This window comes from Rhinopithecus roxellana, chromosome 20 (assembly GCF_007565055.1).
Source record: "Rhinopithecus roxellana isolate Shanxi Qingling chromosome 20, ASM756505v1, whole genome shotgun sequence".
NCBI classification, from domain to species: Eukaryota; Metazoa; Chordata; class Mammalia; order Primates; family Cercopithecidae; genus Rhinopithecus; species Rhinopithecus roxellana.
This window is the reverse complement of record NC_044568.1, coordinates 33,742,573-34,030,930: the sequence shown is the minus strand read 5'-3', so window position 1 is coordinate 34,030,930 and position 288,358 is coordinate 33,742,573. Positions and strand designations below refer to the sequence as shown.

The following is a 288,358-nucleotide window of genomic DNA, read 5'->3' as shown; positions in this document are numbered from 1 at the left end:
CAAGCTGATAAAACTCAGTCTAGGCTCATCAATTGGGGTCATGAATAAACATAACTTTTCTAAACCAAACTGTTTAGAAACTGTTTTCTAAACTGTGGCTGAGTTTAAATATATTATGATGTGTTTGTTCTGTATAAATGATAATCCCATTCCTCCATGAAATATTTTTCAGGCAAATCAAATTACTATTCACAATAATTGTTAGTGACATGAGAAGAACTGCTAAATTTGAAAGGCAATGTATAAAATACAGTGTCAATTATGTAAAATATTACTGTATTAATTATATTCATGCATATATACATACATACAAACATTAAGAAAAAGCCCCTAATTTGTGGAAGAGTTAGACATATAAATAAAAGGAACACAAGGTCATACCTACAGGGATATTCATAGGGAGTTATCATTTAGTGAGAACACACCATATGCCAGGCACGGTGTCTGACACTCTACATACATATCTTCTTCTAATCCTAAAAACTCTGCAAGATGTTTAGTTATTCCCATTTTGCTGTTCAGGAAGCTGAGACTAAGAGAGATTAATAAGCAATCTGCCCAACCAAGAAGCCAGTAAAGAAGCAGGTCCAAACCTGTCTGTCTCAGTCAAGGTTATCCTCCATCCACTGTCCCACACGCCTCCCTGTATGTGGAGAAGGAGCTGTCACCTTTTCCCCACCGTAATTCAGCTACTGAGTGCTTAATATGCCATGTGACAAACTCCCACAGATCAACCATTTTCTGATGAAATCCCAAGTAGCCTGGCAGTAAAATAAAGTAAAACCATAACTCATGTGTACTATGGTAATTTCATAACATCCACAACTGTTAAGGATAACATTAATGGTAGCTCGCTAAGGCCAAAGGCACCTAGAAAGCAAGCTAAGTTAGTGTGCAAATAAAAAAATCTATCCCATCTCTTTTCCACTAAAAAGACTGCAACAAAACTATAAGGATAACATTTAAACTGTACCATTTTTAAAAGTAAATCAGGCCAGGCGTGGTGGCTCACGCCTGTAATCCCAACACTTTGAGAGGCCAAGGTGGGTGGACCACCTGAGGTTGAGAGTTCAAGACCAGCCTGACCAACGTGGAGAAATCTTGTCTCTACTAAAAATACAAAATCAGCCGGGTGTGGTAGTGCATGCCCGTAATCCCAGCTACTAGGGACGCTGAGGCAGGAAAATCGCTTGAACCCCGGAGGCGGAGATTGCAGTGAGCCAAGATCATGCCATTGCACTCCAGCCTGGACAACAAGAGCAAAACTCCGTCTCGAAAAGGAAAAAAAAAAAAAAAAGTAAATCAGTCGCAGGCTTTGATGCGTTAGTACTGAACTATTATTATTTCTACTAGCAGCCAGGAACAGTGGCTCATGCCTGTAATCCCAGCACTTTTGAGAGGCCAAGGCAGGAGGAGACTGCTTGAGCCCAGGAATTTGAGACCAGCCTGGGCAACACAGGGAGACCCAGTCTCTAGAAAAATTAGCCTGGCATGGTAGTACATGCCTGTGATCCAAGGTGCTCGTGAGCCTGAGGTGGGAAGACTGCTTGAGCCTGGGAGGTTGAGGCTGCAGTGAGCCATGATCGGGCCCACTACACTCCAGCCTGGGTGACAGAGCACAACCCTGTCTCAAGATGAAAAAAGTTCTACTTGCAACACTCCACACAACTAGTGCAATTCTTGGTATGTTCAAATACCAAGAATGAGAACTGCTGATACAAAATACAGTGGAACACCAAGAAAATATCCCTTTGTAACTGGGAAAGAAGGCAGGGGTCAGGAAAAGCTTTAAAGAGAAAGTGATGCTTCAGCGGTCTTTAAGCAGTAACACAGTTGAGTCTTTTCTGGAAGTTCTACTTCTTACAGAAGGAAAAGTATGTTTTCAGAAAACTGAAAGACGTTCAGTATGGCTGGCATGTATAGTGAGCAAGCTAACAGATAATAAATCTGGGGAACAAAGAAGCACCAAGTAGACCACGGAGGGCCTTGTAAACCAGGTCTGTAACTAGAGAGATCTGGAAGTGTGGGAAACGGACTCAATGAAGGAGCAACCATGTGCTTAGAGAACCAGGGAAAGCTCCATTAAAGACACTTCAACTCAGTTTAAACGGTGAGCAGGAGCTTTTTAAACTACAGTAATAACAACAGTAAACACTAATATAGCACTTACTGTATGCCAAGCACTGCTCTAAGACTTTAACATACAGTAACTCATGTCATCCTTACTCCATGAAGTAGGTACTACTACCGATTCCCATTTTACAGATGAGGACACTGAACAGAAGCACCGTAACTTGTCCCTGGTCACACAGCTGGCAAGAAGGGAGGCAATGTAACTATAGCCGGTGCTCAAATAGGTAGCAAATAAAGTACATACAGGGACCTCCTCCAGCCAGGAAAAAAAGGCACAGGCAAAGGCACAAAGATGCAAAGTGGCAAATTCCAGGAATAAAGTATCTAGCAAGAGGAAAGATAAAAAAGGTTGCAGGCCACACTGATCTTCATTTTCCATAGGCATGAAGTTTTTTAGTAGGGGAATGACATGCCTAGACACGTGCTTTCCAGAGATAATTTAGGCTACACTGTTGAGGATAAATGGTGGTTGTGGGGGCCACACAGGTATGAGATATAGGAGGACTGAGAACATAGAGACCCGCTAAAGAGGTTACCGGAATCCATACAAGAGAGAACCAACAAAACAGGAAGGCTTGAAAGATTTTTTTTCCCCCTAAGGGCTTGATCAGTGAACGGATTTGAGGGGTACTAAAGACCCCAAGGTTGCTAGCTCAATAATGAGGGAAGTAATGAACAGTTAAGCACATCAAGAAGTGTGCAGAAGTGGTAGGTGTGAGAGAAAGGTTAAGAGTTTATTTATTTATTTATTTATTTATTTGAGACGGAGTCTTGCTCTGTCGCCCAGGCTGGAGTGCAGTGATGCGATCTCAGCCCACTGCAAGCTCTGCCTCCCGGGTTCATGCCATTCTCCTGCCTCAGTCTCCCGAGTAGCTGGGACTACAGGCGCCCGCCACCATGCCCGGCTGATTTTTTTTGTATTTTTAGTAGAGACAGCATTTCACCGTGTTAGCCAGGATGGTCTTGATCTCCTGACCTCATGATCCTCCCGCCTCGGCCTCCCAAAGTGCTGGAATTATAGGCGTGAGCCACCGCACCCGGTCAAGAGTTTATTTTAAGATGTGATAAGTTTGAAGCACCTATGATGATTCTGGGTAAATGCATATAACAGACAGTTAAGAAACAAGTCTAGGCCGGGTGCAGTGGCTCATGCCTATAATCCCAGCACTGTGGGAGGCTGAGGTGGGTGGATCACTTGAGGTCAGGAGTTCGAGACCAGCCTGGCGAGCATGGTGAAATCCCAAATCTACTGAAAAAACAAAAAAATTAGCTGGGCGTGGCAGCATAGCTACTGAGGAGGCTGAGGAGGGAGGATGGCTTGAACCCAGGAGGCAGAAGCTGCAGTGAGCCAAGATCATCCCACTACACTACAGCCTAGGTTATAGAGCAAGGCTCTGGTCTGCCCCTGCCCCCAAAAACGAAAATGAAACAAGTCTGGAACCCACAAGAGCAATCTTCGCTACAGACACAAATATATTAGGACACACGTAGATTCCAAAGCCATGAAGGGAGATGAAGAGATCACACAGAAGAATCTACAGAGTGAGGAAACAGTCGAGTTTTGAAGCCCAATGAACAACAAATTTAAGATCAAGAACCTATCGAGAGAGATTAGAGATTAAGGGATCACAAGACAGAAGGATCAGAAACACTGTTTTATTTATTTATTTATTTATTTTGAGGCAGAGCCTCACTCTGTCACCCAGGCTGGAGTGCAGTGGCGCGATCTCGGCTCACTGCAAGCTCTGCCTCCCAGGTTCACGTCATTCTGCTGTCAGCCTCCCAAGCAGCTGGGACTACAGGCGCCCATCACCACACTCGGCTAATTTTTTCCTGTTTAGTAGAGACGGGGTTTCACTGTTAGCCAGGATGGTCTTGATCTGCTGACCTCATGATCCACCCGCCTCAGCCTCCCAAAGTGCTGGGATTACTGGCGTGAGCCACCGCACCCGGCCCAGAAACACTGTTTTAAGAAGTGGGTGGCCAACAGTGTCGGCTGATTCAAGGCTTAAAAAAATAAGTACACTGAGGCTGGGCTCAGTGGCTCACACTTGTAATCTCAGCACTTTGGGAGGCCAAGGCGGGCAGGTCACCTGAGGTCAGGAGTTTGAGACTAGCCTGGCCAACATGGTGAAACCCTGTCTCTACTAATAATAAAAAAATCAACCAGGCATGGTGGCCGGTGCCTGTAATCCCAGCTATTTGGGAGGCTGAGGCAGGAGAACTGCCTGAACCCGGGAGGCAAAAGTTGCAGTGAGCCCAGATCGCACCACTGCACTCCAGCCTGGGCCACAAGAATTGAGACTTTGTCTCAAAAAGAGTCCACTGAAATCAACATCTAAAAACAATGGGTAACCTGTCAGGGTAATTACTGTGTCTGGAATTGGTGGGTTCTTGGTCTCAGTGACTTCAAGAATGAAGCTGCAGACCAACGCGGAAAGTGTTACAGCTCTTAAAGGCGGCGATCTGGAGTTGTTCCTTCTGATGTTCGGAGTTTCTTCCTTCTGGTGGGTTCGTGGTCTCCCTGGCCTCAGAAGTGAAGCTGCAGACCTTTGCGGTGAAGGCGGCGGGGACCCAAAGAGTGGGCAGCAGCAAGATTTATTGTAAAGAGTGAAAGAACAAACCACCCACAGTGTGGAAGCTGACCCCAGCGGGTTGCCACTGGCGCTCCGGCAGCCTGCCTTTATTCCCTTATCTGACCCCACCCACATCCTGCTGATTGGTCCATTTTACAGACAGCTGATTCATCCGTTTTGACAGTGCTGACTGCTGCATTTACAATACTTTTAGCTAGACACACAGTGCTAGGCAGAAAAGTTCTCCAAGTCTTCACTAGATCAGGTAGACACAGAGTACTGATTGGTGTATTTACAAACCTTGAGCTAGATACAGGGTACTGATTGGTGTATTTACAATCCCTTAGCTAGACATAAAGGTTCTCCAAGTCCCCACTAGACTCAGGAGCCCAGTTGGCTTCACCTACTGAATCCTGTGCTAGGGCCGCGGGCAGAGCAGCCCTCCAGTCCACGCCACACCTGCACTCCTCAGCCCTTGGGCAGTCGATGGGACCGGGCGCCACGGAGCAGGGGGCGGTGCCGTCGGAGGCTTGGGCTGCGCAGGAGTCCACCCTGGGGGGAGGGGGGCTCCGGCATGGTGGGCTGTAGGTCTCCAGCCCTGCCACGCGGGGAGGCAGCTGAGGCCCTGTGAGAATTCGAGTGCAGCACCAGCGGGCCGGCACTGCTGGGGACCCGGCGCACCCTCTGCAGCTGCTAGCCCGGATGCTAAGCCTCTCACTCCAGCCGGCCGCTCCAAGTGCGGGGGCCAGCCAAGACGAGCCCACGCCCACCAGGAACTCGCGCTGGCCAGCGAGCTCTGCTTGCAGCCCCGGTTCCCTCCTGCGCCTCTCCCTCCACACCTCCCCAGAAGGAGCCGGCTCCGGCCTTGGTCAGCCCAGAGAAGGGCTCCCACAGTGCAGCGGCGGGCTGAAGCGGCCAGAGTGGGCGCCGAGGCCAAGGAGTGAGCGAGAGTGAGCGAGGGCTGCGAGGGCTGCCAGCACGCTGTCATCTCTCATCACTACAGTGATAAGAACAGTGGACTTAAATGTGAGTGAGAAATGATACAGCGAAGTCAGCTGGAACAAAACCGACAGATGACAATTACTGCCCTTATTTTGAATCAGAGACTGTTCTAAGTGCTTCCTGCATATTAGCTCATTGAATCCTTGTTAAATATTTCCATGTTTAAAGCCAGGCACAGTGGCATGCACCTATAGTCCCAGCTTCTTAGGAGGCTGAAGAGAAAGGATCATTTGAGGCCAGAAATTCAAGGCTGTGGTGCGCTATGATGACACCTGTGAATAGCCGGGGCAACACAGCAAGACCTCATCTCTTAAAAAACAAAACACTCCATATTTTTGAACTCTATTGTTTTCTTGGTTTTACACAGTGAAAAATAGAGGCAGAGAGGTTAAAACAATTTGCTCAAGATCACGCACTGGATAATAAAATTGGAATTTTATTCCAGGCAATCTAACTACTGTTGCCATGGTAATAAACCATTCTCTTCAAAATTGGGCAATAAAGGAAGAATGGTGAAACAAAATGTATCAAGGTTTTACTACATGATAGGTGTATCTCGAACCTGGAAATGCTGAATCAGTGGTTGTTTTTTGGTTTGTTTTAGCTTTAAAGAGACAAGAGAGTTGCATGCAGCCGGGAGGAAAGACGTAGTAATCTAATAGAAAGGAGGCATTAGAACAGGGTTTCCCAGCCTCAACACTGTTGTCATTTGGGGCTGGATCACTCTTGGTTATGGGAGGTTGCCCTGTGCACTGTGAGATGTTTAGCAGTATCTCTGTCATTCACCCACTAGATGCCAGTAGCACCCCTTCCTCCCAATTGTGACAAACAAAAATATCTGCAGCCATTACCAAATGTCTCCTAGGGAGTAAAACTGTCCCTGGTTGAGAACCACCAGATTAAAGTAAGGGAGGACCATGGAGACAGCAAGTTCTGGAGGACAGACCGGGAGACAAAGAACAAACTATGTCTGTATAAAGTGGCAATAATTTTGCTAATGATCAAACACAAAATTACCTTTACGTCTGGATCTAACAGCTGGTTCTTCAACAACTCAAAGTCACTTGTTTCACCCTTAACAAGAAGGGGAAAGAATTAAGTTATGCTTTTGTTTCCTGTTTAGTAGCAACAGCAAGACTTTTAACCATACCTTCACATCAGATGAAATTATAAAAGGAACACTAACTTTCACATGTCAATTGCGGATTATAAAATCATGACTACAAAAATTTAAACACTCATGTTAATGCAGCCAGAGGGCTTGCAAAAAGGAAAATGATACACTACATTTGGCTATACTTCTGTATTGACATTTGAATACAACAATTGATACTCCTGCGAATTCTCAAAAAGCATGAGGGAAAAAAACAGCCAGCTATAATGATCTATTCAGGAGGATCTAAAAAAGTATTCACGCAAATATGGATACAAACGGGTATTACATATAAACATACCGTTACTTAACATTTTCCCTCTACTCCTGAGATATAGTAGAAACGCTTCTGAACTACCACAAAAACAAAAATCTCTAGTCAGATGATGGTTTACTGTCCCAAAGTAATGCTTAGGTAAGTTCCTCAACAAATAAAATGCTGTAGGCCAGGCACAGTGGCTCACGCCTGTAATCCCAGCACTTTTGGAGGCCGAGGTGGGTGGATCACAAGGTCAGGAGTTCGAGACCAGCCTGGCCAACATGGTGAAACCCCATCTCTACTAAAAAAATTTTAAAAAATTAGCCAGGTGTGGTGGTGCGTGTCTGTAATCCCAGCTATTCAGGAGACTGAGGCAGGAGAATTGCTTCAACCTGGGAGGTGAAGGATGCCATGAGCTGAGATCACGCCACTGCACTCCAGCCTGGGCAACAGAGTAAGATTCCAGCTCACAAAATTAAAAAAATAAAAATAAATATAAATAAAACTCTGTAATTGTTTTTAATTCTAGCACTTGCTAAAGCTAAAAGATGCTTTGTAAATAAAGCATGTGAACAGGTGAAACCTCAGTAAAGACATTATTACTCTCTCATTATTACCTGTGAAACGGGCCAAGGTGGGGGAAAAAAAGGACACTATTACTCTAATTTTGCACTGACGGCATCATGCTTTTATTAAATATTTGATTTCAACTGGTATCTTAATTAAGCTTGCTATTTCTATCGGTCTTTAGTATAACAGCAATAGTTGTATTCTGACCTGACCAAAAGCAAACCTCATACGTTATCTCCTCTTACCTTTTTATACTTCAGCAAGACTTCTGTCACAGTTCCACCAAACCCAACAGTTTTTCTTGGGGGAGAATTGAAAAAATCATTCTCTAATGCACGCATATTTCAAACCCCGTGGAACCAAAATTAACAAGCTATTAAGTTCATGAAAATATTAAAAATTAGAATAGCCAACATTTATTGAACCAACATCATTCAGTGGGACTATTGTTAAGGCCTCTTTACTGGTCTCCCTGCTTCCACTCCTAATCAACAATCCCTCCTTTGCTCAGCAACCGAAAACTGTCTTCCCACTGCACTTACAGTAAAAATTCAAATCTCTCAGTGTGGTACTTAAGATCCTACATTAATCTGGCCCCTGCCTACCTCTCTCACCTCATCTCCAACACCTTGTTTTACCACAGCCATAATGTGTTTTCTGCTCTTCAACATGCCAAGCTGGTTCTCATTTCTCTTACTGTTCACTCTATTGGAAATACTCTTTTCCCAAATCTCTAGGTGGCTGGTTTTTTTTTTTTTTTTTTTTGAGATGGAGTCTTGCTCTGCTGCCCAGGCTGGAGTGCAGTGGTGTGATCTCGACTTAACTGCAACCTCCATCTCCCGGGTTCAAACAATTCTCCTGCCTCAGCCTCCTGAGTAGCTGGGATTACACCCACCCGCCACCACGCTCAGCTAATTTTTGTATTTTTAGTAGAGATGGGGTTTCGGCATGTTGGCCCGGCTGGTCTCGATCTCCTGACTTCGGGTGATCCGCCCACCTCGGCATCCCAAAGTGCTGTGATTACAGGTGTGAGCAATTACTCCCGGCCTAGATTTTTGTCTTCATTCAAGTGGAAGCTCAAATGTCAGATGTCTTCCCCACGAAATATCTCAAGAACTCCTTCTCTTCCTTCTCCCTCCCCCATTACCCTGTTGTATAACTGAAATCATCGTAATTTATTGGCCTATGTACTGCCTTTCCCCCCTAGGCTGTAAGCTCTGTAGAAAGCAGGGACATTAGTGTCTTTGGATACACTACTGTCCCCAGTGTTTAACACAGTAAGCAGGAGCTCGATAAATATTATGAATCATATTATGCTAATTGTTTTACAAGGTCTGCTTCACTTACACAGAGTAAATTAATAAAAAAACATAGCATCCTAATGACTCTGAAGGTTAAACGCCAAGTGTGCTATGGGGGTTAGGCATTTAAAAGTGGAGCAAAATAAAGACTGTTAAACAAATAAGTGTGTCGAAACAAATTTCAAACAAAAAAAATGTAATATTCAATTTGCCATGAGTGACAACATTCGGCTGATAAACCAAATAGCCCAGGGAATCCCTTCCAAATTTGGAGGAAAAAGCGGGAAGGAAGAAGAGTCAAGGTGCAGAAGGCAGTACCAAGGCCTGGGAAATCACGAAGAAACACAGTCGGGAAAGGGGGCCTCCAGAACAGAGAATATACTCACTTTTCCGGGCCCCACCCATGTCTATTGATTTGCTTTAATGCGACCCCCAGAGCAAATGCCAGAGAAAAGGCAAGTAGGCAAGGCAAAAAAAAAAAACTTTATTTACAAGCCAGTGTGAAGGAGGGAGCGAGGTTCACCGGTCTCTGGCGGTGGAGGCCGACGAAGTCGCTCCGGCGTTCTCGGACGAGGTTCCTGGGTCCCGCGTACGAGGAGGGGCCGAGGAAGCTCGCTCCGGCGATCTCGGACGAGGTTCCTAGGACCCCCGTAGAAGGAGGGGCAAAAGAAGTTTGCTCCGCGCGCCCGCCGGGGGCGGCTTTTATGTCCTGGGCCCGGGAGTGGGCGGGCAGTGGGCGTGACATAGGCGGGTCAGGGGCGGGGAGGTAGGCGTGGCTAGGCGGGTTCCGGTTTCTCGCCGTCGGAAGTCGGGTTGCGCCTGCGCAGTCGACCCGTGTCTTTCCCGGGTGCGGGGAAAGTTGACGGTGAAGAACACGGAACTGTGTCATCTTGCCTCCGTTCGTCCAAACATCTATTACCCAGTTACGAGGAATGAGCTCATTCCCGCCAACATGAGATGACCCTCGACCCCGTGCTCCTACCACACGCCATTAGCTTTGTCCCAGACCCTTTCAATCCGCTCCCCTAAGCGCAGTCCTGAGCTGTGGTCTCGGACGCGCAGAAGGAAGCAGCCTGAATCTTACCCAGTCCTCGACGCGCCGAGCGTCTTGACTGCAGAGGCCGAAGCAGCCGCCATCTCCCGGCAACCGCGTGTGACGCAGCGGTGCCGCCATTGGGCCGAACTAACACGACCGCTGCGCCTCAGGCCGGATGCCCTGCTCCTTCCAGCCTCAGCCCTCTGTCCCGGAAGTTGCGCTTGCCGGCGCAACCTTCAGCCAATCAGGGACCCCGCCTGGGGACAGCGTGTGCTCTCGGCGAGCGAGAGCGCCGCCAAACCCCGCCCCTCATTCTACTTGGACCACTTGTTCCACCCAGCGCGAATGCGCGAGTAAGGAGAGTTAGGAAGGTCCTGCTCCATCCAGGCCCAAGGATCCCAAAGAAAGGGTGGAAATACCCTGGATGTGCTAAGCTGTGGCCGGGTACACTCGAGTGTTAATTTTTTGGAGTCAAAGCCTCCCTCAGTTAAATCAAAGAAACTGAAGCACTGTGATTGACCCAGATCCTCACGGAGGAAAGGGGATTTGAATCCGGCTGACCCAGGAGCCTGGGCTCTGTACTCAATGCAACATTCTTACAGACCACCAAGATAACGTTATCCTCACGTAAACGAGCTCGACGAAGTGATCTACCCCAGAGCCTCAAGGCTGTGATGATGCTGGAATGAGAAACAGCAGGAGAGTTTCCAAGAGGTGTTATCCCCTTGACTTTTTTTTTTTTTTTTTTTCTTTTGAGACCTAGTCTTGCCCTGTTGCCCAGGCTGGAGTGCAGTGGTGTGATCTCAGCTCACTGCAACCTCCGCCTCCTGGGTTAAAACAATTCTCGTGCCTCAGCCTCCCAAGTAGCTGGGATTACAGGCGCATGCCACCACACCCAGCTAACTTTTGTATTTTTAGTAGAGACGGGGTTGCACTATGTTGGCCAAACTGGTCTCGAACTCCTGACCTCAGGTCATCCACCCGCCTCGGCCTCCCAAAGTGCTGGGATTACAAGCGTGAGCCACCGTGCCTGGCCAAACTTAAATTTTTAAAAGAGGAACAGGAGTCAGTCAGACCAACAAAAGAGCGACTGGTGTTCCAAGCATAGGAAACAGGAAACAGCAGAGGCCAAAACCTCGGGACTGTGGGGGATGTAGAGGGAGAGCAAAGGCTGCGCCTACCCTCAGAGAGGGGAAAAGGTTGCAACTTTGGAAACTGTACAGGGCTATCAAAAATACAAAAATATCCAGGCTGGGTGACACGGTGAAACCCCATCTCTACAAAAAAATAAAAAAAATAAAAACAATAAAAATTATCTGGGTGTGGTGGCACACACCTGTAGTCCCAGCTACTCGTGAGACTGAGGATTGCTTGAGCCGGGGAGATGGCATCACTGCACTCCCACTTGGGCAACAGCGAGACCCTGTCTCGAAATAAATAAATAAATTTTTAAAAATGCATATGTATGGGCCGAGCACAGTGGCTCACGCCTGTTATCCCAACACTTTGGAAGGCTGAGGCAGGTGGATCACCTGAGGCCAGGAGTTTGAGACCAGCCTGGCCATGACGAAACCCTGTCTCTACTAAAAATACAAAATTAGCTGGGCGTGGTGATGGTGCCTGTAATCCCAGCTACTTGGGAGGCTGAGGCAAGAGGAGAATCGCTTGAACCTGGGAGGCAGAGGTTGCAGTGAGCCCAGATCGTGCCATTGCACTCCAGCCTGGGCAACAAGAGCGAAACTGTGTCTCAAAAAAAAAAAAAAAAAAAAAGTGTGTGTGTGTGTGTGTGTGTGTGTTTATATGTATCTCTCTCCAGGAGTTCAAGATAAGATGGTGCATACCTGTAGTCCCAGATACTTGGAAACTGAGGCAAGAGGATCGCTTGAACCCTGCAGGTCATGGCTGCAGTGAGCTGTGATTGTACCACTGCACTCCAGCCTGGGCGACAGAGCTTAGACCCTATTTCACAAAATAAACTACAGCAATTTGGGTTTTTTTGGTTTGGTTTTTTGAGACACAGTCTCACTCTATCACCCAGGCTGGAGTACAGTGTTGTGATCTCGGCTCACTGCAACCTCCACTTCCCAGGTTCAAGTGATTCTTGTGCCTCAGCCTTCCCAGTAGCTAGGATTACAGGCACGCGCCACCATGCCCAGCTATTTTTGTATGTATTTTTAGTAGAGACAGGGTTTCACCATGTTGGCCAGGCTGGTCTTGAATTCTTGACCTCAAGTGATCCGCCTGTCTTGGCATCCCAAAGTGCTGAGATTACAGGCATGAGCCACCACACCCCGCCAGCAATTTGTTAAACATAAACCATAGCTCTGTTTTGCAACAGTGTAAAATCAATAACTGTCTTTCCTGAGTCTCTGTTTGGTCCTTACTGAGTTCCTTGGGAATGTTGGACAGGAATCATCTGTGTCTCAAGGACAGAGGAAATAATTGCACACTAGCTCACAAGGATACTTCAAGATAGCTGTTTCAATGAGAATCTCTTCTTCACTTCCAAGGCAAAGCAAAGCAAAAACAAAAAACAACAACAGCAAAACAGCAATTTGACAGTTATCTGGTTTGGTTTGAGACAGGATCTCATTGTCTCGCCCAAGTTAGAGTGCAATGACGCGATCACAGCTCACTGCAGCCTCAGGCTCCTACAGCTTAAGCAATCCTCTCATCTCAGCCTCCCAAACCCACACCACCAAGCCCAGCTAATTTTTTGTATTTTTGATAGATACGAGGTTTCACTTTGTTGCCCAGGCTGATCTCGAACTCCTGGCCTAAGTAATCCTCCCGCCTTGGCCCCCCAAAGGCCAAGAATGGGGTTTCACTGTGTGGACCTGATCTCAAACTCCTGAGTTCAGACAATCTGCTCACCTCAGCCTCCCAAAGTGCTACGATTACAGGTGTGAGCCACTACGCCTGTCCGTGGTTTTCAGCAAAGGTAGCAAGATGATTCAATGGGGAGGAGTTTCTTCAACCAAGAGGGCTGAGATAACTAGATAACAACATGCAAAAGACTAAAGTTCAACCCCCTACCTCACTCCGTAGACAAAAATTAACTCAAAATGGATCAATGACCTAAATATTAGAGTTAAAAATGATAAACCTATTAGAAGAAAACTTAAGGGTAAATGTTTATAACTTTGGATTTGGCAGTGGATTCTAAGGACACCAAAAACACGAGCAACAAAAGACAACAGATTAACTGAACTTTATCAAACACACACTTTTGTGCAAAGACAGTATCAAGGAAGTGAAAAAGACAACCTGCATAATGGGAGAAAATATTTGCAAATCACATATCTGGTAAGAGTCAGTATCCACAATATACAAAGAACTCTTAACTGGGTATGGTGATTCACGCCTGTAATCCCAGCACTTTCAGAGGCCGAGAGGCAGAGGGATTGCTTGAAGCCAAGATTTCAAGACCAGCCTGGACAACAATGGGAGACCTTATCTTTACAAAAAATTTTAAAATGGCTGGGTGTGGTGGTTCACGCCTGTAATCCCAGCACTTTGGGAGGCCAAGGCAGACAGACCACGAGGTCAGGAGTTTGAGACCAGCCTGGCCAACATGGTGAAACCCCATCTGTACTAAAAATATATATAAAAATTAGCTGGTTGAGGTGGTGCATGCCTGTAATCCCAGCTACTCAAGAGGCTGAGATGGGAGAATCGCTTGAGTTCAGGAGGCGGAGGCTGAAGTGACCTGAGATCACGCCATTGCACTCCAGCCTAGACAACAAGAGTGAGACTCCATCTCAAACAAACAAACAAAAAAAACGTTAAAAATTAGCTGGGCACTTGGCCAGGTACAGTGGCTTATACCTGTAATCCCAGCATTTTGGGAGGCCAAGGTGGGTGAATTGCTTGAGGTCAGGAATTCGAGACCAGCCTGACCAACAGGGTGAAACCTCATCTCTACTAAAAATACAAAAATTAGCTGGGCATGGTGGCAGGCACCTATAATCTCAGCTACTCAGGAGGCTAAGGCAGGAGAATCGCTTAAACCAGGGAGGCAGAAGTTGTAGTGAGCCGTGATCGTGCTGGGTGACAAAGTAAGACTTTGTCCCAAAAAAATTAGCCCAGCATCGTGCCACACACCTATAGTCCCAGCTACTCAGGAGGCTGAGCCAGGAGGATAGTTTGAACCCAGGAGTTTGAGGCTGCAGTGAGCCATGATCATGCCACTGTACTCCATCCAGCCTGGGTGACAGAGCGAGACCCTGTCTCAAAAAAAGAAGTAAAACAGGATTACCTTGTGACCCAGCAATTCCACTCCCAGGTATATACTCCAAACAATTGAAACCAGGTACTCAGATAAGTACTTGCTCATGAATGTTCACAGCAGCACTATTCACATAAGCCAAAAGGTGAAAACAACCCAAATGCCCGTCACTGAATGAATGGATAAACAAAATGTGATCTATCCATGCAGCAGATATTACTCATTCATAAAAGGAATGACGTACTGACACATGTATTAATACAACATGAACAGGATGGGTGCGGTGGCTCACGCCTGTAATCGCAGCACTGTGGGAGGCTGAGGCAGGTGGATCACTTGAGGTCAGGGGTTCAAGACCAGCCTGGCCAACATGGTAAAACATCTCTGCTAAAAATACAAAAATTACCCAGGCATGGTGGTGCACGTCTGTAATCCCAGCTACTCAGGAGGCTGAGGCAGGAGAATCGTGTGAACCCAGGAGGCGGAGGCTGCAGTGAGCCAAGATGGCACCACTGCACTCCAGCCTATACAACAGAGTGAGATTTCGAGTCAAAAAAAAAAAAACAGCAAACCTCAAAAACATTATGCTAAGTGAAGAAGTCAGAAACATAGTATACAATTCCATTTACATGAAATATCTAGACAGGGTAAATCCAGAGCTAGAAAGCTGGTAGTCCGGTAAGTTTACCAGGTGTTGGTGGTAGGGAGGAACGGGAATGGACTGCTTAAGGGGAAAGGGATTTTTCCAGGCGGAGTGATGAAGATGTTTAGGTGGTGGTTGGATGACATTGTGAATATTCTAAATATCACTGAATTATACACTTTAACATGGCTAATTTTACGTTATATCTATTTCCTTTTTTTTTTTTTTTTTGAGACAGAGTTCCGCTCTGTCACCCAGGCTGGAGTGCAATGTTGCAGTCTCGGCTCACTGCAACCGCCGCCTCCTGGGTTCAAGCAGTTCTCCTGCCTCAGCCTTCTAAGTAGCTGGGATTACAGGCGCTCGCCTGTATTTTAGTAGAGACGTGGTTTCGCCATGTTGGCCAGGCTGGTCTGGAACTCCTGACCTCATGATTCGCCCACCTCAGCCTCCCAAAGTGCTGGGATTACCGGCGTGAGCCACCACACCAAGCCTCTTTTTTTCTTTACTTTTTTTTTTGAGACAGGATCTCACTCTGTTGCCCAGGCTGGAGTGCAGTGGTACAATCTTGGCTCACTATAGCCTTGTCTTCCCTGGGCTTAGGTGATCCTCCTACCTCAGCCTTCCAAGTAGCTGAGACTGCAGGTGCACACCACCACACCCTGCTGGTTTTCATATTATTTATAGAGAGAGGGTTTCACCATGTTGCCCAGGTTGGTCTTGAGTTCCTAAGTTCAAGCCATCTGCCTGTCTTGGGATGGCAGGAGTGAGCCACAGCGCCGAGCCTGTTATGTCTATTTTCAAGTAACAGAAAATAGGGGAAAAAAGGGATGGAACTATTGGTCTAGATCATGTCCAGCTCTTCAGATAACTTTGTGTCTTGCTGCCGAAACTCAAGCCTTATCTACATTCTCCCTGTACCATTACTCACTTCCTAGTTGTTTTCATTGATTTAGCTTTCTTATTTATTTGAAGGGAAACTATAAATGGAAAACGCTACACATCAGAATGGAATCTTTTTTCTTTTTGTTTTTGTTTGAGATAGTCTCCCTCTGTTGCCCAGGCTGGAGTACAGTGGTGCAATCTCGGCTCCCTGCAACCTCCGCCTCCTGGATTCAAGTGATTCTCCTGCATTAGACTCTCAAGTAGCTGGGATCACAAGCACACACCAACATATCAGGGTAAGTTTGTATTTTTAGTAGAGACAGGGTTTTGCCATTGAGGCTACTCTCAAACTCCTAGCTTCAAGTGATCCACCTGCCTTGGCCTCCCAAAGTGCTGGAATTGTAGGCGTGAGCCACCGCACCTGGCCCAAAATGGAATCTTAAAAATAAACACCATGGCCAGATGCAGTGGCTCACGCCTGTAATTCCAACACTTTGAGAGGCCAAGGCGGGTGGATTGCTTGAGGTCAGGAATACCAGACCAGCTTGGCGGACATGGTGAAACCCCATCTCTATCAAAAATACAAAAAAAAATAGCCAGGTGTGATGGCAGGCACCTGTAATCTCAGCTACTGAGGAAGCTGAGGCAGGAGGATCACTTGCTTGAACCCAAGAGGTGGAGGTCGCAGTGAGCCGAGAACACACCATTGCACTCCAGCCCAGGCAACAAGAGCAAAACTCTGTCTCAAAACAACAAACAAAAAAATCAAAAAACAAACAAACAAAAAAACCCCACACTCCAAAAACAAACAAACAATAAAGCAATAATATAAAAATAAAATAAATCCTACAGTCCTTATGTTATTGCTTTGTTTCAAAATCTGATAAGATTGCCTGGAGGGACCTGATGTTTTTAATTGCAGGGTTTTTTTTTTTTAAATCGTTAGAAGTGGTTGGTTATGTAAAATATTATTATTATTATTATTTTTTGAGACTGGGTTTTGCCCTGTCACCCAGGCTGAAGTGCAGTGGCTCGATCACAGCTCACTGCAGCCTCAACCTCCTGTGCTTCAGGCGATCCTCCTACTTCAGCCTCCCAAGTAGCTGGGATCACAGATCTGTGCCGCCACACCTGGACAATGTTAAAAAATCCTTTAAGTTGTTTGTAGAGATGCGCTCCTGGCCTCAAGCGATCCTCCTACTGGTCCTGACCCCTAGTCCCTTTCTGATAAACATTTACATGGTTGATGCCATTTCTATCTTCTTCCTTGTTGTCCGGACATCAAAGAATTAGGTCTCTTCAGGGTTTTCTTTTTCAAGTGCTCAGTGTTAAAGATCACTCACATTACGACCAGACACCATGGCTCACGCCTGTAATCCCAGCACTTTGGGAGGTCGAGGCGGGCGGATCACTTGAGGTGGGGAGTTTGAGACCAGCCTGGCCAATGTGGTGAAACCCCTCTACTGACAAAAATACAAAAGTTAGCTGGGCATGGTGGTGCATGCCTGTAGTCCCAGCCACTTGGGAGGCTGAGGCAAGAGAATCGCTTGAACCCAGGAGGCAGAGTTTGTAGTGAGCCAAGATCACACCACCACACTCTAGCCTGGGAGACAGAGTGAGACTCTGACTCAAAAAATCAATAAAATAAATATCACTAACATTAGATACACCCAAGGGGTGGTCTATAGAGAGTTGGAAGCAGTGGTTATTGAAACAGGCACGGAAGTCATCTAGCCATGCCAGGATGCCCAGGGGATACTCGGGGTGGGTGGCATGGTGATGCTGGGGACTCACCGCACAAGACGCTCTGATTGACGCACTGCCAGGAGTAGCGCTCTGTCTTGGGGCTGCAGCCAGCCTCTTCAGCTCGAGTGTAACAACAGTCGTGGCGATGGCAGCACCTGTGGATGTCACATGGGCAGGACAGCAGGTGGGTGAAGCTCTCTCCCGGCCCTTCGCTCTTGCCAGGACCATGGGTGACTGAAGACTCCCAGCGGGGCACAGCAGCCTCTTATCTAAGCTTTTTTTTTTTTTTTTTTTTTTTTTTAAGAGACAGGGTCTTTCTCTGTCACCCAGGCTGGAGTGCAGCAGCACCGTCATAGCTCACTGCAGCCTTGAACTCCTGGGCTCAAGCGATCCTCCCACCTCAACAATCCCAAGTAGCTGAGACTATAGGCACATGCCACTATGCCTGGCTAGTTTTATAATTTGTATTTCCTTTGAGACAGGGTCTCTCTCTGTCACTCAGGCTGGAATGCAGTGGCTCAATCAGCTCACTTTAGCCTTGAACTCCCAGGCTCAAGTGATAACTGCCACCTCAACCTCCCAAGTATGCTACTACAGGAACACAAATTCCTTTTTTAAATTGTTTGTAGAGATGGGGTCTCATGGCCAGGCATGGTGGTTCATGCCTGTAATCCCAGCACTTTGGGAGGTCGAGGCAGGCGGATCACGATGTCAGGAGATCAAGACCATCCTGGCTAACATGATGAAACCCCATCTCTACTAAAAATACAAAAAATTAGCTGGGCGTGGTGGCGGGAGCCTGTAGTCCCAGTTACTGGGGAGGCTGAGGCAGGAGAATGGCATGAACCTGGGAGGCGAAGCTTGCAGTGAGCTGAGATGGCGCCACTGTACTCCAGTCTGGGAGACACAGCAAGACTCCGTCTCAAAAAAAAAAAAAAAAAAGAAAGAAAAGAAAAAAGAGATGGGGTCTCACCATGTTGCCTAGGTTGGTCTCAAACTTCCAGGCTCAAGCAGTCCTCCTACCTCAGCCTCCCCAAATGCTGGGAGCTACTGTATGCCTGGTCTTGTCTAAGCTGTTTCCCTGAAAATCCCTGTCTTGGGTAATGATTCCATTGGCCCCACCATGCCCTGTCCTGCCTCTCTGGCTGTGCCCAAGCTTGGTCCCTGCCTGCCTGCCTCACTGTCTGGGTCTCAAGTTCCCAGGACATATGACTCCTCTTTCTTCTTGGAGTGACCCAAGCCCTGCCACTTCCTGACTTTGCCCACACTGTACCCTCTGCCTGGGGCAACTTCATGTCTGCCCTTTTGTCTCTTAGGTCTCATCCTAGGCACAAGCCCTGGCCTCTGGAGGTCATCCAGGCCTCCCCAGGCTACACCTGCTCATAAAATCGGATTCCTTCCCTTCAGGGCAGGTTTATAATGAAACCCTCCTTAAAGGCGGGGTGCAGTGGCACCCATCTATAATCCCAGAACTTTGGGAGGCTGAGATGGGAGGATCACTTGAGGCCAGGGGGTCGAGACCAGCCTGGGCAACGTAAGGAGACTCTTGGCTCTCTTGTCTCTATAACAAATTTAAAAATTAGCTCACCAGGCCAGGAGCAGTGGCTCATGCCTGTAATCCCAACACTTTGGGAGGCTGAGGCACGTGGATCACGAGGTCAGGAGTTCAAGACCAGCCTAGCCAACATGGCGAAACCCTGTCTCTACTAAAAAATACAAAATTAGCCAGGCGTGGTGGTGCACGTCTGTAATCCCAGCTACTCGGGAGGCTGTGGCAGGAGAATCACTTGAACCCAGGAAGTGGAGGTTGCAGTGAGCCAAGATTGCGCCATTGCACTCCAGCCTGAGCAACAGAGCAAGACTCTGTCTTGAGAAAATAAAAATACAAAAAAATCAGCTCACCATGATGGCACATGCCTATAGTCCGAGCTACCTGGGAGGCTGAGGTGGGAGGATTCCCTTCAGCCCAGGAGTTTGAGGCTGCAGTGAGCTACTATGATTGTGCCACTGCACTCTAACCTGCGCAAAAGCGAGACCCCAGGCTAGAGTGCAATGGCACGATTTCGGGTCACTGCAACCTCAGCCTCCCAGGTTCAAGCGATTATGCTGCCTCAGCCTCCTGAGTAGCTGGGACTACAGGCATAGGCCACCACGCCTGGGTAATTTTTGTATTTTTAGTAGAGACAGGATTTAGTAGAGACCATGGCAAAACCCCATCTCTATTAAACAAATCTCTACTAACCCCACCTCTACAAAAAACAGCTGGGCATGGTAGTGCACACCTGTAATTCCAGCTACTTGGGAGGCTGAGGCACGAGAATCATTTGCATCTTGGAGGCAGAGTCTGCAGTGAGCTGAGATCGCACCACTGCACTCCAGCCGGGATGACAGAGCGAGACCCTGTCTCAAAAAAAAGAAACAAACAGCATCAACAACAACAAAAAAACCCGCTGCATCAATCACAGCCTTCCAGCTAGGGGAGAGGCGGCCGAATTCTGCCCTCTGCTAACTAGCTATAGCTTTGTGGAAATGGGTGAGTGGCGTGCCCTTCTGAGCCTCAGGGCCCCTTCTGTAAAATGGGCATAACTGTCATGCCCGTCTTTAACAACAGCCTCGGGGGCCGGGCACGGTGGCTCACGCCTGTAATCCCAGCACTTAGGGAGGCCGAGGCGGGCGGATCACAAGGTCAGGAGATCGAGACCATCCTGGCTAACACGGTGAAACCCCATCTCTACCAAAAATACAAAAAATTATCCGGGCGTGGTGGCGGGCGCCTGTAGTCACAGCTACTCAGGAGACTGAGGCAGGAGAATGGTGTGAACCCGGGAGGCAGAGCTTGCAGTGAGTCGAGATCTCGCCACTGCACTCCAGCCTGGGCGACAGAGAGACTCCGTCTCAAAAAAAAAAAAAAAAAAAAAAGAACAGCCTTGGGGGTAAATGAGTGGAAGCCATGGAAAGATCTCAGTCTACAATCTTCCACAGAGCAGGCGTTTCTCACACAGTAAGTAGCAAGAGTGTAGAGGCTTAGGCATGAATCCAGCCAGACTGCCTGCATTCAAATCCCAGTTCCCACATCTTGGTAACTATGTGGCTCCAGACAAGCTACTTAATGTTTCTTTTTTTTTTTTTCCAGACGGAGTCTTGCTCTGTCACCCAGGCTGGAGTGCAGTGTGTGATCTTGGCTCACTGCGATCTCCGCTTCCCGGGTTCAAGGAATTCCCCTGCCTCAGCTTCCTGAATAGCTGGGATTACAGGCACCTGCCACCACACCCAGCTAATTTTTGTATTTTTAGTAGAGACGGGGTTTCACCATGTTGGCCAGGATGGTCTCGAACTCCTGACCTCGTGATCTGCCTGCCTCGGCCTCCCAAAGTGCTGGGATTACAGGCGTAGCCACCGCATCTGGCCACATTACTTAATATTTCTGTGCTTTGGTTTCTTCATCTGTGAAATGGGATTGTTGTGAGAACTCAAAGGGATTTCCAGGGCAGTTCCTAGTGTATAGTCTGGCTGCCTTTGTGCGTGTGTGTGTGTGTGGGTGTGTTTAATATAGAGACAGGGTCTCACTATGTTGCCGAGGCCGGTTTCAAACTCCTGGGCTCAAGCGATCCTCCTGCCTCGACCCAAAGTGGTGGGATTACAGGTGGGAGTCACCACACCTGATCACTTTATACTATTATTATTTTTTTCTTTTGAGATAGGGTCTCGCACTGTCGCCCACGCTAGAATACAGTCATGCACCCAACTTACCGCAAACTCTGCCTCCCGGGTTCAAGCAATTCTCCTGCCTCAGTCTCCCGAGTAGCTGGGATTACAGATGCCCACCACCACACACAGCTAATTTTTGCATTTTTAGTAGAGATGGGGTTTCACCATATTGGCCAGGTTGGTCTTGAACTCCTGACCCCAAGTGATCTGCCCACCTCGGCCTCCCAAAGTGCTGGGATTACAGGAGTGAGCCACCGCTCCTGGCCAATTTTTTAAGGCAATGTAATCATGGCCAGGGTAAGGGGCAGCTGGTACCAAGATCTGGCCCCACTGGCCATGTTATCCAAGAGGCCTCTGCCTGCCTGCAAAGTAGTACCACATGCTTGCATCTCCCTGGACCAAACCCCAGCTTCAGTTTTAGGTACTTTCTCATAAGCCTTGACTACCCCAGAGTGTGAGGGAGTTGGTAGCCTGGGCCCAGGCATGCACTCACCAGTCAATGGCATCGCGAGGCTGGCCATGGCCTCCCAAGCCACAAAAGCAACCATATTTCATATAGGCGATGGGGGTTCGGGAACCAACACAACCCACAGTTCCTGCCAGTTCCAGGATCCCACGCCGCTGCACATGTAATGTCCTGGAGGCTGGGGGTAAACAAAGGCAACAGGCTGCAGGTCAGGGCTTCCTAGACCCCTGGGAAGGGCATTAGCCTGAGAAGAGCCTAGGTGTTACAGCCTGGCTGTCTGGGTTTGAATCCTACTTCCTAGCTGTAAGACCTTGGACAAATTCCTAACCTGTCTGGGCCTTGGTTTCCTCATCTCTGAAATGGGGGATAAGCTGACTTCAACTCATATGAATGAAATGAGATAATGAGTATAAAGCCCCTGGTGCATGAAAAGGCTAACTATTATAAGTTAGGGCGAGGTGGCTCACACCTGTAATCCCAACACTTTGGGAGGCCCAGGCGGGCAGATCACCTGAGTCAGGAGTTCAGGATCAGCCTGGCCAACATGGTGAAACCCCATCTCTAGTAAAAATACAATTAGCCAAGCATACTGGTGCATGCCTGTAATCCCAGTTACTAGGGAGGCTGAGGCAGGAGAGTCACTTGAACCTGAGAGGCGAAGGCTGCAGTGAGCCAAGATTTTGCCACTGCACTCCAACCTGGACGACACAGCAACACTCTCAAAAAAAGAAAAAAAAAGAAAGGCTAACTATTATAATCAAGGTCCTCAAGGTAGCCAAGAAGGGAAAAAAGAATCATGCATGAAACGTTTGTCCAGTTCATGTTGGGCACTGGGCATCACGGATGAGCCTATAGATGTCTGTCACCAAGGTGGGCTCCTCTGTGGCAGCTCCTGGGCCCTGGGACTGCCCTGTGCTCATGGCTTCCCCTCCAGACTCAGGCTCAGGGCCCTTGGCATCTCCTCTTATTTTCACTGCCCAGACAGGAAGGCCCCTTGGCCTGAGCCCAGCCATTTATCTAGATCCTGGCAGAGCTCGGACACGTAATGGTGCCCAATGCATGTGACTGGAACCCCTGCATTAGACATGTAGGAAAGGAGGCCAGCCGGCAAAGGTAACCCCACATTCCCACAGCCAGCAGGAACCCGAGCAGAGGCTTCGACCCAGGCTTCTGACTTGCAAACCAGTGCTCCTTCCTCCTTACACAGTAGCAACAGGGGAAGGTGGCCTTCCGGGTTGCCAGAGCCGAGTGGTACCAGCAATAGAGTGGAAGCTCACACACAGGCCTGCCTGCTTCCTGGGTTACGGTTAGGGTTTTTACGGCTCCAGGAGGATGATGCATTGTGTTTGGTCATCATTTTTTTTTCTTTGTTTTTGAGACAGAGTCTCATTCTTGTTGCCCAGGCTGGAGCACAATGGTGTAATCTTGCTCACAGCAACCTCTACTTCCCCGGTTCAAGCAATTCTCCTGCCTCAGCCTCCCAAGTAGCTGGGATCACAGGTGTGCGCTACCACACCCAGCTAATTTTTGTATTTTTAGTAGAAACGGGGTTTCACCATGTTGGCCAGGCTGGTCTTGAACTCCTGGCCTCAGATGATCCACCTGCCTCGGCCTCTCAAAGTGCTGGGATTATAGGCATGAGCCACCATGCTCGTCCTGATCATCTTCTCTCTTTTTTCTTTAGAGACAGGGTGTCACTCTGTTACCCACACTGGAGGGCAGTAGCACAATCATAGCTCACTGCAGCCTCCAAATCCTCTGCTTGAGCGATCCTCCTGCCTCATCCTCCAGACATACAGGCATGCACCACCATGCCCAGCTAATTTTTAAATTTTTAGTAGATATGGGGTCTCACTATGTTGCCCAGGCTGGTCACAAACTCCTGGCCTCAAGTGATTCTCCTGCCTTGGCCTCCTAAGGTGCTGGGATTCCAGGCATGAACCACCATGCCCAGTCTCATTTCTGTTTTATCTATTTTTTTTATTTTTTTTATTTTTTTAATTTATTTTTATTTTTTTATTTTTTTTATTTTTATTTTTTTGAGACGGAGTCTCGCTCTGTCGCCCAGGCTGGAGTGCAGTGGCCGGATCTCAGCTCACTGCAAGCTCCGCCTCCCGGGTTTACGCCATTCTCCTGCCTCAGCCTCCCGAGTAGCTGGGACTACAGGCACCCGCCACCTCGCCCGGCTAGTTTTTGTATTTTTAGTAGAGACGGGGTTTCACCGTGTTAGGCAGGATGGTCTCGATCTCCTGACCTCGTGATCCGCCCGTCTCGTCCTCCCAAAGTGCTGGGATTACAGGCTTGAGCCACCGCGTCCGGCCTGTTTTATCTAGAACATGTTTTCATCATGCTGAATTTTTGAGAAGTCCAGGCCAAATTTAATTTCCATTTTGTCTTTTTATCAGTGGAAAAAGTAGCATATTTATGTTGGGGGACAAAGATGAATCAAATAGGAAGAAAATGTAAAACGCATTTGGGGCCAGGTGCAGTGGCTCATGCCTCTAATCCCAGCACTTTGGGAGGTCGAAGCGGGCAGATCACCTGAGGTCAGGAGTTCCAGACCAGCCTGACCAACATGGAGAAACCTTGTTTCTACTAAAAATACAAAATTAGCCGGGCATGGTGGCGCATGCCTGTAATCCCAGCTACTTGGGAGGCTGAGGCAGGAGAATCGCTTGAACCCAGGAGGAAGATGGTTGCAGTGAGCCAAGATTGTACCATTGCACTCCAGCCTGGGCAACAAGAGTGAAACTCCATCTCAAAAAAAAAAAAAAGAAAGGAAAATCAAACCGCATTTAGTGTTCAAAGCTTTGCCTTCCTCTTTGTATGATGAGTCCTCACTCTCCCAGCAGCCCACGCCTCTGCCTGAAACCTCCATGGCTCCCACGAGTCTGGTTAAAGCTAAGGGGTCTCAATGCACCCCAAGTCCTGGGGGTAGTCAGCCCCTCTCACCTTTCCCTCATCCTCTCACACAAGAGTCATTTACTGTCCCTCCAGTTATGCCCGGTCACGCAGACACTCTGCTGCTCAAATGCCCTCACCCCATCCTCATCCTGCTGCCAGGCCACCTCCCTCCAGAATCCACCTTGCCTGCCAGGTGGCCACAGGGACCCTCACCATACTGTCTGCTTGGGGCAGTGCCCTCCAGCCTGGGGGGTCTTCCAGAGCAGATCTCTGGCCAAGCGCACTGGCTCATGCCTGTAATCCCAGCACTTTCGGAGGCTGAAGCAGGTGGATCATCTGAGGTCAGGAGTTCGAGACCAACCTGGCCAACATGGTGAAATCCTGTCTCTACTAAAAATACAAAAATTAGCCAGGTGTGGTGGCGCACGCCTGTAGTCCCAGCTTACTCAGGAGGCTGAAGCGGGAGAATCTCTTGAACTCGGGAGGTGGAGGTTGCAGTAAGCCGAAATTGCGCCACTGCACTCCAGCCTGGGCAACAGCGAGACTCTGTCTCAAAAAAAAAAAAAAGCTGCTGAGCTCTGAATTAAGCTGCCCTGGCACACATTGAGCTTCCAGAATTGGTCCCTTGACCTCTAAATCCACCAAGACCCAGGGAACACGCCCACCCTGAGCACCCCTAACAATGTCCCAGTCCCAACACTGTACCCTGAAGCTGTCCCCAAAGGTTCCCCTGCCACCCTCCCTGACCACTCTCTGGTATCTCAGAGCCCTAGCAACACCCCTATAGAGGGAGGGTTCCAGGCATGGGGCGGGCATCGAGCACTGTGCTTATAACCAAGCAAAACACTCCCTCTGTGCCAACATAGGTGGGGCAGGTCACGTTGGGGTCTGTTTGCCCTGTCTGCCCAGTGCAACCTCCCTGGCGAGTGCCAGGATTGTCTATGCATCCTGTGAGCCCCAGGGTCTATGTACACATATGTGTGTCTGTGCCTCTCTGTGTGTGTGTGTGTGTGTGTGTGTGTGTACACTGCGCATCTGAATTGTCCTGAGTGCTGTCTTGAGTATCCTCGAGCTGTGTGTGCGTGTGTCCCCCTAGCGGTATCTCAGTATTTTTGCCTGTGGGAGCCGCACACGGTGAGCTGCACACCTGAGTGCCAGGTGAGTCGGGGGCCGGTCCTGTGCCTGCGCATCTGTGTGCTGGCAGTGTCTGCATAGTCCTCTGTGGGTACATGTATCTGTGCACCCCAGAAATGGGCAGTCACCCAGGGGACCTCTCTATGGTGACCCCAAGGGATGGAGACTGAGAAAGGGACAGTATGTTCTGTGTGTGTGTGTGTGTGTGTGTGTGTGTGTGTGTGTGTGTCACAGGGGTTTGTTGTACAGGGGCACAATCTGTTCTTCTCCCACCCCCAAGCCGGGCCCTTTCTGCCCCTGCTCCTCCCACCCCCTGGTGTCTCACATCTCAGGGACAGGTGGAATGAAGGCTAAGTTCGCGGACCCCAGATCAGGCCATCCGGGAGGCTTCCGGGCTGCTGGAGAGGGTCACAGCCGGTTGGCGGAGGGAGCCAGGAGAGGACTCTGCGCCCCTGGGGAAGGGTTGGGCTAGTTCTGGGTCCCTGGGAGGAGTGAGTGGGAGGTCCTGCAGAGGGCTGGGGCGCAGAGTGGGGGTGAGCATTAGAAGAGCGAGCTGGGGGCTCTAGGGCTCCTAGGAACTTGGGGAGGGATGGGAGGCAGGGCAGCTGGGTCCCTAGGAAGGGCTGGAGGAATCCCGGAACTCCTGAGTTCGGGAAAAGCCCCTTCCTCACTCACCCTCGCCGGACCGGGGCCAGGTCCAGGCAGCAGCAGCAGCAGCGACGGCAGCAGCAGGAGCAGCATGATTGGCAGGCACACAGGTAGCGGCCCTATCGGAGGGTGGCAGGGGTGGGACGGTGCTGCCGGGCCACCGGAGGCACCAAGCCCGGCGGACACACACCCCGCCTGCCACGCCCCGGCCCGGCCCCCGACCTCACCTTCCCTCGGGCCCCAGGCGGAGCCAGCTAGGGGCGGGCACCTGGGGCGGCGCAAAGGCGTCCTGATCTCTGCATTTTGGTCTCTGAAGGGGCTCGAGAGGCCGCCGGGGCGCTGGGCACGGGACTGGGAGTCAGACCCAGGGAAGTCTCCTCGGAATAAGGGAGCAAAAGGCGCTCTTTTGATGTTATTATTCCCCCAGCCCCTCCCCCGCTCACCTGGGCGCCCAAAGGGAGCAGAAGACTTGGAGGAGTAGTCCTAATTTAACGTTTTATTTTATTTGGCCGGGCGCAGTGGCTCACGCCTGTAATCCCAGCACTTTGGAAGGCCGAGGCCAGCGGATCACCTGAGGTCAGGAGTTCAAAACCAACCTGGCCAACATGGCGAAACCGTCTCTACTAAAAATGCAAAAATTAGCCGGGCTGATCCCAGCTATTTGGGAGGCTGAGGCACAGGAATCGCTTGAACACGGAAGGCAGAGGTTGCAGTGAGCCAAGATCGCACCACTGCACTCTAGCCTGGCAACAGAGGGAGACTGTCTCAAAAAAGAAAAGAAAAGAAAAGAGATGTCAATTGCAGTCCAAAATATCTGTTCCCTTTTGGTCCCCAGTGCCAATGCTACCCCATTCATCGCCAATTTTTGTTCATGTCTCTTCCTGACTACTTTTTTTTTTTAGAGATGGAGTCTCACTCTGTTGCCCAGGCTGGAGTGCAGTGGCGTGATCTCAGCTCACTGCAACCTCTGCCTCCAGGTTCAAGTGATTCTCCTGCCTCAGCCTCCCGAGTAGCTAGGACTACAGGTGTGTGCCACCACGCCCAGCTAATTTTTGTATTTTTAGTAGAGATAGGAGATTACCATGTTGGCCGGGCTGGTCTTGAACTCCTGACCTCAGGTGATCCACCCACCTTGGCCTCCCAAAGTGCTGGGATTACAGGCATGAGCCACCGTGCCCAACATTATTTTATTTATTTATTTATTTATTTATTTATTTATTTATTTATTTATTTATCTTGAGATGGGGCTTCCCTATGTTATCCAGGCTAAGCTCGAATTTATTTTTATTTTTATTTTATTTATTTATTTACTTATTTTTTGAGTTGGAGTTTTGCTCTTGTTGCCCAGGCTGCAGTGCAGTGGCGCAATCTCGGCTCACTGCAACCTCTGCCTCCCAGGTTGGCAGTAGCTGGGACTACAGGTGCCCGCCACTATGCCGAGCTACTTTTTGTATGTTTGGTAGAGATGGGGTTTCACCACGTTGGCCACACTGGTCTCAAACTCCTGACCTTAGGTGATCCGCCCACCTCGGCTTCCCAAAGTGCTAGGATTACAGGTGTGTGCCACTGCGCCCAGCCTGGGCTTGAATTTCTGACCTCAAGCGATCCTCCCTCCTCAGGCTCCTGAGTTGCTGAAATTACAGGTGCCCATCACCTTGTCCGGTACTAGAAACATGATTTTGTCACAACCCCAGACCCCTCTCATTCCCTTTCATAGGAAGACACTGAGCACCAGAGAAGCAAATGCCAAGAACTAGGGAAACCAAGATTTAAACTCATTTCTGTTGGGTGCCAAACCTCTCTCTGCCTCCTTCTATTGGAGGTGGCTGGGCGTGGTGGCTCCCGCCTGTGATCCCAGCACTTTAGGAGTCCTAGGTGGGTGGATCACCTGAGATCAGGAATTCGAGACCAGCCTGGCCAACATGGTGAAACTCTGTCTCTACTAAAAATACAATTCGCTGGGTGTGGTGGCGGGTGCCTGTAATCCCACCTACACGGGAGGCTGAGGCAGGAGAACCGCTTGAACCCGGGAAGCAGAAGTTTCAGTGAGCGGAGAGCGTGCCATTGCACTTTAGCCTGGGAAACGAGTGAAAGTCCATCTCAAAATAATTGAAAAAAAAAAAAAAGAAAAGAAAAGAAAAAAGAAAATCAGAGGCTTTGATCCCTTTGTCTGCAACACTCTGGAGTAATTCTGTCCCCGCCTGAACGTGATCTCCTCAAGGCAAAGTCTGGGTCTCCTTCCTCTTGTGTGCTCAGCCCTGGCCTATCTGCCCCACACTAGGTGCTCAATGAAGGCTTGCCCATGGAAAGTACGGGTTTCAGGCATACCAAGACTTGGAGTTGCAGAGGCTGTGAGTGACAAGCCTTGGAGTGCTATGCCCACCGGGAAATGGGTCTATCTCAGAGTTGGGCCAATAAGCTGGGCTCCCTCCGACGCCAGTGGTCATAACTCCCCTACCCAGGGTGGACCCCTGCAGATGGTCAAGTATGTTGGCTCCATACTTGCCTTGAGTAGCTGGGCGCAGTGGCAGGGCGTGGTGGTGAGAGGTGACAACGTGCTAGCAGCTCTCGCTAGCTCTCGGCGCCTCCTCGGCCTCGACGTCTGCTCTGGTCGACGACTGCTCCTCGTCTGCTCCTCATCTGCTTGACCTCGGCCCTTCAGCCCGCCGCTGCGCTGTGGGGGCCCCTCTCTGGGGCTTGCCGAGACCGAAACCGGATCCTGATAATGCTGTTTTGAAACCTGGAGGGTGGAAAGGTGCAAAACACTATCACCAGCAACAGTAGGTGCAGCCTGTGTTGGTGGTGGTAATTCTGTCCATCAAATGAATATATGTGAAAACATTTCCTCCTTCTGCCCTACAGGTCAGTATGGTTGCAGGGAAGCATGATCATTCCTCAGGATTGGCCTACTACGCGCCCTACCTCATGGCTGAACCTGTAAGACAATGGATGGCGCACCAGCTGCCTCCTCCATCTCAGTATCATCTGGGAGCTCAACCACTTCCATCAGCTAAAGGTTTTCTGGGACCTCCGACTATTTCTCAAGTCAAGTGTCCCCTAGGACCTCAAGAGGCTTCTACAACTGATGATTTTCTGAGACCACAGAGCCCTCCAGTTGACTGTCCCCTGGGACCTCAAGCATTTTCTCCAGCTGATGACTCTCTGAGGCTGCAGACACCTCCCGAGTGTCTTCCGGTACCTCCTCCACCTTCTCCAGCTGATGTCTATCTGACACTGCAGACGCCTCCCGAGTGTCTTCGGGTACCTCTTTCACCTTCTCCACCTGATGATTTTCAGACACTGCAGACGCCACCCGAGTGTCTTTGGGCACCTCTTCCACCTACTCCACCTGATGATTTTCAGACACTGCATGCGCTACCTGAGTGTCTTCGGGTACCTCTTCCACCTACTCCACCTGATGATTTTCAGACACTGCAGAGGCCACCCAAGCGTCTTCGGGTACCTCTTCCACCTTCTCCACCTGATGATTTTCAGACACTGCAGAGGCCACCCAAGCGTCTTCGGGTACCTCTTCCACCTTCTCCACCTGATGATTTTCAGACACTGCAGACGCCACCCGAGTGTCTTCGGGCACCTCTTCCACCTTCTCCACCTGATGATTTTCAGACACTGCAGACGCCACCCGAGTGTCTTCGGGTACCTCTTCCACCTTCTCCACCTGATGATTTTCAGACACTGCAGACGCCACCCGAGTGTCTTCGGGTACCTCTTCCACCTTCTCCACCTGATGATTTGCAGACACTGCAGACGCCACCCGAGTGTCTTCGGGTACCTCTTCCACCTTCTCCACCTGATGATTTGCAGACACTGCAGACGCCACCCGAGTGTCTTCGGGTACCTCTTCCACCTTCTCCACCTGATGATTTGCAGACACTGCAGACGCCACCCGAGTGTCTTCGGGTACCTCTTCCACCTTCTCCACCTGATGATTTGCAGACACTGCAGACGCCACCCGAGTGTCTTCGGGTACCTCTTCCACCTTCTCCACCTGATGATTTTCTGACACTGGAGACGCCACCCGAGTGTCTTCGGGTACCTCTTCCACCTTCTCCACCTGATGATTTGCAGACACTGCAGACGCCACCCGAGTGTCTTCGGGTACCTCTTCCACCTTCTCCACCTGATGATTTGCAGACACTGCAGACGCCACCCGAGTGTCTTCGGGTACCTCTTCCACCTTCTCCACCTGATGATTTGCAGACACTGCAGACGCCACCCGAGTGTCTTCGGGTACCTCTTCCACCTTCTCCACCTGATGATTTTCTGACACTGGAGACGCCACCCGAGTGTCTTCGGGTACCTCTTCCACCTTCTCCACCTGATGATTTGCAGACACTGCAGACGCCACCCGAGTGTCTTCGGGTACCTTTTCCACCTTCTCCACCTGATGATTTTCAGACACTGCAGAGGCCACCCAAGCGTCTTCGGGTACATCTTCCACCTTCTCCACCTGATGATTTTCTGAACCTGCAGACGCCTCCCGAGTGTTTTCTGGTACCTCTTCCACCTTCTCCACCTGATGATTTTCTGAACCTGCAGCCGCCTCCCCAGTGTCTTCTGGTACCTCTTCCACCTTCTCCAGTTGATGATTTTCTAAGACCACAGACCCCTCCAATTGACTGTCCCCTGGGACCTCAACCATTTTCTCCAGCTAATGATTTTCTGAGACCACAGACACCTCCCCTCGAGTGTGTTCTGGCACCTCAACCACTGTCTCCAGGGGATGATTTTCTGAGACCACTGACGCCTGCAGTTGAGTGTCCCTTGGGACACCTACCAGTTTCTCAAGCTGATGATTTTCTGGGACCGCAGATACGTCCCCTGAAGTGTCTTCCGCTATTCTTTCGCCTTCTCCGGTTCATGATTTTCTTCAACGACAGACACTTCCAATCTCGTGTCCCCTGGGACCTGTACTATTTTCTCTAGGTCAAATTTTGTAAATTTTTTCTTCCTTTTTTGTTTCATTTTGTTTTGTTTTACAGCATGCCAAATCCTTTGGCATACATGATGGCCTTCAAGAATCTCTCTTTGGCTTGGCGCGGAGGCTCAAGCTGGTAATCCCAGCACTTTGGGAGGACGAGATGGGCGGATCACGAGGTCAGGAGATCGAGACCATCCTGACGTTTCACCTAACACGGTGAAACCCCATCTCTACTAAAAAGTACTAAAAAAAACTAGCCGGGCGAGGTGGCAGGCACCTGCAGTCCCAGCTACTCGGGAGGCTGAGGCAGGAGAATGGCATAAACCCGGGAGGTGGAGCTTGCAGTGAGCTGAGATCCGGCCACTGCACTCCAGCCTGGGTGACAGAGCGAGACTCCGTCTCAAAAAAAAAAAAAAAAAAAAGAGTGTGTGGTTTCACTGCCTGCTGAGATGCCACACTCCTGCTGCCAGGCTGGAATCCCTCAGCTCTGGACCCCAGTTCTTTGCTAGTAACTCTTTTGTTCTATGAACATTTAGGTACAGACAGTATGTGTGCATTCACTTCTCTGGGGCAATAAACCTGAACGACCCTACTGGCAGACGCCATCTTGCTGCCCATCATGACCCCGAGAAGGGGCGTAAGTCACATCTTTAAAATCAATTCTAGCACCTTTCTTGTTCATTTTTATCTCAGAGCAGGAGTTGTTGGGGGCACCTTTCGAGTTCTCAGGACCACAGAGTTTTGCATTAATCTTATAAAGCTCGAGGGCTTTAATAACTGCTACATTATTATCCATACGAAGAAAAGTTGGACAGGAAGCACAAAACTCATTCGTGCAGGCCTCATTTCCACAGGTGGTAATGAGGCATTGCATTAGATGCTTTGCAGCTGCTCGCTTCATTCAGTGAGCTTCAATGTCCTCAGACTGAGGTTCTCCTGGTGATCTGTTACAGGCTGTGGCCACTCGGTGACATCAGGGTGATCACAGCTTAGAGTCACTGATTAAAAACAGGTTGCCACACCAGTCTTGCTGCTACCTTGATCTGAGCGTAGGCTTAACAACTCATATTTCGCCAAACTTCTGAGGAGCTGGTGAGTTCTAAAATCAGGCTCTTAGAGATTTTTAACATTACAGCCATCTGTATACATTTGTCAGTGCCTCTGGTTGTAAGCTGGTTGATGGTAGGGATCATCTCTTCCATATTTTAATTTTACATAATAATGGTGACCATGTTTTCTTGACACCGTACCTCCCCTCTGTCGTCGCCCCCGCGCCTGGGCTGTGGCGGCCGCCTCATGGGTCATCGTCGCCCTCGCCCTCCGCCTCCGCCCGCCACCGCCTCGTTTCCTTTCGCTGCCGCCCTCCGCCGGGTTCACGTGGGACCCGCGCTTCCTTATCCAGAAACCGAGGCGGGGAAAGGGGGCGCCTGAGCCGCCGGGAAATCCCGGCTTTCATTCCCGGCGGTCGCTGCCTATCCACATCGCGGCGCTGCGGGGCCCTCCTGGCAGGGGCTACAGGCCGCGAGTTACTCCGCGGAGGACCTGAAGGAGGCGCCGCCGCCCGCAGCCCAGCGCGCCTGTCCGCAGAGGTGAAGTGGAACTCGGCGGCGGACAGCGGGCGCCCAGGCTGGCAGATAGCTTGACGGCAGAGGGGTGCGCGAGCGAAGGGTGGTGTGTCGGGTCCTGGCGAAGGGAAAAGGCCCTGTCCTCTCCTCTAGTCACCCCGAGCCCAGCGCCACCATCTTGGTGGAAACACGGATCTCCCAGTTGATTTTCTAAGATCAAAGACACCTTCCCTCCAGTGTCTTCTGGTACCTCTACCATCTTCTCCTGCTCCACCACTTGCGTGTCCCCTGGCATCTCAACCTCCTATTTTACTCGAGCGTACTCTGGTACCTTTACCATCTCCTCTAGCTGATGATTTTCTGAGACCACAGACACCTCTACCACTGGAGTGTCCTCTGGGATTTCACCTACTTCACTCGGGTGTCCTATGCGACCTCAACCCTTGAACTCTGGAGAGGGAGGTTGCAGGGAGCTGAGACTGTGCCACTGCACTCCAGGCTGGGTGACAGAGCGAGATTCAGTTTCAAAACTAATAATAATTAATTAAAAAATAAAATAAGTTATGACAGCACGTTCCTATAATCCGTCTCAATAAATAAATAAATAAATAAATAAGTCCAGCCTGCCTGTGCCTCAACTGCTCTTCCCCACAACCCACCTTGAGCATGCTTGAGAACATCCTTCTCCAGCCAATTTGCCTTGGCATGGGTGGGCCTGACCGGCAACAGGCAAGTGAGCTTGTTGTCCAGGAGAGGCACACGAGGGAGGGCCTGGTTCAACACATCCACTGCCTTGCCCAGCACAAAGCAGGACGTGGAGATGTCTGCACTGTCTTTAGCTCAAGGCCCTTGTTGCCTGTGCTCTGGCTTCCTCTGCATCAGACTAGCCAGTCAGGTAGAGGTTTCTCTCCCACTGGCAAGATGGGGCCAGACATTCCTGCTGGTCCACCTGGGATTAAGAGCAAAGGTCAGGGCCGGGTGCGGTAGCTCAAGCCTGTAATCCCACCACTTTGGGAGGCCGAGACGGGCAGATCACGAGGTCAGGAGATGGAGACCATCCTGGCTAACACGGTGAAACCCCGTCTCTACTAAAAAATACAAAAAAAACTAGCCGGGCGAGGTGGTGGGCACCTGTAGTCCCAGCTACTCGGGAGGCTGAGGCAGGAGAAAGGCGTGAACCCGGGAGGTGGAGCTTGCAGTGAGCTGAGATCGGGCCACTGCACTCCAGCCTGGGCGACAGAGCGAGACTCCGTCTCAAAAAAAAAAAGAGCAAAGATCTCGTGCTTGGCTCAGACTCCAGGGCTTTCCCAGGTCCTCAACCCTGTCAATGGCCTCACCTTGACCTTGAGCACAGCAGGACTGCGGGGGGAGCGCTGGTTGAGCCGGCTGCCTCCTCCAGTCCAATTTCCATTGGCCGATAGGAAGGGCTGCTCAAAATCAGCAAATCTAGTTGTGCTCGCTTGCGCAGCGCATACACTAAAACTCGAACGATACAGAGATTAGCAGTCCTCTGTGCAAGGATGGCACGCCAATTTTTGAAGTGTTCCATATAAAACTAATAATAGGCCAGGTGCGCGGTGGCTCACACCTGTAATCCCAGTACTTTGGGCAACCAAGGTGGGCGGATCATTTGAGATCAGGAGTTTGAGGCCAGCCTGGGCAACGTGGCAAAACCTTGTCTCTACTAAAAATACAAAATTAGCAAGCTGTAGTGGCAGGTGCCTATAATCCTAGCTACTCAGGAGGCTGGGGCAGGAGGATCACTTACACCTGGGAGGTGGAGGTTGCAATGAGCAGAGATTGCTGCCACTGCACTCCAGCCTGGGAGAGAGAGAGACTTTTGTCTCAGAAAAAAAAAAAAAAAAAAAAAAAAAAAATCACCATCGTCGTCCTCATATAAAATCAGCAAAGCTAGTGATAGCCTTCTGCACAAGACCAGGAATCAGGGTGCTTTCCCGACAGTCTGCTGGGATCACCAGGTCTCCCTATGCAGGGTCCAGGAGGTCGAACCCTGTGTAAGCAGTGAGGGGGAAGGGCAGTTTTCCATACAGAGGCTGCTTGCTTTCTGGGTATCAGTTTCCTTTCTCTGCTCTGTTCTCAGAGTTGTACCATTGGCCACCCCAGCCTCTGTCTTTCCAGGTCTCCCCTGACCTCCCTCCTGCCAGAGGAGAGCTCTGTTCTAGAACCAGGTCTTACTTTGAACCTTCGTTGCTCCTCTTCCAACCAGCTCAAGGCCTCATTCTTTCCTGGTGGAGATCTAAGTAGGACATAGTGACAGGGAGGGCCCAAGGCCGGCCCTGAGTGCCCTCCTCCCTTGTGAGCTGTAGGAGGTCTAGGAGAGCCTGGAGAGTCTCCCCAGGTTGCTCTGGGCTCCCGGCACTGTGTGTGTCTTCCCTGGGGAGGGAGGGAAAAAGCTGTGAGGTTTTCCTCTCATTTCCCCAGCCCTTTCTGACGCATAGCTGATCCGGCTCTGGCTTCCGTACCTGCCCCTGAGGGCCTGTGTGCAAGCACCTTGGCATTCTGCCTTCCAGCACGTGCCTTAGGATGAGCCCCACGGAACCTGCAGAGACGTCCTGCTGAGAGCACCTCTCCCCATAGAAGGCATCAAATCCAGAGGCAGGAAGAAAGGACGACGTTTAGCGTGTGTGTGTGTGTGTGTGTGTGTGTGTGTGTGTGTGTGTGTGTGTTGAGGTGGGGGAGGTGTATGGGTGGTGTTTCCATTCTCACCCAGACCTTGAAAAAAAATTTTTTTTTGAGACAGGGTCTCACCCTGTCACCCAAGCTGGAGGGCAGTGGCTCAATCATAGCTCACTCAGCCTTGAACTGCTGGGCTCAAGTGATCCTCTGATCTCAGCCTCCTCAGTAGCTTGTACTATAGGTGGCCACCACCATGCGTGACTAATTTTTTATTTTATTTTTCCTAGAGACGGGTTCTTGCTTTGTTGCCCAGGCTAGTCTTGAAATTCGTGGCCTCCCGCAATGCTTCTGCGTTGGCCTTTCAAAGTGCTGGGATTACAGGCATGTACCATTACCTGTAGAGAGATTTCTATACAAAGGGAATATTTATAATTGAGAAAGCTTAAGGAACATTTTTTTTTTTGAGATAGAGTCTCACTCTGTCGCCCAGGCTGGCATGCAGTGGTGCAATCTCCACTCACTGCAACCTCTGCCTCCCGGGTTCAAGCGATGCTCCTGCCTCAGCCTGCCAAGTAGCTGAGATTACAGGCATGTGCCACCACACCCAGTTAATGTTTTTATATTTTTAGTAGAGACGGGATTTTGCCATGTTGGCCAGGCTGGTCTCAAACTCCCGACCTCAGGTAATCCGGCCACCTTGGCCTCCCGAAGGGCTGGGGTTACAGGAGTGAGAATTTTTTTTCTTAGAATAAGTGATTAATAGACTGTGACATGAGGCTGGCTGCAGTGTCTCATGCCTGTAATCCCAGCACTTTGGGAGGCCAAGGCAGGTGGATCACGAGGTTAGGAGTTCAAGACCAGCCTGACCAATATGGTGAAACTCCATCTCTACTAAAAACACAAAAATTAGCTGGGCATGGTGGTGCACGCCTATAGTCCCAGCTACTCAGGAGGCTGAGGCAGGAGAATCGCTTGAACCCGGGAGGTGGAAGTTGCAGTGAGCCGAGATTGTCCCACTGCACTCCAGCCTGGGCAACAGAGCAAGACTCCACCTCAAAAAAAAAAAAAAAAAAAGAATGGGTTCTAACAACCAGACTGGGTTTGAATTCAAACTCTACCACCCACAGTGTGCATAATTGTGAACAATTTAATTTTCTTCCCTGTATACCTCAGTTTCCTCATCTATAAAAGGGGATACTAATGGTACTCATTCATAGGGTTGTTGATGATTAAAGGAATTGATAATTTAAAGCACTTAAGACAATGCTCGACACATAGTAAGTGTTCAATAAATGTTATTGTTATGCAATGAGATAGGAGAAATTCATCCTCTTTAAAAAAGAAAAGTCCAAGTGCAGGAGCAATTCTCTTAACTGAGCCTGATGTAAGCAACACTTATTTACCTTCCATTTCCCTATAAAATATATGAGTGATGCTAACAGTCCACTGACTCCTATGTCTAGTAGGTTACTAGTGGGAAGCCATTTGAATTAACCAACCAACTTCCAATTCTATTAATACAAGAATTTTTTTTTTTTTTTGAGATGGAGCTTCATTCTTATTGCCCAGGCTGGAGTGCAATGGTGCAATCTTGGCTCACCGCAACCTCCACCTCCCAGGTTCAAGCGATTCTCCTGCCTCAGCCTCCCGAGTAGCTGGCATTACAGGCATGTGCCACCATGCCCAGCTAATGTTGTATTTTTAGTAGAGACGGGATTTCTCCATGTTGGTCAGGTTGATCTCGAACTCCTCATCTCAGGTGATCCGCCCGCCTCGGCCTCCCAAAGTGCTGGGATTACAGGTGTGAGCCACTGCGCCCAGCCTAATAGAAAACTTTTAAAAAGGTACTTTGCCATAGCAAGTAAAGATCCTATTTCTTTTTCATTATAAATGTCTATATATGCAATTTAAAAATTCTAGGCCAGGCCCGGTGGCTTACGCCTGTAATCCCAGCACTTTGGGAGGCCAAGGCGGGTGGATCACCTGAGGTCAGGAGTTCAAGACCAGCCTGGCCAACATGGTGAAACCCTGTCTCTACAAAAGTAGAAAAATTAGCCAGGCATGATTGCAGGTGCCTGTAATCCCAGCACTCTGGGAGGCTGAGGTGGCTGGATCACCTGATGTCAGGAGCTCGAGACCAGCCTTGCCAACATGGTGAAACCCAGTCTTTACTAAAATACAAAAATGAGCTGGGCAGGTAGCGTGTACCTGTAATCCCAGTTATTGGGAAGCAGACACAGGAGAAAGGCTTGAACCCAGGAAACGGAAGTTGCAGTGAGCCGAGATCATATCACTGTAAAGCACTCCAGCCTGAGCAACAGAGTGACAGTGAGACTCTATCTCAAAAAAAAAAAAAAAAAAAAAAAAAAAAAAAAGAGGCCGGGCGCGGTGGCTTGGCTGGTCATGGTGGCTTGGCCTGGTGTGGTGGCTCACGCCTGTAATCCCAGCACTTTGGGAGGCAGATGTGGGTAGATTGCTTGAGCTCAGGCATTCGAGACCAGCCGGGTAAAACCCTGCCTCTGCAAAAAAGACAAAAATTAGCTGAGCTTGGTGGCACATGACTGTAGTCCCAGCTACTTGGGAAGCTGAGGTGAGACGATCACTTGAGCCCGGGAGGCAGAGATTGCAGTGAGCTGAGATTGCCCCATGGCACTCCAGTCTGGGTGACAGCTTGTCTCAAAAAAAAAAAAAAAAAAAAAATACAGAAGAGAGAGTCCAGAAACAAACCCAAGTATATAAAGGGGAATGTTTTGGGGTGTGGGATATTCTGTATCTTGACTGTTGTGGTAGTGTCACAAATACATACATTTGACAAAACTCATCCTACACTTAAAATAGGTATATACAATTCTATGAAAATTACACTGTAGTAAATTGGTTTTAACTTTTTAAAAAGACTTCTTAAGAAATCAAAATAGTAGTAGGAACTAATTTACTTTCCTAAACCCATGACATATCACATAGATAAAATTAGGTTCACAAAGTAAAAATTATCTCAGCCTGAGAAAGTGAAAGAAATCTGCCCTGCCATTCTTCTGGGTGGAGTTTATAAGTCAATATTATTCATGATAGCATTCTGCCATGCAAAGCATTGTGAACATTTTGGTGTATTTTATCACACTGCGGTTTTTTGTTTTTTGTTTTTTGTTTTTTTTTGAGACCTGGTCTGGGTCTGTCGTCCAGGCTGGAGTGCAGTGGTGCCATCTCGGCTCACTGCAACCTCTGCCTCCTGGGTTCAAGGGAGTCTCCTGCCTGAGCCTCCCAAGTAGGTGGGACTACAGGTGCCTGCCACTATGCCCAGCTAAATTTTGTACTTTTAGTAGAAACAGGGTTTCACCATGTTGGTCAGCCTGGTCTCAAATTCCTGATCTCAAGCAATCTACCTGCCCAGCCTCCCAAAATGCTGAGATTACAGACATGAGCCACTGCACCCGGCCCATACTGCTTTTTCAGTGAATAGAATTTCCCTTAAAAAAAAAAAATCAGTCATCTTTTTCAGATTTTCTTTATGGAATTACTTGTATAAAGAAAAATACAGGCCAGACACAGTGGCTCACACCCATAATCCTAATACTTTGGGAGGCCGAGAGGGATGGATCATTAGAGGTCAGGAGTTCAAGACTAGCCCAGTGAACATGGTGGAACCCTATCTCTACTAAAAATACAAAAATATTAGCCAGGGGTGGTGGTACATGCCTATAATCCAAGCTACTCCAGAGGCTGAAGCAGGAGAATCGCTTGAATTTAGGAGGTGGAGGTTGCAGTGACCTGAGATTGTGCCAATGCACACTCCAGCCTGGGTGACAGAGAGAGACTCCATCTCAACAAAAAAGAAGGCCAGGCGCAGTGGCTCTCGCCTGTAATCCCAGCACTTTGGGAGGCCGAGGTGGGCGGATCACGAGGTCTGGAGTTCAAGATTATCCTGACCAACATGATGAAACCCCGTCTCTACTAAAAATACAAAAAATGAGCTGGACATGGTGGCACTCACCTGTAGTCCCAGCTACTCGGGAGGCTGAGGCAGGAGAATCACTTGAACCTGGGAGGCAGAGCTTGCAGTGAGCTGAGATCGTGCCACTGCACTCCAGCCTGGTCACAGAGCAAGACTCCGTCTCAAAAAAAAAAAAAAAAAAAAAGAAAAAAAAGCAGTTAACCTAAAAAAGGATGGATTCATCCTATGTTCTTATAAGTCTAAAATTAAAAGCTACATGAGAAAGATTTAAATAGCACTACCATATTTAGCAAATAAAAATACAGTGTGCCCCCTTAAATTTAAATTTCAGATAAACACTGAATTTTTAAAGTATAAGCATATCTCAAACAGTATTTGGGTTCCAATTATACTAAAAAAACTTTCAGTGTTTTATCTGGGTATTCTGTATTTAGCCTGACATCCCTAGATTTAAAGTACTGCAATAGCGCAGCGGTTCTCAAACTCTAGCATGTATTAAAGTGCTTATTAAAACAGGGCTGGCCCGGCACGGTGGCTCACACCTGTAATTCCAGCACTTTGGGAGGCCGAGGCAGACGGATTGTTTGAGGTCGGGAGTTCAAGACCAGCCTGACCACCACCCGTCTCCACTAAAAGTACAAAAATTAGACAGGCGTGGTGGCAGATACCTGTAATCCCAGCTATTGGGGTGGCTGAGGCAGAAGAATCGCTTGAACCTGAGAGGCAGAGGTTGCAGTGAGCCGAGATCGCACCACTGCACTCCAGCCTGGCTGACAGACGGAAACTCATCTCAAACAAAACAAAACCAAACAACAACAACAAAAACCCAGGGCTGACCCCTAATCTTGAGTTTGGGATTCAGGCCTTCTGGGTGGGACTTTGTAATTTACATTTCTAACGTGTTCCCAGGTCGTGGTGGTGCTGCTGTTGCTGCTGCTTTGGGACTGCACTTTGAAATGCAATGCAATAGCTAAGAAATAGCCTTCATTTATAAGTGGCTCTTGTATCAAACTAGTATCAGATAAAACCTAATGAGGAGAATAATTATAGTTTCTTTTTTTTTTTTTTTGAGAGGGAGTCTGGCTCTGTCACCCAGGCTGGAGTGCAGTGTCACAGTCTCCCCTCACTGCAATCTTTGCCTCCTGGGTTTAAGCGATTCTCCTGCCTCAGGCTCGAGTAGCTGGGAATACAGGCATGCACCACCATGCCTGGCTAAATTTTTTTTTTTTTAAGACAGAGTCGTGCTCTCCCAGGCTGGAGTGCAATGGCGCGATCTCGGCTCACTGCAACTTCCGCCTCCAGGGTTCAAGTGATTCTTCCGCCTCAGCCTCCCGAGCAACTGGGATTATAGGTGTTTGGACGAACGGAGGCAAGATGGCGCAGTTCCGGGTTCTTCACCGTCAACTTTCCAGAGCCCCGGAAAGACATGGGTCGACTGCGCAGGCGCAACCCGACCTCCGACTGAGAGAAGAACCGGAACCCGCCTAGCCACGCCTACCACCCCGCCCCCGACCCGCCTATGTCCCGCCCACTGCCCGCCCACTCCCGAGCCCAGGACATAAAAGCTGCTCCCGGCAGGCCCGCGGTGCGAACTCCTTGGCCCCTCCTGGTACGAGGGACCTAGGAACCTCGTCGGAGAACGCCGGTGCGAACTTCCTTGGCCCCTGCTCTTGTGCGGTCCTAGGAATCTCGCCGGAGAACGCTGGAGCGACTTCGTCGGCCTCCACTGCTGGAGACCGGTGAACCTCGCTCCCTCCTTCACATTGGCTTGTAAATAAAGTTTTTTTTGCCTTGCCTACTTGCCTTCTCTCTGGCATTTGCTCTGGGGGTCGCATTAAAGCAAATCACCTCCCACCTCAGCCTCCCATGTCTCTGGGACTACAGGCACACACCACCATGTCTGGCTAACTTAAAAAAAAAGTTTTTTAAAATTATTTTTGTAGAGATGGGGTCTGGCCACGTTGCCCAGGCTGATCGTAAACTCCTGGGCTCCAACATTCCACCCACCTCAGCCTCCCAAAGTGCCAGGAGTACAGATGTCAGCCACTGTGTCCAGCCTTCTTGAGTCCAATTTTGAAGGGAGAGATGACTTCTAGCAGGTGTTTGAAATGGGTCTTGGAAATTGGGTAGGATTTGGACAAGAACCCATGTCAGTTAGGGTTCTTTGATTGTAGTGTTCAAGCTAATTTTAGAAAAGAAGGAATTTGTTGGAAAGATATAAGGAAGTTGCTTGAGAAAAACACTCAAGCTGACTTTTTTCCTCTCCTTTCGCATCGCAAACATCAACACAGAAGACCTCTGTGACCAAATGTGTGGGGTTTTCCCCACCACCAGGCACTGGACACGTGCTGAGTGTCCTCTAATTCAATTCTGACACACCTACTTGGACATAGCATCAGATCCCACAACTTGAGGGCTCAGTTCCCAAAACTGTCCCCCTCCTCTAGACACCAGTTGCAAGTCCAGGCCTCCAGAACTTCCGACTGAACAGCTTTATGTTGGGGTTCCCATGATGCCTTCTCTAGGTTGGATTAATTTTTGAAGTGGCTCACAGAACTCAGGGAAACACATTTACTGGTTTATTATAAAGGATAGAGATAAAGAGATGTGTAGGGCGAGGTATAGAGGAAGGAGCACGGAGCTTCCATGCCTTCCCTAAGTGAGCCACTTTTCAGGAACCTCTGTGTGTTCTGTCATCCAGAAGCTCTCCAAACCCAGTCCTCAGGTTTTTATGGAGGCGTGATTACATAGGCATGATCAACAACCATGTAGAAATGTGATTAGACAAAAGTGCGTGATCTACACCCAGCAAGGCCTGTCTGCTCTGACTTCTTGGCTCCTCTGTGTAATATTCCTTCCTCTAGGGTATGGGACAGGACCCACTCTGGAATGAAGGTCTTTTAACCACAATCAAATTAGAGTCCTGCCTTATCAGGTAAAAGAAGTACAGGAGGCCAGGTGCAGTGGCTCACATCTGTAACCCTCGCACTTTGGGAAGCTGAGGCAGGTGGATCACGAGGTCAGAAGATTGAGACTATCCTGGCTCACATGGTGAAACACCATCTCTACTAAAAAATACAAAAAATTAGCCGGGCATGGCGGTGGGCACCTGTAGTCCCAGCTACTCGGGAGGCTGAGGCAGGAGAATTGCTTGAATCTGGGAGACAGAGGTTGCAGTGAGCTGAGATTGTGCCACTGCACTTCAGCCTGGGGGACAAAGCAAGACAAACAAACAAACAAACAAACAAAAAAGGACAGGAGAAGGTCAGAGAAAGATTCTGCCTCCTGAAACCTAAAGCACTCCAACATTATAACAAGGACTATGGGAGTTATGAGCCAGGAACCGTGGATGAAAATCAACACATATAAAACTGTAATATCATAGAACACCAAGGAAGACTAAGGAATTTTTTTTTTTTTTTTAAAGGTGAGGACTGAGAGGAGGAGAGATCAATGTATAGCCTTAGGTAGAACTCATCAAGAGTCTTGTCAGTTCCAACCTTTTTGTTGTTGGTAGTGGTGTGTCCTCTACTCAAGATTCCAAGTCCCAAAAGTGAGCAACCAACTGGCCTTACTTGGGCCATGTGACTAGGAAAAGACACTACTAAATCCATCTCTAGTCAGGTAAAGAGATTCCCCAGGCCAGGCATGGTGGCTCACACTGGTAATCCCAGGCCAAGATGGGAGGATTACTTGAGCCCAGGAGTTTGAGACCAGCCTGGACAAATGAGGAAGACGCTGTCTCTACCAAAAAAAATTAAAAAATTAGCCAGGCACAGTGGCACATGCCTGTAGCCCCAGCTACTTGGGAGGCTAAGGCGGGAGGATCACTTAAGCCTAGGAGGTCAAAGCTGCAGTGAACCTTGATCACATTACTGCACTTCAGCCTGAGAAACAGAGTGAGACACTGTCTGCAAAAGAAAAAAAGAGAAATTTCCCTAGAGGAAGTCAGGACACTGTACCAGATGAAGGGAGAATTAGAGATTGTAGGGCCAGCACTACCCAATGTCCACTAGGAGTAACGGGAAGAGAGCTATTCTAGACAAGGAAAGGCACGAAGGAAAAAACACAAGTTGGAGAGCGAAGGAACTTCCAGTTGACCAAACAAGAGAGGGAGATGAAGCTTGAAAGGTGGGTTGAAGCCAGATTCAAGAGATGTTTGACTACCAGCCTGAGAAAATCTGCGTTTTTATCAGGTGGGCCATGGGAAGCTATTGATGATTTTTGCCTATTAGGGTAAAGTGATCAGGTCTGACCCAGATATAAAGATTGGTCCAGGCTAGGCATGGTATCTCATCCTTATAATCCCAGCACTTTGAGAGGCCAAAGCAGGAGGATTCTGTGAGGCCAGGAGTTCAAGACCAGCCTGGGCAACATAGCAAGACTCTGTCTCTACAAAAAATATGCCAGGCATGCCAATGTGTGCCTGTGATTCCAGCTACTCAAGAGGCTGAGATGGGAGGATCATCTGAGCCCGGGAGGTCAAGGCACAGTAAGCTATGATTATGCCTCTGCACTCCAGCCTGGGTGACAGAAACTCTGTGAAAAAAAAAAAAAAAAAAAAAAAAGATTGCTCCAAATTGTGACATAAGTGTCGGGAAGGCAAGTATCACTCTGGGTCTCAGGGAATCGACTCAGATGTCACCAGGCGATTCACTCTTTCTGTCTTCTCAGCCCCTCTCCCTCCTTTCCTCTTCTCTCCTATTGGCTTTTTTCCAGATCCTCATCTTCCTCATGGTAGCTGAGCTCCTCAATGCAGCTCCTGTCACCTCCTCTAGAGCCACCTCTTTCAGCTTCATCCCCTGCCAAACACTGAGCCTTGTTCCCTTGGATCCTAAATTGAAAAATTCAGGGAAGTCCCCTGATTGGCTTAGCTTAGGTCAGGTGACACCCCCAGGCTAATCAATGGGCGTCAAGGGAAGAGCTCTGAAAGAAGGGAACAGGTCCCTTTTAAGCCATGTGGTTAGTGCAACGCCAAGGATCATTTCCTGGAGGGAGCCTGCTTGCTGGTTTGTGGAGATAAAGCAGTAGAGGTCTAGATGTCTACTATTTGCAGGGGCTCCTTGAACACCTACTATGTGCCAATCACTGGGCTAAATGGCTTATCCCATTTTGCCCCCTCAACAACATTTTGAAGTCTTATTACTATCCCCATTTTGCACATGGGCAAACTGAGTCTCAAAGAACTTAGAATCACTTGTCTAGGTCAGGTAGCCAGTTTAAATGGCAGAGCAGGGATGTAACCCCAGTCTTTCTGGCACCAAAGCATGAGCTCTTAACCATATTATGCTGCCAAAGACCCATCTTGGGGCCTCAATTTCCCACCCAGGAAGGTATTTGGCAGGGTCACCACTAGCCTTTTTGGTGCCTTTATTTAAATTAGTAAAAAGCTCCCCTTCTTCTTACTGCCATCTGCTGAAAATTGCCAAAGTGAGTACAGTACACAAATCTATAATGCTGTGATGTGAACAATGCCCCTTTAGACTGCGACTCTGGGTCAGTCTAAAGGGCGGTTTTTCACGGTTGGGCAGGTTGTGCACTGTACCAGGGCTAACATGGTGCAGTGCACAACCTGCTCAACTGTGAGCCTTAGCTTTGATACAGGAAGTAGAAACTGCAGCCAGGAGTTTATTGAACAGCAAGGACTAACATGAATTATCTGGAATCATGAATTCTCTGGCCTCTGGAATAGGGTGATGTTTTGGGATGTCTGGAGCTGATAGGTCTGGGCTGAAAAGGACCAGGTCGATGGAGATGCCAAGCATTTATTTGTTTTGTTTCTTCTCGCTCCTATGCCCGGTATTTGCTTTTTGGTGCTTGGCCACTGGAGTGGGTGGCTCCATAAGATGACCTTTGGATGGTTTCAGGCTCTTCCTGGACACCCAGGACTCGTCCATGAGCTTGGGCTTGCTGGGAAATCCTCAGGGAGATAGACATCTGTGGCCTCTGAGATTGGTAAGGATAACTGGGGCTCTGGGGCCTGTAACTACTCTGGTGGGAGGGGGCAGAGGTCGAGGCAGTAGAAAGATCTAGGCTCAAAAGTGCTGGGCCTAGCCTTCTCGGGGGGTTTCTTGGCAGATTCCTGAAGGTCTTTGGTCTTGTTTAAAGATACCTTAAGTTTTTTGGCCTTGGAAGTCTTGAAATGCCTGATGGAGACTTTTGAAGTTTCTGGGAAAGGCTGGAACACTTTGTCTGAAGTATTCATGCCATAGGTCATTGAAATTCTCCAGCAGGATGGACAGTAATAGGAAACTGTCTTGGATGTCATGTCTTGGGTGCCTTGGGGGAGCCTGTGACAAGCCTGAAGGCCTGGGTCCAGGTAAGGGCAGCAGTGCTCAGAGGCAGGGGGCTCACTGGTGGCTGGAGCAGTAACAGAGGTCCTGTGGGAAGGAGGTCACTGCAGTGACCTCATGGGCTGTCCTGTTTCTACATAGCAAGGGCAATTCATGAGACTGGAGTGGGAATTCTAGAGAAAATATCTTGGAGAAGAGGTCTTCTATGATATAATCATATTTTTCTTTTTTTTTTTTGAGACGGAGTTTCGCTCTGCCACCCAGGCTGGAGTGCAGTGGCCGGATCTCAGCTCACTGCAAGCTGCGCCTCCCGGGTTCACACCATTCTACTGCCTCAGCCTCCCGAGTAGCTGGGACTACAGGCGCCTGCCACCTCGCCCGGCTAGTTTTTTGTATTTTTAGTAGAGACGGGGTTTCACCATGTTAGCCAGGATGGTCTCGATCTCCTGACCTCGTGATCCGCCTGTCTCGGCCTCCCAAAGTGCTGGGATTACAGGCTTGAGCCACCGCACCCGGCCGATATAATCATATTTTTCATTTAATCATTCATCTGCTCATTGATGCACTTAGTTGTTCCTTTCATTCATTCACCCACCCATCTACCCACTCATCCATTCACTTATTACTTGCATGGTAACCCACATATTCATTCATTCATTCTACTTCACTCACTCACTCCTACCTTCATTCATTAATTTAGCAAATACTTGCACTGTTGGATTTAGAGATACCAACACCAAAAATAACAGCAAACACCTACATAGTGTTAAGTGTGTGCCAGCTACTGTTCTAGGTTCTTTAGATTCAACTTAAGGTTCCTAAAAACCTCCTGAAGATGCTTGTTATGGAATGAATGTTTCTAGCCCCTTCTCAAATTCATATGTTGAAGCCCTAACCCCTAAGGTGATGATATTTGGAGGTGGATACTTTTGGAGGTAATTAAGCTTAGATGAGGTCATGAGAGTAGGTCTCCTATAAGGGGATTAATGTCCTCATAAGAAGAGAATGAGAGACCAGAGCGTGTGATCATTCTCTCTCTCTCTCTCTCTCTCTCTCTCTCTCGCTCTCGCTCTCGCTCTCGCTCTCGCTCTCGCTCTCGCTCTCGCTCTCGCTCTCTCTCTCTCTCCTCTCTGCCATGTGAGGTCACAGCAACATCACAGCCATCTTCAGATCAGAAAGAAGGGCTTCATCAGGAACCCAATCTGCTGGCACCTTGATCTTGGACTTCCCAGCCTCCAGAACTATGAGAAATAAATGTCTGTTGTTATGGTATTTTGTTATAGCCTAGCCTATGGTATTTTGTTATAGCAATCCGAACTAAGACAGAATTATTATTACTTAGAATTAAGTTCTCAGTCTGTTGCCCAGGCTTGAGTGCAATGGCAAAATCATGGCTCACTATAACCTCAAACTCCTGGACTCAAGTGATCCTCCTGCCTCAGCCTCCTGAGTAGCTGGGACTACAGGTGCATGCCACTACACCCAGCTGAAGACAAAAGATTATTATTGTTATTTTTCTATTTTTATAGATAAGCTGTTTTCCAAGGATGTGGAGATGGAGTGGCTTGCTTAAGGCCACTGAGCTAGTCAATAGCACAGCCAGGCTTTGAACCCCGGGCAGTTAGTTATCAGAGTCTGGCCTCTCAGCTGCTATGCTGGGCTGCTTTTTGTTAATAAGACAGCTCCTCTGTTTTTACTCTAGTGGGTAGGCCAGTGTGCATGGAAACCAAGACAACAAAGTGTGATGAATTATGGGATCCATGCAGAGTGTTGGAGGAGTCCCTGGCAAGGTCACCTCACCCACCCAAGCAGAGGGATGGGGTATATGGAAGATTCTTTTCCTAACTGGTCTAGCTTACCTTCCTTATTTGTGATGTCAGGGTCATCCCTGGGTGATCCTTTCATCCACGTATGATGCAGTTATTCACCGACAACACTTAGTGAGTGCTAACCCTGGGCACTGGGGATCAAGAAATGAACAAGGACTATCCCTGCCCACTTGGAGCTCACAGGCTGGTAGAAGAGTCTAGGAGGGAAGGGCAAGGGTGGGCTAACCTACTAAGACCATGGAGCATATCTCCGTCCACCCCTTCTGGTTCCTGTCTTGGTCTTTGAGACCTATGCTTTCCAAAGTTGTGGGCTGCAAGGGATAGAGAGTCAGGAAACCCAGTTCTAATCCAGTGCTTCCTCTATGAAGCTGTGTACTGTTGAACAAGTGTCTTTACCTCTCTGGGCTTCATTTTTCTCGTATGTAACATAGAGAGGTAATACAGGATGATTTCTAACAACACTAAACCATTTATCGTCCCCCAATACCTGTTTTCCACTGTCTCCATAATAATGGTGTCTCACTGGACACAGATTTGCCAGCTTCAGGCTGTATTTCCCAGTCTCTCCTGCAGTGACGTGTGACCATGGGAATAAGTTCTCACTGGTGGAATATGAGCAGAAATGATGTCGGCAAGCATCTGCATCACTTGCTTAAAAGGAACTTTTTGCCTTGCTACTTTTCTTTTTCTCTCTCCCATAGGTAAGTGACGGATAGGGTGGGGCCACATCTATTACATAAAACAAAATGGAAGAAAATTTCACCCCAAAGGACTGTGTGGCTCAGAGTTGCCTCGTCAGCCTGGACTGCTCACTTCTGAAGTCTAACAAAAGCAAGAAACAGCCTAGGTGGGAGGATCTCTTGAGGCCAGGGTTTCAAGACCAGCCTGGGCAACACAGCAAGAACCCCATCCCAAATAAATTAATGAATAAAATTAGCTGGGTGTGGTGGCATGTTCCTCTAGTCTCAGCTACTTGGGAGGCTAAGGGGGAGGAATTGCTTGAGCCCAGGAGTTCGAGACTGCAGTGAAACATGATTGTACCACTGCACTCCAGCCTGGGTGACAGAGCAAGTCTCTGCCTCTTAAAAAAACAAAACAAAACAAAAATAAAAGCAAGAAATAAACTTTAAAAACCCCATGGCCACTCTATTTTGAGATCTGTTTGTTACAGCAGCTTAGCTTATACACTAAATATAGAGTATGTTTCTTTTTTCTCTACTCCAAATCTTGTCTTCCTACCTGCTGCCTGTACCCTTTCTCAACTTAGTCCAAGGCAAAAGGAACACTCGTTTTGGGGTTCTGCCCAGCTAGTTTAAGCAAAAGTTACTTACCCAGCCCAGAAAGCTCCTCTAATGAAGGCTACCAATGAGGCATCAGAAAAGAGTGCTGGTCCCACCTCATTGGCCAAGAGACCATCACATCAGTCCCAGCTGGTGTGAGTGGCTGCCTTCTTCACAATCACCCCTTTGCGGTCAGTGGTGTGATGGTCTCATAGTAGTTGCTATGGGCAGCAGCACGTTTTTTTCTTTTTCCACTGATGCTGTCTGCTTCATAATTTCTAGAATCCTCCTGGAATTCAGACCTTTGTCAATCATAATAATAATAGCAAACATTAATCAAATTCTATCTCTATGACAAGAACATTACATGCATTTTGTTCCATCCTTTTCAGTTATTATTATTTGAGACAGAGTCTAGCTCTGTTGTCCAGGCTGGAGTGCAGTGGTGTGGTCATGGCTCACTGCAGGCTTGACCTCCTGGGCTTGAGTGATCCTCCCACCTCAGCCTCCTGAGTAGCTGGGACTACAGGCTTACACCACCACACCCAACTAATTATTTTTATTTTTATTTTTTGTAGAGATAGGGTCTTGTTTTGTTGCCCAGACTGGCCTCAAACTCTTGGCCTCAAGGGATCCTCCCACCTTGGCCTACCAAAACACTGGGGTTAGAGATGTGAGCCACCACACTGGGCCTCATTCCATCTTTACAACATTGTTATGTGGTAGGCACTGTTTTTATTACCATTTTACAGATGCAGAAGCTGAGGCCCAGACAACACAACTTATCAAATATCACAGAGCTAGAAAGCAGCAGAACGGAGTGGTCTGTCTTTCTGTATTTGAAAGAGTTTTGCTATTGTGAAAATGAGTCATTGCCTTATTTACTAAATCCCTACAATGCTCCCAGCCCAGTAGGAAACCAAAAATAATGATCAGAACCCAAAGAACTACCAGGTACAATCACTCTTTCTAGGGTGGGAGGAACCCAGATCCTCCCATGGTATAGGGTAGCGGCCAAGTTGTGGGCTTTGGTGTAAGGCAGATCTGAATTCAAATCCCTGCTCAGACACTGAATGGTTGGGTGATGCTGGAAAAGTTCTTAACCTCTTAAACTGTTTCCTCAGCTGTGGAAAGGGGAGTTAACAGTGTCTGCCAGTTTGTTAGGAAGAGTCCATGGAAGAAAGGGCTTTGCCATAGTGGACATTAAGGAAGGACACTTAAAGTGGCAAGAAGAGACACGTGTTCACATTGCCTGCCATATTTGTATTTGTTTCCATCTAGATTTTTTCTATTGCAAGCAACAGAAATCCAAAACAGGTCAGCAGTAAGTGAAGTTTATTGGTTCATGTAATTAGGAATCTCAGCGGAGGGCCCAGGGACTAAAGCAACAGTGTCAAGAATCTCTGTCTTTTGGCTGAGCTTCTCTCTGTGCTTTGGCCTCAATGAAGAAGGAGTCCTTAGGCCATACTAGGCTTCCATCAATCAGCTCAGCTTGGTAGTCTATAGGGAAGACAGCTTGGTATCAGAGGGAAGAGATATTCCTCTCTCCTGGTAAAATCTCAGAGAACCATTTGATTGGACCAGGGGAGTCATGTGCCTACCCTTGAAACAACCACAGTGGCCAGAAAAATGGCCCCTGAAGTGCTCCATAGCTCAGTCTTCGTATCTGTAAAATGGGGATAACATGTACCCCCAAATGAACTGTTGGGAGGGACTTAGCTGAGATAACACAAATGAGGTGCCCAGCACACAGTGGGCCCTTGGTAAGGATTGGTTCCTGGTACTGTCCCTCCCTCACAGCACCCAACCTCAAGTCTGTTATTTTAAGTAAACATGTTTCTTCCCTACTGGATTGTGAGCTCCTCAAGGAAGAAGGCTGAATATAATCTAGTGTTTTTAGAGCTATAACAGCCTGGCAGCCACAAGAGTAGGATCAGAGGCCGGGCACGGTGGCTCAGGCCTATAATCCCAGCACTTTGGGATGCTGAAGAGGGTAGATTGCTTAAGGCCAGGAGTTCAAGACTGGCCTGGACAACACAGTGACGCCCCATCTCAGTAAGAAAAAAAAAAAAAAAAAAAAGAGAGAGAGAGCAAAAAGGATCATCAAACAGGTAGAAAGTACATCTTTTCTTTCTTTCTTTCTTTCTTTCTTTCTTTCTTTCTTTCTTTCTTTCTTTCTTTCTTTCTCTCTCTCTCTCTCTCTTTCTTTCTCTTTCTTTCTTTTTCTTTCTTTCTTTCTTTCTTTCTTTCTTTCTTTCTTTCTTTCTTTCTTTCTTTCTTTCTTTCTTTCTTTCTTTCTTTCTTTCTTCTTTTTCTTTTGTTTCTTTGTTTCTTTTTGTTTTTAAAGTGAAAGCAAGTTTAATAAGAAAGTAAAGGAATAAGAGAATGCTGGTCCATAGGCAGAGCAGTCCCGAGGGCTGGTTACCCATTTTTATGATTATTTCTTCATTATATGCTAAATAAGGGGTAGGTTATTCATGAATTTTCTGGGAGAGGGGTGGGCAATTCCCAGAACTGAGGGTTCCTCCCCTTTTTAACCCATGTAGGGTAACCTCCTGATGTTGCCATGACATTTGTAAACTGTCATGGCGCTGGTGGCAGTGTAGCAGTGAGGACGACCAGAGGTCACTCTCATCACTGTCTTGGTTTTGGCTGACTTCTTTACTGCAATCTGTTTTATCAGGAAGGTCTTTATGACCTATATCTTTAAGCACATTTCTTTAGATCTGTCCAATACCCTATGGAGAACTATGCACAAGCTACTGATTCCTTCACAACTTGCTGTAAGAGTTCCAAGGCACGTGTGCCCAGAACACAGAGCTCTCAATTCTTACATCAAGTCCTCTGTTTGTCTCTTTAGTGATAGGCTCTTGGAAGTAAAATTGTTGGGTCAAAAGCCATTGAACATGTCCAGACTCCCAACAAAAACTCCCAAATTGTTTCCAAAGTTCTCAAATCAGCCTTCCCAATAACAGTATGTGAAGGTGTCTATTTCACTACAACACCTCCAATACCAAATGTCTTCTATCTTTTACGTTTCTGAAGGAAGAATCATGGCATTCTGCTGACGTTTTGGTTCCCTGTATCTTATTATGGAGTTGGCCATGGTTACTGGCCATTTGGATTTTCTCTGAGCCACTTCTGAGCAGAGAGGGATACACAGCCCATGTAATGACATTGGGGCCTCTGTTTCACATTTTCAAATCTCCCCATGCTCCTAATGCCTATTGCAGGAAATGGAACAAGATTGGTGCTCATTTGTATGTGTTGAAGGGCACTGAGTCTCTTTGCTGTCACCAGTGGTCTTGCCAAGCTGTTCCTTGTGGTTGGAAGCACTCCAGCTTTAGAAATCACACAAAGCAAATTGCAAACAGTGAGTGGAATAAATATTTGAGCATTTCAGGGCCATGGTGGCTTTGATTGTCAAGCCAAGTGTCTTGCTGAGGGGCAAGAATCTGAGACTGACAGATCACAGGCTATGGAGGCTTTTGGTGGGTTGGACCCACTATGCTATTTGGCAAATCTTCCCCCAAAGACTCATTTGGAAGCTACAGAGCGAATAGTTCAAGGCTACTGTGGAAAGTGCTGCCTCATGGGGCATGTCTTGGAAGTGACTTGCTGTGTGACTCATAGGCTTTTTGGCTGCAAGGAACTCAGAGGGGTGGCATCAGCTTACCCTGATCACCAGTCAGACTGCATCAAATCATGCCCTCCATGACAGCTAAAGTGCCCACCAGTCCCCCAGCCTGGCCCTGGAGACTGGTCCTGACCTGGCCTCTATCCTCCCTCCCAGTGCCAATCACTATTGTTTCCATTCCTGTGTATTCCTGTGTATTGAGAACAATTGTTCCCACCTCTTTGGATATGAGCATGAAGTTTGAAATCAGAGAGCTCTGCATTCAAGTCGTGGCTTCATTATTACATTCTGAGTGCTGAACATGGTGCCTGGTATATAGGAATGAGTCAATAAATAGTTTTATTTTCATTTTCTTATTAAAAATATTTTTTAAAGAGATGGGGGTCTCTCTGTGTTGCCCAGGCTTGACTCAAACTTCTAGGCTCAAGATCTTCCTGCTTCAGCCTACTGAGTAGCTGGCACTACAGGTGAGTGTCACTGCACCTGGATTACAAAAACAAGTCTTAAAACATATGACTCCTAGTCACTAAAAATGTGTTCCCTAGATCAGCAACATAGGTATCACCTGGGAACTTCTTAGAAATGCAGGCTCTCGGCCGGGCGCGGTGACTCAAGCCTGTAATCCCAGCACTTTGGGAGGCCGAGACGGGCGGATCACGAGGTCAGGAGATGGAGACCATCCTGGCTAATACGGTGAAACCCCGTCTCTACTAAAAAATACAAAAAAAACTAGCCGGGCGAGGTGGCGGGCGCCTGTAGTCCCAGCTACTCGGGAGGCTGAGGCGGGAGAATAGCCTAAACCCGGGAGGCAGAGCTTGCAGTGAGCTGAGATCCGGCCACTGCACTCCAGCCTGGGCGACAGAGCAAGACTCCATCTCAAAAAAAAAAAAAAAAAAAAAAGAAATGCAGGCTCTCAGGCCCTGCTCCAGACCTGCTGAACAAGAATCTGCATTTTCACAAGATCCCCCCTGGGTGACTCTTATGCACATAAGAGTTTGAGGAACACTGACCTAATTCATAGAATTGTTCTGAAAATCAATGACATCAGGTGTGTAAATGCCTGGCAAAGAGTTTGGTATATAATAGATACTCAAATGATGAGTCATCTCTTTCTCTGTCCCTTCCACACTCCTGTCCTAGAATGCAAAATCTCTGAAGCCAGGCGTCCTGTCTCATTTCTCTTGAGACCCTCAGTCAGATATCACAGCTGGCTCATAGTAGGTGCTTAAAAAATTTTTAAGTACTGACAATTTGGCATAGTTTAGTACAGTAATTTTTCAGGCTGCAGGTTGCAAACCATTAGTGGGTTGGGAAATAAATTTAGTGGATTTAGTGGATTTAAAAATAATTAGAGGAGGATTCTGGGAAGATGGCAGAGCAGGAAGCACCAGGAATTCATCTCCCTGCCTCAATAACAATTGCACTGGCAGAATCTATTTGATGTAACTATTTTTGGCTGGGCGCAATGGCTCACACTTGCAATGCCAGCACTTTTGGAGGCCAAGGCAGGTGAATCACTTGAGCTCACGAGTTTGAGACCGGCCTGCTTTCTCTCTCTCTCTCTCTCTCTCTCTCTCTCTCTCTCTCTCTCTATATATATATATATATATATATATATTTGATGTAACTCTTTTATAACACTGGTATCTATCTATTTGAAGGACTGCAACTTCCAAGAGAAGGCTTGGATGGTAAACTGTGGTTAATTTCAATCAATTTCAGCTGGTAGCAAGATAAGAGTTACCTATCCTCAGCATGGTGGCAGGCGACTGTGTACATGTTCCTATAGCAGCTTGCAGGGTACAAGGGAGCCAGGGTGAACAAAAGGAGCCTTGTCTTTAAAAAATTGGGGGTCTTTGTTCTGATTGTGATTGCTGCTCCTGATTATGAAAGTGGAAACACATGGTGGGTAGCCCTTGTTGCCCACCTCCCTATGCTATTGCAAGCTCTTCCCCCTCTGGCTGAAGCAACTTCCAGGGGATTTAAAGGGCCCTTTTCTTTTCATATGCTCTCCTCAACCCTGGGGGGTCCCACAAGAAAAGAGAGAGAAAGGGGCAGGGAGGTTTTTTGTTTTTTGTTTTTGTTTTTTTTTAGAAATAATGGCTGAGAATTTCCCCAAATGATAAAAGACATAAATATAAACATCCAAGAAGTTCAGTAAACTCCAATAGGATAAACTCAAAGAGACTCATACCAAAACACATTATAATAAAACTGTTGAAAGCTAAAGATAATGAAAAAAATCTTGAAAATAACAAGAGAGAAGAAACTTGTCACATATAAGGGATCCTCGATAAGATTATCAGCAGATTTCTTACTAGAAACTTTGAGGGCAAGAAGGCAGTGGACTGATATAGTCAAAGTACTGAAAAAACAAACAAACAAACAAATAAAAAACTGTGAACCAAGAATTCTGTATCTGGCAAAACTGTCCTCCCAAAGTAAAAGAGAAATTAAGACATCCCCAAATGAACAAAAATGAACTGAGGAAGTTCATTACCACTAGACCTGCCCTGCAAGAAATGCTAAAAGAAGTCCTGCAGTTTGAAATGGAAGAACACTAGACAGTAATATAAAGCTGTATGAGGAAATAAAGATCTAAGTAAAAATAAATACATGGGTAATTATAAAAGCTTGTATTATCATAACTTTGGTTTGTATTAGTGTACATTTTGTTTTCTACACTATTTAAAAGATTAATGCATAAGAAATTATTAGTTTTTGGTTTTGGATACACAATGTATAAAGATGCAACTTTGCAACGTTAATAACTAAACAGGGATGGAGACATTGCTGATAGAAGCAGAGTTTTTGTACGTTGTTGAAGTCATGCTGGTTTAAATTCAGATCGGAGTGTTAAAACATTAGGATGTTAAATGTAATCCCCATGGTAATCACAAGGAAAATAGCTGTGCAGTATACATTTATACATAAAAGGAAATGAGAAGGGAATTAAAACATGTCACTGCAAAAATATCAACTAAACACAAAAGAAGACAGGAGCACAGGAAATGAGGGACAAAAAAGCTTAAGGTGTATAGAAAGCAAATAGCAAAATGACAAAAACTGAGTCCCTCAGTAATTACTTTAAATTTAAATGAATTAAATTCTCCAATCTAAAGACAGAGATTGGCAGAATGAATTGATTGAAAAAACAACATCCAACTATATGCTGTCTACAAGATACTTTAGATCTAGGGATACAAATAGGTTGAAAGTGAAAGGATGAAAAAGTGAAAGAATGAAAAAGATATTCAATGCAAATAGTAACCAAAAGAGAGCAAAGTGGCTGTAAACGAGCCAGTCACAAAAAGGCAAATACTGTGATTCCACTTATATGAGGTACCCAGAATAGTCAAATTCATAGAGATAAAGTAGAATGCTGGTTGGATGGGGAGAAGGTTGTGGGGGGAGGGAATAGAGAGTTATTGTTTAATGAACACAGAGCTTTAGTTTTGCAAGATGAAAAAATATCTGGAGGTGTAGTGTGGTGGCTCATGCTTGTAATTTGAGGTAGGGGAATTGCCTGAGACCAGGAGTTCAAGACCAGCCTGGACAACAAAGAAAGACCTCATCTCTTTCTCTCTCTCTCTCTCTCCATATAGACATGTTTTTGTGGTGACAGCATTTGAAATTTACTCTCTTGGCAGTTTTGAAATGTACAATACTTCATTATTAATTATATTCACTTCACTGTGCAATAGAACTCAAAACAATATATACTACTCCTGTCTGAGATTTTGTACCCTTTGACAATCTTCTCAGCATTCCTCCAAGCTTAGCCATTTTTTTCTTATTATTACATTTTTTAGAGGCCATGCTAATCTTCTCTATATCATTCCAGTGTTAGTATGTGTGCTGCTGAAGTGAGCACCTTAGCCATTTTTTAAGTGTACCATTCGGGGCATGAATCACACTCACAATGTTGTGCAACCATCACCACTATCCATTTCCAGAAGTGTTTCTCTCTTTCTGCTTCTTGGTGGCTTTTTTTTTTTTTTTTTTTTTTTTCACAGAGTCTCACTTTGTCACCCAGGCTGGAGTGCAGTGGTTCGATCTCGGCTCACTACAACGTCCATCTCCCGGTTCAAGTGATTCTCCTGCCTCAGCCTCCCGAGTAGCTGGGATCACAGGCATATGCCACCATGCCCGGCTAATTTTTGTACTTTTAGTAGATACAGGGTTTCACCGTGTTGGCCAGGCTGGTCTTGAGCTCCTGACCTCAGGTGATCCTCCCGCCTTGGCCTCCCAAACTGCTGGGATTACAGGTGTGAGCCACCACTCCCGGACCATTTCCAGAGCTCTTGCATCCATCTTAACAGAAACTCTTCACTGGTTAAACACTAGCTCCCCATTCCCACCTCCCCCTAGCCCTTCTAGTCTGCTTTTGGTCTCTATGAATTTGCCTATTTTGGGTACCTCTTCTCGGTAGAATTGTGCTATATTTATCCTTTTGTGTTTGGCTTACTTCACTTCACATAATGTTTTCAAGCTTCATCTGTGTTGTAGCATGCATCAGAACTCCATTCCCTTTTATAGCTGAATAATATTCCTTATGATATTATTATTATTATCATTATTATTTGAGACAGGGTCTCACTCTGTTGTCCAGGCTGAAGTGCAGTGGTGCACTCTCAGCTCACTGCAACCTCTGCCACTTGTGTTCAAATGATTCTCCTGCCTCAGCCTCCTGAGTAGCTGGGATTACAGGTGCACACCACCACACCCAGCTAATTCTTGTATTTTTGGTAGAGACAGGGTTTTGCCAGGTTGGCCAGGCTGGTCTCAAACTCCTGACCTCGAGCGATCCACCTGCTTTGGCCTTCCAAAGTGCTGGGATTACAGGCATGAGCCACCGGCCCCAGCCTCTTAATTATTTTTAATAGAAGAAATGAAGAAAGTGTAGGCCTTGGGTTTTCCAAAGTGCTTCAACAACTGCATGGGGAAAAACAAAAGTCACTTGTGTGGAATTTTATTAGGGTAATATTATTACCTCCACTCTACAGAGAGTTGTCCGTAACCAAGTGAATGACAGACCCATCTGACAGCGAAAACTCAAGCATACACTGAGAATGATCCTATGGTTTAAGAAGAATGTGTGTTTGGATTTCTGAGCTAAGGAATCTGGGAGTCGCTAATTTGAAGATTCAGTCCTTATCCATGAAGGGCATCTGAATTTCTGGCTTATCCCTTGGAATGCAGACTGTCTGGGGGATCGAGGCCCTTTGTTTTGGGTTAAATGGAGATTGCTAGGTGGAGGTTGCTAGGTGGAGGATGCTCAGTGAAAACTGGTATATAAACTGCATGCTTTTTACAAATGGTAGTGGCCCTCCTGTCCAGCCTGCCACTCCTGGACTGCTCGGTATTTAAGTCCCCAATGAACCCTGTGTCTTATTCACTGACTCTGAGTATCTCCTTTGGCCTGGTGGACATGGTGCCAAACCTATTAGAGTCAATAGGGGTCTGGCTTGACACCAAGCTATTTCATGGCCCCAATATGCTTCCAGTTAAATGAGCTCTGCTGGAAAGAAGCTTTTTGGATTTTTTTTCTCCCCTTTTATTGTCCTAGTAATTTGGATGTGACAAATTGTGATGGATTTGTATTGTGCCAGCTTAGCGAAAATTGAACTGCATTTCTCAGAACTCACTTCCGTGCAGAGTTCCAGGTTGACATGAGCCACAGGGACATTTTGAGTAAGATTCAGAAGGTGGATGTGGGGCAGCAACCATGTTGCTTTCTGTGCTGGGGAGGCCGGAGCCTGCAGGGGGCCATGCAACTCACACACATTGTCCCTTATCTTCTGGTTCACCTGGTTGACTGGGGAAGCAGCTAGGCCCACAGTTCCTGTCCATTCTCTCCACTCCTGGCTCAGATGCATGTTAAACTGCACAAAGAAGAGCACCAGCTACTGCTGCAGGATTCTCCCATCATTGATGCTGGAGACTTGGAGGCAGTGAAAGACCTATGTGAGTTCTGGCCTGTCCTCTTAGTTCCAGCTCAGTCTCTCAGGTTCCCGTTTGTCCTTGTGATCCTCCACTTCATTTCCATCATCCTTTCCTGCCTGTCTGTCCCATGGATGTCAGGTTCTAGCACAAGACACAGAAGCAACGTCCTCGTGTGGGCTGTGCCCCCAGTTCCCACCATTGTGTAGGGCCAAATGACTATATAAACCTTTTAGGACATATATCTCCTGCTGGTGTTGCCTCTCTTGACTGAAATGCAGCCCTGACTGATGTGCAGATTCTCAGACCTGTTAGCTCAATTAATGTGTACACTCTGGTCCAGGTATAGGCAGAGGAGATGCTGTTATCCCCATTTTATTGAAGAATAGACAGAAGGTTGAGTAATGGGCTCAACTTACAGAAATGGTAAGTGTTGGAACTCCTGCAAGTACTAGGGCTTTCTGATTCCCAGCCCTGCCCTCCTTCTGCTGTGCTCTGAGGTTCTCTCTTTCCTTGATCAGTCAACAGCCCCAAAGACAAGGTTAAGGAATCCCAGCACATCCACTTCCTCCTGCAATTCTGTGTCCTACTTTGCAATGGCTGTACAGCTGTCACATTGGGAGGACAACATTGAGACAGACCTCTGGGTCCATGATGCCCTTGACGTTGCTGGGTGGGTGGAAGAATCTGAAGGGCAGTCTGAAGGGTCTCATCACCCGCGTTGGACCCTCTAAAGCCTTCTCCTTTAAGGGGGGTGGGCTTTCTGCCTGACTCTTTGCTCACCCCTTTCTATTTATTCTTCTAGCAGATGAGCTGCTACTTTGGCCAGATAACAAGTCACTGATGAGGCCATGATGACTAATGGCCAGAGTCACTCCTCATTGAAAGGCTTGTTAGTCAGGATCCTCTGGAGCAACAGAACCAACAGGATGTGCACTAAATAAATGAATAAATAAATATTTAAACATTTTTATTTTAAGGAATTGGCACACACTCAGGTAGAGGGGCTGGCAAGTCCAAAATCTGCAGGGTAGGCAGGCAGGAGACCCAGGGAAGAATTGATGCTGCAGTTCAAAGTCTGTTGGTGGAGTTCCCTTTTGCTTGGGGGAGATCAGTCTTTTTCTTAAGGTTTTGAATAGATTAGATAAGGCCCACCCACAAACCAATAGGATGTGGGATGCACACACACACAGAGAGAGAGAGAAAGAGAGAGAGAGAGAGAGAGAGAGAGAGAGAAGAGACACACTTACTATAAGGAATTGGCTCACATGATTATGGAGATTGGCAAGTCCTAAGATCTGCAGGGTGGGTGGGCAAGCTGGAGACCCAGGAAAGCCGATGGTATATTTCCTGCCTGAATATGAAGACTTGAGATCCAGGAGAGCTGCTGGTATAGTTCCAGTCTGAAGGTTGGCAGGCTTGCGTCCCAGAAAGAACTGATGTTTCAGTTTGAGTCCAAAGGCAGAAGAAAAGCTGATGTTCCAGTTCAAAGGCTGTCAAGCAAGAAGAATTCTCTCTTATTCAGGGGAGGGTCAACCTTTTTGTTCTAGTTGGGCATTCGGTTGACTGGATGAGGCCACCCTCATTAGAAAGGGCAATCTGCTTTACTGTCTACTGATTCAAATGTGAGTTTCATCTCAGAGACACACACCCTGAATGATATTTGGCCAAATATCCGGGCACCCTATGGTCCAGTCAAATTGACACATAAAATTAACCATCCTAGGAAGGTAATTGCTTTACTCAAAATCTACTGATATAAAGGTTAATCTCATGTAAAAACTACACAACAACATCCAAATGTATTTGATAAAATATCCGAATACTGTGGCCTAGCCAAACTGACAAAAAATTAACCATCACTAGAGGTCTCACCCATACATTTTCTGCTGTTTTCTCTCTAGTTTACATGGGACTGATAAGCTGAATTAGGAACTCTCTTTATTTATTTATTTAGAGATGGGGCTCTCGCTCTGTCACACAAGCTGAAGTACAAGTGGTACAGTCATAGCTCAGTGCAGCCTCAAATTCCTGGGCTCAAGTGATCTTTCTGTCTTGACCTCCTGAGTAGCTAGCCTACAGATGCATGCCACCATGCCCGGATAATTTTTTATTTTCATTTTTTGTAGAGATGGGGTCTTGCTATGTTGCCCAGGCTGGTCTTGAACTCCTAGACACAAGAGATCCGCCCACCTTGACCTCCCAAAATGCTGAGATTACGAACATGAGCCACTGCACCCAGCCAGGACCTCTGTTAGAACCCACTCATTTCTCCCTGTCCGTGTTTATGCCATGTGACTGTTTTCAAACATGGCTCCCAAATTGTTTGGCACACCTCCCATTGAGAGAGAGAGAGGGGACTATGTTCCCTTCTTTAGAATCTGGGTTCTATGACCACCTGACTAGAAGAATAAGGCAGAAGTGACTCCATGCTAGTTTCCAGGCCCAGACCTCAGGAAACTCACAGCTGTGGAATGCAGCAGCCCATGCTTATAGTCCCAGCACTTAGAGAAGCAGAGATGGGAGGATTGCTTGAGGCCAGGAGTTCAAGGCCTGCCTGGGCAACATAGTGAGACCCTGTACAAAAGAAAGAAAGAAAGAAAGAAAGAAAGAAAGAAAGAAAGAAAGAAAGAAAGAAAGAAAGAAAGAAAGAAAGAAAGAAAGAAAGAAAGAAAGAAAGAAAGAAAGAAAGAAGGAGAAAAAGAAAGAGAGAGAAAGAGAAAGAAAGAAAGAGAAAGAAAGAGAGGAAAGAAGGAAGGAAGGAAGGAAGGGAGAGAAAGAAGAGAAAGAGAGAAAGAGGAAAGAAAGAGAAAAAGAGAGACAGAAGAAAGAGAAAGAGAGAAAGAAAGAAAGAAGGAAAGAAAGAAAAAAGAAAGAGAGAGAAAGAGAGGAGAAACAAAGAAGGAAAGACAGAAAGAAAGAAAGAAAGAAAGAAAAAGAAAGAAAGAAAGAAACTGATTCCCAGCATTTACTTCCTATCTCTTGGAATCTAGCAACCATGCTGTGAGGAGGTCCAAGCAGCCTGTGGAGATGCTCCCACATAGAGAGCCCTGTACTCCTTAGCCATCACCTCCAGCCCCCACCTCACCAGCCCTGAGGTAGGTGGGTTTTTATGTTTAACTGTGGGTTACTCTGGATCTTAGGTTTATCAATACATCACAGAGTCATTGCCCACCCAGGGAGTTTCACAATTTGTTCCCAGCAGGCTGGACCCCAAAGTCCAAGTGCTAATGTTGGGATTTCATCCCATTGGAATATTTATGCCAGTTCATATTTCTCCTGTGTCTAGCCCCTGCCTTCTATCTCTTAGCCACATATTTCTAAGATGGGTTCATGAGGGTGAAGTCACCATAGGGTGCCATAGCACACCCCACCTTTGCTTCCCGTCTTTCCTATATCTTATCAATACAGAAACGTCTAAGGGGCTTGGGGATATTTTGAATTTATGAGATAGACATGTTAGAATTTGACATTTGGGAAACATAAACACATGTTCATAGAGGGATGGAGAGTCGTTATCATCTACTCAGAACCCCCAGACCAGCACTTAACAGGTACGGTTCCCAGATGCTCAGGAATTCCTGCTCTCTGAGCTCACATTTCCTAAAAGCAGAGTCTAAGACAAAGATGTATGTGACCTATTGAGGGAGGGCTCACCGGAGAAATTTGTATGGAAAGAAGAGAAGCAAGAAAGCCTGGGAATAAGTTAAGTAAGAAAGGGAAATCTACCCTCAACCTGATGCCATGGTGAGCTCTAGAGTCTAAATTATACCCCAGAGTTTATTGTGATTTGAGGCAAGAGAACAGAGCTCTTGTACCTCCACACCAGTCAGCCATTGGCCCTAGCCACCTGTTGAGGGTGGCACCATGCATCTAGGCTCACACATTTCAACCTTCAAGCCACCTTCTTTCTGCGGTCCCTCCGGTTTTCAACAGACCTGATTGTCCTCTGCTCAGTGAGAACATTCTAATTTCTTAAAAGGGCTTTCAGATCTTTAATTCAGAGAAGTCCTGGGGAGGAAGTGGCCTTCTAGATCACAAATTGTAGACCATGGAGTCTGTATTACTGATCTTTTGGTTTCAAGTGTGAAGACCAATTATCTGAAAGTTTGGAATAAAGTAAAAAGATAGCTGTGTAACTTCCAAATCAAATTAGAAAACTGTCTGCCTAAGGGTTTTCTGATTCTCTAGAGGATGTCATGTTGATTTTATTATTGATTAGCGCCCGGATTCTATAACATTAGATGTTAAGCTGTAGAAAATTGAGGTTGCAAAAGAGTTTTGTCCTGTAGGGGTGCAACTAATTTCTGTCCAGTAGAGAAGACAATAACCTCAAAGATGATTGACATGTCATTATCCTAGAACAGAGACCAGCAAACTTTTTGAGTAAGGAGACAGATAATATATATTTTAGGCTTTGTGGGCCATATCACCTCTGTTGCCATCAACTCTGCCATTACAATGTGAAAGCAACCACAGAAAACACATAAATGAATGAGTGTGGCTGTATTCCAGTAAGACTTTATTTATGAACACAGGAACTGGTATTTCATATTATTTTCTTTCCTTTTTTATCTTTTTCTTTTTTTTGACAACAAGGTCTCACTTTGTCACCCAGGCGGAGTGCGGTGGTACAATCACAACTCACTGAAGCCCCTACCTTTTTGTAGAGGGCTCAAACTATCCTTCCAGCTCAGCTTCCAAATAGCTGGAACTCCAGGGCCATGCCACCATGCTCGGCTAATTTTTTTTTTTTTTCTGTAGAGACATGTTTTTGCTATGTTGCCCAGGCTGATCTTGAACTCCTGGGCTCAAAGTGCCGGGATTACAGGCATAGCCACTACACCTGGCACCGTATCATTTTCATGTGCTGCAAAATACTGGTCTTTTGTCAACCGTTTAAAAAAATTCTTAGTTCATGGGCCATACAAAAGCAGATGGTGGATTAGCCTAAAGGTTTTATTGTTCTGTAGACGACTAACCAGTTTTGTATTTAATTCAGACATTCATTCCACCTTTCTTGGTCCCACTAAATGTATGTGCATGGGTGTGTGTGTAAATGTGTGCAGCGTGTGCATTGGTTTTCCTTTCTCTGAACCAGTTTACCCTCCTGCTGGTTCCTTCATTAATGGGTTAAATAAGTCTTTGATACATGTTCACCATGTATTTGTATGACAGTTATTTTTTAACCTTCTGACAATTATACTTGGATGCACATCACAGAAATCCTTGTGAGCTAGCTTCTCCGTTCACTTCTCTCCCAAATTCCAGTTCTTTTTGAATATGCAGTTTGGCCGCCTCTTTTGTTCCCTTGGCTCTTCTCCTCGCATTAAGTGCAGTATCAAGATGTTTTCCTAAATAAACGCAGTTCTGTCCTCAGGAGAAATTCTGGTGCCTACCATTTTTCTCCTACCATTCTATTATTACTAGAATAAATTTCATAGATTCCTGGACCAGGCCTGGTGGCTCACGCCTATAATCCCAACACTTTGGGAGGCCAAGGCGAGCGAATAATTTGAGGTCAGGAGTTTGCGACCAACCTGGCCAACATGGTGAAACCGTCTCTACTGAAAAAAAAAGATACAAAAATTAGCCAGGCGTAGTGGTGGTCACCTGTAATCCCAGCTACTTGGGAGACTGAGGCAGGAGAATCATTGGAACCTGGGAGGTGGAGGTCGCAGTGAGCTGAGATCGTGCCACTGCACTCCAGCCTGGGCGAAAGGGCGAGACTCTGTCTCAAAACAACAACAACAAAAAGATTCTTAGACTCCTAAAAACCATTTTTTTTAGGGCTGGATATGGTGGCTTATGCCTGTAATCCTGGCATACAGGATTTTGAGAGGCCAAAGCAGGAGAATCACTTGAGACTGAGAGTTCGAGACTAGACTGGGCAACACAAGAGACCTTGTCTCAAGAAAAAGAAAGAAAGAAAGAGAGAAAGAGAGAAAAGGAGAAAGGAAGGGAGGAAGGGAGGAAAGACAGAAAGAAGGAAAGTAAAGAAAGAAAGGAGGGAGGGAGGAAGGAAGGAAAGAGAGAGTGAGAGAGAGAGAGAGCAAGAAAGAAAGAAAAAATTGGATGTGGTGGTGCATGCCTATAGTCCCAGTTACTTGGGAGACTGAGGTTGGAGGACTGCTTGAGCCCAGGAAGTCGAGGCTGCAATGAGTTATGATAATGCCACTGCACTCCAGCCTGGGTGCCAGAGTGAGATCCTGTCTCAACTAAAAACAAACTAACAAAACCCAAAAACTATTTTAGGAGTCCAAGAATCAGGAGAATGCTGGTACATCTACTCCAAAGTAAAAGACAAATTATCATGTCTTGTAATCTTATTGGAATACAGCTAAAGTGTAGTTGTAACCCAATAAGGCTTTATTTACAGACATTTGAACTGGTATTTCAGATTTTTTTTCTTTTTTCTTTCTTCCTTTTTTTTTTTTTTTTTTTTTTTTTTTTTGAGACAACAAGATCTCACTTTGTCACCCAGGCTGGAGTGCAATGGGCACAATCACAACCCATTGTACCCTCCACCCCCTTGTCCAGGGCTCAAGATATCCTTGCACCTCAGTCTCCAAGTAGCTGGGACTACAGAGCCACACCACCATGCTTGGTTAATTTTTGTTATTATTAGTTTTTTTGTAGAAACAGGGTTTTGGCAAAGAAAGAAGCACAATGACTGGCAGGCCTCTCTGGGTGCTGGAGGCAGCAAATTCTACACCTAGGGATGCTGCTCCAGCACATCTTCCAGGAAGCATGAAGGGTTGTCAGCTTATAGCGGAGCCCAGAGCAGGAAAGGACTCTCCCAGCAGGACCGGGTTGTAGTGCAACCTTTTTTGCAACACCTTCCTCGTGAGACAGCCCATAGAGGGTGAGGGTGCGGGCCAATGGCCGGGGCTGGCAGTGGTCTGGCCCGCATGGATGAAAGGTAATGAGTTAATAACACTGGTGGTAGATGAGGCACAGCAAGGCTTGTCAAGGAGGTACCAGCTCACATCAAGCTGCCAAGGCCTACGTGGAAGAGTGTGGGGTATATGGAGTCTCTGAGGGCTCCTGCAGGGCTTCTCCCTATCTCTTCCTGGCATCCATGCTTATAGCGCAGCTGGAGACTCGCCCTTGCGGATCTATGGTGTTATTAATGCAGACCAATGCACCCCAGAAGGGTTGGCTTTGACAGGCCCATGTGACTGGTGGATTCCTTCTGTTGTAAAGCAAATAGTGATGACTCCGGTGGGTGCGGGGTAAAGTATAGGTTTCTGTGGAGGCGGAGTTCACTGAACGTCTGGTTATTGTTCGGTTCTAGAGGGGGTGGGGCAGGCATTAATTAAATGGTCCCTAGGCTGTGGGAGGTGGGCATTTCCCAGCTCAGGAGCACGTGGAAAAATTGGCATCCTCTCCCTACCACGTCCAGAAGATGGCCAAAATGCCATGGGAAAAATTGCTCATCTTCAGTAACAACCAAAGTATCATCAATTAAAACCAGAACTGGCAATGAATGTTATTATTTTTGTCATCTTTGCCTAGATTAGGGTGTACATTGGCATCGCTTCTTGAAAGCGTTTTGGCAATAATTATGCTAGACATGTCCATGTTTTGTCCCAATCCACTGCAGCTGGTCCTGGGTTTGTGGCCAAGTCAAACCTAGCCCTAAAGGTTATAAGAGAGAATTGGATTGAAATATGTTTCATTTTAAAAATAGCTCGGTATTTTTAGCTGCACAAGTAATACAAGAATATATGATCATCGTTAAAAAAAAATCAAGCATTACAGACAAATCTAAAATTCTACTTTGGGGCCATTTCCCCCAATCCCTGAAGTCCTCTCTGCTATCAGTTTCATGTGTATCTTTCCAGGCCTTTAAATCTCTATTTACAGACACATGCATTTACAGAAATATAGAGTGTAATTCTGTGGGAGTTTATGAACATAAACGACATAATGTTCCCTATTATAGTCAGACTATGATGCAAGTGTGATGCCCTGTGAGGGAGAGGGTGGAGACATCCTGGATCATCCTGCAGTCTAAGGCAAGTCCAGCAGGCCTACTGGGGCCTCCTTCAGCCAAGTTCACCACCAAAGGAATCTTGTGTCTCCCAGGAATATTTCTGCCTTACTACTCCATGTCGCTCAGTCATTATCTGGGAATGCAAATGAAGTGATGAATTTCAAACACAAAACCTGGGGCCCTCAGTCAATCATGCCCCTGGTAGTAGGAGGTCTGCATGGTGCATTCTCATGGCCACCACAGTATACGTGGCCGGAAAACGGTTCACTACTGTGGTCAGTAGTGGTTATCTCTGGCTGGTGGGATTGTAGAAGACACACACACACACACACACACACACACACACACACAGCCCTCCCTTTTTTTGTAGTCCACATGCATTTTTAAAAATCAGGTTTATTGAGGTATAATTGTATATTTTAAAAACCAAGTGTTGAGGGCATATACAATTTGATGAGTTTGGACACATCCATATACCCATGATGCCATTACCACAATCAAGGTGATAAACATATTCATTACCTCCAAATGCCACCTGCATTATTTTTATAATAAAAAATAATTCTAGTTTTAAAATGTGCATACATTTTGAACTACCAATGCCACTTCTAGGAATATATCCCGGAGAATATAACTGAATTTGTGTACAGAGATGCCTATCACTGTGTTATTTGTAACAGTGAAACATTAGATGCGATCTAAATAGCTAACAATACAAGAATAGTTAAATACTTCGATGCATCCACACAATGTGGTCCTATGCTTTGTTTACAATGGTTGTATAGGTGACGTATATTTATAGTCATGATCACCTGCCTATCCATCTATTTTCCCTAAGGGAGAGACTATTATCTATCCATATATGACTATCCAAGGACTATCATATAGATATGATATATAGACAGATACATTGCTACCATATCCTATAGACTATTATCTACCTATCACCTATCTCTAACAATATCTATCATCTTCATTTATCCATCCATCATTTATCTATCATTTACTATTAATCTGTCACCTATCATCTATTTTCTCTCTCCTCCCCTCCCTTCTCCCCCTCCCTTCTCCTCCCTTCTCTCCTTTCCCTCCTCCCCTCCTCCCCTCTCCGCTTCCCCTCCTCCTTTTCCCCCTTCCCCCCAACCCTTCCTCCTTCCTTCCCCTTCTCCTCCCCGCTCCCCTCACCTTCTCCTCCTTCCTCTCCCTTCTTCTCCTTCTCTTCTTCCTCTCCTCTCCTCCTCCCCCTCCACCCATCCCCTCCTCCTTCTTCTCCCTTCTTCCCCTCCTCCTCCTTCTTCCCCTCTCCTCGTCCCTCTCTCTCTCTCTGTCTGGGATTGTTCTCAGGCTTGGTTGCCTAGCTTGCCTGCCCCCAGCGGCCCAGAAGCCACAATCTAGGAAAGGCTGTGAGTCCTGTGGGCTGTCAGAGACTGGCACAGTGGCACCCAGATATGACAGAAGACAAAAATGCCTGACGCGGATGCAGCGCATATTACCCTGAATCAAGAAAAGGTGAATCTCCTTGAAGACCTTCTGTTTAAGGAGGCAGGGAGATGCGTAACATGATTTAGAAATATTTCCATCCAAAACGTAAAAATAGAGATATTTGTAATGCTCAAGGAATAAATTTTAGTTTTCTGAAAAAGTCACCTATGCAGAGCTCCTCATGTCCCAAAGCTGCCAGATAAATCACAGTCAGGGCTGGAAGGGACTGTGTCTCCATTTTACAGAGGAAACCAAAACTCAGAGAGGTTAAGCCACTTCCATGAGCTCACACAATAAGTGTCAGTGGTGGCATCTGAATCCATGTCTTTCTTATTCCGGATGTGGTAACATGGAGATGCACCACCCAGATCCCCCTTCAAGGATGGTGGTAGTGTTTTTCCTGTTCAGCTTGACACTTCTAGACCACCCTGTACGTAAGTCACAATAAAGGCTATGCTTCCTTCACTGGCTCTGGGTCTCTTCTTTGGCCTTTCGGACATGGTGCCACCCCTGTTGGAGTCATTAGGGGTCTAGCACAACACAAGCTCAGAACTCAGATTGCTGAACTTCAAAGGCAGTTAACCTTCTAATTAAGGCAATTCGTAATGCCAGCCCAAGACCGAGATTGGCACCCCTGACACATGGTGAAGCAGAGGCACCCTGGCTCTCCTTGAGATTTGCAATGAGTCGCAGAGCTGCCCAGAAGAGCCCAGCATAGGTCATCCAAATCCCAGCTGACCCACAGAGATGCATGTGTTATAATAAACAATGGTTGTTTTCAGCCACTGAGTTTTGGGGTGGCTTGTTCTATGGCACTTTTGTAGCGCTTGCCAACCAATACAGTAAGAATAATACCTAACTTACATAGCTCTATGTGCAGGCATTGTTCAAAGCCTCCACATATATTATTTCATTGAATTCTGACCTTGATGAGTTATGTACTTACTGTCTTCATTTTACAGATAGGGCAGCTGAGGCACAGAGCAGCAACTCTAACTTCTCTGCTTCTTCTCGTGGAGCCAGGGAGAGCCACTAACGTCCTTTTCTGAACCATCCAGGCTCATGTGTCCATCCTTTTCTTTCCAGGCCCACTTGCCACTGCCTCTTTCCCCTCTCTGCTTTGGGAAATTACAAGAAGCTTCCTAACTTGAGGTCTCAGTAGGCATCAGAATCTGTTCATGAATGCCCCTAAGAGGGATCAGAATATGATATCCCAAAATATGCCACTTTGGCCTCAGGACTGTTTTGAGTTAAAGACAATCAAGAAATGCCAGGCTAGGTGCAGTGGCTCGCACCTGTAATCCCAGCACTCTGTGAGGCCAAGGCGAGAGAATCCCTTGAGGCTGGAAGTTTGATAACAGCCTGGGCAACATAGTGAGACTTCATCTCTACAAAAAATAAAAATAAATGGCAAACAAAAGAAGAGCTCTCTGTCCTCTCCCTATTGCTGTCACAGGTGATTGGCAACTATCTGGGGCCAGTGGTGCAGGGGTAAGAAGAATTTACCAAGACAATTGTAGGTAAAGAAAGGCAGATTTATTAGAGAAACTATGAAAGTATTAGGCTGGGCGCGGTGGCTCAAGCCTGTAATCCCAGCACTTTGGGAGGCCGAGACGGGCGGATCACGAGGTCAGGAGATCAAGACCATCCTGGCTAACATGGTGAAAACCCTGTCTCTGCTAAAAATACAAAAAACTAGCTGGGCGACCTGGCGGGCGCCTGTAGTCCCAGCTACTCGGGAGGCTGAGGCAGGAGAATGGCGTGAACCCGGGAGGCGGAGCTTGCAGTGAGCTGAGATCCGGCCACTGCACTCCAGCCTGGGCGACAGAGCGAGACTCCGTCTCAAAAAAAAAAAAAAAAAAAAAAAAAAGAAAGTATGTTGCAAGGTTGCAACGGGCAGCACAGCAGAGAAGGGGCTGTCTGCAAGGAAACGAAGGCTTGCTGGGGATGCTATAGAATGGTGCTTATGCTGAAGAGTGCTACGTGCAGCACTGATAATGCCAGGGTTGCAGTGAGCTAACTTGCCGGTGTCTGGTGAGTGCTGGGTGCAGGAAGATTGTGAGCTTTTTTGTGCAGGAAAGCTGTGTCCTGGACCATGAGGAAAGGCAGACTTATAGTTCATCAGCTTTCTCTTTTTGCTTTCCCTTGGTCCTACCAGCCTGACTTCTTTTCCCTAATTAGGACTCCACATTTGCCTAAAAGCAGAGCATAAATTTCCCTTTGTAAATGTAACATAAATTTCCATTTGTAAAGGTGGTCCCCTCTCCTGTACCAGGAAGAGGTGAATGACCCTGGAGATCACTTGAGTCTACATAACAAACCTTATTAAACAATCTTAATCTACCATCCATTTCCTAGTCACCTTCCCACAATTTGCTGCCTCTAGAAAGCCAACCCTCTTTCCCTTTGTCTGGTCACTTCTCCACGACTTACCCCCTTTGTTAAAATGGTAGATAAGCCCCCAAGTCTAACCACCTCTTTAGGTTTTCACTTCTTTTCTATGAAGTCCCTCTCCATGTAAAAACATCTATACAACTCTTATGCCTTTTCTTCTGTTAATCTGTCTTTTGACAGTTTGATTCACAGGCCTCCAGAAAGGAACATAAGAGGATAGAGGAAGTTTTCCTCCTTACACTGCTAAATTCTGAGGGACAAATGCATAAAGCATCCTTTTTTTTTTTTTTTTTTTTTTTTTTTGAGACGGAGTTTCGCTCTGTCGCCCAGGCTGGAGTACAGTGGCCAGATCTCAGCTCACTGCAAGGTCCGCTCCCTGGGTTTACGCCATTCTCCTGCCTCAGCCTCCCGAGTAGCTGGGACTACAGGCGCCCGCCACCTCGCCCGGCTAGTTTTTTGCATTTTTTAGTAGAGACGGGGTTTCACTGGGTTAGCCAGGATGGTCTCGATCTCCTGACCTTGTGATCCGCCCTTCTTGGCCTCCCAAAGTGCTGGGATTACAGGCTTGAGCCACCGCGCCCGGCCAAAGCATCCTTTTTTAAAAAAAAAAAAAATGAGATAGGATCTCACTCTGTCACCCGGGATAGAATGCAGTGGCATGATCACAGCTCACTACAGCCTAGACCTCCTGGGGTAAAGCAATCCTCCCACCTCAGCCTCTAGAGTAGCTGGGACTACAGGTGTATGCCATCACACCTGGCTAATTTTTATTTTCTGTTTAGAGGTGGGGTCTCACTATGTCGCTTAGAATGACCTCGTACTCTTGGGTTCAAGTGATCCTCCTGTGTTGGCCTCCCAAAGTATTGGGATTACAGGCATGAGCCACCATGTCTGGGTGCATTAGGCATTCTTGAGAAGTCTCTGACCCAGTTCCTCTCCAGTGTAGTACTGGGGAGGGCAGAATTTTTAACAGCATAGCCTGCGTTTTGCTGGGGAGTGAGAAGCCAGTGCATCTTTCTTACAGGCACCCCAATCTGTATGAGCAATTTCTTAAAGCTCTGCTCACTTGACACCATAGATGGAGAGAAAGCAACCCCTCCTACTTTCATAGGAAGAAAAGGTAAAAACCCTTTTCACTGTGGGCGCTGTGTTCCCCACAAGGCCAAGGATCCCACTGTTTGTCTTTCTCTACTCATGTGGTTGATTATGGTAAGGCCAGGTCTGCAAACCATTACATAAGCTCTAAGGGTAGTCGAATGGTCTCATGTGTTCATTGTTCTCTTCAGAATGAGAGGTAATTAGTACCTGTTGCTTTCAGCTGTAGGTCCCAGGACCAATTCTGAAGCAATAGGAAAGTCCCATTTTAACATCCTTTTCAGAAGAATATTCCTGCAAAAATCTGAGAAGCCGCACAATTTACCAAATGCCAACTGATTTGTTTTGTGTGTGTATTTTAATCTCTCTGTGCTTCCTTTTCGGTCCTGGAGGGCCCAGATTTTTAGGTTCTCCGCAACCTCAGTCCATACCAAAGCAGAAACAAGGCTCACAGAATTGGAAGTGGAACTGAGGCCTCCTGCCTCTCTGTTCAGTGTTCTTTCTGCTAATAAATATCTGTTGTTTTTCCTGACTGGCATGCATTCTTTCTTCTGGTAACATTTTTAAAAATTGAGATAAAATTCATGTAATGGGCCAGGCATAGTGGCTCACACCTGTAGTCCTAGCACTTTGGGAGGCTGAGGCAGGCAGATCACTTGAGCTCAGGAGTTTGACACCAGCTTGGGCAACATGGGGAAGCCCTGTCTCTACAAAAAAAATACAAAAACCTAGTTGGGAGAGGTGGTGTGCTCTTGTAGTCCCAGCTACTTGGGAGGCCGAGGCAGGAGGATCACTTGAGTTGAGAGGTCGAGGCTGCAGTGACAGGTGATTGCATCACTGCACTCTAGACAGGGCAACAGAGTGAGACCCTGTCTCCAAAAAATAAAATAAAATAATTCATATAATGTAAAATTTATCATTTTAACTATTATTTAAAAATGTACAGTTCAGTGGCTTCTTGTACATTTACAATATTGTGCAATCATTACCACTGTCTAATTGCAGAGAATTTTTGTCACCCCACAAAGAAATCCCATACCTATTAGCACTCACTTTCTATGCCCCCTCCGCACATCCCCTGGCAACCACTAATCCACTTTCTGTCTCTACAGAGTTGCCTATTCTGGATATTTCATATATATGGAATCATACAACATGTGGTCTTTTGTGATTGGCAGCATAATGTTTTTCAGGTTCATTCAGGTTGTACTATCTATGGTTACTTCCCTCCTTTTCATGCTTGAATAATATTCCACCCTATGAATAGACCACATTTGTTTAGTCATTCATCTGTTGGTAAACACTTGGGTTGTCTTCATTTTTTTTTTGTTTTTATCAACAATGCTGCTGTGATCATATTTTTTGGTTTTTGTTTTTTGAGACAGGGTCTTGCTCTGTCACCCAGGCTGGAGTGCAGTTGCACAATCATGGTTCATTGCAGCCTGGATATGCCAGGTTCAAGTGATTTCCCATCTTAGCCTCCCAAACAGCTGGGACTACAGATGTGCCTTACCATGCTTGGCTAATTAAAAAAAAAAAATTCTTATGGAGATGGGGTCTTACTATGCTGCCCAGGCTGGTCTTCAACTCCTGGGCTTAAGTGATGCTCCCTCCTCAGCCTCCCAAAGTGCTGGGATTACAGGCATGAGCCACTACGCCCGGCTGACCACTTATATTTAAATACCTGTTTCCAATTCTGTCAGGTCTAGATCTAGGAGTGGAATTGCTGGATCAGATGGAATTCTATGTTTAACTTTTTGAGGAACTGACAAACTTTTCTGCAGTGGCTTCACTATTTTACATTCCCACCAGCAATTTATGAGTTTGGTAATATTTTTGTTTTCCTTTGAAGAACCAGCCTCATCTTTGAGCCCATGTGGTGGTGGGAATATTTAAGATATATTCTTGGCTGGGCACAGTGGCTCATGCCTGTAATCCCAACACTTTGGGAGGCAGAGGTGGGTGGATCCTTTGTGCCCAGGAGTTTGAAACCAGCTTTGACGACATGATGAAACCTCGTCTCTATTTAAAAAAAAATACAAAAGTTAGCCAGATGTGATGGCACGCGCCTATAGCGCCCTGTAGTCCCAGCTACTCCAGGGACTGGAGGTGGGAAGATCACCTGAGCCCGGGAGGTTGAGGCTGCAGTGAGCTGTGATTGCATCACTGCACTTCAGCCTGGGCAACTGAGTGAGACCCTGTCTCAAAAAAAAAAAAAAAAAAAAAAGTCTCTTAGCAGATTTCAGGAATACAATACATTATTATTAACTATAGTCACCACGCTGTACAGTAAGTCTCCCAAACTTATTAATCTTGTTTCCAAAAGTTTGTATCCTTTGACCAACACCCCCTCCTACTTTCCCCCACTCCCAGCCCCTCTGATGATGTGACTCCCACCCCATTTTTTCCAAAGATGTGCAGCTAAGCAGGAGCTAGTCACTTAGCATATGCCAAAGTGCTTGCTTCAGGGTGGGCATGTGACCTGAGCCAGGCCAGTGAGATTCAGCTCGGAATCAGAACAACCCCTGGATTTTTGTTACTTGGGTCAATTAAAAAAAAAAAAAAAACTTAAAAAAATTAATTAAGCCAATTTGAGCTGGCTTTCCCGTCACTTGGCCAAGTGACCACCCTGTATAATGAAGATCTGCTTGTTTAAAATCTCTGTCCAAGAGATTAACCTCCCATGTTTGTTTTACATGTATTCAATGTCAGTTCTACACTGGGTACAGCTACAAGGTGATACTGGAGTTGAACTCACACCAGTAGGACGAGACAGGATCAATGAATGGTCAGAGATGGGATTTTGCAGACAAAGGGGAACTTCCGGCTGCAGGTATTATCATTCCATGATCTCAGAGCTGTGAGGGAAAGAAGCAGAGAATCTGGATGAAAATCCATCCGCCAAGATAAAAGTAATCCCACCACTCCTCTGAAGTAAAAGCCCTCTCCAGTAGGCCTCGTGTCTACACTGGCAGCCCTTTCTTGCTGATACTTGACAAGCCTGGTGTCCAGCCTTACTCTTGCATAAAGCTGATCCTGGCTTGTCACCTTGGATGGGAGGACGAACTTCAGCCAGAGGCTTGGCCCAGCTCTGGCTACCAGGCTCCAGGAGGGCTCCCAGGAAAATAAGCTGTTCTCTACCTCCCTCCCCTAATTAGGAAAAGAAAAAAGAGCAAAGAGGGAATAACAATTAAGCGTCTGGGTCTGGAGTTCTGTAGATCTAGGTTTGAAACCCAGCTCTACTACTTAGCTTGCTGTGTGACCTTGAACAAGTTGCTGAACTTCTCTGAGCCTCATTTTCCTCATCAGCAAAATGGGAATATTGTTTCTATTAAGATTGGTGTGAAAGTGATGATTCATGATGATGCTGGTGATTGCTAATACTGAATACTGAGCATGGCAGCTATTCTATGAACACTATCTTCTTTTTTTATTCACATTAACCTGTGAGTTAAGTATCATTAGCCACATTTTGAAGACGAAGAATCTGAGGAACCAAGAGGTTAAGGCATTCTCTTTGGGCTACACATTAAGGGTGGAGCGGGGGTTCACACAAGGGCAGCCAACCCCCAAGTCTATGCTCTTGCCACAGTGCTATATCAACTGTGCCTCCTTTAATCTACACAGCAGTCCTGTAGGTAGGACAAATTATTATTATTTTTTTTTCGAGACGGAATCTCGCTGTGTCGCCCGGGCTGGAGTGCAGTGGCCGGATCTCAACTCACTGCAAGCTCCGCCTCCCGGGTTTACACCATTCTCCTGCCTCAGCCTCCCGAGTAGCTGGGACTACAGGCGCCGCCACCTCGCCCGGCTAGTTTTTTTGTATTTTTTTAGTGGAGACGGGGTTTCACCGTGTTAGCCAGGATGGTCTCGATCTCCTGACCTCGTGATCCGCCCGTCTCAGCCTCCCAAAGTGCTGGGATTACAGGCTTGAGCCACCGCGCCTGGCCCCGGTAGGACAAATTATTAAGCCTATTTTATAGAAGAAGAAAAAATCTCAGAGAGGATAAGTAATTCTCTGCAAGGACACAGAGCTAGGAAGCAACGAGGCCAGAATTTGAATCCAGGTCTATACTCTTGTCACTACGTACACCTTCATGCCACCCCAGGTGTGGCTTGCTTCTAATATTCAGTAGCATAAGCCTGGGGAAGAGGCTTGCACTTTGGTGTGTTGGTGAGCTGACATGGAAGCACCACCCCTTGACTACTCTCTATGCAAGTCTTTTTTCCCCCCATGCTTCTATTTATAATGTCTTTTCATCCAACTTGGGTCTAGGTGTCAACCAAACCCCATTTAATGTTGTTTAAAGCATATCCACTGTGGAGAATGGCCATGCCCCCAACACCCTGGTGACCTCAACTGGTCTCCAAGGTGCTGAACAATTTGCCAGTCTCAGGCCATCAGGTGCTCCTCCTCCCTCAAGGCGCTTCTCTGCCCTCCCCACCTGTGATGCCTCCCAGGCACCCCTGCAAGAGCCTTGGTCTCAGGGGTACCCACCACTGGTAGGCCTGTACCATATCTGCACGCAGTCCTCTTCTTCTGGGTCCGCGTGGACACCATCATCTGGCTGGCTGCCATCCCAGTAGCTGTAGTCATACGATGAACCATCAGTCCATTCGAACTGCCCTTCCTGGGAGGGTTAGACACAGAGAGTCAAAGAAGCAAGCCAAGGAGAAGAAGATCAGGCATTTGAGCCAGCCAGCTCCAGCTCAGACATCTCAGCAACTCAACTTTTAACACCTCTGCACAGATGTCCTCACTGAGGCTACTGCTATCTGATACTACTGCTACCAATCTGATACTACTGCTACCAATCTGATACTACTGCTACCGATCTGATACTACTGCTACCGATCTGATACTACTGCTACCAATCTGATACTACTGCTATTACTACTACTATTACTAGCTGCCATTTGTTGAGGGCTTATTATGTGCCATGCCAGGCACTTTACTCATTTTATCCTCACCATTCTGAAAAGCAGGCATCATCAGCCCCATTTTACAGATAGGAAAACTGAGACTCAGATCGGTCTATCCAAATTCATACAGCAAATAAAGTATTAGTGCTGGGAATCAAACCCAGGTCTATCTGAGTCAAGTACCCAAGACCCCTAACTACTACACTTTGCCAGTGGGTGGGAGTCACTCTCCATCTGTCTTCTTTTTGTCGAAATAGCCTGTGTTTTTCTTGCCTGAGGTGGAACTGCTCTGTCCAATTGCAAGAAAAGTCCTGTTGGAAATTTGATTGGTGTTGCAATAAACGTGCAAATTAACTGTGGAAAGAACTACGTCTTTGCAACTTGTCCAGGAACAAGAGCCCTTTCTCCATTTATTTAAGTTTTAAGGAAAGTATCCCCAAAGCACTGATGATTACAGAGCTCACGTCATGTAATGGGAACAGCATGCTACTTCTGAGAGAGAGACGAGAGCTTGTGGTCCTATGTCCACCCGCTGTCTAGCTCTGCAACCTGGGCAAGTTACTTAACCTCTCTGAGCCCCAGTTTCCACATGTGGGCATGTATGGTGGAATTAATATGTCCTTTAGAGAGTTGTTGTGAGGGTTGAACAAATTAAAGCATGTGAAGTACAATGCCTGACACATGGTGCCTAGCTCTGAAAAGAAGAAAAAAAGCAATTTTCCTGTATTTTTTGTTATTATTGTTATTAGGTCTTTTAATAAAAGTTTCTTTAACTCTCATTTAATGTAGTTATAATCCAATTTTAGAATTGCTATTATAAATGGACATTTTAGTGTTTTTTAAAATTATAACTTCTCTATGTGTTCCGGCCAGTTGAAGTCTATTGATTTAAAACATCACCAGACATGGTGGCTTATGCCTGTAATCTCAGGACTTGGTGAGGCTGAGGTGGGAGGATTACTTGGAGCCAGAAGTTGGAGACAATCCTGGGCAACATAGCGGGACCCTGTCTCTACCAAAAATTAAAACAAAAAATCCAGGTGTGGTGGTTCCTGCCTGTAGTACTAGCTACTCTGGAGCCTAGGTTGGGCGGATTGCTTTAGCCCAGGAGTTCAAGGTTGTGGTGAGCTGTGATCGCACCACTGCTCTCCAGCCTCAGCAATAGAGCAAGACCCTTTCTCAAGAAAAAAGACAGGAGTGCGGTGACTCACTCCTGTAATCTCAGCACTTTGGGAGGCCGAGGCAGGCAGATCACAAGGTCAGAAGATCGAGACCATCCTGGCTAACATAGTGAAACCCCGTCTCTACTAAAAATACAAAAAATTAGCCAGGCTTGGTGGCAGGCGCCTGTAGTTCCAGCTACTCGGGAGGCTGAGGCAGGAGAATGGCGTGAACACAGGAGGTGGAGCTTGCAGTGAGCCGAGATTGTGCCACTGCACTCCAGCTGGGCAACAGAGCGAGACTCCATCTCAAGAAAACAAAAAATGTTAGGCCTGACCACACTGTTACTTCTGCTACTTTAACAGCAATTTTCATCATCCTTAATGAGTTCTTTTAGTATGCTAAGCACCACGGTAAGCTCTTTACATACATTAGCTCACTTGTTTTTCTTTTCACAAGGCACTGTTATTTTCATCCCCATTTTACAGACACAAAAACTGAGGCTCAGAGAGGTTTTTTTTTTTTTTTTTTAATTTGCATAAAGTCACCTACCAGCCAGTAAGTGGCAGAACATGAACTGGCACTGGAACCTTATTCTCTATAGTGCCCTGAGCAAGGCAAGAAGCATGCATGCAAAATACAGACTCAGTATGCAGTTTGCCCAGGAAAAGTTTGAGGACAAAAATCTCCAGGTGGAGTTTGCTATGACATTGCACAGATCTGGTTCAAGCTACTCTCTTCAGCCTTATTATACACCCACCCCTACCCCACTCTGTGCCCTAACCACAATGGTCTTCCTTAGTTAACTTGCTTGAATGTGCCACGACCTCCCCTTCCTTAGGATGTTGACCCATGCTGTTCCCTTTACCTGGAATATACTATCTCTGGCTAACTCCTATTTACCCATTAGACACTAACTTAAATATCTCTTACCCAGGAAGGCTGTGGCAGCCACAGAAGTACATTGCCCAGATCACCTTCAGGAGGACCAGCAGAAAGCAGAGTTGATGGACAGCTGCAGCTCTCCTTCCACCTTGGATTCACTGCCTTGTTTGTGATAAGGACATGCCTCTGCCTCTTTGGAGCTACCATTGCATTCACAGTGAGACAATGCTTCCTCCAGGCTGTTCCCAGTGAGTGACTCAGCATGTCATGGGTAATGGTGCTGGCGCATTCCTGCCCAGCGCAGGATGTCTTGGGCATCTTTGCTTGGGGACTCCCCACTGGCCTAGCCAAGACTTTCTCAGCACTGTGCTGTGATCTGAGGCTCTCCCTACCCATTCCTTTCTCTCTGATCTCCTTTCACATGTCTTAGACCCACGGCATTGTCCGATGTCCTTCCCTGCCTACTTATGCCTCCTTCTTCCTTTTCGTTCACAAATATTTCCCCTCCAACATCTCTTGCACATCTAATCACGTTTTAGTGTCTTTTTTTTTCCCCCAAGATGGAATCTTGCTCTGTCACCCAGGCTGGAGTGTAGTGGTACGATCTTGGCTCACTGCAACCTCTGCCTCCTGGGTTCAAGCAATTCTCCTGCCTCAGCCTCCTGAGTAGCTGGGATTACAGGAGCCCACCACTGCGTGTCCAGCTAATTTTTGTATTTTTAGTAGATGAAGGGTTTCACCATGTTGGCCAGGCTGGTCTTGAACTCTTGACCTCTTGATCTGCCCACCTCGGCCTCCCAAAGTGCTGGGATTACAGGTGTGAGCCACTACGTTCCGCCTAACGTCTTTTTTTTTTTAAAAGAGAATCCTAGCCAAACAGGTTTCTTTGACCATGCTATCTGTTCCCATCATTTAGTAGGACATCATTAAATGTCTTTCACAAATTTGTCATGCTCTAACTGTGGCATCTTGGTGTCTGATTTCTCTCTGTGTGCTGTGTGCATAGCTGTGACCTGGCACCGATGTGAAAGGCTTATTAAATCAAAATAGAATCCTGGTTGGAGCTTCCAAGGGGACCCAATGGCCATTGCTTTCTCACCTGTCTATGATCATGAAGGCCTGTCCAGACGTCAGCTGGGATGCCGGGAACACAGCTGTTCACGAGGTCATACACAAAGACATTCTCCTCCCAGCTGTGAATTTAAGAAACATAGTAGCTAGTTCCTCATTGCCTTTTTTCATAGAATAGAGTCAAAAATTGAAAGCAATCCTTGTTTACCTTCCTGGACCAAAGTAAATAGATGATATAATCCAATTTGGCCTTCATTTTTCATTAAGTCACCCATATGTGGCTGGTCCTACATGGGCATCTCTGCATTTGACCTATGCCAGTTCAAAGAAGGACTCAGTACTGCTACCCATCCCTTAAAATTTAAATCCGTCTCAAAAACACTAGCAAATGAGGTGGATTATACTGAAGATACCATGAAGAGACAATGAAAGGAGTTTACATTGCATTGCACACATTACATAAATAAATAAAAGTTTCCACTAGTCATTACTGTTCTCTCTCAAAGACCCTCCTTACACTGCCCTTTTATAATATATCCCCTTCTCTCCTAGTCTTTTTTCACATACCATCTCCAAAATCTCTGTTTTCCTGGGAAACTCAGTTCTAGGCTTCAACTTGCATTGCCCACTTAGCAAAACCAAGCCCCTACCATCCTTAGAAGTTATGGGTGTCTTCTGGGAGGATTCTTATCCTCTATTTCAAAGAGCTTATCAAATAATTCTCCCATCCAAAGGAATCAGTGGAGGACCCTGGTGACAGTCCACTGCCAAAAACAACAAAGAAGTAGAGATGGATGGATAGATTGATGAATGAATGGATGGATGAATGGATAGATAGACAGACAAACGGATGAATGGGTAGGTGGATAGGTGGATGGGTGGTTAGATGAATGAATACATGGATGGATAGATGAATAGACAGATTGATAAACAGAGAGGCAGAGAAATGAACACACAATTATTTTCACCCTATCATTAAAAGGTTTCTTGAGCATTGACTTCATGCCAGGTACTGTGCTGAGTGTTTTATGTGCATGAACTAATTTTAATTTCATTCTCACAGCAAACAGGCACTGGGGCAGATACTACTGGTTATCTATCCCATAACCATTCCTAATCCCTTACCCCATTGCCTTCATTATGACCCAGAAAAGCCAAATTTTATTTTCCCAGCTCCCTTTGCAGCTAACACTGGCCATATGACCAAGAATGGCCAGTTAGATTTAAGGCAATGTTTGTGGGGACATCCTGGAAATATTTTTCTCCATGATGAAAGGAGGGAGGTATGCAGAGAAGAAGACCCAAGTTTCTAGCACTGCCCTTTCTCCTTAGGTTGTAGCCATGTCTGGACACAAAACCTGGAGCTGCTGCACTGAAGATGCTGAAGGAAAGCCAAGACAACTTCTCATCCAGGGCCCATATCAATGAGCCTGAAAAAGGTAGTTTGTAGAGGTTAGAAGAACAGGCAAGGGATGTGACAGCAAATGGACAACTGGTAGGCACACTTCACTCAAATCGTTCACAGATCCAGATGACAGATCCCACAGAACAAATGATTCCCACTATTGGCTTCCACATGCCACTAAAAGGTGAACTTTAGTATGTCAAAGAAGTCAATACAGAATGATAATAACCAGCCATAGAGCTAATACTTTACTTCAAAACAGGGCCATGTTGATGTACCTTTTGTGTTCCAACAACATGTATCTCATCAACTTCAATAATTCACTTCAAAACAGGACTATGTTGAGGTACCCTTTATGTTGCCATAAGGTGTATCTGCTCCCGTCAGCTTCTTCCAAATGACTGCTCTCTGAAGACTGCCACTTTATCTAAAATACCCACCATTAGAAGGTTTCTTTTTTCTTGATGCATTGGTAATAAATCAAAGCACCCATATTTACTCTCTTTAGTTTTGTGTTAGTGAAGTGGAATTGATTACCAATTCATTCCAGATTAGAAACGCTTAGAATTCTGGCACTCAGAATTTGTCTTAACACAGTGCTCCAGCCAGTCACATGCAGGGAGTTACTTGACATATACTCTTGGGGGGAATGAAATGCAAAAGAGAGGAAGGAAAGAGGAAGAGTGAGACAAGCCTTGCTCACTCTCAGAAAGATGAACTGATATGGAACGTTAAAAAAAAACTGGCCTCCTCGAGGCAGAATTATAATGTATTGTAATTAATAAAAATAATAATGACTCCTACTGCTGGGCATGGAGTTATCCAAAAGCTGTATAAAGACTTTAGATGCATGATCACCTTTAATGCCTCACAACTTTAAAAGATCAGTGTGATTATTGATATTTCCAAGTTGAGAATTCTTTTGTTTTGTTTTATGTGCATGAACTAATTTTAATTTCATTCTCACAGCAAACAGGCACTGGGGCAGATACTACTGGTTATCTATCCCATAACCATTCCTAATCCCTTACCCCATTGCCTTCATTATGAGTTTAAGTGATTTGGTCAAGATCGTGCAGGTAGGAAGTGATGGAGCTGGGACTAGAATCTGGAACTGCCTGACTCTAATGCCCCTAATCAATGCTCATATGGTCCCCCACAGCTTTCTTCATTTGGAACATCTGCTGCCCTCATTCCCTAAGCTTCTCAATCTTTCAAGATCCTGATCCAGGACCAGTACTTCCAGGAAAGCTTCCATGAATATCTTCTGTCCAATGGTTGACCACCTGTAGCCCAAAGTTCCTCTTCCCCCAGGGGCTGGCTAGTTAACTTGATTCTCCATGTTCAAGGTCCTTCTGATGCAATTGAGGTTGCAATTTCAGTGAGGGCTGTCTAGAGAAAAGCCTTGACTTGAAATCACTTTTGCATTCACTTTCTATTGCGTATATCTCATTTTCCTCTACAGGCTAGGAATTCTTTGAGAATTGATGTCTTCTGTCCTTACAGGTGCCAACTCTGTACTGTGCTGTGCTCTCACAGCAGATTTGATCCCTGAAGAATGCCTTTTGTAGGGCTCCATGTTAGCTGGCTTTCAGTTAATGGAAGGCACTTATGAGTCATTGGCAGATGGGTAGGAGGGAGAAACTAGAGTATTTCTTTCCCCCTCTGCTTGGGAGTCTCTGGCAGAGGCTGCCTCTCCTCCGTGGCTCCAGCACCCATAGGACTGGCCTGCCCTCCAACTGAGGCATGGAATTGGCTTTCTGCTCCTATGTGTCTCTAGTTTGCCTCACTACTCCCTTTTAAGTTCTGAGCTTCCAGCACTTGCCTGTATTATCTGTTTTAGACACCTGTAGTGGTTCTGGTTTTCCTGGTTGGAACCTGACTGTCTCAGTATATTTCTCAGCCCCACTGAAAATGCACTGGTTGTTCAACACATCTTTTGGAGGAAGAGATGTGTGGATTCAAGATGCATTTGGAAACTAAGATAAAGAACCCCTTCTCTATTTTTTTTTTTTTTTTTTTTTGAGATAGGATCTCACTCTGTCACCTAGACTGAAGTGCAGTGGCGTGAACATGGCTCACTGCAACCTCAACCTCCTGGGCTCAAATGATCCTCCCGCCTTAGACTACCGAGTAGCTGGGACTACAGGTGTGCATCACCACCTCAGGCTAATTTTTTTTTGTAGCAACAGGTCTTGCTGTGTTGCCTGTACAGGTCTTGAACTTCTGGACTCAAAGAATTCTCCCATCTTAGCCTCCCAAAGGGTTGGGATTACAGGCATGAGACACTGCACCTGACTCCTTCCTTCCTTCCTTCCTTCTTTCCTTCCTTCTTTCCTTCCTTCCTTCCTTCCTTCCTTCCTTCCTTCCTTCCTTCCTTCCTTCCTTCCTTCCTTCCTTCCTTCCTTCCTTCCTCTCTCTCTCTCTCTCTTTCCTTCTTTCTTTCTTTCTTTCTTTCTTTCTTTCTTTCTTTCTTTCTTTCTTTCTTTCTTTCTTTCTTTCTTTCTTTCTTTCTTTCTTTCTTTCTTTCTTTCTTTCTTTCTTTCTTTTCTTTCTTTCTTTCTTTTTTGAGACAGAGTCTCGCTCTGTCACCCAGGCTGGAGTATCTTGGAGTGGCGCAGTCTTGGCTCACTGCAACCTCCGCCTCCTGGGTTCAAGCAATTCTCCTGCCCCAGCCTCCCGAGTAGCTGGGACTACAGGTGCCCTCCACTGCGCCTGGCTAATTTTTGTACTTTTAGTAGAGATGGAGTTTCGCCGTGTTGGCCAGGTTGGCCTCGAACTCCTGACCTCAGGTCATCTGCCCACCTCGGCCTCCCAAAGGGTTGGGATTACAGGCATAAGCCAACACACCTGGCCCCCTTTCCTTACTCTTAACAAGTCAATGGCTCTACACATAAAAAAAAAAAAACTCCCTTTTAGTAGTTTCTGAGATTCTTGAAGAACAGAGGTAAAATTTGATTTGTAGCTTGGGTGCCAATGGAACACATCATACCTGGCCTGAGAAAACTCACAAATCAGCAGGGAAGTCAGATGCAAAAAAGGTAGCTAAGCTGTGATAAAGGGAGTGTCCCAGGAGAGCTGGGCAATGAGTGTAATTAAGTGACTTCAATGAAGAGACATTGTCAGAGCTGTCTTGAAGGTTGAGGAGGTATTTACCTGGAGGAAAAGATAGGGATGGAATTCCCAGCAGGGGGAATAGAATGTCCAAGAGTATGCAGAAGTAAAACAGCGAGACCAAATTGGAGAACTCTGAGATGGTCAGTGTGGCTGGGGCTTCGGAGACAGAGGAATGTGGAAGGAGGCCTTGGAGGGTGGGCTATGGAATCTGACTCCACACATTCAAAACTGGTTTCTCCCACTTAAGAGCTGTGTCATGTTGAGCAAGTTACTTACCTTTTTGGAGCCTCACCTTTCTAATCTGTAAAATGAAGATATCTATGTGATATGGTTTGAGGGAGCTTTAATGTGATGATGTACATAAAACATGTAGCAAATAAGTGTCAGTTATGATTTCTTATATTCCTGACATCATATTCTTTATATATGTAGTATATCAGTTGTATCACAGGATACAGAGCAGAGGACAGCACAAGACTGGCACTTAAAAAGGTGGAAAAAAGTGGATCTTCCAGCATGCTATTTGCTACCCCTGCTGAATGCTTTGCCTTCTATAGCCAAGGATGGTTTCAGCGAGAAATTGGGTTGGATAAAAAGTAGCTTCAATTGGCCAGGCACTGCAGTTTATGCCTATAATCCCAGTACGCTGGGAGGGTGAGCGGGGAGAATCACTTGAGCTCAGGAGTTCGAGAGTGGCCTGGGCAACAGAGCAAGACTCCATCTCCACTTCTTTCAAATAGTTTCAATTACCAAAGAGAAATGCCAGTTGGAAATACCATTCTCCACCCCATTTCCCAAAGAGGTGCTTAGTTGAACTATGGGGGACTGGGGATCCCACTTACCTGTGGATGGAGGCCAGCTTGGCGGACTTCCTGCCCACAGAGAACTCAGAACAGTAGAGGTCGGCCTCAGCCCAGGTCTTATTGAGAGGGAAGAATCGATAGCAGTGGCCTTTGAACTCCATCCAGAACAGGGGGCACAGAGAAGGCTGGGGCAGCTCTGGCAGGGCTGGGGGCAGAGAGGAAACAGACTGGGAGGAAGGATGGCAGTGCTGACATTGTTTCCATAACTTAGTACCTATTTTCTTTCCTTTATAAACTTTTAATTTAATTTTTTTTTTTTAAAGACAAGGTCTCGTTCTGTTGCCCAGGCTGAAGTGCAGTGGTTTGATCATAGCTCATTACAGCCTCCAACTCGCAGCTCAAGTGATACTCCCACCTCAGCCTCCTGAGTAGCTGGGACCACAGGTGTGCACCACCACGCTTGCCTAATTTTTTGATTTTTGTTTTGTTTTGTTTTTGTAGAGATGAGGTCTTACTATGTTGACCAGGCTGGTCTTGAACTCCAGGGCTCAAGAGATCCTCCCACTTCAGCCTCCCAAAGTGCTGGAATTGCAGGCGTGAGCCACCAAGCCCTGCCTGTACATAATTTTTTTTTTTTTTTTTTTTGAGACGGAGTTTTGCTCATGTCGCCCAGGCTGGAGTGCAATGATGCGATCGATCTTGGCTCACTGCAACCTCAGCCTCCCGGGTTCAAGTGATTCTCCTGCCTCAGCCTCCCGAGTAGCTGGGATTACAGGCCTGTGCCCAGCTAATTTTGTATTTTTAGTAAAGATGGTGTTTCTCCATGTTGGTCAGGCTGGTCTCGAACTCTTGACCTCAGATGATCCACCCTCCTCGGCCTGTCAAAGTGCTAGGGTTACAGGCGTGAGCCATTGCGCCCGGCCGCCTGTACATACTTTTAAGAATGAAAGTCAAACATGTCCCATTATGATCTATGCAATTCTATGCCTGAGGTCCAAAAAACATATACATACCTACATTTTACTAAATTATAAAAATAATACGTGCACATCATAGAACACCTGGAAAATGTTAATGCTTTGATACAGTTTTTTCTCATGTCACATTTGTATGTAGTGATGTTTTAATGTAATGTGATTATATGGTACTCTGCATACCAGTCGGTATTCTGATTTCTAAAAATTAAAGAGTATAAGCATTTCTTCGATGTTATTATACATTTTTGTAAACATTGTTTTAAATAGCTCTCGAATCCTCTACTGAGTGGCTCTCCTAGAGTTTATTTAATCATTCTCTTATTTTTAGATAATTAGATATCTTCTCTATTTTTTTAACTATTACAAATAATTCTGAGATGAGCAGCTTTGTGCATAAAGCTTTTTTGGCATTTCTGCTGATTTTCTGAGGGGAGATTTTTAAGGCTTTAATACAATTTGCTAAATTGTCTCCTGAAAGCAATTTTTCCTCCCACGGTAATGTCTGAGAGTGCCCATCTCACTCTGCCCTTGCCAGAGCTCAGTGTTATCACTTTCACGGCAATCTGCAAATTTTATAAGCAAAAAAAGGTTATCTTGTTTCAATTTGCAATGCCGGGCTATCTGGCAAGACTGCACATTTTTCCACATGTTTATTGCCAAGCTATAGCCAAGACTATTTATATCTTTGCCCATTGAACTCCTGGAGTTCAGCATTTGTTCTTAATTCTAAAAAGAAACAAATTTTTAAAAACCCCATGTTTGAGACAGTGAGGTTCTCTCAAGTCTCAGCCCCCCTGAAAGCTTCTTAAGAGATACTTTTTTTGGAAACCACGACTCAGGATGACTGGCGAGAGGAGACAGGCAGGCTGAGAACCTTTCTCATAGTAGGTTGGATGGCTTATCCATGACGACAGGCAGTGGGCAGGGGTGGAATCTGTTAGACTGGGGTTGAGAAGCCTGGGTCCTACCTCCAGCTCTGTATGTGACCCGCTGTGAGATGCTGGTCCATTCTTTCCCATCTTGACTTTCAAACTAGATGATTTCTGGGGTCCCTTTTGTAGCCATCCACTCAAGGGTGGGTGAAGGTCACCCTTTAGTGGAATCTTTGCCTTCAAGCCACTATAGTGGTTGACTGAGCTCATGAAGTAATAAAGTAGTGAACAACATTCATTGAGCATTTGTTATAATTTACCTGTATGCCAAGCACATATAGGGAAACTAAGGCTAAGGCAGGCTGAGTAACTTGCCCAAGATCATCCTGCAGGTAAGTGACATAGTAAGGATTTGAACCCAGGCTTCCTGACTCCAAAGTTCTTGCTCATAAAGTTGGCATGATGCTTCATGATGGGAAATTAGCAGGTCTAAGAATAGTTCATGGTCTTTATAGCACCTACTTCATGGAGTTACTGGGTCAACTGATTGGGCCAAATAAATTCACGAAATACTTGGGATATATGGATTATGTAATGTTTGGTAATTAATGATTAGCTTAGGGTTTTATAACCAAGACTGATGGGCTGCAGAGATTCAGTGAATTTCCCAAAATCAAGTACAAAATTAAAAGTGTGTGTGCACCTCTGTGCATTTCTCTGGGGAAAGAAAGGGACAGTCGCTTTTATCAAGAGAGTTATGCTAGGCAGGTAGATTCCAGGCCATGCTTCTCAGGGCTGGACAGTGCCACTGGGCTTTCCCCTTTGACCAGAACAGCCTCTCCCCAACCCCAGCAGCTGTGCTGACCAGGGGTACCTCCCCATCCCTCCTGGTCAATCCTGGCCAACTCTCTTTCAATGCATGCCAGTATCCAAACTGGAACCTGTTGGTTCAGAATTCACTTTCTTAATCCTCTTCTATATGGCAAAAAGAAGGAGCTCTGCTTGGGGAGGTAAGTGGGCACAGCACCTTGGCCTGTCCCCACCCTTTTCTGGGACTCAGGTCCCTCCTTTCTTGACAGAGAGCATTGGTCTAGGAGGACATCACCTTGATGCATTAAAGCGCCAATGGCCAAGAGAGTTGATGGACGCTTTGTAACACTGGGTGTTGCTAAGCTCTTTGTGGGGACTTTTGAGCACTGCCTACAACACAAAAAGGCTACACTGAATTGCTGCCTGGGTTCACTTTTTTAGCAGTTTCTCCCTTAGCATGGATGAGAAGCAGCAAATCATTTCTACCTTCTTTCCACTCAGTAACCAAGGACACTCATCTGTGAGAACTTAGATAAGTTTGTCCAGCAGTGACTTGGATGACTCAGTATTTGCTGGTGATAAACCACTTTTCTCACTCCCACCTGTCCTAAAATTACTTGGCACCCTAAATACTCATATTAGAGATGTAAGTAGGGTGACCAAGCCATCCTAGTGTGCCCAGGACCATCCTAGTTTTAAAATCAAGAGTCTTGGCTGAGTGTGGTGGCTCACGCCTGTAATACCAACACTTTGGGAGGCCGAGGTGGGTGGATTGCTTGAGTCCAGGAGTTCGAGACTAGACTGGGCAACACAGTAAAACCCCGTCTCTTATAAAAAATACAAAAATTAGCCAAGAGTGGTGGAGTGTGCCTGTAGTCCTAGCTACTCTGAGGTGGGAGGATCGATTGAGTACGGAAGGTCAAAATTGCAGTGAGCCATGATCACGCCACTGCACTCCATCCAGCCTGGATGATAGAGCAAGACCCTGACTCAAAACAGCAACAACAACAATAACCCTGAGAGTCTCACATCCTGGGTACCCCCACAGTTCCCAGCAAACGGAAATTGGTTGGTCACTCTCTCTTTTTTTTTTTTTTTTTTTTTTTTTTTTTTTGAGACAGAGTCTCGCTCTTTCGCCCAGGCTGGAGTGCAGTGGCGCGATCTCGGCTCACTGCAAGCTCCGCCTCCCGGGTTCATGCCATTCTCCTGCCTCAGCTTCCGGAGTAGCTGGGACCACAGGCGCCTGCCACCACACCCGGCTAATTTTTCTGTATTTTTAGTAGAGACGGGGTTTCACCGTGTTAGCCAGGATGGTCTCGATTTCCTGACCTCGTGATCCGCCCGCCTCGGCCTCCCAAAGTGCTGGGATTACAGGCTTGAGCCACCGCGCCCGGCCTGGTTGGTCACTCTCGCATCGTGAGGGGGAATTTTATCCCCGCCCCTTGCCAGGAGACATTGGACAATGTCTGGAGACATGTGGTTATCACCACTGGAAGTGGTGGTGCTAATGGCATCTAATGGGTAGAGGCCAAGAATGCTGCTAAACATCCTATATTGAAGAACTCCCCACAACGAAGAATGATCCAACCCAAAATGTCAGTAGTGCCAGGATTGAGAAACCCTTCCCCAGATGGAAGGCAGGACTCCAAAAATGTAAAATAACCCCACAGCACAGCAACACGAAACATCACAGCAAACATTCACATTTCTTAGCCTGTTCCTATTTTCTTTAACAAAAATTAAAACACAGCCCCCGCAACTAATGAGAAGTATACTGTGGGCTATTTGTCTAATTTTAGAGTTAAAATGTATTACTAATCCTAGACCATGGCTTAAAAGTACTGAAGACATTGCTTTAACATTGTGTTTAAATTTAACGACATGGACCTCACTAAAGAAGTCTGCAGAAGGAAAGTCTAGCACTTTCTCCCCTGAGTTTAGAATGAAGTAAACTTCTTTGTCATCTCTCTCTGACTGTAGGAGGATTTTTTTCCCCTGGTTTCTCTTCCACTGAAGATGAAACTCTACATGAGTTTCTGCACTAAGAAAGGGTTCAAGTTTCAATTTCCTGCTTCAGATAGCTCTGACTTCACCTCCTATCCCGTGCAGGTGTTAAAACCCCAGTCCAGGCATTATGGAGCCTGATGCCCTACTCAGGGCTCTGCAGCAATATGCTTGCTTTACTCTATCTCTATCTTGGTTTCTGGCCCCTGGGCACCCCCCTCACTTCCTTGGAAGTCCAGTCTAACTTTAGCAGGATGTTTGCAGATGTTCATGTGACCTTTCTGCACGGCGGTAGTGGGAAGAGTTCGTAGACTCAAATTCACCATATTGTGTAGTCTCCACTCTCTTTGTCTTCTACCTCTTTTTTTTTAAATGAACTTTTTATTTTGGAATAAATTTAGATTTCCAGAAAAGTTGTCAGAGAGTACAATGATGGTTACCAGAAGCTAGGAAGGGTAGTTAGTGGGGAAGGCAGGGGAAAAGTGGGAATGGTTAATGGGTACAAAATTACGGTTAGATAGAATGAATAAGATCTAGTATTTGATAGCACAACAGGGTGACTACAGTCAACAGTAATTTATTATACATTTAACAAAAACTCAAAGAATATAGTTGGAGTGTTTGTAACACAAAGAAATGATAAATGCTTGAGGTGATGGACACCTCATCTACCTTGATGGGATTATTACACACTGTATGCCTGTACCAAAATATCTCATGTACCCCATAAATATATACACCTACTATGGCCCATAAAAATTAAAAATTAGGCTGCGTGCAGTGGCTCACACCCATAATCTCAACACTTTGGGAGGCCAAGGTGGGAAGATCGCTTAAGCCCAGGAGTTTGAGACCAGCCTGGGCAACACAGTGAGACCCTGTCTCTTACCAAAAATCGGCCAGGAGTGGTGGCATGTGCCTGTAGTCCCAGCTACTTGGGAGGCTGAGGTGGGAGGATCACTTGAAACCAAGAGGTCAAGACTTCAGTCATCTGGGATTGCGCCACTGCACTCTAGCCTGGGTGACAGAGCAAGACCCTGTCTCAAAACAAAAAATTAGAAGTTTCAAAGATAGTGTGTGGAGAGTTCCTGTATACCTTTCACCCAGTTTCCCCTGATGTTAACATTTTAAAAAACTAAGAAACGAACACAGGTACAACATGATTACCTAAACTCCAGACGTTACTCCGTGTTTTCCTTTTTTTGTGCTCAGATCCAACTTAGGATGTCTGTTACATTGACTCTACCTGCATGTTTTTTTTTTGACATAAACTACTCTATCTAGGATTGGCTGGGATCAGACAAAATCGACAAGAATTGGCTGGCATTGCTCAGAATTTCTTAGCATTGCTGGATAATTTGCCAAAAATAATCTCTTTTTTCCTCTCCTTACAACCAATCAATTTTCATGTCATGTCTATTCCATCTCCTAAATTCAGTTCATTCTTTCTTCTCCTTCTGCATTCTTTTTGACCTTTTCCCATGAAGACCTTCTCAACACCTTTCTTCCTGCTTTGTCTCACCTCCCAGGTCCAGAGGCATCCTTCCTCCTTGGAACAGCCTGACCTCATTTCCCCGAAACCCTGCAGGTGTTCCCTTTGCCCATGGGAATTGCTTGCCCCTCACTTATTCTCCATCATCCGCCCCCTCCTTACTCTGTGCTCCAGGTTTGCCCACACTTTCGCCATTTCTCAAAGACATGTTCAGACCTTTGCAGATCATTCCGTTGACCTGACTTCAGCCAATTCTGTTGCTCCTTTGAGTCTCTGCTGCACAGTGACTTATTCAGGGAAGATGAGGTAGGAGCCTCTGATAAATGCTTTTAGAGCCCATTCCACCTCAACATCCACACATTCCTCCTCTATCCCCATCAGCGTCTGTTGTGATCATTCCTCTCCCCCTGGTGCCTTGGCACATAGTAAGTACACAATGACTAGGCTTGAATGCATAAATACACGTAGGGAATCAAACACCACTTCTTGAGGGCAACCTGTTGGGAAAACAGTGAGAAGGCTGTGTGCATAACTCATGCCTTTGAAACCAGGAGTCCTGACACTGCGATGGCATTCCTGGAGTTTTTTTTAACCAAGTCCTGAAATCAGAGGTTGCCAGATCCTGGTTTTGCATATTGTTTAGGACAACGATTGCTGTGAAGGTCAACCTCAGCATCCCCTGGGACCTTCAGACTCCCAGGCCCCACTTCAGGCCTTCCAAATCAGAGTCTGTATTTTTACAAGAGCCCCAGGTGATTCTTGTATACGTGAAAATCTGGGAAGCCCTGGTCTACAGTGTGCCAGACTGAAAGATAGAGCCTGTGGAATTACTCATTCATTCTCTCACTTGAATAGAGCCTGGCAAAGAGGAATTAATAATTAATTAAATGAAAGGGGCTGAGTGGAGTGAGAAAGGGAAAAGGGTCCTTGGTCTTAAAGACTGTGGATATTTCAAAAAGAATCCCTGTCTCCCCAATCCTGTCTGCTCCTCCCAGAGCGGAAAACAAGCTCCTTGAACCATTTACAGCCCGCCTCCCCATTCTGGTCCTTTAGGTTTTCTCCATTGAGTAAATGGTGGTTATGGATGCCAGGGGTGAAACATACCAGAAAATGAGGCTATGACAGGTCACTGCTCAATTACTCCCCTTTCCAACAGGGCAGCCAAAGGCCTTTAATTGGGAGGACCTGGGAGGCAGAAAAGAGCGCTGGCTTGCGCTGAAATGATCATTAACTCCAACCTGCATGGCACTTCCCCCTCCTCCTTTACCTCTTGGGTTTAAGGAATTGGGAATAGAAGGCCTTTCATCAGCCTGACCCCAAACCAGCCTCTGCTAATCTGTCTCTTGTGAAGGGATTTCTTTAGCTGTAGAGCTTGACAGTCAGGTAACCATGGCAACACAACAACCAGCACCAGCTCTGACTCAGCATTCACTGTGTGCCAGGCATTGTGTTAAATGCTTGATGCAGAAAGATGCACTCAGTCTTCACACATCCTACCAGGTAGGTGCCACTATCACCCCCACTTCACAGATGAAGAAACCAAAGCACCGAAAGGTTGGCTAACTTGCCCAAGATCTCACAGCTCCCAGCTGGGATTTGAAGTCAGCCTGTCTACTCCCAAACCTAGAGAATCCTACTGCATGTAAGCCCATTTCCTTTTGCTCCAATCTTGATGGTCTGGTCCTTCATTAATTCCTTTATCCATTCAACAAGGATAATGAGCAACTACTTGGTCTCATGTAGTAGGTTACAAGCTGAAGATACTGTGTGGTATACTACACAGATGTGCCTTCTGACCTCATGAGCCTCATGGTCTGTGAAGACCAAAATTAAGAAAAATAAGCACAGGCCAGGTGCAGTGGCTCATGCCTGTAATCCCAGCACTTTGGGAGGCAAAGGCAGGAGGACTGTTTGAGGCCAGGAGTTTGAGACCAACCTGGGCAGTGTAGTAAGACTCCACCTTTACAAAAAAAACCTTTTTTAAAATTAGCCATATGTGGTGGCACATGCCTGTAGTCCCAGCTACTCAAGAGACTGAAGAGGGAGCATTACTTGAGCCCAGGAGTTCCAGGCTGCAGCAAGCTATGACCATACCACTGTACTCCAGCCTGGGCAACAGAGCAAGACCTTGTCTCTAAAAAAAAAAAAAGAAAGAAAGAAAAAGCAGTGCAAAAATAAAGGTGTCATTACCATGTAATTTGTGGATGTGTGTCATGCCAGCAAAAACTTCAGGGAGCAGCCCCCTCGATTATTTTAGAAACTGGTTGTTTGCCTCTTTCTCTCCCTAGTTGAATTGGTGACTGCCCTGTCCCCATCTTCAAGGATCCCACAGGTGATTATGACAAGGCATCATGAGTTCCCTTCCTGGATGGGGGAAGAGAGAATGTTGCTACAAGAACCCCTAAAAGTGGAACACAACCCAGACCTGGAGATCTGGGAGGCTTCTTAGAGGAGGTGCTGTCTCAACTGAGCCCCGGAGGATGAACAAGAGTTGGAGAAAGAGTGTTCCAGGGGAAGGGCACAGTGTGTGCAGAGGTCTGGAGGTGTGAGAGCGAATGCAGCACTGGAGAATTAGAAATGGTTTAGCATGGCTGGGAACTCGAGAAGGAGAGAAGGGAAGAGATGAGACTAGCGGTGGGGGAGGGAAAGTAGGGAGAGAGGCAGAGGGGAGGAGATGCACAAAGGGGCTGTTGCTTTGGAAACCAGGAGGCCAAACCACCTGGTCTTTTCCTTCAATTAGCAGCACGAGAGGGCCCCAAGGTCCCCCAGCTGGGGTGGGGGTCAAAACCTTTGGGAGCTTTGAGCTTGTTAGGGAAAGAAAACACATCAGTGGAATTCAGGGCTCCCCCCTACCCCCACTCTTTTTAAAGGAATAAATTGTCACCTTCCTACTCAATCTGGCTGCTGGCTCCCCTGGCCCCAGCCCAGCCACCCACGAATGCACTACCCTGCTGCCGCCTTTTCAGATGAGTCTTGGGACCCAGCCAGGAAGGGAGGTGGGGAGGCTCAGGGGCCACATTTGTCCACCAGGTCCGCATATTGGGCCCCAGACACTCCCGGGGGCCGAAAGAGTGTCACAGACTCCGGGAAGGTGACTGCTGCGTTCTGAGGACTGGGTCACCCTCGCTGCCCTCCTGCTGTCCTATGGGTTCCACTGCCTCCTTCACAGTGAGTCCTGGCTCTGGGAAGTGAAACTGGTGGCCCCAGGTCTCTCCTGTCTAAGCTTTGCTGCCCCTTCTGTGAGCCACTCTTGAGGCCACATGAAACAGGGGGGAAAGCATTAGACAATTTCTTATATTGCTAATAAGAGCAGCCATTCGTTGGGTGTTTAGTATGTGACTCCTCGAGATCAGCCTAGGAGGGAGTATCGATATCATCCCCATTTTACAGATGAGGAGACTAAGGCTCAGAGAGGGTAAGTCACTTACTCTCTTGGGTCAAAAGTGGCAGAGCCATGATTGAGACTGTATTGAGACTTGAGTCTGACAGATTCAGAAAGTCCTGAACAGACTAGCGCCTCTAAAAGATATCTTCTTTCCAATCTTCGTTTTCTTATTTGTGAAATAAATCTGTTAAACACCAAATGTAGCAATTAAGCAAATAAGTCGATGTTTCCTGGGTGCCTATTTGGCTTGAGGTCTGTGTCCTTGGGTTGCTCTCAGTCTGGAAGAAGGAACTTGCACATGGCAGAGTCATTGCATACTAAGTATTCTAGAAGTATGTACAAAGTGCTTGCTCTGTGACCATAGAGGAGTGGCAACTGGACAGAATGTCCAAGGAACACTTTAGGATCCGGGCTGCTCTAGGAGGTAGGAACACTGTTGCCTAGGTCTCTATGCTCCGGGTTCAGACCTTGGACTCTGGAGTCAGATGGTCCTAGTGGGAAACTCAGCTCTTTGTGCCTCAGTTTTCTCATCTGTTCAATGGGCATGATCATAGTGCCTACTTCACAGAAAAGCCAGTTCCAGCTCAGAGGCAGGGATTCTAGTAAGTATTAGATATTATTACAGTTGAAACAGTCTGGGTACCAGAACCTTTCCCAGAGCTGAGAGTACAATGCCAGGCTCTTGGACGGGTGATGGAGAGGCTACATAACTTGACTCCTTCCCCATCTACGCTTCTGAAGCCCTGCAGAAGCAGGTCCTGAGCTTCAAAAGACTTTGCTATAAATTTCCTTTGCTACAGAGAGTTCTTGGGCTCAGGAGTCAGGGAAAGGAAACTTTTTGATGGTAGAAGAATAATAAATGTTTACGTAGCTCTTACTGGGTGCCAGACACTGTTCTGAGGACTTTACATTCATTAATCCACTTAAACAATGAGATCAAAGGCAGGTTCAGAGAAAAGGTTTCAGGAAAAGGATTTAGTCTGTCTAAATCCTCCCAAGTCTCTAAGAGATGTCTAAAGAGTTGTTTTTTTTTTTTCCTCCAAAACATAGGGGGTGGCCAAGTTGTGCTATTTGCATATATTTGCATATACAGGGAGTGGGTGATGAAAGGTCTGGAGTAGTGAGATGAATGACCCATGACGTGTGCCCTGTTATGCATTGTACCTAAAGGCTAGGGGTACACAGAAGAAGATGAAAAACCAAGCCCATTCTCAGTAAGGAGGGCCTTGGAGGTGCATGTATTCTCATGGTCTGCCGGGGCCCACAGAGACCCCTAAATCCTCCCTACAACATACCAACATGCATGCTCCTGCTCACATGCACCCATAAACTCACACACATTCCCTCTGTGTTGAAATCACTTTCCTCTAGAGAATCTACCTGCATAGGCTGAAACTGGGCTATCTGTAGGGCTGGGAGCCTGGGAAGCAGTAGAACTGCCTCTTGGACAGTGATGACCATGGTTGGCTCAATTGGCCTCTGTAGCCTCAGTTTCCATAGCCATAATATGGAAAGGTTGGGCTGAGTGGATTTCTAAGACCCATCCTTCCAATTCCAAACTCTGAGCTCTCCCAGGTAGCTGAGATTGACACAATCTCAGTATTCTTAGCTATAGAGTAGGGATGAGGCTTGGGGACTGATGTTCAGAAGTTCCTTTCAATGTTGAAGACTTTTGTCAGAGCAGAAAACTGTCTCCTGGCCAATTCTGGCATAACATCAACAACCACAGTGACAAACATAGTAATGTTAATAACTCATTTTTCAAGTGCTTTACTGTGTGCTAGGCACTTCATTTGCATGAGCTCATTGAAGATCTCCAAAACCCTTGATAGGGACCCTTGCTATCCCCACTTGGGGCTCAGAGAGGTGAGGAAACTTGAGTCTCAGAGAGGTCCCATGGGCACAAGCTAGTGAAGGACAGAAACCACCCCTAGTTACTCCCATTTTCAAACTCAGTCTTGGCCCCTTCCCACTTTTGCTGGTCAGAAAGGCAAGATCTTGGGATATACAAGGCAGCCTGCAAGAATATTTTGTTCATCTTCTCTGCTACTTGCTTATTACACTGGTGAGGAAACTGAGGTCCAAGAGTAAGGATGCAAGTCATTGTTATGAATGGAATGTTTGTGTCTCTCCTCTTCCCTGCACCCAATCCATATGTTAAAGCTCTAACTCCCAATGTGATGGTGTTGGGAGGTGGAACCTTTGGGAGGTGATTAGATTTAGATGGGATCCCATCCTCATGATGGGATTAGTGCCCTTATAAGAGGAAGAGACCAGAGCTTTGTCTTTCTCTGCCATGTGAAGGTACAGTGAGAAGGCGGCCATCTGCAAGCCAGGAAGAGAGTCCTCACCAGGAACAAAATCTGCCGGCATCCTGATCTTGAACTTCCCAGCCTCCAGAACTGTGAGAAACAAATGTTTGTTGCTTAAGCTCCCCAGTCTGTGATATTTTGCTCTGGCAACCTGAGCTGACGAATACACTCAGAGAGTTTAGGACAGAACTGAAACCTCTTGCCCAAATGAACTAAGACTATCCCTTATTGTTACCACTAAGGAAGCTAGATTTAAAACAAAAAGAAAGAAAAAAAAAGGATACCTAGTCAAATTTGATTTCAGGTAAACAACAGATAATTTTTAATATAAATACACCCCATGTAATATTGGGGGCATGCTTACACTAAAAAAGAAGTTATTAATATTTATTTCCTGGTATTTTATCTGGCAACCCTATCGACCCACTGTTTAAATTCACCCTAACACTATCACAACCTAATAATTTGGCCTTATGAGAATCTCCATCTTGGTATTTCATTATTAGTTTTACTTGAATGGGGATTTAAAAATGATATCTCTGCCATTGCTATGATAAATAAATCCATATATGAAGGTTATTATGAGGATTAAATAAATTCATATCTGAAAAGGGCTTAGAACTGTGCCTGGCACATAACTAGTGTCATGTAAGTCTTAGTTGTTGTTATTGATATTGCTAATATTATGATTTTTAAACAAGCCTGGATAGAACCTGGTAGAGGTGACAGTCAAGACTCTTGGCCACCAAATTATAGGATTTAGAACTCTTCTCATCCAGATGAGGGTCCCCCAGAATGAGTACCCCAGCCTTCCTATTGCAAAGTGGAAGAAATTGAGCTCATTTGAAGACCCTCATCCTCCATATGGGACACTGGGAGGCCACATTCCCAAGGCCAACAGGTTCTCATCCCTGGGGATGCCCCACAAGGCTGGGTGTTGCTGGGCCAGGCCTCCAGGGAGGCCATTAGAGGGACAAGTGTCCCTCCCTGCACACTTAACCTCTGGTGGCAACAGCAGCAGCTCTGAAAGCTCCCTGGGAAGGCTGTCACGGCCAAGGTAGGGCTGGGGCCCAGATCCCTCACAAAACTACCATGTTCAGACCTTTCTGTAGTGCCAGACATCGTGCAAAACACCTTCTCCATGTTATCTCATCTGCCTTGCACAGTAGCACCAAGAGAATGCCATTGTGATCTGACTTTCTAGAAGAAGCTGAGGCTCAGAGACATTAAGAAACTTCTTCTATGTCACACAGCTTGTAAACTGCAAAACTGGGATTTCAACCCAGGACTTTTTGTGTCTGGGCCTAGAATAGTGCCCATGATAAAGGTGGTAGGGGGAAAGCTATGAGGAGACTCGGGTCAGGGCACCCCAACCCCCCAACAGAAGCAGCCAGGCCTCACTGATATAATAAGTTCCTGAGAGTGTACTCCTCTCCACCTGCTCCCAGCCCTGGCCCCTGCACTTACCTGGGCTGATATTGATGTCTGTTTGTGGAAAGGCCTGTGCAGAGTGGAGGGTCAGGAAGGCTGCAGCCCACAGTGTCCACCTTTGCATCCTGAGCTCCTAGAAAGCAACCTCCCAGCCTGAGTGGAGGAGAGAGGCTCTTTGGCTAGAGCTTGGGTCCAGGATTGCTCTCCTACGGTCAGATGGAGCCTGGCAGGAGCTGGGACAGACTGGATGGACTCCAGTCCCCTCCTCTTTTCGTCCTTTTCTCCTCCCTCCTCTTCACACTGCTGGAGACAGCTCAGAATGACAGCTGAAAGCAAAGCAGCCCTAGGCCAGCCCCCCTCAAAGAACCAAGAGACATTTTAGCTCCCAGTCTTGCCCCTGAACCAAGAGAAGTTTTAGCTCTCAGTCTTGTCTCTGAGCCACCCTGTGGCCTTGGTGTGCACTTCTCTGAGACTCAGTTTCCTCCTCTGTAAAATGGGATAGTAACGAAACTCACATTCCAGCCTGTCACAGGAGACAAAGTATCTCACCTCCCTCAGAGTAAATATGTACCAAAAGGTAAAAATGCTGCAAGTCAGCATTGAGTGCAGAGGTCTCCTGGGCCATGGATGTCATTTGTTTGGTCTGCAGTGTTTTAAATTCTAAAAAATTTGTTAAGGTATAAAACCAAGAGGTGTTAGGTATAAGTCGGGATTTCTGCCTTCTACTGGAAAATCAGAAGATCTAACAAAACATAGCCCTCATTTCTACAGGGCAACAATTGCATGGAGCTGAGAAAGAGCATGTCCTTCAGCCAGGCTCTTTGAGCTTCAGTTCACCAAGGTCCCCACCTCATGGGTCTGATCCTGACAGCATCCACTGCTGAGGAAGCACCAGGAAGCCTGTTGAATCAGCCTCCTTTCCTCTCCCTTTACCTCTCAGGGTCTCTCAGGGTTCCTCCAGGGGTTAAAGGAGGCATCTGTAGAAGGTTCAACTGAGTGTTGCACAGAATAAGTGCTCCACAAAGAGATGAAAGTGTCATCACTAGCGCATAGCTCTATTGTGTGGCTGGCTCGGAATGCGATGTTTAAAAACCCCTAGTGTTTTCATTGGGATCTCTTCGCACTTTTGGAGAATCAATATTTCTAAAAACCAGAGTCTTTCTCCCCCACTTTCTCTGTCCTTAGGCAAGTCACTTTGCCTCTCTGAACCTCAGTTTCCTCCTCTGTAAAATGGGGGATAAGTAGAGTACCTACCTCACGAGGATTAAATGAAGTAATTTGTTTCTAAAACTTGGCATAGATGCTGGCAAATAGTAGGTGCTCAATAAATGACAGCAACAGTTGCTATTGTTGTCATCGATCTAGTGCAAGGCTTTCCTTGGCATCACCCACATCCTCTGCCCCTGCACTCCCTCATTCCTCTCCAGAAATGCTCAGCCAGGTGCCCTGACACCTCGTGTGGCTGGCACTCACAGGGAAGACTGGAATGTGTCCGTTTGGCTTCCAAGTCTTCTTTTTGGAACACCTGCTGCTGTGCTTGTGAGGAATAACTTAACTTGTGCCCACACAGCTTGCTTTGCCTGCTGGCACCAGAGCTGAAAGTCTGCCAAGGTCTGACTCAGAATACGAGCACAGCGCAGGCTCAGCTTCAACCTACAGGATGCCTCCTCGGGTAGATCGGTTGCCTCAAAACTGGTGTACTGGTGCATATCCCAGAGCATGCACATTCACTTATTTATAAATGGGATATATTCATTACATGTTTGTAAGTGATGTGCCGGTACAACTCACTGTACTACTGTATTATTTCTGTTATAAAACACACACCCCCACATTGGACATTATTAAAGGTCGATAAAAGATATAAATATGGAAGAAAGTTTGGATATTTTCTCCCTACTCCCTATCATCTTGCAAGCTGAAATTTGGGGGCTCCTGCTGTCAGGTTCCTGGGTGCTGCTTGGAATTTAAAAGTGTCTATCTTAGTCTGTTTTGTGCTGCTATACTAGAACATCCGAGACTGGTAATTTATAATGAGCAGAATTTATTGGTTCACAGTTCTAGAGACTGGGAAGGCCAAGATCAAGGTGTTGGCATCTGGTGAGGGCTTTCTTGCTGAGTCATCATATGGTGGAAGGTGAGAGGGTAAAAGAGAGACAAGAAACAGAGAGAGAGAGCTTTTTAAAGAGGGGATGAACCCACTCCTGCCATACCTGAGCTATCCTTGTGATAACATCTTTGATCCATGTATGAGGGAAGAGCTCTCATAACCCAGACCTCTTAAAAGTCCTGTAACCTCATCAGACCAGTCTAGTTCAACTTTTACGTAATAAAATTGTGAGTTGTTTTTCATTTGCCATGGACCCTCAGATTGAAGGTCACGTAACCTGAGCACGCCCAGATGAACAAGTGTGCAACCACAGGGGGAACCTAAGTGCTCAGACTGAGGAGCAGGGACTGAAATCAGAAGCAGACACTACATGGCAGGATCCAGAACCCAATCGATTGAGCTCTGACGTTACCCTATGGCAGGATCCAATCAGGTCATGCCTCCCCACATCATCTCTTTGCAAGGTCCAATCAGATCATGCCTCATTACCCTATGCTTATAAAACCTGACCCAAACACCAGCTTGGGGAGATAGAGTTGAGCATTTCCTTCTGTCTCCTTGCCAGTCGACCAGCAATAAAGCTTTTCTCTTCTTAAAAGCCGGTGGCATGATATTGGCCTCTGTGCACATTGGGTAGCAAGCCCATTGATTGCTCAGTACCAGTCCCGCCTCCCAGTATCATCACAATGACAATTAAATTTCAACGTGAGTTTGGAGGGGACAGACATTCAAACCATAGCATTGTCTCTCTGAGTGTGGACACATTAAGTGGGGAGGAGAAGAGTGGTCCAAAGCAGGCCACTGGAAATCCTTCTAAGAAGTGGAGAATCCTTTGATTTGGCAAATAAACCTCCTAAATTATCTGTGTTGTATTGTGACATCTGAAGGTTTTTTATAAATCAGTTCATGTACCCTTTCTGAATGGAGACACACAAGATATTTGTTACTTCCTCAAACACAAGTATGGTCCATGGACTAGCAGCACAGGGATCTCCTGGGAGCACATCAGAAATGCAGAAGCTCAGGCCCCCCGCCGCCCTGCAGACCTGCTGAATCAATTCTGCTCCCCAGGTGGGTTGTGGGTATATTAAAGTTTATGAAACACTCCTCTCGACAGGGTAGGGAACGTTTTCTATAAAGAAGCAGACAGGCCAGGCACAGTGGCTTATTCTTATATTCCAGCACTTTGGGACACTGAGGTGGGAGGATCGCTTGAGGCCAGGAGTTTGAGGCCATCCTGGGCAGCATGGTGAGACCCCATCTCTACTTGAAAAATAAAATCTTAGCCAGATGTGGTGGTGCACACCTGTAGTCACAGCTACTTGGGAGGCTGAGGTAGGGGGTTTGCTTGGGCCCAGGAGTTTTAGGCTGCAGTGAGCCAAGATCATGAGTGCAATTTAGCCTGGGTGACAGAGTAAGACTGTCTCAAAAAAAAAAAAAAAAAAAAAAAGCTAGACAGTAAATATTTTAGGACTTGTGGGTTATACAACCTCTGTCACAACCAGTCAACTCTGCCAGAAATACAGGAATGGACCAGGCCGTGGGCCAATAAAACTTTATTTGCCAAAATAGGCAAGGAGCCAGATTTGGCCCACGGGCTGTCACTTGCCAATCCCTGTTCTAGATCTCAAGCTTTCTGGCCAAAAGGAGACAATTTCTCCACTTGACGAATATGATCTTTGCTGTCATTTGGAGGTTGTAGGTATCTCTTTGTTATGCTGTATGTATTTCTGGCTTCTTACAGTTGTATTTATTGAGTGGTGGCCTATCTCTCCTCTCCCCCAGTATATACACTGTGTTCATGGCATCTTGAAGTTCCATGAAGATTCTCCCTCTCTCTCTCATTTATCTCTCTCCTTCTGTCTATCTAATCTCTATCATCTATTTATCTGTCAATCATCTATCTCCCTTAATTTCCTAGCTTTTAAAAAATGTTGTTTATCTATTAAACAAAGTCCCCTACCCCTTCACCACAATTATAAAAGAAGCAATAGATGCCAGTTCATTTCATGGCTTTCAATTCAGATGCATTCTTGTTCAGACTCCAGACCTCTTGTTGTGTGATTATTTAACCCCTCTAATCCTCAATTTTCTCAACTGCAAAATGGGAAGAAATCAATACTTCCCTCATACAAGTGCTTAGAAAAATGTTTGTTGCATGATAAGCATCCTATATATGTGAGCTACCATTAGATCACTTTATAACCTTCAAAAATACTGTATAGGAACGTATCAAGTTGACGTGACGGTTAATTTTAGGTGTCAACTTGACTGGATTGAGGGATGCCTCAATCCCAGAGATAGCATTGTTTCTGAATGTGTCTGGGAGGGCGTCGCCAGAGGAGATTGACATGGGAGTCGGGACTGAGAGAGGAAGACTTGCTCTCAGTGTGGGATGACACCATACAACTGGCAGGGAGCCAGCTGGAAAAAATGGTCAAAAGGAAGGGGATTGGTCCTCTCTGCTCTCCCTCTTCCTTCCAGAATGGGACACTTTTTCTCTTTTTGCCTTGGAACATCAGATTCCAGATTCAGTAACGGGATTCTAGGGATTGCACCAGTAGCCTTTGGGGGCTCTTGAGTCTGACCGGAGGCTGCTCTGCTGGCTTCCCTGGTTATGAGGCTTTGGACTTGGACTGAGCCACACTCCAGCTTCTGTGGTTCTCCAGCTTGTAGTTAGCCTTTCCTGAGACTTCACCTCTGTGACTGTGTTTGTCAACTCCTCCTCAATAATTCCCCTTCCATCTATCCTACTGGCTGTCTCTCTGGAGAACGCTAATACAGATTTTGGTACCAGGAGGTAGTTCTAGAGGAATAATTTTTTCTTTTTTTGAGATGGAGTCTTGTTCTGTCGCCCAGGCTGGAGTGCAATGGCGCGATCTTGGCTCACTGCAACCTCCACCTCCCAGGTTCAAGCAATTCTCCTGCCACAGCCTCCCAAGTAGCTGAGATTACAGGCATGTGCCACCCTGCCCAGCTAATTTTTTTTTTTTTTTTTTGTATTTTTAGTAGAGATGGGGTCTCACCATGCTGGGCAGGCTGGTCTCAAACTCCTGACCTCGTGATCTACCCACCTCAGCCTCCCAAAGTGCTGAGATTACAGGCATGAGCCACTGTGCCCGTCCATTTACAGAAACAATTTTAAGAATAAATTTCCTTACTTGGTTTTGGGGTTTCTGGAATTGGCTCCGTAATCTGATTAAATCCCAAAATGCTAAAGACTCTACTTCTCATAGTACGGAGAGCATTGATAGTCCATGGCGTGAACTGTTAATAGAGATACACAAAATAAATGCACTTGATGCTCCTAGTTCACTATTAATAAGAAGCAAGGAACTTAGTGACCCTGTGCATGATACTTTTGAGCATTTGTAGAAAGCCGAGGCGTAGAATGATGTGGGTTAGTTGCTCCTAACATCCGTAGACAAAGTGATGAAAGAAAAGAATGAGAACAGGGACTCAGTTTCTCAGCTCTAGATATACACAATGAGCCTGGAAGCTTCTAAGTGTGCCCTGAAGCAGAATCTTCTCTCCTGTAGAGTCATAGGATTGAAAGTGCTGAAAATCAAACACAAGCCCTCATCCTGCAATTGGCCGACTTACATTGAAAGGTAAACTCAGTCCCTCAGAGTGTCTACTGTTAAGGTGAGGGTATTGATTGGGAAATAATAGGCCCTGTGAGTTGGGAGGGATGTGTGGGAGGATTCTGATGAGGCTAGGATACTGAACTCCAATTTTTTTTTTTTTTAAGAGACAGGGTCTTGGACGGGCATGGTGGTTTACGCCTATAATCCCAGCACTTTGGGAAGCTGAGGCGGGCGGATCACTGAAGGTCAGGAGTTTGAGACCAGCCTGGCCAACATGGTGAAACCCCATCTCTACTAAAAAATGCAAAAATTGGCCTTGCGCGGTGGCTCACGCCTATAATCCCAGCACTTTGGGAGGCCAAGGCGTGTGGATCATGAGGTCAGGAGATTGAGACCATCCTGGCTAACACAGTGAAACCCCGGCTCTACTAAAAATACAAAAAATTAGCTGGGGGTGGTGGCGAGCACCTGTAATCCCAGCTACTTGGGAGGCTGAGTCAGGAGAATGACATGAACTCGGGAGGTGGTGCTTGCAGTGAGCCGAGATCACGCCACTGCACTCCAGCCTGGGCGGCAGAGCCAGACTCCGTCTCAAAAAATATAAAATAAAATAAAATACAAAAATTAACCAGGCATGGTGGCTGGCACCTGTAATCTCAACTACTCTGGAGGCTGAGGCAGGAGAATTGCTTGAGCCTGGGAGGTGGAGGTTACGGTCAGCCAAGATGGCACCACTGCACTGAGTGATCCAGCAAGACTCCATCTCAAAAAGAGAGACAGGGTCTTGCTCTGTTGCTCAGGCTGGAATGCAGCAGCACAATCATAGCTTACTGCACTGAGCTCTTAAATTCTGATGAATCTTGTTTCCCAAGTGAAGTGGCCTCACTGTCTGCAGTGGTATAGGTCTTATACCACTTACAGGTCTTATAAATTAATCCCCCTCGTCTAGGGGGATTAAACCCTGCATTGCTTGAGGAAACAGAAGTGGCCTCCTCCAAGGCAGTTGCCAGGCAAGACAATGCTGATTCTCCTCTGGATCTAGCTCCACCACCCCTTTTAACTTCTAGACCTATAACCTGTCTCTAATCCCAGCAGGCCCATAAAAGTGAGGCACAAAGTGTGACCCATGAGAAGGTACGCTACACACCAAAAGAACTACGTGAGTTTTCTAATTTATACATGCAGAAATCTGGAGAACATGTGTGGGAAAGGATATTCAGGATGTGGGATAATGGTGGAAGGAACAGAAAGTTGGATCAGGCCTAATTTACTAACATAGGCTCACTAAGCAGAGAGTCTGCATTAGTGTTGCAGCTTGGGGAGTTAGAAAAGATGTTAACAGTTTGATTTCTTGACTGGTTGACTGAAACATGGATCAAAAGATGGCCCACCATGATGGAGCTGGTGATGCCTGATCTCCCCTGGTTTAATGCAGGAAGAGATTTAAAGGTGTAGGGAGACTGGGATGATAGAGTAGGTGTGTCACATAAAACCTACTCACTTACACTGGGAGGGACCAGAAAATATGCCTTTGACTAATGCTTGAGAAATGGATTTGTGAGGGGAGCACTAGCATCCTTGAAGAGTTCTGTGATTGTTCTTCTCTGTAGGCCAGACCTTACAGTGGGAACTGCAGTCACTTAACTGGAAAACTTAAATGCAATGGGAATAATTGATTCTGGGGTGGCAGAAGCCAAGTAGCAGCACTAACCATCAAAGGCAAGATGGGCGAGGTTACCATAATGGATCACAAAGACAAAGCAACAACCAGAATAGTTGGCCTCCTGTTGACCTATGGCACTGGCTAATTAATCATCGTGTTCCTGTTGGCATTGGTTAATTAATCACGGTGATCCTAGAAGTGAAATAGATGGGAAGCCTACCGCATTCTTTTTTATTTTTAAAATTTTAATTTTTTAGCTATTAAAAAAAACTTTTTTAAGAGACAGGATCTTGTTTTATCATCCAGGCTGGAGTGCAGTGGTACAATCACAGTTCACTGCAGCCTTGATCTCCTGGGCTGAAGTGAGCCTCCCTCCTCAGCCTCCCAAGTAGCTAGTACTACAGATGTGTGTCACCTTGTCTGGCCCTGGAAGTCTACTACATTCTTATTTGATCTATATAAGCAGAAAACTTTCAGGTCAAGTGAACAAAAGTAATTTAAATCATAAAAACAGGGAATCATGGTCCCTCAATCAATTTCCAGACTTGAGTCAGCCTACAGACTCAGAACCCTCTGAAAGAAGGGGAGGCTGAGTTTCCCTGAGGAAGGACCCTGGTACACTACTGAAGATTTATGCTGTTAATCTTTTCCCCATCCTTCCCCAGAGGGACCTATGGCCTTTTACCATAGGTAACTGTGCACTGGGGAAAGGGAAATCATCAGAACTTTGGGGACTACAACACTGGCTCTAAATGACACTGATTCCAAGAAACCCAAAAAGGGCACTGTGGCCCTCCAGTCAAAGTAGGGGCTTTTGGAGGTGTGAAAGAAAATTAAAATCTAAGGACCCCAAACTCACTATGCCAAGGAGAAAAGCTAAGCTTGGGAACTGAGTAATGCAAAAACTGCCTTTCTTTTGTTCCTAACCAGATAGCTGTAACTTCACATGCTTATTTTATCTTATGTAAAATGTAGATCTACTGAGTGTAAGATGAATACATAATTGACTTTTCCTCTCATTAATTCCTTTTCACATGTAAAATGTGGATTCACTGAGCACTGGTCAGAGCCTCACAAGAATGTGACCACTCCCTTCACTGTGTATCTTCCCCCTCTTTTTTTCTTTCCTCCTTTCCCTCCTGCCCCTCTTTTCCCTTTAAATATTGAAGTCCTCAAAATTGTCTTGGGAAAAAGCACAGGCTGTAGATTCTACTCTAACTTGCGTCTCTTTTACCCAGGCACATCCTCAACCTTAAAATAAACCTCTAAATTGATCGAGATCTGTCTCACACACTTTTTGGTTTACAAAAGTCAGGTAATTAGTGGGGCTTTAGCTCAGGTCCAACTTACAGTGGGTCCAGTGGGTCCTGGAACCCATCCCATGGTTATTAAACATTCCCTAGTTCCAGAATGCTTAATTGAAATAGACATACTTAGCACCTGGCAGAATCCCCACATGGACCCCCTAACTTATGGAGAGAGGACTATTATGGAGAGAAAGGTCAAATGGAAGCCATTGAGCTGCCTCTATGTAGAAAAATAGTAAATCAAAAACAATATTGCATCCCTGGAGGGATTGCAGAGATTAGTGCCATCATCAAGGGCTTGAAAGACACAGGAGTGGTGATTCTCCATTCAGCATTCAGTTTGGATGGAGAACACATCTCCATTCAACTCTCTTATTTGGCTGGTGCAGAAGACAGATGGATCTTGGAGAATGATGGTAGATTATCATAAGCTTAGCCAACTGGTGACTCCAATTGCAGCTGCTGTACCAGATGTGGCCTCATTGCTTGAGCAAATTAATACATCTCCTGATACCTAATATGCAACTATTGACCTGGCAAATGCATTTTTTAGGATCCACCGTAGTTTGCTTTCAGCTGACAAGGCCAGCAATATACCTTTCCTGTCCTACCTCAGGGATACATCAGTTCTCCAGCCCTATATCATAATTTTGTTTGCAGGGATTTTGACTGCCTTTCCCTTTTACAAAGTGTCACATTGGTCCATTACATTGGTGACATTGTGCTAACTGGACACAGTGAGAAGTAGCGACCACTCTGAACTTATTGGTAAGATATTAGTGGGTGGAATATAAATTCAACTAAAATTCAGGGACCTTCTACATCAGTGAAATTTCTAGGATTCCTGTGGTGAGGCGCCTGTTGAGAGACTCCTTCTAAGGTGAAGGATAAGTTGTTGCATTTGGCCCTTCCTACAACCAAGAAATAGGCATGATGTCTTGTGGGTGTATTTGGATTTTGGGGGCAACACATTCCTCATTTGGGTGTGTTACTCTGGCCCATTCACTGAGTGACCCAAAGAGCCATTGGTTCTAAGTGGGGCCCAAAACAGGAGAAGGCTTGGTAACAGGTCCAGACTGCTGTTAAAGCTGCTCTGCCACTTGGGTCTTATGATCCAGCAGATCTAATGATGCTTAAGGTGTCAGTGGCAGATGGGGATGCTGTTTGGAGTTTGGAGCAAGGCCCTGTATCATCCACAGAAAACTCCTCTCCTGTTGAGAGACAGCTCTTGGCCTGATGATACTTGGCCTTAGTAGAAACTGAACTCTTGACTATGGGTCACCAAGCTCTCATGCCACTTGAGCTGCCCATCATGAATTAGGTGTTATCTGATCCAAAAAGACATAAAGTGGGACATGCACAGCAGCACTCCCTCATCAAATGGAAGTGGTGTATATGTGATCAGGCCTGAGCAGGTCCTGAAGGCACAAGTATGTTACAAGAAGAAGTGGACCAGATGCCCAGATCCCCACTCCTGCTACACTATCTTCTCTCTCCCAGCTTGCACTTTTGGGCTCATGGGGAGTACCCTATGATCAGATGACAAGAAAGAGAAGATTGGGGTCTGGTTTACAAATGTTCCTGCATAATAGGCAGGCATCACCCAGAAGTGGGCAGCGGCAGCAGTACAGTCACTTTCTGGGACATTTCCAATGGATAATGGTGAAGGGAAATCTTCTCAGCTGGCACAACTTTGGGCAGTGCACCTGGTTGTGCACTTTGCTTGGAAGGAGAAGTGGCCAGACATGTGATTATATGTTGATTCATGGGCTATAGCCAATGGTTTGACTGAATAGTCAGGAACTTGGAAGGAACGTGATTGGAAAATTGGTAACAAAGAAATTTGGGGGTGAGGTATGTGAATAGACCTCTCCGAGTGGGGAAAAAATGTGAGTATTTGTGTCCCAGGCGAATACTTACCAAAGGGTGGCCTCCGCAGAGGAGGATTTTAATAATCACGTGAATAGGATGACCTGTTCTGTGAATACCAGGCAGCCTCTTTCCCCAGTCACCCCATCGTTGCCCAGTGGGATCGTGAACAAAGTGGCCATGGTGGCAGGGATGGAGGTTATGCATGGACTCAGCAACATTGACTTCCACTCATCAAGTCTGGGCTGGCTACTGTGGCCACTGCTGAGTCCTCAATCAGCCAGCAGCAGAACCCAGCACTGAGCACCCAATATGGCATCATTCCTTGGGGTGATCAGCTAACTACCTGGTGGCAGTTTGATTATATTGGACCACTTCCATCATTGAAGAGGCAGCATTTTGTCCTTGTTGGAATAGACACTGACTCTGAATATGGATTTGCCTTCCCTCCACACAATGCTTCTAACAAAACTACCATGTGTGAACTTACAGAATGCTTTGCCCATCATCATGATATTCCACACAACATTGCTTCTGACCAAGGACCTCATTTTACAGCCAAAGAAGTGGGCTCATGCTCATGGAATTCACTGATCTTACCATGTTCTCTACCATCCTGAAGCAGCTGGCTTGATGGAATAGTGGAATGGTCTTTTGAAATCACAGCCAGCTAGTTAACAATACTTTATAGGGGTGGGGCAAGGTTCTCCAGAAGGCTGTATATGCTATGAATCAGATATGGTATTTTTTCTCTGATAGCTAGTATTCACGGGTCCAGGAATCAAGGAGTGAGCATAAGAGCAGCTCCACTCACTATTACTCCTAGCGATCCACTAGCAATTTTTTTTTTTTTTTTTTTTTTTTTTTTTGCTTCCTGTTCCACGACATTATGTTCTGCTACCCTAGAGGTCTTAGTTCCAGAGGGAGGAATGCTTCTACCAGGAGACACAATAGTGATTCTATTGACCTGAAAGTTAAGACTGCCACCTGGCCACTTTGGGCTGCTCATGCTCTGAGTCCACAGGCTAAGAAGGGAGTTATGGTGTTGGGTAGGGTGATTGAGCTGGACTACCAAGGGGAAACTGTATACTAACTACTCTACAATGGAGAAAAGGGAAAATATGTCTAGATTACAGGAGATCCCATAGGATGTCTTGTAGTATTACCATGCCTTGTAATTAAGGACGATGGGAAACGACAATAACCCAGTCTAGGCAGAAGTATGAATGGCCCAGACCCTTCAGAAATGAAAGTTTGGGTCACCTTGCTTCATAACAAACCAAGAGCAGGCTGATCACAGTGGCTCACACTTATAACCCAGCACTTTGGGAGGCCGAGGTGGAAGGATGGCTTGAGCCCAGGGGTTCAAGACCAGCCTGGGCAACGCAGGGAGATCCTGTCTCTATAAAAACAAAACAAAAACAAAAACGAAAAAATCTTGACCAGCTGCGGTGTTTGCTGAAAGCAAAGGGAATACAGAATGGGTAGTAGAAGGTAGTTATGAACATCAGCTATGACCTGTACCAGTTACAGAAATGAGGATTATAATTATATGAGCATTTCCTCCCTACTTGGTTAAGAAACCATTATATATACAGGGCATCTCTCAATCCCTTGTGCATATGTACACATATATTAAGCAAATATCTTTGTTTTCTCTTCTGTCTAATTCTTTTATCATGTAACATAAGATTTATCAACTTTATTTTTATTTATTTATTTTTGAGACAGATTCTCACTGTGTTCCCAGGCTGGAGCGCAAAGGCACCATCTCAGCTCATTGCAACCTCCGCCTCCCGGGTTCAAGCAATTCTCCTGCCTCAGCCTCCCGAGTAGCTGGGACTACAGGCATGCACCACCACGCCCGGCTAATTTTTGTATCTTTTAGTAAAGACGGGGCTTTGCTACGTTGGTCAGGCTGGTCTCGAACTCCTGGCCTCAACTGATCAGCCCACCTCAGCCTCCCAAAATGCTAGGAACACAGGCGTAAGCCACCCTGCCCAGCCAGATTTATCAACTTTATATCAGCATTTAAGCATTGTCAATTTTACATCCTAGTATTTCAGTTATAGAATATTGGGAGAAGAGTAAACATCACTCAAGAACATAACCTCCTCTTCTGGGGATGGGATTCATGCATTTTTGGTTGTACTTTGGATAGCTGTATCATGTTAGGTGGAAGCATGACTCTGTAATTGTCTTTATTTGGAGATTAAGTATGGTTGAAGGAGACATGCGGAGGTGCCAGGTTGACAAGGGATAGGCTTATGATGGTTAATTTTAGGTGTCAGCTTGACTGGGTTGAGGGATCCCTACACAGGTGGGGAAGCATTGCTTCTGGGTATGTCTTGGGGATCGTTTACAGAGAATATTGACATGTGAGTCAGTGGGCCGAGAGAGGGAGATGCCCTCAGTGTGGTGGGTGCCACCCAATTGACCGGTGGTCTGGCTGGAACAAACGGGCAGAAGGGGGATCGGCGCTTTCTGATCTCTCTCTCCCTTCCAGAGTGGGACACTTTTCCTCTTTTTGCCTTTAAAGGGACATCAGACTCCAGGTTCTTCGGTTTTTGGACTCTGGGACTTGCACCAGCATCCTTCAGGGGCCCCTTGGGTTTAACTGGGGGCTGTACTGTTGGCTTCCCTGGTTACGAGACTTTGGACTTGGAATGAGCCACACTCCCAGCTTTGAGCCATGCTCCTAGCTTCTCCGGTTCTCCAGCTTGTAGTTGGCCTATCCTGAGATTTCTCTGCCTCTCTGATGATGTGAGCCAATTCCCCCTAATTAAATCCCCTTCCATATTTCCTACTGGTACTGTCTCTCTGAGAGCCCTGACTAATACAGTTAGATAGTAAAATAATGACCCAAAGGACCACTGCTGCCAACCTATAGGGCATTGCCATCCAGTCTTTTTTCTAGGCATGTTTTCAGTTTTTATCTACAAATCATTCCAGAGTTATTTTTAAATGGTATTTTTGATCATAAAAAGGGCAGATATCCTACTGCCAGTGGATGACCAGGAAAGGAAAGGAAATAAAAGGAAAGGAAAGGAAAGGAAAGGAGAGGAATTTTCTTGCAGCGATTCCCAGCTTTCTAGGAGTGAAATATCAGGAATGCCCAGGAAATAGCTACTCCCAGCACCCTGGGACCCATCCTATGTGAGCAGATCTGGGCAGGGGTCATTAGCTTCTGCCAAGTCCAAGGTGTGGGCTGGAATCCTGGGGTGCCCTGGAGTCAGCCATGAGCTCGGAGTCACTGCCAAGGAGGGAGAGGGGAATGTTGCCTCACCCAAGAAAATGAGCGGACTCTTGGATGGTCCTGGGAAAGTAGAAGTGAGTTTAAAAATCCCCAACCCAGCTTTTTTTCTTCGAACTCAAGTTCCCATTCCAAAGAGGGTGTTTAAGTGGACTGTGTATCTCTTTTCCCACTTCCTACCTGAAGAGGGGGAGGAAGCCAATAAAAACGAGTGAGCAGCCCACAACAGGGCACCTTGGGCGCAGGTTTCTACAGAAACTCAGTCCTTCCTTCACCTTTCAACACATCCGTCTCATCTCCTGATGAGCTCTATTCCTGGAGATGTGAAAGGCTCTGATCTGTCCACCACTGTTACCTCTGATCATCCAGCAAACACTGCCTGACGTGTGCTAGCAATCATCACCATCATGCAGTGTGCCAAGGGTTATGGTAAAACTTTGCAGGCAAAAAACAAAAAACAAAACAAAAACAACTAAACAAACAAATCCTCCGCAGGCATTTTCCCAGCTAATCAACCCTAAGGGGTAACAACTGTCACCCTATTTCTGGACACGGTGGTGCATGCCTGTGGTTCTGGCTACTTGGGGAGCTGAGGCAGGAGGATCAATTGAGCCCAGGAGTTCAAGACCAGATTGGGAACATAATGAGATCTTGTCTCAAAATAAGACAAAAAAAAAACAGAATTGTCATCCTATTTTTAGATGACACAGCCCAGCAGAGTGTTTAGCTTACACTGACTTAATAAAGTGCCACAGACTGGGGCTTAAACAACAGAAATTTATTGTCTCACAGTTCTGGAGGCTGGAAGTCTGAGATTAAGGTGTCAACAGGGTGGGTTCCTTCTGAGGGCTGTGAGGGAAGATTTGTTCCAGTCCTCTCTCCTTGGCCTGTAGATGGCTTTCTTCTCCCTGTCTCTTCACATCTTCTTCCCTCTGTGTCTGTCTCTTCATTCAAATTTCCTCTTGTTTTTTCTTTCTTTTTTTGAGACAGAGTCTCACTCTGTTGCCCAGGCTGTCACGATCTCAGCTTACCACAACCTTCGCCTCCTGGGTTCGTGCGATTCTCCTGCCTCAGCCTCCCAAGTAGCTGAGATTACAAACATGTGCCACCATGCCTGGCTAATTTTTTGTATTTTTAGTGGAGGCGGGGGTTTCACCATGTTGGCCAGGCTGGTCTCGAACTCCTGACCTCAAGTGATCTTCCTGCCTCGGCCTCCCAAAGTGCTGGGATTACAGGCATGAGCCACTGTGCCTGGCCAAATTTCCTCTTCTGATAAGGACTCCAGTCATATCAGATGAGGGCTCACCTCATGACCTCACTTCAACCTGATCACCTCTGTAAAGACCCTCTCTCCAAATAAGAACACATTCTGAGGTTAGGAATCCAGCAAATCATCAACCCGTAACAGGGTAGGCAGCTGGCCCTGGGCTGGCTTTTTGTCTCTATTGCAGTTACTTGACACTTAAACTTACTAAGTCTTGAATTCCAGCTGGGCGCAGTGGCTCATGCCTCTAATTTCAGCACTTATGGGAGGCCGAGGCAGAGGGATCACTTGAGCCCAGGAAATCAAGGCCAGCCTGTACAACATAATGAGAGCTCATCTCTACAAAAAATTAAGGAGTTAGCCAGGTCTATGATCCCAGCTACTGGGGGAGCTGAGGTGGGAGGATTGCTTGAGCCCAGTGCTGTGAGCCGTGATCCTACCACTGCACTCCAACCTGGGAGATGGAGCAAGTTCTTGCCTCAAAAACAAAACAAAACAAAAAAATTCCTGACCTCCCCATTTGTAAAAGGAGATTAACATCTCTTTTACACCCCTGAAGGTTGCTGCATGAGGCTTAAATGTGATGTTTGGCACCTCGTCTGGTGCTAGTCGGCCCTCTTGTTATTACTAATGAAGGTGGCAAATGCTGGGGATGCCCTGCCTCATATTCCTCAGTCCACCTGGCTCCCCTGTGGCTGTAGAGAGCGGTGTTGTGCACATACACAGCTGACCTCATCAAGCACATGTGCCTCTTCCTCTGCCCAGAGATTTCTCTGGTGTTATGGGAGCTTATACAGACCACGCTGGACAATCCTGAAGTGCCAAACATTTAATGCTTTCAGGGCAGCCTTTAAGCCACGAGGAGGGACAAAGGCCAGTAATTAAATACTCCAGCTTCTGCAAAATGATCATTCTTTAGTGTTTTTTACAGGGGTTCCCAGCATGACTGAGCTCACAGTACTAATTCATGAAGCCTTTTGCTTTTCTCCTTTCCCTTATTCTTCACTTACGCTTGCTGGGGTGGTCTGCAACCAAGTCCTCACGTCAAGGTCTGTTTTGAGGCACCCTAGGACAACGAGGAAATTGAGGCTCAGAAGACTTACATGGTTTGTGCCCCAGTACATAGTTAAGGAGTGGTGGGCCCGGGATTTGAACTATGGTTTCTTGGGCCCAGAGCTCTTGGGCTTCATCACCAATGACTCCACCTCTAGTTCTAAATGCTTATTATGTACCTATATTCCCTCATTTTGTTTGTTCTTTTATGCTTTTATCTTCTTCTGTAAATCACAGTAATGAAGCCATGTCATAGAGAAGGAAAACACTTCTCCTTTTCTTTTCTGAAAACTTAACTGATATCGTTTGGATGTTTCTTCCCCTCCAATCTCATGTTGAAATGTGATCTCCAATGTTGGAGGTGGGGCCTGGTGGGAGGTATTTGGGTAATGGGGGTGGATCCCTCATGAATGGCTTGGTGACGAGTGAGTTCTCACTCTATTAGAGCTGGTTGTTTAAATGAGCCTGGCACCTCCTCCTTTCACTCTCACTTCTTCTCTTGCCAAGTGACACACCTGTTCGCCCTTTGCCCTCTACCATGATTGTAAGCTTCCTGAGACCTCAACAGAAGCCACACAGATGCCAGCACTGTGCTTCCTGTATAGCCTGCAGAACCATGAGCCAAATAAACCTCTTTATAAGTTACCTAGTCTCAGGTACTCCTTTACAGCAATGCAAAATGGATGAATACATCAACCCAACCCAGCCTTCCTGCTTCTCCCCCTTGACCGCCACAACACTTCCACTCCAGAATGGGAGACACCATGAGGTTCTCTCCGCAATACCCAATGTAGCCCGAGGGGTGAAGCGATTTTGGCGCTTGGAGCAGTTACCTGGGTCAAGCCCTTAGCAGGACCTGCCCAATAAAAAGCTAAATAAACTGTGAATCTTGCCCTGAGGAAGTGAAAAGTTTTATAGAGAAGAGCAAAGCTGGAATAATTGGCGTTAGTACACCACTCAAGTCAAACAGACATATTGCAAATACTCAACATTCTTGATCCCCAAAATCTGTGAGTATAATAAATATCATTGTTTTGAGGCTGGGTGCCGTGGCTCATGCCTGTAATTCCAGCACTTTTGGAGGCTGAGGTAGGTGGATCACCTGAGGCCAGGAGTTCAATTCCAGCCTGGCCAACATGGTGGAACCCTGTCTCCACTAAAATACAAAAATTAGCCAGGCATGGTGGTGCACACCTGTAATCCCAGTCACTTGGGAGGCTGAGGCAGGAGAATTGCTTGAATGCAAGAGGCAGAGGTTCCAGTGAGCAGAGACTGCACCACTGCACTCCAGCCTGGACAACAGAGTGAGACTGTCTCAAAAAAAAAAAAAAAAAAATCATTGTTTTGACTTGTTCAGTATGGTTTGTTACACAGCAGTACTAGCTGCAATGCCCTCCCACCTTCTATGTCCTGCATTCATGAAGAAAAAGATAACTCGAATGCATGGCACAAATAAATAATCTTTAATTTCAATAAATAGCTCCCCATCACACCAGACATTATGCTGCGGAAAAAGATACAGAAGCATCCAACAGAGAGAGAGGAAAGAGAGAGAGAGAGAAAGAGAGAGAGAGAGAGAAGACCTATTCTAACTACACTAATTCCTTAGCACGAGAGACATGACATTGGTTCACAGACAAACACAGAAGTATCCTCAGAGTCTTTAAGGAAGAAGATCATCATGGATGGGGTGTGATGGCCATTTTAATCCGTGTATCAGGTCCTTTGTATGTCTTTTGTGGGTCACAATCACCATGATTCAGTCAAAAAATGTTACTTTTGCTCTATCATATCCTATTTACTTGACACACACATTACTGTTATCCAAGGTGGGGTCTCTGACAGACAGGAGGACACTGGTTGGACTCTCACTGGACAGGAGAGGCAGAGAGAAGGCAGTGCTCAGGGCTGAGGTCCCGGCCCATCGCCATGCTCTCCAAGAGGACACATAGGCACACACGTCTTCGCCTGTGAGGGCACACGCACGAAGACATACACATATATACCCACAGGGAGTTCCCTGGGATGAGCTAACACAAGGACAATTCCATTAAGCCAGGAGAGGCTTCTGACACTGGAATAGTTTTGGTTGCCATTTGGTTTCTCCAAATGGTCCATAATCTAGTTATCACATTTACTAAGGAGGAGACAAAGATACTTACACCTTTAGAGAAAAGCATCAGGTTTGAAGAACCCCAGGGAACAGCAGCCTGTTCAGAAGTTACCCAGTGGGCGTGTGTTTTGGGAGTGGGGAGTAGTCAGGTCTCCCACACACTGGCCAAACTCTTGGTAAATACAGTCTTGATGGAGGTTGGCACCCTTTGGGAGGTCCTTTCTCTGGCCTGAGGGTTGAAAGTGCATTTTGGGGCAGGAGTATTGACAAGAACAGGCAGTGCCAATAAGTCCCATGGCAGAGCCCACTGAGCTTGTGATCTACTACAGATGGGGCTTCCGGACAGTTCCCAGGCCTGACTGAGGGCGGCTATTTTGTGACCAATAGTCTGCTTCCTCTCAGTTCTGAGAGGACTTGGGGAGTCTGTGTGTCTGTGTGTGTGGACGTGTGTAGACATGTTGCGAGTGTGTATGCAGGTGTGGATGTAATAGTATGTGACAAATTTTTTTCCGTCTTTTTTTTTTTTTTTTAAACGAATGAAAGCTGCCTTCCCTGCAGCCCTCAGGTCACCTCCAGGGAGGCAGGAGACACGCGGTCACACTCAGCTCGAGACCTCAGACTGTGCCACTGCTCCACAGCTGTGCGGTGCGTGTTGAGCATGCGCCTCCAGTGGTTGGACTCAGAGGGACCTGAAGAGTACTGGCCAATGACGATCCTCCCAATGAAATCATTGCTGCTCTTCATGTTGTGGCCGAAAACTAGGGAGCCAGAGGGTCGAGGGCAGGAGGGAGGCAAGAGGAAGGAGGGGAACAGAACAGAAAGGCAGAGAGAAGACAGAGGCCATTAGTCTACACATTCGTCAAGTGCAAACATGGTGGTCATCATTTAGGGCACGTTGTCTTTTTCCGTTTCTTGGTGAGAACTCCAACTCCCTCATCTCATCCTCCTGCGAGTCTCTGCAACAGCTGCACCTGGCTTCCTGCCATCCCATGCCAGCCAGATTCTTACTTCTCAGCCTTGGCATTGGCTGTTCCTTCTGCCAGAGAGCTGCACTGCCTGCAATACGCAGCCTTAAACGTATGTCCCACGGCATCACCACATTGCATATAGAGCTCTGTAAGTGGATAGTTCTAGTGGAACAGTGAGCCTGTCAATGTAGTCCAGTTGAGCGATTAAACAAGGGTTCCTCAGTCACGGAACTGTTGACATTATGGGCGGGATAATCCTTTGCTGTAACTGTCCTGTGCATTGTAGGATGTTTAGTAGCATCCCTGGTACCTACCTACTAGATGCTGATAGCAGCTCTCTCTACAGCTGTGACAACCCAAAATGTCTTCAGACATAGCCAGATATCCCCTGGGGAGGCCAGTGCATCCCAAATGGGAACCACTATGTTAAGCCATGGTCCATGGGGCCAAATATCCTGGGGGCGAATCCTGGCTCTATCATTTGACCAAGCTCTGGGACTCTGAGACAGGCGAAGTGACCTCTCTGAGCCTCAGTTTCTTTGTTAGTTAAACAGGAATTTTAGTAGTGCTTCTCTCATAGGTCAGTGCACAATTTCTATGAAATATGTGTAAAGCTCTCAGCACACAGTGCCAAGCAAGTGGTAAGAGCTCAATAAATGTTACACTGCTATTTCGATCCTAAATTTCTGTCTGTTGACCTTTTATAAAAGAGACTTCATGTCTCCTCTGTTACATCAAACAGTGGAAGTTTGCTGAGAGTAATGGCTATGGCAATTTCTTCCACCCCTTGTTGTGCTGCATGTCTCTTTGAAAGGCTTCTCTGTTAATCCCAACTTAAGCTTAATTTGTGTCTTTCAAGCCTAATGAGATGGTTAACTTGATTTAGCTTCCCGGCCAAGTTCCGCCTAATTCTGTATCTGTGTGTGGGTAGTCCAGGCATGCCATCTCACTAATGGGAAAGCAGGCTATGCTGTGTTATAAAGGAAGGGCTACAGAATGGGAAATATCACAGATTCACCCAGCGTGAGCCGAGCAAAGGCGGGCTAGATCCCAGGAGGGATGCCGAATATCATATAAACCAACTAAAATATGCATCCAAAAACAGAGCTTGAATGCTAACAAGCCTCTGTTCTCCCCTGTGGATTTCACACCACGCATTCCAAATGGTGAAAATGAGGGAGAAAAAGAAAAATGGAAAAATAAAAACAAAAACTCCATCCATCATCCAAAAGCCAAAAAGACTTAGGGAAAACCAGGCTACGTGAAATACTGTGTCATCTTCATCAAGAGGGATGGGTACCTGTCAGCTCTGTGGAGAAAAAATGGACCATGTATACTTTTTGTACATTTGGTAACATATTCAGTATGCATAGGTGGACCTCATTTACATGCAAATTACTTACAAAGAGAAATAATAGGAATGGAAGCTTTGCTTAATAAATGAAATTGCTAAGAAGCTCTCGGCCTTTGAAAAAAAAAATGAATAGGTAAACACTCAGGCTTTTTGGAATGACACTTAGTGGCCAGTGTAAGGTTTGATCTCGCCAAACGAGGACAAGTTACCAAAGTCCCCCTCCCCGTAAGCCTCAAATCTAAAATAAGATACTATTATGAGGCCACTTTAGGCCCCATTTGGTTTTCTTCTTTGGGGGCAAAATGTTCTATCTTCTTCTTCCTCTCCAAAGTTCAAGACAATGCAGAAACTTCCCTTGTAAATGGGTATGGGTTCTACTTCTTTGTGAAAGGGATTTAAGAGGAAATTCTGACTGGGCACGGTGGCTCACATCTGTAATCCCAGCACTTTGGGAGGCTGAGGCAGGTGGATCACGTGAGCCCAGGAGTCTGAGACTAGTCTGGGCAACATGGAGAAACCCCGCCTTTACTAAAAAATACAAAAAAATCAGCCAGATGTAGTGGTGTGTGCCTGTAGTCCCAGCTACTTGGGAGGCTGAGGTGGGAGGATCACCTGAACCTGGGGAATTCAAGGCTGCAGTGATGGTGACACTGCCCTGGATCTAGCCTGGGTAGCAAAGTGACCTTGCTTGTCTCAAAAAAAAAAAAAAAAAAAAAGGGAAATCTCAGTCTTAAGTACTCTCATGTGCTGCTGGTGGAAAAGCAAGTTGGATCAAATTTTGGGGTGGTTCACAACATCTGTTCAAAATAAATACATCATAACTCATGACTCAGTATTTCACTTCTAGGAATTGATCCCATAGAATTTTCTGCACAACTGGACAAAAATACACGTACAAGGATATTTTATATAGCAGGAGTAGGCAAACTAGAGCCTCCAAGTCAAATGTAGACTACTACCTGTTTTTGTAAATAAAGTTTTATTGGAACACAGTGAAACCCATTTGTTTACATAATGCTGCTTTTGTGCAAAAAGGGCAGAGTTGATGTCTTAGTCCATTCAGGCTGCTGTAACAAAATGCCATAAACTGGGTAGCTTATAAACAACAAAAACTTATTGCTCACAGTTCTGGAGGCTGGGAAGTTCAAGATCAAGACACTAGCAAATTCGGTGTCTGGTGAGAAGCTGCTTCTTCATAGGTGGTATCTTCTCACTGAGTCCCCACATGGTGGAAGGGACAGACTAGTTCTCTGGGGCATCTTTTATAAGGGCACTAATCCCAATTATGAGGGCTCCAACCTTCATGACCTAATCATCTCCCAAAGGTCCCACCTCCTAATGCCATCACTTTGTGGGTTAGTATTTCAACATATAAATTTGGCAGGGTGGGGGACAACTATTCAGACCGACCACAGCAGCTGAATAATTTGGAGGCCATGTGGCCCTCAAAGCCTCACATATCTGCTATCTGTCTGGTTCATCCATGTTGTAGTATTACTTTTTAAGGCCAGCTAACATTCCGTTGTATGGATATGCCATGTTTTGCTTATCTATTCATCAGATGATGAATATTTGGGTTGTTTCTACCTTTTGACTATTATTATGGATAAGGCTACTGTAAACATTTATGTACAAGTCTTTTTTTTTCTTTTCTTTTTGAGTCGGAATTTCACTCTTGTCACCCAGGCTGGGGTGCAGTGGCACGATCTTGGCTCACTGCAACCTCCGCCTCCTGGGTTCAAGTGATTCTCCTGCCTCAGACTCCCAAGTAGCTGGGATTACAGGCGCCCATCACCACACCCAGCTAATTTTTGTATTTTTTGGAAGAGATGGGGTTTTGCCACATTGACCAGTGTGGTCTCGAACTCCTGTCCTCAGGTGATCCGCCCACCTCAACCTTCCAAAATACTGGGATTATAGGCACGAGCCAACATGGCTGGCGTATGTACCAAGTTTTTAAGGTCATACATTATGATCCATTTATATGAAATGTCCAGAATAGGCAGATCTTTAGATACAGAAATTACCATTAGTGGTTATCAAGGATAGAGGAAAGAGGGAATGGGGAGTGATAGCTAATTGGCACAGAGCTCCTTTTTGGGGTGATAAAAATGTTCTGGAATTAGATAGTGGTGTTGGTTGCACAACCTTGAAAATATACTAAAAAACACTGAATCATATACACCAAAAGGGTGAGTTTTAAGTTATGTGAATTTTATGTCAATGAAAAAAAAATTGCCAAAAGGGGATAAAAAAAAAAAAAAAAAAAAAAAAGACTATCTGGCTCCTTATAAAAAAGTTTGCTGACCCCTGCACCAGGGCATTGTTTATAAGAAAGAAAAACTGGAAATGGCAAGACTGTCCCTGAGGGAGTGTAGCTGGGGCTGGTGGTGCCCTGCCTACCCCTCAGCCCACCTTGGAGGCTACTCATGTTTTCTGTGGATAGTGTCCTACCTCAAGCACCTGCAGCTTCCTGCCTGAGCCACGCCAGCTTGTCTATGCTAACTGTGATTTATGGTGAGGACTTTGGACCACTCAACATTAGCTTGACTTCTGCAGGAGCTGGAGACTAGGCTCAGCTACCCAGATAGTCAGCCATTAATAGATGACCGACCTCCTCTAACTATGCTGGAAAGCAACGCTCAGGTGAGCTTCCTTGGGTGGCAATACCCTGAGTCTGTTGTCACACATCCTTGCAAGGAGAATCAGGCGCTCCTCATATTGAGGAGAACAACTGGAAGCTCGCACCTGGTCTCTCTTGGACTCTTTCCTGTGACAAAAAGGACTCTTTCCCCTTTCTTAGTCTGCTGGGCTGCTATAACAAATTACCATAAACAGGGAGACTTATAAACAACAGGAATTGATTTCCTAATGGTTCCAGAAGCTAAGAAGTCCAAGATCAAGGTCCCAGCAGATTCGGTGTCTGGTGAAGGCTTGCTCTCCTTCACAGGTGGTGCCTTCTCATGCAATAGAAGCAGCAAGGCAGTTCTCTTGGGTTTCTCTTATAAGGGCACCAACCACATTCATGAGGGCAGAGCCTTCATGGTCTAATCACCTCCCACATGGGGATTGGGATCCAACGTAAGAGTTTGCGGGGAACAAAACATTCAGACCATAGCAGCAATCTTTCACTTTGCTGATTTTAATCTGAATGCTCTTTCTGTAATAAACTGTAACCATGAGCATGGTTCCAAGTTCTGTGGTGAATCATTGAACCTGAGGGTGATTTTGAAGACCCCCATACTGCAGATATCCACTCGTCAAACGTCCTTGATTCGTTTTCCTCCTTTTCCTGTCTCATTTGCCATTCCCTTATTCAAGCTTCCTGAGGTTACCTCCTAGTAGCCTACTTGAGCTCAAGTCATTAAGTTTGTCTTTGGGAGTTACTTAGAATAAGACTGGAGGAAACAAATTAAGTAACTTCTGAAGTAATAACATCACGGAAATCCATGTTGCCATTAAAAATGAGACAGACTTATGTATATGAAATGGGAAAATCTCCAAGACATATTGCTAGGAGACAAAAGCACATTACGAAACAGTATATGTAAGCACAATCTTTTTGTTAAAAAGAATGTTAATATACATAAAGAAAACAATATCTGGATGTTCACCACCGTTCAGAGTGGCTCTCTCTGGGAAGGGGGAAATAGAGGAAAATTTCCACTTTCTGTATCATATAAGTATGTACAGTTTGAACTTCTTAGAACAAGTACATATTACTTTGGAAAGAAAACAAAGGAAAAATAAGTCACCATTAGAGAATCCACATCTAAGTCACCAGAAGGGACGAAAACTAAAAGGAAGTCTAATATCCTACGCTCCTCATCCCAATTTGTAGAGTAACTTGGCTGGTGAATCACTTGGCCCTTGAAAGATGGGAGCGTTTGAGTGATTCAGCCTTTCTGATGCGAGGCAGTTCCTGCCATGACCATCTGAGTTAATTAGCAGGCACTGGAACTTGCAAATCACTTGGTAAAGTTACGGCAATCTTAACAGTCTTTAAAAAAAATTAAATGCAAATTATAATAAAGTGAAGCTGAAGATAAGTCATGACTTCTATTAGAAAGGTTGCCTGGGAGAATATCAAGATTGCCATCACTGTAAATTCTAAGAAGTGTGTTGGAGAAAATAGAGAATTAAAAGTAGACGTGTCAGGGGCCAGGTTCACACCTGTAATTCCAGCACTTTGGAAGGTCAAGGTGGGAGGATCGCTTGAACCCAAGAGTTTGAGACCAGCTTGGGCAACATAGCAAGACCCTGTTTCTACCGATTTCTTTGTTAAAGACTAAACATGTAGAATCTAGAAAGGGGCTTAGGGACAGTGGGTCAGATAACCCAGCCCTCTCCATGTTATAGGTAAGGAAACCAAGTCACATAGCTAATTGGTGATAAATCTGCAGTATTTAATAACCTGTGAATGAAACCAATTCCTTATAACCACATTCCTAAATTCCTTCTCTTTAGAAATATCCATAACTAAAATTTTGTTGTAAAGTACTGCCACCAAATATTCCTACTGATGGTTATGGGGGACTCCTTTTAATGTAGTCACTAATGTATTTCTGGATATTGTAAGCCAAAAATACAATTCTAAGCCCCCTAACCATCTGAATGGACCTCTCCTCTTGGCCAAGAGCATTCCAAAGGTGACCTGAAAAGGTAGTTCAGGCTGTGATGGGAAGGGGAAGTCAGACATGCCACCATTAACATCAAGACAGATCTTAAGACTGATAGAACTAATTCTTCTTTTTTTCTTTTCTTTTCTTTTTTTTATTTTTTGAGACAAGGTCTCACTCTGTTACCCAGGTGTGGTGGCATGATCTCAGGTCACTGCAACCTCTGCCTCCCAGGCTGAAGTGATCCTTCTTCCTCAGCTTCCCAAGTAACTGGGACCACAGGTGCACACCACTATGCCTGGATTTTTTTTTTGGTGGGGGGGTACTTTCGGTAGAGATGGGGTTTCACCATGTTGCTCAGGCTGGTCTCTAACTCCTGAGCTCAAGTGATCTTCCCGTGCTGGCCTCTCAAAGTGCTGGGATTACAGATGTGAGCCATTGCGCCCAACCAGAAGAGACTCTTTAAGTCTGATAAGAAACATTTACAATCTATTCTCTCTGAAGCCTGCTACCTAGAGTCTTTATCTGCATGATAAAACCTGGGTATCTACAACCCTTTATTGTAATTTAGACATTGATTTCAGGTCTTTAGATAATAACCAATTGCCAGTCTTTGAATCCACCTAAGACCTGGAAGTCACCCCACACACTCCCCAGTCCCTGCTTCCAGCTGTCCCATCTTTCTGGACTGAACCAACGTACCTCTTACATGTATTGATTGATGTCTTATGTCTCCCTAAAATGTACAAAACCAAGCTGTAGCCTGACCACCTTGGACACATGTTCTCAGGACCTCCTGAGGCTGTTTCATGCACAGGTCCTTAGCCTTGGCAAAATAAACTCCTAAACTGATTGCGACTTGTCTCAGATACTTTTTGGTTTACAAAATGAACACACTCTAAGTGTACCCTAGTCATCTGAAAGCAATTTCTCAACAACCTGTACAATCTGGAGTGTAGCAAAAAAAAAAAAAAAAAAAAAAACAAAAAAAAAAAAACCCATCAAAACAGTCAGAATTGATGTCACAAGTCTATGCACAAAATCCATGAAGGGGGGCTTTCTCTAAGAACCTATTTAATGCTCATGGATTTAGACATAATTCAAATTAACTCAGTCATCTGGTTTTCCCATCTGGAGTAACTTAATATAGTGGATTGTGAGTACCAGATAGACACAAGAACTGAAAAAACTACAATAGAATGAAACCATTTGGTGAAGAGGCAAATAACATTTTCCTCTTTCACAGGGCTGGGGGCTATGCTCAGTGTGATCATTTATTTTCATAATTATGATCATGAATCCATTAGAATGTTCTGCTGAATGGACCAAAGGAAGTATGGGAATTTCGGTATCATACACAGTTAAAAATGTTAAGCCTCGTTTAAAGCTTAAGGGGGAAGTGATCAGTTAGTGGAAACTACTCTCACAAACTGCTTTTAGTTCTCTCCCAATGATTATAGAGTGACACCTTGCACAGTACCTTGCTGTAATGTTTTCTATTCAGATTTTGCTGAATCTTCAGCATCCTAAGGCTACCCTCTGGGGACAGGCAAGTACCTGGAAGTCCAGTTCCCTTCCTCAGACAATGCATGGACACACCCTGCCTATTCCACTTTTAGGAATTTGAGACACAACTTACCTGTAAAGAGTTATCAACATATCTATTTCCACCGGACCACAGCAGTTCAAGTTGGGGAAATACAACCAGGAAACAAAAGTGTGGTGGAGGGACCCACCAGGGCTCAAAGGTCAGGCTTTGAAGGAGCCTGGGATAAAGATCAGTTTATTAAGCACCTACTGTGTGTTAGGGCCAGGGCTAAGCACGTCAGTGGATTGACTCATTTAATCATCACATCAAGCCTCCAGAGCAGGGTTTCTCACCCTTGATACTGCTGACATTATGGGCCAGATCATTCTGTGTTGTGCGGTGCTGTCCTGAGCGCTCTAAAATGTTTGGTAGCACCTATCATCCCACGCTAAATATCAGTAGCAATTCCTCCATCTCCCCTGTTTCTTATTTTATTTTATTTTATTTTTGAGACAGAGTCTTGCTCTATTGCCCAGGCTGGAGTGCAGTGGTGTGATCTTGGCTCACTGCAACCTCTGCCTCCCGGGTTCAAGCGATTTTCCTGCCTCAGCCTCCTGAGTAGCTGGGACTACAGATATGCACCATCATGCCTGGCTAATTTTTGTATTTTTTTAGTAGAGACAGGGTTTCACCATGTTGGACAGGCTGGTCTCGAACACCTGACCTCAGGTGATTTGCCTGCCTCAGCCTCCTGATGTGCTGGGGTTACAGGCATGAGCCACCATGCCTGGCCTCCTCTATCTCTCTTGTGACTGCCAAAAGTATATCCAGACATTGCCAGATGTACCCTGGGGATACAACTGCCACCCTTCCCGCCCCCAACCTCCCACATTTTAGAAGTGCTTTAAGGCAGTTGCTTTCACTGGCTCATTTTACAGCTGAGGAGAGTGAGGTCTAGAGGGTGAAGAGAGATCAGCGCCAGTCAAAACCTAAGTAGCCTGAATGAGTCAGGGACAAGTTGAGGCTTTTACCTGTTGATATTTGCTGTAAAAACGAATTTGTTCTTTACCACAGGAGCTAAATTCTTTGGTCGCTAATTTAGTTTGCCAAGGCAGACGGTTCTGGAAGGGAAGCTGGATGACTTAGAATGTGGGTGTAATAAACACTACAAATTAAAAGGAAAAAAAAAACATCTTTACCGATGGGAGCAGACTCAACAGCTTCTCATTTTGCATTTGGTTCACAAGGTAATGAAGGACTCTCATCTGCGCCCTAGGCTCTCACTGCTCCCATATATGCAACTCTGAGTCTGACCGCACAGTGCAGGGACACCCCCAGATTATGGCTGGCACCCCAAAACCTCATCACTGTGCCCTGCGATCTACCTCTTTGATGCTAGGTTAAGATGTTCCCCTATTTCTGAAAGGAAAAAATGCACAAAGCCAGCAAGACCCACCCTGGACTGTTTACTAGTCCTGCCTACTTCCTCATCATCAAGGGGTACCCACAATTCATCATCAGGTTGTTCATGAGTTATCTTAACTGTTGGGGGAGACATAACACAGTCTACATGGGCCTGTTTCTTCCCCCTTTTCCTTCTTCCTACAGGGCAGCGCTGAAACACTCCAACACAGGTGGTCCTCATTCTCTTTTCAACTTTTGCAAAACCTCTTCTCACGAGAGCACTGTCTTTGTTTTTTCTTCTTTCAGAAACCTAGAAGCTTTTTCAGGTTTTCTTTTCTTTTAAACAAGGTACATCATATCCCTTCCCCGGGCCTCAGTTTCCCCCTTTATACAATGGGCGGGTATACATAGATTTTGAGTTCTTTTTTAGCTATGACATTTCATGCATTCTAAGAAGTTTCATCCATGACTGAAGGGTGATGTTTTTCAAGCTTTTCTGGCTCACTTCATGATTCACAGCAGCTGCTGGGACAGAATTTTTTTTCATGTTTTTCCTTCCAACAGTCATAATGACGATTCAGTTAACTTTATTATAATAATAAAAAAATCAGTAATGGCAAATCCTGAGGTCTGTGTACTAGGAACTGAGAAAAGCACTTTATATATGTTATTGTTTTTCTTTTTTAAACTTAAATCCATATCACAGCCCTATTTTTATTGCCATTTTGCAGATGGGGAATTGTAGGCTCGGGGAAGTTAAGAGGTTGAGTGTCCAAAGCCACCCAGCCAGCATGAGGCACAGTAAAAATTGAAACTCAAAGTTCAACATAATTTCTTCCTTTATCTCAAAAAGAAGAGGCCGAACACAGTGGCTTATGCCTGTAATCCCAGCACTTTCAGAGGTCAACATGGGAGGATTGTTTGAGCCCAGGAATTCAAGACCAGCCTGGGAAACACAGTGAGACTCTTTCTCTATAAAAAAATTTTAAAAGTAGCTGGGCATGTTGGTGCACGCCTGTGGTCCCAGCTACTTGGGAGGCTGAGGTGGGAGGACTGCTTGAGCCCGGAAGGTGGAGGTTGCAATGAGGCATTATCACGCCACTGCACTCCAGCCTGGTCGAAAGAGTAAGACTCTGCCTCAAATAATAATAACAATAACAATAATAATAATAATAGTCTCACCCATTTCCTCCTTCCCTTGACCCTCCCATGTGACAAGGGCCAGATTGGGTAATAGAGATCCATGGTAAGTGCGTTTGTGTTTGAAGAGGGGTTAAAACCTCAACCAGCATATAAGGGAAAAGGCTAACAGTCAGAATGGCCCTGGAAAGTCCCATAAAAATCCTCATAAAGGCCCCATGTTGGGGCCCTTCTCGCCATCTCTCTAGGGTCCAGCACAGTCAGGATTGGCTCCGACTTTTCAATGAGTGGCGCCTGTTCGGTCAAGCAGCAGATAAGGAAGGAAGACGTTCTATGTTAAAGACTCCTGATATGAAAAATACAATTACAGTACCCAACAGTTCTGTAGTGCTTATCAGAGACCAGCCCTGTCTTGTGGATTTCATACACACATTTAATCCACACCACAAATCTATGAGGTTTGTACTATTATTACTGCTATTTTATTATTTCCTTGAGCCTAGAGGGCACACACTGACAGCGCAGTGCATCGTCCTGAGGACGGACCTAGACCAGTCCTGAGCAGGCTCTGGAAATAGGCTTGGGCTGTCTGGGTGGGAAATTCTGGGATCCCAGTATTTGCAAATGATCTAGAAAGGAAGATGTGGGCTCCCTGATGCCTGGACTCCTCACTCCATGAATTTTTTTTCTCCTCCCATTTATAGCATGAGGCCCAAGGTAGAAGCCCTCTTTGACCTGGTCCGCAGGCAATATCGGCTTAGAACGAATTATTTAATTTTTATTTTAACAGAGTGCAGTGGAGTGCAGTGGCGTGGCATGATTATGGCTCACTGCAGCCTCAACCTCCTGGGCTAAAGTGATCCTCCTGGCTCAGGTTCCTGAGTAGCTGGAACTACAGGGGCACCTCACCACGCCCAGCTAATTAATTTTTTTTTTTTTAGACAAGGGGTCTCGCTATGTTGTCCAGGCTGATCTTGGACTCCTGGCTTCAAGCAATCTTACTCTCTTCAGCCTTCCAAAGTGTTGGATTACAGGTGTGAGCCACTGTGCCCGGCCTGAATTTTTTAATGCCGTTGTTTTCAACAGGGGCCAATTTTGCCGCATAATCTGGAGGCGTTTTTTATTGTCATGTCTTGGAAGGAGGGGTGCTGCTGGCCTCTAGTGGGTAGATCTCAGGGATGCTGCTCACCGTTCTACAAAGCACAGGACAGGCCCTACAGTGAATAGCAATCCGGCCCCAAATATCAATAGAAGTGTGGAGGTAGAAAACCTCTGCCTTAAGGGGAAAGCAGCAAGGATGGGAGTTCCCTTCATTAAAACCGAAGCCTCCCCTCTCCCAACCAAAGGAAAGCCATGGAGACTCAAAAGACTATGGCAGATCCACAGGGTTAAGGAGCTGGGAGACTCAGGAGCGGGTGGGAGCAAAGTCACCTCCACTGAACTAGACAGAGCTTGGGAGCTCAGCATAGAAAAAAATTTAGAGCAAATTTAAGGGGAGAGAAACGGGGGAGTGGAGGAGAAACCTCTGAGAAATGTTGCTTTGGCTTATGAATGACATCTCTTTCTCCTTCCTCAAGAGCTGAAAGTCAAGGTTGAAATTTCTTTTTTTTTTTTTTTTTGAGACGGAGTCTTGCTCTGCCACCCAGGCTGGAGTGCAGTGGCCGGATCTCAGCTCACTGCAAGCTCCGCCTCCCGGGTTCACGCCATTCTCCTGTCTCAGCCTCCCGAGTAGCTGGGACTACAGGCGCCCGCCTCATCGCCCGGCTAGTTTTTTGTATTTTTTAGTAGAGACGGGGTTTCACCGTATTAGCCAGGATGGTCTCGATCTCCTGACCTCATGATCCGCCCGTCTCGGCCTCCCAAAGTGCTGGGATTACAGGCTTGAGCCACCGCGCCCGGCCTGAAATTTCTTTTAAAATTCCTTTGGGGCTGTGGAATCCCTTTCTTTATGCCTCAGTGTGGAGACCGAGCCACGTGGAGCCTGCACTGAAGATGACATATGGGTTGAAGAATCACTTTCAGATTAACGTGTGAATCACACCGACTAGAAGGAAGCACTTAAAGGTGTCACTATAAAGCAATGTGCTTGTTTTGACATGAACAACCAAAATATATACATCTGACTAGGGGTCCTCTCTACATTTGTTTCAGAGATGCTGGCATTGCTTGGGGGGAAATGTACACTGCAAACTGTCTACAGAGCTAGTTACAATATTTCATCTGTGTCATGAAATGTACACTGCAAACTATCTGCAAGCTAGTTACAATATTTCATCTATGTCATGAGCTTTGGGGATGAGGTAAGGCTTGCAGAGAAGGTCTGGAATCAAATTCCAGGTTCACCATGAGCACCCGAGCAAGTGTGGTGACATCATTAGAATGTTATGTTGTTATCTTCCAATTTCATTTCGTCTTTCGGGGATGATAAATCAGACCTTCCCCCCTCAGGGCCCAGCTTTACCCCCAAGAGATTCTGTTGATTGGTTTGGGGGACCTGAGTGGCAGCGGTTTTCAAATGCTCCCCAAGTGGATCTCATGTGCAGTCAGGTTAGATGCAGAATGAAAACATGAGTTGACCGGTGGCTTAGCTGGGTTGAAGAAAGGGGCCTGATCCTATTTCCTCTTCTTGATTTAAAACTCTCTGATCATAACTGTGCAGGTTTTGTCCCTGCAGGCTCACTGAGGGAGTTCAGAGGATGGTGCCTATGGTGGGCAGGCATTTCCCAGAAAGATGAGGGGAGCAAGAAGACTTTAACAACTTAGTCCCATCCCACCAAGACTGGGACCTCTAGATGCACACTCATGATGTTCTCAATTATGTAAGTCACTTCTTCCCTGGGAAGAACAAATAAAGAATTGAAAGAGGGTTGGGCATGGTGGTTCACCCTTGTAATCCCACCACGTTGGGAGGCCAAGGCAGATGGATCACCTGAGGTCAGGAGTTTAAGACCAGCCTGGCCAACATGGTGAAACCCCATCTCTACTAAAAATACAAAAAATTAGCCAGGCATGGTGGTGGGCGCCTGTCATCCTAGTTACTTGGGAGGCTGAGACAGGAGGATCTCTTGAACCCAGGAGGCAGAGGTTGCAGTGAGCCAAGATCGCGCCACTGTACTCCAGCCTGGGCAACAAGAGTGAAACTCTATCTCAAGAAGAAGAAGAAAAAAAAAAGGGGGGGGAGTCCAGAGGTGTTACTCTAGGACTGGGGTAGACACACTTTTTCTCTTTCTTTTCTTTTCTTAAGAAGCAGGGTCCAGACTGGATTAAGAAAATGTGGCACATATACACCATGGAATACTATGCAGCCATAAAAAAGGATGAGTTCGTGTCCTTTGTAGGGACATGGATGCAGCTGGAAACCATCATTCTCAGCAAACTATCGCAAGAACAGAAAACCAAACACCGCATGTTCTCACTCATAGGTGGGAACTGAACAATGAGATCGCTTGGACATATAAAGGGGAATATCACACACCAGGGCCTGTCATAGGGTGGGGGGAGGGGGGAGGGATAGCATTAGGAGATATACCTAATGTAAATGACAAGTTGGTGGGTACAGCACACCAACATGGCACCTGTATACATATGTAACAAACCTACACACTGTGCACATGTACCCTAGAACATAAAATATAATAAAAATAAATGAATGAATGAATAAATAAACAAATAAATAAATAAATAAAAAGAAGCAGGGTCTTGCTCCATTGCCCAGGCTGGAGTGCAGTGACATGATCATAACTCACTGCAAATCTCCAACTCCCAGGCTCAATCTAGAGGTCCCAGTCTCTGGGATGGGACTAAGTTGTTAAAGTTCTTCTTGCTCTCATCTTCTTTCTGGGACCTGCCTGCCTCAGCCTCCCAAGGAGCTGGGACTACAGGCACATACAACCACACCTGGCTAATTAAAAACTATTAAAAAAAATTTTTTTTTTGGTAGATTCAGGATCTCACTTTGTTGCCCAGGCTTATCTTGAACTCCTGAGCTCATGCTATCTTCCCACCTCGGCCTCCTAAAGTCTTGGGATTACAAGCATGAGCCACCACACCAGGCCAGCACACTTTTTCTATAAAGGGTCAGACAGTAAATATTGTAGGTTTTGAGGGCCACCTATGGCCTCTATTGGAAGCATTCAACTTTGCTACACTAGCAGAAAGCAGCCACAAACAGTATGTTGATTAATGCACATGGCTGTATTCCAATAAAACTTTATTTACAAAATCAGGGAGTGGGCTGTAGTTTGCTGACCTCTGGTCTGTCTAAAGCAGTGGTTCCCAAAGTGTGGTCTCCACGCCAGCAGTAGCAGCATCGCCTGGAAACCTGTTAGAAATGCGAATTCTCAAGCCCACTCTGCTATACCAAATCAGAAACTCTTGGGCAGGGTCTCAGCAGTCCGTTTTTTTTTTTTCTGAGACGGAGTCTTGGTCTGTCGCCCAGGCTGGAGTGCAGTGGCCGGATCTCAGCTCACTGCAAGCTCCGCCTCCCGGGTTTTACGCCATTCTCCTGCCTCAGCCTCCGGAGTAGCTGGGACTACAGGCGCCCGCCATCTCGCCCGGCTAGTTTTTTTTTTTGTTTTTTTGTTTTTTTTTTTTTTTTGTATTTTTAGTAGAGATGGGGTTTCACTGTGTTAGCCAGGATGGTCTCGATCTCCTGACCTCGTGATCCGCCCGTCTCGGCCTCCCAAAGTGCTGGGATTACAGGCTTGAGCCACCGCGACCGGCCTCAGCAGTCTGTTTTAACAAATCTCTGAGTGATTGTGATGCACGTTGGAGTTTAAAGCAGGACTACACATAACCATCTAGGGAGCTCTTTAGACTATAGTGGTGGGGGAGGGGATCTTGCTGGCCAGTTGACAGTCTCTGGAGGTGGCACCCAAACGTCCATCCCAGCTTTTTAAAGTTTTCCCAGTGACCCTAACGTGTAGCCAGGTTTGAGATTCACTGGCTTAGTGTAAGTGCCTCATGCAAACATTAAGTTTGCAAGAATCCTCTTCAAAACACCCAAAGAAATCAATCTCATTTCTTTAGCATGATGCTTCATTTCTAATTTTTTAAAGGTGCTGCTGAGCTTAATATAGATGAACCATTCAGCTTTCCACGACCTCATGTTATTTAAAAAAATAATAACAATACATGTATCAGCCAGACACGGTGGCTCACTCCTGGAATCCCAGCACTTTGGGAGGCCAAGGCGGGTGGATCGCTTGACCTCAAGAGTTCAAGACCAGCCTGGTGAAACCCTGTCTCTACTAAAAACACAAAAATTAGCCGGGTGTGGTTGTGTGCACCTGTAGTCCCCGCAACTTGGGAGGCTGAGGTGGGAGAATTGCTTGAGCCTAGGAGGCAGAGGTTGCGGTGAGCCAAGATGGCGCCACTGCACTCCAGCCTGGGTGACAGAGTGAGACCCTGTCTCAAAACAAAACAAACAAACAAACAAAAACATATATGTTGCATTTCAAAGGATGAAGAATTCTGCCACATTTATGTTTTCTTTCAATGTGTGGCAGGCTCTCGAGGTAATTTCAAAAAGATGTCTCAAACATGGGTTTCTTGTTTTGTTTTGTTTTGAGACGGTCTTGCTCCGTTGCCCAGGCTGGAGTGCAGTGGCACAATCTCAGCTCGCTGCAACTTCCACCTCCTGGGTTCAAGCAAGCACATCCAGCTAATTTTTGTATTTTTAGTAGAGATGGGGTTTTGCCATGTAAGCCAGGCTGCTCTCAAACTCCTGACCTCAAATGATCCACCTGCCTTGGCCTCCCAAAGTGCTGGGATTACAGGTGTGAGCCACTGCACTCAGCTCAAACGTGTTTTGAATAGCGATAACATCCCTTAAAGAGCAGTAGGCCACATGTAGAGGCCCTGTGGCCCTGTGTATGCACAATCCCATTCCTCCCTCACAGCAGCCTAGGAACAAGCTTGTGAGTTGCTCCCATTTTCCAGACAAATTGACGGAGGCTCAGGGTGTAAGTACAATGAGCAGAATTGTCCAAAAGAGGCTCTGGGAGCTTAGGTGAAACATCTGGACCACGAACTGTCTGGGACCAGCTTTCCTCCCACCCTGGGGGCTTCCTCCCCTGGGAAAAGGAAGCTGTCATTTCCCATGGGCCCTGAGATCTCTGGTCACCAGTGCTAACCCACCTGCCCCCACTGACAAGGCTGCCTGCTCACACTTGCGCTATAAAATGGTGGGATGGTGGGCACAAAGTCCTGGCCCTAGAACTCAGACGCGCACCACAGACCTGCAGCAGCTCTCCAAAGGATGGTGGTTACGGAGAGGGAATTCAAACCTCTTCCTTTCTTACCAGTGCCTGTCCTAAAGGCCTTTTCCTTACTCCCCAGCAGAGTCTATTCCTTGACCTACACTGTGGGTCAATGTGGGATGTGTCTGGAATCCTCGTGCAAGACAAGGTGTCAAGTCCCAGTGACAGGAGGAGGCCCACCTGGGACCCACCCTGTGGTCCAGTGGTAGAACAGGATTTGAATTCGGGTCCTGATGACCTTTTCTGAGTAAGTGCCAATTCCTAACCTCAGCTCTTGGCAAATGTGGCATCCCAAATTATGCTCTGAAAGAAATGCCACTTGCTTTGATGGGCAAATTCTAGCATGTTTTAAAAATCACCCTGTTACTAGAATGGATAGGTAAGTTGTGGTACAGTGACACTCTGAAATACTATTATCCCCAAAATGTGAATAGAAAAATGACAGCTACACACAATGACACAAATTTCACGAAGATAATGCTGAATGAAAGGAGGGGTGTGATCCCATTTACATAAAGGTCAAAAAGAGGCAAAATGAATGTATGGCAGGAAAGGTCAGGATGGTGGCTGCCCTGGGGGAGGGGGAAGTAACTGGCATGGCCTATGAGGGAATATCTGAGAATGTTTCTGGTTCTTAATCTGAGTAGCTGTCACACGGGAGTGTTAATTTTGTATAAATTCATGAATTGGTGCACCTTTCTGTATGTGTGTTGGACTTCAACAAAAAGTCACCTTAAAAAAAAACTAATGGGGCCAGGCACGGTGGCTCATGCCTATAATCCCAGCACTGTGGGAGGCTGAGGCAAGAGGATCACTTGAGCCCAGGAATTCAGGACTAGCCCTGAGAAAACAGCAAGACCTTTACAAAAAAGAATTAAAAATTAGCTGGATGCAGTGGCATGCCCGTGGAGTCCCAGCTATTTGGGAAGGATCGCTTGAGTCTGGGAGGTTGAGGCTGCAGTGAGCCACACACACACACACACACACACACACAGACACACACACACAACCATGTTTGAGACATCTTTTTGAAATTACCTCAAGAGCCTGCCCCACATTGAAATGGGATTAACATTAGTAACTGACTTTGAAATGCGAGTTGAGAGAGAGAGTTGGATAGATGCGTGATGAAGCAAACAGCAAAATGTTCACTGCACTCCAACCTGGGCAATGAAGCAAACCCTGCTTCTTAAGAAAAGAAAAGAAGAAAGAGACAAAGTGTGTCTACCCTGGCCCTAGACTAACACCTCTGGACTCTCTTTCAATTCTTTTTTTCTTTTTCTTCTTGAGACGGAGTTTCCCTCTTGTTGCCCGGGCTGGAGAACAATGGCGCCACTTCGGCTCACTGCAACCTCCGCCTCCCGGGTTCAAGAGATTCTCCTGTCTCCAGCCTGGGCAATAGAGTGAGACCCTGTCTCCAAACAAACACACACACACACACAGACACACACACACACACACACACAAAACCGTGTTTGAGGTGTCTTTTTGAAATTACCTCGAGAGCCTGCCCCACATTGAAATGGGAGTAACATCAGCAACTGACTTTGAAATTCTTGATAAAAATATGAGTTGAGAGAGGCAGTTGGACAGATGTGTGATGAAGCAAACAGCAAAATGTTCATTACAGAATCTGATGGGTAGGAATATGGGTGTTCATGGGACAATTCTTTCAATATGTTAAAAAAAAATTTTTCTTTCTTTTTTTTTTTTTTGAGACAGAGTCTCGCTCTGTCGCCCAGGCTGCAGTGCAGTGGCGCGATCTCGGCTCACTGCAAGCTCCGCCTGCCAGGTTCACGCCAGTCTCCTGCCTCAGCCTCCCGAGTAAACTGGGAGAACAGCCGCCCAACACCACGCCCGGCTAATTTTTCATATTTTTAGTAGAGAGAGGGTTTCACCGTGGTCTCGATCTCCTGACCTCGTGATCTGTCTGCCTCGGCCTCCCAAAGTGCTGGGATTTCAGGCGTGAGCCACTGCGCCCAGTCCTAAAAAATTTTTTTAATAAAATATTAAACCAAAGCCTTTAAAATAAAAGCAACCAGATACACAAACAACTCAATCGTCCTACTTTTATTGCCTCTACTTGCTTCTTTTTGCCATGGAAATATTCATTTCCAGGTGAGGGTATCCAAAGATTGATACCACGAGCTGGGTGACTGCTCAGTTTGCAGGCTGGTGGTATGAGGCTGTTGGATCCTAGAGCAAGAAGAGGACTTGGTGAATCTGCTGGGGACAAGGGAGTGAGCAAGACAAGACGATCTGGATGAAAGTATGGAGCCCCCAGTGACTCCAGGTTATCCCAGTGACTCCAATAACAGACCACGCATGGCCAGAAATACCAACCAGGGCCTGAACCAAAGAGTTTGGAATCTTCATAGTTTGTCCACCCAAAACACCAAACAAAGGTTCAATGGTCCTTTGTACCAATGAGCACACTGGATCCTGCTCAGAGCCCTCTCTTGCCTTTAATGCCTTCCACCCTCCAGGTGAAAAGCACTTGGAAAGATGTTCCACACCAATAGTCATCAGAAAATGCAAATTAAAACCACAACCACTTGTTTCATTTTTTAAAAATATCCCCACGGTCTTATTAAAGTCTTACTTACACAGAATAAAATCCATCCATTTCCAAGTATCTAATTTGATGAATTTTAATCACTGCCTGTGATTGCGTGAGTACCACCAGCGATAATCAAGATACAGCTCTTTCCCCAAAGAAAGTTCCTTCTTCTTGTCCCTTTCTACTACATCCCCTCCCTGGCTCGAGTTGGCTGGACACAGGTAGTAGTACCTTGTCTGCTGCTTTCTTTCACTATAGTTTATTTATTTGTTTGTTTATTTGTTTATTTATTTATTATTTATTTTTGAGACGGAGTCTCGCTCTGTCGCCCAGGCTGGAGTGCAGTGGCGCGATCTCAGCTCACTGCAAGCTCCGCCTCCCAGGTTCACACCATTCTCCTGCCTCAGCCTCCCGAATAGCTGGGACTACAGGCGCCTGCCACCATGCCCGGCTAATTTTTTGTAATTTTAGTAGAGACGGGGTTTCACCGCGTTAGCCAGGATGGTCTCAATCTCCTGACCTCGTGATCCACCCGCCTTGGCCTCCCAAAGTGCTGGGATTACAGGCGTGAGCCACTGCGCCCGGCCTCTTTCACCACAGTTTTGCCTTTAGTAGAAATCCATAAAAATGGATTCATACAGTATATAGTCATTTGCATTCACTTAGCATAATGGTTTTGAGATTCAGCCACGTGTATGTGTACTAATATGTCCTTTCTTTTCACTGCTGAGTAATATTCTTTTTTTTTTTTTTTTTTTTTTTTGAGACAGTCTTGCTCTGTCCCCCAGGCTGGAGTCCAGCGGTGCGATCTTAGCTCACTGCAACCTCTGCCTCCTGGATTCAAGTGATTCTCCTGCCTCAGCCTCCGAAGTACCTGGGATTACAGGCACCCACCACCATGCCTAGCTTATTTTTTGTATTTTTAATAGCAACGGGGTTTCGCCATGTTAGCCAGGCTGGTCTCAAACTCCTGACCTCAAGTGATTCATCCACCTCAGCCTCCCAAAGTGTGGGGATTACAGGCGTGGGCCACCATGCCCAGCCCAGTAGTATTCCAATGTATGAATGTCTCACAATTTGTTTATGCTTTCGTCAGTTGATGGACATTTGGATTATTTCCACTTTTTTGGTGATTACAAATAATGCTTCTGGGAACATCTGTATACATGGCTTTTTTGGTAGACATATGTTTTTATTTCTCTTGGGTAAAAACCTAGGAGAATAATTCATGGGTTGGATGGTAAATATACATTTACGCTTATAAGCCACGTTCATAACTGTTTTCAAAGTGGCTGTAGCATCTTGCATTCCACCAAAAATGCATGAGAGTTCCAGTTGCTTCATATTCTCACCAACGCTTCCTGTTTTCCATCTTTTAAACTTAACTGTACTAGTGGGTGTGCAGTGGTAACGTATTGTGGTTTTAATTTGCTGTTGGCTGATGAAGAGCAGCATCTTTTTGTGCGCTTCTTTGCCATCCATGTATTCCCTTTTTGTGCAGTGTGTCTTTTCAAACCTTTTGCCCATTTTTATTGGGGTGTGGACTGTCTTATTGAGTTACAAGAGCTCTTTATATATTCTGGATATGGGCTCTTTGTTGGATATATGCTTTGCCAAAAATTTCTCTCAGTGTGTGGCTTGGCTTTTTATTTTCTTGACTATGTCTTTTAAGAGCAAAGGTTTTCAATCTTGATGAAGTCCATTTATCACTTTTTCACTCATTGCAAAAATAATAATAATCCACACACTGGATTTTGGAAGGCAGTGACCAATATAGAACTGCTTTGCCTATGCCAACCGTAAAATAAAGACTAAAGTCAAATCTGAGATTATTACGTAATTAAAAATCAAGATGCTTTTTAAAGGTAAAGAGGGATGATAAAACATGTCACCTCGTGGTTGTTCAGAACTTAACAGTTTTCAAAGCTTACTTATGTCATTCTTATAAGAATCTTTTGAGAGGCAAGGGGTCGGGACCTCCCTGAGCTAAAACATTTGCCCAAGGCATCGGTTTCAATTGGATGCTTCAAGAAGACACAACAAAGTAAAAATTGTACCACTGGCTGGGTGCTGTGGCTCACGCCTGTAATCCCAGCAGCATTTCGGGAGGCCAGGGCAGGAGGTTTGCTTGGGGCAAGGATGTGCCATTTAAAAAAAAAAAAAAAATTGCAAATCTGACAATATCTATCAAAATTGACCAACATACATGCTTTGACCCAGTCATCCCGCTGCTAGGATTTAGGTCACAGTACATTTGAACACATCAGCAGAGATATATGCGAGGATGCTCACTCTAACAATGTTTCTAAGCACAGAAAAAATGATTAACCTCAATGTTTCCCAACAGAAGACCTACCAAATAGATTACTCTTCAACTAATCGACTGTATGAGATATCATGCGGCCATAATAATGAGAGGGTTTTATACTTCTCCACCTCAATCACTTGATGTCTTTGCTGTTTCTCCTGCCAGCGCCTTTGTGCTGCTGTTCCCTCTGGCTGGAATGCTCTTCCCACAAACATCCACATGGCATATCTCTGATCTCCTGAAAGGCTAGGATCAAAAGTCACCTTCCCCCTGGCCACCCTTTAATAACTGTCACCCTCACCCCATCCATCATGACCCCCTTTCTCTGCTTCTGTTTTCTCATTTGGATTTAACATCACCTTTCAACTGCAAAATTCAGTTATTTGTTTTCTTTATTGCCTGTCTTCCCACATTAAAGCATTAGCCTGCTGAACCCGGGATTTTTGTCTAATTTGCTCACTGTCATAGCCGCAGTGCCTGGCTCGTAAGAGGAACTCATGCATATTTGTTAAACGAATAAATAGATGCTAATTTGGAAAACTGTCTAAGATGTATGAAGTGAGAAGAGCAAGTGGCAGAAAAGCATATATATTTTGGATGCTAACAAAAGAGAGTAGCGATATAGACATACACATACACAGATGTGCACATATACACTCACACACATGTATACATACCATGCACACACATATGTACACATATACATACACACATTAGTGCGTACATTCCTGGAAACAGCCTAGATGTTAAAGTAGTTAGCTCTAAGTAGGGGAAATTAGGGACTTTTACTTTTTGTTTTATTCCTCCCTATTTATGGTTGCACCATAAGTGTGTGTAGTTTCTAGATATTTGAATAATATAAGTGATATTCAATTTTACATATTCATATGCAAATATTAATTGGTATCAATTTATTAATATTCATTATTAATATATTGATGGCTAATAATATTTATAGAAATAGTACATACAATATATACATATAAAATATATGAGTTCTAGGACAGATACAGTGGTTCATGCCTGCAATCCATGTACTTTGGGAGGCCAAGGCGGGTGGATCACCTGAGGTCAGGAGTTCAAGACCAGCCTGGCCAACATGGTGAAACCTCGTCTCTACTAAAAATACAAAAATTAGCTGGGCATGGTGGTGGGTGCCTGTAATCCCAGCTACTTGGGAGGCTGAGGCAGGAGAATCTCTTGAACCCGGGAGGTAGAGGCTGCAGTGAGCCAAGATCACACCACTGCACTCCAGCCTGGGTGACAGAGTAAGACTCTGTCTCAAAATAAATAAATAAATAAATAATATATGAATTATATCTAAATAATAGTATGCATATCTATATATACACATATACATGAGGTATGGAAAAATTATATCTTTGTAATAGCAATACTAAAAAGCCATCAGTACTGCTCCTTCCCATGTAACCCCTTCACGTCACCACATTGAGGTGACATGTTCTGCTCATCTTCCCAAGAGGGCTCCTCGCACCCTCTCAAGCTGGGCTGAGCTGCAGTCCATCTGCCCAGCCCCTGCCACCTGGGAGACGGGGCTTGTTTGCAGAGCAAGGTATTTCTGTTTGCCTAAGCTTTTATGGGTGGAGACAGGGAAGCCATTTGAAAAATCTGCACAGATCAGCGTGGACTCACTCAGCATGCTCTGGCTCTGAGTTATTCACACTCAGGCAGTTAAAAAGAAGCCACTGGGAATGATGAGAGGTTAAAATGCCATAAGGAGAGTAAACAAGCCTCAAACCGGTGCAGAACAGGTGCTGACTGGCTCTGAGCCCATGCAAACCTGCCCTTCTCAGTGCCTGGGGGAGATCACCACCCAACCCCGAAAACCTCAGAGGACGCACAGAATCCCATCATTCTAGCTCAGGGGCTCTTAACTTTGGTACCACAGGTATTTGGGGCTGGATGATTTTCTGTTGTGAGGGTCTGTGTGTGCACTGTGGGATATCTAGCAGTATCCCTGGCCACTACTGACAAGAGGCCAGCAGCATCCCTGAGCTGTGACAATAAAAATGCCTCCAGACATTGCCAAATGTCCTATGAGGGGACAATGTCACCCCAGGTTGAGAACCACTGGTTTAACTGCTTTCATAAGTCAGCAGGTGACCCGAGCTCTCCAGCCAAAAGGTTTTCCAGGCTCTTGCCAGCCTGGAATTTAGTGGCGTGAGATTCCCCCACTGTTGACCCTGACCGTAAACTCAGAGGCCACAAGTGCTCCGGGAGGTCGTGGAGCAAGCATGTTCAGGGCATGGAATGGCTCTTCTATTTGCCTTCTTGAGTGTCTGAGCAGAGATGGCTGTGTGGTCAGCAAAGCCTGTTCACTACTGTCCCTCAACATGTAGCTGGACTACATTTCCCAGCCTCTCCTGCAGAGTTCCGGTTAATAGAATATGAGTGGAATTGGAAGTGGAAGTGATGTACATTACTTTTAGGCTTGGTCCATGAAAACTTTCCGTGCAGTCCTCAACTCTCTCTCCTCCCCAACCACCAGCTAGAGATGAAACCCTCCAAGGCCAGAGAAGATGGCAGAGCCATGAGATGGAAGGCGCCTGGGCCACTGAATCATCACATGGAAGGTCACTCAGGACAGGATCCTCGAAGGACCTTGTGCAAGAAAGAAATAAGATCCTGGTCCGGGCTGGGTGGCTCATGCCTGCATTCCCAGCACTTTGGGAGGCTGAGAGGGGAAAATTGCCTGAGGCCAGGAGTTCAAGACCAGCTTGCGCAAAATAGTGAGACCCCCATCTCTACGAAAATTTTTTTTAAATGGCAGGCACGGTGGCACACACCTGTAGTTCCAGCTACTCAGGAGATGGAGGTGGGAGGATCACTTGAACCCAGGAGTTCAAGGCTGCAGTGAGCTAAGATCGTGCCACTGCATTCCAGACTGGGGGACAGAGCAAGACTCTGTCTCAAAAAATAATAATAATAAAGAAAAGAAAAGAAATAACTTCCATGGTGTCAAACCACAAGACCTTGGCAGCTTATCTGTTACAGCAGCTAGCCATACCTTAACTGATACAGTGACTTCTGGCTTTGTAGTGAGTCATATGAGATCTCTGAGCTTCAGTTTCCTTCTCTGTAAAATGGGATAACACCAGTACCTACCTCATTTGGTTGTTGTGAGATCAATTGAGACAGTGCTTATAAAGTACTTGGGACAAGCACTTGGAGGATTATAAGACTTTAATAAATGTTGGCTATTTTTATTATAAGAGCTACCACTAAATTCCTGCCCCTTGTCCAAGTTAGGAGCTCTTCCCATGATGTCTTTTGTGCCTTCTTTTCCAAACCACACTTAATAACTTGGAAAAGTATGACTTGCCCTAATCCTCAAGTGCCTTAGAAATTTATTGAGTCTTAGAGGCACTTCTTGTAATGAGGCTAGGGCCCTTATTTTATCACGAGGTTGTCCAGGCGTACCTTTCTTTCTTTCCTTTTTCTTTTCTTTTTTTTTTTTTTTGAGATGGAGTTTTTCCGCTCTTGTCGCCCACGCTGGAGTGCAATGGTGCAATCTCAGCTCACCACAACCTCCGCCTCCCGGGTTCAAGTGATTCTCCTGCCTCAGATTCCTAAGTAGATGGGACTACAGGCATGTGCACCAGGCCCGGCTAATTTTGTATTTTTAGTAGAGACGGGGTTTCTCCATGTTGGTCAGGCTAGTCGGCTGGTCGGCTGGTCTCAAACTCCCAACCTCAGGTGATCCGCCTGCCTTGGACTCCCAAAGTGCTGGGATTACAAGTGTGAGCCACCATGCCCAGCCAGACCAGGCATATCTTAAGTGTTCTGGCTTCTCCTTACCAGAGAGGCCACCAAGAGGGGAAGGGTGACCTTGCACAAGGATGGAAGAGGAACCCACCCAGAAATCATCCAAAGGCTGCCTCCCCTCCGCTTCTCCAGCCCCAACACAATTAAGCAGAATAAGATCCCAAAGCAGACATCTAAGGAGAACTTTGGCGGTCACATCAGCAGATACTCCCCCCGGTTCTTGGACCAGTTCTGTCACTCAAGATCCTCCAGGAAGTGAACAACAGGTCCCAAAGAGCCTCCTGTGGCCAGTGAGGGCATTTGCTCATGAAGACAGAAGGGAAGATCTTCTGCTCACTGCCCGCCCTACTGACTCTTCACCCACCTGTTTGCTTTGTTTTGCTTGGTGAATAATGCCCTTGCCTACAGCTGTTTCTAAAAATAATTTCCATGATAAGCCAACTACATTCCGTCCTGCTTTAATGCAGGGCACAGGGGGAGGCAGAAACCCAGGGAAGCAGTTTTCATGTCAACTCACAAATAGGAAGAGAGAGAAAATTACACCCACTGAGCATCTGCTGTGTGCTAAGTCCCTGCATGCATGTCATCTCACCCAGTCCTTCATGGTGCCAGGAGCCACATCTCTTCTTCAGTTCTGTTTCCTTCATGCCTATCAGCCTTAGGCACACTGTGGATGCTCAATAAACACTTATATCTAAGGCTCACATCTGTAATCCTAGCACTTTGGGAGGCCGAGACGGGGAGATTGCTTGAGCCCAGGAGTTCAAGACCAGCCTGGGCAACATGGCAAAACCCTGTCTCTACAAAGAAAAGTACAAAAATTAGCCGGGCATAGTGGTACACACCTATAGTCCCAGCGACTCAGGAGGCTGAGGTGAGAGGATCACTTGAGCCTACAGAGGTCGACGCTGCAGTGAGCTGAGATTGTGCCACTGCACTCCAGCCTGGGCAACAGAGTGAGACCCCATCTCAAAAAAAAAAAAAATTTAAAAAATTTTTTAAAAAAGTATCATCTAAGTTCCTTGCTATAGTCTCTGCTAATTGCTCAGATCTCATTGCCTAATTCACTCCATGTGTTAACTATGTTTTGGACACTCTGGCTTTCTTTCTCTTCTTTGAACAAAATAAGCTCATTCCTGCCCCAGGACCTTTGCACAATTCCCTCTGCCTAGACTGCTCCTTTCCTCCATCCTTGCACTGCTGGACCTTCTCAGCTTATATACCAAATTTTAGAGTAATTTTCCAGGCCTTCTCTGTTGGCTCACTCCACTATTATTTAGCTGTTTGCTTATTTATCATTTATCTTACCCCAATTAGAACGTCCAGGTCATGAAAGAATGGATTTTTTCTGTCTTTCTGTGTTTCTTCAGCAACTAATGTAGCCCTCAACAAAGCATGGGGCTAGATAAACACTTAAGACATATAACTCAGTAACTGAGAGCTCAGATTCTAGTCCAGATGACCAGGGTTTGAATCCTGGCTCCAGGATCCTAGGTAAGCTACTTCCCACCCTATTGTTGCCTCACTTTCTTCATCCATAAGATGGCAATAATGACTCCTATTGATGGCAGTGAAGGGCCATCCGGAGCAGCCACTGCCATTGCTCTGGCTGTGGTGGGGGGTGGGGGAGGTGTGGGGAACTGGCAGTGGTGGCAGGAGAGAGGCTGCAGGAGTGGCAGCAGTCGTGGTGGGACCCCTGTGAACCATGTCCCTGTGCCCCACGTCCCTGTGCCCCACATGCCCAAGGCAGCCAATTGTGCTGTCCCCACCCTTGCATGACCAGGTGGGACCCACTCCCAGGACCAGAGCCTCTGTGACTCCAGACCCTGGCGTGCATCACCTCTCTCTGCCCCGCCATAGCTATGGGGAGGGTGCGGGAAGGAGGTGGATGGTCCTCAGTGCCTGCCCCCAGGAACCTCCACTGGAGCCTGCTGCCCTAGGGGCTGCTGCAATGGGACTGGGCTGAGTCACCCACCAGCGGGAGAGCAGTGCGGTCAGGCATGGAGGAGTGGGCAGAGAGTGACCCAGCGAGGACCTGGGCTCCCGCCCCAGGCTACCAGGAGGTGTGGCCAGGGCTGCATGCTCCACAGAGCAGGTGGGATCTATCACAAGCAGGAGCCCTGCCTCCTCCAAAATGGCACAGAGGGAGCTCCCTGGGTATAGCCGCAGCCACTCAGCCACAGCTGCAGATTCAGGCATCCATGCACTCTTGGGGACCCAGGGAGGTACCCCTCCCTCCCCACCCCAACCCCCCACCCCACCTGTGGAGCCTGGCTCCTTCCTGCTTTCGGCACCCACTCCTATCTTGGAGCAAAGTTGGAACGAAGCCTAGGTGCTGTGGCAGCCTGGCCAGGGGTGCACATGCTTGGGGCAGTGCTGATATGGCAAGCCCCTGATGCCTCAGCCCCCTTCAGACTTTGGGTGCCAGCAAGCATGAGAGGGAGGCTGAGGAGGGGCTGAGGAGAGCCCACCACTGGCCTACAGGTGCCCCTTGGCATGAACAGTCTGAGTGCCTTGAGCAGCCTGGCATGAGCAGTAGGAGACAGGCTTCTGGGCAGAAGGGGGCTGGTCCCTGGTGAAGCCCCACCTTCAAACCAGGGAGAGCCTGAAGCCTGGGGGCCAGGCCACCAGTCCCATGGACCAGAGCAGGAACTTCTGGTTCTTTTCCCTCGGCCCGCCCATGGCTGCCCATGGACCAATGAGCATATACTTCCTCCCCTCTGAGGCCCATAAAAACCCTGGACTCAGCCAGACTCAGGGTAGAGAACAAAGAGACAATGGGTAGACTGCAGGCTGACCAGCTGCAGAGAGGAACTACCCACTTTGCTGACAGCTGGACACTTGGATGACCTGCCTAGCAGAGAGGAGCTACCCTCTGTGCTGAGAGCTGAACACTCGTTGGGACACCCTGGCTATGGAGAGGAGCTACCTGTTATGGGCCCCCTCTGAGCTGTTGTATTGCTCAATAAACAATAAGCTGTTGTATTGCTCCTCTTCGTCTTGCTCAGCCTCCACTTGTCTGCGCACCTCGTTCTTCCTGCATGCAGGACAAGAACTCAGGGCCTGCCAAATGGCAGGGCTAAAAGAGCTGTAACACAAACAGGGCTGAAACACACCCCTTGTTTGCCGTGTTACAGGCAACAAGAAGGAGAGAAGAAAGAAGGCGAGGAGAGCTGCAGCCCTTCAGAGGGCCCAGGCCCAGGAGCTCCCCAAGCCAGGTCTGTGACTCCCCCTTTGGGGCCTTGTGGTTCCTGGTGTCTCCAAGCTTCTGGGCACCACTGTGTTCCCCAGTGCCAGCCATTGAAGCTGCTTGTGGAGAGCCTGGTCCAGCCACAGCCTCACAGTGAGCTGGCACCCATGCTGGCACCTGGAACTGCCCACCCCACTGCAGCAGCTGGTGTGCCTGACTGTGCACAGTGGCTGAACCCAATGCTCGCCTGCTCACATAACCCTCGCTACTCTGCTCCAGTCTCTTCAGAGGCATGGGACCCAGCCTGGTAGCATGAGCTGAGTGCAGCCTGCCAGGATGAGTGCACCCAGTGGGTTCGAGCAAAACTTGGACAAAGGCACCACCAGTCAGTGGTTTCTGGCCAGAAAAGCAACACCCTCAATGATCTTGTAACACTATGTCATAGTGTTCTATGCAGATTAAATGAATTAGTTCATTTGAAAAACTTGGAACAGTGCTTGGCACACAGGAAGCACTATTTAAGTGTTTGCCATTATTATCATCAAATACTGCATGAAAAACCCTGAGATAGATTTTATATGCATCTGATAGAAGAAAAACAGAGGCTGAAAAAGATTAAAAGGTTCTGCTCAAAATGATACAGCACTAAACTCTGGGAGTCTGGTTTTCTTATTTCTAAGCCAAAGCTATATCCACTACAGCACGTTTCCTCAAAATGTAGGCAGACAGGTGACACTAGAAGCTGTACCCTGCAGGCCCTGGCATTTTAAATGTTCGTCATACGTCTATTTTAAATGTTTAATTAATTAATTAATTTTGGGACAGGGTATTGCTCTGTTGTCCAGGCTGGAGTGCAGTGGTATGATTATAGTTCACTGCAGCCTCAAGTGATCCTCCCACTTTGGCCTCTTGAGTAGCTGAGACAACAGCCACACGTCACCATATATCCAGCTGATTTTTTTTCATTTATCTTTTGCAGAGATGGGGGTCTTTCTATGTTGCCCAGACTGGTCTTGAACTCCTCCTGGCCCCAAGCAATCCTCCTGCCCTGGCCTTCCAAAGTGCTGGGATTATAGGTATGAGCCATGGCACCTGGCCAGGCCCTGGCATTTTAAAAGTTAAGCATTCTGCTGACTGGCAGCTCTGGGTTGGGAAAGTCGGAATGAGGTGATGGATAGAAGGGATGTCTGAAAGCATTCTCTTGGTTTCTGATTGATTTCTTGCCTAAGTCTTCATCTCGAACCTACCCAGGTGCTGGCCTTGGCTTCTGAGCATAATATTGCATCTTGCCACTACTGAGGCACAAAGCAAGCCTGAAATCTGGCCTCTGCTGGACCCCCTGTGTAGCCCAGACCCTGCAGGCACATATGTGGTTGGATAAACCCTCAGCTCCCCAATGTTGTCCCCCATGGGGATCTGCCTGGAACAAGGTTCCATCCAAAGGCACCAGAGTCATTAAACAGCCATTCAAGTGGAATAAAAACCATCAGGAGCCCTGGCAGCTGGCCTGGTCTTCAAAGGCTGTCATTGTAACCCATAATGGATGTGTACGATCCAGCCAAGTTCTACCACCTGGTGGATGTTGGCAGACTCAAGGAGCTCTCAGGAGGAAAAGCTGAGGTCAGAGTGCTAATGGGGGCTCTGCCAAGAGAACCCCAGGGTGACAGGTCAGATCTGTGCTTCCATCTCCTGACTGCCTGGCTAGAGTTCTGGCCTCTGCCCACATCCAGGTTCAACACCACAATCAACGAAGCCCTTGCTTTACGCCAAGCACTGCACTGAGCCCATTTACACATCATTTCCTTTTGTTCCCACAATAACCTGTGAGGTGGGAACTGAGATCTACAGACAAGAAATCCTGACTTAGAAGAGATAAGTAACTTGGCCAAGATAGGGAATGGTCCTTTACATCTGCGCATTCTGCTGATCCTATCTCCAACATTATAGTCCAGTGAATGACTTCTCTGAAATCCTTCTTCCACCTCTCCAGTCCAAGCCGCCATCAACCCAGTGATCTTTCAGATGATTCTCCTCTCAACAGCTGGAAGGATATTTTTCAAACATCTAAGCCACATCACTTACCTGGTCAACATCCTCCAAAGATATCTCAATGCACTTAGAAAAAACCACCAACTTCTTATCCTACAGGCTGTACTTGATCTGCTCCCTGATAATTCCCCCAACCCTGCTCTGGCCATATTGGAGTGACACGGGAGAACAGAGGAAGGGTCTCCTAGCTATTCAAAGTAATGCAGGGCAGGTGTGCTCCAAAGTAGGGCTTAGTCCACAAGGGTTCCTGGCTTTGCCTAGGAAAGAATTCAAGGGTGAGCTGGTGGTAGGGTAGAAGAAAACAGCTTTATTGAAGCAGCAGTGTGACAGCCCTGTGACTGCTCCTGCAGAGCAGGGGTACCCCATAGGCATTGTGCTGAGTAGCAGCTCATGGCAGTTTTGTAATCATATTTATACCTACTTTTAATTACATGTAGATTAAAGGGTGGGTTATGCAGACATTTCTAGGAAAAGGGTGGTAACTTTTGGGTTGTCGGGTCATTGCCATGGAAAGGGGTGGTAACTCCCAGGTGTTGCCATTGCAATGGTAAACTGACATGACACACTGGTGGGCACATCTTATAGAAAGCTGTTTTCCCCCATCCCTGTATTAGCTAGCCCTCAATTTGGTCCAGTGTCCAAGTCCCACACCTTCTGACTCAAAAGTGTGGGTCTCAGACCAGCACAGGTGTCACCTGGAACTTATTAGAATACAGATGCTCAGGTGCTTCCCCAGGCTAATGGAATCAGAAACTGCATTTTAACAAGACCCCCGGTTGATTCACAGGAACATCAATGTTGTGGTTAAGAGTGAGTGAAAAGGGCTTTGGAACCAAGCAGCTTTAAGTTGGAAGCTCAGCTCAACCACTCACCAGCTGGATGACTTTGCACAGGTTACTAGTTACTACCTAAACAGTGAAAAAGTAATCTTACCCAAAAAGAGTCCTAGCCTTTGCCTTTGGCTCCTGGGGGTGATCTCTAGGTCCCTGGAATGTTCTGCCTAAGAATAGTATCTTTGTTTGCCTGGAGACTTTGACTCTTGGCTAGCCTAGCAATGTGATTTATGATGGGGGCTCTAGGATCACAAATAGTATCAATTCAGACTTCTGGAGAAACTGATCATGAAAGGTATTACCCAGACCTCTGGGAGGGGATAGAGACTGAAGATCAGCCACCTGAGCAGTATGTGATTGAGGCTCAGTAAAAACTCTGGATGCCAAAGGTGTGGCAAGCTTCCCTGGCTGGCTATCCTGTGTGCATTGTCACACACCATGACTGAGTAGATGTAACGCTATCTGTGACTCACAAGGCAGACAGATGACTACAGTCTCAGAGTTTGACCCCTCCTGGACTCTGCCCTATGCATCTCTTCCCTTGGCTGATTTTAATTTGCACCCTTTTGCTGTAATAAAACTGTAGTCATAAGTAGCACTTTCTTGAGTTCTAGTAGTCTTTCTAGCAAATTATTGAACCTGAGGGAGGTCATACGGGCCCTGAAATTGTAACCAACTGGTCTGAAGGGAGGTGGTCCTAGAGACCTCAGAACTTACAGCTGGTATCTGAAGTGAGGGCAGTTTTGGGTGAACTGTTCTCTCACTCCGCAGTTGGCTATACTCATTGCACTTCCCGTCTCCTAAGCTTCGAATTTCCCCAACTGCAAAATGATCATAAAATAGATCATAGCTTATACGTTTGTTGAAAGATTAAATGAGAAAATCAGGCAGTTCATGATAAATAAATAGAAGTATTACTGTCCCCATTGTTCAAACAAGAAAACCAAGGTTCAGCGTGGTAAGGGAACTTGCCCACAATCACACAGAAGCCAGCTTTGGCTGACTTTGAACATGGTGCCACACAGCTTCCTCATGACTTGCTAATGTTTTCTGAGAAGGGAAGAACAAGAGCGGTTTGGTTGAGCCAGGAGCCCAGCAATCTGGTAAGGAACTCAGGGGCTGTCTGGGGTGAGTTGCCTGCCTCCATGTCAATGTTCCCCACTGTTTTTTCTTCTGTCCTTCTAGGATTCATGTGACATAAATGTTCTGGAATTCATGTGACATGAACTAATGTTTAATAACTTTTTGATATTTCTCCATAGATCTTCCCACCCTCTTCTTTCCCCAATTTTTTCACTCTCTGTTGCATAATATCTCTGGATCTGTCTTTGAGCCCACTAAGACCTTCCTCTGTCACCTCCATTCTGCTATTGAGTCCATTCAGCAAATATTTTGTTTCAGTGATTGTACTTTTTCAGTTCTAAAATTTCCACATAATTCTAATATCTTCTATTTCTCTGTTGATCTGCTGACATTTTCTACCTTATCATTCTTTTCAAGAGGGTTCACCCTTACTTCTTGGAGCATGGTTATAACAGCTGCTTCAAAATCTTCATCTGATAATTCCAATATCTGGGCCATCTTGTGGGTGGCATCTGTTGATTACACTTTCTCTAAGAATTTGCCAGATTTTACTAATTCTTCATAAATCAAGTCATTTTGGGTTGTATCCTGGACATTTTTAATATTATGAGACTCTAGGTCTTGCTTAAATCCTATTGAATATGTTGACTTTTTAAGAAATTGACATGGAAAATTTCAGGCTACAAGTTCTATCCTGCCTTCTGTTTGCTGTTATTTTGATGTCAGTTCAGTTTTCAAAGGCTTTGCAATGCTATTCATATCTGCCCCTCAGATGTGTACCCTAGGGACCTAGGTGGTGAGCCACGCTATAGTTTGATTTTCAGTGTCTTTAGTAGACTGTTTAGAATAATATCCACTTGCATAGCTTGGAGATGAGTCCAGTACATACACAGCTTTATGAAATCCATTCTTAAGTTCTTCCCCTCTATAGTACTCCCCATACTGTGGCTCCCAGGAGCTCACTTCTGTGGTCCTCTGGCTTTAATGCCTTCACTCTGCAGCTCACTTCCCATGACTGATCTGGCACTAAGTGCCTACTGCCAGGTCTTGCTCTGACCTATCTCCCCATACTGCCAATCCCAAGGAACTTCAGGGAGCACAATCGCCTGGTTCTGCATCTGGGTTGGCACAGATTGGGTGTCAATTCCTGGCTCCCAGACATCATACCAGCTGGCAGCTCTGAAATGATGGTGAACAGGTGAGGGAGAGGCTGGGGCAATAACCACAGGCTGCTGGGCTGAGCTCTTAAATACCTCCAAAGCGCCAGGTTTTCAACTCTTTCACAGACTGCAATGATTAAAACAGCAGATGGATGGGTTCACAGGCTGATTTGCCTTTAATTCCCATAATAAGAATGATTGCTACATTTTACACAAAAGTAAGCCGGAGCTCAGAGAGGCAGTGTCACTTGCTTGAGGCCACACAGCTGATTTATCATGGGGCCAAGATTCAAACTCAAGTCTGTGTAATTCCAGGTCCTGCTCTTCTATGGCAGGGTCCGTCAATTATCATCATCATCATCAATCATATTTGGCATTTATTGAGCACTAACTGTGCAAGGTACTTTCTAAAGCTTTTTATATAAAATAGTGAGATTTTCAGCATCGGAGGAAAGGTAAAAATAAATATATAAAATAAAAATTGAGATTGGAAGCTCATAACAGAGGAGAAACCTGAGATCCATCAAAAGAATAGTTTCCCCAATGTCCACACATTTGCGAGGTGGTAATGGTGAATTTCTTCCTTTCTGTCTGTCTTTCTTTCTTTCTTTCTTTCTTTCTTTCTTTCTTTCTTTCTTTCTTTCTTTCTTTCTTTCTTTCTTTCTTTCTTTCTCTTTCTTTCTTTCTTTTCTTTCTTTCTTTCTCTTTCTTTCTTTCTTTCTTTCCTTCTTTCTTCTCTCTTCTCTTCTCTTCTCTTCTCTTCTCTTCTCTTCTCTTCTCTTCTCTTCTCTTCTCCTCTCTCTCTCTCTCTCTCTCTCTCTCTCTCTCTCTCTCTCTCTCTCTTTCTTTTTTTGAGACAGGGTCCCACACTGTCCCTCAGGCTGGAGTTCAGTGGCGTGATCATAGTTTACTGCAGACTTGAATTCCTGGGTTCAAGTGATTCTCCCAACTCAGCTTCCTGAGTAGCTGGGACTACAGGCAAGCACCACTATGCCTGGGTAATTTTTTTAATTTTTTGTGGAGATAAGGTCTCACTATGTTGCCTAGGCTAGTCTTGAACTCCTGGCTTCAAGCAATCCTCCTGCCTAGGCCTCCCATATTGCTGGGATTATAGGTATGAAGTGTGAACCACTGTGACTGACCAAAAGGTGAAATTTGAACCAAACTGTAGCTCACTCCAATCCATAGTCTGAATAGCCATGCAACCCTCTCTCTAGGAAGCAGTGTTGAGCCTGGTGCTCACTAAGTCAGGCTAGAAGGGGAAAAGACAGAGGCTGCTGCATGGCTGCAGGGAGAAGGTATGTCATGGGTGGGCTGTGGCCAGGGTAGGGCTGTAGGAAAGCATCTGTGCCCTGGAACAAGCCCACTCATCTCTCCATCTCAAGGAGATTTCAGGCTCTCCCAGAATGCTCTGCCCCTCAATTCCTTCCTCTTCTCTTCTCTGCTGGAGACCCTCTGCCTCTCCACTATCCTGCTTCCCAAACTCCAACACCTTTTATTTTTAACTTAATTTTACTTTTTGAGACAGAGTGTCACTCTGTTGCCCACGTTGGAGTGCAGTGGCATGATCCTAGCTCACTGCAGCCTTGACCTCCTGGACTCAAGTGATCCTCCCACCTCAGCCTCCTGAATAGCTGGGATGACAGGCATGCACCACCATGCCCAGCTAATTTTTAGTTTTTTTTTTTTTTTTTTTTTTTCTTTTTTGTAGAAATGGGATCTTGCTATGTGTCCAGGCTGGTCTTGAACTCTTGTACTCAAGTGATCCTACTGCCTCAGCCTCCCAAAGTACTGGGATTATACATGTAAGTCACCGTGCCTGGCCCCCAACCGCTTTAAAGAACACCCTCCAGTGCCCATTTGACCTGGGGTCTTTCCAAACAAGAGGCTGGCACGCTGCCCTCCAGCCCTCCCATCCATTCCCCGCCGCGCCTCCCCACCCATCTCATCTCACCAGCAGATTCAGTTACCCGATTTGATGCCACAGCTGCAGAAAGCCAAGCAATTATGGAACACAGACCAGGTGCCTTGGCACTCGCTCTCACAGAGGGGCCTGGGAGGCCTCCAGACAGACAGCAGGGTGGGAGGGAAGCGGAACAGTAGAGGCAAAGATTGGCCAACCCAGCCTGCACAAGAGAGCCACTTGGGAGCTTTGAAGAATACAGATGCCTTCCAAAACCCCAAAAAACCCAGACGCCTGGGCTGATTCCGTTTATCTGTTCTAGGAACTGGGCATCTGAATTTTTTTAAAGTCCCTGAGTAATACTAATGTACAGACAGGGTTAGGGAGTCAGGTGATGTGCAGGGATAGGGACCAGTGCTAGAGAGTTTGTTTGTTTGTTTGTTTGTTTGTTTGTTTGTTTATTTATTTTGAGACAGGGACTGGCTCTGTCACCTAGACTGGAATGCAGTGCCACAATCTTGGCTCACTGCAACCTCCACCTCCCAGGCTCAAGCGATCCTCCCACCTAAGCCTCCCGAGTAGCTGGAACTGCAGGCATGCACCACCGCACCCAGCCAATTTTTGTATTTTTAGTAGAGATGGGGTTTTGCCATGCTGCCCAGGCTGGTCTCAAACTCCTGGACTCAAACGATCCGCGCCCTTTAGCCTGTCAAATTGCTGGGATTAGAGGTGTGAGTCACTGCACGGGGCCAAGGGTTTAATTCTTATTAATGCACTGGCACAATCAATCATCATTCACCCTGATGCCCTTCCCGGGTCTGTTTGTTTCCCAAAATGTGGTCTGCAGCCCCACAGCGTCGGCATCACCTGGGAACTGTTAGAAATGCAGAATTCCAGGCCCACCTCGGCCTCCTGTTACCGAGTTGGAATTTGCATTTTAACCAATCCCTGGGCAATGCAGATGCATGTGAAAATAGAGACGCCACATTCTCTAGTCTTAGCTAGAGACACCAAGGGTTGGCAAAAATTGAGGCATGTCTGTCTTTGCCTTGTTTCTTTTCTGTGTGTTCCATAGCTGTCCTGCACTGCTTATTATTGGTGAGACCTCTCTAAGCCTATGCCCTAGTCCATTCCTGCAGCAGGCAGCAGGGTGTGGGGGTCTTTCATGCCAACCCCCGGCAGTTTTAGCTCCCAGGTTGAAATGTGACGTCAGCCTCAATTTCTCTTCTGGGGCTGGAGCCCGGTCAACCTCTCTGCATCCCCTGCAATCCTGTCTGCTGATTAATACCTCCTCGTCCTTCAGCTCCCAGCTCACGTGTCAGCTCCTCTCACTTCACAGACTGGGTCAGACACTCTGAAATGTGCCCTGCATCTCTCCTTCAGAGCCCTTAGACCAATTTACAATTCAATCGTTATTGGTGTGGCATTCAATTAATGTCCGTCTGCCTCTACTAGAATTAAACTCCATGAGAACACAGGCCGTGAATGTCTGGTTCTCTGTGGAATACATAACATCTAGCACGGTGCCAGGTACATAGTAGGTGCTCCAAAAATTTAATCAGTAAGGACAGACACATGGTCAACTCCTACCCCAGGAAGCTGCTCCCACCCCCTCCCACCTCAGCCATAACAGGTGGCCAGAAAGAAGCAGTTCCTCCACCTGCCTTGCCCCAGGCTTTGGGAACGCTTCCTAAGCCAAGGGTCTCTTGACCAAGTTTGCCAAGGGAACAAGAGTGTTTTTGTCTTTTTTTTTTCTTTTGAGATGGAGTTTCACTCTTGTCACCCAGGCTGGACTGCTATGGCACGATCTTAGGTTCCCGAGTAGCTGGGATAGCAGGCACCCGCCACCACGCACAGCTAATTTTTGTATTTTTAGTAGAAACAGGGTTACACCATGTTGGCCAGGTTAGTCTTGAACTTCTGACCTCAGATGAGTCACCCGCCTTGGCCTACCACAGTGTTGGGATTATAGGTGTGAGCCACTCTGCCCAGCATACAGAGGGTTTTGAGTGCCTTTCAGAAGGACAGGAAACCCTGACCACTTAGGGGAAACTAAGGAAGGGAGAAGGCTAGAGGCTCAACATATGACATTTGGTTCCTTCAAATTTAGGGATTTCTCCAAAACTTTACCTCCAGAAGACAGAGGGCCTTTCTCTAACATTGAGAGGGAAGACAATACCCTACCCAGGTAATTCTGCAAAATAATTGTTTCCTTCCCTCTTTGGGTTTTCCACAGAATCTCAGACTCTATGTAGACAGGTAGATAAACTATACTATTTATGTATGTATATATATGTAGCCTTTCTTCAGATAAGCTCAAGGTAGCATCTAGTTGCATAACTTGGATGTCTTTCAAGCAATAATAATCTCATCTCATATTTAAAGAGGACTTTCTCTGAGCCAAGTATTGCTCTAAGCCTTTATGTCTATTCACCCATTTGGACTTTGCAACAATTCACCATTATCCCCATTTTACAGGTGAGGAAGCTAAGGCAAAGAGAGGCCAAGCAGAGTGCCAAGATTACACAGCAAGTAAGTCAAGAACATGTACCCAAGCTAAGGGTCTGGTTCCTAACTATTATGCCTAACTATTCCCTCAAAGTGGCAATGAAAGAACATTCTTTTCTCAGGGAAAAGAACAGTATGCCAGGTTCCAGCATCAGCATCCAGGTACTTCTCTGAATTGCTTAGGATCTCCTGGGCTCAAGCTTCATTTATTTATTTTTTCTTTCCTTCTAATTATAGCAAAATACATGTAACATAAAAGTAACCATTTTTAGATACACAGGTCAGTGGCATTAAGTATATTCACAGTGTTGTGTAATCATCACAACTGTCCGTCCCCAGAATTTTTTTTTTTTTTTTGAGACAGAGTTTCACTCTTGTCGCCCACGTTGAAGTGCAATGGCATGATCTCGGCTCACTGCAACCTCCTCCTCCCAGGTTCAAGTGATTCTCCTGCCTCAGCCTCCTGAGTAGCTGGAATTGCAGGTGCCCACCTAATACACCTGGCTAATTTGTGTATTTTTAGTAGAGATGGGGTTTCACCATATTGGCCAGGCTGATCTCAAACTCCCGAACTCAGGTGATCCACCCGCTTTGGCCTCCCAAAGTTTTGGGATTACAGGCGTGAGCCACTGTGCCTGACCTCCAAAACCTTTTTTTTAACTTGCCCAACTGAAAGTCTTCATCAATTAAATAATAGCTCTCTATCCTCTCCTTCCCCCAGCTCCTGATAATCTCTATTCTACTTTCTGTCTATGAATTTGACTACTCTAGATATTTCACGGAAGTGGAATGATACAGTATTTGTCCTCTTCTATCTGGCTTGTTTCACTTAGCATAATTTCTTCCAGGTTCATCCATGTTGTAGCGTGAGTCAGAATTTCCTTCCTATTTAAGGCTGAGTAATATTCCATTGTATGTATGCACTGCTTTATTTATTTTTTTTTTTTGAGACGGAGTCTTGCTCTGTCGCCCAGGCTGGAGTGCAGTGGCCGGATCTCGGCTCACTGCAAGCTCCACCTCCTGGGTTCACGCCATTCTCCTGCCTCAGCCTCCTGAGTAGCTGGGACTACAGGCACCCGCTACCGCACCCGGCTAATTTTTTTGTATTTTTAGTAGAGATGGGGTTTCACCGTGTTAGCCAGGATGGTCTCGAACTCCTGACCTCGTGATCCGCCCGCCTCTGCCTCCCAAAGTGCTGGGATTACAGGCGTGAGCCACTGCGCCCGGCTAGCACTGCTTTGTTTACCCATTTATCTGTCGATGAATGTTCAGGTTGCTTCCACCTGTTGGTGGTTGTAAATAAGGGTGCTATGAACGTAGGTGTACAAATAACAGATTGAGTCCCTGCTTTCAATTCTTTTGGGTTTATAGCTACAAGTGCAATTGCTAGATCACATGGTCATTCTATTTTTAACTTTTTGAAGATTTGCCATCAAGCTGCATTTCTTTTCTCTGTCTTTCTGATGTGGTTTGCATCTGTGTCTCCACCCAAATCTCATGTCAAATTGTAAACCCTAGTGTTGGAGGTGGGGCCTGGTGGGAGGTGATGGATCATAAGGGTGGATTCCTCATGAATGGTTTAGCATCGTCTCCCTTGGTACTATATAGTGAGTGAGTTCTCCTGAGATCTGCTGGTTTAAAAGTGTGTGGCACCTTCCCCTTCACTCTCTTCCTCCTGCTCTGGCCATGTAAGGTGCACGCTCCCTCTTTGCCTTCCTCCATGACAGTATGTTTCCTGAGGCCTCCTGGGAAGCCAAGCAGATGCCACTCTCATGCTTCCTGTACAGCCTGAGGAACCAGGAGCCAATTAAACTCTTTTCTTTATAAATTACCCAGTCTTAGTTATTTCATTGTAACAATGCGAGAACGGACCAATATACTTTCTTTCCTTCTTTTTCCCAACATCCAGTAAAAACTCAATCACTTCAGTGGCCAGCTCCACTTTACTTTGGTTCAGTAAACCTTCCTGAATTTCCTGGAAGCCCTCCGGGCTGTGTGTTGCTATCTTGGGAGGTGAAAAGCAATTTTACCCCTCTTTTCATTTTTTATTTTTAAACCTCAGCTGCAGAAACCACCTGATTGAAAATTGCAGACGAATCCTCATCCCACACAGGAAAACAAGTGTTCAGAAAGTCCAGCTTACCAGCTAATTACAGGCTTTTACCAGTGATTCATGGCAAATGCTAAATTGCAGATTAACCTTACTTTTCTTATGAAGTGTTTGGAAACATGGTAATAGGCTGGGTTTTGGATCCTCGTCCTAGAGGTGACAGCTCTTTTCCTCAGTGGACAAATAAAGCGGGTTAGAACCTTATGAATTTGAGTTCAGGAGAACTGTAGCTTTGCTGAGATACATACCAACTTAAGACACATTTCTCATATTATTCCAGCCAGTACCCTTTTATGTAAAATGCCACCCTAGCTGGGATTTCCACTCACAGCTGTGGTTCGGAACAATGAATGAGCCATAGAAATATCTGGGGTACTTTTAAAAAATAGCTACTTATAGATGCTGAGTGCCTCAGCCTAGTCCAGTTGCTTTAGAGTCTCTGCGGGATACAGTGCAGTCACTGGTAGCATTTTAAAGCTCCCAGGTAATTCTAAGGTAGAGCCAGGGTTGAGAATCCCTGATTTAAGGGTCGGGGCAGGCAATTCTTCCTCCTCCAGAAAGAATATTTTCAATGAGCTTTTTAACCAGAGGAACATGAACTTCCAAGCCAGGGGCCCAAAACTTACAGGAGAGAAGCGGGTCTTCTGTGAATGGAGAGTACAAGACTCACCTGATGGCCTCAGCTGACCACTGCCCCAGCTGACGGTTGCCACCTGAAGTGCTGTGGGTTGAATAAAAGATGTATGGGGGGGTGTGGTGTGACGACCCTTCTAGTTTGAGCCTTATGAGGTAACCATATGGGATTCAAGGAATTCAAAAAAACCTCTGCAACTATATGCAAAATTTTCCATACTTCCATGTATTTTACTGGAGTTCTAATCACAATCCCTAAAGCTCTGTCATACCCCCCACCTCCAGAATAAATAATCTCACCTTTATCATACTACATCATGCAACAGTATCTAATGCAGTTATTAAAAATAAAAAGTCAAATCCATTTGTATTCATATTGATCTGAAGGCAATGAACACATTCATTGTTAATTACACCGAAGCAAGCGTCAATGTGGTATCCATGGAATGTCCTGGTAACCTCCGCCAGGGCAAGGATCAGGTCTGTTTTGTTCACTGCTCTATTCCCAGAACTTGGAAGCACTGCCTGGCACAGAAGGTGTTTAATACACACTTGTTGAATTCATGAATAATGTTTTAAAGGAACAGAACCCTCTGTATGTGGATATTATTGTGTGAACAAGGAAAAAAGTGTGGAATGATACACGGCAGAACATTAAAGGCTTGACTTCAGGGAGAAGGAATTGGAAAGGGGAAGGCATTAAAGAAAGACATCAGGCTGGGTGTGGCGGCTCATGCCTGTAATCCCAGCACTTTGGGAGGCCGAGGTGGGTGGATTGCTTGAGGTCAGGAGTTTGAGACTGGTCTGGCCAACACGGTAAAACCCTGTCTCTACAAAAAATATTAAAAATGTTTCCGGGCATGGTGGCGTGCACGTATAATCCCAAGTACTGAGGAGGCTGAGGCATGAGAATTGCTTGAGCCTGGGAGGCGGAGGTTGCAGTGAGCCAAGATCACACCACTGCACTCCAGCCTGGGAGATAGAATGAGACTGTCTCAAAAAAAAAAAAAAAAAAAAAAAAAAATGGGAAGGATTCCACAGCAAGAAAACACTCTGAAATAAACAAAACTGCATGAGAGAGTGAGAAGGTGGTGGCTGCCCCATGGGTGTGGGAGAAAAAAGGAAAACATTAAACTTTCCCTTTAATAATAGTTAACAGTTCTAGAGTGCTTACTATGGGCGGCACAGTGCTCAGCACCGTATGTTTATTGATCGCACTGAATTATGTGCATTCTATCTTGAATGCACACAACAATCCTGTGAAGTATCCTGTATTGTTATCCCCATTTTACAGCTGAGAAGACCTAAGCCCACAGATCTTGCTCAGGGCCACCAAAGTAGGTGAGTGGTAAAGCCAGGACCCAGACACCAGCTCCCCAGCACAGGCACATAACGCCTGTTCTCCTCTGATTCTCTGTCCTTACACATCTTTTTCATGGTGTCACTCATTATAACACGTGTGTGGTACATTTATCATAAAATGTTAAGTAAAATATGAAGTGTCAGGGCTTTCCATGTGGGCTCTCAGTTTCCCCTGGGGTTCTCTCCTCAACTAAGCTAACAATAGGAGGTCCCTTATTCTCAGCAGGCACTTGGGAAAGGAGGCTTCATTTTTTATCTCTGTCTTGGTTTAATACACAGTAGTTCCCATTGCCTGCCTGTGCAGCATTTAAGGAGTCAGAGGTGACTGTCTTCTGTGTTGGCCTGAAACCTAGGAGAGAGTGAGGCTCTTGCCTATTTGTAACTCCATCTGGACAGCAGCCATCACAGACTGCATTAGAAAGGATCATTATATCTGCATAGGGCAGGCATCCCCTGATTCAATACAGACTCTATGGGTGACAGGCCTTGAGAAAGCCCAGAACCAACCTGCTTCGGAGGGATCTCAGAGGACAGACATTTGCAACCTTGGAGAGAAGGAGCAACAAGTTTATATAGGGGAAATCTTGCATGCAAGGATTTTTCAGCCATGAATTTGTTTCTTGGGAGACCTGGAGCCCAGAGTTCTAGACAAGATCTAAATAGAGGAGAGTTTGCAGTTACCCTGGAGAAAGATGTCTTGAAGGATGATGTCAGATCACCAATGCTAGCCCTACCTGGGTTCTTGAGGAAATATAGATCCCTTGGTATGTGGAGCTGGCAAGACCAGAGCTTGAATTCTGATTCTATCAGCTTGAGACTTTGTGTAGGTTGCTTAGGTTTTAAGCCTCAGTCCCTAGATCTGTAAGTTGAGGATGAAGACACCAACTTGACAGGGTGGGTTATGGTGAATATTAGCAATTATAAAGGGAAGTACATACTGTAATTAGAACACAAGAAATAATAACCATTACTCCTACTAACTCTATTCCTGTTGTGGTGAGTAGCTTCTAAGATGACTCCCAGTGGTTCCCACCTCCCATTCTTTATACCTTGTGTAATCCCTTCCTCCCGAGTGTGGGCTGGACCTATTCTAGTGAGTAGAATATAATGAAAGTAATAGGATGTCATTTCCAGTATTAGATTACAAAAAAGACTCTTCCTTACGATTCGTGTTCCCTCACTTGACCACTCTGATGAAAGCCATGTTGTGAGTTGTCCTATGGGGAAGCCCATGTGGCAAGGAATTGAGGAAGGTCACTGGCCAACAGCCAGGAAGGGACTGAGGTCCCCAGTTCAACAGCCTGCAGGGAACTAAATCCTGCTGAAAACTGCGAATGACCTTGAAAAGAGATCCTCCCCCAGTTGAATCTTCAGATGAGACTGCAGCCCCAGTCAATACCTTGACTGCAGCCTTGTCAGAGGTTTCAGACAGAACTATACAGCAAAGCTTTGTATACCTGGATTTCTGACCCACGGGGACTATGAGATATAAATGTTTATTGTTTTAAGCTACTAAATTTTGGGGTGATTTATTATGCAGCAATAAATAACTAATACACTCTGGAAATAATACATTAGATTACATCTTGGAAAAATGGACTAAATTCTACCAGTGACATATGAAGCCTCTGCTTAAATACTATACCCTTTGGGAAGACTTTCAAAATCCCTTTCCCTGAGTTAGGTGACCCTGTTTTCTCATATGCTTCTCTATTTGACTGCAGGGAACTTGAATCATCACCACCATCATCATCAAAACTAACACACAGTGAGTACTTATTATGTACCAAGTATATTCCAGAGTCATAAGTCATTTACTGTTCACAACAAACCTACGCCACAAGTACTATTATTGTTCACGTTTTGTAGATGAGGAAACTGAAGCTCAGAGGAGTTAAGTAACTTGCCAAAGACCTTAGTTATTATGTGACAGTCTGAGGAAATTTGGCTCGAGTACACATTTCTAACAATTATATTATAGGGCTCTATGAGTCCTGCCCCAGTTCATAGATGTTCAGTGGGTTCAACCCCAGGTAGTTGAACGCCAGACATTAAGTTCTTAAATGTAACTCCCTCTAGATGCCTTCTGTCTCTAGGACAGTCGGTTGAACGTGCCTCACCTGGAGTTCATCAGATGTTGGAGTGCTACCTACCTGTAAACACTAGGCTGGCATTTTCCAGTTCTTCTTGGGGAACTTTGAAGCTGAAGGATTCATTGTAGAAAGGATCAATTGTGCCTCTTAAGAAGGATGTCTTCTTGGTTTTCACAAGTTTGAGTCCATGCACCAGCTGGATTTTCACAAAGGGATCTGAAAATTAGACACAGCATCATAGAATGTTGGAGATCATGAAACCTAATCTGTCCAGTCATTCTGCCATTCAACCTCCCATCCATCTATCTTTTTATTCATCCATTCTTCTATCCATCCATCCATTCAACTTTTCATTCATCTCATAGTCCATCCATTCATCCACCTGTCTATCCATCCATCCATCCATCTTCCCATCCGTCAGTTCACTGATCCATTCATCATCTCACCATATTTTTATCTATCCATTTTCCATCCATCCGATTTCTTATCTATTTGACAGCTCAAGCATCCATCCATCTATTATCCGTCCATTTTCCCATCTATCTGCTTATCTGCTTATCCCTTTCCCTCTTCCTTTAGTCATCTAATATTTGTTGAGCTCCTCCCACATGTTAGCATTGTGTTAGTTTTACCGATGAGAAAACTGAGGACTCAAGGTGAGAAATCAATTTTTAAAGATCTTGCTGGTGACACAGAATCAGACTCAGAGACTGCCTTGGATTTCTGCCTGTGGAAAACCATTATCATTTCAGTGAGCCCATAGCCCATATACAGGAGAATAGAGATGGCAGAATTATAACATTTTTAGATCATTTTATAGTTTACAAAGGGATTCATGTACATTATCTAATTTAATGTTTGTTTAAACAACAGATGAATACGGTTATTATGTCAATTTTTGAGATTGAGAAATTGAGGCATATTAAGTAAATTCCCCAAAGCCATATCATTTGCAAGCCAGATCATTTGACTCCTATAACCTTAATGATTTTATCATACTGACTCTCCCATTGTGGTGAGTCTGAAACTCTTCAGTCTTAATACCATTGCCTCCACTGGCCCTTTCTAAGCCTCTGTTTTTATGATGTGGCTTTTGAGAGTGCAAAGTGTCTTCTAGCTGTCACCTTATCACAAAAGTAATTTATTTTAGCTACTGCATTCAGAGAAGACAATAATTCCACCACTGAGCTGAACAGATCCCTGTGACTACAGCTGCTTTCACAGTAATATCCTTTGCTTTCATGGGAGAAGCAACATACAGATGGAATGGAATCTGTTCCGTTCCATTGAAAGTCATGTTTGAATGGATTTTGCTATAATGTACACACTTTAAATACAAGTCTTTTCAGAGCTAGAATTCATAAAGATTTATGGCACACATGAAATGAGCTGGCAAAAACCTCAGAGTGTGTCCTCCACGCTCGTTGATTAGAATGGATAGTTTCTGCACACTATCGCCACCTGCAGGATGGCGTCTCCATTGCAGGAATAGCATTTGGAAAGGCCAAGTCACTTCTTGGGTTCAAAGAGGATTTAAGTTTCCAGTGGTTATCACGACTGGCCTCAGTCAACTCCCCAATTCCAATAGGGTTACTAAGATGGCATCTTTTACCTGCCTCATCCTGAGATGAGTAATGCTCATCTAGGATACAGAAAAAGAAAACTGGGTCCCCCACACAAACACAGATGCCCCATTAATAAAGTGAGAAGCGGGGAATCACACGGTACCTGAACCTTGGCTCACATCTGTCTGAAGAAGTTGCTTGGCTCGAATGACATCAACATTCAGTCTGCCAGCACTTGGGAGATAATTCAGTGACAGAAGCAGCTCCCCCAGCTCCACTTCATTCTGTAGAGAAAGGAAATGGTCAGGAAGTTGCCTTCTCCTTTTATTCCTTTTGCACCTACCATGCAAGAAATTGATTGCAGCAGCCCACAAACAGGTTGCTGTGGGCGCATCAGTTGACAGTGGGTGCCTCTGTGTGTGACTTCTTTTCATCTCTGCCTCCAATTATTGTGGTCCATCTATCTCTGAGTTTTTTCCACTCTTAGATCACTCAACAGCAACAACAATAACAACAAAAGCAGCAATAATTCACTGCCATGTACTATGCTAAGCACTTTACATGTAACGATTAATGAGTCTGTGAGGTATTAGTATTAACTCTTTAACAGATGAGGAAACTGAGACTCACAGGGTTAAATAACATGTCCAAAGCCACAGCAAGAAAGTGGTAGAGCTGGTACTTAGACCCAGGGAGGCTGATTTGATTCCAGAGAATCTGACTGCTGTTATTCTGCTATCCAATAGGATACCTGGAGGTAGAATGCCCTGCAGGGTAACTATCTGAGTGAGAAATCTGTTCTTAACCTGGAATCCCCAATAGATCCCACGCTTCTAACCTCACCATAGCTACACTCAGCGCAGAGACATCCCTTGTTGAAGAGTACCCATCCCCTTGATAGTACCCTCTATCACACTGTGGAAAATTCCCATGAACACCTAAGTGCATGACTGCATACTGCCAAAAATACCTAGAAAGCAGGAGGCCTCCCACTTCTCTGTCCCTTTAAAAAAAAAAAAAAAAAGTATTGTAGAAAATTTCAGCCATGTACAAAACAATAGACTAGCATAACAAATCTCCATCTATCCATCACAAAATTGTAACAATTATGGGCATTTTGCCAAATAGTGTTTCACCTATATCCTGACTTGTGAAATATTTTAGCTGAATATTTTAAACTAAGTCCTCGACATGGTGTCATTTTACCTGTATATCCTTCAGAATTATTCTTTAACTGATAAGGACATTAAGACAAGCATTTTAGTGTGGGAAATTTCCAGTCATATTTCAAAACCAGACAGAAGAGTATACCCCATCATCTTCATACCCAAACATCACTCAGCTTCAAAAATTCTCATCTCATAGTGAATCTCTCTTCACTTACACCTTCATTCAACTCCCCATATTCCTCTGAAGTAACTCCCAGTCATTATATTATTTGTAATATTTCAACATGTATCTTTAAAGGGTAAGATCTCTATCTATCTATCTATCTATCTATCTATCTATCTATCTATCTGTCTGTCTATCAATCATCTATCTCATCTCTCTATAATCTAATCATCTATTATCGATCAATCATCTGTTTATCTACATCTATTATCTATCTTTATCTATCATCTATCTAGCCTTCATCTCTATCTTTTCTGATGTCAGTCATTTCAGCAAATTAATGCCAAATGCCTAGCACAATACCCAGCAGCTCTAGAACAATGCCTAGCACATAGTAGATACTCAATAAACATCTGCTGACAGGGTGAACAGTCAAACCAAAAGATTCCTGTACCGAGTGAGTTAGTCCCCAAACAAACAAGAAACAACCTCTCATGGTAACTCGGAGGCTGCTAACAAACAGCCTAAAGGTGTGTTTTGTTTGCCCCACATCACATTGTAACTTATAATTACTTGTTAATTATTACATAATTCAAGAATCAAGTTATTTCACATTTTTTTAAAAATCTGGATTTCTTGCCTTGCTTGAAAAACAGGAAAATCTGGTAACACTGGCATTCCCACCAGGCAAGAGACAAAGATTCTTTACTTGACCAAACTTTAGTCAGGCTCCTAAACCTCCTAAGCCCATCAGTGCACCACCTTGTCAAATCCAGTTTCTGCAAAGAACTCTGCTAAATCAGTTTGGTCAGGTTCCTCATTCTCTCTCTCTCACCACTTTTTTTTTTTTTTTTTTTTTTTTTTTTTTGAGACAAGGTCTCACCCTGTCACCCAGGCTGGAGCAATGGCATGATCATAGCTCCCTGCAACCTCAAACTCCTGGGCCAAGGGATCCTACTACCTTAACATCCTGAATAGCTGGGATTACAGGCATGTGCCACTATACCTGGCTAATTTTTTTTTTTTTAAGAGGTGAGGTATTGCTGTGTTATCCAGGCTGGTCTTGAACTCCTGGCCCCAAGTGATCTTCCCAAATTGCTGGGATAACAGGTAGAAGCCATCGTGCCCAGACAGGTTCCTCATTCTCCATCATGCCCCAGGTAATGTCTGATCACCCTGGCCTGTCTCCAGCAAAAATCCTGCCAGGTTGATTTAGCCAGAGTTCCCCTGACTCCTCTGATGCTTCCTCTTAGTAAGTTTTAAAAATCCCTGACCCCCAACTTTGCTCCATGGCTACGGATTCCCACTTGTCTGTGCTGCATTTGAGGCTGAGGCCCAGTCTCTCTCAATGACTGCAAAATCCCATTACTGTGGTCCCTATACATATCATGATGATCCTCAATAAAGTCTGCCTTGTCACTTTAAGAAGCATCATTGAGGGTTGGGCGCGGTGGCTCACGCCTGTAATCCCAACACGTTGGGAAGCCGAGGTGGGTGGATCATCTGAGGTCAGGAGTTCGAGATCAACCTGGCCAACATGGTGAAATCCTATCTCTACTAAAAATACAAAAATTAGCCAGACGTGGTGGCATGCACCTGTGATCCCAGCTACTTGGGAGGCTGAGGCAGACCACTTGAACCCAGGAGGCAGAGGTTGCAGTGAGCCGAGATCGCACCACTGCACTCCAGCCTGGGTACCAGAGCGAGACTCCATCTCAAAAAAAATAAAATAAAATAAAAGAGAAGTGTCATTGAGTAATTTTCTTTAATCCAACATCTGGCCACAGAGCTGTGCAGTGCTCCTTTAGATGGGACCTGCCCCCTTCACATCATACCTCATCTGTCCGCTTCCTCCCCTTTAGATTCCTGCTGCCCTGCCCTGGGTATCCAAGTATGGAGATTTTCAAAATAGGAATGGTCAACTGAGTGTCTTGAGTAATAAAAGAAGTTCAAGCCCTTTTGCACTGTTGCTAGGGGTTTCCTGCTGCTTCTCAAGGGCTTGGAAGATGCAGTGGCTTTAGGACATGACCCTGCTGACACATCTACTCTAGGATGAGCAATGCTGAGGATTCTGCAGGAGCCCAGGCCATCCAGGTCCTCCCAGACTTTGCTCCTCCCAGGTTCATAAGTCACAGTGACATTTCCTTTTATTTTAAAAGCAGTTTACTATGTACCAGGACTGGGGATACATCAGCGAGACCATGCCCTGACTTTACAGAGCATACACTCCTGTGGGGGAGATGGACAGTACATAGATTTTAAAAAATATATCAATGAGATGATTTCAGGTAATGCTAAGTATTAGGAAGAAAAATATAGCACGGTGAGAGAAAGGAAGAACCTTTCTTGGGTGATGGCAATTTGCTGCATCTTGATTGTGGTAGCAGTTACATGTGCATTTGCCAAAAATCAACAAACAGTAAGTTCCATCTCAGTAAAGTTGATTGAAAGGGGGGCATTTGAAGTAAGCAAATGTGGCAAAATATTGGCGACTTATGACATCTGGGAGATGGATACATGGGTGTTTTATTATTTTATGTGGGAAATATTCCCATTAAAAACATTTATTTTATGTTAAATAAACATGAAAAAGGAAAACGTGACAAATTAGGCAGAGTAAGAGAATGAATGGCGTTCACATGGGAGCTGCCCTTTCAGTCGGTGGATGGGGCAGGGTTTTTCTGAGAGGCGAGGTTTGAAGAGGAATGAGGGAGGAAAGAGGGATAGGGACTCCTGGGACAGAGAGAACAACAAGTGTAAGGGCCAGGATGGTGGGAGTCACTGACCGGTGTCGCACAGTCAGTGTGTTCAAAGGAACAAAGAGAAGGCCAGTGTGAGGAGAATGTAGCAAGAGATGGATTCTAGAGATGCTTACAGGAACGAAGGCAAGCTGCCCAGTGGTTGATCCCAGGGACTCTGCCCAATCCTAGCCGTCCTCACAGAATTGGAAGGAGGAGGTGAGGCCATCTTTTGGGCCCTCGATACGTAAGAGCACCTCAAGCCCCCTCTGCAACCTTCATGTGTGGATAGAATTGTTCCTTCTCTCCCCTGGGGCCATTGATCTAACCTTCAACAAGGCACTTCCTGAAGTTATCCTTTTTCTAAGAAGGCTGAGTGTTTTTCAACTTAAGAAAGCAAAGCTCTTTTATTTCTTCTTCCCTTTGCGGATACAAGCTCGCTGTACTCTCTACCCATCCCATCCTCGATACATGGCGTGCACGTCAGGGCTTTCAGGTCATACTTTTCCGGGGAACCATTCCCATTGATCCAGCCACTCTTTCTGTCTGCCTTATCTGGGGAGTGATGAATTTGTAACAGTGTTGTCTGGAGTCAGGGGAGCAGTTGATAGAAAGTAAAAAAGAGGGCTAATTGTGCAATAGCAAAGGATTCATTGATTCATTTAACAAACGCTCATGTAACAGGTACTAGGTTCTAAGCACTTGGGGATGTCACAATCATGACCGTTACAGCAAACCTTTATGGAGAAATCACCATAGTCCAGGCACCATCCTAGGCACTAAAGCTGAATTGCATTTCTTTTCCTTAACAACTCCAGAGGCTTCCGTCTTGCAGATGAAAGAATTCAAGCTTAGTCCTTGAACTGCATGACTTGCTCAAGATCATATATCATAAACAAAAAGAACAAGGTTCAAACTCAGCCCATGGTTAACTCTTACACAAGGTTTCTGGTGAGTAAGCAGCAATCCCAGACGTCAAGCAACTCACCGTCTACTGGCGGAGAACAAGGAAGATATAAAAACAAATCAAAATTCCAGGGACTGCCCATCCACTAGGATGGCTATAATAAACACACACACGCAAAATCATAACAAGTGTTGGCCAGGATGCAGTGAACAAGAACCCTGTATACTGCTGGCGGTAATGAAAACTAGTGCAGCTGCTTTGGTGAACAGGTTGGAGTATGACCGAGCAGTTCCATTCCTAGTTGTATACGTAAGAGAACAGGAAACATGTCCATGTGAAAACTTGTACGCTGATGTTCATAGCAGCACTATTCACAATAGCCAAAAGTGGAAGCAGCCTAAATGTCCATCAACAGATAGATAAACAAGATATCATCTACCTATGCAATGGCAGGTTATTCCTTCATAAAAACAATGAAGCATTGATACAAGGTAGACAAACCTCGAAAAAGTGAAAGAAGCCAGACACAAAAAATCACATACTGTACAATTCCATTGACAAAATATCCAGAATAGGTAAATCCATAGAGATAGAAAGTAGATGAGTGATTGCTAGGATCTGGGAGGAGGGGGAAATGTGGAGTGACTACTTAATGGATACAGGGTCTTCTTTGGGTGATGGGAGTGTTCTGGAATTAGACAGAGGTGATGGTTGCACACCACTGAGAATTTACTAAATGCCACTGAATTGTATATTTAAAATGATTACATTTATACTATGTGAATTTCACCTCAATTAAGAAATAATTGCAAACATATAAAAAAAAGCTCATCATCACTGGTTATTAGAGAAATGCAAATCAAAACCACAATGAGATATCATCTTATGTTAGTTAGAATGGCGATCATTAAAAAGTCAGGAAACAATAGATGCTGGAGAGGATGTGGAGAAATAGGAATGCTTTTACACTGTTAGTAGCAGTGTAAATTAGTTCAACCACTGTGTAAGACAATGTGGTGATTCCTCAGGGATCTAGAGCCAGAAACACCATTTGACCCAGCAATCCCATTATTGGGTATATATCCAAAGGATTATAAATCATTCTACTATAAAGACACATGCACACGTATATTTATTGCAGCACTGTTAACAATAGCAAGGACTTGAAACCAACCCAAATGCCCATCAACGACAGACTGGATAAAGAAAATGTGGCACATATACACCATGGAATGCTATGCAGCCATAAAAAAGGATGAGTTCATGTCCTTTGCAGGGACATGGATGAAGCTGGAAACCATCAGTCTCAGCAAACTAACGCAGGAACAGAAAACCAAACACTGCTTGTTCTCACTCATAAGTGGGAGTTGAACAAAGAGAATCCATGGACACAGGGAGGGGAACATCACACACTGGGGCCTGTCGGGGGTTGGGGGGCTAGGGGAGGGATAGTATGAGGAGAAATATCTAATGTAGATGATGGGTTGATGGTTGTAGCAAACCACCATGGCACATGTATACCTGTGTAACAAACCTGCACATTGTGCACATGTACCCCAGAACTTAAAGTATAATAAAAAAAGAAATAATTGTAGGACTCAAGTATTAATCAGCCATATAAATGAAACCCAAGACAGACTGAAGCACAATCTATTCTTGAGAGGGGCATGGTCAAGGAAGTCTTCATGGAGAAGGAGGCATTTGAGTTAAGCCTTGATAAGTAGGATTTGGTCCAGCAAATATTGCAGGGAAGGGTGCCCCATACAGATGGAACAGAATGAGGGAAGCCTTCACTAAGCCCCAGTACTCTTCATTGTGTTCTGATCCTGAATTTATCCATATTATTATGTAAAGGTTGATATGGTTTGGCTGTGTCCCTGCCCAAATCTCATCTTGAATTCCCACATGTAGTGGGTGGGGCCCAGTGGGAGGTAATTGAATCATGGGGGCAAGTCTTTCCCATGTTGTTCCTGTGATAGTGAATAAGTCTGATGAGATCTGACGGTCTGAAAAAGAGGAGTTTCCCTGCATAAGTTCTCTCTGTTTGCCTGCTGCCATCCATGTAAGATGTGACTTGCTCCCCTTGCCTTCTGCAATGATTGTGAGTCTTCCCCAGCCACATGGAATTGTAAGTCTAATTAAACCTCCTTCTTTTGTAAATTGCCCAGTCCCAGGTGTGTGTTTATCAACAGCATGAAAAGAGACTAATACAAGGGCCAAGTAACTTATTATTAATAATAAAGTTGGCTGGGTACAGTAGCTCATGTCTATAATCGCAGCACTTTGGGAGGCCAAGGCTGGAAGATTGCTTGAGGCCAGGAGTTCAAGACCAGCCTGGGCAACATGGTGAGATGCCCCACTTTGCTACAAAAAAAAAAAAAAATGAAAACATTAGCCAGCTGTGGTGGTGAGTGCCTGAGGTCCCAGCTATGTGAGAGGCAGAGGTGGGAGAATTGCACAAGCCAGGAGTTTGAGGTTGCAGTGAGCCATGATAGAGCCTGGGCAACTGAGAAAGACCCCGTCTCAAAAATAAGTAAATAAAATAAAGTAGCCAACGATGGTTAATAATTTGGATGTCTGAGATAAATTAGTGAGCATTCTCCACAGAAACAACATCACCTTCACCCATTTACATTCCTGGTTTGTTGTTGTTGTTAAGTGTGGAAGACAATACTGGTTTCTTCCTTAGAACAGGTGTGTGCTCTTGGCCACTTAGGAATGGATGATGCCCTCCCCACTTCTATAACAAATTTTTTAAAAAAAGAGAAATATAATTTTTGGCAAGAATTTGATATTTCAGAAATAACACTGCAGTACCCATTGAGAAATCAGAACATTGCTGAGGTTTACATTTGAGAATTATTGCAGCAGTCCTTTTTGTCCGGGCACGGTGGCTCATGCCTGTAATCCCAGCACTTTGGGAGGCCGAGGCAGGCAGATCACTTGAGGTCAGGATTTAGAGATCAGCCTGGCCAATATGGTGAAACCCCATCTCTACTGAAAATAAAAAAAGTGTCTGGATGAGGGGACGGGTGCCTGTAATCCCAGCTGCTCAGGAGGCTGAAGTGGGAGAATCACTTGACCCAGAAGGCGGAGGTTTCAGTGAGCCGAGATTGCACCACTGCACACTAGCCTGGGCAACAGAGCAAGACTCTGTCTCAAAAAAAAAAAAAAAAAAAAAAAAAAGAGAGAGAATTATTATTATCTTGAATGACATATGGTGAGCGGCTCTATAATTTTCAGGGCTTGGGGGCCTCAAAGCCTTATCCTAACCCGGCCCTGGAGGAAAAGGAGAGTTGCCATCACACTCAGGGTCTCTGCCCCAGAATATATTGTACGTATGAATAACAGAACAACGTCATTCACTCGGACACCATAAATGTCAGCTCTAACAATCTGAGGACAAAAATGTCCCTGGGGGCTTCCTGGAGCCGGTATCTTCTCAGCCCTTCTTCCCTAGAAGTATCTGATGCTACATCTAAAAGCTTACGAGGACCAAGCACGGTGGCTCATGCCTATAATCCAAGTGCTTTAGGAGGTCAAAGTGGGAAGACCGATCGAGCCCAGGATTTCCAGGCTGCAGTGAATGTTGGTGGTGCCACTGCACTCCAGCCTGGGCAACAGAGCAACACTTGGTCTCTAATTTAAAACAAAACAAAAAATGCTGACCAGGAGTTTGCTGATAAGGAGCTTAGAAAGTAGGAAGAGAAAGCAGGACCATCTAGTCCAGCAGCTCCTCAACTTGCACCACTTAGGAAGATCATGAAATTAATGGTGATCTTTACAGACATCCATGAGGTGCTGGGACATCCAACTTGCATCAACCTGGGGTAATTTTGTTCTCTCTCCTGCCACCTCCAGGGACATTTGGCAACATCTGGAGATATTTTAGTTGCCATAACTGGGGAATAGGGTGGGGTCTGCTACTGGCATCTAGCGGGTAGAAAGAGACCAGGGTTGCTGCCAGACATCCTACAAGGTACAAGACAGCCCCCCTCAACAAGGAATGGTCTGGCCCAAAATATCACTAGTGCCAAAGTTGAGAAATCCTGACCTAAGTCTATAAATCTTGGGCTGATTCAGATTTTTTAAATACATAACTGTACCCTGAACAAAATTTTATTAGGAACCAAAGACTTGGAACTTTTGGTATAAGAAGAGTTCATCAGGTGCAGTGGCTTGAGCCTCTAATCCTATCTACCCAGGAGGCTGAGGTGGGAAGATGGACTGAGGCCAGGACTTTGAGGCCAGCCTGGGCAACAAAGCAAAACCTTCCCACCTTCCATATCTAAACTTTTTTTTTTTTTTTAATTAGCTGAGCATGGTGGCATGCATCTGTGGTCCCAGATATTGAGGAGGCTAAGCCAGGAGGAATGCTTGAAGCCAAGAGTTCGAGGCTATCAGATGCGAGAAGAAGTTTCTCTTCAAAGGTTTAGCTTGTTTAGTTTCCTTGTTCTCTGTTCTCTACTTTCAAGGCCAAACTTCCTTGCTCTCTGTACCTATCTGTCTTGGTTTCAGTAAACAACTCTTCCGCCTACATCTACCACCCACTCTGTAAATTATCCCTCCCATCACAACGGCTCTTCCCGCCGAAACTGTCCTTCCTGCCAGTGTAACCGCATTCCTGCACTTTTCAAGTTAGCCCCCCAGGTTCAGCTTAGATTGTGCAGTCCAACTCCAACCAGTGGAGGTAGGACAGAGCAGCAGGGACAAGCCGCATTAGAGATAAAAACCCCTTCCCTCTTTTGTTTGGTGTGCTCTCATGATGACTAGACCTGTGAGAAACACCCTCCTACAGAAGGAAGATTTGCCTTACTGAGAAATTCTTTGTTTTAGTGCTCATTTTCTTTTTTTTTTTTTTTTTTTTTTTTGAGACGGAGTCTTGCTCTGTCGCCCAGGTTGGAGTGCAGTGGCCGGATCTCAGCTCACTGCAAGCTCCGCCTCCCGGGTTCACGCCATTCTCCTGCCTCAGCCTCCCGAGTAGCTGGGACTACAGGCACCCGCCACCTCGCCCGGCTAATTTTTGTATTTTTTAGTAGAGACGGGGTTTCACCGTGTTCACCAGGATGGTCTCCAACTCCTGACCTCGTGATCCGCCCGTCTCGGCCTCCCAAAGTGCTGGGATTACAGGCTTGAGCCACCGCGCCCGGCCTTAGTGCTCATTTTCTTTGTGACACTGAACAGCATTTGTTTCTAACAAGACTTTAGTAAGCTGTGATTGAACCCCGGCACTCTAGCCTGAGTGGCATGGCAAGACCCTGCCTCTTAAGAAGAAAGAAAAGTCTATTCACCATCTCCACTGAGTTTGTCTTCAGTCCCCTCTGGGCCTGAAGAGGCCGAAGCTGGTGCTACAAGCCAGAGCCCAGAAAGATCCAGCTAAGATTTCCTTCCTTCTGCTTTCTCCTTAAGCCATTCTTCTTCACTGCAAAGTGGACACACAAGCACCAAATACAAAAATCCTCCTAGGAAGTGGGCTCAGCCCTCACAAGGAAAATAGATTGCTTGGTCTGGTAGGATCTCCAACTCTCTCACTTCCCTGTTTATTTCTTATTTTACTGATTTATTGATTTATTGTGACAGAGTCTCACTCTATGGCTCAAGCTGGAGTACACTAGCGTGATCTTGGTTCACTGTAGCCTCTGCCTCCTGAGTTCAAGTGATTCTCGTGCCTCAGCCTCCCGAGTAGCTAAGATTACAGGTATGTGCTACCATGCCCAGCTAATTTTTGTATTTTTAGTAGAGATGGGGTTTCACCATGTCAGCCAGGCTGGTCTCGAACGCCTGACCTCAAGTGATCTGCCCACCTTGGCCTCCCAAAGTGCTGGGGTTACAGGCATGAGCCACCATACCCAGCCTCACTTCCCTGTTTAAAACCCTCCATCGCTCAGAATAAAATTCAAAGTGCTTAGCCTAGTCAACAACAGGGTTTGTCAACCTCAGCACGATTGCCACTTTGGGCTGGAGCATTCTGTGTTGTGGGAGCTGTCCTGTGCATTACAAGAAGCTTAGCAGCATCCCTGGCCTCTACCCACTGGATGCCAGCGGCATCCCCCCTCTCCTGATTGCAAAAACTCAAAATGTCTGCAGACATCGTCAAATGTCCACTGAGGGCAAAAATCACCCAGTTGAGAACTAATGGTCTCTAAAAGGATTTATCTACAGGATCAACATGATTTGATCCAAATGATTTGATCCCTGCCTGCCTCTGAGACCTCACTCACCAACCGCCTCTGCCTTCTTTCTGTTCTTTAAAAATACAAGATCATTGGCTGGGCGCGGTGGCTCACGCCTGTAATCCCAGCATTTTGGGAGGCTGAGGCGGGCAGTTCACGAGGTCAGGAGATAGAGACCATCCTGGCTAACGCAGTGAAACCCTGTCTCGACTAAAAATACAAAAAAAATTAGCCAGGCGTGGTGGTGGGCACCTGTAGGCCCAGCTACATGGGAGGCTGAGGCAGGAGAATGGCATGAACCCGGGAGGCGGAGCTTGCAGTGAGCCGAGATTCCACCACTGCACTCCAGCCTGGGCGACAGAGCCAGACTCCGTCTCAAAAAAAAAAAAATACAAGATTATACCTGCCCCAAGGCTTGAACCTGCTATTCCCTGGGAATCTCAACTCAACAGTCACCTCCTCATCTAAGCTTTCCATTAACATTCAGTTGAAAACAGCCCTCTGCCTCCATCACTTTCCATCACACCACCTTGTTCATTTCCTTCATGGTACGCGGTCCTTAACCTTTTTCTCCATAAAGGCAAAGCAAGTGCCCATGTGTCCACTCCTATATTCACAGCACCAGGAACAAATCCAAAATCAAGCAGTGCAGCCCCCAAACACAGGCTGAGCTGCTGCCACACCATGGGCCAAGAGGGGTTGTCAGCACCATGTTCTGCCCCCTGTCCTATCCAACCCCCAGAGAATCGAAGCCAAGACAGGAGAAGGAACTGGGTGACAGGCCCACTTCTACCTTGTCCCTTGTGGAAGCGATGTCACAAATAAACAGGCCTCGTTTCCTTTCTTGTAAGAGCCTGATGAGCTTAATTTGGTCGAACCACGTGGGGTGGGCTAGGGAGAACCAAAATAGACCATCTGTAAATTACTCGGATGAATCCGGCAGCCGGCTTGGGCAAATGTGGCTTGGCTCTCTCCTCTCTACCCAGACAAAAATTCTCTCTCCCTGCAGCCTTTCAACACAGTTAATTTCTAATCAATAAAAAGGAAATAAAAGAAAATCATCTGGGACAAAAGACATTTTCTGGAGAAGGCAAGAGCCCAGCTCTCCTCCTGACAGGTTTGCTCCGAACTCCTTCTCGATGGTCCTTTCGCTCTCTCTCACCTAGCAAAGGATTTCAAATGTGTGCACACAACTTTTAACGAAGCCCAAACACAGATGCTCTGCGCCCCCTTATGCCTTTGCTCTCAGGGGTTAGATAAAGCCTATTGTCTCTTAATCTGCTGCACAAACAACATTAAAATAGAAATGGATTTTTTAAAAAGCAAACTCCAACTGCAATGCCAGCACTTTACACATTTCATCAAATGCTTTCCTTTCTTTTTTTTTTTCTTCTCTTCACTTTTTTTTCCCAGTCTTTGTCAGTACCGCAACCGTGTATTTGCATAGCTGCATTGACAATTCTGAAATACCCCTTAAGGAAAAAACTTAGATCAGAGGTGAGAGGATGAAGAGAAGTGGGTTAAAGGGTACACACACACAGTTAGCGAGAAGGAATAAACTCAATGTTTGGGGCTGGGCACAGTGACTCATGCCTGTAATCCAAGCACTTCGGGAGGCCGAGGTGGGAGGATCACTTGAGGCCAGGAGTTCAGGACTCCTGCCTCAGGCAAGACTCTGTCTCAATTAAAAAGTAATAATAATAAATGTTTGATAGTAGAGTAGGGTGACTATATTTAACAAACATGTATTGTACTAGAATGACAGAAGTCCTAAATACAGTGACTTGATCACTATGCATTATATATATAACAAAATTTCACGTGTAAGTTTCCCCAGCCATGCAGAACTGAGAGTCAACGGAACCTCTTTTCTTAGTAGATTGCCCGGTCTCAGGTGGTTCTTTATAGCAGTGTGAAGGACTAATACACCTTTAATAATTGCAGAGAGTAAATTTATGTTCTTTAAGCCACCAGTTTGCGGCACTTTGTTACAACAGCCCTAGAAAACTAATACATATGTATTGCAAACGTATCCTCCCAGTTTGTGGCTCGCCTTTTAATTCTTTTTACTATGTTTCCTGATAAGCAGAAGTTCATCATTTTAATGTGGTAGAATGCATTCCTCTTTTCCTTCATTGGTTCGTACTTTATTTTCTGACTTTTTAAAGAGATGCTTTGCTATACTAAGGTCACAGAGATCTTTATTTCTTTATAAAACTTAAAGTTTAGCCATTCATAGTTCCTGGCCATCAGGAGTTGATTTTGGTCTGTGCTGTGAGGTAAGGCTCCATTTTCTTTCTTCTTTTTTTTTCTTCTTTTTTTTTTTTTCCTGTTTTGTTAGAGACAGGGTCTCACTGTGTCACCCAAGTTGGAGTGCAGTGGTGAGATCACAGCTCACTGCAGACTTGAACTCCTGGCCTCAAGTGATCCTCTTGCCCTGGCCTCCCAAAGGATTACAGGTATGAGCCACTGTGCCTGGCCCCATTTTCATTTTTGAGGGAGTGGCCACCTTGTTCCCTATCTTTCTGCTCCACAAAGTTGTGAGTTCATTGACGGTAGTGACCTTCCATAACCTTCCCCCAGTGTCGGAGGTGAGGCCTGGTGGGAGGTGATTGACCATGGAGGTAGATTTCCCCCTTTGGTGCTGTTCTAATGATAGAGTTCTCAGGAGATCTGGTTGTTTAAAAGTGTGTGGCACCTCCCCATTCTCTGTCTCTTCCTCCTGCTCTGGCCCTGTGAGACATCTCACTCCCCCCTTGCCTTTCGCCATGATTGTAAGTTTCCTGAGGCCTCCCCAGTCATGCTTCCTGTACAACCTGCAGAATCGTGAGCCAGTGAAACCTGTTTTCTTGATAAATTACCCAGTCTCAGGTACTTCTTTATAGCAAGGTGAGAATGGACTAACACACCTGTAAATATGACCGCCTTAGTCCATTTTGCGTTGCTATAAAAGAATAGCTAAGGCCGGGTAATTTATAATGAAAAGAGGATGAACTGGCTCGTGGTCCCGCAGGCTGTACAAGAAGCACAGCAACAGCATCTCCTCTGCTTCTGATGAAGGTGTCAGGCTGCTTCCACTTTTGTCAAAAGGGGAAAGGGAGCTGTCGTGTGCAGAGATCACAGGGCACGAGAGGAAGTAAGAGAGATGGGAAAGTTGCCAGGCTCTTTTAAACAACCAGCTCTTGTGCAGAACTAACAGAGCAAGAACTCACTTATGACCATGAGGATGGCACCTAGTCATCCTCAGTCATGAGGGATCCACCCCCATGACCCAATACCTCCCATTAGGTCCCACCTCCAACATTGGGGATCACATTTCAACATCAGGTCTGGCAGGGGAAACACATCAACTATAGCAATGGGAGTCCACAGTCCTTATTTGAAAATAGGGGTTTTGCAGATGTAATTGAGTCAAGATGAGGTCACACAGGAGTAGGGTGGGCCCTATATCCCATAGGACTGGATTTATGAAATGGGGAGAAGAAACATGGATTAAGACACACAGGGGAGAATGCCAGGTGAGGACAGGGGTGGAGGCTGGAGGCATGCAGCTCTCAGCCAAGGAGCACCAGGATTGCTGGCAGCCATCAGAAGCCAGAGGAGAGGACTGGGGTGGTTTCTCCTATAAAGGTTCTGCAAGGAATCAACTCAGTTGACACCCTGCCTTTGGACTCTGAGCCTCCAGAGTTGCAAGGGAATAAATTCCTGCTGTTTTAAGGCACCCAGGGTGTGTTACAGTGGTCCCAGAAAACTAACACACTGGTGAATTAAGACAAAGGACAAAGAGTCACAAATCTCTATTGCAATCCCAGCTCTCCCACATACACTAACTGTGTGACCTTACCCATGCCGCTAAACCTCTCGGAGCCTCATTCCTTTCCTCCTAGGAAAAGGAGGATGCATACCATATACCCCACGAAGTTCTAGTGGAGAAGGCTAGATCTTTCTTGAAATTCTTCAGTTGGACACTGTCCGCTCCTGCATTTCTTCTTACCTTCTAGCTCCTATTTCTTGGTCTCCACAGTTCTTTTTTCTTCTCTCCTGCCCTTAAGTGTAATTTTCCCCAGAATTCAACTCCTGGTCACCTTTTCTTTACTTTATATGGTGTTTCCTGGCAATTTTCTTGATGCCTATCATTTCTACTATCACATTGACTATGTAACCCAAACATACTTTCTTTATGAGTTCTGGTCCTGCCTAAGCCTTCTTTTTTCTCTTTCTCCTTTCCTTTCTTCCTTCCCTTCTATAAATATTTATTGAACATGTATTATGTACCACTAGGGAACAAGACAGAAAAAAATGCCCCTCCTCTTGGAGCTCACATTAAAGTGAAAGAAACTTAATAAGGAAATTAATATGTAATGTCTGATAGCAGTTAAGTGCTAGGAAGAAAAACAAAGCTGGCTGCAGAGATAGAAAGTGATAGGACTGCTCTTTAAAAGGAAAATCAAGGGGCTGGGTGCCGTGGCTCACACCTATAATCCCAGCACTTTGGGAGGCCGAGGCAAGTGGATCACTTGAGGTCAGGAGTTCAAGACCAGTCTGGTCAACATGGTGAAACACTGCCTCTGCTAAAGACACAAAAAGTAGCGGCTGTGGTGGTACATGCCGGTAGTCTCAGATACTCAGGAGGCTGAGGCACGAGAGTCACTTTAACCTGGGAAGCAGAGGTTGCAGTGAGCTGAGATCACACCACTGTACTTCAGCCTGGGTGACAGAGTGAGATCCTGTCTCAAAAGAAAAGAAAAAAAAAGTCAAGGAAGGCCTCTCTGAGATGGTGACCTGAGTGAAGAAAGGAGGGAGCCATGAAGGTATGTAGGGGGAGAGCATTCCAGGGAGAGACATGGCTGGTGCAAAGGCCCTGAGGTAGGGCCATGCTAGGTGTGTTTGAGATACCCAGCAAAGTTGATGTGGCCAAAGCAGAGTCAAGGAGGCCACTGACCAGGGAAATAAAGTTGGAGAGAGATACGGAGGCTGAGTCTTGTTTAGATTTTATGTTGAATGAGACAGGAAGCCATTAGAAGGTTAGATGCAGGAGAAAGACATGAACTGACATGTATTTTACTGTATTCCCCTGGCTGCTGGGTTGAGAAATGCCATGCAAAGGAATGAAGCAGGGAGACCCGTGAGGGGCGTCCTAATACTGCAGGTGAGAAGTGAAGGTGGCCTGGACCTGGCTGGAGGAGTGGAAGGGTTTGAAGGGGTTGGTGGGGCTGGCCTGATTTGCTGATGAGTGTAGGTTATGACTCCTAGGTTTTGGGATCAATGCTGGTGTCACTGACGGATATGGGGAACACTGATGGAGGAGCAATTTGGGGCAAAATTAACAGTCCAGGGTAGGAGTGAGACATCAGCCAGCCACTCCAGCAGGCGGCAAGCCTAAGTTCAGTGTTGCCAAAGCTGCCCTCAACAAAAGAGCCACTGAGGGTGCTTGTAAATACAGTTTCCTGGAGCCTCCCAGAGCTTACTTGATCAGATTCTTCAGGGGAGGGACCTGGGAATCAGAATGTTTCACAAGTGCCCCAGAAATACTGATAACACAGGTGTTTCAAGCCATGGGATCGGATGACATCACTCAGGGATCTTTAGTTAAGTCCACTGGAAGCTTCCTCAGGGGTGCCCATCCTCAACACCCTGCACCCCACACTTAGCTCATCAGCACCACTCCTGCCCCATCCTTGCCTGCTCCTCCTACCTCACTGTCCAGCACCCCTAACCAGCAAGCCCCTCAACCCCGAAAGCTGAGTGAGGCTCTAGAGACGTCCCTCACCCTCTGCCCTCATGTCATTTCCAACTCCAAAAAATCCTCCAGGCCCCCCATGCCTCTCCAAAATCACTCCTGGATCCCTCCCCCACCACATCTAAGGTCACCTGCCCTGTTCTCAAACATCCTCAGATCAGTGGTTCTCAAGGGAGTGATTGTGCCCTGCAGGGGACATGTGGCAATGTCTGGAGATATTTTGGGTGGTGACAAGTTGGGGAGAGGGAGTTACTGGCATCTAATGGGTGGGGCCAGGGGTGCTGCTAAATCCAACAAAGCACAGGACGCCATCTGCAACACAGAACGGTCCAGTCCGGGGTGTGATGAGCGCCAAAGCTGAGAATCCCTGCTCTAGGTCCACCTCATGCTCTGCTCCAGAAAGAGCAACCTCAAATTCAAACCTGACCAGGTCCTCCCGTATTTTTTATCTTGTAATGGCTCCCATTCCCCTCAGGATAAGCGCTAAGATCCATGGCCCGGTCTGAGGCTTTTCATTCCCCAGCTTCCACTTCCCTCAATCTTATGTTGCACCATTGCCCATAGGGTAAAATTATGTACCAGGTAAACAGAACATTCCAGACCATCCACCAACCCCCCAACCCATGCCCAGCCCACCCACAGCAGGGCAGGTGCCCCTGCCCACGTGCTTTCCTATGAGCCTGAGACCTCTTGCAGTGAACGCGTGGCCATTTATTCTACCAGCAGAAGCTCCACCCTGTGCCAGGCAAAGGTGCTGCATTGGGCACAGAGCCATGACTGAGTCCCTGCAGCAGAGGGAACCACTCAGGATTCTGGGTTCTAACTGTGGCCTTCAGCCTAGACTGCGAGCCCTTCACTTATCACTTTATCTTCAAGACCCAGGCCAGAGCCGACACATGGGCAACCCCCTAACATGTTGACTAAATAAATGAATAATAACCACAGCAGAGACATTGACCAAGCACTTCTGTACCACACTAGGGGCTGAACACCTTTCTTCTTATCACATTATGTCATTCAGTTCTCAAAGGGCCCTTCGATGATGATGAAGGCTCAGATGATTCTCCTACCTCAACCTGCTGAGTAGCTGGGACTACAGGCGCGCGCCTCCATGCCCAGCTAATTTTTTTGTATTGTTGGTAGAGACAAGGTTTCACCATGTTGGCCAGGCTGGTCTTCAACTCCTGACCTCAAGTGATCCAGGTTCCTTGGCCTCCCAATCTGCTGGGATTATAGGCATGAACTACCGCGCCTGGCCAAGTGCTTTCCTTTATTTTCCCCTTTAATCTTCACAGCAACCCTATGGGAGAGTTATTGTTATTATCCTTGTCATACATGAGAGTAAAGGGATCTTTCATGCCTGAAAGGTCCAGGCATGTGCTGACATCACACTGTAAGCAGGTGGCAGAGCCAGGGTGTGAATAGAAAATACACATTTGATCTTTGTCCCCAGTTCCTGACACAGACCTTCCAAAACCCCTGAACACTTATGGAGGTCGAGGTGGAGGGATAGCTTGAGCCCACAAGCTCAAGACCAGCCCGGGCAACCCCATCTCTACAAAAAATATTAAAAAATTAGCAAGGCATGGTGGTGCACACCTGTAGTCCCAGCTATTCGGGAGGCTCAGGTGGGAGGATTGCTTGAGCCTGGAGGTCGAGGTTGCAGTGAGCTATGATTGCGCCACTGCACTCCAGCCCAGGTGACAGAGCAAGACCTTGTCTCAAATAAAAATAAAAATAAAAATAAAATGTCCGGAATGTCCAGAATGATCAGAGTGTCTTTTGTATGCTAATAAGATGACTGGATGGGACTGGTCTTCAGAAAGATCAAAGCATGATTGAAAGGTTGGAACTTTCAGCTGCACTCCCAGACCTCCAGGGAGGGGAGGGGCTGGAAGTTGAGTTCTGTCACCAATGGCCAATGGTTTAATCCATCCTGCCTATATAATGGTATCTCCATAAAAACCCTAAATGAAGGTTTTCAAAAAGCTTCTAGGTTAGTGAATACATCAAGGTGCTGGGAGCATGCTGTGCCCGTTGAGGGCATGAAAGCTCCACACACAACCCCTTGCCTCATGTGTTGCCCTATGCATCCTTTCTATTTGGCTGTTCCTAAGTTGTGTCCTCTATAATAAACTAGTCATAGTAAGTAAAGCACTTTCCTGAGTTCTATGAGCCTTTCCAGCAAATTATTGAACTTGAGGAGGGGGTCGTGGAAATTCCCAATTTATAGCCAGGTCAGTCAGAGGTACAGGTGGCACCCTGGGGATTTTGACTGGTATCTGAAGTGGGGGCAATCTTATGGGACTGAGACCTCAACCTTTGGTGTCTGCACTAACTCCAGATATTTAGTGTCAGTATGAACTGAACTGAAGGACACCAAGTTGGTGTCCAGAGAAATGGAGAAATGGTTGGTATGAGAAAAAAACCCATACATTTGGTGTCAGAAGTGTGAGTAAAAACTGTTTACAAGGCATGAACATAAAGAAGCTAGCTCCAGATCCTGAACTCTTGAAAACTATGCTTTTTGGCTTTTACTCCAACTTTCCCCACTGAAAATTGAGGTTCAGAGAAGTCAAGTAACTTCCCCAAGGTCACACAGTGAGTATCCCTTGGAACACTAGTGCCTGGACTAAGCAAGTGCTCAGTAAGTATGTGTTGAATGAATGAAGGTGTAAGTGGTCAAGTCAGGGTTGGAACTTGGGTCTGTCAGATTTTAAAGCCCACCCCGTTACCCACTATACTGGCACACCATAAGAATCTAATAGATCTATTGGTCTTTCTTTAAATAAAAAATAAAAATAAAAATAAAAAAAGCAGGGGCATCCCTTGTAACTACTTTCCTTTCTTATGTCTGCTGCCCTTAGAAGCCCTCCCTATTATTGAAAATGGCACCTTCTCTCAGTCTTTGGTTTTGGGGGGCCACAGAGGAGGTATCTGTGGCTTCTATCTATTTAGCACTCCTCCCCTCTCCACTTCTTCCAGTGTCAGAAGCTCTTTTGCTGTGATTTGGGTGGAGCTAACACTGGGTATTTGTACAGGAGTCAGCTGGTTGATTCTAATCTACTGTGTAAGAGTCTATCTGATGACAAGGTTTGAGTCCCCGAATTCAGCTGTGCCTGAAACTCAGGGAACTCCTGGGATTCTCAGTTCCCTAAGTACCTCTTCCCCTGTCCCCCATGAAGGAAGCCTGAGTTGGGGCTGTGTCCCTGGCTGGCTGTGACCCAAAGGGTCCTGACACATCACACAAATCTCGGGAGGCAAGTACTTCCATGCCACAGATAAACAGGCCTCCATGACCACCTTGGTGCCACCCAGAAACCAATTTCCTCTCTCGCACAGGCTCTATGTGCAGGTGATGTGGTCCCCTGGACTGTCCAGCAGCAGCTGGGGCCTCAGTGGGATCCGATGCTGAAGCAGACCTCTACTGTTGGCCTCAAGAACACTGAGAGACCATTGAGAGAGCCCTGGGTGGTGGGGAGTCAGAGCCGTCCCCCAGCTGGACCCCCCACTGGAACGTGCAGCCTTTATTCTAGTGATGTTGATGAGCTGATGTGACCTTCCACCTCCACACATCACCCCTCGGTTGCCCAGTTTAATTCCCTAAGGAAGGTCACAGGGTCACCAGCGTGGACAGAAGCTCTTTTGAAATTAAACCCTCAGTCTCACCTCTCCTCTTCTTTTCTTTCTCTCAACACTGGGTTTACACACATCTTGAGGCCAACACCAGCTGTAGTAAAAGTCAAGATCAAACACCTTCTAGCCACACCTTCTGACCGCACCTGCCCTGGACACCCTGCCCAAGGGGGCAACCCACTGGATTCTCTATCACCTAAAAATAAAACCTGAATGAAGAGAAATGAAGAGGGAGTGACCTGAGTCCATGGAGCCAAGTCAATTAATCTGATCCTTCTAAAGCTTTGCTGTTAGTAGAGGAACCCCTTGCATCTTATGGCTGCTGCACACTTGAATACGGCTAGTGCAAATCGAGATGTCCTGTGAGTGTAAAAGAGGCAACGGATTCGACCATTTAGTGTGAAAAATGAATGTAAAATTTCACATCAATAATATCTTACTTTGATGACTTGTGGAAATGATAACACTTTGGATGTATTGGATTCCATTAAAATAATATTGGAGTAGATTTCACCTATTTCTTTTTAGTTTGTAAAATGTGTTTCCTAGGAATTTAAAGTTATGGTCATGTATATGGGCCCATATGTACGGCCCATTAATATGCAGCCCATGTTGTATTTGTTGGGGGGCACTGCTCTAGAGAGAAGTCCATAGGGACCTAGTCTAGAGAGTCCCAGAGCTACCCTGAGGCCTTGGTGATTCACTTCTTTTGATTCTATAAACTGCTCCACTATCCTTTCAATACCACCCTCTCTTTCTCCCAGAGAGCCTGACATGAGTCCTGGCTCTGCCATTTACTAACTGGATGACTGTGGGCAAGTTTCCTAACTCCTCGGCCTCAGTTTTCTTATCTGTACAATGGGGATAGTAAGGACACCAATCATATAGTTGTTGAGAGAATTAAATGAGTTAATATATGTGAAGGACTTACAGCCCAGATTTAATAAGTGAGCCTATCATCATCTTATTCCTCATTTTCCTTAAGTTGCCAAGGTCAGTTTTGCTGCTGCTTTAAATGTAAAGACCTTTTTCTTATCGCCCCATTAGTATTCTCCTTCTTAGATATCAATATCATAGTTTTTTTTCTTAAGACAGGGTCTTGCTCTGTCACTCAGGTTGGAAGTGCAGTGGTGCAATCATAACTCACTGCAGCCTTGAACTGCTGGGCTCAGGGGATCCTCCTGCCTCAGCCTCTCAGGTAAGTAGGACTATAGGTGTGTGCCAACATGCCTGTTAATTTTTTGTTTTGTAGAGAAGGGGTCTTGATTTGTTGCCCAGGCTGGTCTTGAATTCCTGGCCTCAAGCATCCTCCTGCCTTGGCCTCCCAAAGGGCAGGGTTTACAGGTGTGAGCCACTGTGCCCAGCCTACTATAATAGATATTGATGGCCATGACTGTTTTTCAAAGGCAACTTCAGGTAATAAGAAGTATTGAGCTCAGAAGTCACCCTGTCTAAGTTCATGTCCAAACTCTACCATTCCCTGAGTAACCTCAGGGGAGTCACTCATTGACCAGGACCTCAGTTTCCTCCTGTGTAGAATGAGGATGGTTACCATGCCTCACAGGCTTGAGTGAGTCTGCAGTGGAACCACATATAGAAAACACTTTGCACAGTGTCAGGAAACAGGACACAAATGACAAATGCTCGTACTTATTACACTATGATGAGAGTCTCAAGGGCAGGGACCAGGCCCTCACTCATGTTTGTAGCCCTGGAACCTGCCATACATATGTGCTCAATCAGTGTTGACAGTCCATGGAAACATTAGACTTCTTCCTCTCTGAACAAAGCCCTTCATGTTCTCTCTGGAGCTTACCACCAGAAACCTGGGCCAACCACCCACTGACCACTCAGAGCTCATAGCCTCATCTTCTCAATCCCAGATGAAGTTGATGAATTGCTTGGATGACACATATTACTTTATTCTCCTTAATCAAACTGAGTTGAAACGTCTTGGCTAGGAAGATTTCAATGTAATCACCATGGTAATAACTGCCAGTGACATTTATTTAGTGTTACCAGTAGGAAGTTCATATTAATTGAGGCCTTGCCTCATGCCACAAGCATTATCAGATGACAGCCTAACTATGACCCTTGATGTTGGCATTGTTATTCTTGCCATTTTCCAACAAGCTGAGCCTCAGTGAGACAGGACAACAGTTAACACAGCTTCCTCATGTTCAATTGAACACAGCCTCCTCCATTCACTAACTTCATGGCCTTGAGTAAGTTACTCAAACTTTCTGTGCCTGAGTTTCTTTAACTGTAAAATGGGAATAGTAATGGCCCCTGGGTGGAAATGAAAGCCCTTAGAATGGTACTTGATCCATGGTAATACTCAGGGAGAGCTAGCAATGATTATTATCAATGACATTGAGTAATTACCCAAGGTCACACTGCTGGAAGTGGTTGGGCTGGCTCTGACCCGAACATTAAAGGACACTACGTCTGTGCTCTTGACCACTATATGGCACCACTGTAAACATGTGCCAGGCTCTCTGATCTTGGTGCTTCATAAGTACTAAGTCTGACTGCCCACAATAACCTGCAATTGGTATTGTGATGGTAAATGTTTAGTTCTTGGGGTGGGGGGAGCAGAGGTTCTAACTTATGACACTGGTCAATTTCATATACAATAGCTGGTCTCCAGCTATCAATGTGATGATGTCAACCAGCATGCAAAATTCCTGAAAACTTAACAATTGGCTCTGGAAGCCAGCACACCACATGATCCCCATTTACAGACAAGGAAGTTGAGGCTTAGAGATGACAACTAACTCACCTGAGCCTACACCTCTAGTGGATGGCAAAGCCAAGACTTGAAGCCAAGTCTGTATGACTCCAGGGTCTATGCTCTTAGCCATCATGAGATCACCTCCCTTGTGGGGTAAAGAAGTTAGTACACTGAGTGCTGGTACAGTACAGCAAGACCTCCTTCCCAAAAGCCATGTGACATTGGACAAGTCACTCAACCTCTCTGTGCTGCAGTTCTCTAGTCTATATAACAGGAAAGTTGGTCTAAATCATCTCTGATTCCTCTTCTAGTTTATTTAATAACTAGGAATCAAAAGTGAATGTTGAGGCTGGTCACGGTGGTTCATACCTATAATCCTTGCACTTTGGGAGACCAAGGCAGGTAGATTGCTTGAGCTAGAAACTCAAGACCAGCCTGAGCAACATGGCTGAGCAAATTAGCCAGGCATGGTGGCTCACGACTGTGGTCCCAGCTATTCAGGAGGCTGAGGCAGGAGGATTGCTTGAGCCAAGGAGGTAGAAGCTGTAGTGAACTGTTACTGCACCACTGCACTCCATTCTGGGCAACAGAGTGAGACCCTGTCTCAAAAAAAAAAAAAAAAAAGAAAAAAGAAAAAAAAGAGAAGGCCCTGTTCTCTTTCTTTAGAGGTCCTGTCTCTAAAAAAACAAAACAAAACAAACAAAAAACTGCATGTTGATGTCTAAAATGCAAAATCAATTTCTATTTAAGGAGGAAGAAAACATGAAGGACTGCACGAAAAGAAACTTCTAGTTAATGACTGCTTGGTAAGACTTTGGCCTGGGCCCAGCTCTGGCTGCACAACATTGCCAAAACACTGCTGTTCATCAGAACCTGAGCAGGAAACAATTTTAACATACACACAAAGGCCAGGACTCTACGGAGAGGGTCAAAGCTGACAGCAGCTCAGGGCAAGTTAAAGAGGGATTTCTCATTAAGAAACCTGACATTTGCCTTGTCAAGAGCCTTGGCTGGTGAGGTACCAAGTGGTCAGTGATCTCAAAATACAAAATGCAGTAAGGTGTCTCTGTTTCCCAGGCTGTTTTTGGCAGCTGACAAGGCAGGCTGGGGGCGTTTATAACTCCAGGCAGTTTCCAAGTACCGGGTCCAGTGAGCACATAACTCTGAGCACCTCGAATTATCAAGTATTTTGGCTTAAAAAAATGTCCCAGAGAAACTATTCTGGATGACATTACAATGGTGAACCCATGTCATTATACATTTGTCCAAACCCATAGAATGCACGATGCCGAGAGCATCCTAATGTAAATTATGGATTTGGGGTAATGATGTGTCAGTGTAGGTTTATCAGTTGTAACAAATGTACCATTCTGGTGGGAGATGCTGATAATGAAGGAGATTACATATGTGTGGGGGCAGGGAGTATACGGGAAACCTCTGTCCCTTCCTCTCAATTTTCCTACGAACCTAAGATGGCCCTAAAAAATAAAGTCATTTAAAAAAAAAATTCTTCAGCTGCGCTGGTGGCTCACATTTGTAATCCCAGCACTTTGGGAGGCTGAGGCAGGTGGATCACATGGGGTCAGCAGTTCAAGACCAGCCTGGCCAACATGGTGAAACCTTGTCTCTACTAAGAATACAAAAATTAGCCACGTGTGGTGGCTCATGCCTGTAATCCCAGCTACTCAGGAGGCTGAGGCAGGAGAAATGCTTGAACCCGGGAGGCAGAAGTTGCCGTGAGCCGAGATCATGCCATTGCACTCCAGCCTGGGCAACAAAGCAAGACTCTGCCTTTAAAAATAATAACAATAATGAATTCTTCTATCTTCTGTCTGCCTTGGGCATGGTTATGACCAAAGTAGTATAAATTGAAATGCAAATCAGATTCTAAGCCAATTCCTTCTGGTTTCAATCTCAATTGTGCCTCAATGTCCCCTCTTCTTGGTACGTTCCCTCCTTCGGTCCCTCCCTGTGAGCTTCTGGCACCTGGGTTCCCAATCAGCATTTATTCAGCATATATAGCATGACTCCATCTCTTTTGGGGTCTTCTTGGTTTTGGTGGGTTTTTTCATTTGAGACAGGGTCTAGCTCTGTCACCCAGGCTGGAGTGCAGTGTTGCCATCGTAGCTCACTGCAGCCTCCACCTCCCATCTCAAGCGATCCTCCCACCTCAGCCTCCCGAGTAGCTGTGACTGTGGATGTGCATCACCACATCAGGCTAATTTTTACATTTTTTATAGAGATGAGGACCTCACTCTTTTTCTCTGGGCTGGTTTTGAACTCCTGACTCACACAATCCCCCCGCCTTGGCCTCCCAAAGTGCTAGGACTACAGGGGTGAGATGGAGTGTCGCTCGTTCACCCCGGCTAGAGTGCAGTGGCACGATCTCGGCTCACTGTAACCTCCGCTTCCTGGGTTCAAACGATTCTCCTGCTTCAGCCTCCCGAGTAACTGGGACTACAGGCGCCCACCACCACGCCCAGCTAATTTTTGTATTTTTAGTGAAGATGAGGTTTCACCATGTTGGCCAGGCTGGTCTCAAACTCCTGACTTCAGGTGATCCTGCCTGCCTCAGCCTCCCAAGGTGCTGGGATTACAGGTGTGAGCCACCATGCCTGCCCCAACTCCCCAATTTCTTTAAAAAAAAAAAAAAAGTGTTTTGTTTTGTTTTCTTTTTAAAAAAAGGTAAAATAAATGAAAGAGGCAGTGTCGTGGAGTAGAATGACTCAGAGTACAGCCTCTGCAGCTGGATGACATGGGTTCCAGTCCCAGTTCTGTGGCTTGGGTGTATTGCTTAATGCATGCCTCAGTTTCTTCATCTATAAAACGGGGTGATGATAATAGTTCACACAATAAAAGCACTTAGCAGAATGCCCAGGACACAGTGAGTGCTATGTGAGAGTTTGCCACCATCGCTATCCTCACAATGCTCCCCCAGTTCCCCATGCAGTAAGAATTATTATCCTTAATTTATAGCCTAGGAGTTAGACCCAAGTTCACACAGTTGGGAAATGGTGAAGCTGGAACTCTTAACGAGATCCGTCTAACTCAAAAGCACATGCTCTTTACACGACAATATTTGTTCAGTTCAGAAGACATCTGTTGAGTTCCTTCCAAGTGCCAAAGATACCAAGACTAGAACCCTTTTATTTGGCTGGGCATGATTGCTCACACTTGCAATATCAGGACTTTGGGAGGCCAAGGAAGGAGGATCGCTTGAGGCCAGGAGTTTGAGACCAGCCCGGGCAACATAGCAAGACTCTGTCACTACAAAAAAAAAAAAAAATTTTTTTAATTAGCTGGGCGTGGTGATTCACACCTGTGGTCCCAGCTCCTTGGGAGGCTGAGGCGGGAGGATCGCCTGAGCTCAGGAGTTTGAGGCTGCAGTGATCGTGATCACACCACTGCACTCCAGCCTCAGTGACAGTGTGAGACCCTGTCTCAAATAAATAAATAAACCAACATGAAATAACAACAAATGCTGATGTCTATGGGGTATTTACTCTGCCCCAGGGTCTGGCCAAACCTTTTCCTGTGCATCAGCAGGATGCTGAGTGAGAGTATTTCCTGTTGACCGCAGAACGCGCTGCCCTGGACCAGAGTGAGGACCAAGGGGAAGCACCCAGGGGCCAGCAACATCTAGGACCCAACATCTCTCTCTGGGATTTGTAAGAGGCAGAGAGGCGGTTCTGCAGCATTCACAATCCTCCCTACTACTCCCAGTATGTACATGTAAAAGGGATGAGGGGAGAGGGAGCATTGGCTGAGTGGAGACAGCTATAGATTCTCCTTGTCCTTCGTCCCCCAAAAGCTCAGAGATGCCAAGACAGTCACCTGCAAAGATTGGGCACCTCTATAAGAAGGGAGGAATGGCATCTTTTTCTTTACAGGCTTCTGCTTAGCCAATGTTCTTATTCATCTGCATTGCACCTTCCTGATCAGAGGAAAGGGGAAAAGAAGAGAGACGGCAAGCAGGGAGAAGGGAAGGCATGGAAGATGCTGCATTCTGAGCCCTGAGGGTGGCAAGAGAAAGTGTAGCAATGCTAAAGGTGCCCACCACAGCACCTAGCCCCAACCAGAACAGGCTTCGTTGACTGCCTACTGTCAGCCCTACATCTCTGCTTAGGTCTCTCTGGTCAGTGGAGTCCTTCCTACTCATGTCCATAAGGCAAGCTGGAGGTGCCCAGGGAATTAAGGACTTTTGGGAGCATCCTGCAACCCATGCCAGATGGGAACTGGGTGAATAAATACCCCAGCTCCTTCACCCCTCGCACTGAGTTCCCCAGTAGGATTAAGCTCTAGTTACCCACAGTGGTGAGACACTTTATTGGTCTCATTTTCTCCCTTCTCTTCTGGTGTTTCTCAGAATCACTTCCTAAAGAAAATGCATGCCCTCAAATATTTGTCTTTAAAGGAGCTCAACTAGGATAACAGATGACTTTCCCAGGTGTCAGCAGACACTGGAGAAGACAGCTTGGTTAGTGGGCACACACACAGACTCTGCTTCCTAAGCCACAATGCTCTGAATTCTAGACATCAAAGGTCTAAAAGGTTTTCATTTGGACAGTGCAAATCTCAGGCTGAAGCAATGTTCAGAAACATAAATATCCAGCATTCCAGTGTGCAAATATCACTTTTGACTAAACATATTTTCTTCTTTGAGGCCCAAATCAAATATTCCTCTTCAGTGGGCAATTTGGCTTTGTAATGTAAGATATTGCACCCTGACATGACTCAGAACTCTTCTCTATGAATCCCTGAGAGCACTTTAACTTGAATCTACCCCTTCCCAGAATGGCTGCATAAAATATCATCTTAGTGGCAGCCCTGTATTGGGTGCACCCTGCACACCAGCCACTCAAGCAGCCGGGCACAGCACTTGCCACGCCAGCTTACGAAACCATCACAACAGCCAGCCCCTAAGTGGCAGGGCCAAGTTTTAGATGCAAGTCTATCCAGCTCAAAAGTCCGAACTCTTTCCACCTTCCACCTCTCACCTTTCACCTTCCACCAGCCACCCAGTGCTTCTCGGAATGAAGTCCAGAGTTTAACTACGTTGGAATCTCCCAGCCCATTGGCTCAAGTGCAGATACATGGGTCTCTCACCCAAGATGTGGGAAATCAGAATCAGGGAGGCTGAGGTCTGGGAGCCTCCACAGTCATAGCTCCCAGGTGATTCCGATGCTTGTTAAAGTAAGAGAACCACCGCTGTAGCAGAAACCCACCTGATCACCCCCCGCTGACCCCACACTGTTTGACATTCCTTGTTTATAGTTTCCTCAAAGGCTGCTCCTGGGCATCAAAGACTCTGCTTTCAAATTGCATCCTTTGTCACTGCCACCTTACATGGGGTCCAGATCACCACCACCTCTCACCTAAGAGACCACAGCGATTTTTCCTAACTGGCACCGGTACTTCTTGTCTTTTGCTCCTCAACATTTTTTAATGAACATTCTCTGTCTCTCTCTTTTTCCCAAAGAAACGGGGTCTCTTTATGTTGCCCAGGCTGGTCTGGAACTCCTGGCCTCAAGCGATCCTCCCACTTGGCTTCCTAAAGTATTGGGATTTTAGGCATGAGACACCACACCCAGTCTACTTTTTTTTTTTTTTTTTTTTTTTGAGACAGGGTCTCGCTCTGCCACCCAGACTGGAGTGCAGTGGCGTGATCTTGGCTCATTGCAGCCTCTGCCTCTCGGGTTCAAGTGATTCTCGTGCCTGAGCTTCCCAAGTAGCTGGGACTACAGGCATGTGCCACCACACCCAGCTAATTTTTGTATTTTTAGTAGAGATGGGGTTTCACCATGTTGGCCAGGTTGACCTCGAACTCCTGGCCTCAAGTGATCCTCCCTCTTCAGTCTCCCAAGGTGCTGGAGTTACAGATGTGAGCTACTGTGCCTGCCGTGGCTTATACTCTCAACACTTTCAAATACAGAGAGGCTTAAAGAATTGTACGGTGAGGCCGGGTACGGCGGCTCACGCCTGTAATCCCAACACTTTGGGATGCTGAGGTGGGCAGATTACAAGGTCAGGAGATTAAGACCATCCTGGCTAACATGGTGAAACCCCATCTCTACTAAAAATACAAAAAATTAGCTGGGTGTGGTGGCAGGCGCCTGTAGTCCCAGCTACTTGGGAGGCTGGGGCAGGAGAATCGTTTGAACCCAGGAGGCAGAGGTTATAGTGAGCTGAGATCATGCCACTACACTCCAGCCTGGCAACAGAATGAGACTCAGTCTCAAAAAAAAAAAAAAAAAAAAAGAATTGTACAGTGCACACTCTTAGACATATACTTTAGATTCCAAATGAAAAGTTACTGATATTAAGAATGCTGTAATTGTTTTTAAAATATGCTCTATTTGCTTCATCCCTATCCATCTATCACTCTATCTTTTTTGAATGCATTTCAAAATAAGTGGCTGACATTGGTACACTTTTTCCCACTCTCTTAGTCCATTCAGGCTGCTGTAACAAAAACACTATCAACTGGGTAGCTTGAAAACAACAGAAACTTATTTCTCACCCTTCTGGAGGCTGGGAAGTCCAAGATCAAGGCACCAGCTGATTTCATGTCTGCTGAGGACCATTCCTCGTAGATGGGACCTGTTGGTTTTGCCCCACATGGAGGAAGGGGCAACTCTCTGGAACCTTTTTGCAAGGGCGCTAATCCCACTGATGATGGCTCTGCCCTCACAGCCTAACCACCAAAGGCATCTGAATACTAGCTCCTCGAGGTTAGGATTTCAACATATGAATTTAGGAAACCTTCAGACCATGGCACCCATACACATTTTGGCATATAATTAACCAGAGTTCAGTGTTTGTTTATGGCGGGGGTTTTTTTTTTTTTTTTGGTTAAATTTACATACAGTGAAACGCACAAGCCTTAGGAATACTGGATGAGACTTACCAAATGAATACAACTGTCGGAGCCGTTGGGGCCCGGAAATTGCTGCGGCCTCTGTTGCTTAAGCTCCGCATTGTGGAGACAAGATGGCGCACTTCCTGGTTCTTCATCATCAACTTTACCCGCGCACGCGAACTTTTCCTGCCCGCGCTTAGATAACCTCCCACGCCCGGGAAAGACTAAGTCTACCGAGCATGCGCCTGGTGACGTCTCTCATTATTCTCCTCCCCGCCTGCTCTGAGCCCTTCCTCTTCCCTGCCAGCCTATATAAGGCATTGCACCGCAGTCATTAAACGAGACTTGATCAGGATACTGTCTTGTCTCCATTTCTTGTGTCTCTTGTCTCTCTAAATTCCCACCCCCTCCTCCAAGGTCTGTGTTAACGATCCCGCTGGACGGGTCACGTGGCGCCCAAACGCGGGGCTTGGATACGAGGGAACTGCGTGAGGAAGAGGGCGCATAGAAAGGCCGGCGACTAAAGTGAAAGAAAAATCCCTCCGACCGTGGTGGGAGCCTGCTGCGTCGGAGTTGAGGGTAAGTTACGCGCCCGAAATGGGACAAGAATTAAGCCAGCATCAAATCTACGTAGGGCAATTAAAAGAGGCTTTAAAGACACGGGGAGTAAAGGTTAAAAGTGGTGACTTATTTAGATTTTTTGATTTTGTGAAAGATACCTGCCCTTGGTTCCCACAGGAAGGAACCATTGATATAAAAGGATGGCGGAGGGTGGGAGACGCCTTTCAAGATTATTATAATACCTTTGGGCCAGAAAAAATTCCTGTAACCGCCTTTTCTTATTGGAATTTAATCAAGGATCTAATAGATAAAAAGGAGGCCGATCCACAAGTAATGGCTGCGGTCACCCAGACTGAGGAGATTTTAAAGGTCAGTTCTCAGACCAACCTCGGGAGCCCCCCGCCAGACAAAGAAGTAGATCTTATTTCTCTTGAAAGTGATGACGAGGGGGCCAAGGCTCCTTCTGTAAAAGACAAAATGATGCTAGGCGAGAAAAGGCCCAAAAAAAACCCAATTCTGCAAATATCACAAAAAGATAAAAGTAACGACAATCCTGACCTTTCAGATGTAAATTGGGATGACTTAAAGGAAGAGGCAGCTAGATATCATAATCCTAACTGGCCTCCCTTTTTCTTGCGTCCGCCTCCCTATAACGGGACACGTGGCGCTTCTGCACCCAACGTAATGGCGGTAGTCAATCCAAAAGAGGAACTCAAAGAAAGAATCGCTCAGCTTGAAGAGCAAATTAAGCTAGAAGAGTTACATCAGTCACTAATCACTAGGCTGCAAAAATTAAAAACAGGAAATGAGAGTGTAACTAATTCAGAGAATATGGGAGGCTTCCCTCGCCCACCTCAGCGGCCCGGACAACATGTCCCAAAAGGAAGATTTTCTACTAGCCGAGACAGGGAATCCTCCCCTAAAGATATCTTCCCGGTAACTGAAACTGTAGATGGACAGGGTCAGGCCTGGAGGCATCATAATGGATTTGATTTCACTGTCATAAAAGAATTAAAAACTGGTGTTTCTCAATATGGAGCTACTGCTCCATACACTCTTGCTATAGTAGAGTCTGTGGCCGATAACTGGCTTACTCCAACAGATTGGAACACACTAGTCAGAGCAGTCCTCTCAGGGGGAGATCATTTGATTTGGAAATCGGAGTTTTTTTGAAAATTGCAGAGATACAGCCAAAAGAAACCAACAGGCAGGAAACGGTTGGGACTTTGATATGTTAACTGGCTCGGGTAATTATACCGACACTGATGCTCAGATGCAATACGACCCTGGACTATTTTCACAAATCCAGGCGGCCGCTACAAAAGCCTGGAGGAAACTCCCTGTTAAAGGAGACCCAGGAGCTTCGCTCACTGGAGTCAAGCAGGGACCTGATGAGCCGTTCGCAGATTTTGTACATAGGCTCATAAGAACCGCAGGAAGGATTTTTGGTAACGCCGAGGCGGGTGTAGATTATGTTAAACAATTGGCTTATGAAAATGCCAATCCAGCTTGTCAAGCGGCAATCCGACCTTATCGAAAGAAAACAGACTTAACTGGATATATCCGTCTCTGTTCAGACATTGGGCCCTCCTATCAACAGGGTTTAGCAATGGCCGCAGCTTTCAGTGGACAAACCGTAAAAGACTTCCTTAATAATACGAACAAAGAAAAAGGAGGGTGTTTTAAATGTGGCAAAAGGGGACATTTTGCAAAAGATTGCGGCGGGGGTTCAAATAAAAACTCCGAAGCAAAGGTTCCAGGCCTTTGCCCAAGGTGTAAAAGAGGAAAACATTGGGCTAATGAATGTAAATCTAAAACTGACAGTCAGGGAAATCCTTTACCATCCCAACAGGTCTCTACTTGAGACCGTAGCACAAATCAAACGTGTCAGACACAGCCAAGTTATTTTTACAATGCCAACAATTAATACATGACGGATCAACTCCCTTCTTTTTTGGACATATTAGAGCTCACTCTGGATTGCCAGGACCCCTATCCCAGGGCAACCAAATGGCTGACATGGCAACCAAAACAGTAGCCATAGCTACAAACACAAACCTAACCCAAGCACAAGCCACTCATGCCTTACATCATCTTAATGCTCAAACTCTAAGACTAATGTTTAAAACAAGACAAATAGTCAAACAATGTCAGACCTGTGTAACACACCTACCAGTCCCTCACTTAGGAATTAACCCAAGAGGACTAGTTCCCAACATGATCTGGCAAATGGATGTCACCCATTATTCAGAATTCGGTAACTTAAAATACGTCCATGTATGTATAGATACATTTAGTGGATTTATACTTGTCACCTTACAAACAGGAGAAGATACCAAACATGTCATAGCTCATTTACTACACTGTTTTTCCATAGTTGGGAAGCCTAAACAACTAAAAACAGACAATGGTCCTGGCTATAGATCCAAAGCCTTCCAAGACTTCTGTCTTAAATTACAAATAAAACACATTACTGGTATTCCCTATAACCCTCAAGGACAAGGAATAGTTGAAAGAGCTCACCTATCCTTAAAAACCACCATTGACAAAATAAAAAAGGGAGAATGGTACCCTACTAAGGGCACCCCTAGAAATATCCTTAATCACAGACTCTTTATTTTGAATTTTTTAAATTTAGATGATCTGAACAAATCAGCAGCTGATCGATTTTGGCATTCTGATTCCAAAAAACAATTTGCCATGGTTAAGTGGAAAGACCCATTAGACAACACATGGCATGGTCCAGACCCAGTGTTAATCTGGGGAAGAGGCTCAGTTTGTGTTTTTTCCCAAGCTCATGATGCAGCCAGATGGCTACCAGAGCGACTGGTAAGACAGGTACCTAACAATAACCAATCCAGGGAGTAACTCTCTCCCTGAGAGTACCTTTTCCTTCTATTACGGAGATGAACTCCAACTACAGGCCCCTCTGGACCTTAGTGATGACTTGCCAAGTATTCCAGGTTCATGCCGGCCTCGGTGATCCACGTGAGGCCCTTACGCATATACAACAACGGCACGATATGCAGGCCATCTCAAGTACTATACAGGATCTACAAGATCAAGTAGATTCCCTGGCAGAAGTAGTGCTCCAAAATAGAAGAGGCCTAGATTTATTAACTGCCGAACACGGAGGTATCTGCTTAGCTCTGCAGGAAAAGTGCTGTTTCTACGCCAACAAGTCCGGGATCGTCAGAGATAAAATCAAGCGTCTACAAGAAGACCTAGAAAAACGACGAAAAGAAATGACTGATAACCCATTTTGGACTGGGTTCCATGGACTCCTCCCCTATATTATACCATTATTGGGCCCCCTGCTTTGCCTATTGCTCTTACTCTCTTTGGGGCCTATAATCTTCAATAAGCTCATGACATTCATTAAGCAACAAATCGAGGCCATCCAAGCCAAACCCATACAGGTCCATTATCATCGCCTCGAACAGGAAGATCACGGTGGTCCATACTTACGCTTGCCGTAAACCACCTTCCCTGTGCGCTGAACTGGACAGCCAATGACGGGTAAGAGAGTGTCATCTCTCACCTAAGACAGGAGGGCCGTCATAGCTACTGCCTAATCCCATGACGGGTACCAGTGAAGAGATGTGTCACTCCAACCTAAGACAGGCGCAGTTCCCGAGGGACTATCTTCTAGTCACTAATAATATAAAAAAGGAGGACCTGTCTGGAGCCGTGAGGCCTGGAAATTGCCGCGGCCTCTGTTGCTTAAGCTCTGCATTGTGGAGACAAGATGGCGCACTTCCTGGTTCTTCATCATCAACTTTACCCGCACGTGCGAACTTTTCCCGCCCGCGCTTAGATAACCTCCCACGCCCGGGAAAGACTAAGTCTACCGAGCATGCGCCTGGTGACGTCTCTCATTATTCTCCTCCCCGCCTGCTCTGAGCCCTTCCTCTTCCCTGCCAGCCTATATAAGGCATTGCACTGCCGCCATTAAACGAGACTTGATCAGGATACTGTCTTGTCTCCATTTCTTGTGTCTCTTGTCTCTCTAAATTCCCACCCCCTCCTCCAAGGTCTGTGTTAACGATCCCGCTGGATGGGACATACAACTATGTATCCTTCCTAATGCTCAGAACGGTTCCCGCATGGCCACGGGGCATCTAATCTCTCCACTGTCCTTGCTCTTCCTTCCCCAACCCATATGAACTCAAGAGAAAATGAACCGCCTACATCATGGATATTTTTACGGCTTAAAAAAACACACACACAGTTGGTCAAAAAGCCATCTGTACACCCATGTTCATAGCAGTATTGTTTATAATAGCCAAACAGTGGAGGCAACCCAAGTGTCCATTAATGGATGAATGAACAGACAAAATATGACACACACACACACACACACTGGAATATTATTCAGCTCAGCCTTAAAAAGGAAGGAAATTCTGACTCATGCTATGACACAAATGAACCTTGAAGACATTATCCTGAGTGAAACAAGCCAGCCACAAGAAAAATAATCTATGACTCTACTTATATGAGGTACCTAGAATTGTCAAATTCATAGAAAGTAGAATGATGGTTGTCAGGGGCTGGGGAGAGATGGAGATGGGGAGTTATTGATTAATGGGTGTAGGGTTTCAGTTTTGCAAGAGTTCTGGAGATGGATGGTGGTGATGGTTGCACAATAATGTGAATGAACTTAATGCCACCGAACTGTACAGGCAAAAATGGTTAAGATGGTAAATTTCATGGCGTGTGTATTTTCCCACAATTAAAATTAATAATATTTTTTTAAATTTCGAGACGGAGTTTCACTCTTGTTGCCCAGGCCAGAGTACAATGGCATGATCTCAGCTCACTGCTACCTCCACCTCCTGCGTTCAAGCGATTCTCCTGCCTCAGTCTCCCAAGTAGCTGGAATTACAGGCGCCCACCACCACACCTGGCTAATTTTTTGTATTTTTAGTAGAGACAGGGTTTCTCCATGTTGGCTAATATGGTCTTATTTTCATTATCTTCCAGCCAACCTTATCCCTGAGACCCCCAAAATGCCATAGCTCCATTAGCTGCCAGTTTCCTGAATGCTAAAATCAAAGATGCAGTCAGATGGGACATTGCAAGATAGATGGGATGTTCTGCCCTGAACCAGGAAGTGCCTATATGCTGGCCCACAAGCCACCCATTCATCTTCCATACGGGTTTTCCAAGAAGAAAGTTTAACTAGCGTTAGCCCAACTCCACACACCATTAGAGTAGGCTGAAAATAAGAAATTGAATAGTTTTGTCTTATACACCATTACACAACTGCCTCCTCTCCTTCCCATTCCACTGACCAACCAACCAATTTGGTGAAGGCAGATGTTATCTTCTAACAAAAATCAGTAGTCAGGCCAGCTATACTGGCTCACGTCTTTAATCCCAGCACCTGAGGGGCCGAGGCGGGAGGATCGCTTGAACCCAGGGGTTTGAGACCAACCTGGACAAAATAATGAGACTCCATCTCTGCAAAAACTAAAAAATTATCTGAGCGTGTTGGTGTACACTTGTGGTACCACATGGTTTCAGTCACTTGAAAGGCTGTGGTAGAAGGACTGTTTAAGCCCAGGAGTTCAAGGCTGCATTCAGCCATGATTATACCACAGCACTCCAGCCTAGATGACAAAGCAAGACCCTGTTTCAAAAAAAAAAAAAGACAGGTGGAGGTCCTAACCCCCAGTATCTCAGAATGGAACCTTATTTGGAAATTGGTTCATTGTATATGTCATTATTTAAATTAAGATGAGGTCACACTGGAGTCAGGTGGGTCCTAATTCAATATGACTGGTGTCCGGTGTCCTTATAAGAACAGAAGAGACGTGGCCCACGCTTGTAATCCCAGCACTTTGGGAGGCCGAGGCGGGCGGATCACAAGGTCAGGAGATGGAAACCATCCTGGCTAACATGGTGAAACCCCGTATCTACTAAAAATACAAAAAATTAGCCGGGCGTAGTGGCGGGCGCCCGTAGTCCCAGCTACTCGGGAGGCTGACGCAGGAGAATGGCGTGAACCTGGGAGGTGGAGCTTGCAGTGAGCCGAGATCATGCCACTGTACTTCAGCCTGGGCGACAGAGCAAGACACCGTCTCCAAAAAAAAAGAAGAAGAAGAAGAGAAGAGACATAGACACACACAGGGCAAAAATGGCCATGTGATGGTGGAGCAGGGATTAGAGCAATGCAGCTCCAGCCAAGGAATTCCAAGGACTTCCTGCAACCACCAGAAGCGAGGAAGGAGCAAGGAGAGCTTCCCCTCCAGGTTTCAGAGGGAACATGACTCTGCTAATGCCTTGATCTGAGACTTCTTGCCTCCAGGCCTGTGAGACAATAAATTATTGTTGCTTTAAGCCACTCAATTTGTAGTGCTCTGTTAGGGCAGCCCTGGCAACAAATCTACATCCAAATCCCCATCTCCAGCTCTGCTTCTAGGGAACCCAGCTAAAGACAGCCAGCTTGTTTTTTTCTTTCTTTCTTTGTTTCTTTTTGCAGAACTTAATTTTTTTTTTTAACTTTTATTTTAAGTTCAGGAGTACAAGCACAGGTTTGTTACACAGGTAAATTTGTGTCATGGGGGGTTGTTGTATAGATTATTTTATCACCCAGGTATTAAGCCTAGTATCCATTAATTGTTTTTCCTGATCCTCTCCCTCCTCCCACCCCCCACCCTCCAAAAGGCTCCAGTGTGTATTGTTCCTCTCTCTGTGTCCATGTGTTCTCAGCATTTAGCTCCCACTTATAAGTGAGAACACAGAGTATTTGGTTTTCCATTCCTATGTTAGTTTGCTGAGGAGAGTGGCCTCCAGCTCCATCCATGTTCTTGCAAAGGACATGATCTTGTTCTTTTTCATGACTGTGTAGTATTCCATGGTATATATGTACCACATTTTCTTTATCCAGTCTATCACTGATGGACATTTAGGTCGATTCCATGCCTTTGCTATTGTGAATAGTGCTGCAATGAACATAACGCATGTGTGTGTTTTTATAATAGAACAACTTATATTCCTTTGGTATATGCCCAGTAACGGGATTGCTGGGTCGAAAGGTATTTCTGTCTTTAGGTCTTTGAGGAATTGCCACACTGTCTTCCACAATGGCTGAACTAATTTACACTCCCACCAACAATGTATAAGCATTCCTTTTTCTCCACAACCTCACCAACATCTGTTATTTTGGACCTTTTAATAGTAGCCATTCTGACCGGTATGAGATGGTATCTCATTGTGGTGTTGATTTGCATTTCTCTAATCATCAGTGATGAGCTTTTTTTCATATGATTGCTGGCAGCACGTAAGACAACCGGCTTTTCCACTCAAAGAGCATAAATTCCAGAGTAAGCATTAGCTGGGCAATAGGAACATATTCTTTCCTCAGTCAGAGTCTCCAGTGCCTCTCTTTGTGTGTTTCTTGCCTCACTAGTATGAGTCTGGTATTCAAAGTGAAATACCCATATAGCATGACCTTCCTAGTGGATTTCATCATTTAAAACTTCTGCCTGAAATACATTTGCTCCCCAAATGTGAGCAAATACATCCTGATCCACTCCAACGGTCAAGACCTACCATATTGGAATTACTGAGAGATGGTACCTCAGTCTTCAATATGGTGTCCATTTTCAAGGCCAATTTTGATCATTCTTAACAAAATGAGTTTTGGCGGGGCTCAGTAGTTCATGCCGATAACCCCAGCAAACTTTAGGAGGCCGAGGTGGGAGGATCGCTTGAGACCAGGAGTTGGAGACCAGCCTAGGCGACCCAGCGAAATCCCCATCTCTGCAAAATATATTTTTAAAAAAACTAACCAGGTGCAGTGGCATACAACTGTAGTCCTAGTTACTCAGGAGGCTGAGGTGGGAGGATCTCTTGAGCCCAGGAGCTTGGAGCTGCAGTGAGCTGTGATTGCACCACTGCATTCCAGCCTGGGTGACTGAGCCAGACTCTGTTTCTAAAAACAAAACATAGGCCAGGGCCGGGTGTGGTGGCTCAAGCCTGTAATCCCAGCACTTTGGGAGGCCGAGACGGGCGGATCACGAGGTCAGGAGATCGAGACCATCCTGGCTAACACGGTGAAACCTCGTCTCTACTAAAAAATACAAAAAACTAGCCGAGGGAGGTGGCGGGCGCCTGTAGTCCCACCTACTCGGGAGGCTGAGGCAGGAGAATGGCGTAAACCCAGAAGGCAGAGCTTGCAGTGAGCTGAGGTCCGGCCACTGCACTCCAGCCTGGGTGACAGAGCGAGACTCTGTCTCAAAAAAAAAAAAAAAAAATAGGCCAGGGGCGGTGGCTCACACCTGTAATCCCAGCGCTTTGGGAGGCCGAGGCGGGCGGATCACAAGGTCAGGAGATCGAGACCACGGTGAAACCCCGTCTCTACTAAAAATACAAAAAATTAGCCAGGCGCTGTGGCGGGCACCTTAGTCCCAGCTACTCAGGAGGCTGAGGCAGGAGAATGGCGTGAACCCGGGAGGCAGAGTTTGCAGTGAGCCGAGATGGCGCCACTGCACTCTAGCCTGGGGGACAGAGCGAGACTCCGTCTCAAAATAAATAAATAAATAAATAATAAAACAAAATAATTTTAAAAAATCAAAATGAGTGCTGATTGCCCATTTATTACCGCATGCAGCACACTGCATTATGGCTTGCTGTTTACGAAACTCTCTTTCCCACTAGATTGGAAGTTTCCTGCTGCGAGGAATGGTATGGGATTCATTTTTATTAATCCAACTAGAAATGCTGGGCACATAATAGGATCTCAAGAAAAACAGAATGAAGAGCAGATCAGAGAAGAAAAAAACAAAGAATAATAAAGAGGGGAGAAGAGAAGGAAAACAAATATCTTACGGGTCCAGATGACGCTTCCAAAAACTATTTTGAACAGTACTAAGAAAACACTCATCATCACCAGGAATGAGAGACAGAAGGCATTTACAGCCAGGATTTAAGAGTCAAATCCACAACTAAAGGCATTAACAGCCACTACTTGGCTGATAATAGCACCAGCAAGGCTGGAAGCCCGAGTGTGACAGACCAGAGTGTAAATCAGATGAGCAGTTAGAGCAGTTGACCTGCCTGCAATATTTCAACTTTATACACACTTTTGGTATTTTATATTTTTAGAGACAAGGCCTCACTCTATTGCCCAGGCTGGAGTGCGTTGGCTCAATCATAGCTCACTGCAGCCTCAAACTCCTGGGCTCAAGCAATCCTCCTGCCTCAGCCTCCCGAGTAGCTGGGACTACAGGCCCATGCCACCATGCCTGGCTATTTTTTTTTTTAATGTTTTGTAGAAATAAGGTGTCACTATGTTTCTCAGGCTAGTCTCGAACTCTTGGGCTCAAGCCATCCTCCCACCTCAACCTCCCAAAGTGCTGGGATTACAGGTGTGAGCCATGGCACTCAGCCCTATACACATGAATACTTTTAATTCTTAGAGGCACCCAAAGGTCCCCATGAAACTAAAGCACAGCCTGCAGCTTTATCAAGGGTGAGGAGCCAGCCCTTGTCTGGGAGAAACCTGCTCCCGCAGTGACATAAAACAGGCCTGGCTGTCCCTCTTCAGATGGAAGGGAGACGGCAGCCCCAAGATTGACTCAGCTCAGGAGATGCCAGCTCCTCTGCCGCAAGAAGGCTCAGCATCAGGAGTGAACCGGAACACTCCCTGCCTCTTGTCTGCCCAATTAGATACTCACCAGGTGTGATTACCGCTTAGTGCACTGGAAGGCGATGCATTACAGGCTCACCCTGAATGGGTTCACAATAGAAGTCGTCCTCTCCTGACAACTGGGGCTGCCACTGTGGAGAGCTCACCACCCACCAGGCCCTCGCTGCAAGGTGGTATTGCTACCTCCATTTCACCTGAAGTGAGGTGAGGGAGCAGAGGGGCCTAGCAACAGTTAGGCAGTGGGAGGAAAGTTGCAGATTAGATCCAAGGCCATTTTCTCTGCACGTCACCAAATGGCTCCCCATGGAAAAGCAATCTTTTTTTTTAGAGACAGGGTCTCGCTCTGTCACCCAGCCTGGAGTGAGCTGGAGTGAGTGTACTGGCTCGATCATAGTTCACTGCAGCCTCAAACTCAGCTCAAGAGATCCTCCTGCCTCAGCCTCCCAAGTAGCTGGAATTACAGATGTGCACCACCATGCCTAGCTAATTTTTACATTGTTTTTTTGTAGAGACGGGATCTCATTGTGTTGCCCAGGCTGGTCTCACATGCCTGGACTCAAGTGATTCTCCTGCCTCAGCCTCCCAAAGTACTGGGATTACAGGCATAAGCCACTGCGCCTGGCCTGGAAGGCAACTCTTATTGACCTCATGGTGGCCAAAGCCCCCTCCCTTGTTTCCCCATCTCCCGTCCCTGTTCCTACTCAGGACAGGGAGAGAAGGAAGGAGGTGAGGGAGGGGAAAAGGGAGGGAAGAGGGAAGCGGGAAGGGAAGGGAAGAGGGAATCAGGGAAGGAAGTGAGGAAGGGAGCGAAGAGAGAAATGGGAAGGGAGGGAGGGAGGAAGAAGTGACCGGGTCTTTTCCTTTCCTTGGGCTCCCCACATCCTTCCACCCACAATGGGTAGACAGTTATCCTCTAACATGCAGGAATGCCCAACAGCCGACTGGAGACACAGCCTGGTCCGTGGGTGGCTTCCCGAGCAGCCAACCACATTTCCCTGGACTGGACAGGGGAAAGGAAGCCAATCTAACAGTTGGGCTGAAAAACATCCATGCATCATCTTGTTTTCCAGCCTTCACTTTTTCCCCCCAAATCAATTTCTGAAAGTCAAAATGATTGATAGCTTTATACCCTGTGCAATCATTCTCCTTACTAAACTCAGCATCAATCATTTAAAAAAGGCTTCCAGAGTGGTGGTGGTTACATGAATCTATACATGTGATAAATTTTCACAGAAAGACAAACACAGGAGTGATGTATATAAAAACTAGTGAAATCTGGGTAAGCTCTAGGTTAGTTACCAATGTCTATTTCCTGGTTGTGTAAGACGCTATCATGCTGGATCAAGAGGACACAGGAACTCTCCGCTATTTTTGCAACCTCTTGTGAGTCAAAAATTATTTCAAAATAAAAAGTTTTAAAAATCTGAAAAAGCCTTTTAAACGGTAAAATTAAAACAATCATTTTTTAGAAAAGCTCCCAGGGGGAAATACCACAAACCCATCCCTTACCTGAGAACTGGGAATCAGCGCCTTCCACCAGTGCCCGCCCTTGACCAGGTCAACTTCACACAAAGGCACGGAAACTTTCCCAATGACACAGTGGCGGGAGAACTTATCAAAATCCACCACGGTCAGGAGCAGGGTCCTCCTCTGGGCCTCCAGAAAGGGGATCTCAAAGGTGTAGCGCTCCTCAAACACGGGTTTCTGGGTCTTGCGTTTGACCCCGGTCTGCTTTGAGTTCTTCTGATCTGGCAGGAGACAGATCTTGACGTAGGGGTTGGAGTGTGCCATGTCCTGACGCGAGCCGTCGTGGGAGATGGGAGGTGGCAGGTCTCTGGCCTCGATCACGCGCACGGTGAGGTGGTTGTGCAGCAGGTCATACTGAGTGCTAAAGTGCAGCATGCCCAGCTGGTACTTGGACAGGATCTCCTCGTCCGTCAGAGAGTCCACGTCGTCACTGCTGGAGTCGAGGGAGTACAGGTGGGGTTCGAACTTCCTGAAATAGTCGTCGGGGGTATAGGTCCGTCTGAGCACCGAAGGCTGGATGGGCTCCTTCTTGGCACTGAGAACGCCAAACTCGATGGGTTTAATATCGATGAGTGGAGAGCTGGGACGTCTTGACTCAAGACCTGAGAGCCACCAAAAATAACAATGAAGACAGCCACATACAGGGCACACCTGGGCAACTTTGCAGGTGAGCAGATTCTTGCACTGTTTACTCTACTTCAAAATGATCCTTACCATCTTTCTCTACACTCTGAAATACTCACTGATTCTGTGACAGACAGTATGGTAGCACTCTTGTCACCACTGCCATCATCACAGCAGCTAAGTGCCAGGCACTGCTCGAATAGACTGAGTACATTACATCATCTCATATGTGCAATCACAATCATCACATCCCCTTGAATTCTTAGATAATTACTATTATCCCCACTTTATAGATGAGGAAACAGAAGCTTTAAGTAACTTTCTGAAGGTCACACACTTGCAAATGGAGGAGCCAGGGGTTAGGCTGGTCTAGCTGGCCCCAGAGTCTGGCTCTAACCATTATCCTATGATGTCTCCACTTTAAGAAAGTGAGCTCTGGGACCAGAGTGTCTGGGTAGAATTCCCTCTCAGCCGCTTACTCACTACTCGTGTACTCATTAACAAATCAGTCATGTGACTCCGGGCATATTCTTTTGACTCTCTGGGACTCTGTTTTCCCATCAGTAAAATAGAGTCAATAATGGCACCTACCTCAAAGAATGTGATGAAGATTCACTGAACCAGGGCATGGAAAGGGCATGGCGTGAAATGTGCCCATAGGCACAGATCAATAAATGGGAATGCTTATACTTCTTCAAGGTCCATATTCAAACCTCATCATTTACGGGCTGCCTCTCTCCCTTCCATGAACCAGCAGAGTGCTGGTTCATGGATCCCAAGTTCATAATTCTAACCTTTGTGCATCCCACTCTTCTAGCAATGAGCTCATGGCATTCTTGCTAATTGCCCTAACAGCTGTCTTTATGAGACATTTGCCTGAGGCATGGGAGGTACTCTGACAGATGTGTGCTAAATGGAAATCACCCATGTTCAGAGCTGGGCATGAGACTCAGAAATCATCTAGGCCCACACTGTCCACAGAAAGATAATGCAAGCCAGAAATGCAAGCCACATATGTAACTTAAAATATCCTGGCAGCCATGACTTTAAAAACATGCAAAAAAAGGGCAAAATTCCTTTAATTTAATTTAATTTATTTGTTTATTTTGAGACAGAGTCTTGCTCTGTCACCCAGCCTGGAGTGCAGTGGCGGATCTCGGCTCACTGCAACCTCCACCTTCCAGGTACAAGTGATTCTCATGTCTCAGCCTCCCAACTGGCTGGGACTACAGTTGTGTACCACCACACCTGGCCCATTTTTGCATTTTTAGTAGAGATGGGGTTTCGTCATGTTGGCCAGGATGGTCTTGAACTCCTGGCCTCAAGTAATCTGCCTGCCTTGGCCTCCCAATGTGCTGGGATTACAGGCATGAGCCACCACACCTGGCCTGCAAAATTAATTTTAGTATTTTATTTTATTTAACCCACTATATCCAATATATAATCATTTCAACATGGAACCAATATAAAAACATTTTAGTGAGATACTTTAAATTCTCTCTCTCTCTTTTTTTTTTTTTTGGAGACAGTGTTTCACTTTTGTTGCCTGAGCTGGAGTGCAGTGGTGCGATCTCGGCTCACTGCAACCTCCGCCTCCCGGGTTCAAGTGATCCTACTGCCTCAGCCTCCCAAGTAGCTGGGATTATAGGCATGCACTACCATGCCCGTCTAATTTTGTATTTTTAGTAGAGATAGGGTTTCACCATGTTAGCCAGCCTGGTCTCGAACTCCTGACCTCAGGTAATCCTCCCGCCTCGGTCTCCCAAAGTGCTGGGATTATAGGTACAAGTCACCACACCAGGCCTTTTATTTTCTCACTGTCTTGAAAGTCCAGTACGTATTTTGCACTCACAGAACATCAGTAAGATTCAGTCTCACACCATTTACGTGCTCAGCAGCTACGTGTGTCTGGTGACTGTTACACCAGACAGCACAGTTCTAGATCAGCCATCTCATTTTACAGATGGGAAGACTGAGGCCTAAAGAAACCCAGTGCTCCCTCTGTTTCACTATTTCATGCCCTTGAACTCTTTTTTTTTGTTTTCCTACTTTTTTCTTTTCCCTCTATCCCCAGGAAAGGTTGGACACCAATGATCTCCACCTGAATGGACTTGTTTCAGGCATTTTAAGCTTTTCCCTCTGTTTAGTGAATTTCAGACATCAGTTCATGTAGAGAAGACATCAGTTCACGTAGAGAAGAGATACTTTTGTGGAGCAGAAGGAGGTTGGGAGTCTCTGGGTGTTTATCTTCCTTTTTCATCCTCACCCAAATCATGCTGTTTGGTCAAACACATATGCCACACAGCAGAGTAGACAAATTGGGTGGCCAAGTTTGATGGCTGCACATACATTTTGTTTAGGCTCGAAAGTAAGAATGTTTCATATAAAAAAAAAAAAAAAAACCCAGATTGCCAATATCTCTTTACAAAGATCAGACAATACCGGGCCCCCAATCCCATACAGCTACCATTGGCCAAGCTGAGCAGCAGCCGCTCTGCTCGCCTTTCAATGGGGCATTCGCTTTTCAATTAACTGAAGTCTTCACCCTGCCCTAGTAACTCTCCAGGCAGAGCGGCAGCTGCCATTTGTCACTGCACTCAGGCAATGTTTATCTCTATGTAACCTCTGCATGTGGCCACTGATGCAACCCGCCTAGCTCCCAAAGTCACCAGAATTGACAAGCCCTTCTATATAATATAGCCACACTCATCTTTCAGAATCTGAAATGATATCACTGACAATGTTAATCAATTCAGCCAGTTCAATCAAACTTAAAATTAATAAAAGCAAAAATCAATCAAAATGATTGCTTTTGATTAAACTCATCAGCAATCAGGTGTAATGCCCTCCTCTGTCACACCGTCATTATCTCTCTCTCACCCTGTCTCCTGGACTGTCAACCCACTCTGCCGCCCTCCCCCAGCAACGACACTGCCCTTCATGACTCTCCATGGGAGTGTCTGGGAAAGCCAGCCAGGGCCCCCAGAGAGGCACAGCGGAGATACTTACTCGAAATCCTCCGCATCAGGCTGTATGTGGACTTGGATGTGTCTGAGGACGAGCGTCTTCCATCCGGGGAATTGGTCCGTGGGGTCAGCGGGACTTCGCTGGCCGTGTGGACAGAGTCACCATCCTTGTCACTGCTCCGGCTGGCCATCCTATAGGAAGGGAAGAGGTCTCAGTAGCTGTCCAGGAATCCCGAGGGACTGGCATCTCCGTCCCTTGGGGGTTAAGACCCTCGATGAAACCGCTCTCAGACCCATTTTATGCAACATGGAATAATGCAAATTTGAAACAGTGTGGTGTCCTTAAACTCTCAACAACGTCTTGCTTTTTGCACAAAATGTGAAATGATATGAAGAAATACTTCCCGATTTAGAACAATCTGTCAAGAACTTGCATAATTTCAAAGCTGGGGTTGGGGGGAGAACTGTGTAAACTTAGGCTGTCGCCACGTGGGGGCGCCACTTTGGCTCAGTGAAGCCCCAGACCTGTCAATCTCTAGTCTGCAGGGAACCGTCTGCTTGTTTATAGGCATCCAAACTTCTGCTTTTGGTTACAAGTGTCCTGGTATTTCAATAGTCACTGTGTCTATAATTTAAGATCTTTTAAAAATATCCTATAACAATGTCACTCAAGGGTTCTTTGCGTGGCAGAAATGGCCCTGAAAATCAACAATTTCTGAACAGAAGTTTGATGTCAAGAAATAGCTATAAATTAGCAGCAGCCATGACTCAATGTGCTCCCAATAAAGAACTGCTGAGAAATTGGGAAGGAGCGGGTAAGGGTGGATGGAGAAGGAAGATGATATGGGGTAGTGATTAAGAGAACCGCTGGGGCTGAACCCTGGCTGGGTGCTGGGGTAAGTCCCTTTCCCCTCCTGTACCTCCATTTCCCCATCTGTAAAGTGGAAATATTGACAGTACCCACATTATATGGTGGTTGCAAACCCTGAATGAGTTAACACATATAAAATGTGTAGAGGCCAAGCATGGTGGCTCACACATATAATCCCAGCATTTTGGGAGGCCAAGGCAGGAGGATCCCTTGAGGCCAGGAGTTTGAGACCAGCCTGGGCAACACAGCAGGATCCCATCTTTACTAAAAGTTGACTGGGCATGGTTGCCCACAACTGTAATCCCAGCACTTTGGGAAGCTGAGGCAGGAGGATCACTTGAGCTCCAAAGTTTGAGACAGCCTGGGCAACATGGCAGAACTCTGTTTCTACAAAAAAATTTTTAAAATTAGCTGGGCATGATGGCTTGTGTATGTAGTCATAGTCACATGGGAGGCTAAGGCAGGAGGCTCGCTTGAGTCCAGGAGTTTGAGGCTGCAGTGAGCTATGACTGTGCCAATGCACTCCAGCCTGGGTGACAGAGCAAGAGACCCTGTCTCAAAAATAAATAAATAAAATGCTTGGAACAGTGCTTGGTTGTGTAGTAAAGAGGCGCTCAATACATTTTGAAACATTTTTTATGGATTGATCAATCAATCAATTCATTGATTTTTTGTTCGTTTGTTTAAGAAACAGGATCTCGGCCGGGCGCGGTGGCTCAAGCCTGTAATCCCAGCACTTTGGGAGGCCGAGATGGGCGGATCACGAGGTCAGGAGATCGAGCCCATCCTGGCTAACATGGTGAAACCCCGTCTCTACTAAAAAATACAAAAAACTAGCCGGGTGAGGTGGCGGGCACCTGTAGTCCCAGCTACTCGGGAGGCTGAGGCAGGAGAATGGCGTAAACCTGGGAGGTGGAGCTTGCAGTGAGCTGAGATCCGGCCACTGCACTCCAGCCTGGGTAACAGAGCGAGACTCCGTCTCAAAAAAAAAAAAAAGAAAAGAAACAGGATCTCACTATGTTGCCCAGGCTGGACTCAAACTCCTAGGCTCAAAGTGATCCTCCTGCCCTCAGCCTCCTGAGTAGCTGCGACTATAGTTGCATGCCTCCATGCCCAGCTTAGTTGATATTATTACAACTGGGGGGCTTTAAGATCCCCCCCCGCAATACTCATAAAGCTAGGTAAGGATGCTGGAGGGATGGAAAAGGAGGTAGAAAAAGAGCTGGTGACATCGTTTGGAGACTGATGCCGCTAATAACATGCCCCTAAGCCATAATGGCTGTAGATGTATGCCTTCTGAGGCTGCATCCCCCACAACGTGACATTAAAGCGTACAGGAAAACTTGTCTTGAAAAATGCAAGTTTTGAATGCTGTGAAGTCTTCAGACACATTCTGTGCATGAGATGAGACTGATCTAATGTTCTTCAAAAGCATTATCAGGAGCCGGGTGCGATGACTCACGCCTGTAATCCCAGCACTTTGGGAGGCTGAGCTGGGTGGATCATTTGAGGTCAGGAGTTCAAGACCAACCTGGCCGACATGACGAAACCCCATCTCTACTAAAAGTACAAAAATTAACCTGGCATGGTGGCATGCACCTGTAGTCCCATCTACTTGGAGGTTGAGGCAGGAGAATCACTTGAACCTTACCCAGTCTTAGGTATCTCTTTATCACAACACAAAACAGACTAATACAGGTTGGGAGAAGGATGAATAACTAATTGGCATCACTGTTAAAAGGCAGAACCCCAGCTGAGCCAGTAATGCTAAAGTCTAAATGGCACACACTCCCAATCGCCAAGTGAGGCGTTTCTGTGAGACCTGTAAGAGCTCTGCACATTGTAGGAATTCAACATGTGCTTGTTCGACAAACAATCAACCAACTTGACTTTAATTCACTCTTCAATGAGAGTCTTTCTGGCATTGCTTCAAAAGGCACCAGTCAGATTGTGCAGTTTTCCTAATCTTCGCCAGCCCAGCCAAGAAAAGTTGGGGGCCCACAGGACATGAGCATATGTGACAATGTTGTGTCCCCCAAGATCACACACAGAGCACACACAAAGGGCCAGCTCATCTGCCATGTGCCAGTCCACAGAGGCAACTCCCATGGTTCTCGGCTCAAATGTCGCAGTAGGAACAGCATTGCGAAGCCCATACACTTGCCATTTCTACTTCCTGTCTGTTTGATAACGTGCAGCTGCCCACTTGGTAAATAAATCTGGGGAAAATACAAAGCTGTAAATTTGCTTTCTGAATGATTTAGCCATCTTCTCTTTACAGATTTCTCTTACCGTTTTGCATTCTCTGAGTGCCAAAAATGTGTCAAGCACTGCCCAGTGTTCAGAAGAGACCTCATTCATCCTGGGAAGCACAAAGATCATGCACAGCTGTTCAGTCTGTAGACTGCACAACCCTAGGTGGTGCCATTCATGATGGCCACCATGTGAATTGGTGCCACCTGGAGTTGTGTGGTGTATTGGCCCTGCTGGGAAAGTTACAGTCCACTTCTCTACTAGTGGCAAAACCAAAACAAGTGTCTTCCCAGAGGGTCCCAGCCCCCTTGCCCCTGCTTACACAAAGGGTCAGCAGCAGTCAAGGCAAAATGCAACTGTCCTCCAACTCAGCATGAGAACCTAGGCTGTGCATCTGTAACACTCAACATTTGGATATCTAGGGGGCAAACAGGTACCTGACTGCGATTTTCAACACCTCTGAGGGGTCTCCGCTGGTACAGAAGAAAATCCAAATTCCTTACTCCGGCATTCAAGACCCAATTCGACTTGAGCTTACAGGCTCATTTTCCACTATTCCCCCAGCTCTTCCTAGATGTAGTGTCCATTTGTGGTGTCTGCCCACTTCTCTAGTCAATTTTCTCCTCTGTAGCCACAACACCCCAACTGTCTATTACAGGGGTCTGCAAACTACAAAGCCAAATTCACTGCCTGATTTTGTAAATGAAGTGTTAATGAAACACAGCCCTGCCCCTTCATTTATGGTCTACAGCTGCTTTTGCACAACAATGGTAGAAATAAGTAGCTGCAACAGAGACCATATGGCCCATGAGGCTAATATATTTACTATTTGGTCCTTTAAAAGTTTGCCATCCCCTGGTCTAGTAGTTTAGTTCATGTGTTTCAGATGGAAATGACCATTTCCCTGGTTTCCTGGGTGGGCAGGTAACTGGCATGATTCTAGCACCATTTCCTCCAAGTGAAAGTGACTGGTACATAACCCAAGCCAGGCTAATGAGAGCCTTTCCTGGTTTTGTTTTGTTTGTTTGTTTGTTTGTTCACTTTTTATGCAACGGCAACAGAATGCAAGTCTAGTCCTGCCACATGGAGAAAACAAGCTTAAGAATGAGACCAATACAGAAGAAATAGAGAGAGAGAGAGAGAGAAACAGAGAAAGGCTCTGATGACATGATTTCTGCTCCTGGATCCAGCTATGCCTGAAGCCATAATTCCTGATTCTTTCATAACAAGACCTTATGCAGGACTGTCATATATGGAATGCAGGGTGTAAATGCACAACTCTAGGGGGCAACCTGACTTATATACCTGCCTTACCTCCTACATGAGATTGAAAATTCCCTGAGCATGGTCATAGGACCCTATCTAGCCCTGTGTATGCCACAGCGCCTGGCACACTATACTTAAGAAATAACTACAAAAGGAACTCAGATTAACTTTTCAACTGTTGATTGGCACTTTAAGGATGCAAGTTCTGCCTGAAGAATAGTGTGTCAGTCAACAACTTTTTCTGAGTGAACAAGACAGGCAAAAATCCCTGCCCACATGGAGTTGGCATTCTTCTGAGCATAGTTTTAAAGACATCAGATGGACTGAACTAACTCTTGCTACATAGACCAGTGGAACCCTTTTTTTTTTTTTTTTTTTTTTTAAGTCTTGCTCTGTTGCTCAAGTTGGAATGCAGTGGCAAGATTATAGCTCACTGCAGCCCTGACTTTCCAGGCTCAAGCGATCCTTCCACCTCAGCCTCCCGAATAACTGGAACTCTAGGCAACAACATGCCCAGCTAATTTTAAAAATTTTTATAGAGATAAGGGTCTTATCGTGTTGCCCAGGCAGGCTGGTCTCAAACTCCTGACCTCAAGCAGTCCTCCCACCTCAGCCTCCCAAAGCACTGGGATTACAGATAAGAGCCACGGCACCCGGCTGCAAATTATCTCTTGATTAGTGAGTTGCTTTCACCAAAAATCTCAACTTTACACACACCTGTAGGATTCAGGCCACAACTTATGAATAACGAATAATGGAAGAGTTCTTTAACATTGTGTTTATATCAGTTTAATTAATCTCTATTGATACCTAATACTGACAGAAATAAATGCTTACAAAACTTTTACTCTGTGCTAAGCATATTATATGCATATCTTATTTATTTATTTATTCATTTATTTATTTTTGATATAGGGTGTCATTCTTTCCCAGTCTGGAGTGCAGTGGCCCAATCACAGCTCACTGCAGCCTCAACCTCCTAGGCTCAAGCGATCCTCAGCCTCCAGAGTAGCTGGGACCACAGGCACACATCACCACACCCAGCTAATTTTTTGATGTTTTGTTGAGATAGTGTGGGGGAGGGGATCTCACTATGTGGCCCAGGCTGGTCTCAAACTCCTGAGCTCAAGTGATCCGCCTGCCTCAGCCTCCCAAAATGCTGGGATTACAGGCGTGAGCCACTGCGCCCAGCCAGAATTACATTTATAATCACCAACGAAGTATCAAGCATTCCTAACTACTTTTCCACATTCCAAATTCATTGACTCCTGGCAACAACTCTGAGAGAAATACTATTCTTTTTATCGTCCCATTTCACAGATGGGAAATGAAGGTACAGAGAGATCAAACCATTTGCCCAAGGTCACAGAACTAGAAATAGTAGTTGCGATCACAGAGCCTGGATCCAGAGCCATTTTGCTATGGAAATAGTTGATACTTGTTTCTAAGAAGAGAAAAAGAGGCCTGAGGCATGAGCCCCCAACTTGGGAGGGAAAGATGGGACACCAGAGACTTTTGGAATCTCAGACCAAGGACTGAGCTGAAACAGCACTGCCTCCTTCCCCCCTGCCAGGCTCCAGCCGTGCGTTCTGGCCGCTGTCTCTCTCCCTCTCTGGGCCTGCCTCTCTGAACCATGACAAGCTCACTTGATGCCTTCTGGATCCTTCCCAGCCCCGACCTTCTTGACTGTACCCGGGCTCTCTGACCACGTCCCTCTCTCAGTCACGGAGAGGTGGACCAGGCACGTGGCTGAGAAGCTTCAAAACTGCGTTCCCAAAATATCTGAGCGACTGGCAGATGGAGATGTTGTATGCAGGCGCGGGAGGAGAGCGAATTAGAAATAAAACGAAAGATGCCAGAGAGAACATAAACAGCGTTGGAGGACAGGATGGAGCCTGGAGGTGCTTTTCTGCTTCCCTGTTTCTGAAGTTCTTGTTCGGAGCAGCAAAAAGGCGCTTGTTTGTTGATTCCGTCTACCCATCCATGCAACGGATATTTATCGAGCTTTTCCTATGTGCATGCCCTGGGCTGGGTGCTGGGGAATCTTGTCACGCGGACTTGGATGGAAACCCTCAGAATGTGGTCAGCCCTTGAAGACTATAGAGGTTCACAGATCTCCTTTTCTGCTTGGAACAACACTCTACATGACTAAAAATGCCTACACACTTAGCATTACACGGTTCATATCTCAGAAGGCCCAGTGTGCCACTAGGTGAACTAAAACCCCACCACCAGCTGGTCTTGCCAGCTTGCCGAACAAAATGAGGTGTACAGAACATATCCCCAGTCTGCAGCAAAGATGTCCATGGAAACTCAGCCTGCTTCTCTTTCATGCCCCCACATCCTCCCTCCTGTGGCCCAGACCCCCAATCCCCCCTTCTCAGAAAAAGGGAAAAGTCTTGAAATTGATTTCAGAGAAGTTCAGAGCAGTTTTACTTACAGCCAGGGAGGGGTCTGAGCAGGGAAAGGTCCCAGAATTTCAACTTCATCCTCACTTGACTGGCAACAGCTGGACTCGTAGCACTTCTGACAGCAGTGCCGGCAGGTCCATCTGCACAGCAGCAGATCAGAGAGTCTAGAAAGAAAACCCTGAGGCCATTGGGGGAGGTGGGCCGGGGGTAGGGGGAGAGGGGTGGTGGGCAGGGTGGAGAAGAGGAAGAGGAGAAACAACACCCAAAATTAAAAGTAGCCGATCTCAGATAAGAAATAGACATTCAGGAGTTCTGGCTTTGCTGCTGAGCACTTAGAACAAAACGTTTTCCATTTCTATTTACCAACTGCAGGCACAAAGATAGCAAACATCAACTCGCTGGAGCCATTAGTAGCAAGCAAAACATTTGCAGGTATTTTCTTTGGTAGTTTATGTGAACGTCTTTCTTGACATGTGGGTGGTTTATACAACATTGTAAAGGCTATACAATATGTTCGAAACACAATGAATATTACTCTGTCTTCTTGAAAGCAGGGGAAAAAATATTAAAAAATAATCTCGGTGACATGAAACAGACAGAGATAATCAAACAGAATAAGTAGGGGTGGAGAGGGAAACTTGTCTCGTCAACTGGTGTCTTTTCAAAACCGGGATCTCCTTTCGTTAGAAAAGAATGGAAACTCTGCTGGTATTAACACCAGGATATTGTTGAATATTCAATGTCCCCACAGCCCCACATAAGACTCCAAAATGAAAGTCAGGCATTTCTTGATTAGAAACCAGATCAAACAAATCATCAAATGAACCCACCTCGTTTAACGGTTCCAACTGCCCTTTTAAGATCCACGATGAAGCCAAGGGCGTAAGGGAACGAAGGGGTTAAAGAAAGAGAGACAAGACCAGTTTAGCAATATTCCAGCAACTCAAAAAAAAAATTTACAGAAGAAAAAAAAAAAAAAAAAAAAGCCCTGCGTATTTCCACTTACCATCCTGGGAAGGGAGCTGACTTCCTAACAAGGTGTTGCTATTTTCAGGGCTGCTGGTAGCCTCCTGGTTAACCAACACCAAATAAATGGGAAACTTTAGCATTTCGATTTGATTTGCACCGTATGCTGTTATGAATCAGAGCGGGCGGATAGATAGTCATGCTATCCAATACAGCCACACTTCAGGAGAAGAGCAAACCTTCCTATACAGAAATAGCCATGTAGCCAACCCAAAAGGACATGATTAGCTAACATGCAGGCAGGCACACAGTGGATGTTACTTGGCTCCCCCGCCCTCCCGGAGGCCCTACCTTCCAATTCTGCTCCAATGGTAATGGTGGGGTGTTTCCTATCACCACCCACAAATAGAGGGAACTAAAAAGGAAGCCCTAATCTGGTCCTCTTGAGGAAGGAGGGCCTCCCTTCCTGTTGTGGCCCTACCCCACCTCCCCATCTTCGTCTCCTGGGTTTTCAGGGCACAGACTCCCTCCTTCTCTTTAAGATGGTTTTCCAAATGGGCCAAGTAGACTAGGTGGGTTAGAAGTCCTGTACCCCAACCTTGGGCATGCCCTAGAGGTAAACTGAGGTGGGACTCAAACTTAGAACTTTGTATCAAGAGGGGGAAAGTTATTATCTTCTTTCCAATTCTCCTTCAAGGAGGAGAAAGTCTCGATGTGGTACCACTGCATGTTAACATCTTTTTACCACTTACCAATTTCTACCCTCACCCATCCCCTTTCTTTTAAACAAAGAAAGTAGATCTTGTCCAGAGCCTTGCAGACAGCCATGTCCACCTAGAATTCAATAATGTGGCATTATTCCCATTGCGTTTATTCTTCTAGTTGCCTTCTGTCCATGTCACACGATTTTGGTTTCCTATGATATTAGTGACATAATGTTTCCTTTTCATATGATTTCGTTAAAGTAAAAATAAAAGTGAGCCCATTTATAGAAAAAAAATTAAGTTAGTAATAGCATAGGTAGGGCTAGGCACAGTGGCTCATGCCTATAATCACAGTATTTTGGGAGGCCAAGGCGAGTGGATCACCTGAGGTCGGGAGCTCGAGACCAGCCTGGCCAACATGGTGAAAACCCCTCTCTTCTAAAAATACAAAAAATTAGCCAGGCATGGTGGTGGCAGGCACCTGTAATCCCAGCTGCTGGGGAGGCTGAGGCAGGAGACTCACTTGAACCTGGGAAGCAGAGGTTGCAATGAGCCGAGATCACACCACTGCACTCCAGCCCGGGCAAGAGAGTGAGACTCTGTCTAAAATAATCATCATCACCATCATCATCATCATAGTACAGGTGGTACGTGGCTTGTGAAAAAATCAAAATCCTCGAAGTGGTAAGGGAATAACAACAGCTTAGGAAATAGTCAAAGGCACTTATCACAAAATCTCTAAAGTCAAAACTCAAACCACACACAGAACAAGACCCGAAGGTGCTGAGGGGCCACGCAACGAGCTGAGTCAAGAAGTACTAGAGTCCTAGTCTCACCATTGACTGATCATGTGACTTGCGCAAGTCAGGGACCTCTCTGAGCCTCGGTTACCTCTTCTTTAGTGGAAAGGCTACTCTATACTTTAAAGGGGTGCTGTTGGGGTGGGACAGGACACTGACTATGCAAATACTTCCGTGCGGTCCAGTTGAAAAATAAAATGCACCCTTTCTGTGATGATAATTGGGTGATTGTCAAGACATAGTGGTACCCAGTTGGCACCAGGTATTGTCCCGGCAGGTACAGCAGAGCACAAAACAGCCAATTATACCTTCCTAGGGCTTACATGACAAAGTGCTTTAGAATGTTTAGGATAAAGTGATACTTTTTCATGGTAATCCATGACCATTTTAGGAATACGGGGAAGCATTTCCTAGACATGTGGTGGTCAAAAGAGGCCGTTTATGAAATCAAAGTGAACAGAGACAAGGCCACCTCATGCCCCTGCTGAAAAACAGCCTCCCCAGCCTTCTCAAAGCCCAGGTGCAAGATGAGTGTCAAGGAACAGAGAGAAACCAAAGAAGATGAAAGAGGTGCCCTGATGTTCCCAGGCAGGCGGTCTTTCTGGCATTGGGTCTCCTGGCTTCCCATGTTTGACACCGATGGAAGAGAACCAATTCACACCAGAAAGAAAGAGGAAGAAAGAAAACCCATGCATTCTAAACAGAGGTTGGCAAACTAAGGCTCGCAGATCAAAACCAGCCCCACAGCCTGTTTTGCTACAGCCCTTGAGCAAAGAATGATTTGTACGTTTTTAAAAGGTTGGGGAAAAAAAATGACTGCCTCTTGACTCGTGCAAAGTAAAGTATACAAAATTCAAATGTTGGTGCCTGCAAATAAAGTTTTATTGGAACACAGCCACACCCACTCATTTACTACTGTCTATAGCAGTTTTGGTGCTATAGTCAGAGTGGAATAGTTGTGACAGAGACCATGTGAGCCTCCAAGAGAAAAAAAGTACTATCTGGCACTTTACAGGACAAAAAAAGTTTAACACCTTGTTCTAGAAGGAAAACCACCATCTCTGCTCATTGTCATATGAGATGCTTAACATATCTCGCACCGACCCCCCATTGAGATCCCACCTTGACCCCTCAGCGGCTGTGTGGCCTTGGGCAAGTCACTTAATTTCTCTTTGCTGAAGGCGGCCATTAAGAACCCCCGGAGCCAGTAAACATGTTCATTTCTCACTAAATTGCGCACTCAGGGGGCAGGAACTGTGCTGTTTTCATCACTGCATCCCCAGTGCCAGCACTTAGTAGGCGGTCGCCCAAGTGTTTGTTGGGTGACTATTGAATAGCCCCTGGACAACATTCAGCACACAGTGGGTGGACCGTAATGTGACCTTCAATGAACTTGAAAAGGGAAACTGGCGATTCCACGCAAGGGAAGCCAATCCAGGGAATCGAAGTCAGGAGACGAATGGAAGAGGCTCCGCCAGGTGACACAGCACAGAGTTCCCAGCAGGCTGAAGCGTCTGAGGACACTATGAGGGGATACGTGAGCCAGAGGGGAATGGGAGAACCAGCAGCACCCCCAGCTGTGGCTGAGGGGACAAGATGTGAGCCAAGATGCACCCTGGACGTGGAAGTCTGTAAGCTTCTCTGCCCAGCTCAGAGGTGCCAGCACCAGAAGCAAGCAACTCAACTGGTCTCACTGCGAGTCGGCCTGCTTGACCTTGGCGCTGACCTGCGGTCACTTCCCTTCTTGCAGCGGAGAAAGGTCTTTTCATCAAGAAGCCCGGCCCACCCCTCCGCCCCCTCCCCCCAAAAAAAGGCTGCTTAGAAATTATTTCAGAATTATTTCAGCCCAAGGATTCTTGGGGGACGTTTCTTCAAGGTGAAGAGGGTCCACATCTCCCGGATCCCAATGCAGCGGACTAAAGTAACAGGCTCCCTTTTCTTCACCAGCGCACCTCTGGCCTCCGGGTGTCCCCCACCCCTCAGCACCCAGTGCCCGGGAGAGAAGACGTCCTTGTCCCTCCTGGTCGGAACAGCTGCCTCAGGCTGGGTCTGCCGGCCAATTAGCCAGAGCCGTCACCACGGCAACGGCAGCTGGCGGGCCGGGCTCCTGGCTCGCCCCGGGCCGCCCTCCCCACGGCCCCTCCCCTGGGGTGGGGTGCCAAGGAGAGGGAGGGGCGGGGGGAAGAAAAGTCCGCCCCACCCCCCATTTCCTCCCCAAGAGGCAAGGGCGCGCGTTGCAGAGTCCACATAGGACCCTCCATCCCGGGGTTTGGGGGTCCCCAGTCTCTCCTCCCGGGGCGCACCCCTGTTGCTGCAAGGGTTGCCCGCGCACCGGCATCCTTTTTCTCGAAGCAAGTTTGTGGGAGCCTAGCAGTGGGCCCTCCCTTCCGCGCGGTCCCAGCCGGAGGGGGCGCAGCACCCCCTACCCGCACCCCGGACCTTGCCCCCAGCCTCAGCCCTACCTGGATGTACGCCATTTTCGCCCGCGCGCACTCACTCCGGCCCGGGCATGGCGCCGCCACGGCCACTTTGCCCTCGCCAACAGCGGAGGGGGAAGAAAGCAAAGGGGGAAAGGAAGAAAAAAGCAGCCGGTGGCCCCAGACGTGACTGGAGTGGCTGATGAGCGGCGCCCGCCCCTCCGCCGGCCGCCCCGTCCTTGCCTTTCCCTGCGTTCCGGCTCTCGGAATCGGGGCCGCCTCCCCGGTTCGGAGAGATCGGTTGCCCAGGGCCCCCGCCTCGGTCTCCCTCGCTGTCCCGTGCTCCCCCCCGAGGCGCTCCCCAGGCTGGAATAAGGCCCGGGCGCCTGGGCAAGGAGCCCGGGGCAGCCGCGGGGACTGCAGCGACCCCAGCGCAGGCGGGGCCGGAGACGCTGGGGCCCGAGCAAGCGGGAGGCGGGGGAGGGGATGGGGATGGAGAAGGGGGTGGGAGGGGGCGGTACAGAGGTCAGCCCATCCTGCTGGCAAGGGGGCTGGCACCTACCGAAAGCAGGGCCCTCGGGGCAGCCGTGGAGCGGAGGGGACACAGTGCAGCCTGCCATGAAGTCTGCAGCAGGGAGGGTCCTCCCCATCCAGCCCTCTCCCCAAACTGGGTTGGAAAAACTTTATTCCCGCCCCACCCGACGCGCCTAGCACGGTTGCTGTGAGGATCGCAGAGGCTGCTTGGATGGGAGCCTCAAGTTAAGGTGGGCATAGGGCGTCCCAAACGGAGGCGCTGTGTCCAGGGCTTCAGGGGGCGCGCCGAGAGAGCGGAGCGCCCCTTTACTCTAAACCTGCCGGAGTTGCGCCCTGGACGCAACAGGTCTAGTGCGGGGCGGCCCGGCAGCGCCACCCAGCGTCGTGCCCGGCCTCGTGTGCTCCTCTGCCCACCGGCTGCCGGCAGCCAGCGAGCGTGCGCCCCGGGGCGTGTCCACCGCCGCCCTCCTGCCTGACCTCGTGGCTGGGGCGCCCTGGACCCACAGGCCTCCATCAAACCTCCCAGTCCAAGGCCTCTGGCTCTCCACTCAGAGATTCGAGGTGGAATATTGCCCTCCGCTGGATTTCTTATTTTATTATTTTATTTTATTTTATTTTAGACACAGAGTGTCACTCTGTCACCCAGGCTGTAGTGCAGTGGGGTTATCTTGGCTCGCTGCAACCTGTGCCTCCCAGGTTCAAGGAATTCTCGTGCCTCAGCTTCCCGAATAGCTGGGACTACAGGCACACGCCACCGTGCCCGCTAGATTTTGTATTTTCAGTAGAGAAGGGGTTTCACCATATGGGCCAGGCTGACCTCGAACTCCTGGCCTCAAGTGATCTGCCTGCCTCGGCCTCCCAAAATGCTGGGATTACGGGCTTGAGCCACTGTGCGGGCTGGATTTCTTTTTAATATGCCCAGTCATCTCCTGTTGCTGGGCACCAGCTTATCAGCCTTTTAATTTTAACCTCCCAGTGCCTCTTTTTCCTCAGTAAAAACAGGAGAAAATCTCCACCCTGCCTATCCTCCAGGGCTGTTTTGTGGGAATAAATGAGAAAATGAATATGGAAGTAACAAACAAAAGATGGATATTCAGATGCATATATTTTTTGTCTAAAAATCTAGCAGGCCTATACATTTTTTAGTATGATATATTTAGTTTGTAGCATATAGCATGTAACGCATATTGAGTGCTTATGATTCTGCAGGCATACACGCCTCAACACTTCACAAGCATTATTTCATTTCAACCTGCAGTACCTTGATCACTCCTATCAGCTAGCACTCTGTCCAGCCAGAGTAGGCACTGAATAATTGTTTTTGTTGCCCTTATTCACTCTGCTTCCTGAGAGAGGTGCTATGATTATCTCCAATTTATGAGGGACTGCAGTCCGGAGAGGTAAAGCCTCTACGAAGGCCTGACAGCTGGTAGCCCGGGGCACTGGCCTTTGAACCTACAAGTCCAGGAATGAACCCAAAGTGGCCACTCCTAATCACTTAGTGGTATCTATCCACAATCTTTCTCCAGCACTGATGGCAAGGCATGCCAGATGGGGAGTGGGCCTCACAGAGGAGGATGCCTATTGGGACGGGTGCTCCTTGGGGGCACTTGATGGAGTTGGAGGAATTTGCTAGGTGTTCCCGTAAGTAAAAATAATTAACCCTTTTTCATCTGAGGTCAGGAGTTTGAGACCAGCCTGGCCAACATGGTGAAACCCCGTCTCTACTAAAAATACAAAACTTAGCCAGACATGGTGGCAGGCACCTGTAATCCCAACTACTCCAGAGGCTGAGGCTAGGAGAATCGCTTGAACCTGGGAGGCGGTGGTGGTTGCAGTGAGCTGAGATTGTGCCACTGCACTCCAGCCTGGGTGACAGAGTGAGACACCATCTCAAAAAAAAAAAAAGTTAACCCTTTTTGAGGTCTGTGTGCCAGGCACTGTTTTCAGCCCTTTACATGGATTTCAATCTTTTAATTTTCTGATTACCATGAGGTAGGCACTAGTACTATCCCACTCTTTAGGTGAGAAAAAAAGAGGTATGAAGAGGTGAAGTTGGCCAGGCATGGTGGCTGATGCCTGTAATCCCAGCACTTTGGGAGGCCAAAGTGGGTGGATCACTTGAGGCCAGGAGTTCAAGACCAGCCTGGCAACATGGTAAAACTCTACAAAAATTTTCTCTACAAAATATAAAAATTAGCCGGGCATTGGTGGCTCACACCTGTAGTCCCAGCTACTTGGGAGACTGAGGCTGAAGAATCACGTGAGCCCAGGAGATTGAGGCTATAGTCACCTGAGATCACACCACTGTACTCCAGCCTGGGCGACACAGTAAGACCCTATCTCAAAAAAAAAAAAAAAAAAAAAAAAAAAAGAAATCATTTGCCCAAGGCGTATCATGCCAGACCACGGTTAACTCCTATAGGAAAGGAATGGTACCATGTCCAAGAGGCCAAAAAAGAGACCTAAAGACAGTGAACGAGACATAGGGTTTATTGGGGAAACTTACTTACATACAGGGACAATCCAGTGGCAGCTGGCTGGACAGGAGAACGTCTATTGTTTATATAAAAAGCATGCAGTTTATGTAGCGTTTTCACGTAGCACCCTCCACCTAGCAACTTCCTTTTGGCCCTTTAACCCAAAACAAAGGGCCTCAATTGTTTATATAAAAAGCATGTTTATATAAAAAGCATGGAGTTTATCTAGCATTTTCACTTAGCACCCTCTATCTAAGCAACTTCCTTTTGACCCTTTAACCAAGGGTTTTGCCTCTTTAACCCAAAACAAAGGGCCTCAATTGCCTGTACAGCCTGCATTCCAAGGGACAGGCAGGAGACCCAGACAACCTTCATAGATAAGGAGTGAATCTCCAGGTTGGCCACTCCTGGATTCCTTAGCTCTGAACTGTGAATACACGTTCTTCTTAGACCATAGTGTCATTCACAGGGTAAGATAAGTTCAATTATTGCTGTTAGATGTGTCTGCCCTGCAGGGTGTGTACGGCTTCCAGGAGCTGGGATTCAAACCTAAACTTGAATCCTTTCCCTAGCCCCTGCACCATGCTGCCTAATAACGCCTAGTCTTGGAGGAGGGGGATGACCCCGTCCCCAGAATTTTTTAGTACCTTAATCCCTTATGACCTGAAACTATCCAAGAATACTAAGCACCTCTCCAGCAAAAGAAGAGGTTATTTAAAATGTGGATAATAGAACCTGCCTCTGTTACTATGAAATGCTTCAAATGTGTGCAAAGCACCTGGCAAAATAGGTGTTTGATAAATGCTTGTTGAATGAGCAAATGGATGGCAACAACAGCTAACATGGACGCTTTCAACTCTCAATAACCAAGTGGTTATTATGATTGAGTGCTAAGCCCTTCATATTCATTTTTGTTTCATCTCTACTGGATCCTTACAAGGTGGGTACCGTCAAGGTCCCCAGTTTACGGGTGAGGAAACTGAAGTCTTGAGATGAGAAGCAAAGTGAGTTGCCCAAGGGAAACAGGTGACAAGAGACAGGGACAGGATACAAATGCAGATCTGGTTAGCAATAAAGGCTCAACTCATCAAGGCTTCACCATCATCAGATGAAAGAATGGACGACCAGTTTAAGTCCTTCATCAGGGGAGTCAGATGAGTTCCAGGATCCCACTGCTTTGCAAGCCTCTCCCTGCCTTTCACGGGGACCTGAAGTCCAGCTTTTCAATGTAACTTGGACTCAGATCAAGGCTGTGCCTGCAAAGCTGGCACCTTTACAGGTCTCGATGGAGAAGGCCCCAATCTAGGAGGTAGACAAATGCATGGAATTATATGTGACCTGTGGTGTGATAAAGGGAGGCTCAGGGGACTGTGGGGTTACAGGTAAGAGGCCCCAACCTAGTGTGATGAAGGATCACAGAAAGTTTCCCAGAGGGGCTGACATTAAACTGAGTCCCAAAGAACCAAAGATGGGGAGTGGTGCTTATTTGGGAGGTCCATGAACTTAGAAAGGAAAAAAGTTATGTCGCCATTATCACCAACCTCCTTCTGAAATTTAATGTTTCCTTCCATTATGAATGCAGGCAACAAACCAAAACAAGCTTAGCACTTACTCAGGACTTTGTCACCAACAAAGATCATGTGTAGTCTATCTCATTACACTTGCGGTTGTTGCAAATGACTTGAAATTTCATTTATGTTCTTTGCCGCTTGAAAATTACAAATAGTTATTAGGCCCACCTCTAAATCAGTCTATTTAGTGTGTTAACAAAGAAGCAAAGACATGACCACGTTTAAATTTGTTTAAATATTTTGATAACTGTATATCAGTGTTCATTATAATTTCATTATCAATCTACATATTCTATTCTATGATTCTAAAAACATTATTCTGAGAGGGCTCTATAGGCTTTGATGGATGGCCAGGGTTTCATGACACAGAAAGTAGTAAGAAAGCCCTGAAGGTAGTCTCTGCATTAGCTTAGAGGTGAGAATGGGATCTGGGGAGAGGCAGGTGCCAGGTGTGGCTCCACAGGTAGCAGATGCCAGATGTCAGGCGGCCTCCTAAGTTACCCCATGGAAAAGCAGAGAGGATTGTGATCAGAAAGATTTTGGCAGGGCTGTGTGCATGTCTATCTGTTTGTCTACCTGGCTGTCTTTGGACATGGAACAGACAAGCCTGGAGGCAGGGAGGCCAACGAGGAGATGTTGCAACAATCTAGGTGAGAAATGATGCGAGTCTGAACCAAGATAATGGCAGTGAGCCAATGGCAGTACCAGAGTGAGAGGTGGTGAGGTCATGGAAGGCAAGGAAGGCTAGAGAGATTCAGGTGTGCTGCAGGAGGAGGAGGGGTTTGTGTCTGAATATGTTGAGTCTCAGATATGTATTATCTAGGGTTCCTGGAAGAAGTCCAATTCAGTCCAACGTGGACAGAAAAGAATTTATGGCTCATTAACTGGAAAGTCCAAGGGCAAATCCTGTGGGCATGGCTGGAAATAGGGATGCAACTGAAGTCATAAGAGCTCGCTCTCTCTCTAAATATATGTCCCACCTCTTTACAGCATCTCTCTGAAAATCAGGGGGGGGTTTCTTCCTGGAGTAGGTTTGCTTTACATGGCAGGAAAATGGCCACTAGTGATCTTAAGTTTATATTCTTACAGTTTATGCTCCAAAAAGAAAAGACTGGTTTTTTTGTTTGTTTGTTTTTGTTTTTTGTTTTTTGTTGTTTCTGCTGTTGTTGTTGTTGTTGTTTTGAGACAGAATCTTGCTCTGTTGCCCAGGCTGGAGTGCAGTGGCACAATCTCAGTTCACTGCAACCTCAACCTCCCAGGTTCAAGCAATTCTCCTGCCTTCACCCCCCAAGTAACTGGGATTATAGGCGTGCACCACCATGCCTGGCTAATTTTTGTATTTTCAGTACAGATGAGGTTTCACCATGTTGGGCAGGCTGGTCTCGAACTCCTGACCTCAGGTGATCTTCCCAGAGACATTTTTTTTTTTTTTTTTGAGACAGGTTCTCACTCTGTTGCCCAGACTACAGTGCAGTAATGCAATCCTGGCTCACTGCCGCCTCCAACTCCTGGGCTCAGGCAATCCTCCCACCTCAGCCTCCCAGGTAGCTGGGATTATAGGTGCATGCCACCACACCTGGCTGATTTAAAATTTTTATTTTGTAGTCATGGAGTCTCGCTTTGTTGCTCAGGCTGGTCTCAAACCCCTGGCCTCAAGCAATCCTTCCACCTTAGCCTCCCAGAGCACTGGGATTACAGGCAAGAACCACTGTGCCCGGCAAGAAAAGAGATTTTTATACCAAATCTAATGGAAAACTTCTGGCCATACTTCTCATGCCTACTGTTGTCCAGAGGACCCTGTACTCTGCTTCAGTCAGCCTGGACTAAGTGACCAGGTGACGAGGGATATGTGAGCCCCATGAGCTGTGATCTCCACAAGGGCTGCAGAGAGGGAGGGAGTTGGTTCTCTAAGAACAGCTGCTGGGAGACAAAAAGAAAAAAACAAAAAAAACAAAAACCATGGCCACGATAAGGTCATATTGGAGCACTCAGGCGGAGATGTGCAATGGGCAGATTAGATGGTTCTGGAATTCAGCCCCTCTTAACACAGAATGACATTCAGAGCTGATGAACAGGGAATGAGGCTTCAGTCACTTCCTGAAGGCACCCAGGGCCTCATTTTTATCTCCAGCTTCTAAAAAGAACCAGGCCTTTCACCTTCTTCCCTTGAACACCCACCCACCCACCCAGTCCTGGATGGCAGACACATGCACGTAATAATGGTCTTCTCTTCAGGATCCTTAGATAGGTAGTTAGAGGTGCCAAAGCAAACTACGGTCCTGAAAATACCTACTATAATTAAAAAGCACTAGAACTGCAAAAGCAGCCTCTGGCATCCATATGAACAACACAGATTCTGGTTAGGTGACTTTCTATTTCTGCCATACAGGCTGATGGCACTTGTCTCCTAAGTCAGTTTTAATTACACAGCTTCTCAAACATGCTATTCAGATCCTATTTTAGCTATACCTGTAACCCCGGGCAGTGTTTTTGAATGCTAGGGAAGTAAGAGGGCCCCAGGCTAATTAAATAGCTTAGTCTGAAATAGGAATGGCAACCTCTTGTTAACTATGATCCCAAGAGCGGACATAACCAAGTAACCCCACGTGGAAGTCAGACTCCTTTCATCTTCATCCTCCCCACGGGCTGTGTGGTTTGACAGCAAGAGATCTGACTTGGGCCAGGCATGGTGGCTCATGCCTGTAATCCCAGCACTTTGGGAGGCCGAGGTAGGCGGATCACGAGGTTAGGAAATCGAGACCATCCTGGCCAACATGGTAAAACCCCGTCTCTACCAAAATACAAAACATTAGCCGGGTGTGGTGGTGCGCACTTGTAGTCCTAGCTACTCAGGAGGCTGAAGCAGGGGAATCACTTGAACCTGAGAGGTGGAGGTTGCGGTGAGCCAGGATTGTGCCACTGTACTCTAGCCTGGTGACAGAGCAAGACGCTGTCTCAACAACAACAACAACAACAAACAACAACAACAAAAGAGATCTGACTTCTAGTCCAGCCTTGCTTACATGATAGCTGTGTGACCTCAAGTAAGTCACTTCACCTCTGCGAGCCTCAGTTTTCCTCATCTGCAGAATGGGTATACTCCCCTGCCAGGCTGGTGAGAGATAAAGCAAAGGAGAAAAATATACTTGAAACACTAACATGTAGTTCACGAGTAGTAGTTCTCTGTTTCTTCCACTTAAAAGGATAAGTTTATTTTTATTTCTTTTCATTTTCTTTTCTTTTCAAGACAGGGTCTCACTCTGTCACCCAGGCTGGAGCACAGTGGTACAATCACAACTCACTATAGACTTGATTTCCAGGGCTCAAGTGATCCTCCCATATCAGTCTCTCAAGTAGCTCAGACTACAAGCACACGCCACCATGCCTGGCTAATTTTTAAATTTTTTTTGCAGAGATGAGGTTTTGCTATGTTGCCCAGACTGGTCTCAAACTCCTGGGCTCAAGCGATTCTCCTACCTCACTCTCCCAAAGTGTTGGTATTGCAGGCATAAGCCGATATACCTGGCCCCCTCTTTTTTTTTTTTATTTTGTAGTTGGAAGAGAAGATCGAGTGAAAGATCGAGTGTTAGGGAGGAAGAAGAGATAGCATGGAAGTTAAAATCCTGGACTTTGGAGTCAGCCTACCACTTACTAGCTGTGTGACCTCGGACGTGCTTCTCTGTGTGGCTCAGCTTCCTCCTCAGTGAACAGGATACTAACAGCCACCATTTAGTGGAAGTGAGGATTTAGTGGGCCAATCTAGACTTATCCCTCAGCACAGCACCTGCCACCATTTATTTACTCAATAAATGCTAGCTAGTACTATTTTTTATTTTTAACATAAACACATCACACAGACAGGTTATATTATTACTAGTCATTATACAAGGTACTTTATTTACTCTGAACAATTTTATTTTTTTGTTTGTGGCTCACACCTGTAATTCCAGCACTTTGGGAAGCTGAGGCAGATTGATCACTTGAGCTCAGAAATTCAAGAACGGCCTGAGCAACATAATGAAATTCCATCTCTACAAAAAACACAAAATTAGCCGGGTGTGGTGGTATGCAACTGTTTGCCCAGCAACTTGGGAGGCTGAGGTGGGAGGATTGCTTGAGCCTGGGAGATTGAGGCTGCAGTGAGCCGAGATTGCGCCACTGCACTCCAATAGGGTAACAGAGTGAGACCCTGTCAAAAAAAAAAAAGAAAGAAAAGGTTGAGAAAACAGAACAATACATCAGACAGAAGGATAGCCATTCATCAAACTTGACTGTGCACAGAAAGTAGGGAGCTGCGCTGTATCCTGAAACCCCTTGTTTTCAGACTCCTCACCCAGAGGTTGTGATGCAGTAGAGTTAGAAGTGAGGTTTGGGGATTTGCATTTCCTGATGAGCTTCCCTAGAAATGATGATGCAGGTGGTCTAAATTTTGAACTTGACCTTAGCATGCTGGGACATCATTTTGGTGATGTTCACACACTTCCTACCTAGGACGATGCCCACCACCAGCCAGGCTACACCCCTGGTCCCCTATCCCAAGGGATGTTCCATTGGCTCAAACGGGTCAGGATGGGAGATTGCACAGAGCAGGAGGATGGGCCTTATGGTGCCCATAAAGCCCTGAAGATGTTTGACTCACCCGTGACGCTTGACCTCCAGCTGGTCCCTGTCTTCTACCAAACATCTCTTCATCTTGCATGCTGTCTGCTGATATCACTCCTAAGGATCTTGCTTAGGGGAAGGAGTCTGATAGTCTCGCCTTTGAAACCCCCTGAAGCCCCTGCCCCATCCTACCTCCAGCCTCCACATTGGTTCAAGAATTTCCACTACAGATGTTCCTGTCTGAGGCTGGTAGCTACAGTCAGCCAAACCCTCTCCACCCTATGATTCAGAAAAGGGTAGCTAATTATGTAATCTTCAAGAAGGAAAATGTGAAGGCGACTTAATAATGGGCTGCAAACATGTGAAGGGTTATTAGCAGGAAGCTGGTGACCACCTGTTCCCTCTCTCTGCCACTATTAGGAAGAACAGAGGTAGGATTTACCTGCAGAAATCGAAGAGAGCTTCAGGGTAGGTATAAGCATTGGTAGCACTGATGTGGTTACAAGAGGCGGCATATAAAATCCACTTTCCTGGGACTTATGGAAAGGGAAGAAGCATTGGATCTGATGTGGTGTTTCCTTTAGAGGCAGGGAGGAGGGCGCAAGGCTGTGAGCAACTTTGAGACAGGGATTTTGTCTTGCTCAGCCCAGATCCCTGGCACCTGGCACTCTGTAGACCAGTGGTTCTCAAAGCATGGTCCCTGGACCAGCAGCATCGGCATCGCCTGGGACCTTGCCAGAAATGCAGAATCCCAGGTCCTTCCTATACGGACTGAATCAGAGCCTCTAGGGGCCAAGAAATTCTCCAGGTGATTCTAATGCTGGCTGAAGTGTGAGAACCATGAAGCTTTCAAATTTACTGTGCGTTTCACTCAGGGAATCTTGTGAAAGAGTCAATAAGTCTGGATCATGGCCTGAGATTCTGCATTTTTAAAAACTTTTTTTTTTTTTCAAATTTAGGCTTGAGTGTACATGTGCAGTTTCGTTACATGGGTATATTGTGTGATGCTGATGTTCAGGCTTATAATGATCCCATTGCCCAGATAGTGAACACAGAACCCAACAGGTTGTTTTTCAACCCTTGCCCCCCTTCCTTCTCCTCCCTTTTGGGGTCACCAGTGCTTATTGTTCCCATATTTATGTCCATGTGTACCCCATGTTTAGCTTCCACTTATAAGTAAGAACATTCTGTGTTTGGTTTTCTGTTTCTGCATTAATTCGCTTAGGATAATGGCCCCCAACTGCATCCCTATTGCTGCAGAGGATGTTATTTTATTCTTTTTGTGGCTGCATAGTATTCTCTGGTGTATATGTACCACATTTTCTTTTTCAATCCACCATTGATGGGCATTTGAGTTGATTCCCTGTCTTTGCTACTGTAAACAGTGCTGCAATGAACATATGAGTGCCTTTTCGGTAGAATGATTTATTTTCCTTTGGGTATATATACCCAGCAATGGGATTGCTAGGAGTTTCTGCATTGCTTACAAGCTGGACGTGATGCTGATGCTGCTAGTCCACAGACCACAGATTGAGTAGCAAGGATCTAGAATAGATGCTTTTACCCCTGCACACACCTGAGGGCTCAGCCCACTTCCACAGGGAACATGAAAAGGACCAGAAGGCAGATAGACCCTGTCCCAAGGCAGGTGGGATACAGTTGAAATAACATGGAGTCACAGAGACCTCAGTTCAAATAGGGACTATGTTGCTCACCAGTTTTCTGTGCCTCGGTTTCTTCATCAGTAAATGGGCATGTAATCTGCTTTCCTGGGACATATGACATCCCAGGTGGCTGGAGATGCAGATGAAATGAAAGAGTTGGAAGCTCCTGGCATAGTGTCTAGCATGTGGTACCCACTCTGCCATATAGTTCCCCTTCCTCTGAATGATCGGGTCTCATGTGATGATCTGGGGCCTATCATGATTGAGGGCACCTATTAGTCATGCCAACACCAACATCAACAAGGTGTTCTCTCTTTCTCTCCTTCTGCTTTGACCAACTGTCTGCCTTTTAGAGCCTTATAATCTAGTAGAAAATGCAAAGTCCATCTTCCTTTCTCCTATGGAAATAGAGTTATGGCTGGGCATGTAGCTGCCCAGCTAGAATCTACGTGATTTACTGATGTATCTGAGTTTCTGATGGATCTGGACTCAGGAGCTCAAACCATGAAGCTGGTTCTCTGCCTTTCCACTTCTCATTTTTCCTTCGGCCTATCTACACAAATCTCCAAAATGTGTTCCCAGCCTGGATGCCTTCTCTGAACTCCAGGACACCATATATAACCTGCCGCTTCTTCTCCAATGGCATGTTTAAGAAAGGAGGTTTTCAAATTACAGTTAAACACAGTTTCCCACCTGTTTTTGTAAATACAGTTTTATTGGAACACAAGTTTTCTATGGCAGTTTTCATGCAGCAGTGGCAGGGTTGAGTTGTTGTGACAGAGACTGTATGGCTTGCAAAGCCCAAAATATTTGCTATCTGGCCCTTTACAGAAAAAAAAAAAAAAAAAAAAAAAAAAAAAAAAAAAAAAAAAAAAAAAAATCCAACCCCTATCTAAGAAGCATAACAAGTTTTGTATTCCCAGACCAAATTTCTGACCTGTTCCTTAATCCCCTAAACCTGCTTCTTCCTGTGTCTTCCCTCTCCAAGTTGCTCAAGTCAGAACCCTTGGAACCATCCTTGAGATATAGATATAAAAATATAGATACAGATTCTCTTGTACCTTACACCCAATCAGAAAAACCCTTTAAATCTTGTCCTCCTTACATTCCAAATATACCCAGAATCTGACAATTTATCATCATTTCCCATGAGGTCCCATGAGAGATGTTGAGGTCCCATAATCTCTCCCCTGGATTATTTCACTAACTTCCTAACTGGACTCTCTATTTTCTCCATCACCAACTCCTACCTGATACTCTATTCTCAACCAGAAGCCCACATGAGCTGTAGAAACATAAGTCATACTATGTTATTCCTCTACTCAAAGCCCTCCAGTAAATTTCCATCTCAGCTAAAGTAAAAGTCAAAGAGATTCCACATAACCTGGCCCTCCATCATCTACCTCTTTGTTCTCATGTTTACTACCATCCCCTCATTCCATTCCAGCCACACCAGCCTCCTTACTGTTCCTTGAGCACCAGATAAGCTCCCAGCCCTGGGCCTCTGTGCTTGAACTTTCTGCCTGTTTCACTCACCCCTCTGAAATCCTCCATGGCTTACTCCTTCATCTCTATGACAGGAAGCTTCTAAGATGGCCCACAGTGATCCTCCTCCTGGTATTAACACCCCTGTGTAATCTCCTCCCATTGAGTGTGGGCAGGACCTATCACAGGTGATGGATGTCACTTCTGTGATTAGGTGATGGATGTCACTTCTGTGATTAGGCTACATGAGGCAGTAATTTCTGTCTTGGCAGCAGATTGCCTCCCTTACTGTCTTTGGGGAAGCAAGTTGGTATTTTGGAGACACCTACATGGCAAAGAAATGAGGGTGTCTAGCGAGGAACTGAGATCCTCATTCCAACAGACCTAGAAGAACTGAAATTCTGTGAACTACCACGTGAGTTTGGGAGCTGATCCTTCCCTCACTGAGCCTTCAGATAAGAACACAGCCCAGCCAGCACCTTGATTAAAGACTTGTGAGAGATCCTAAAGTAGAAAATCTAGCTAAGCTATGCCCAACTCCTGGACCAGAGAAACTGTAAGTTAATAAATATCTGTTCTTTTAAGCAGTTAAATGTAGGGTAATTTGTTAAACAGCGTTAAATAATACTTCACCTTCTCAGTCTGATCTTCTTTGACATTTCTCTTTAAAATAGCAATGTTTATTCTTGCCTAGGAGCTCCCAGTTCCCCTGCTCTGCCTAATTTTTCTCCATAATACATATCACCATGTGACATATCATATAAAAATATATTTTTAATATTTTTTTGTGGTCTGTTTGCTCAAGTAGAAGTAAACTCTTTGAGCACAAGGGCTTTATTTCTTCCACAGTTGAATCATTAATATCTAGAACAGTGCCTAACATGTAGAAGCTACCCAATAATATTGTCAGATGAATGAATGAATCAATGAATGAATGAATTCTGTTGACAGTCTCCTTCCACAAAAGTGGACAAATGGCACTAATGGATATCAGCTTTACAATTTCCTAGCACAGCAATCCCGATGAGAAAAGAGATTTTTCCAGACATCCATCTATATCTATCCAGAAAAGGCCCAATTGGACCTACTTGGGTCTTGTCCCTCTTTGTTAAGAAAAACATGGAAAAATGTCCTAAGTAAAGTCTGTGATCTTCTGACACCCCCATAACAATTTTGCCTTCTCCAGAGTAGCAGAAGAGTTTTAACACTTTATTCATTGTTCTCAAATAAGGCTCAATGAGGCCTACCTATGTACTATTCCAGGAAGAGCTTGTTTCTCTAGGTGAGGAAGAATTCAGTATTGTCTAAAGAGCCATCACTCTGCACAAAGATTTACATGCCAATCTTCACAACAGCATTATTCATAATTGCCAACAAGTGGAAAAAATCCCGAAGTCCACTGATAGGCTAATGGATAAACAAAATGTAGTATAGTCACACAATGGAATGCTTTTCTGCAATAAAAGGGAATGAACTACTGATGCATGCTACAACTTAGATTACCTCAAACACATCATACTAAGTGAAAGAAACCAGTCACACCGCTGCCTCCGCCTCGAAAAATAAAAATTAAGAAAACTCACACATATTGTATGGCTCCATTTATATGAAATATCCAGAAAGGGAAAATCTATAAAGACACGAGGTAAACTAGTGGTTTCCCAGGGCTGGGAATGGAAAACGGGGAATGAATGTAGACAGCACAAAAGATTGGGGGGTGGTGGTGGTGATGGAAACGTTCTAAAACTGTACTATGGTGATGATTGCATGACTTTGTGAATCACTGTAAATCATTAAATTGTGCACTTAAAATGGGTGAATTTTATGGTATGTAAATTACATGTCAACAAAGCTGTTTTTAAAAAGAAAATAAAATGAAAAGCTCTTGCTAAACTTTAATTCTATGTTGAAAGGATCCTCTGTCAAATTGTCTTTGAGAATCAGGCTTCCTTCCTTTTTAGATGTTTCTGTGAAAGATCAATGTAAAAGGTTCCTTCAGTGTCTCAAAAATATAAATGAAGTTTATAAATAAATTGATGAATACTTCTAAATGGCCTGATTTCTGCCCTGTGTAAGGCAATAAAAGGGGCCATAACATTCCGACTTTTGAAATGGTTTTCTGGTCATGTTTGCAGAGCCATCGTTGTCTGACCTCATCACTGACTGAACTGCACCAGCTCCAAGGACCATTGCCCATCAAAGCAACTGACAAATGCCACATTCACAGAGAAAACAGGAATAGTGAAAGCAAAGTCTTGCATTGTGACAACTGGGGATTGAGGAAGGGTAAAATGCTCTGATTCGCCTGTCTTATAGTGACCTGCAATTTCCATTTCAATGTAATCAAAGGGGGATGAAGGTAATCTCAACTTTGGTAGCCCTTGAAGTGCTACCCTGGATCAATGGCAGGTGCAAGGGAGGATGTAGCACTGCAATTGGCCCAGCCTGCATCACATGTCCATGCCTATGGGGAGGGGTAGTGCACTGAGATTTGTAGCCCCACTAGAAACATATAGAACAAGAGATGGATAGTTCCCAAAAAAGGAAATAAAATGATGAGACAGAAATATCAGGTAACTTATATTATTTCCATGTGCAGAAAAATCATAATGGGTCAAGATGCTCTGTGGGTAAAGGCAGTTGGTATTGTAAGTGACAGTTTAACAGAGGTTCATGGGGCAGTGACCTGGTTACAGTGAGACCCCTGGTTAAAGTCAGCCTCGTACCCATCCAAGTATTCTGCTTCCATTCAAGGGGACATACATGTATTGAGGACTCTGGGAGGGCATGTGTTGCAAAGGGGATGGTCCCTGGATGACCCACATGGTAGGCAGCTCAATGCCAATTCCCTTTCACTTCTCAGACTTACACTTGTGCAGATCTGGCTACACAAAATTAGGAGGATTCTGTGCAAGATGAAAATTCAAGACCCCTAATTCAAAATTATTAAGGATTGCAAGATGACCACAGCAATGCATCAAACCAAGTAGGGGATCCCTCTGAGCACTGGACTTGTGCCATTGCCCAGGTCCTATGCTCACATCACCAGTCCTGTCATCATGACATAAATGTCTTCTTCCTTGTCCAACCTAGGGGACTTCAGTACCTCCTCCTCTGAGTCACTGCTGCACTACCTCTTTCTTCATCCACAGCACACCCACTTACCTAGAATTGAGAACTAAAACCGGAAACAAAACAAAACAAAAAGATCAAAAGAGCCACTTCTTTCAGCAAGTTCAAATCCAAATATCTCTGAGGCCAGAGAACTCAGTGAGGAGAAAGAAATTCACATGTTGAAGAGTTTATCCTTTAGCTGGGCCTCGTGGGACGCATCTGCAGTTCCACCTCCTCGGGGGCTGAGGCAGGAGGACGGCTTGAGCCTGGGAGTTGAAGGCTGTAGTGAGCTATGGTCCCACCACTGTACTCCAACCAGGGTAACAGAGTCAGACTCTGCCTCTCAAAAACTTAAAAATTAAATTTTAAAAAATAGTATATTCTTAAAGTGTCTCACGGTGTTTACTCTCATCCTTGCCCAGAAACAACCCCAGTATTCTTTGTGGGACTTGGGTGGAAGACACTGAAGAGAGTAGCATCCAGGATGGAGCCCCTTCACAAGAGCTGCCACCATTTCATGGTATTTAATAATAACAATTTCCTCTGGGCACAGTGGCTCACGCCTGTAATCCTAGTACCTTGGGAGGCCGAGGCGGGTGGATCACTTGAGCTCAGAAGTTTGAGACCAGCCTGGGCAACATGGCAAAACCCCATCTCCAAAAAATACAAAAGTTCGCCGGGCATGGTGGCATGCGCCTGTAGTCCCAGCTACTCCGGAGGCTGAGGTGGGAGGATGGCTTGAGTCCAGGAGGCAGAGGTTGCAGTGAGCAGAGATCTCATCACTGCACTCCAGCCTGGGCAACAGAGTGAGACCCTGTCTCAAAACAAAACAGGCCGGGCACAGTGGCTCAAGCCTGTAATCCCAGCACTTTGGGAGGCCGAGGCGGGTGGATCATGAGGTCAGGAGATCGAGACCATCCTGGCTAACACAGTGAAACTCCGTCTCTACTAAAAATGCAAAAAACTAGCCAGGCGTGGTGGCAGGCGCCTGTAGTCCCAGTCACTTGGGAGGCTGAGGCAGAAGAATGGCGTGAACCCGGGAGACAGAGCTTGCAGTGAGCTGAGATCACACCACTGCACTCCAGCCTGGGTGACTGAGCGAGACTCCGTCTCAAAAAAACAAACACACAAACAAACAAACAAACAAACAAACCAAAACCAATTTTTATCTATTGAACCCTTACTATTTGACAAAACACTGCCTTAAGATTTTCGCATATAAGTATGCCTTTCCATTCTCACACCAACTCTGCAAGCCAGGCGCAGAGACAGAAAAAAACTACTCTCCCCATTAAAAACAAAAACAAAAAATGAGGCCAGACAGCTAGTAAGTGACAGAGTAGGATTTGAATCCAGATCTGACAGAGGATTTCTGCTACACCAAACAACACTTGATCATTCCATTTATTTTGTTTGTTCGGTTTGGGTTTTTCTTTGAGACAGGGTCTCACTCTGTCACTTAAGCTGGAGTGCAGTGATGCAATCACAGCTCACTACAGCCTCAACCTGTCAGACTCAAGTAATCCTCCTGCCTCAGCCTCCCAAGTAGCTGGGACTATCGGTGCATGCCACCACACACGGTTGGGTTTTCTTGTTGTTGTTGTTTTTGTTTTGTTTTGTCAAGACAGGATCTTGCTCTATTGCACAGGCTGGTCTCAAGCTCCTGGACTCAAGTGATCCTCTCACCTCAGCCTCCCAAAGTGCTGGGATTATAGGAATGATCCACCTCTCCTGACCTGATCATTCTATTTCTAACCCCTGAAGACTCAACACAGGGCAAATGAAGACATTATTATCTTAAGCTGCATTTTGATGCCTTTTGCAATACTCAAATTATGTTAAAATTGATGAACCTTGAAAGTTATCATGGAAAAAATGTCAAAGATAGGTCAACCAAGGCATTTTTGGTGGGGCTCAATGTCAAAGCCTAACTGATTATCCGTTGTTCTAGATACCTGTGGGTTCAGAGTTAAGACCAATGAAACTCAAACCACTAATCTTAATGAATAAACCAAACAGGAGATCGGTAAAAATGAAGAAGCATAAACCATCCTGCAGAGATAGGATGGGTCAGAAATCGTTTTAGGTCACTGGAGAAGAGAATGCACTAAAACAGAGGAGACTTTCCCAGGTCTTCCTAAAACATTGCTTGGATCATTTATTCCACAAGGTGCAATGAGCACGAATTTCTATGAGCCAGCACTGCCATGGGTGTGGGATACGGAGAATACAAGCCATGCCAGGGCTCAGCTCAGAAGTTTCCAAGCTCTGGCCAGGCACAGTGGCTCATGCCTGTAATCCCAGCACTTCAGGAGGCCAAGGCAGGAAGATTGCTTGAGGCTAGGAGTTTGACTGCCCTGGGCAACATAGAGAGACCAAGTCTCTACAGAAAAAAAGGCATGGTGGCAGGCACTTGTAATCCCAGCTATTTGGGAGGCTGAGGAGGGAGAATTGCTTAAGCTCAGGAGGTTAAGCTTGCAGTTAACTACGATTGTGCCACTTCACTCCAGTCTGGATGACAGAGCAAGACCCTGTCTCAAAATTTAAAAAAGAAGCCTTCATGCTCCCATTGCCCAGCATTCAAGGCTTTGTAGGCTTCACCCCTCTGGTAGAGGGCATGTATACAATGCATGGAAACCAGGAGAAGGGGAAGGATGATAAAGAGAGAGCTGAATTAAAAGAGAAGTGTCGGGCCTTCTGAAGGGGGAAGTGCCTCCTGACTGTCGTACCCTGAGTTAACAGTGACTCTTTGTGGTTGGACTGTCTTCACTGATGGGCCACATTTTGCCTCCCTGACCACCAGACCTCCCTGATGAGGAGAGTGGATCCCCCACCACAGTCTCAGAAAGAATGTCATCCAACACCCAAGTGCATACCCTTCAGTCTTCATATTGGAGTAAGTTCAGTCAATAACTGTAAACCTTTCCTGCCTCTCAATTCCCAACTCCAGAGAAAATGCTGCAGTGAGTAACCATGTAGTTAGTAAATGGGACTGGTCCCCTTGATTGCACGTTGGCTCTAATGCTGTCAGTTAAGCCAGCTTCTCTGAGAAAGCCATGTCTACCCCCACCGAGCTGCCTATCAGGTCTTACTTGAGATCCTTATAGGTATATCTGAGCCTCCTACCAACCCTTCCCCTGCAAACCCAAGCCTTATAAGGCATAGACCCTTTCTAGTCTCAGACAGATCATCTTTATTTACCAAAACCTTTTGGTGCAATTTAGTCAACTGTGAAATACTCCATAGCAAACTTGACACTTATCCCCTATGATTCAGTTGTGCAAAATGAGCAAGATTTTTTGTTTCATAATTTTTCTCATCTGGGTCTGGGATGTGGGGAGTGTTGTAATCCCCTGGGGTTGGGGAGTTCAGCACCAGTCCAGGATCCAGGAAGCTGTCCTCAAGTTCATCTCCACTCATCTGCCATTCCCACACCATCTTGAACATGGTGCCCTGCCAAAGCACATTACTCTGAGACCTGCAATCTCTCACTTTTTTTCTTTTCTTTTTAAATATTGTATTAGTCCATTGGCACACTGCTATAAAGAAATACCTGAGACTAGGTAATTTATAAAGGAAAGAGGTTTAATTGACTCACAGTTCTAACATGGCTGGGGAGGCCTCAGGAAACTTACAATGATGGTGGAAGGGGAAGGGGAAGGGGAAGCAAGGATCTTCACATGGCAGCAGAAGAGAGAAGAGTGAAGGAGGAATTTACGAACATGTGTAAAACCATGAGATCTTGTGAGAATGAACTCACTGTCACAAGAACAGCATGGGGGAAACTGCCCTCATGATCCAATCACCTCCCTCCTTTGACACGTGGGGACTACAGGTCCCTCCCTTGACACATAGGAATTACAATTCAAGATGAAATTTGGGTAGGGACACAGAGCCAAATCATATCAAATATAAAGTTGTTTAGAGACAGAGTCTTGCAGCCTCAAACTCCTAGTTTAAGCCATCCTCCCAGCTCAGCCTCCCAAGTAGCTGGGACCACAGGTGCACACCACTACGCCTAGTTAATTTTGTGTTAATTTATTTATTGTAGAGATGGAGTCTCACTCTGTTGCCCAGGCTGGTCTTGAACTCCTGGCCTCAAACAATTCTCTTGTCTCAGCTACCCAAGGTGCTGGGATTACAGGTGTGAGCCACACACTAAATCTCTCTCTAGGCTGTGCCATGGAAAGCTGGACACCACCCCCGACGCTCTCAGATCCCCCTAAACCTCTCTGGAGATTTCTACAACACACTTGTCCTTGCTACCTCCTCCAGGAAATAGGGAGTGAGGGTTCTTGAATCTAATCTCTTACCTCATTTCTTTTCTCTTTCTCCTCCTCCCTGCCCAATAGATACTTTGCTTCCCCTTTATCTTATGGAAATCTTTTATCATTGCCTCATAACTATTTTCTGTCTGTGCAGTAGTTCCTAAAAGTATGGTCTCCAGACCAGTAGCATCAGCATCATCTGGGATATTATAAAAAATGCAAATTCTTAGCACCTAACCCAAGCCTTCTGAGTCACAATCTTTGGGGCTGGAACCCAGCAATCTATGTTTTAATGAGCCCTGCAAGGGATTCTGATGCTTGCTTAAGACTGAGAACCACTGCTCTAGGGTCTGAATCAATGGTTCTCCATCCTGGTTGCCTTAGAATCACCTGGCTGAGCTCTTAAAAATTACTGATTTCTATGTAAATTAATACAACCTCTATGGAAAACAGTATGGAGATTCCTTGAAGAACTAAAAGTAGATCTACCATTCAGTCTAGCAAACCCACTACTGGGTATCTAGAAAAGGAAAAGAAGTCATATGGAAAAGACACACATATGCACACATATGGCTATTGCAGCCCAATTCATAACTGGAAAGATATGGAACCAACCTAAATGCCTGTTGACCAATGAGTGGATAAAGAAAATGTGGTATATCTACACCATGGAATACTACTCAGCTATAAAAAGAGACCAAATAAGGTCTTTTGCAGCAACTTGGATGGAGCTAGAGGCCATTATTCTAAGCAAAGTAACTCAGGAATGGAAAACCAAATACCATATTTTCTCATTTATAAGTGGGAGCTAAGCTCTGAGGATGCAAAGGGATACAGAGCAATGTAATGGGCTTTGGATACTCAAAAGGGAGAGAGTTGGGGATGTAGGATAAAAAAACTACATAGTGGATACAATATAAATGACTCGGCTGATGGGAGCATTAAAATTTCAGAATTCACCACTATAGAATTTATCCATGTAATCAAAAACCACTGGTACCCCAAAATCTATTGGAATGAAGAAAATTAAAATAATAATAAATACATACTTACTGATTTCTAAGCCTCACCAGAGACTAATGAAATCAGAGGCCAGTGAAGAGGCCCAGTCAAATATCAATCCAGTCAGATTTAAATCAGCAAAATGGTCCAACTGACCCATAGGTACATGAACAATAATGTGTGGTTGCTGTTTTAGGCAACTAAGCAGGGATTGGTTTCTTACGCAGCAGCCGCTAACTGCTATGCAGCATCAATATGAATTTCTGGTGGTGTAGTGACTGATCCCCTCACTTCTTCAAATTCAGCCATTGGTTCTGCTCCCTGGCTGCTCTCCTAGCTGTTCCAGCCCCTGGGAGGACACCCTAGCATAGTTCCCCTTCCCAGTGACTCCACCCCAGCCTCTAGCAGCGGGATCAGACAGGAGCAGAATGAGGTTCCAAACCCGTGATGGCCAATAAAAACATAATGTGAGCCACATATTTAGTTTAAAATTTTCTGGTAGCCACATTTTTAAAAAAGATAAAAGGAAACAGTGAAATTAGTTTTAATACATACTTTGTTGCATATTTTATTTTATTATACATTTCTTTAACCCAGTATATGCAACATATTATCATTTCAACGTGTGGCACTAGGCACATTGCAAGTGTTGATTAGCCACCTGCGGCTACCAAATTGAACAGAGTAGTTCCACACAGATTCTTACACATGTCCCTTCCAGAGCAACGTGACAGCAGGCATGAATAAGAAACAGAAGGAGGAAAAAGAGCTGAGCCTCTGCCAAACCCAAGTCACGTTGCCTTTTTTTTTTTTTTTTTTTTTTTTAGAAACAAGCTGGAGTGTAGTGGGGCGATCATAACTCACTGCAGCCTCAAACTCCCCAGCTCAAGCAATGTTCCCACCTCAGCCTCCTGAGTAGCTGGGACTACAGGCATGCACCACTCCACCTGGCTGCCCCTGCTTTTAATACCTGGCCCCTTGCCAACCAAAATGTGGTTCTTGGACCATCAGCATTACCTGGGAGCTTGTTAAAAATGCAGAATCTCAGGCTCTAACCTAAATCTACTGAATCAGAATCTGCATTTTAGAAAGATCTCAAGTGGTTCATGGGAACATTACATTATTACAGGTATTGGCCAAGGCTAGCCTGCAATTTAGTTACTTATCTGTTTCACCCGTAGGCCACTACCCTACAAGGGCAAGGACTGTCCTTTTCTTCACCACCTTGTTTTCTGAACATCTACTATACAGCTTGGCATAATAACTACCTGGACAAGATAATGAATGAAGTTCTTCTTGTCCCATCCATTCACCCACTGGGGTTTCTGTAAACTAGCCCACTTTCTTTTCTCTCTCTCTCTCTTTTTTTTGAGACGGAGTCTCGCTCTATCGTCCAGGCTGGAGTGCAGTGGTGCAATCTTGGCTCCCTGTAGCCTCCGCCTCTCAAGTTCCAGCGATTCTCCTGCCTCAGTCTCCCAGGTAGCTGGGATTACAGGCACACGCTACCACGCCCGGCTCATTTTTGTATTTTTAACAGAGACAGGGTTTTATCCTGTTGGCCAGGCTGGTCTCAAACTCCTGACCTCAGGTGATCCACCTGCCTCAGCCTCCCAAAGTGCTAGGATCACACGCATGAGCCACTGCGCCCGGCCATTCTATTTTTCTTTAAATCCCGCCTGGGAAAAAGAAAAAGAGTACGTTGTGCATGACCAATTTAAAAACACCTGCCTGTGTCCTCAACAATAGTCTGTTCCACTTCAGAAGTGCAAGGCCTGACAATGCCCTGGGGTTCCTAGTGCCTTAGATAAACTGCAGCCTTTGCAGAGCTAACCCCCCAAAGCTGTTGGAAGCCAGGGCCAGGATTCAGCTGTGCCAGTCTGATGTTTACTTTTCACCAAAGTATTATGTCTGAATAAACCCATTCTGCTATTCTAGAAAGTGTAAATGGTTGGGAGCTACTCAGGAAAGGTAGCTCTGAGGAGGAGACCCAAGAAGGGGCTTAGAGTGGAGACTGTAGGAGGGAGGAAGACTTGAAGATGAGGACCTTTACTACCCCCATCGGAATAAGAAAATGCCAGGTGCCCATATTGAACATTGGTGGGCTGATAGAAACCGGGGGATGGCGAATGTTAAACCTCCCAGTGCTGTCCCCCTGGAGCCACCACTAGTATTCAAGTCTCAGGAAAGGAAACCACAAATCACCAGGAGGATGGGAGTTTGGAGTTCAGTGCTGGGCCCAAACAAGGTAGTAGAATTTTGTGTTTTAGAACATCAGAGCTGGTTGTGATGTGCCAGAAGTTGGGTGTTTCAGAAATATTTGTTTAAAGTTAAGTAGGTATTAGCTTCGGTTGTGATTTTGCTCATCTTTTTTATGTCATTGAGACCAGGGATCCAGCAATTCCTGAATCTTGTTGTCCATCTCCTAACACCCTCCTGTTCACTTGACCCCACTCCCAAAGTTCTTTAGGGAGCTATATGCAAGAAGCAGCAGCTAAATGGGAATCAAAACACATTTTTATTAATAGTTGAATCTGGACCTAATAGTCACCAATGTAGAGCTTCCTTTAAAAAGTTAGAATATCACTTGAGTTCAGGAGTTCAAGGCTGCAATGAGTTCTGCTCACACCACTGCATTCCAGCCTGGCCGATAGAGCGAGACCCTGTCTCTTAAAAAATAAAAGAGTTAGATTAGAGTACTTGGTTTAGGCTGTAACCTAAAACAGTTTTTCTAGTCCCAACCAGCCTCCCAATTAATGAATATAAATCTTAGAGTCTTACCAAACTTAACACAGAACCCAACCCAATGGCCCAAATGTAAGGCAACATGCAAGAGCTCAGGCAGGCCATTAGATCAGAGCACTGCCCAGCCTGTGACAGAGGAAGAAGAGCAGAGCTGCAGGCTTTGCCACACAGCGACACTAGGGACAAATGGCCCAAGGAGTGTCTAGGACTCTGATGGAGCCAATTAGCACCTTCTCCTTGCAGAGAAGCTAAAAGGATAACAGGCAGAGAGTGGCCAGCCATGCAATCTGGAGAGTCCTCTCTGCCTAAATAAATGAATAAAGAAATAACCTCTTAGGCACCATCCAACTCCTACACTTTACAGATGAGAAAACTGAGATCCCCAGTGGGAAAGAGGCTAGCCCAGGGTCACACAACAGGACCATTGGCACAGGTGGGGTGAGAACCTGGGTTTCTGATTTCTGATTCAGAGCTTGGTAGATTGGACTCAACTGGACCCAACTGGTAGCTCTTCCCTATTGGATTCAGCCTTCAGGACCTATATAACTCTGTAAAAGAATGAAATAAGCTTAAGTGTAATGGAATCTCCTGGAAACGACAGCAACACTTCCATTGGCCAAAACGGGATCACATGACCATCCCTAGCTGCAAAAGAGTCTGGGAAAGCAGGAAATGGAATTGAGCAATTGATTGGCTTATTGACTGACCATCATCCATAGCCTAGAGTGAGTTCACTCCTAATTGGAACAAATTCAGAGTAGACAAAAAAGTAGGGGGAATGGGTCACTTGTAGGTCACATTTTCCAACCCAGTGATAATATTATGTTCATATCATAAAGAAAGTGCCTGATGTTAGAGAGCTAACGTGATTTGCCTAAGTTCACAGCTAATTAATTGTCAAATCACGTTTCTACCTGATTCCAGAATCTGAGCTCTTAGCTACAATGGAATGTTGACTTTCAGAAAGAACACAAAAAATATGGAACTCTTCAAGAGTTTGAGAATCTTACTTTGCAAAGCTATGCCAATGTTCTCAAAATCATCTAATCAAATGATACTTGAAATTAGTATATGCATTTTTCACTCAAAGCAACAAAAAATCATTTTTTAATCATAGCAATTTGAGAACATTCTTTCCTCATGATGGAAGCATATAGGACCATTAAGCTGTACAATCCCAGGAGGTGCCATTTATATAGCAGCCTGTATTCATAGCACCTCCTAGAGTTGTGCAGTGCACAACCCACTCAGCCAGATATTAAATCATGCAAAATTAAACACGTTTCTCTGGTCCTTCATTTCCTCATCCACAAAGTGAGCTGGTTGTTCTAGAAAAATTCAGAGGTTCCTTTTGAGACTGAATAAGATACTGCGACAAACCATGTGTATTCACAAGGAGAATAATAAATAGGCAAGAATATAAAAGTGTCTTATGCCTTCCCAGGAAAACTTGCTTTGCACAGTGCAGAATAGAGATGGTTCTGAAATATTCCTCGTAATACAGCCTTTTTGGTTATAAAAACCCTTGTTAACAATCCAGAACACTCTGGAGCTTAATTTCATCAGACACAAAGTACGTCCTTATAGTCACATAAAAGTGTTCGCTCTTCCTCATCAGACAAACAGCAAATGGGGCGTTGATCCCTGAAGGACACTATTTATGGGTAGTGCACCTGCTAAGAATTGGCATGACCTTTTTTCCCATATCTGTCTAGTCCCCAGAGGGATAGGCCCTCTTATTACATTTTCCCAGCCGGGAGTTTAGCTCCACAGGCAACCTCCTGTCATTTGTTTGTCTGATGGGTATTATTTCTTCTAAGAATCTAATTAGGATCTTTTAAAGAGTTCAGCCTGGGAGTGAGGGAATTAAATATGACTCAGAGTGTGCGCTGCCCAAAGCCAGGCGAAAAGTCAGATGATCATTCATTGATTTATTCAGATATTTATGCGGTCTGCAAGCCCTGACAATGTACCTTTGTGTGTGCCAACCTATGCTGGGGGTTGAGGCAAGTGGATAGGAATGGAGGATCTCTCTCCACCTTGGAGGAGTTTAGCCACATATCGCTGATAAATTCCACTTGAAGGGGAGTAATTGAACACATGGCACACAATGTCATGTGTCCACCAAGTCCTCTTTTTTTTTTTTTTTTTTTTTTTTGAGACAGTCTTACCCTGTCATCTAGGCTGGAGTGCAGTGGCGCAATCATGCCTCAATGCAGCCTCAACTTCCCGGGTCCCAGTGATCCTCCCAAGTAGCTGGGACCACAGGTGCACAACAGCACGTCAAGTTAATTTTTTTTTTTTTGAGGCGGAGTCTCGCTCTGTCGCCCAGGCTGGAGTGCAGTGGCGCGATCTCGGCTCACTGCAAGCTCCTCCTCCCGGGTTCACACCATTCTCCTGCCTCAGCCTCCCAAGTAACTGGGACTACAGGTGCCCACCACCACACAAGGCTAATTTTTTGTATTTTTAGTAGAGACGGGGTTTCACTGTGTTAGCCAGGATGGTCTCGATCTCCTGACCTCGTGATCCGCCCGCCTCGGCCTCCCAAAGTGCTGGGATTACAGGCGTGAGCCACTGCGCCTGGCCGAGTTAATTTTTGTAGAGACAAGGTCTTGCTATGTGGCCAGGCTGGTCTTGAACTCCTGGGCTCAAGGAATCGTCCACCTTGAACTCCCAAAGTGCTGGGATTAAAGGCGTGAGCCATGGCACCTGGCCTCCAAGTCCTCTTTCATTTTCTCATATTTTGGGCCAAAGGAAGACACGTTTCACAGTTCCCTTGCAGTGAGGTGAAGTCTTGTAACTAGTTCTAACCAACGGGCTGTAGCAGAAGTCACCATTGTATTCAAGAACCCAGGTGCAGCTGTCAGCTCTCCTTTACCCTGCTTTGGGGACGAATAATGCAGCGGTTGTGTGTATGAATATCTGTCAGCCTGAATCTCTTCGGTCTGACAAATTTACCTTGGTTTTGTAAAATGTTAACATTAGGATAAGTGGATGAAGGGTATACTGGAATTCTCTGTACTATCTCTGCAACTTTTCTGGCAATCTAAAATTATTTAAAAATTAAAAGTTGGCTGGGCGCGGTGGCTCACACCTGTAATCCCAGCACTTCGGGAGGCCAAGGAGGGTGGATCACCTGAGGTCAGGAGTTCAAGACCAGTTTGACCCACATGGTAAAACTCCATCTCTACTAAAAATACAAAAATTACCCAGGCGTGGTGGCACATGCCTGTGGTCCCAGCTACTCGGGAGGCTGAGGCAGGAGAATTGCTTGAACCTGGGAGGTGGAGGCTGCAGTGAGCCAAGATCACGCCACTGCACTCCTGCCTGGGTGACAGAATGAGACTGTGTCTCAAAAAAAAAAATAAAAGTTGTTTAAAAATCAGTGCAAATGTTTTCCAAGTATCTACTCTGAAGGTTATATAAGTGAAGCAAATCTGTGTGTAGGGTTGTCAGAAAAAAACACAGCAATCCCTAAGCCAAAGAAAAAATACAGCAATCCCTAAGCCAAGCCTGGAATAGACACAGAAGTTGCAAGCATGAGTATGAGGTGGACGCTGGTATCTAGCATCTCCCAGTCCAGTATGAGTCTCCAGGTATATTCCAGCCCCTGGTGTAGTGCCTGGCACTAAGCCACAGCACCATTACTATTTGTTGCTTGAATGAGTGGGTGCAAGACTTCATTCATTCAAGGTACACTTAATTAAGTACCTACTGTGAACAAGGCCTTGTTCTAGGCACTACAGATGCAAACACTGCACATTAATTACAGTGAACAAGACAGACAAAAACTCCCTGCCCTCATTATAATTACCTACCAGTGCTGGGGCAGGGGAAATGGAAACATAAAGAAGCAGCTGGGTGCGGGGGTGGCTCACGCCTGTAATCCCAGCGTTTTGGGAGGAGGAGGCAGGCTGATCACCTGAGGTCAGGAGTTGAGACCAGCCTCTCCAACTTGGCAAAAACCCATCTCTACTAAAAATACAAAAATTAGCTGGGCAAGGTGGCAGGCGCCTGTAGTCCTGGCTATTTGGGATGCTGAGGCAGGAGAATCACTTGAACCTCGGAGGCGGAGCTTGCAGTGAGCCAAGATCATACCACTGCACTCCAGCCTGGGTGACAGAGCTAAACTCTGTCAAAAAAAAACAAAAAACAAAAAAACATATAAAAGCGAATATATGGGTATTCAGATAGTGATCAGTGCTACAGAGAAAAATGAAGCAGATAAGGAAATTTGGGAGTATGAAACAAGGTGGGCAGTGTGATTGCAATTTTAAAGAAGGTGTCAGGGAAGCCTCGCTGGGTGACGGTTCAGCCAAGATCTTCAGAAAGTGAGATGTGTATAAAAGTATATCTGAAGGAATAAGAAGTGTCCTGGTGGCCGTAAGTAAATATCACAGACTGGGTGGTGTACCCAGCAGACATTTATTTCTCATAGCTCCGGAGGCTGGAAGTCTGAGATCAAGGTGTCGGCCAGTTTGGTTTCTCCTGAGGTCTCTCTCTGGGGCTTGCAGCTGGCCACCGTCCTGCTGTGTCCTCACGTGGTCGTCCCTTGCTTCTGTATTGTGTGAGTCCTAGTCTATTCTTATGAGGACACGAGTCATATTGCATTAGGGCCCATCTGTGTGATCTCATTTTACATTAACTACCTCTTAAACATCCTAGCTCCAAATACAATCACAATTCTGAGACACTGGGGTTTAAAATATCAACACAGAAATTTTAGGGGATGTAATTCAGTCCATAACAGTGAATGAATGAATGAATGAATGAACGAACTAGTCTGCTGCTTTGCTTATGGGTGAGAGAGTGAAGGCAGTCAGAGAAACATGGGTCAAAAGGAACAGGGGATGAGGGGTAAAAAGCCACATCAGGAGAGAAAAACAGAGATTTGACATGTGTTGTTTTTCAATTCCCTCTTGGCCAATTCAAAATATGTTTTTCCCAGCTCTGACTCTTAATTATTTCCGGAAACGGTTTCATTAACTGCTGTCCTGCAGCAGGATGCAGTGACAAAATCCCTGAACTTAGAGCCAGAAGATGTGAGTTCTGCTCGGCTGGGTGACTTTGGAGGAAGTCACTAACCTCCCTGGGCCTCCTTTCAATGGGGATGGAAATCCCTGCCACCTTTCAGAACTGCAAGAGAAGTTCAGGGAGGTAACTGGCAGGCAGATGAGGGCTTTGTAAACAGGGAAATGTAATAGAAATAAAAACCTAAGGTATTGCTATGAAGCTTGCTGGGAAAACCACTGCAGACAGCTCGTGCCTAGGGCCCTCTGGTCATTTCGAAAGAAGCTTATTTATTAAATTCCAGCTTTTCCCTGGTTGTTCTCTTCAGCCCTTCAGGACGATCAGAGAGCTGGGGGAGCACAGGGCTGGGAAGAAGAAAGGAGAAAGGAGAAGAAAGAGAAATAGATTCCACCTGAAGCACAGAGCCGGCGATTTTTGCCTCATCAAGGATTCTTGCTGATACTGACCAGCACCTGGCTTTGACACTGATGGGAGCTGACACTGATGGGTACCCTCCTCATTAGGCTCTGTACTAAATCCTCCCCAGGCATCAACTCACCGAATTCCCATAACACCCTCTGAGGTTGGGGCTATTATCTACCCATTTTGCAGGTGAATAAACTGAGGTTCAGAGGCATTAATTTTCCAGGGTCAATTAAGAGGCAGAACTGAGCCCAGATGTGTCAGCTACTCTCTTAAGCTTGACCTATACCCCCTCATTATTCCTCAAAGTGTCCTGGCATTTAGTAGGTACTAAAGACATGTAAGATCTCTAAATTCTCTAGTTTGAATCCCAGCTTTGGCACTTTTCAGCTGTGTGAAGTTGGACAAGTTACCTTCTTTCTCAGAGGACAAAAATCCCTGCCCTTCCCACCTGTCAATTCCAGTACTTGCCAAGTATGAGTTGGAGACTGTTACTTAACCTCTCTGAACCTCGGTTCCCGTAGCAGTAACATGGGACAATAACAGTTGATATTCCAAGCATAAAGCACACAGCCTAGTGTCAGGCACATAGAAAGTGGTCAACCAGGCAGCTAGCAATTCAGGACAGGGGTGACAACATGGCCCCTATATTCCATCCAGGGTAAGTAAGAAGAGCAGAGATAAAAACACAGACCGGAAGGATAAATTTAAAATGTTCACTTCTGCTGATTTCAGAACTTAAGATCAAGAAAATAATTATCTCAGCTAAAGATGTGCAGTTTTCCTTTGACAAGAAAACAAGATATTGGGTGATGCATCGCGTTTTCCTTATTGCTTTGCCAGAAAGCTCAGAGCTAAATCTAATTCTTATTAAGAGTAACTGCATGAATCTGGGTTTAGCCTTCCTTTATATGATACGTATTTATAAATTTCTGTTCTATTGACTTTACTGATCCTGTAACATTTAGAGTTAACGTGAAAGAAATTGTTAAATCTAGCTGCTTGAAAAACAGGTGAGGTTAAAAATGATCAACATATATTATGTGGTTACAGTTTAAAGTAATGCATTTGAGATCAAAGTATTACCAATTACTTAAATTTCAGACAAAGATAAAAGGCACAGAGGCAGGTCCAGATCTATAAATTTAGGTTAAAATATTGTTTTAAGGAAAAAAATAAAAGGCAACTAGATGCCAGAGATTAATTTCAAAGTGGAATTCGTTCACATGAAACATTTAGAGGAAAAAAAAATTGCAAATCTTCCCCAGAGCTGCCCAGCCCTGTTTGCAAGCAGGGAGTCCCCTTGGCCCCACCCAGGCTGACACTTAGCTTTTTTGAGTCCCAGCTCTCAGAGGAACAGAAGCCTGCTCCATTTTCCCATGCCGGGAGGGATTTCCTGTTTATCTTTCCAGATCATGTGTCCACATGCACAAGATGTGAATCCGGGGCAGAAGCCAAGATGATGAGAACTATTTCTGCAAGCCAATTCGACGTTAAACATGCAGGGAATGAAGGAAGTTTACATGTAAATCAAATTAGTCGTGTCCCATTATCTGGGGTCTCCAGAAAATGGGGTGTGTGTGTGTGTGTGTACACGGATGCACGCACGCGTGCATACACTTATATCCAAATATGATATTCTTTTTCTTTTTTTTTTTTGAGACGGAGTCTCACTCTATCGCCCAGACTGGAGTGCAGTGGTACAATCTCGGCTCACCGCAACCTCCGCCTCCCGGGTTCAAATGATTCTTCTGCCTCAGCCTCCCAAGTAGCTGGGATTACAGGCGAATGCCACCACACCCAGTTAATTTTTGTGCTTTTCGTAGAGATGGGTTTCACCATGTTGGCCAGGCTGGTCTCAAACTCCTGACCTCAAGTGATCCGCCCACCTCGGCCTCCCAAAGTGCTAGGATTACAGGCCTGAGCCACCAAGCCTGGCTGATATTCTTTCCAAATACTGTAGACCATGGGTGTTCAATCTTTTGGCTTCCCTGGGCCACACTGGAAGAAGAATTGTCTTGGGCCACACATAAAATACACAAATACTAATGAAAGCTGATGAGCTAAAAATAAACAAACAAATAAATAAATAAATAAATCTCATAATGTTTTAAGAAAGTTTAAAAATTTGTGTTGGGCCACATTCAAAACCATCCTGGGCTGCACGCAGCCTACAGGCTGTGGGTTCGACAAGCCTGCTATAGACTGTTACAAGGATTCTCATTTTGGCACCAATGTAATGGTCAAAAGATTGGAAACTATAAAATTAATCGATGGGAACTGGTAAAATGATACACCCACATGATGGGAAAGAATGCAGGTATTCACAAAGAAAGAGGACGCAGCCTCTTTGGAAAATAGTTTGCAGTATTTAAAAGCTGAACATAGGCTGCAGTTTCTCCAGTACTCTTAGACCAAATCCCTAAGTCCCTCACGCAGTGTATACCAGGATTTCCAAAGCTAGGCACTACTGACACTTGGGGGCCAGATTACTTTTTGTTGTGGGGGCTGTCCTGAGAGTCACAGGATGTTTCAAAGCCTCCACCCACAGGATGCCAGTAGCACTCCCCTCTGCAAGTCGGGGCAACCAAAAATGTCTCCAGGCATTGCCAAAATGTCACTACATGCAACATCCATAAATCTCATAAACGAGTGCTTAGCCAAAGAAGCTAGACACACACACGCAAAGAGTACATATTTATAAATCTCTTGTGGTTGAGGGAGGGGAGGGACGGGCATGGAGGTTCTGGAATAAAGGTAGCATTCTGGTTTTGGATTGCAATACTGATTACTCAAGTGTTTTTCACACTGTTAAAGTTCACCCTGCTATGCAATTTTCTATAATTATGATTCAATAAAATGGTTTTAAAAATGAGACATATTGAGATGGCTAGATATGGAAAGATCTCCAATGCGTATAAGTGGTGGAAAAAAAAAAAAAAAGCAAGTTGATCGCATACTGTAATTCCTTTTGTGTTTGTAAGGGATGTATCAGAGCAACCAGGAAGCACACACCGCTTGCCGATGTGAGTACATGTTGTCAATCACTGCAGAGTGCCCCAGCCCTCATGAATAAATGCATAAGTTGTCCAGACCCTACGACTCAGCCCGTCTGGTCACCAGGGATATGTCCTAGAGAAGCTCCTGCCCATTGCCCAAGGGCACATGTGCAGGAAGGCTCATTGCAGTGTTGCTGGAATATCAGCTGAGGCTCAGAGGGGTTAAGTTACTTGCTAAAGATCACACAGCTTATGAATAGGAAAGCTAGCAGCTGAGCCCAGGTTTATTTAAACCCAGAGCTTGAGCTCCTAACCACCATACTGTATGACTGCTACCTCTGCTCCATGCCATACAGTGGCGGGGTGGGGTGGTATAGACAGGAACAGCTTGGCCAGAGGGCTCCAATGGCATCCAAAGATCATTCCATCCATACTTCACTGAACTAATGAAAAGTTTGTGGGTATGGCATGGGTCTCCTCCTCAACTCTTGGGGCACACTGGAGCACCCCAAGCCCTTTCTTCTACCATCCCTCACTCTTGTCAACCCTTGGTCCTTCTCCTGCCCCCCACCCAAGGTCTCACTTCACCACAGTCAGAGTTCACATCTGGATGGGGAAAGGGAGCTTTCCATCTTCAGGGCAGAAAGGGGGAGGAGTGACCCTTTTCAGTGACCTCCAAAACCAAACTGTGCAGACTGAATTAGTTTAGGCTCCCCAAGAAGCGAACCCTGAAACAGGGGTTGGGGTGTGAGTAGCTTATTTGCGCAGTGATTCCAGGAAACACTGGGAGGGAGGGGACAGTGAGAGACAGAGATGGGAATGGGAAGGCAGCCAAGAAAGGGTGTCTCCCCAGGCATATTCCTACGGGAGGGTGGAGGAGGGTAGCAACTGAGGTTCAGCTCTGCTCGGGCCAGGGCAAAGCATGCATCCCAGAGTTGTCCCACGGGAAAGGCGAGGGAGCTGGGCGATTATCCACCAGTACCATCTGTGGTTGGTTGAGTGCTGCTCCCTGGGGCTCACACACTCCAGCAATGTCTGTCTTGTCCTACATGTGGGTGGAATGTCCTGTCACAAACAGATAAGATCTCCCGGGCCTGAGCTGCAGGTGTTCACAGGAGGCCACCTTCAGAGTGAGGACGTGAGTGCAGCATGGATCCACAGGCTGCAGGGGAGGCACCTCTGCCATCATCTTTGTCTGTCTCTTTGCCAGCCTTGAACTATACCACAGGTTGCTCTCCTTTGGTTGCAGACTTGGAAACATGAGGACACAAAGGAAAAGAAACCCACCCTCTCATATACTGTGGGTTAACCTGGAATCCCCCCAAACTCCACGGTGGGCCCGGCAGCCCCCTCCCTCAGCCCCAGCACAGTGGGAGACTAACGGTGGCAGCAAGCTCAGGCTTGATGTACCCAAAGCCCTTGCAGGAGGAAGCCAAGGGTGCCTCTTGCCTTCGGGAAGGGAGAAGCTGTAAGTTGATTGAAGTGATCAAAGGCACCTCCATCCTTTACAGATTAAACCAGCTGCTAACACTTTCCGAGAGGGATTAAATAAAGGAACATCGGAAACTCTGTCCCTGGGCGGAAAAGAAAAGTCACCCGCAGGCATGAACACACTCTAGAAACTCTTGCTAGCATCTGAGCTGTTCCCCGCTTTCTCTCCTTCTGATTTTGGATCAGCCACCAAAAAAGGCAAACTCCTTTCCATACTGGTAATGATGGTGATAATGATAATAATAACAACAATGATAGCAGTGACCCTCACTCCTGAGACTTGTAAATATCACTTTACATCTAGCAACTCATCTCATCTTCCCAAAAAGTCTAACAAGGAGGCCGAGCGCAGTGGTCCATGCCTGTAATCCCAGCAGTTTGGGAGGCCCAGGCAGGCAGATCACTTGAGGTCAGGAGTTCGAGACCAGCCTAGCCAACGTGGTAAAACCCCGTCTCTACTAAAAATACAAAAATTAGCCAGGTGTAGTTGTGCGTGCCTGTAATCCCAGCTACTCGGGAGGCTGAGGCAGGAGAACCATTTGAGCCCGGGAGGTAGAGGTTGCAGTGAGCTGAGATTGTGCCACTGCACTCCAGCCTGGGTGACAGAGTGACACTCTGTCTCAAATAAAGAAAAAAAAAAAATGCCTAACAAGGAGACTCTAAAATGAGCCCTATCTTGTCAGTGAGGAAAGTGAGGCTCAGAGAAGATGAGTCAGGGGTCACAAACTCAAATGCCTATAGGGGCAGCAGACAAGATAAACCAGCGAGTTGGGTGGCTATCACATATGGATTGTGATTCATGAGGACTATGTGAACTGGAGATGGAGCAGGCAGCCCCTCCTGAGCCCCAGCCTTGCCACTGCCACACGGGTACATGGGCACGGTGTGACCGATCTTATTTTTCAAGTGAAGACAGAAAATTGGATTTGAATGTGACATTTTCCCAGTTTTGTAAGCAGCTGAAATCAGTTAGAATTAGTTCCCTCTCCTTATAACAAAATAACAGGGCTAAGATAAAAGTTTCTTTCACACACCAAAAAGAAGTTGGAGGCTGGGCGCGGTGGCTCACACCTGTAATCCCAGCACTTTGGGAGGCTGAGGCAGGTGGATCATTTGAGGTCAGGAGTTCGAGACCAGCTTGGCCAACATGGTAAAACTCTGTCTCCACTAAAAATACAACAATTAGCTGGGCATGGTGGTGGGCACCTGCAATCCCAGCTACTCAAGAGGCTGAGGCAGGAGAATTGCTTGAATCCAGGAGGTGGAGGTTGCAGTGAACTGAGATCACACCTCTGCACTCCAGCCTGGGAGACAGAGCAAGACTCTATCTCAAAATAAATAAATAATAAGAAGTTGGAGTCTGGGCACTATGGCTCACACCTGTAATCCCAGCCCTTTGGGAGGCCAAAGATGGGATATCATTTGAGGCTAGTTGTTCAAGACCAGCCTGGACAACATAGTGAGACACTATCTCTACGAAAAAATTTAAAAATTAGCTGGGTATGATGGTGTGTGCCTGTAGTCCCAGCTACTTTGGAGGTTGAGGTAGGAGGACTGCTTGAGCCCAGGAGTTTGAGACTGCGGCAAGCTACGATGGTGCTGCATTTTAACTTAATCACCTCTTTAAAATGCTTACTTCCAAATATGATTACATTCTAAGGTTCCGGGGCTTAGGACTTCAATATATGAATGGCAGGGAGGGGACACAATTAAGCCCATAACATTGTCCATCTCCCCAGTTCACCCAAAACCTCCTTAAGAGTAGAATTTATGTCTGGTCCGAGAAACTAGTGTGTTTTTTATAGCTGAGCACATGTACCATTCATGGACCATGTGACATACATGTTTTAGGTTAGTAGGTATTAGAAATTATTGTATTAGAAAAATATGTATAACTAGCACAATAAACCAAAAATTTCACAGATAGTGTTTGGAATAAGGCTAGAGAGAGAAAAACAAAAACAAAAACAAGCAACTATCTTAGTCCATGTGAGCTGCTATAACAAGATACCCTAAACTGGGTGGCTTATAAACACAGAATACTTCTCAGCCAGGCGCAGTGGCTCACACCTGTAATCCCAGCACTTTGGGAGGCCGAAGTGGGTGGATCACCTGAGGTCAGGAGTTCGAGACCAGCCTGACCAACATGGTGAAACCCCGTCTCTACTAAAAATACAAAAATTAGCCGGGCATGATGGCACACATCTGTGATCCTAGCTACTCGGTAGGCTGAGGCAGGAGAATGGGCTTGAACCCGGGAGAGGGAGGTTGCAGTGAGCCAAGATCATGCCATTGCACTCCAACCTGGGCAACAGAGCAAGACTCCATTAAAAAACAAAAACAACAACAACAAAAAAACAGAAATGTATTCCTCACAGTTCTGAAGGCCAGGAGGGTGGAGATCAATGTGCGGGTAGATCTGGTGTCTGTGGAGGGCCCACTTCCTGGTTCACAGATGGTGCCTTATCGCCGTGTCCTCACATGGCAGAAGGGGCGAGGGAGCTCTCTGGTGCCTCTTACAGAAGAGCACTAATCCCATTCATGAGAACTTTTCCCCCATGACCTACTCACCTTTCAAGAGCCCCTCGTATCCTCACATTGGCGATTAGGTTTCAGCACATGCATTTATGAGCGACACATAAGTCCACGGCAGCAGTGTTAAGAAGAAGTAAACAGCCTGGGCGCAGTGACTCACGCCTGTAATCCCAACATATTAGGAGGCCAAGGCGGGTGGATCACCTGAGGTCAGGAGTTTGAGACCAGCCTGGCCAATACGACAAAACCTCATCTCTACTAAAAATACAAAACTTAGCCGGGCGTGGTGGTGGGTGCCTGTAATCCCAGCTACTTGGGAGGCTGGGGCAGGAGAATTGCTTGAACCTGGGAGGCGGAGGTTGTGGTGAGCCAAGATCGCGCCATTGCATTCCAGCCTGGGCAACAAAGTGAGACTCCATTTCAAAAAATAAAATTCAACATAAAAAAAGAAGAAGGAGTAAACAAATTGTCTCGCAGGAGGTACTGTGAGGTGGCAGAGATACTCCCCAAGGGCTGGAGTTGGGGAAACTCCCTTCCTGGGGCTCCTGCTCATTGGCTATATGACCTTGGTCAAGTCACTCAACCTTTCAGAACCTCATTTCCTCAACTATATGCTGAGGATTCTAAATACTGCAGCTTCCTATGGCTGTTCCAAGCATCACATCAGCCTTGTGAGGAAGAGCACTGGGATGTCAGTCCTGGCTCTGCTGTTTCCTGGCTCTGTGACCTTGGGGAAATTACTTTACCTCTCTGAGTCTGCTTCCTCTTCTGTAAGAAGAGCATTAGGGTACCAAACTCCTAGGATGGTCACAAGGATTCAGTGACTTAATCTCAGCTTTTGAGAGGTATCTGGCGGTAATGAACATTCAATCGACATCATTTTTTTTTTTTTTTTTTTTTTTTTTTTTTTTTTTGAGACGGAGTCTTGCTTTGCCGCCCAGGCTGGAGTGCAGTGGCCGGCTCTCAGCTCACTGCAAGCTCCGCCTCCCAGGTTGACGCCATTCTCCTGCCTCAGCCTCCCGAGTAGCTGGGACTACAGGCGCCCGCCTCGTCGCCCGGCTGGTTTTTTGTATTTTTTAGTAGAGACGGGGTTTCACCGTATTAGCCAGGATGGTCTCGATCTCCTGACCTCGTGATCCGCCCGTCTCGGCCTCCCAAAGTGCTGGGATTACAGGCTTGAGCCACCGCGCCCGGCCGACATCATTATTATTAGTCACCCCGAGGGTGGCTCTGATACACGCTGAACTGGTCCCTTCCAGTGGCTTTAATCATGGGCACTACCCAGCTCCAGGCTAAAGCTGATGTCAGATTGCCACATTGGAAGTCCACATCCTGCCATTGTCCCCAACACCCGCTGTCTCAAGGCAGGGAGATGAGGTCATGGGAATTGATGTTTTGTCCTGAAGGGATAGGCAAGGGTGGATGGGCAGCCCCTCTCTCCCACTCCTGATTGCTAAATGGGGAAGCTTTGGCCTCAGTTTCTAGGTCTGTCCAAAGATCTTTACTTCTTTCCTAGACATTTCTGTATACCTGAACTTTTACAGTCAGCATATATCACTTCTCTAATAAGCAAACAAGAAAGCTATTTTCACTTTTGCAAAACCAATCCAGGCCTGGCTCACACCCTCCTAGATTCCCAGAGTCACCTTCTGACCTATTTGGGTCACTTGTTCTTCGGCCTGACTCTCTCTAAACACAGAGCTGCTGTGTTCCAATAAAACTTTATTTACACAAAGAGGCTGCAGGCAGGATTTGGTCCATGGTCCATAGTTTGCCCTGACCTAGGATGCTGTCTGGAACACAGTAAGTGCTATATGAGTGTTAGCTATGAGTGAATGTGTGTGAACTCACAAGCATGTATGTCTATGTGTACATGTGTGCACATGCGTATCTACATGGGAAGCATGCTTCTGAATGTGTATTGTGTCTGTGTGTGGGATCTGTTTAGTCCTTCTATAAAAAGCAAAACAACAAGCTCATACCAGCCAACATTTCAACGCAGCTACCCCAGACTTCCTGCTTCTATTCTGGTGAGAAAGGGAAGCTTCGGGCGCCAATTCCCAGTGGCCTAATGGAAAGGGAAGCTTCGGGAAAAGCCAAGAGAAGAAAGAGCTGGTGTGTCTCTGTCATTTTCATCTGGGTTAAGATGGGAGGGAAGCCATCATTGGTGGTTGTGCTACCGTAGGGCCGGCAGCCCACGCCTTCCCATCTGCTGAAAGGATGAAGTCAGTCCTCTGGGGGAAAAGGGGGTGGGGAGGGGACTCTGTAAAAATGAAAAAGGAAGCTTTTTAGGAGCTTTGAAGGAGGGGTTGGGGCAGAGGGAGAATGATTCCCCGCTCCTCTGGTGGGTGGCTTTTCCAGGCAGCTTGTAAACATCTGCTTGCTTGTTTCATTTTGATCTCCCGCTGAGGGACTTCTGAGGGGCTACTTCCTGTATGACTAACTTCCTTGGTTGGCTTTGTAAGGGCCAAGGAAATGCAGTGAGCATTAATTTTGGAGTCAGCGGATGAGGGTTCAAATCCCTGTTTGCACTTCCTTACTAAATGCCCTGGGGGTATATGATCTCATCCCTCTAAGCCTCAGTTTCCACCTCTGTAAATTGGGGCTCCTGTTACAATAGTATCACCTCCTAGGACTAATGCAGTGATCAAAGGAGAACCGTGTGTGTCCAGCATTTGTCACATAGCTTCACTCAGTAAGTGCTCCTGAAGGTGACACCCTGAAACAGACCCCCAAGGGTTAGTGCACTGGGCTTCAAGATTTCAGGGACGCCTTCCCTAATTCCCCCAGGCTGCACTAGGTCCCTTTGACTTATAGTGTCATAAAAACTGGTTTCTTTCCTTCAAAGCATTTACCTCTGTTAGTTTTATTTTTTGTTTGTTTTTGAGACAGGGTCTCACCACTCTGTCACTCAGGCTGGAGTGCACCGTCACGGCTCACTGCAGCCTCAACCTCCCGGGCTCGGGCAATTCTCCCACCTCAGCCTCCCAAGTAGTTGCGACGACAGGTGTGTGCCACCATGCCTGGCTAATTTTTGTATTCCTTGTAGAGACGGGGTTTTGCCATATTGTCCAGGCCAGTCTTGAACTCTTGGACTCAAGCGATACACCTGCCTTGGCCTCCAAAGAACTAGGATTACAGGCATAAGCCACTGTTCCTGGCCCTCTGTTAGTTATTTAGCGCTCACTGGCATGCTTATTTGCAAGTGACTGTCTCTTCCAGCAGACTGTAAACTGCAGGCCAGTAAGATGGTGTTTGCTCTGCTAACCACTCTATTATCCCCTGTGCCAGCACAGGGCCTGGCACATATTGGCACTCAGTCATTGTTGAGTAGGCTCCCAATGGGGACTTCCAAAATGGTAGGTGATGTCTTCAGCATCCTGGTGTTACCTCGGCAAATCCATACGGGTCTGCCACCACCTCAGTTCCTGCATCCTCAAAAGAAAGAATTCAACTGAGGAGTATAAGGCAGAAGGAGAGACAGAGGCGAGTTTCAGAGCAGGAGTGAAAGTTTCTTAAAAAACTTTAGAGCAGGAGTGAAAGGAAGGAAAGTACGCTTGGAGGAGGGCCAAGCACGTGAAACTGTAAGACAGAGATCATGGTAATCGTCCTAGGAGGTGATACGTGACCTCTCAAGTGCTCCATTTGACCTTTGACTGAGGGGTTTTATATGTTGGCCTACTTCCAGGGTCTCGCATCCCTTCTCCCCTGATTCTTCCCTTGGAGTGGGCTGTCCGTATGTGCAGTGGCCTGCTAACACTTGTGGGGGTGGGGGTGGGGGTGGGGTGGTGCAGTGTGCTTACTGGAGTTATATGAGGTGTTCTTCCCTTACCAGCCTAATGTCTCTAGAAGGTCATGTACTAGTTAAACTCCGCCATTTTGCCTCTTAAAGCTCATCTTTGAGCCCATTCATCCAACTCCTAAGATCTTATTTGGAAGCTGCTGATCACCAGTTTGATCACCAGTTTCACGTTTTTTTCTTTTCTTTTCTTTTTTGTTTTTTGTGTTTTGTTTTGCTTTGTTTTGTTTTGTTTTGTTTTGAGATTTGCTCTTGTTGCCCAGGTTGGAGTACAGTGGTGCAATCTTGGCTCACTGCAACCTCCGCCTCCTGGGTTCAACCAATTCTCCTGCCTCAGCCTCCCCAGTAGCTGGGATTACAGGCACCTGCCACCATGCCTGGCTAATTTTTTGTATTTTTAGTAGAGATGGGCTTTCATTACGTTGGCCAGGCTAGTCTCGAACTCCTGACCTCAGGTGATCCACCCACCTCTTTAACACATGGCTTTTATTGCCTCTGTAGGATCATGCACACATCCCTTCTGCTCCTTGCCCACTGGTGAACCAGTCACTTGGCCCTGCCTAACTGCAGGGGACTGGGAGATAGAGGGTTACTCATGGATATTTAGCATATGGAAGGGGAAAGCTTAGACTCTGGCTGGTCCCATGAGGCTGGTTTAGTGAGAGGAAGCCCAAATGCACTTTTAAGCCTTGCAAAGTGAAGATCCATACTAATTAGACTGCTTTTGAAAACCAGGTATTTATCAGAGAAAAAAGAATCATCGCAAGTCCTTTGCTTAAAATATGGAGCAGGGTTTCTAGCCTGCAGTTTTCTGCCATGCAATATCCTGAAGGCTTCTCTTCTTCAAATGCCACAACCATTTGTGTCCAAGGTTGAAATATGTCTTAATGGTTTCATTTTGATAAGGATCAACAGTTGCCCATCAGAGGCACAGTTGCTAATTTGAGGAGACTAATGATTGAATAAACCATGAAGATAAAAATCATTTGAGAGATTTGGTCCTTAAAAGCTTTTAGCCTGAGTCTGGCATGCAGTGGAACTCCTAGGGGTCTTTTTTCCTGGCTTCATTAGGTGTCTTGATGGACTTTTATTTTTTTTAAGTGCCAGCTCAGAGCCACTACACCTAAAGATAAGTGGGGGAGACAGATTGAGATAATGTGGGCAAAACCGTTGAATATTCATGAAAAGAGCCAGCATTTTGGGAAGACAGGCTATATCAGACATATGTTATCTGCAGGCTGTAAGTTAAAAGAAGTGAGGCAGCCAGGCATGGTGGCTCACACCCGTAATCCTAGCACTTTGGGAGGCTGAGGTGGAGTATCCCTTGAGGCCAGGAATTTGAGAACAGTATGGGCAATAGAGTAAGACCTCTGTCTTAAAAAAAAAAAAAAAAAAAAAAAAAAAAAAGCCAGGCATTGTGGCACACACACCTGGAGTCCCAATTACTCAGGAGCCTGAGGCAGAAGGATTGCTTGAGCCCAGGAGTTCAGGCTGCAGTGAGCTATGACTGCCCCACTGCACTCCAGCCTGGGCGACAGAGCAAGACTCTGTAAAATAAAGAAAGAACAAGGGCACTGTCCCTCTGAATTTTGAGGCGTTTCATTACTGAGAAGTTTCAGGATGACTCTGATGCCTCTTTTTTTGTTTGTTTAACTGTTTCCTTCTCCTTGGGGTTGGGGAAAAGGGGAACTGCCAAATGGATGAAGCCCCATGCCCACTTCGCAATTATATTTTGCCTTGTGTCTCTCAGCTGAAGAGCTCTCTTCTAGGATTTGGTCCCCCAGCACCACCAGCACCACCCTTAACCTTTCTGTCTCAGTCATGTGGCAAACCTCATGCAAACCAGCTGGTGCTTCCACAACATCTGGTGGAGAGATTGCAGGTACTCTACTGAGCACTGCAGGTTCCAGAAGGACCATCTGATCTAGGTCACAGGTTCACAACCCCAGCTGCACTCTAAAATTGTCCAGGGAGATGTAAACAGCTCCCATACCTTGGCTGCATCCTCCTAAGTTCTGATCTCTCTGGTCTTGGGTGGGGTCCCCAGCATGAGTATTTTTACAAAGCCCCTCACCCACTGTTATGAAGCCAGGATTGAGAACCACTAGCCTAGGCCGGGCGCAGTGGCTCACGCCTGTAATCCCAGCACTTTGGGAGGCCGAGACGGGCGGATCACGAGGTCAGGAGATCAAGACCATCGTGGCTAACACGGTGAAACCCCATCTCTACTAAAAATACAAAAAAAAAAAAATTAGCCAGGCGTGGTGACGGGTGCCTGTAGTCCCAGCTACTTGGGAGGCTGAGACAGGAGAATGGCGTGAACCCAGGAGGCGGAGCTTGCAGTGAGCCGAGATAGCGCCACTGCACTCCAGCCTAAGCGACACAGCGAGACTCCAACTCAAAAAAAAAAAAAAGAGAGAACCACTAGCCTAAGCTTTCTGCCCAGGAACTCAAGCAACGAAAATCAGACTGGGGAGAAAGATGACACACGTTAGAAGTAAGAATGAGATAAGCATGTGGTTGATGCTCGCACTGGATCTTCTCCTTTCTGGGGACGCACCTACAACAAAAAGTCACAACCGCAGACTCATTCACAGTCCTGTGGGGAAGGGAGTTTGGTGGCAGCGAGACAAACAGCAGAGTGCCTAAGAGTGATTCCTTCTTAAGAAATGGACTCACCTTCCTGTGGTTCCAAAAATGCTGGTGCACTCCTAAGAGAACACAGCCGACATTTAGATAACACGGCTCAGTTTCACCATTTTACTTTTTGATTCTTCCAAGGAGCCTGTAAGAGGAGAGATTATTTCCTTCATTTTGCAAATGAAGGGACTGATGTCCAGATGGGTTAATTGATTTGCCCAGAAGAATACACCCAGTGACAGGTGGAGGTGAGACGTCAATCCTAACATTTATGGGGTATTTACTAAATCCTAAAACTCATGCAAGTATGAACTGAATAATTACAGAATGGTAAATTCTCTAATTACTTCTCACTTCTTTGACAGAGCCTTCAGCTCTGTGTTTGTGGTATTTCTCTGGCAGACTTTTTTTTTTTTTTTTTGAGATGGAGTGTCAGTCACTCTGTCACCCAGGCTAGAGTGCAGTGGTGCAATCTCAGCTCACTGCAACCTCCACCTCCTAGGTTCAAGCAATTCTCCTGTCTCAGCCTCCTGAGTATCTGAGATTACAGGTGCACACCACCATACCTGGCTAATTTTTGTATTTTGAGTAGAGATGAGGTTTTGCCAGGCTGGTCAGGCTGGTCTCAAAGTCCTGATCTCAGGTGATCCACCCACCTCAGTCTCCCAAAGTGCTGGGATTACAGGTGCGAGCTGCCATGCCCGGCCTCTTACAGACTCTTATTTACCCACTATACTCATTCGTTCTTCATCTACTGCTCAGGGCTGCTGTATGCCATGTGCCAGGCTGTCTTTCCCAGCTTCCCTTGCAGCTAAGAATGGTCATGTGACATTATTCTGGCCAATGAGATGTCAGAGGAAGTCTACTGAGTCCCTAATCCAGCAGTCCCCAACCTTTTTAGCACCAGGGACCAGTTTCATGGAAGACAATTCTTTCATGGGCTGGGTATAGGGGGAGGATGGTTTTTGGATGATTCAAGTACATTTATTGTGCACTTTATTTTTCTTATTACATCATAATATATAATGAAATAGTTATACAACTTGTCATAATGTAGAATCAGTGGGAGCCCTGAGCTTGTTTTCTTGCAACTAGATGGTCTCATCTGGAGGTGATGGGAGATAGTGGCCGATTATCAGGCATTAGAGTCTCATAAGGAGCATACAACCTAGATCCCTCGCATGCGCAGTTCATAACAGGGGTCACCCTCCTATGAGAAGCTAATGCTGATGATGATCTGACAGGAGGCAGAGCTCAGGTGGTAATGCAAGAGATGGAGAGCAACTGTAAATACTGATGACATTTCACTCACTTGCCTGCCACTCACCTCCTGCTGGGCAGCCCAATTCCTAACAGGCCATGGACTGGTACTAGCCCATGGCCCAGAAACTGGGGACCCCTGCCCTAATCCATTCTCTTTCTTCCCTTCTCTAAAGAAAGTCAAAGGAGGTGGGATCTTGACATGACAAGCATGAGGACACAAAGCAAAAATACCTTGAATAGCAGAGCAAAAATATCCCTGGGTCCTGATTCATCCTGACCTGCTGCCTGCCCACCTCCAGGCTTCTGGTTGCACGAGAAAAGCCCCTATCTGTTTGAACCACTCTAGGTTAGGTTTTTATAAGCTGTGGCCAAATGTATACCTAATGTATACAATTTCCTATATGCTCTTCCTTGTCGTTGTTCTTTTTCTTCACAAGTAAATACAACATCTAAGCTAAGCTGCACCAGTGAGCACGGGACTGAGGCTGCAGCCTCAGCACGCTGGGTATGCAGAGTTCTTGTCTCGGCTCTATCACCTTTGAGAGCTGTGGCATCTTGTAACCGAATCAATGCTTTCATTTTCCCAGTTTCCATTTGTTTTTACAAGATAAGGCAACTGTGGGAACATATGCAAACAGCTGTGTAAACACTTTGCACAGGGATGGCGACAGTGCTAACAATTAAACCATTTCTTGGTGGACCAGGCACCCCACTGTGCTTCAGCAATGAAGGAAGCCCGGAGTCATCATGTGGAAGGTGGTTTGGGGTGTCAGTCAAGTACCTGTATAAAATTCTGACTGTTTGAAAATCAGACGTACAGAAGTTAAGGACTGCCTGGACCAGGAGTGGTGGCTCATACCCACACCCATAGTTCCAGCACTTTGGGAGGCTGAGGTAGGAGGCCTGCATGAGGTCAGGAATTCAAGACCAGCCTGAATAACACAGCAAAATCCTGTCTTGACCAAAAAAAATACAAATTGAAAAAAATAGCAATGCATGGTGATGCATGCCTGTAGTCCTAGCTACTTGGGAAGCTGAGGTGGGAGGATCTTTTGAGCTCATGAGTTTGAGTCTGCCGTGAGCTATAATGGGCCACTGTACTCCAGCCTGGGCAACAGGGCAAGACCCCATCTTTAAACAAGCAAACAAACAGAAAAATGAACTGCTTCTATTTACTGCAGTGGCAGCCTTTTTATGCCAGATTTTCCTAGGCATCCATGTCAGTTAGTTATTGCTGAACAATAAACCACCTCTAACTCGGTGAATTAAAACACGAAGTATCTGTCTATTATTGCTCAGAGTCTATGGGCCAGCTGGGTGGTTCTGCTGATCTGAGCCAGGCCCTGCTGATCTTGGCTGGTTCACTTGAGTGTTTCCATCAGTCAGTGGTCAGGTCTATGGGGGCAGTGGGGATGAGGTGAGGAGGCTGCTCTAGGATGTCCTCGTTCCCATATCTCCCAGTTGGCTGGCTGGCGGCTCTGGAGACAAGGTTGAAGGAGTCATGTGATTGCTCATCCCCCAGCAGGTAAGCTGTTCACATGGCAGCAGTGGCCTTCCAAAAGAACAATGGGAAATAGACAAGACCTCTTGAGACCTAGGTCACGAACTAGCACTATGTCCCTCTGCCACATTCTATTGATTAAAGAAACTCACAGCCGGGCACGGTGGCTCACACCTGTAATCCCAGCACTTTTCGAGGCCAAGGTGGATGGATCACCTGAGGTCAGGAGTTCAAGAACAGCCTGGCCAACATGGTGAAACCCTGTCTCTACTAAAAATACAAAAATCAGCCAGGCGTTGTGGTAGGCACCTGTAATCCCAGCTACTCGGGAGGCTGAGGCAGCAGAATCGGTTGAACCTGGAAGAGGTTGCAGTGAGCCGAGATAGCACCACTGCACTCCAGAATGGGCAACAGAGTGAGACTCCATCTCCAAAAAATAAAAAATAAATAAACTCACAAAGCCCTTCCAGATGTAAGGGGTAGGCAAAAAGGCACCCCTTCTTGATGGAAAAGATTGCAAAATCATTTTGCAAAGGGCGTAAGTGTAAGAAAACTAGAGAATAGAGACTATTGTTGTAACCTGTCTACTATAGCATCGTGAATAAAACCTTTTCATAGTGGAAAATGCCATGGACATCAAGGAAGGAGATGAACAAAAACTGGGTAGCAGAGAGATGATTGGGGGGATGACAGGGAAACAGATCCTGCAGAAGAGAAAGAATGAGCTTCAGCAAAGTGAGCAGAGGAAGAGGTGGGAGACACAGATTATATGAAAATGCCACTCTAGTTTTAATTTATTTGTAGAGAGGGGGGTCTCGCTATGTGGTGCAGGCTGGCCTCGAACTCCTGCAATGAAGTGATCCTCCTACCTCAGCCTCCCAAAGTGCTGGGATTGTTAGAATGGCATTTTCGGGCCATTCTAATAATTGCGTCTGCACTGAATCGTACTGGGTGCTTAATCTGTGCCAAGCACTTTGCGTGCAAAAATCTCACTTAATCCTCAATCACTCCTATGGGCAAGGTTCCATTATTAATCCCATTTTACAGATGAGAGAATCAAGATTAAAAGAGGATTAGGTAACTTGTAGAGACACATAGATAAGAAGTGCGGAACACAAGATTTGAAGACAAGCCTTTTTTGTTTTTTTTTTTTTTGTTTTTGAGATAGAGTCTCACTCAGTTGCCCAGGCTAGAGTGCGGTGGTATGATCCCGGCTGCCTGCAACCTCTGCCCCCTGGGTTCAAGCGACCCTCCTGCTTCAGCCTCCCAAGTAGCTGGGACTACAGGTGTACATCACCACACCTGTGTTTTTGTTTGTTTGTTTTTGTATTTTTGGTAGAGAGGGAGTTTCACCATGTTGCCCAGGCTGGTCTCGAACTCCTGACCTCAAGTGATCTGCCTGCTTTGGCCTCCCAAAGCGCTAGGATTAAAGGCATGAGCCACCGTGCCCTGCCGACAAGTCTTTGCATTAATGTATGCTACTGTCTGTCTCTAACTTGTCTCTCTGTCCCTACCTCTAGCCCCATGCCCAGGTCTGGACCACTGCAGCATCCAATTCCTTATAGTCTTGCTCCAGGACTTGGCTAACTTTCTCTATAAAGGGCCACAAAGTAAATATTTTCAGTTTTCTGAGCCATCTGGCCTCTGTCACAGTTACTCAACTCTGTCCAGGTAGCGTGAAAGCAGCCATAAACAGTATGTTAATGAATGGACGTGGCTGTGTACCAATGACACTATTTACAAAAATAAATACTCAGGTGGTAGTTTGCCAACCCCTGTATAATCCACTCTCCACACCTTAGCCAGAGTGAGCCAAATTCAAATGTGACCTTGCCACTCCTTGTCTAAAGTGATTCAACAGTGCCCTTTGATCAGTTCAAACTCTCCGTGTGGTCTGCAGCTGTGTGTGCGTGTGTGTGTGTGTGCCTGTGGACTCCGTACCAATGGCATCACCATTCCCTGGCAGCTTGTTAAAGAGGCCGAATCTCAGGCCCTGCCCAGTTATGGTGGCTCACATCTGTAATCCTAGTGCTTTGGGAGGCCAAGGCAGGAGGATGGCTTGAGGCCAGGAGTGTAAGGCCAGCCTGGGCAACAGAACAAGACTCCATCTCTACAAAAAAATTTTTAAGTTAGCTGTGCATGGTGGTGCATGCCTGTAGTCTCAGCTAGTCAGGAGGCTGAGGCAGGAGGATCACTTGAGCCTGGGAGGTTGAGGCTGCAGGGAACTCTGATCCTGCCATTGCACTCCAGCCTGAGCAACAGAACAAGGCCCTGTCTCAGAAAAAGATAAAAAAGAAGGCAAGATCTGCTGAATCAGAACTTGGGGGTTTTGTTGCTGTTGTTGTTTGTTTTTGCTTTTTTGAGACAGAGTGCCGCTCTGTCGCCCAGGCTGGAATGCAGTGGCACAATCTTAGCTCAGTGCAACTTCTGCCTCCCAAGCTCAAGCAATTCTTGGGCCTCAGCCTCCAAAGTAGCCGGGACTACAGGCACGCGCCACCATCCCTGGCTAATTTTTGTATTTTTAGTAAAGATGGAGTTTTGCCATGTTGGCCAGGCTGGTCTCAAACTCCTGACCTCAAGTGATCCCCCCACCACGGCCTCCCAAAGTGCTGGGATTACAGGTGTGAGCTACTGCGCACAGCTAAAACTTGCATTGTAACAAGCCTCCCAGGTGATCTGCACACTCCAGCCTGAGAAGCTCTGGCTTCAAACTCCCTCCCACCTCATCCCTTCCACTGACTCCTCCTCCCCTCCTCTCCACCCACCCCTACTTTCCAGCCAAACTGGAATGCTCTTTCATCTCTGCGTTCAATACATTCTTCTCCAGTCCAACTCCCTTCACTGGGCTAATTCCCACCTGTCTTTGGATCTCAACTTAGATGTCACTTCTTCCAAGGAGCTCTCCTGAAAACCCTAAAGTGCACGAGGTACCCTTGTTTGGTTTTCAAAAACTTTCTCCTACCCAGCACCCACCAGGCTGCAGAGTAATAGGTTCTTTCATGGCCTTTCTGCTTCTCTCTGTGGGCTCCTAAGAGAGAAGCCGTGTCTGTCTTGGCCACCTTTGTGTGTGTGTCCTCGATGCCCTGGGACAGTATCATTCACACCCCACCAACTTTCCCCTGGGCAAGTGTCCTACACAACTACTGTTTCTGTTTCTTTTTTTTTTTTTTTTTTTTTTGAGATGGAGCCTCACTCTGTCGCCAGGCTGGAGTGCAGTGGCACAGTCTCGGCTCACTGCAACCTCTGCCTGCCGGGTTCAAGTGATTCTCCTGCCTCAGCCTCCCGAGAAGCTGGGACTACAGGTGCGTGCCACCACGCCCGGCTAATTTTTGTATTTTTAGTAGAGATGGGGTTTCACCATGTTGGTCAGGATGGTCTCAATCATTTGACCTCGTGATCTGCCCACCTCGGCCTCCCAAAGTGCTGGGATTACAGGCGTGAGCCGCCGCACCTAACCACAACTACTGTTTCATCATGGCTGCAGGTTTCCCTGGGTTTCCACCTGGCTCTGAGGCTCTGAAAGGCCCTTAGTCTCCAAGATTCTATCTCCTGCTAAGCCTGGTGGTTTTTTGTATTAGCGAATGTTTACCATTTCGCAAGGGCCTGAGGGCCTAAGAGATTTCTGGACAAAATTCTTGAGCCACAGGCCAAGACGTGAATCGTGTTTGGGTATGTGTGAGGGAGCAGGGGTGGGAGAGTGAGACAGAGAGGAGAGGTGGAGACGGAAGGTTCTAGGCCAGGAAGAAGACTTCAAGGTTCAGGATTCCAGGGAGCACACCTGTAGCGCTGTGAACTAGCATTTTTTTCACACCTGTATACAGAGCTAATTCTACACAAAAATTATCCCCAGCCTTAATGCATTGGGAAAGTTTCCATACACCCAGATGCTCAAACCAGTTGAGGCTTGTGCAAAGAACCACAAGCCAGCACAGGCACAGGCTGCCCTCCAGGAAGACGAAAGCCCTCCCCAGATCTGACATTCAGTCCAGAGGTTTCTACAAGTTCCTTTATTAATAAAGCAAAATAGAAAAGAACAAGGTCCCCAAATGACCCATATGATTCAAAGTGCAAATTTACTCCAACCTGCAAGAGAAAACGAATGGCAGGTCTTGACTGCGGGGGCCATGGAAATTTGGGGTGATTAAATTGCCTTTGAATCACACAATTGTAGCAGCTGAACCATATCTGATTAACTCTTTGGTCTCTGTTATTGGAACAAAACCAGTGCTATGCCTGCAGCCGCCAGACTGCAGCCAGAAACACAGTTTGGGGTCAGAAGACATTAAAAAGCACAATAAAATAGGAGGAATGTTTAAAGTCAAGCAACTGAATCAAGGCACCTTTTTTTAAAAAAGCAAAAAGTTGTTTAAAAATATTCCAGAATAGTAGATACTTCATAAACCAGATTACAGTATATATCATTTTGCTGGACATTTTAGTCTATTTTCTGCATACATAGTCGCACATTCTTTACCCTCTCCCAACTTATACGTGCTTTACCCCCTCCAGTCATGCGCTATGTAGGTATAAAAAAATAAAGATGTATCTAAACAAGTGACTTAAAAAAAAAAAAAACTAACGAATGCCACAATGATAACACTGAACTTGTTTCCCTCTTGAGGGACATTGGAAATGTTACCCAGGTTCATTTTCCCCGCCACTGACTCATCTTCCTCCATGCAGACAGGGATGAGAAGTCGAAGTCTTCATCAAGGTCAAAAGCCACATGTTACAGAAAAAGTGACTTACTCCACAGAGGTTATATGAGATGCTCTGCAAGCACTTAGGTTAATTCCTTCACAGTGTTTACTAGGACATCAATTTTGGTGGAGCTGCTGAGTCAGAAAATGATAGAGGCCGGTGGGGTGCCTCACGCCTATAATCCCAGCACTTTGGGAGGCCGAGGCGGGTAGATCACCTGAGGTTAGGAGTTTGAGACCAGCCTGACCAACATGATGAAACCCCATCTCTACCAAAAAAAAAAAAAAAAAAAAAAAAAAAAAAAAAGCCAGTCCTGGTGGCAGGTGCCTGTAATCCCAGCTACTCGGGAGGCTGAGGCCCAAGAATCACCTGAACCTGGGAGGCAGAGGTTGCAGTGAGCTAAGATCATCCCACCGCACCCCAGCCTGGACAACAAGAGCAAAACTCTGTCCTGAAAAAAAAAAAAAAGAAAGAAAATGATAGAAACATTCAGGGGTGAAGTCTGATCAGAACCATGCTTTTAGGCCAGGTGTGGTGGCTCATGCCTATAATCCCAACACTCTGGGAGGCCGAGGTGGGAGGATGGCTTGAGTACAGTACTTCAAGACCAGCCTGGGCAACATAGGGAGACCCTGACTCTACAAATAATTTAAAAATTCGCTGGGTGTAGTGGCACATACGTGTGGGCCCCGCTAGTTGGGAGGCTGAGACAGGAGGATCACTTGAGCCCAGGAGGTCAAGGCTGCAATGAGCTGCAATCTTGCCACTGCACTCCAGCCTGGGCAACAGAGTGAGACCCTGTCTCAAAAAACAAAAACCTGTGTTGTTGGTAGTGGAAATGGTACAAGCCTAAGAAGCTTGCACCCCAAATCCAGCAACCAATCACCACTGTGAAGGCATGAGCTAGGATACCACTAACTCCCCAAAATTAATTTAAATGTAAGAATAAAATACAAAGAAACAAGTTATTCTGCAATCCTTCCTGATTACTCATCTGCAAACTCCGACAGAACCAAGAAGTTTACCCCAAATCACCAGGAAAGAAATGCCAGAAACTGGCCCTAAGTGGTTTGACGTAGGATCTGACTCAAAAAGAGGAGCTTGGAGATCAAGCGTCCTCCTGGGAATTGTGAGTTAAGTGTTATCTGTGGCTATGTTAATTTTTTTTTTTTTTTTTTTTGGTTTCTTTCTACAATAAAGCTTAGCTCTGAGAGATTAAGATGATTTGAAATATCACACCCCCAAGTATATATAACACTACCATATCCAAAACGAAAAATATGACCATATACATACTTGGGGTGTTAACTGTGTAAGGCAGTGGTCGCAAACTGGTGGCCCCCAGGCTTAAACAAATGTTTGGCCCACGTGGTATTTTGGACATTTTTTTTTAATTATTTGTTTAAAAATCATCAAGTTTCACTTTTCAAAAAAAAAAAAAAAAAACCTGATTTCCAGCTTGTTGCCCCATTTTTTTCTGCATGGCTGAGCAGTGGTCCCCTCTTTAAAGGTGAGCGCAGTTTTCCCCCCACCTCCCACCCGGTTTCCACAGGCTGCTGAGTTTGCGACCCCTGGTTGGAAATAGCACTAAAAACATGTTTCCTAACCCAAACCTCTCTCACACCCTCACGCAATTTTCACTTCATTTCCCCTTCCCTCTCTTGCTTCACTTCCATCTTAAGTCCTCCTTCCCCAGTTCTTTGGATTTCTCTTGCTTCATTCGAATTCTGCCCTCTTTCGGCTTCAGTTTCATTTTGCAAAAAACATCTCCGCTCAGCCCACGATCATTCCAGGAAAGCTCCCAAGACTGGTCAGTGGGAGTTACCGAAGGGTGTCTCGCCACAAAATGACTGAGTCATCTTCCCCAAAAACATTTTCCTCCGGCACTGGCTGGACAACTAATTTTTTTTTTTTTTTTTTTTTTTTTTTTTGCTGTTGTTACTGTGGAGCCTTCTTGCATGAGAATATTTGCATATATGAATCTCCAGTACCAAGCATACACCAAAAATGTGTACATTTCAGATGAAGGACATAATGGAGCCCTAATAAAATACAGAATTGAGCTTAATTTAACTGTCTTGGGCAACCATCATGCCTGGCTAATACGCCATATTATTTCCGTTGTACACAGTACATGTTTTGGTTTACTAAACATTGATCAAAATTGATCGAAATCTCTAAGTTTTGGTTACCATGTACAGAGAACAATTGCTCAGCATGGCATTTAAATAAAACAGTAATATTTTAAAAACTCACAAATACAATGCACAATTTATTTAAAAAAAATAAAATTTAAAAACCTTGAGGATGGATGAGGCTTTGGGTAATTAACCAGAAAAAAAAAAAACTAACAAAAGAACTACAAGAACTAAGTATGTTACCAGATTTATACTTTAAAACACTATTAAAAGAGGAACTTACTGACACAGCTAGAAATATTTCTAAAATTCAGCTTTTAAAGCTGAACGTGGAGGTGGAGTCTTGCTTTGTTGCCCAGGCTAGAGTGCAGTGGCGCGATCTTGGCTCACTGCAAGCTCTGCCTCCTGGGTTCAAGCGATTCTCCTGCCTCAGCCTCCCAAGTAGCTGGGATTACAGGCGCCCGCCATCACGCCCGGATAGTTTTTGTATTTTTTAGTAGAGACGGCGTTTTGCCATGTTGGCCAGGCTGGTCTTGAACTCCTGACCTCAGGTGATCAGCCCACCTAAGCCTCCCAAAGTGCTGGGGTTACAGGGGTGAGCCACCATGCCCAGCCTTAAAGCTTTATAATCTTTCCAACCCTTGGTCCTACCGTAGCAATGAGTACAGAGGAAGCTGTGGTTGAGTATGGAAATATATATACATATATGTGGAAATATATATACATATATGTGCATATATATATGAAATATGTATATATATATAAGATCTACTATTGGCATCTATTTTAAAAACAATTTTTAAAAAATACTGTGCAGTTTCTATCTTTGCATAAAGTTAGCAGACTGACTTTTTTGCACAATGCAGTACCTTATGACCTAACATTGATCTCATAAAGCTAGGAATGACCTTTGCGGGGAACTGTCCTCAAGACAACCTCAAAGAGACAGCACAATATTTGCAGCTGCTTCTCTTTCAGCCCAAGGTCGCAAAGGATATAAGAAGCCAATGCAGCTTTGAGGAGAAGGATTCCCCGTAAATCACCTACTCACAATGATTTCCCACAGCGGGCAAGTGGATCCCCTAAAGAAAGAAGGTTTGTAGAGTTCCCTCCAAAGAGCTCAGAACTTCAACAATGATTCTATTCACATAGCCATTTCTGTCTTCCAAATTTTAGCTGTAAGAGTCTGAGGCGGTACATGTTTTTATTAAGAAAAAAAACCCAATGTGTAACACTTAGACTGGCTGCATTTCCAATCAGGCAAACCGATGACGGGCCATGATGAACTTTAAACTGTAATTGAGGGCTGTTATAAATTTGGTAGAACAAGGAACAATTCCAGGACAGGCTCCTCCCAGCTGCAAAACACACTCAACCTGGTGATACTGATACCTAAAGAGAAAAAAGAGACAGACTGCTGTCAAGGGCTATCTCCCTTGCTCTTTTCCTAATTTGTCTCCTCTGCCCACGACCAAGGAGTAACTGACCTTCAAGCACAGAGCCCAAGATACTGAACTATAAGTGAAATGTTTTGCAAGACCTGTGCTGAATCAACAGGTCTCTTGGACCACGTAAGACTGCTTGAACAAGGAGGAACCATCAGTGGTTACAGATCCAGCACAAACCACATCCTAAACAGCAGGCATTTCCTTTTCATTAGCTCATTAAGCTCAGAAAGAAATCTCTTTGTGAAGGAGTTTGCTAAAAACCTTAAAACAAAAAACGTTTCTGTCTCCAGCCAGCAGCCAGCCTTGGAGGAACACCTTTATAGGCAAAGCCTAAAACACATCTTTCTCCAAAGCCAACATGTTTTATGCCTTCACCAGTGTTGTCTTGAATATGTATTTGGTTGCTACTTTGGTTCCAGCCATGTCTGGCTGGTAGTAGGTAGTTCCATGAATGGGTGTTGACGGACTGGTACATATCCCAGCTTGTGGCCTGCAGCGATGTTAGGCAAGCATGCTGGCCACTTTTCAAGGCTGTACATTTAATAATAAATATAACTGGCTTCCCTCTCAGACGCAATGCTTGGTGCTAGCAATTACCACAATATGAGTGAATTGATCAATATAAAGTGCTATTTTCTCTGGAAGTTTCTCTAATCAACTCTCGATTGCCTTTCCATCTGTGTGACTTGATTTTTTGACAATCTTGTCAAACACCTGTGATTGCACCATTTTAAAAATACATTAATACTAACTTGAACAGTCGAAATTATGTTCCTCTGAACATTAGCCCCTAAAATAGAACTTCAATTCCAGTTGCAAATAAAGATTCAGATTTTTCTTTTTAAAGACAATCAGGAACCAAGTACCTAGCAAGGAATTGTGTCAAAAACTTTAGTGTTTTTTGTTTGTTTGTTTGTTTGTTTTTAATTTGGGCAGAGAGATCTGTGTCTAAAAACCGACAGAAGAAATTTTCCCTGCAGCTAGATCTTGCTGCTTCTACTGGACTTCTGTAAAAGCCACACCCTTCTACAGAATCCCTCCACAGAGAACATCATTTGAACCAATTCTTGGGGCTGCTGTTGCATGTTTTGCCTTAGTTTGCCCAGGACACTCTAGTGGGTGTGAAGATGGACTGTGAAGCGAGGAGGTGATATTTAAGCCACTAAAGCTTGTGGCAGCCACCAAATTTTTCTCTGCCTTCTGCAATCTTGCATTTAACTGGCTTCGCCGCCATTCCCACCCCCACCCAGTGGGAAAGGCTTTAGGAGCATTTGGTCAGGTGGGGGTGCTGTCAGGGTTTACGGTTCACCTTCAAGGAAGCCCTGGGTGCGCTGACTCCGGGGCGGGGGGCACCTGGCAAGGTAGCGGGGACCCCCGTAGGCCCGGAGAAGCTGGGGCAGCCTTTGCCACGTGGACAGCAACCGCGCCGCTGCAAGTTCCCGGGCGTGCCCGTCGAAAGCGGCCAGGAGGTCAACTGGGGCGGCTTCCCGCAGTGCCTTGGGCAGGGGACCCACCTCGGCAGCTGCCCTACCAGGGCCCAGGACGCAGTGGAAGAGCGTATGGCGTCGCAGCAGGCAGTCCCTAAGGAACTGCACCAACTCCTCCAAACACGTTCCCAGGTGCTCCTCGTCCCAGCCTTGCCCAGGGGCCCCCTTGCGCAGCAGCACTGCCAGCAGCACTGTCTTGAGCACATATGAGGACAGGATGCGTCCCCACTGGGTGGCAGCCGCTGAGTCCAGCCCACGGGCGCCCAGATCTCGCAGAGCCTTAAGCAACTGCAGGCACTTGAGGTAGCAGGCACCTGGAGCTGCCCGTTCCTGCAGCCAACTCAGCAGCTTCTGCTCCTGGCGTGCTGTGTTCACACCCCACAGTGCCTCCGCGCGCAGGCCCTCAGGGAGCTCCAACAGGGGCGCGCTGGGCAGGGGTGGCGGTGGTGGCGCCACAAGAAAGACCCCATCTCCCAGATGGACTGCGGGGATGAGACGCACAGCCATGGAAAGGCGGCAGCAGCCGTAGTCAGTGCGGCAGGGCAGGATGTGTAAGGTGGGGGGCTGTTCCAGGCCACCTGGGGTCAAAGTGACCCGACAGCGCCCCTCCAGGCTGTAACGCACAGTGGCCAAGGAGCGCTGCAGATGCGACTGGAACCAGCGCAGCACCAGAGTAGCAGAGAGGTGACGCCGCCCGCGCACATCCACGCAGAAGGCATCAGCAAAGGGTTTGCAGTCCCGAAGCCAGTGGCCCCCCGAGGCCCCCAATGGTGAGGGTGGTGCCTTGAGGGCGCACACGAAGCAGCCGCGGAAGGCTGGGGCCAGCACTGGCTCCTCGCCCAGGCTCCGTGGCTCCAGCGCCACAAGCGGCGGCAGGCGCAGTGGCACCAGCACGTCGAAGCTGTCGGGCCGGCGGATTTTATGCTGCTCGTAGGCGCTGCCCACCTGGATGAAGTCTCCGCGGAAGGCCAAGGCCAGCGCTCCCCCGGGAATGAGACCGGGGGACCCCCGGGCGCGGCCGGCCCGCACCAGCTCGCCCACGATCCGGCTCACGTGCGCCTTGCTGTGGCCCAACACGTGCGGAGACAGACGCACCTCGTGCTCGTAGTAACTCTCCAGCAGGATGCTGAGGCCCGGCTCTCGGAAGTGTCTCGAGGAGAAGGCGGCGTGACCCCGCAGACTGGGAGACCCGGGCAGGAAGCGCTGCCGGACAGCGTGGCGACAGCGCAGGAGGACGTAGCTGAGAAGGAGCAGGACGGCCACCTTGAGCAGCGGGAAGCCGCCGTCCACGCCGTCGGGGGGTTCAGCCCGAACGCCCCCGCTTCCCCGCAGGACATGGTAGAGGCACACCAGGGCGGTGCACAGGCCGGTCACCAGAGGCCAGAAGACGCGTAGATTGAGGGTGTAGTGCACCGACATGCCGGGCGCCCGGGGCGGCGGTGGCCGAGCAGCCCAAGGGGCGAGCCCCCGCGGCGACCCCAGCCCAGCATGCGCACAGCGTCCGGGCAGCCCGGCTGTCCCCGTCTCCTCCTCCTCGGCGACTTCCCGATCGCAGGCCCGAGGGAAGCCGCCCTCCAGCTCGGCCTCCTCTCCCAGCTCAAGTGTTCCTTCCAGCTGCGGCCCGCCCTGCCCCGGCTGCGCGCTGAGTCCGGCCCAGCGGCCCTCCCGGCCCGGTGCCCACGCGCACCGCCGTCGGCCAGCTTCTGGCCCGGCCTGGCTCGCCTCCTACCCTGGGCGGCCCTCCTGGCTCTCCCGCCGCTCCTCTCCGCGCCTGACCCTGTTACTCGGACCCCGGGAGTTTCCTCTTCCGAGGGGGAGGCGAGGCCGCGCCAGCTAGCCGGGAGGAAATGCCGGAGTCTGGAGCCGAGCGTGGAGCTGGCGAGCCGGGTCGGCCCCCTCCCGGGCCTCCTCCTTAAAGCGACGCGGGGCGGCGGGAGGGACTTCAGGACGCACTTGGAACTGGCCTCCCGCGGCCCACCCCCATCCTCCCTCCCCGAAGGCAGAACTGGGAAGGCCCTGATTCCGGGGCGGTGGCTTCGTCCACCGAGCCTCTGGAGTTGCGCTCCCTTGAAGTTTTACTGGGATGTTGAAAAGGAGAAGAGGGCGCACAGCCAAACTGTCCAATCCTCCCCACCCCCACTGCACAAGCGGTGGTGGCGTGGCAGGCCCTGGCACAGGAGTGGCCCTTGCCGTCTGCCTCTGTCCTCTGCTCAAACCAGTATTCACCTACCACCTACCATGTGCCAGGCCGGAGCCACGGTGCTGGGGAAATCGCAGTTGACAAGATGGACAAGGTTTCTGTCCTTCGTGAAGCTTACAGCCTTTTAAAAATGGGAATCAAAAAAGGGAAGGGGGCGGGCGCAGTGTCTCACTCCTGTAATCCCAGCACTTTGAGAGGCCGAAGTGGGTGGATCATTTAAGGTCAGGAGTTCAAGACTAGCCTGGCCGACATGGTGAGACCACCCCCCTCCCATCTCTACTAAAAATACAAAAATTAGCCAGGCGTAGTGGCGCGTGCCTGTAATCCCAGCTGCTTGGGAGGCTGAGCCAGGAGAATCGCTTGAATCCAGGAGGCGGAGGCTGCAGTGAGCCGAGATCGCACCACTGTACTTCAGCGAGAGTGACAGAAAAAAAAAAGTTGGGGGAAGGATTCCACAGCAAGAAAATGCTCTAAAATAAAGAAAAGTGCCGGAGGGAGTGCGAAAGTGGTGGCTGCCCCGCGGAAGCCAGAGGATGACAGGGGTGACATTTGGCCTGAGACTTCAGCAGAACATGCTGGTTCACTCCTGTAATCCCAGCACTTTGGGAAGCCGAGGCAGCGAGAAGATCGCTTGAGTGAGGCCAGGAATTCGAGGCTGCAGTGAGTTATGATCATATCACAGCGCTCCAGCCTGAGTGACAGAGCAAGACTCTTGTCTCTGTACAAATAAATTAAATTAAATTAAATTAAATTAAAATTATTTTCCCAGTGGAGGACAGGGGCACAAACAGGTTCAGCTCAGGCAGGTTCCGCTGCCCGCCCCCCTTTTCCCGCCCTCCCCCACAAGGTTACACAGCCTTTGCAGAGCTGGGCAGAAAACCAAGGCACAGAACTCCCAGGAGGGGGCCCAGGGAAGGTCCCTTCCTCATCTGCTAGGAATTCTGGGGGTCCTTTGTCAGGGCGTACATTGGAGCCTCAGTCCTAGCAAGCTTGTTTTGTTTCCTAACAGAGAGTACTTCCTGAAATAATCTGCTCTATTTAAATAATTGTATTTCTTTATTCGCACTCATTACACCTTCTTTGCTCTCACTGACCTTTAAAGAGAGCAAGGGTGAATACATTAAAACATGTTAGAGGGCTAAGCAGGTCTACCCTTCAGATCCCATCTACTACTATTAGCTATGAGATCATCATGTACTAGTCAAGATTCTTCAGGTTGCAAGTGACAGAAACACAGCTTCAACTGGCTTAAGTACACACACACACACACACACACACACACACACACATTATTGTATCATGTTAACTGAGATCCATGAGAGGATTTCAGGTACAGCTGGATCTAGATGCTTCAATGATGCAGACCTGTTCTCCCTTCACTTCTTAGCTCTGCTTTTTAAGTGGGCTGTACTCTCTGCAGGTCGTCTCCATATGCCATTGGCTGCTCTAGTCTCACATTGTCTTCAGTGCAGAGGAAAAGAGCTTTCCTTGTTTTTGTTTTTGTTTTTTTGTTTTGTTTTGTTTTGTTTTTTTAAAGACAGAGTCTCGCTGTGTTGCCCAGGCTGGAGTGCAGTGGGACAATCTCAGCTCACTGCAACCTCCACCTCCTGGGTTCAAGTGATTCTCGTGCCTCAGCCTCTTGAGTAACTGGGATTACAGGCACATGCCACCATGCCGGGCTATTTTTTGTATTTTTAGTAGAGATGGGGTTTCACCATGTTGTCCAGGCTGGTCTTGAACTCCCGACCTCAGGTGATCTGCCCACCTCAGCCTCCCAAAGTGCTGGGATTACAGGCTTGAGCCACTGCGCCTGGCCAGAGAGGCTTGCTTTTCTAAAAGTTGTGGTAAATGCTATGACTTGGGATCGTTTTGGGTCTTATTCTGAAGTCACCAAGCAAGGGAATGCACGAATTAGCATTGCCCGGGTAGTGCCCCCACCAACCCCAATCCAAATCTATGTTGAAACCTTAACGGCCAGTGTGACTGTATTTGGAGATAGGGCTTTTCGGCAGTAATTCCAGTTAAATGAGGTCAGAAAGATAGGGTCCTGATCTGATATGATTGGTGACCTTGTAAGACGGAGAGAGAGGGGGCTCTCTCACCACATGGTTGCACCAAAGAAAGACCATCTGCAAGCCTGGAGAAAAGCCCTCATCAGAAGCCGAACCCTACCAGACCTTGATTCTGGACTTTCTAACCTCCAGAACTATGAGAAAATAATTTTCTGTTGTTGGAGTCACCCAATCTATGGTATTTGTAGAGGCAGCCTGAGCTGACTAATACAGTTGGGTACCCAACCCTGGAACCAAGAGGTGGAGTCAGCCCTGTTCAAACTGTGGGAATTGTGGGAAGGGGTGTCTCTCCCCCAAGGAAAGTCATGGTGCTGTGGCTGGAAAAAGATGGATGAGATGTTTTGCCATGCAGAGATGACAGCTGGCCACCTCATTTGGATAACTCTGTTAACCTATCTTTGCTTCTATCTCCCCATCTATAAAATGGCGTGCTACCAACAGAGTGGTTTATTTTTCCCCTGGCAGATATAGTAGTATGCTATCTCCAACTATACAAATAATGACAATGCTCTAGGTCAGAGTTAGCAAACACTACTTTTTTTTTTTTTTTTTTTAAAGAAACAGGTCTTGATCTTTTGCCTAGCCTGGAGCACAGTAGCACAATCATAGCTCACTGCAACTTTGAGCTTCTTGGCTCAAGGGATCCTCCTGCCTCAGCCTCCCAAGTAGCTGGAATTACGGGCATGCACCACCACACCTAGCTAATTTTTAAATGTTTTGTAGACATGGGGTCTCACTATGTTACCCAGGCTGGTCTTAAACTTCTGGCCTCAAGCAGTCCTCCTGCCTTGGCTTCCCAAAGTGCTGGGATCATAAACATGAGCCACCATGCCCAGCCTGGCACACACTTTTTGTAAAGGGCCACAGAGTAAATATTTTAGGCTTGGATATTATAAAATCTCTACAATAACTACTCGGGTCCACTGCTGTAGCCCCAAATAGCTGAGTTTGGAACCGTTGCTTGGCACAGTTCAACTTGCATTAGGTTGCAAAAATAATTGCGGTTCTTGCCATTACTTTTATTACTAATAGCTGCATCCCTCTACCTCTGTCTTTTATTTATTTTTATTTTTATTTTTATTTTTTTTTGAGACAGAGTTTCGCTCTTCTCGCCCAGGCTGGAGTGCAATGGTTTAATCTCGGCCAACCGCAACCTCCGCCTCCCGGGTTCAAGCGATTCTCCTGCCTCAGCCTCCCGAGTAGCTGGGATTACAGGCATGATCCACCACGCCCAGCTCATTTTGTATTTTTAGTAGAGACAGGGTTTCTTCAGGTTGGTCAGGCTGGTCTCGAACTCGCGACCTCAGGTGATCCACCCGCCTCGACCTCCCAGAGTGCTGGGATTACAGGAGTAATCCCACTGAACCCGGCTGCCTCTGTCTTTATTTGGCCTTCTTCCCTGTGCGTATTTCTAGGTCTTTGTATCTAAATCTTCCCCTCCTTTCTCACACTATTTATTGAATTTAGGGCCCACCCTAATCCATCTTAACTTGATGACCTCTACAGAGACCCAAATAAGGTCACCTGCACATGGCCAGGAGTTAGCATTTGAACTTACCTTTTAGGGAGACATAATCAACTCACTACAACAGCTAGAGATGATCTGTTCATGAGTAGATAGGGCTGTGCCCATCAAATTTATTTATGGATGCTGAAATTTGACTTTTGTAAGATTTTCATGTGTCATGAAATACACTTCTTTTGATTTTTTTCAGCCATTTAAAAATATGAAAACCTGCTGGGCACAGCAGTTCATGCCTATAATCCCAGCACTTTGGGAGGCCAAGGCAGGAGGATTGCTTGAGCCCAGGAGTTCAAGACCAGCCTGGCCAACACAGTGAGACCCTGTCTCTACAAAAAATAAAACAAAACAAAAAAACTAGCTGTGTGTGATGGTGTACATCTGTAGTCCCAGCTTCTCGGGATGCTAAGACAAGAGGATCATTTGAGTCTAGGATGTCGAGGCTGCTGTGAGCTGTGAACTATGATCATACCACTGCATTCCAGCCTGGACGACAGAATGAGATCCTAACTCTAAAAAAAATCTAAAAACTAATCTCAGCTTAGGGGTCATACAGATACGCTCAATGTACCTTGAGTAATTAGCTTCCAAAGGCTGCTGTCACAAAATACCACAAACCAGGTGGTTTAAACAACAGAAATGTATTATCTCAGAGTTCTCAAAAGCAGGAATCTGAAATCAAGGTATCTGCAGGGCTGTGCTCCCTTTGGAGGCTTCAGAGGAAAATCCCTCATTGCCTCTTGCAGCTTCCGGCGGCTCCAGGCGCCCCTTGGCTTGTGGCTGCCTCACTCCCATCTCTGCCTTGCTCCCATTTCTGCCTTCATCTTGCATGGCCTTCTCCTCTGGGTCTGAGCCTTCTCCTTTTCTGTTTCTTTTCTTTTCTTTTTTTGAGACAGGTTCTCATCCTGTCACCCAGGCTGGGCTGGAGTACAGTGGGTGATCACAGCTCTCTGCATCCTTGATCTCACCTCCTGGGCTCAAATGATCCTCCTGCCTTAGCCTCCTTAAATAGCTGTGACTACGGTGTGCACCACCACGCCCAGGTAATTTTTTATTTTTTGTAGAGATGGGGTCTCACTCACTGTGTTGCCCAGGACGCTCTTGAACTCCTGGCCTCAAGCAATCCTCCTGTCTTGGCCTCCCAAAGAGTAGGATTACAAGCATGAGCCACTGTGCCTGGCCTTCTGTTTCTTATGAGGACACCTTTCATTGGATTTAGAATGCACTGGGGTAATCCCATTGATCTCAACTGGAGATCTGTAATTTAAAGATCCTTGAAAATTCTTATATTGAATTATGTCTACAAAGACCCTTTTTTTCAAAGAAGTTCACATTCACAGGTTCTAGGGGTTAGGATGAGAACGTATCTTTGGGAGGACCATAATTCGCCCCCACTACACCGAGTAAATGATGTATTACTGTTGCTATTTTTGCTGCCTGTAATCTGTTTCCATAGTTCATTTCCTCTAAACGACTCAAGGTACAGGCCTCAGAACTTTGCACTTGGCAAATCTACTATATGTGTCAGAGCAAATACAAATTTATTTGTTCATTAATTTACTGCTCATATTTGTGGGTTCTTACCATGTGTTAGGCCAAGGGGAATGTGAAGGAAAACACAGGGCTTTGAGCTGACAGACGGAAATGGTACATACACACAGTGTGTGGGTGGATTAAGAAAATTGTCACTGTTGGCCGGGCACAGTGGCTCATCCCTGTAATCCCAGCACTTTGGGAACCCGAGGCAGCCAGATTGTCTGAGCTCAGGAATTTGTGACCAGCCTGGGCAACATGGCGAAACCCTGTCTCTACTAAAAATACAAAAACTTAGCCGGGCATGGTGGCCAGTGCCTGTAATCCCAGCTACTCAGGAGGCTGAGGCACGAGAATTGCTTAAACCTGAGAGGCAGAGGTTGCAGTGAGCCGAAATCATGCCACTGCACTCCAACCCGGGCAACAGAGTGTGACACATACCTGTAGTCCCAGCTACCCACGAGGCTAAGGTGGGAGGTTCACCTGAGCCCAGGAGGTTGAGGCTGCAGTGAGCCATGATTGCGTCACTGCATTCCAGCCTGGTCAACAGAGCGAGATCCGGTCTCAAAACAAACCAAAAAAAAAAAAAAAAAAAAAGAAAAGAACGAAAAACCAAAACTCCTTTAGCATTTAATGTTTGACAAGGTCACTCCTATGGCTTTGGTTTTCAATAGCTTAGCAAGTATATACACAGACACTCTTCCCAGAGTTTCTAATGTCTTGGAGGCGTGTCTCACAGAGAATGAATGTGAACAGTGATAAGAGGAAAAGAGAGAGAAGGGACTCATTTCCCACAGCGGGAGCAGGGGGAGCTCATGGAGAGGTAACATGTAACCAGGTTTTGAAGGACAGGATGTGACAGTCCATTTGATGCCTGTATCACATGCCTCCTAGATGTGGCACTTCCTCAGCAGTATCTCTTGGAATGCGCAGAACAAGCCCAAGGAGGCAGGTGCTGTTATTATTGCCATTCACATATGAGAAAAGTGAGGACCAGCCTGGCCAACATAGTGAAACCCTGTCTCTACTAAAAATACAAAAAATTAGCTGGGCATGGTGGCAGGAGCCTGTAATCCTACGCAGGAGGCTGAGGTAGGAGAATCACTTGAACCCGGGAAGCAGAGGTTGCAGTGAGCCGAGATCACTCACACCAGCCCAAGTGACAGTGCAAGACTCCGTCTCAAAAAGGAGAAAAAAGAAAAGAAGAAAAGTGAGGCCGAGAGAGGTTAAGTTACGTATTAAAAAACACTCCAGGGGCCAGGCGCAATGGCTCGTGCCTGTAATCCCAGCACTTTTGGAGGCCAAGGTGGGTGGATCACTTTGGGGTCACAAGTTTGAGAACAGCCTGGCCAACATGGTAAAACCCCGTCTCTACTAAAGATACAAAAATTAGCTGGGCATGGTGGCGCATGCCTGTAATCCCAGCTACTCAGGAAGCTGAGGCATGAGAATTGCTTGAACCCGGGAGTGGAGGTTGCAGTGAGCCAAGATCATGCCGCTGCACTCTAGCCTGGATGACAGAGCAAGACTCCATCTCAAAAATAAATTAATTAATTAATTAATTAATTAATTAAAAATAAAAATCACACTCCAGCCTGGGCAACATAATGAGACCTTGTCTTAAAAAAAAATTAACTGGGTGTGGTGGTGTGTGCCTATGGTCCCAGCTACTCAGTAGGCTGAGGCAAGAGGATCACTTTGGCCTGGGAGGTTGAGGCTACAGTGAGCCTGATGATTGCATCACTGCACTTCAGCCTGGATGAAAGGGAGAGACCTGTCTCAAAAAAGTCACACAGCTGGCAAGTCTGACTCCAGAGCTGGACTCTTCCTCCCTGTACTTCACTCTTTTACATTGTAAAGGACTTTATAGGACAGAAAGGAAAAGAGCAGTGTAGTTTATGTTCACGTCTATTTCTCTAATCAGTTGATGAGGCTCTTGAAGTCAGGGGCTTTGCCATATTCATTTTGGTATCCCGAGTAGCCTACGCCATGCCTGCTACTTTATAAAGATTTGTTGAATGAAGGAAGGAAGGAATAGGATTTTGACCAACAGAAATTCAAGGAGACCATTCCAGGTAATACAAACGAAATGTGCATACGCTTGTGGTCAAGGAGCGTGTGACCGCTTGGGGGAACAGGACATCAGCCCTGTTGTCACGGAAGTGTAGAATTTTTGAATGGACACCGTGGCTCCATTTACTAGCCATTCGTTTCAGCTTTCCTCTAGGGAGCTTCTACAGCGGGAGCTGGGAAACAAAACACATTCCCACATTTCCTGGCACGAAGGTAGGAGCCACCCGAGACACCCGCTTTGCTAGTGAGGCTGGCAGCAGAGATGGGGTGGCTCTGAAACTCCGCAGCTGGAGCAGGGGCCCAGGTTCTGCAGGCAGTTTCCTGGTGGGGACAGAGGCGGCAGCTTCCTTGGTGGCCCAGTTTCTGCTCTGCGGCTTAACAGTTATTTCTGGAAGTTCTGCTGAGATTCCTTCACTGCTGCCTTCCCAGTGATTCTCAAACTATCTGTGATAAATGACCTGTTGCTGGTTTGTTATTTAAAATTTCCTGTTGGTTCTACTATACAAGACTATTACATAGCTCATGTCATGTGCAATTCACAAGCGACTTAGACTTTTGACGATTATTTTATTAAAAAATCTCCTTTTGGCCATGTGAGGTGGCTGGTGCCTGTAATCTCAGCACTTTTGGAGGTCATGGTGGGAGCATTGCTTGAGACCAGGAGTTCGAGACCAGTCTGAGCAAAAGAGAAAGATCCCATCTCTACACACACACACAAAAAATTTTAATCACCTTGCATATTCAATATTTGACCGGGCCTATCTTTATTTAGAGATTATCCACACTGACCTGTGCCTAGAGAGATGAGCCTGTCAGTCACATCCTTGTAAATGTCACAACAATGTCAAGTTGATGCAGATGTTTCTAAACACTCTCAAGGGACTGGACCAGGACCACCAGTAACAAGGGAGTCCAATGCACAACTTTGCCAACAATGCCACCCAGTACCGAATGGCAACCAAGTAACCCAAGCCGATCTTCTCTCTTGGGGAGTCTGAATGAATGGGACACAGAAGCCCTGAGGAAGGAGAATTCAGAACTAAGCAGAAGCCTTAAATCAGCAGAAGCCATAGAGTAGGCAAAGGCCACGGGGCAATGGAAACCACGGCAGGTCAGGGGAGAGTAGGAAGAAGCAAGGGGACCAAACAACTGAGTCCAAGAATCGTGGGCTATCGGGGTTGATTTGGGAGCACAAAAGCGGCCATGCGGCCTGAACGACCTTCCAGCTCTTTTTCTGACTTGAGCAAGTAGTGCTGTCTGGGTTCCCTGTGATCCTTCTAACAATCCCTGCCGGAGTCTGAGATCGTCCGAATGTGTCTCTTCCTTGCCACCCAGACTCGCTGGGTGGTGGCAGCATGGGGTGGGGAGGCTCTTTAGCCCAGATCCTCAGAAAACAGAACCTAAGGATATGGCTTGCCTATGAGTGTTTTATGGGGAGTGGTTCAAGCCCAAGGAAGCTTTGCAGCAAACACAGCTGGTTCCTCCATCCCCTTCAAAGAGGCTGCACAGAGCCTCTTAATCTCTAAACATTTGGGGAGAAAAAAGGGCAAACAATTGAGCTGATGATTCTTCCCATCTCCTGTCTCTTGTTGGTCAAAGGATACCCACAGGATATTTACTGTCCCCACTCCAGGCCATGTCATCGGCTGATGAAGAAGCCATCGTCCCTGAAAGTCCCTGCCTGTACATGTGGGTGGTCTCTCCTTATCGTCAGCACCACACAAAGAGGTCCTGTGCCAGGAGTGGCAGCAGCCAGTTCTTTCCAGCTGTGAAAATAGAGTGATCCCTTGCTAGGGCTGCTCTTGTTAAGAAACAAGAGCAGGTACGATGGTTCACACCTGGAACCCCAACACTTTGGGAGGCCAAGGCGGGAAGATCACTTGAGTCCAGGAATTTGAGGCTAGCCTGGGCAACATAGTGAGACCCTGTCTCTACAAAAAATTATTTTTAAAAAATTAGCCAGGTGAGGTGGTGTACACTTGTAGTCCCAGCTACTCAGGTGGCTGAGGTGGGAGGATTGCTTGAGCCCTGGGAAGCTGCGACTTCAGTGAGCCCTGATCATGCCACTGCACACCAGCCTAGGCAATAGAACAAGACCCTGCCTCAAAGTACGTGTGCAAACACACACACACACACACACACACGAAACAAGGCAAGTGGCTGAGGCCCAGGAGTGCAGATGGGGCCAAATGGATCTGGGGTGGCCCATAAGCTGGGTCTGGTACAAAAGGCTTCCTGGAAGAGAGGCCCACTAAGCTGATTTTGGAGAATGAATTGATCATTGTCAGATAAAAAGATGGAGAAGGGCATCCTGGGCAGAAGTCATTTCATGCATGGAATCCTGGAGAATGAAAGATCGTGGTTTGAAATTCAGTGGGTCTGAACTTTGGGACTGGAGAAAGCAATACTGAGAGATGAGACTGGAGAGTGGGCCACAAGGCAGGCCACAATGGACTCTGTGTACCATGCTGTTTGGTTAGGATGCTCTTGTCTGCAAGTAACAGAAGGCCCTCACTCTTCTAATTTAAACAACAAAGACATATTACAACCTTACATAACAGGACATCTGGAGGTGGAGTGGCTCCAGGCTTGCTTATTAAATGGCTCAACCATGACATCAAGTCCTTCCATCTTTCTGCTCTGATATCTTCAGACTAACTTTCCTCCTGGTTACACAATGGCAGCCATGGATCCAGGCATCACATCCAGACACAGCAACATCCATCAGAAAATGGACCTAGCACCATGCCTGGTACTTTACTGAGTTAGCTCTGTTTTTTTAGGGGGATCTCTATTTTACAGCAAGGAAATCTTTTGCAGAAATCCCGTAACTTAGACACATGACCACATATAACAGCAAAGGAGGCTGGGAAATATACTCATTAGCCTAGATTCTATGTGTCTTGCTAAACATAAGTGTTTCATTACTGTAAAAAAGAAAGAGAATGAATATTGGGGGACACTCATCACCCTTTGCCATAGTAGGCAACTAACAGTATCTGCACCATAAGCCACTGTTGGATCAGTGCCATACTAATTGTGATTTCTAATTAAGTGTATTTTCAAATATATTGTAAGTTGCTTTGGGAGCAGGGGCCACATCTGTCTTACAGGTGCGCAATTACTAATTGTAGAATGACCAACAGAACAAAAGAAGGAATGAGTCTTATTTCAGAAGTCCAGCAAAGTAGCCCTGGATTGGTAAAGAATCTTTCATTAGACAAATCCTCTTCTGGCCGGGCACGGTGGCTCACACCTATAATCCCAGCAATTTGGGAGGCTGAAGTGGGCAGATCACCTGAAGTTGGGAGTTCGAGACCAGCCTGACCAACTTGGAGAAACCCTATCTCTACTAAAAATACAAAATTAGCTGGGTGTAGTGGTGTGTACCTGTAATCCCAGCTGCTCAGGAGGCTGAGGCAGAAGAATCACTTGAACTTGAGAGGCAGAGGTTGCAGTGAGCCGAGATTGTGCCATTGCACTCCAGCCTGGGCAACAGGAACAAAACTCCATCTCAGAAAAAAAAAAAAAAAAAAAAGAGAAGAAAAGAAAAAAAAGAAAGAAAGAAAAACGCTCTTCCCTGGTCTCTATTTTAGAGGCCACTGTCTCTGTAAGAGTCATGAATAATGAAACCAACATCAGTCAAAGGAAAGCTTTGGTGTGGCAGAGATGAAGGGCCATGAGAGGGCTAATGAGTCTGTAATGCAATTTGGTGCCAATAAACTGGTACGATATTAACTCCAAGGCCATGAGATTTACTCCATAAAGCCAATGCAATTAAAGACTAAGAACCCGATCCTCCACCTGCTCCAGTTCTTCTAGTTCAAGTCATTCTAGCGCCAACTTCCCGCTGACATTGTCTGGTGATGTCATGGTGAGAATTTTGACAGTCATTAAATTTCTGCCTGGAGGGCCAACGGGACCAAAGAAACTCAGAAGTGAGTGGGACATAAAGCCACCGAGGGTAGAAAGCCGTTGTCTACAAAGTTAACATGTCAAACACAAGACCCCCTCTTCCTGGTCTCCTGCTAGCATTGTGGTGATGAGAGCCAGCTGTCTTGAACATTTACTAGGGGACAGGCCATGTTCTAATTAGGCACTTGATTTAACTCATTCAGCCCTCACAACAAAGAACAAAGTTATGGGCCAGGCGCGGTGGCTCATGCCTGTAATCCCAGCACTTTGGGAGGCTGAGGCGGGC

General features: G+C 46.2%; 4 protein-coding genes, 1 non-coding gene and 2 pseudogenes across 12 annotated transcripts in view; 1 reads left to right on the top strand and 6 right to left on the bottom strand.

Moving 5' to 3' along the window:
• The window catches only part of LOC104662011 (putative RRN3-like protein RRN3P2), a 20,798-nt gene extending 10,572 nt beyond the window's left edge, over positions 1 to 10,226 (bottom strand). Inside the window, 4 exon segments of the mRNA XM_030924944.1 lie at positions 6,729 to 6,785; positions 7,939 to 7,993; positions 10,079 to 10,128; positions 10,130 to 10,226. Coding sequence (XP_030780804.1) covers positions 6,729 to 6,785; positions 7,939 to 7,993; positions 10,079 to 10,128; positions 10,130 to 10,168 — 201 coding nt within the window. The 5' untranslated portion in view covers positions 10,169 to 10,226.
• Positions 10,227 to 10,693: 467 nt separating this feature from the next.
• LOC115895185 lies at positions 10,694 to 28,836 on the bottom strand (annotated as a pseudogene).
• Positions 28,837 to 34,348: 5,512 nt separating this feature from the next.
• Positions 34,349 to 34,451, top strand: LOC115895416. Its single transcript, XR_004055610.1, has one exon. It is a non-coding gene; the product is annotated as a U6 spliceosomal RNA (small nuclear RNA).
• Positions 34,452 to 56,297: 21,846 nt separating this feature from the next.
• Positions 56,298 to 56,398, bottom strand: LOC115895323 (annotated as a pseudogene).
• A 3,525-nt stretch (positions 56,399 to 59,923) lies between these two features.
• On the bottom strand, positions 59,924 to 98,330 carry CLEC19A (C-type lectin domain containing 19A). Its single transcript, XM_010367092.2, has 6 exons — positions 98,122 to 98,330; positions 84,842 to 85,007; positions 79,506 to 79,599; positions 75,936 to 76,068; positions 74,196 to 74,295; positions 59,924 to 59,960 (listed from the first exon to the last, which is right to left on the bottom strand). Exons 1-5 carry the CDS (start codon positions 98,207 to 98,209, stop codon positions 74,216 to 74,218), a joined length of 561 nt encoding a protein of 186 aa, XP_010365394.1. The 5' UTR covers positions 98,210 to 98,330; the 3' UTR covers positions 59,924 to 59,960; positions 74,196 to 74,215.
• Positions 90,454 to 220,348, bottom strand: SYT17 (synaptotagmin 17). Of its 7 annotated transcripts, XR_004055514.1 has the most exons (10): positions 219,906 to 220,348; positions 215,980 to 216,043; positions 215,804 to 215,826; positions 215,003 to 215,151; positions 208,216 to 208,364; positions 204,565 to 205,184; positions 162,884 to 163,004; positions 161,216 to 161,371; positions 116,354 to 117,062; positions 90,454 to 90,502 (listed from the first exon to the last, which is right to left on the bottom strand). XR_004055514.1 is itself a non-coding variant. In XM_030925620.1 (9 exons), the coding sequence occupies exons 1-9, from the start codon at positions 219,918 to 219,920 to the stop codon at positions 116,866 to 116,868; spliced, it is 1,494 nt and encodes a 497-aa protein (XP_030781480.1). In that variant the 5' UTR covers positions 219,921 to 220,348; the 3' UTR covers positions 115,632 to 116,865. The 7 variants fall into 7 exon arrangements, 6 of the variants coding, with proteins under 6 accessions (XP_030781480.1, XP_030781481.1, XP_010365405.1 ...); XM_030925620.1 differs by lacking the exon at positions 90,454 to 90,502 and having other exon boundaries at positions 115,632 to 117,062; XM_030925621.1 differs by lacking the exon at positions 90,454 to 90,502 and having other exon boundaries at positions 115,632 to 117,062; positions 215,804 to 215,821; positions 219,906 to 219,968.
• Positions 220,349 to 272,975: 52,627 nt separating this feature from the next.
• Positions 272,976 to 276,671, bottom strand: ITPRIPL2 (ITPRIP like 2). 2 transcript variants are annotated; one of them, XM_030925470.1, is made up of 2 exons: positions 274,580 to 276,671; positions 272,976 to 273,214 (listed from the first exon to the last, which is right to left on the bottom strand). In XM_030925470.1, exons 1-2 carry the CDS (start codon positions 276,174 to 276,176, stop codon positions 273,132 to 273,134), a joined length of 1,680 nt encoding a protein of 559 aa, XP_030781330.1. In that variant the 5' UTR covers positions 276,177 to 276,671; the 3' UTR covers positions 272,976 to 273,131. The 2 variants fall into 2 exon arrangements, with proteins under 2 accessions (XP_030781330.1, XP_010365428.2); XM_010367126.2 differs by having other exon boundaries at positions 272,976 to 276,668.
• Positions 276,672 to 288,358: the final 11,687 nt, after the last annotated feature.

Coding starts and splice junctions, on each gene's coding strand:
- CLEC19A (XM_010367092.2), bottom strand. CDS start 98,209: ATGCAAAGGTGGACACTGTGGGCTGCAGCCTTCCTGACCCTCCACTCT. Junction 76,069..79,505: donor GCCTTCATGATCATAGACAG/GTGAGAAAGCAA, acceptor TAACCCTCCCAG/GAAGGGCAGTTCGAATGGAC. Junction 74,296..75,935: donor ATGGTACAGGCCTACCAGTG/GTGGGTACCCCT, acceptor TTTCCCTCACAG/CTCTGAGATCATGGAATGAT.
- SYT17 (XM_030925620.1), bottom strand. Junction 215,827..215,979: donor TCAGCTCCCTTCCCAGGATG/GTAAGTGGAAAT, acceptor GGATCTTAAAAG/GGCAGTTGGAACCGTTAAAC. Junction 117,063..161,215: donor TGCCAGCCTAGTGTTTACAG/GTAGGTAGCACT, acceptor CTGGCTCCCTAG/TTTTCGGCCACAACATGAAG.
- ITPRIPL2 (XM_030925470.1), bottom strand. CDS start 276,176: ATGTCGGTGCACTACACCCTCAATCTACGCGTCTTCTGGCCTCTGGTG. Junction 273,215..274,579: donor CACCCAGGGCTTCCTTGAAG/GTGAACCGTAAA, acceptor TTTTCTCTTTAG/GTATCAGTATCACCAGGTTG.